General features: G+C 41.2%; 20 protein-coding genes across 32 annotated transcripts; 7 read left to right on the top strand and 13 right to left on the bottom strand.

The window, feature by feature from the left end:
• Positions 1-48,388: 48,388 nt before the first annotated feature.
• Positions 48,389-59,825, bottom strand: LOC131940537 (forkhead box protein D1). Of its 2 annotated transcripts, XM_059299200.1 has the most exons (3): positions 59,619-59,825; positions 48,782-51,067; positions 48,389-48,739 (listed from the first exon to the last, which is right to left on the bottom strand). In XM_059299200.1, the coding sequence occupies exon 2, from the start codon at positions 51,044-51,046 to the stop codon at positions 48,791-48,793; it is 2,256 nt and encodes a 751-aa protein (XP_059155183.1). In that variant the 5' UTR covers positions 51,047-51,067; positions 59,619-59,825; the 3' UTR covers positions 48,389-48,739; positions 48,782-48,790. The 2 variants fall into 2 exon arrangements, with proteins under 2 accessions (XP_059155183.1, XP_059155182.1); XM_059299199.1 differs by having other exon boundaries at positions 48,389-51,067.
• Positions 59,826-83,479: 23,654 nt separating this feature from the next.
• Positions 83,480-91,304, top strand: LOC131940567 (uncharacterized). Its single transcript, XM_059299257.1, has 5 exons — positions 83,480-83,754; positions 85,602-85,729; positions 86,104-86,239; positions 86,461-86,569; positions 89,510-91,304. Exons 2-5 carry the CDS (start codon positions 85,696-85,698, stop codon positions 89,609-89,611), a joined length of 381 nt encoding a protein of 126 aa, XP_059155240.1. The 5' UTR covers positions 83,480-83,754; positions 85,602-85,695; the 3' UTR covers positions 89,612-91,304.
• Positions 91,305-106,648, bottom strand: LOC131940566 (uncharacterized). Its single transcript, XM_059299256.1, has 5 exons — positions 106,404-106,648; positions 96,403-96,540; positions 95,013-95,267; positions 94,268-94,416; positions 91,305-93,121 (listed from the first exon to the last, which is right to left on the bottom strand). Exons 2-5 carry the CDS (start codon positions 96,533-96,535, stop codon positions 92,915-92,917), a joined length of 744 nt encoding a protein of 247 aa, XP_059155239.1. The 5' UTR covers positions 96,536-96,540; positions 106,404-106,648; the 3' UTR covers positions 91,305-92,914.
• An 844-nt stretch (positions 106,649-107,492) lies between these two features.
• On the bottom strand, positions 107,493-118,486 carry LOC131940565 (uncharacterized). The gene is made up of 5 exons (XM_059299255.1): positions 118,411-118,486; positions 116,885-117,070; positions 109,911-110,165; positions 109,228-109,376; positions 107,493-108,344 (listed from the first exon to the last, which is right to left on the bottom strand). Exons 2-5 carry the CDS (start codon positions 117,018-117,020, stop codon positions 108,126-108,128), a joined length of 759 nt encoding a protein of 252 aa, XP_059155238.1. The 5' UTR covers positions 117,021-117,070; positions 118,411-118,486; the 3' UTR covers positions 107,493-108,125.
• Positions 118,487-119,769: 1,283 nt separating this feature from the next.
• On the bottom strand, positions 119,770-125,153 carry LOC131940584 (uncharacterized). The gene is made up of 5 exons (XM_059299284.1): positions 125,081-125,153; positions 123,581-123,729; positions 122,732-122,986; positions 120,894-121,042; positions 119,770-120,082 (listed from the first exon to the last, which is right to left on the bottom strand). The coding sequence occupies exons 2-5, from the start codon at positions 123,726-123,728 to the stop codon at positions 119,855-119,857; spliced, it is 780 nt and encodes a 259-aa protein (XP_059155267.1). The 5' UTR covers position 123,729; positions 125,081-125,153; the 3' UTR covers positions 119,770-119,854.
• A 1,157-nt stretch (positions 125,154-126,310) lies between these two features.
• LOC131940574 (uncharacterized) lies at positions 126,311-130,103 on the bottom strand. The gene is made up of 4 exons (XM_059299267.1): positions 129,836-130,103; positions 128,221-128,472; positions 127,204-127,352; positions 126,311-126,908 (listed from the first exon to the last, which is right to left on the bottom strand). The coding sequence occupies exons 1-4, from the start codon at positions 129,969-129,971 to the stop codon at positions 126,609-126,611; spliced, it is 837 nt and encodes a 278-aa protein (XP_059155250.1). The 5' UTR covers positions 129,972-130,103; the 3' UTR covers positions 126,311-126,608.
• A 2,333-nt stretch (positions 130,104-132,436) lies between these two features.
• LOC131940583 (uncharacterized) lies at positions 132,437-139,115 on the bottom strand. 2 transcript variants are annotated; one of them, XM_059299283.1, is made up of 5 exons: positions 139,027-139,115; positions 136,549-136,704; positions 136,031-136,285; positions 135,002-135,150; positions 132,437-133,091 (listed from the first exon to the last, which is right to left on the bottom strand). In XM_059299283.1, exons 2-5 carry the CDS (start codon positions 136,700-136,702, stop codon positions 132,789-132,791), a joined length of 861 nt encoding a protein of 286 aa, XP_059155266.1. In that variant the 5' UTR covers positions 136,703-136,704; positions 139,027-139,115; the 3' UTR covers positions 132,437-132,788. The 2 variants fall into 2 exon arrangements, with proteins under 2 accessions (XP_059155266.1, XP_059155265.1); XM_059299282.1 differs by having other exon boundaries at positions 138,998-139,107.
• Positions 139,116-139,491: 376 nt separating this feature from the next.
• LOC131940577 (uncharacterized) lies at positions 139,492-145,336 on the bottom strand. Of its 2 annotated transcripts, none has more exons than XM_059299268.1 (5): positions 145,292-145,336; positions 144,075-144,256; positions 143,102-143,356; positions 142,251-142,399; positions 139,492-140,041 (listed from the first exon to the last, which is right to left on the bottom strand). In XM_059299268.1, the coding sequence occupies exons 2-5, from the start codon at positions 144,202-144,204 to the stop codon at positions 139,748-139,750; spliced, it is 828 nt and encodes a 275-aa protein (XP_059155251.1). In that variant the 5' UTR covers positions 144,205-144,256; positions 145,292-145,336; the 3' UTR covers positions 139,492-139,747. The 2 variants fall into 2 exon arrangements, with proteins under 2 accessions (XP_059155251.1, XP_059155252.1); XM_059299269.1 differs by lacking the exon at positions 145,292-145,336 and adding an exon at positions 144,672-144,784.
• Positions 145,337-145,902: 566 nt separating this feature from the next.
• On the bottom strand, positions 145,903-152,116 carry LOC131940582 (uncharacterized). 3 transcript variants are annotated; one of them, XM_059299278.1, is made up of 5 exons: positions 152,020-152,116; positions 150,973-151,141; positions 147,560-147,814; positions 146,666-146,814; positions 145,903-146,272 (listed from the first exon to the last, which is right to left on the bottom strand). In XM_059299278.1, exons 2-5 carry the CDS (start codon positions 151,103-151,105, stop codon positions 146,054-146,056), a joined length of 756 nt encoding a protein of 251 aa, XP_059155261.1. In that variant the 5' UTR covers positions 151,106-151,141; positions 152,020-152,116; the 3' UTR covers positions 145,903-146,053. The 3 variants fall into 3 exon arrangements, with proteins under 3 accessions (XP_059155261.1, XP_059155262.1, XP_059155264.1); XM_059299279.1 differs by having other exon boundaries at positions 150,973-151,118; XM_059299281.1 differs by having other exon boundaries at positions 150,973-151,113; positions 152,020-152,111.
• A 2,663-nt stretch (positions 152,117-154,779) lies between these two features.
• Positions 154,780-161,262, bottom strand: LOC131940589 (uncharacterized). The gene is made up of 5 exons (XM_059299290.1): positions 161,146-161,262; positions 160,814-160,954; positions 159,639-159,893; positions 157,573-157,721; positions 154,780-155,379 (listed from the first exon to the last, which is right to left on the bottom strand). Exons 2-5 carry the CDS (start codon positions 160,941-160,943, stop codon positions 155,182-155,184), a joined length of 732 nt encoding a protein of 243 aa, XP_059155273.1. The 5' UTR covers positions 160,944-160,954; positions 161,146-161,262; the 3' UTR covers positions 154,780-155,181.
• An 873-nt stretch (positions 161,263-162,135) lies between these two features.
• LOC131940581 (uncharacterized) lies at positions 162,136-164,644 on the top strand. 2 transcript variants are annotated; one of them, XM_059299276.1, is made up of 4 exons: positions 162,136-162,315; positions 163,065-163,227; positions 163,613-163,727; positions 163,941-164,644. In XM_059299276.1, the coding sequence occupies exons 1-4, from the start codon at positions 162,285-162,287 to the stop codon at positions 164,034-164,036; spliced, it is 405 nt and encodes a 134-aa protein (XP_059155259.1). In that variant the 5' UTR covers positions 162,136-162,284; the 3' UTR covers positions 164,037-164,644. The 2 variants fall into 2 exon arrangements, with proteins under 2 accessions (XP_059155259.1, XP_059155260.1); XM_059299277.1 differs by lacking the exon at positions 162,136-162,315 and adding an exon at positions 162,647-162,764.
• A 555-nt stretch (positions 164,645-165,199) lies between these two features.
• Positions 165,200-179,965, bottom strand: LOC131940580 (uncharacterized). 3 transcript variants are annotated; one of them, XM_059299275.1, is made up of 5 exons: positions 174,477-174,567; positions 172,911-173,125; positions 172,265-172,519; positions 166,050-166,198; positions 165,200-165,765 (listed from the first exon to the last, which is right to left on the bottom strand). In XM_059299275.1, the coding sequence occupies exons 2-5, from the start codon at positions 173,041-173,043 to the stop codon at positions 165,565-165,567; spliced, it is 738 nt and encodes a 245-aa protein (XP_059155258.1). In that variant the 5' UTR covers positions 173,044-173,125; positions 174,477-174,567; the 3' UTR covers positions 165,200-165,564. The 3 variants fall into 3 exon arrangements, with proteins under 3 accessions (XP_059155258.1, XP_059155257.1, XP_059155256.1); XM_059299274.1 differs by having other exon boundaries at positions 165,201-165,765; positions 174,566-174,754; XM_059299273.1 differs by lacking the exon at positions 174,477-174,567 and adding an exon at positions 179,406-179,965 and having other exon boundaries at positions 165,204-165,765.
• Positions 179,966-184,037: 4,072 nt separating this feature from the next.
• On the bottom strand, positions 184,038-189,443 carry LOC131940542 (oxidative stress-responsive serine-rich protein 1). 2 transcript variants are annotated; one of them, XM_059299207.1, is made up of 3 exons: positions 189,189-189,443; positions 187,058-187,180; positions 184,038-186,891 (listed from the first exon to the last, which is right to left on the bottom strand). In XM_059299207.1, the coding sequence occupies exons 2-3, from the start codon at positions 187,153-187,155 to the stop codon at positions 186,021-186,023; spliced, it is 969 nt and encodes a 322-aa protein (XP_059155190.1). In that variant the 5' UTR covers positions 187,156-187,180; positions 189,189-189,443; the 3' UTR covers positions 184,038-186,020. The 2 variants fall into 2 exon arrangements, with proteins under 2 accessions (XP_059155190.1, XP_059155189.1); XM_059299206.1 differs by having other exon boundaries at positions 189,125-189,440.
• Positions 189,444-189,478: 35 nt separating this feature from the next.
• On the top strand, positions 189,479-199,069 carry LOC131940540 (neurofilament heavy polypeptide). 2 transcript variants are annotated; one of them, XM_059299205.1, is made up of 9 exons: positions 189,479-189,773; positions 192,429-192,611; positions 192,842-192,929; positions 193,413-193,642; positions 193,777-193,848; positions 193,940-194,392; positions 194,924-195,035; positions 195,188-195,265; positions 195,380-199,069. In XM_059299205.1, exons 1-9 carry the CDS (start codon positions 189,609-189,611, stop codon positions 195,436-195,438), a joined length of 1,440 nt encoding a protein of 479 aa, XP_059155188.1. In that variant the 5' UTR covers positions 189,479-189,608; the 3' UTR covers positions 195,439-199,069. The 2 variants fall into 2 exon arrangements, with proteins under 2 accessions (XP_059155188.1, XP_059155187.1); XM_059299204.1 differs by having other exon boundaries at positions 193,774-193,848.
• Positions 199,070-199,138: 69 nt separating this feature from the next.
• LOC131940556 (HBS1-like protein) lies at positions 199,139-216,013 on the bottom strand. Its single transcript, XM_059299240.1, has 17 exons — positions 215,824-216,013; positions 211,078-211,146; positions 210,398-210,550; positions 209,332-209,466; positions 208,509-208,559; positions 205,023-205,434; positions 203,417-203,499; positions 203,114-203,273; positions 202,870-202,982; positions 202,573-202,689; positions 202,250-202,489; positions 201,868-202,041; positions 201,314-201,409; positions 200,719-200,822; positions 200,448-200,548; positions 199,842-199,986; positions 199,139-199,665 (listed from the first exon to the last, which is right to left on the bottom strand). Exons 1-17 carry the CDS (start codon positions 215,864-215,866, stop codon positions 199,621-199,623), a joined length of 2,241 nt encoding a protein of 746 aa, XP_059155223.1. The 5' UTR covers positions 215,867-216,013; the 3' UTR covers positions 199,139-199,620.
• A 284-nt stretch (positions 216,014-216,297) lies between these two features.
• On the top strand, positions 216,298-219,142 carry LOC131940563 (inosine triphosphate pyrophosphatase). The gene is made up of 4 exons (XM_059299250.1): positions 216,298-216,374; positions 217,760-217,852; positions 218,247-218,439; positions 218,847-219,142. Exons 1-4 carry the CDS (start codon positions 216,369-216,371, stop codon positions 219,140-219,142), a joined length of 588 nt encoding a protein of 195 aa, XP_059155233.1. The 5' UTR covers positions 216,298-216,368.
• A 3,454-nt stretch (positions 219,143-222,596) lies between these two features.
• Positions 222,597-232,600, top strand: LOC131940562 (uncharacterized). The gene is made up of 4 exons (XM_059299249.1): positions 222,597-222,687; positions 228,224-228,446; positions 231,632-231,818; positions 232,436-232,600. The coding sequence occupies exons 2-4, from the start codon at positions 228,241-228,243 to the stop codon at positions 232,598-232,600; spliced, it is 558 nt and encodes a 185-aa protein (XP_059155232.1). The 5' UTR covers positions 222,597-222,687; positions 228,224-228,240.
• A 2,498-nt stretch (positions 232,601-235,098) lies between these two features.
• LOC131940558 (protein FAM110C-like) lies at positions 235,099-257,397 on the top strand. Its single transcript, XM_059299245.1, has 4 exons — positions 235,099-235,258; positions 239,838-240,224; positions 246,788-246,911; positions 252,776-257,397. The coding sequence occupies exons 2-4, from the start codon at positions 240,122-240,124 to the stop codon at positions 254,421-254,423; spliced, it is 1,875 nt and encodes a 624-aa protein (XP_059155228.1). The 5' UTR covers positions 235,099-235,258; positions 239,838-240,121; the 3' UTR covers positions 254,424-257,397.
• A 550-nt stretch (positions 257,398-257,947) lies between these two features.
• Positions 257,948-262,410, bottom strand: LOC131940557 (uncharacterized). Of its 3 annotated transcripts, none has more exons than XM_059299244.1 (5): positions 262,297-262,410; positions 259,570-261,064; positions 259,244-259,333; positions 258,977-259,088; positions 257,948-258,895 (listed from the first exon to the last, which is right to left on the bottom strand). In XM_059299244.1, the coding sequence occupies exons 2-5, from the start codon at positions 260,981-260,983 to the stop codon at positions 258,874-258,876; spliced, it is 1,638 nt and encodes a 545-aa protein (XP_059155227.1). In that variant the 5' UTR covers positions 260,984-261,064; positions 262,297-262,410; the 3' UTR covers positions 257,948-258,873. The 3 variants fall into 3 exon arrangements, with proteins under 3 accessions (XP_059155227.1, XP_059155224.1, XP_059155225.1); XM_059299241.1 differs by having other exon boundaries at positions 257,948-258,868; XM_059299242.1 differs by having other exon boundaries at positions 257,948-258,868; positions 262,325-262,358.
• A 226-nt stretch (positions 262,411-262,636) lies between these two features.
• LOC131940549 (CYFIP-related Rac1 interactor B) lies at positions 262,637-280,418 on the top strand. Its single transcript, XM_059299222.1, has 11 exons — positions 262,637-262,726; positions 266,458-266,541; positions 266,621-266,742; positions 267,112-267,217; positions 267,616-267,752; positions 269,245-269,319; positions 270,330-270,455; positions 271,344-271,423; positions 271,919-272,042; positions 275,493-275,563; positions 276,382-280,418. Exons 2-11 carry the CDS (start codon positions 266,463-266,465, stop codon positions 276,446-276,448), a joined length of 987 nt encoding a protein of 328 aa, XP_059155205.1. The 5' UTR covers positions 262,637-262,726; positions 266,458-266,462; the 3' UTR covers positions 276,449-280,418.
• Positions 280,419-288,358: the final 7,940 nt, after the last annotated feature.

Here is a 288,358-nt window from a genome sequence, read left to right as displayed (position 1 = left end):
ACCCCAAACGGCTGTACTTATCGCTGGTCATGAGGTTTCCGCTTGAGTGAATCTGATGGCAGCAACGAATCCTGGTCTACATGTCTTCACGTCACGCCTCATTGAACTCTGCTTCACAATCTTCAAATCTCTAGCTCAACCTTAAAGTGTGACAAGTCTGTGACAGTTGCGGGGTACATTATTTTTCTCAGTAGTGTCAGTGTCAGAACACTAGAGTTTTTCAATGTGTCATGCCACTAGTTGGTCAGTGTGTCAGGATACTTATTGTTCAATATCAGGATACTAGTTGGTCGAGACGATGGACAGAGTATCGACACGGTAGGACAGAGTATCGACACGGTAGGACAGAGTATTGACACGGTAGGACAGAGTATCGATACTGTAGGACAGAGTATCGAGACGGTAGGACAGAATCGAGATGGTAGAACAGAGTATCGACACGGTAGGACAGAGTATCGACACGGTAGGACAGAGTATCGAGACGGTAGGACAGAATCGAGACGGTAGAACAGAGTATCGACACGGTAGGACAGAGTATCGACACGGTAGGACAGAGTATCGAGATGATGTACAGAGTATCGACACGGTACGACAGAGTATCGACACGGTAGGACAGAGTAACGACACGGTAGGATAGAGTATCGACATGATGTACAGAGTATCGACACGGTACGACAGAGCATCGATACTGTAGGACATAGTATCGATACTGTAGGACAGAGTATCGACACGGTAGAAGAGAGTATCGACACGGTAGGACAGAGTATCAACACGGTAGGACAGAGTATCGAGATGATGTACAGAGTATCGACACGGTACGACAGAGTATCGATACTGTAGGACATAGTATCGATACTGTAGGACAGAATATCGACACGGTAGAAGAGAGTATCGACACGGTAGGACAGAGTATCGAGATGATGTTCAGAGTATCGAAACGGTACGACAGAGTATCGATACTGTAGGACAGAGTATCGATACTGTAGGACAGAGTATCGACACGGTACGACAAAGTATCGAGACGATGGACTGCCAATAGACGCTGTACTGTGGAAATACGTTGCTGCTGAATTGACTTAGCGGCGCTTCCGACTTCGTCTTTCCTCATCTGGCAAGACTAACGGCTTGTACGAACTGCAGCAACACAGCCAAAGTGCTGCACATACGAACTTCATCAACACACCAAAGTGCTGCCCATACGAACTGCAGCGACCCAGCCAAAGTGCTGTCCATACGAACTACAGCAACAACCAAAGTGCTGCCCATACGAACTACAGCAACAACCAAAGTGCTGCCCATACGAACTACAGCAACACACCAAAGTGCTGCCCATACGAACTTCATCAACACAACCAAAGTGCTGCCCATACGAACTGCAGCGACCCAGCCAAAGTATTGCCCATACGAACTGCATCAACACACCAAAGTGCTGCCCATACGAACTGCAGCGACCCAGCCAAAGTATTGCCCATACGAACTGAAGCAACACACCAAAGTGCTGCCCATACGAACTACAGCAACACACCAAAGTGCTGCCCATACGAACTACAGCAACACACCAAAGTGCTGCCCATCTCAATCTCCTGCGACAGTACAACTTCCTGGAAACTCGTTTCCCAAAAGTTGTCTGGAGCTATCCCAGTTATCAAAGCAAGTAGTTCCAGAAATATTACCAGCTCGGCGGAACCCAAATATTGTCCGCCGCTTGAGTCTGTAGTCAGGCCAATCAAGCTAATCACATTTGCCGGCGAGGCTGGAGGCACGCGAGCTCGGCCCACTCCAACATCCGCGTAATCCAGTTTTCCTGGGCGGCCGCTTCACCTCCCCACAACAAATGAAAATATTTTCCGCCTCTGTGGGGGAACAAGCGAGGTCGCCGAGGAAGAATGGTGGCCTGCTAACGCGGGTTTAGCTCAAGTGCCCAGCTACTCATCTGCCGGGGAGGCTGATGGAATTAGCCAGATTTTCGCACAAATACGTTCAAATAAATGCGCCATATTGGACTAGCCAAGGAGGTCTGGCCGTTTTATTCTTGTCTCGTTGATTACTAACATCTTTAATGAGCGAAAAAATAATTAGCCGTATTTTAATTTCGTAAACGTCATCAACGCCACCGGGTAAGTCTGTGAAGTGGGGGTGGGGGGGAGGCGAGGCGGTGTTAAACAAGGGATGGGGTATAAGAGAGAGGGATCATTAAATTAAAAAAAGGACATTATTTGCTTCATTGTGTTCTATGGACAAAGCCAAGTGAGTTAACTATGTTAAAGAGATCTGAATAAGCTTTGGAGATTTTTTCTTCTTTTTATTTTCATTTTTTTTTTCATGAACATACCGCTCACTATAGTTTTCAACATGCATAAAGGGCATACACACGCACACACACACATATATATATATATATATATATATATATATATATATATATATATATATATATATATATATATATATATATATATATATATATATATATATATATATATATATATATATATATATATATATATATATATATATATATATATATATATATATATATATATATATATATATATATATATATGCGCCTATATAAACATCAGTCCATGAGAAAATCCTGCCGATGTTGTGCTAGCAGCAGAATTAACCAAATACTCCTTACACTTGACGAGGTAAAAGAAATAGATCAACTCTACCTCATCTGCATGTTGGACGACCTGTCATTTGACCTTGACTCGTTGACTCAAGGTCAAAGTATCAATTCCTGGTCACATGGAGACAACTTGAAACCTACTGTCCCCCACCCTCCCGTTACACCCCACCCCTCGTCCTGTCCACGGCGCTTGTGTGTGACCACCGAAGCGTGACAAAGGGCGTGGCCTAGCGCGTGCCTGCTGGCCTGTGGGCTAGTTAGCAGGTCGCTAATTGGTGTAGAGCGCCATGTTGACCGGCACTCATTTAACCTGCTCTAATGACACGGGGAGGGGCGAGTCTGGTGGAGTGGGATGATACTTGACCCGGGATGCAGGGTGGGGACGGAGGGTAGGGACGGAGGGTGGGGACGGAGGGTGAGCGCCTATGGACAACAATGTCACATGTTTAGCCTTGTTGTGTGGCGATCATTGAGTCATCACAGGTTCACATTCGTTCTTTAATGTAATGTTGGATGAGATTTCCTCCAACACAATTAAGTAATGTAATGTTGGATGAGATTTCCTCCAACACCATTAAGTGATGTAATGTTGGATAGGATTTCCTTCAACACCATTAAGTGATGTAATGTTGGATGTGATGCATATTAACTTGTAATGCGACACTGGCCCGTTGACTAATTCTAATTACCTTTACATTGATAATGACACAACTGTAGCAAATCAAACGAGTTTTAGAAAGTTTTATGTATTAACATGCCACTAAGTTCATGAGATTTTATATCAGATGGACAGGATGGATGTTGTTGACATGGATGGATGTTGTTGACATGGATGGATATTGTTGACATGGATGGATATTGTTGACATGGATGAATCGTGTGTTGTTGTGTCTGTTTGTCTGGGAAGCCGTTGACTTAATTGGAATAAAAACTAAAAATATATACATTATTTTATTTGAAGCACATAAATAATACATTTTGAAAAAGCAGGCAGGCCTCCTTGAAAATAAATTTACTTTAATGGCTATTTTTTTTAATTCTTTCGAAAATTAACGATAACTACCACAATATTTCAGATATAACTATTATAAAATTGAATTTGCTTCACTGTAGTGGACAACGATTTTTTTTAGATCCCACTCCCAATAAGTGAAATATTTTATCATATCACCCAACAGCTGTTGCTGGGTTTACTAGAACTACGAAAACGAACACCAAATTTCTTTAGCTTGAGGTCTTAAACTAAAGATTTGGTGACACAATAAATTAATCGCCATAATAACTAAGACAAATATTTTTCTTTATTTTTGTGCTTTGAAAAGGAAGTTAATAGAATGTTTTTTTAAATTTTTATTTGACTGTATAAAAATTATTGTAGGCCTACCTGCGGCGGTGATAGAATGACCCCTGTTAATAGACTGACCCCCGTTAATAGAATGACCCCTGTTAATGGAATGACCCCCACTAACAGTATGACCTCAATAACAGAGGCACACTATAAAATATCTTGTGGCTGATGACATTTATAACTGAACATTTTTTTATCACCAAATATCTCCTTTTATTTTATTTTTTATTTCTTTAATTTTCTTTTAAAAATACATAGAAATAAATTTTAAAATAATTTACTTGTTACCTCCCTTAGCACTCTACGTACACCTGAGAAAAACATTGATAAAGGGTCGTAACTCAAGCTAATTCAAACCCACCACACTGGCGCACACAGGGTTTATCATTCATGCGAACTGACGCTTATGACGTCACAAATTGCCCCCCCCCCATCAGTGGCGTAGCGAGGTCGGGTGTCACCCGGTGCGGCACTTAATGGTATCACCCCCCCCCAGAGGCGTAGCGACCCTTTCCCGGGGACAAACTTTCAAATTTTTTGCTTTGCACCCCCCCCCCTCAAACTTTCGATTTGCACCCCCCCCCACTCATACTTTCGATTTGCAACCCCCTCAAGTTTTTCTCTATATATTTTGCTATTTTTTGCCTTGGTGTCACCCCCTTGTCCGCACCCCCCTCCCCCCCCCCCCCCCGCTACGCCTCTGCCACCCATCACCGCTCAGCACACGCCCCTATAATCCAGTTCGAGGCTGGATTAGATGTGTTTTCACTTTTGTCAACTACAACATGTTTGCCTTGTGACATTTTTATTCCCACCTTCCCCCTCTCCTCCAAGGTGAGTGTTGTATTCTAAGTAGGACGTCCATGTTTGGTTTATTTAAGGTTTAAACCCATCATCTATTCTATCTTCGGTGTGCACTAAGTTGGGTTGTTGACTGACCAGCGCACACACGCACACACACACACGCACACACTGTAAGACACACACCCTGTTACACACACTCACCGTACACTTTGGTCTGACGGTTACGTTCAACCCGGTGGGGGTAGGGGCGGGGTGTTTCTAGTGTTTGAAATCATGTGAATTTTCAGACCTCAAATTTGGGAGAGCAGTAGTCTTAGACATTAGAAACTAGACAATGTGGAACAACACACGACACCACACACCACTACACACACCACTACACACACCAGTACACACACCACTACACACACCACTACACACACCACTACACACACAACACACACCACTACACACACCACTACACACACAACACACACCACAACACACACCACTACACACACCACTACACACACAACACACACCACTACACACACCACTACACACACCACTACACACACCACTACACACACAACACACACCACTACACACACCACTACACACACAACACACACCACTACACACACAACACACACCACTACACACACCACTACACACACCACTACACACACAACACACACCACTACACACACAACACACACCACTACACACACCACTACACACACCACTACACACACCACTACACACACAACACACACCACTACACACACCACTACACACACAACACACACCACTACACACACAACACACACCACTACACACACCACTACACACACAACACACACCACTACACACACAACACACACCACTACACACACCACTACACACACAACACACACCACTACACACACAACACACACCACTACACACACCACTACACACACCACTACACACACCACTACACACACAACACACACCACTACACACACCACTACACACACAACACACACCACTACACACACACACAACACACACCACAACACACACCACAACACACACCACTACACACACACACAACACACACCACAACACACACCACTACACACACCACTACACACACAACACACACCACTACACACACCACTACACACACCACTACACACACAACACACACCACTACACACACCACTACACACACCACTACACACACCACTATACACACCACAACACACACCACTACACACACCACTACACACACCACTACACACACCACTACACACACAACACACACCACAACACACACCACTACACACACCACTACACACACCACTACACACACAACACACACCACTACACACACAACACACACCACTACACACACAACACACACCACAACACACACCACAACACACACCACTACACACACCACTACACACACCACAACACACACCACTACACACACCACTACACACACCACTACACACACCACAACACACACCACAACACACACCACTACACACACCACAACACACACCACTACACACACAACACACACCACTACACACACCACTACACACACCACTACACACACCACAACACACACCACTACACACACCACAACACACACCACTACACACACAACACACACCACTACACACAACACTACACACACAACACACACCACTACACACACAACACACACCACTACACACACCACTACACACACAACACACACCACTACACACACAACACACACCACTACACACACCACTACACACACCACTACACACACAACACACACCACTACACACACCACTACACACACAACACACACCACTACACACACAACACACACCACTACACACACCACTACACACACCACTACACACACAACACACACCACTACACACACCACTACACACACAACACACACCACTACACACACCACTACACACACAACACACACCACTACACACACCACAACACACACCACTACACACACCACTACACACACCACTACACACACCACTACACACACCACTACACACACCACTATACACACAACAGCCACCACTACACACACCAGTACACATCTTAAACAGCAACAGAACAATTAAAAGCTACGCGTAGGTCTCAATATCTGTCACGTGATTTCAGGCGAAGTAAAATGGCGGCTGGATTAAAAAAAAGTTTTATTGTTGGGTTAAAATCTCAAGTCAGAAGTCAGTCGAAAGTAAACCTTAGGGTAGGTTTAAAATCTCAAGTCAGAAGTCAGTCGAAAGTAAACCTTATGGTAGGTTTAAAATCTCAAGTCAGAAGTCAGTCGAAAGTAAACCTTATGGTAGGTTTAAAATCTCAAGTCAGAAGAAAACCTTAGGGTAGGTTTAAAATCTCAAGTCAGAAGTAAACCTTATGGTAGGTTTAAAATCTCAAGTCAGAAGAAAACCTTAGGGTAGGTTTAAAATCTCAAGTCAGAAGAAAACCTTAGGGTAGGTTTAAAATCTCAAGTCAGAAGTCAGTCGAAAGTAAACCTTATGGTAGGTTTAAAATCTCAAGTCAAAAGTCAGTCGAAAGTAAACCTCATGGTAGGTTTAAAATCTCAAGTCAAAAGTCAGTCGAAAGTAAACCTTTGTGTACAGTCATGAACTACACTCAATGTGAAGGTCAGAAATTTTTATTTTAATACTTAGGCAGTCTATTTACCCCCCCCCCCCCCGCCCCTCCCCCAGTGCTTGAGATAACAGTTTATAACGACCCATCATGCCCTTACGCATTGCTTTAATCTTGACCGGCAAAATCTTCTGTCTTTTCTGTCTGAGAAAGTCAAACATTGTCTTTCCTCACTGTGTTGGTCTAGCGATTTCAACCGTAAATGTGCGAAACATGGTCGATGGGAGGGGGGGGGCAGCCTGCAAATGTGAGAAAAAGGGGGGGGGGAGTAAGTATTAAGAGCAGGGAGATAATTTGATGTTGCCATTTCATAATGTTTAGCCGCGGTCGATTCATCTGAGCGATAGACGGACAAATGTTACCAGATTGTTCCAGCTTAATGCCATCAGCAGCCCCGCCACGGGCAGGGCGCGGGAAACTGTGGGGCAACAACCGGGGACTGGGGCCAGAGATGAAAGACACCGGCGGAAGGGGCGCGGGGAGGCACGGCGGGGCGCTAAGGGAAATGGATACTTTTCGTTCTGGGCTATGATCGTGCAAACATTTAGGGGGAAAGGGAAAATAATCGGATGGCTTGCGAAATTTTTTGTTTGTTTGTTACCTTTGTGGCGGGTTTGTTTATCCAAGCCATATGATGGCTATCAAATCCAAGGGGGGGGGGGGGGGAGCTCCCAGCCCGGGTGCCAGCATTTGCAGGCCTCGACATTTTCTGCTCCACTCGTCCGCGTGCGAATGTAGCACCCTGAGAATTAGAATCCCCCGCAAAGATGGCGGCTGTTCTCTTTGATCCATTCGTAAAAATAACGAAAGAGGCTCCGGCAAATAAACTCGACAAAGCGCCGAGTTCCAGAATAATCCTGGGACCGTACGGGTGAGGCCTGGGACCGTACGTGTGAGGCCTGGGACCGTACGGGTAAGGTTGGGTCCGGTAGGGTAAGGCCTAGTCCCGTTGCCGAGAAGCGTAGAGCTTAAATATGATTCAAAGAACTCGATTTATGAAGGGGGCCTGCGATAAGGGGCGGGGAGGCATCGGTCCTGCGCTTACACAAACAAGCGTCTTATCTCGCGAGATCTCGGCACTAGATCACGCTGGTGTTTTCATTGCTTTTAATAACTGTTAACATTGGCTGGAGTTGGCTGTGACGTGTGTTAACAAAGTCTCTCGTTAACTTTTCCAGGTGCGCTCATATCATTTATCATGAAAGGGCAAAATGGGGGGAGGGGGACTGCGGAGGCAGGGGGTGAAGTGGAGTGGTGATTTGTTACTTTTTTCTGATCACTTTGATGAACTTTTGGCTTCCTTGAATTGATTCTTTTACCGACTAAATTATTGCATTTGCCGGGACTAATGCCTCAATATTGAGCCAGGGAAGAGGTGTACAGGTGGGGGTGGGAAGGTGGGGGGGGGGAGTGAATGTGGAGGTGTTGCATTACGTCTGTTAATCCGAGAAACTATGGAGCACCAGTTATCCAAATTTGATCAATAAAGTATTTAGATGTTGGGAAGTAAAGAAACCACGTATGGTCTTAGCTGAGCACTCTTAAAGTTGGTGGAATTATTTGGTGGATGACGGTGATCGATTAGAGAAAATGGTATGGTAGGGGTTGGGGGGGGGGGGGGGGGGGGGCTGGCAGACTGGTGGTGATTAGGTTCAATGGGCTGTTAGAACTTGTCAGGAGGGGTGGGATGTAGCTGGTTTAGTATGGGTGCTGTTAGTGGATGATGTTGGTGGATGTTGTAGGTGGATGTTGTAGGTGGATGTTGTAGGTGGATGGTGTTGGTGTCTTAAAATTGTGCCTACAGATGATGTTGGTGGATGGTGTCGTAGAATTGTGTCCACGGATGGTGTTGGTGGATGGTATTGGTGGATGGCAAGAATGTGTTCCTGTATATTAGTGTGAGGGGGAGACCACTAGCTTTATATTATTTGCTGATCACTTGAATGAAACAACAGCTGAGTGGACAGAGTCGCCCTCCCTGGTCTTATCTCCCTTTGATGTTCGGCCCTGGGTTGTCCCCCCCCCCAACCCTGGTTGCTGGGTGTTATAAAGCTGATAATTGTGTTGTGTGCACCGCAAGAAGTGAGGGTTGCGCTTATGGGGCGCCATGAAATAGTGCGGGGCTGCGTTATGATGCGCAATGATATAGTGCGGGCTGCGTTTATGAGGCGTAGTGAAATAGTGCGGGTTGCGCTTATGGGGCGCCATAAAATAGTGCGGGTTGCGCTTATGTGGCGTCATGAAATAGTGCGGGTTGCGCTTATGTGGCGTCATGAAATAGTGCGGGTTGCGCTTATGTGGCGTCATGAAATAGTGCGGACTGCGCCGTGAAGAGGTGTCGCAGGAGGATCTTGAGATGTTCCTTACATGTTTGGGCAACAGATAGCTCAGTCCAGGCGTTGTGTACCTCCCTCTGGTGCTGGTTATCCTGTTTGCCCGACCGTCAGACCGAGGCTGTGACGTCAGATCTCCCTCAGATCGAGGCTAGCTGTGACCTGTAATCTGCAACTTATCGAGGTGCCGGCGCTAATCCTGGACGTCATGACGTCATGTGGCTGAGCCAGTTATCGCCGCTGTAAATATGGCGTTTCTCTTTACTGTGGCTGCTGACATTGTCTGTACGCACACTGTCTGCACACTGTCTGCACACTGTCTGCACACTGTCTGCACACTGTCTGCACACTGTCTGCACACTGTCTGCACACTGTCTGCACACTGTCTGCACACTGTCTGCACACTGTCTGCACACTGTCTGCACACTGTCTGCACACTGTCTGCACACTGTCTGCACACTGTCTGCACACTGTCTGCACACTGTCTGCACACTGTCTGCACACTGTCTGCACACTGTCTGCACACTGTCTGCACACTGTCTGCACACTGTCTGCACACTGTCTGCACACTGTCTGCACACTGTCTGCACACTGTCTGCACACTGTCTGCACACTGTCTGCACACTGTCTGCACACTGTCTGCACACTGTCTGCACACTGTCTGCACACTGTCTGCACACTGTCTGCACACTTTAAATACATTATACGCACACAACATGCACACTATATGCACATCATTCAACCAACGCCACCTAAGTTGTCAGTTACACAATTTTACCCAGATTGTACTTAAAAATACCCAGATTGTTTGTACGTAAAGTTACCCAGATTGTTTGTACGTAAAGTTACCCAGATTGTTTGTACGTAAAGTTACCCAGATTATTTATACGTAAAGTTACCCAGATTATTCGTAGGTAAAGTTACCCAGATTATTTATACGTAAAGTTGCCCAGATTGTTTGTACGTAAAGTTACCCAGATTATTTATACATAAAGTTTCCAGATTGTTTGTACGTAAAGTTGCCCAGATTGTTTGTACGTAAAGTTGCCCATATTGTTTGTATGTAAAGTTACCCAGATTTTTTGTACGTAAAGTTACCCAGATTATTTATACATAAAGTTTCCAGATTGTTTGTACGTAAAGTTGCCCATATTGTTTGTATGTAAAGTTACCCAGATTGTTTGTATGTAAAGTTGCCCAGATTGTTTGTACGTAAAGTTGCCCAGATTGTTTATACGTAAAGTTACCCAGATTGTTTATACATAAAGTTGCCCATATTGTTTGTACGTAAAGTTGCCCAGATTGTTTGTACGTAAAGTTGCCCAGATTGTTTGTACGTAAAGTTGCCCAGATTGTTTGTACGTAAAGTTACCCAGATTGTTTATACATAAAGTTGCCCATATTGTTTGTACGTAAAGTTGCCCATATTGTTTGTACGTAAAGTTACCCAGATTGTTTGTACGTAAAGTTACCCAGATTGTTTAAAGTAAAGTTGCCCAGATTGTTTAAAGTAAAGTTACCCAGATTGTTTGTACGTAAAGTTACCCCCACCATTGTTTGCCTGTAACCACTTCCTGTAACAATGGCGTCGCTCCCACAGCCACCTGAGCACGTGACCCCTGACCTTGCCACCCATGCGCAGTGTGGGCGGATATGGCTCCCCAAGAATGAGCAGCATCCCACCCATATGCCCGCTGCTACAGAGGACCCGTGCACTTGTAAATATATACTCTAGCAGACGAGAGGTTTGTGCAGGCGGGGCCCCGCAAGTTACCCGCAGACGATCAACAAACCAACACATAACAGGGCAGACGACAAATAATGGGCCCTACACAAATAAACGCGCTGTCCCATGCGACCAACAAATCAATATAAACACAACAATATTGTGGGACTACAGCACCCACTACAAAGGATGGCGTTGGGCAGCCACGTGCAGCCTCACAGTGAACCTGCGAGATTATGCGAGACTAAGGTAATAATAGCTCAAGGACACGTTTTATTTTACAAATTACGCATAAAAAATTATTTCTGATGAAAGGAAAAGTTGGTCAACTATGTGTTCTGGAATTGTAAGTTCCGGTGAGGACATTAGGGTCAGCAACGACAATGTGACAACCTGACAACCTGACACAACCTGGCACAACCTGGCACAACCTGGCACGACCTGACTGATACACTGTTGTTGTGAATCACTTGATTACTGCAATTAACCTTACTTAAACTCAACAAGGTAATTACAAAAACGAACACAGAATTCAGGTGTTGCATTTTTTTCTTGCTTCCCATTCGCACAATCCAAAATTTTATTACCCTGTATTTTGTAATAATCTCATTAGGCTATATTACCCTAGATTGTAATCACCCAACCACAGGTAAAACTCCCCACAGTTTAAAAAAAAAATGCGTTTTTTCTCTAATTGGAGACCGATTAATTTTTCACAGGTTTGAACTCTGATCAATGAACTCCAGTGGGAATAGTCTCGAAGAATCCATTGTGTTAAAAATCGTGTGCTGTGTTAAAAGAAATGTAGACCTAAATAAATCTCATAGTGTGGATTTTACTTGACGTGTTTTGTATTTTTAGCATTTTCTATGATTAAACAAACTTTTTTCAGATCCTAAATCAATTAGTATCTTCTAATTTTCTTATTGAAGCTGTAAATAAACATGACGTAACTGGGTCACGGGGGAATTAAAAAGTATAATTTTTTTTTTAAATTGTTCCCGGGAATGTTTTTAGTACTAATTACTACAAACTGGGTTCTTCAGAAATAACGTCACAGTGTTTCTATACAACCAATCATAGTTTGTCTTACTAAATTGTTTCTATACACCCAATCATATTTTGTCTTTCTAAAGTGAAACCTCAGGTTAAAATTTAGACCTGATGAAACTAAATAGAAATATTTACGTACACTCACCATCATATCTTCATGTTTTTGTGTCGCCCATTAACCGCAGCACAAATTGCGTTCTTTAGGCCACAGTTTCGGTTGTTGGTGTTGTTTAATTGTTTCGTTTTATCGCTGCCGTTCGCTCCGTGTTTTACATCGTGTGCTCTCACAAGTGCTCACTCTTTCACCCTCGTTACGTCACACACATAGGTGTTCAAAGAGCTGCATACCTGCGCTGATTAACTCATTAACTTATTAGCACCCGTGTCGACCTTAAGCCTGCCATCCAAATATCTGGGCTACACACATTAGTTGTATGGGCGACACATTAGTTGTATGGGCGACACATTAGTTGTATGGGCGACACACTAATTGTATGGGCGACACACATTAGTTGTATGGGCGACACACATTAGTTGTATGGGCGACACATTAGTTGTATGGGCGACACACATTAGTTGTATGGGCGACACATTAGTTGTATGGGCGACACATTAGTTGTATGGGCGACACATTAGTTGTATGGGCGACACACATTAGTTGTATGGGCGACACACATTAGTTGTATGGGCGACACATTAGTTATATGGGCGACACACTAATTGTATGGGCGACACACATTAGTTGTATGGGCGACACACATTAGTTGTATGGGCGACACATTAGTTGTATGGGCGACACACTAATTGTATGGGCGACACACATTAGTTGTATGGGCGACACACATTAGTTGTATGGGCGACACACATTAGTTGTATGGGCGACACATTAGTTGTATGGGCGACACACTAATTGCATGGGCGACACATTAGTTGTATGGGCGACACACATTAGTTGTATGGGCGACACATTAGTTGTATGGGCTACACACATTAGTTGTATGGGCGACACATTAGTTGTTTGGGCGACACATTAGTTGTATGGGCGACACATTAGTTGTATGGGCGACACACATTAGTTGTATGGGCGACACACATTAGTTGTATGGGCGACACATTAGTTGTATGGGCGACACATTAGTTGTATGGGCGACACATTAGTTGTATGGGCTACACACATTAGTTGTATGGGCTACACACATTAGTTGTATGGGCTACACACATTAGTTGTATGGGCGACACATTAGTTGTATGGGCGACACATTAGTTGTATGGGCGACACATTAGTTGTATGGGCTACACACATTAGTTGTATGGGCTACACACATTAGTTGTATGGGCTACACACATTAGTTGTATGGGCTACACACATTAGTTATATGGGCGACACACATTAGTTGTATGGGCTACACACATTAGTTGTATGGGCGACACACATTAGTTGTATGGGCGACACATTAGTTGTATGGGCGACACATTAGTTGTATGGGCGACACATTAGTTGTATGGGCGACACACATTAGTTGTATGGGCGACACACATTAGTTGTATGGGCGACACACATTAGTTGTATGGGCGACACACATTAGTTGTATGGGCGACACACTAATTGTATGGGCGATACACATTAGTTGTATGGGCGACACACATTAGTTGTATGGGCGACACATTAGTTGTATGGGCGACACACTTATTGTATGGGCGACACACATTAGTTGTATGGGCGACACATTAGTTGTATGGGCGACACACATTAGTTGTATGGGCGACACATTAGTTGTATGGGCGACACACTAATTGTATGGGCGACACACATTAGTTGTATGGGCGACACACATTAGTTGTATGGGAGACACATTAGTTGTATGGGCGACATATTAGTTGTATGGGCGACACATTAGTTGTATGGGCGACACACATTAGTTGTATGGGCGACACACTAATTGTATGGGCGACACACATTAGTTTTATGGGCGACACACATTAGTTGTATGGGCGACACATTAGTTGTATGGGCGACACATTAGTTGTATGGGCGACACACTAATTGTATGGGCGACACACATTAGTTGTATGGGCGACACACATTAGTTGTATGGGCGACACATTAGTTGTATGGGCGACACACATTAGTTGTATGGGCGACACATTAGTTGTATGGGCGACACACTAATTGTATGGGCGACACACATTAGTTGTATGGGCGACACATTAGTTGTATGGGCGACACACATTAGTTGTATGGGCGACACATTAGTTGTATGGGCGACACACATTAGTTGTATGGGCGACACATTAGTTGTATGGGCGACACACTAATTGTATGGGCGACACACATTAGTTGTATGGGCGACACACATTAGTTGTATGGGCGACACACATTAGTTGTATGGGCGACACATTAGTTGTATGGGCGACACACTTATTGTATGGGCGACACACTATTTGTATGGGCGACACATTAGTTATATGGGCGACACACTAATTGTATGGGCAACACACTAATTGTATGGCGTCACACTAATTGTATGGGCAACACACTAATTGTATGGGCGACAAACTACTTGTATGGGCGACACACTCATTGTATGGGCGACACATTAGTTACATGGGCGACACACTAATTGTATGGTCGACAAACTAATTGTATGGGCTACACACTCATTGTATGGGCAACACACTCATTTTATGGGCTACATACTAACTGTATGGGCGACACATTAGTTGTATGGGCGACACACTAATTGTATGGGCGACACATTTGTTGTATGGGCGACACATTAGTTGTATGGGCGACACACATTAGTTGTATGGGCGACACATTAGTTGTATGGGCTACACACATTAGTTGTATGGGCGACACATTTGTTGTATGGGCGACACACATTAGTTGTATGGGCGACACACATTAGTTGTATGGGCTACACACATTAGTTGTATGGGCGACACACATTAGTTGTATGGGCTACACACATTAGTTGTATGGGCTACACACATTAGTTGTATGGGCGACACATTTGTTGTATGGGCGACACATTAGTTGTATGGGCGACACACATTAGTTGTATGGGCGACACATTTGTTGTATGGGCGACACATTAGTTGTATGGGCGACACACTAATTGTATGGACGACACACATTAGTTGTATGGGCGACACATTAGTTGTATGGGCGACACACATTAGTTGTATGGGCGACACACTAATTGTATGGGCGACACACATTAGTTATATGGGCGACACATTAGTTGTATGGGCTACACACATTAGTTGTATGGGCGACACATTTGTTGTATGGGCGACACACATTAGTTGTATGGGCGACACATTAGTTGTATGGGCGACACACATTAGTTGTATGGGCGACACACATTAGTTGTATGGGCGACACACTAATTGTATGGGCGACACACATTAGTTGTATGGGCGACACACTAATTGTATGGACGACACACATTAGTTGTATGGGCGACACACATTAGTTGTATGGGCGACACACATTAGTTGTATGGGCGACACACTAATTGTATGGGCGACACACATTAGTTATATGGGCGACACATTAGTTGTATGGGCGACACATTAGTTGTATGGGCGACACTATTAGTTGTATGGGCGACACATTAGTTGTATGGGCGACACATTAGTTGTATGGGCGACACATTAGTTGTATGGGCGACACATTAGTTGTATGGGCGACACATTAGTTATATGGGCGACACACATTAGTTATATGGGCGACACACATTAGTTGTATGGGCGACACACATTAGTTGTATGGGCGACACATTAGTTGTATGGGCGACACACTTATTGTATGGGCGACACACTAATTGTATGGGCGACACATTAGTTATATGGGCGACACACTAATTGTATGGGCAACACACTAATTGTATGGCGTCACACTAATTGCATGGGCAACACACTAATTGTATGGGCGACACACTACTTGTATGGGCGACACACTCATTGTATGGGCGACACATTAGTTACATGGGCGACACACTAATTGTATGGTCGACAAACTAATTGTATGGGCTACACACTCATTGTATGGGCAACACACTCATTTTATGGGCTACATACTAATTGTATGGGCGACACACTAATTGTTTGGGCGACACATTAGTTGTATGGGCGACACACTAATTGTATGGCCAACACACTAATAGTATGGGCGACACACTAATGGTATAGGCGACACACTAATTGAATGGGCGACACACTCATTGTACTGGCGACACACTAATTGTATCAGCCAACCCTATTAGAAGTCAAGGAAACAAACAACCGTCTCAGTGTTCCAGATAGACATGCACACGTCTATACAGCTAACAGATGGTGTGTGCTTGTATGTGGAACTATAACAAAGTTGAGTACTAAAATATTAGTCAACAGTCAGGGCTCTGTGACTTATGTTGGTCATCCAGGTTTGGAGTGGATGGTGGATATTTCTGGACAGTGGATTTATGTTACGATTATGGGGCTGGTGGATAGGATGTCTAGGCGGGTATCACGTGATCACGGCCTAGGTGTATAGACTCGCAGCTCACGTCGACCTTGGAACACGGCTTGATGTGGCCTGGCTCACACCCCGCGAGGTGAGGGGCCCATGTGCGGCCCATATGGGGCCCACCTGTAGAGACTACAACAAGAGCCCCGCCGTCAACGATATCAGCTGGCCTGCGCTGAGAGCCCTCCCCCCCCCCCCCCCCCCCCCGCACCCCGCCAGCTAATGATACACTAATTACACAGCTATTGGGGCGAATGCCGTGCAAGAGTTACCCCCCAGTAAACAACCAACTGCTGATCAAAGCAACGTTTAGCCAATAGATGGTAAATACCTGGGTTGTTTCCCTTGAAATAGGTTTAGTGCCGACCGCAGCAAGGGGGGTAACTTCCGCCTGGTGTGACGTCACGGTACAGTTTTAATTCAATTATCCGGGCTGGGTAATCTATAACACAACAACACGCTGTTGAGAGTATCCAGCTTATGACAAGTTTCCTAAGGATGAGCGACCTACCGAAGTAGACTCGAATCAAGTTGATGGCAAGTTTCCTAAGGATGAGCGACCTACCGAAGTAGACTCGAATCAAGAGGGTTTGGTCTGTATTATCCCAAACCTTGCCACATCGGCCGGCAGGAATAAAGATGCTGGTGATGACGTGTAGGTATTGTCTGTAAAAAGCGGTGACGTAATCACTTCCTCTCTTTAAGCACAGCGCTGATTTATGCACGGTCGAGCTAACATGTAGGTCAGTGGGTCTCAGACTGGGCACCCAGGGTCCACTAAATCAGCTCTGGAACTTAAGACAAATAACACTCAAAGTCATTTAGCTTGAAAGTTTACAAGATGGAATGTTTATTCTCCTTTTTTTTAAATTTCTTTTTTAAGTCTTTTAAAATACTTAATGTTTGGTAAGAAATACTAAACACACCAAAAAACAAATTAAATTATTTTGGTTGTCATTTGTCATATAAGCTTTGAAAAGCATCCTCCATTTTAAAAATTGTCTGTCCATTTTTAAAGCCCTAATGTTTTTACTTGTAACATTTCAGTTACAGCGATCATATTTAATATTTTACAAATTTTTGTCAATGAAACTTTAAAATGATAAATTGTAAAGAATATAATTCTTATAATTTTCTGACAAATGAGAGAAGGTAGGCTCCTTACTATAAGCACATCTAGATCTAGATCTACCCTTTATAAATTATACACATAACGGTATCCTAAACGCTTGTAGGAGATACGTTTGAACTAAGGTTACATGTGGTCATACTATTTATATTCTAAATAAACCTAATTACTGCGTTAGAGTTATGCATTGATCACTTACACGGACTGTAATGTAATGTGCTACACTTCATTACAGCGCTTACATAAATGGGAGAACTGAAGCGACAAACGCGAGAGACCCTGAACTAAGATCTATTTTAAACCCCGCAAAAAGTTAAATACACAAAGTTAATGTTGCTGAACAGTTTTGGAAACCATTTCTTGATGTTAATTTTGTTTATTTGCTTAAAGTTGAAGCCAAATTTGGAATGATCTGCTCATTCTTTGTCCGGGGTTAAGGTTGGAAATCCCCTGAGTCCGCGGACGTACGAGAAAACAAGCCAAGTATCTGTTCCCGCGGTGCTTGCCGAATGTTACACAAACACCATCACACCGGCACCGTTGGCTCACGGGCTGGAGATGGCTGCTCGGAAATTTGTAATGACTTCATGAGTCGGATTTAAGAAAATAAGCAGCGGTTAACGGAGAGTTAAATTCCTTGGGGTTAAAGGTCAGCGTTTGGGAAAGGTTTGTTGAAGGAAACAATTTGAGGGTTTTGGAGCTGAGACAACAAGAGATGGCGGTAAACGGCGGAAGTTGACCTCTAGGGGTGGGGGGGGGGGGGTAACTCTCGCTGCTAGAGGAGGAAGTACTGGACATCTTGGGGTAGAGGCTGACGTAGTTAGCGTTTACAGACATACGCCTGGGAGACAGGCTTGTGGGGGGGGGGGGGGGAGGGGGAGAGGGTCTCTGTCATTGACCCCGTGAACTCTGAGGTAAGTAGTGGTGATGAGAAGTCATAGGTCTGGTCTGGAATATAAGACAACCTTGAACTTAGCGAGCTGAAGACAGTCCTACAGAGCCCGACGTCAGCCGACAGTCCTACAGAGCCCGACGTCAGCCTACAGTCATACATAGCCCGACGTCAGCCGACAGTCCTACAGAGCCCGACGTCAGCCGACAGTCCTACAGAGCCCGACGTCAGCCGACAGTCCTACAGAGCCCGACGTCAGCCGACTTAAGACAGTCCTACAGGGCCCGACGTCAGCCGACAGTCCTACAGAGCCCGACGTCAGCCGACAGTCCTACAGAGCCCGACGCCAGCCGACTTAAGACTGTCCTACAGAGCCCGAATCACAACCTACATAAGACGAGTCAATATTTGTCTTAAGCACTTGTTCTGAAAAGGTTCTAATTTAAACTCATTTTGTGGGTTTTCATCTACCAAATTTTAAAAACTCATACCAGAAATGTTTATACTTTAAACCAGACGACGGCTAAACTGTGAATCTCACAACAATTCCAGAGCCAGACTATCAATTCCAGCACTGTCCACGTCTTAACTGTACACAACATAGATTTAATTCTCACCTGATTACCCGCAACAAGTGACGGCGGATGTCAGATACAACCTCGTACACCAATAGGTTATAACGTGTCTTAGCCGTTGGGGTGGAGGGTGAGGGAGGGGGGTGTCCATGTCCGTCATGGTCCAGGTCACGTGACCAAAGAGGTGTCCCCCCCCCCACTCCGGCAGTCGCCACCACCACACCATTCGGTTGATTGTTTGTGTTGAGTGACGTTAACATTCTGGTACACAACCCAGCTAATAATAATACACGCTATTTGTGTTGAGTGACGTTAACAATCTGGTACACAACCCAGCTAATAATAATACACGCTATTTGTGTTGAGTGACGTTAACAATCTGGTACACAACCCAGCTAATAATAATACACGCTATTTGTGTTGAGTGACGTTAACAATCTGGTACACAACCCAGCTAATAATAATACACGCTATTTGTGTTGAGTGACGTTAACAATCTGGTACACAACCCAGCTAATAATAATACACGCTTTTGTGTTGAGGTACCTGGCCGTGGCGGGCCCGTGGTCAGTGAAGTGTGACCTCTGGTCCAACGGTCCGTGCTAAAAATAGACCCAGTTAAGTCTGACCTCTTTTTGTGAGAGTTAAAACATAGCTGGCCAATATTGACGTGAGCTAATTGTTCTGGCCACTCCAAGGTGCCTGCGGATCCTGCAGGTGCCTGTCGAGTGATCGGGTGTAATGAGCCCTTTGATCGGGCTGGTCTAGAGCCGCGTTTTGTTGTGGGCCGCTTGAGCCATGTTTTGTTGTGGGCCGCGGGCTGTTGAACGTCTTACGGACCAGACGTACCACCAACCGGATCAGTGACGTCACTCTCCACACGTCTCTGCCCCATTGTGTGGGGGTCATTAGTCGCCCCCCCCCCCCCCCACCACCCGTCCCGGAGTTCTCGCTGCCCTAACCGTTAGCTTATAGCCGGTTAATGCCTCCACTTGAGCAGTGTTTGATCCGGTACTCAGCCCTCGCTTAGCCAATTAGCCACAAGAGTTTTATTTTCCCCCAAACGGCAAGCGGCACTGGAATAATTCCGTGTGCATACAGACACCACCTCCGTCTCACCAGCGGCCGTCCACTCTCACCAGCGGCCGTCCACTCTCACCAGCGGCCGTCCAATCTCACAATCAGCCGTCCAATCAAGATTAATGTTTGCAACACCGCCGGCTAATTGCCCCCCCCTCTTGTTGGCTTATGTTTGTTAAATGTAATTTAAATGATTTCGCTTATCACAAAGAAATATCTAATGGCATCAAAACACTTGATCTTTATAAATGGCGTGGGATATTAGTAACATTTTCAGGGTGTTATTGAAACATGGGATTATAAAAGCGCGACGATGTATTTCTATCACTTTTGCAAATATTGAAAGAATTAGAATTAAATGTCATTAACAAATAAAGAATAACTTTTTAAAATCCTCGACGGTTTTCGTTTTTCAATGGAACGAAAACATCAAAGACAACATGCCACAATCAAGAGCTTGAAAAGTGCTTCAGAATTGTTATTACCAGAAAGATCGTGTTTCAACTAAAATTGAATATTTGTTAAAATTTTGTGAAATAAGTACAAAATGACTTCTGGTTTTATTGAGGCTAGACATATTTAAACAAGTAATTATTAGTAACAACATCTGAGCATAAAAAAAATAGTCTTAAAATAGTGAGACCCTTACAATGAAAAGGTGTACAAATGCATTTTTAACATCTTGAATCGGGCTAAAAAATGTCGACTGTTTTCCATTATGTCTGTCTTGGTCACCCTGTACGTTATGTTTATTTGATCACATACATGTGTGAAACCAGTGTTGTGACTTTCATTGTTTCACTTTCCTTGGCCACCCCCGTTGACTCAATGACAGGTACATGGCGGTTTTTTTAAATATTTGAATTGATAAAATAAATCTAAATTATTTTCTGCGACTTTTCCTCACTACTAAAACTTGAAAATGAGTGCAGTCGATGGTTCCCAAAGGACTTTAATTTGTTTTTTTTTTTAAATTTAATTACAATTTTATCGCAAGCCTTATTTATTTTTAAGTTTTGAATAATTATACATAGATTTTGAACCACTTTTCAAGCCAATGGAGGCGAGCGAGTTGACGAGATTCCTTCCATAATGTTGTTGACATGGAATAAAAACGTGCATTTTAGATTTAGACCGTAAAAAAATATAAAAAATAAAAACTTAAGCCTAAAATTAATTTAGAAATTTTATATTCTTAGAATAAATGCTATAAAAGTTGCAAATCCAGAGAACTTGAAAATAATTTGTTGAGTTTAAGGCTACATTTCTATTTATTTTCATCAAGCCTAAGTTATAACCGGATGTTTCACTTTCGTAAGACAAATATTGATTGGCTGTACGGTAACTTAGTGATCGATAACTATTTGTTTACAAAACTTTGCAGATCAAGTTTTTAAATAACAATGCAAATTTAAAACCCCATGACCTAGTTTTCTATTTTTAACTTACAATGTGTACAATAAAATCTATGGCGGCTTATCCAATAGCAGGATGCCATTGTTTATGTCGCCATTACACGTGAAAACCAAATTGTTTTTGCTTTTTTTTTTTTTTTTTTTATTTAGTTACCGAAAATATTATAAACATCAAATACATCCAATCTTTAGTAAAGTCCGAAAAAAACCAGACAGGCAGGATTTTATAACCATATTAATTGTAACTACGCTGTGCATGATTTTTAAATGAATTTATACACCTCTCAAATACCTTTGAGACTTTTCTCGCTGGTGTCCATTGAATACATTTATAAGAATAAACCATTGTGCACTCAAAATACATGTTTAGTATATCAGACACAAAAGCCTAAAACATATCCATTCAAAGAGCTAAATTCTTTAAAATCATTCCTCTCTATAGTTCACCTTTACCTTAACAGTTGTCGTCGTTCAATAGCCAATCAAAGTTGGGATTTTTCATACGACCAAGCTTAACAATGTATCGATTCTTGGTTTATCATTTTAATTGTCGCTTTTGTTTTATAATTCAAATTTCAGTTATTGTTTTGTAATAATTAAAAATGCTGGTTATTATGATTTTAAATGTCGTTTATTGTTTTGTATTGTTTTGTAATAATTCAAAATACTGGTCATTTTGCTATGATTTTAAATGTCGATTATTGTTTTACAATAATTCATTTGTTAATTTCAGATGTAGACTCGGAATGTACAAATTAAGTTATGTTTTACTCAGATATCGAAACGGACAAAACGTTTTTCTTTTCGTGTCAATAACTGAGGAAGTGCCCCCTACCCCATCTCCCCCCCCCCCCTCCCCTGAGCCGATGAGTTTGATCCCATTGGCGGGTGTGTTTGATATTTTCAACAAACATCAGTAGGGTCCAGCCTGGAGCTAGCAACACCAGGATCTAGCGGTGTCTACAGGTCTACCTGTGGCGGACATTGTTGTGCCGTATTTGATCCAGCACTTACCTGTGTTCTCACACCGGTCGGGACAACACGGGCGTGTGGCGGTATTGTCCCGGGGGTAGCCGTAGGCCGGAAGTTAGCACACAAAGATGAAAGACGCCGCCACAATCCCGGGGGTGGGGTGTCTAAGAAGTTAAGACCTATCATTATGACTTATTCTTCCAACAAACGACCGGGCTGCTATAGCTGAGACGATGTGATCACTCGCTGGTGTGAATGTTTTCGTGTAGCCGGACGCCGTGTGTAACTAGCCGGCAGCCGTACACAACAAGCCGGCAGCCGTACACAACAAGCCGGCAGTGTATACCACGGTGTACAATGGAGGCGTGGGTCACACTGTTGATGTTTGGATCCTAGTCACGTGACTAGAGCCAATATTTGGACACACAATCTGGTAGCACGGGGAGGTTTAGAACCTGGGGGCAGTAGAGTGAGGCTGTAGCAAATATTGTCTACCGTCTTGTCGACTTGCGGCTAGGAAAAAAAAACATTGGTGCACGCTGTTGCGCCATCTAAAGATGTTGAGTCCGACTTGACCCAAAATTAGATCTCTGCTTAATTTAGATCTTTGCCAGAATTTAATTTTCTATTGAATGTAAAAGTCGTCTGACTTAAAAATTTGTCTGACTCTAAAATCCGCACGAATTAAATATTCGCCTAAATTAATTATTCGCCAGAATTAATTATTCACTAGAATTAATTATTCGTCTGAAATAATTTTCGCACAAAGCAAAATAAAATCCTGAAATATTTGCATGACTTTAAAATTAGCCTGAAAAAAAATATTCGTTTGAATCGGCCAAGATTTTGTCTACTGACTGCTTTAGTCAATTAGGACAGGTTTTTGTCTACCGACTGCTGAAGTCAATTTGGACAGGTTTTTGTCTACTGACTGCTTTAGTCAATTAGGACAGGTTTTTGTCTACCGACTGCTGAAGTCAATTTGGACAGGTTTTTGTCTACTGACTGCTTTAGTCAATTAGGACAGGTTTTTGTCTACTGACTGCTGAAGTCAATTTGGTCAGGTTTTTGTCTACTGACTGCTGAAGTCAATTTGGACAGGTTTTTGTCTACTGACTGCTTTAGTCAATTTGGACAGGTTTTTGTCTACTGACTGCTGAAGTCAATTTTGACAGGTTTTTGTCTATTGACTGCTGAAGTCAATTTGGACAGGTTTTTGTCTACTGACTGCTTTAGTCAATTTGGACAGGTTTTTGTCTACTGACTGCTGAAGTCAATTTGGACAGGTTTTTGTCTACTGACTGCTGAAGTCAATTTGGACAGGTTTTTGTCTACTGACTGCTCCAGTCAAGCCCTGCTCCCAGCTGGCAGCCGTAATCAGGGAGCCGTCACAGCCGTAATGGTACGGCTTCCGTCGCTGGTGCCGGCCGCTCCTAGAGATAATGCCGGCCTTTCTCGTCGTCTGCCGGCCTGACAAGTCTGGGTGAGCCGGTGGGGTTTCTTGGAATAACCCGACCCCCAGTGTTGTTGATGTACCGAATTTGGAATCGGACAAACATTTTCCTACGATTCCAACATTTATCAAAGCTCTAAGGACTCCAAGGATTGAGGTATCGATACTTTTAAAATGCAGTTTTGTTCGACTCCGATCTGTTCAAATATTTTTAGAAATTTTTAAATAAAACATTTACATTTTAAAATTGGTTGTTTAAATATTGCTGTTAACTTGGAACTAAAGCAAATAGTTGGTAACAATGTAAAAAATAGAGGGCCGGCAACATTTTGTTGGCGTCGTTGATTTTCTAAGCTGTAAACAGTGCCCACGTGACGTGGTCCGTGTGACGTGGTCCTTGAGACGTGGTCCCCGTGCCCTAATGAAAGTGAGCAGATGTGTCCGGGTCTGCCACGGGCGTCACGTGAGCGGCTAAACAAATGCGATACCTGTCAGACGGTTTTTGCTTTAATTATCCGGGCTTTTTTCAGCGAAAGGGCAAGTGGTGAGTTGCCCGAGTGTGGTGATGTGGTGACATCAAAAGTGGTGAGACGGCACACATTCGAATCGTCAACGCCACAAAAAGTCACGAAGCGTGAGTGGTAAGACGGGCCTTGTCAAAACGTGTCGAGATGACAAGTTTATTTGACAAGTTTACTGGGCAGTCTCGTGTAATCAAACGACAAGTTTATAAGACAGAGCCATGTGACTATACAGGTCAGTATCACAAGTTTATTGGTTGGTCAAGTTTACCAGAGTGTCATTCAAACAAAGTTGATCAAACTATCCACATACAGACCAGAGCAATCATTAATCTCACATGAGCATCAAAATTCAAACTTTTTAAAATCTCACATGAGCATCAAAATTCAAACTTTTTAAAATCTCACATGAGCATCAAAATTCAAACCTTTTTAAAATCTCACATGAGCATCAACATTCAAACTTTTTAAAATCTCACATGAGCATCAAAATTCAAACTTTTTAAAATCTCACATGAGCATCAACATTCAAACTTTTTAAAATCTCACATGAGCATCAACATTCAAACTTTTTAAAATCTCACATGAGCATCAACATTCAAACTTTTTAAAATCTCACATGAGCATCAAAATTCAAACTTTTTAAAATCTCACATGAGCATCAGAATTCAAACTTTTTAAAATCTCACATGAGTATCAAAATTCAAACCTTTTAAAATCTCAAATGAGCATCAGAATTCAAACTTTTAAAATCTCACATGAGCATCAACTTTCCGATACAAACTTTTTTAAATCTCACATGAGCATCAACATCCCTGCACCTACTACCACACTATTCACATTCACCATGCCCCACGCGCTGCAGATATTTTCACGGAGACCATAATATTTTTTTGTATCCTCCTGCATTAAAAAAAAGTCTAAGAAATTGCCACTATAACCATAAAATTTTACTTGGTGACTCTGCTACTAACACTCTGAAAACATTCCGACTTCCTAGATCTACCCCCCCCCCCCCCCCACACACACACACACATATACACACACACATACAATTTCCATTTACCACGTGGAAGATTACACTGTTGTCAAAAAAAGGTGATTTAAAAATTGGTTGGTTCCTGCATGTTTTTTTAAATGGAGATATTGCAAGTCTAACTATAAATGTAACATGGCGAAACTGCGTTGACCCTGTGTCTAGACTCTTGTTCTCCTAACCCCATCGATATTGTAGTTCTTGTATCGAAAACTTGAACGGGAATTTTCAACTAAAGCAGGGGTCTCCAAACTACGGCCCGCGGGCCAGATGCGGCCCGCGAGGTTCTTTCATCCGGCCCGCGGAGATCTTTTTGTCCACGGAAAAAATGTTTGCTGATGATGGCTGAGGAACTTTGCCCAGAAAAATTAAAGACATATCTGGAAGAAACTGGCCCCCGAACTGAAATTTGATAGCTAATGCGGCCCTCGGACTGAAAAGTTTGGAGACCCCTGAACTAAAGGGAGAGAAGACAACAGGGAGGTAATCACAATCTTTAGAGAAGGATTTCACCCTCGAAATGTTTGGAGTCCAAGGGTTTCCCTCTATTTCCTTGCTTTAATGTGAGATAACTCTTAGAGACGGGGATGACTTGGGATAACTCGTGCTAGACTGGAGAGTTACTTGCTCGGGTTTGGTGTATTTCTACCATAGAAAAACGAATTAAGAGATCGCGAAAGGTTGACCGATTTCATGAAAATACAGTAGTACCACAGGTTGAGAAAATGTTTTTTTGGAATCAGATAATTTAGATGAGATACGACGGAAGGCGGGGTTTATACATTGAACAACAAAACCATTGATTGCTGGAGTTCATTACGTTTTGAATGGAAGGTGTTGCTTGTACTGTTATGTATGTGTTATCCGTCTGTTATGTGTCTGTTATCTGTCTGTTATCTGTGTATATTATAAGTAGGGAGGTGTCAAAAGTAGGATCTGTCCCACATCCTCTCAAAAGACGTCACTATAATACCCCCCCCCCATCCCCACCTCCACATAGATAAAGACAACTGGTAAAAAAACGTTTTGTATTTCAAGAAGAAAACATAACAACCGTGTGTGATTTCATATGTGTATGTACATCACCGCCTAGAACTAATGATTATAACAGTCAAAACTCCCCCTCCCTCCCACTTAACTCATGCTAGACGTATGAAGTCACAACGGGGTACTAGGGGGGGGGTAGTTAGAGGTGGCTATATGGAGGGTAGTATAGAGGTGGCTATATGGAGGGTAGTATAGAGGTGGCTATATGGAGGGTAGTATAGAGAAGTCATAATGTAGGTGGTTATCCAGAGGTGGTTATGGAGGTGGTTATGAAGGCGGTTAAGTGTGAAACCTGGTGACGTCAACCAGTCATGAGAGTGAGCAATGAATGCAAGACGTGAGTAATAAAACCAAACAAACACAACTCGATGAGTGCTTCACACGCGCCAGCCACTCACACCCCCACCCTGACAGCATCGCCCTGACCCCCGGGCCCAGAAAGTTACCCCCGGGCTGTGCATGACGGTAGGGGAACTAATGTTTTCATTTCTTTTGTCAGCGAGTGTTTGCCTGCTGGTGGAGAGTGTGGACGGCCGTGGTAAACAGGCAGTTATGTTAGATAATTGCAATATCCATTCCCGCCCCGGGCTGACGCATGTTGGAACAGCTTCTTTTCACAGCGACGGGGTCATTGGGTGCGTACAAATAGGGCACACAAGTGAAGTATGGATTCTGGGGGACCCAAAGCTGGGCGTGTTTTTTTCTCGAGAAACTTCGCGCGAGCTGGGACGCAAGAACGTTCGTCAGAACTCGGGAACCTTCGTCAGAACTCGGGAACTTTCGTCAGAACTCGGGAACTTTCGTCAGAACTCGGGAACCTTCGCTCGACCACGGGAACCTCCGTCAGAGTTCGGGAACCTTAGCTAGAGCTCTAGAACATACGCTCGGGAATCTTCGCATCAAAGTCGGGTCCGTGTTGTCGGTTTAAACTGTGGTTGGTAGGACCACTTAACGACAAAATGTCGCCTGACTATTGCACCTATTACGGCGAAATGTCATTGAACCCTGACATTTGTGTTCCACTACCTCCAGGACAAGTTCACTCAAGCGTGACGGAGAAACAAGAAAATCGATTTCACAAACTTCCTGTGCGTTCAGTTCTTAAGCCTAAACTAAAAAAAACGAGACCCGTAGTTGACTTAGTGCCATATAATTTAAATAGTTATTTAACTCTACTCCCCTAACTCTCTCTCTCTCTCACACACATACAAATAAACCTACCCTCACACCACCTCACGAGAGAAAGGCGGATAAAAAAACCAACCTCCCCGACACGTACAATAAAAACCCTGGATAAATGTCGCGGTATCCGCCCTCCATTCACATGGATAAAGTTTATGGACATTACCCCCCCCCCCCCCCCCTCACCCCCACCCTCCATCCTTCGTCTCCTATCTGTGTATATTTGTTATTTAATGCTATTTTATACCTGCGTGTAAATATGTTTACCCTCTCTTTTCAAGTCTTGTCAGACATTTCAAAAATCTTTATCAAGCAGCTGATTTATACCGCATTACACGACAAGGGTGAAAGTTTTAAATTAAGGGACATAACCGCTGCTACAATTGTTCAAACCAAGGGAAGCGACTCGAGTATGTGAATTGTTAAGCCCAGTCTCCATATAAATATCGTTTAAGGCTACTTGAATCATTTTTTTCCCTGTCGTGTAAAAATGCGAGTAAAATTACAAAACGTTTCAAACTTGATTCTGTTTATCTTTGTCTCTCTGGGCCACTCGAGTTGGCCTGCAGTGCCAGACATTGTGAGGGCCATCTCTGCCAGCAGGGGAGGACAACTGTGTCCAAACAAGGCCGGGCGATATTGGAAAGCACTAGAGGGCGCGCAGGCCTTTGTCTGCTCTATTAGCTTGTACCTGGGCGCGACAAAGCGAGTTGACAAAATGGAGTAGGTGTAAAAATAGCGGGCTATTCTACGGGAACAACATACCTCTTGTTGCTGCCCACACTTAAATAGGTGTTGCTGGAGTTGTTCATCTTTTCACGGAGGGTGGAGGGGGGACATGGGGTGGGGGTGTTTATCAATCGGAGAGGAAAATCAAGTGAAGTTTACTGGGCGACCCCGTGTGAAAGGCGACCGAGCGGAGCGGTAGTTTATTCTAGGTGATGACGTCACATCTATCCCTGTACAGCCGTCGGGATGCCAGGAGGGACTGGGGGGGGGGGGCATTTTTGTAGGGACGGTTCGCTAGGGAGAGGGGGGGGGCATTTTTGTAGGGACGGTTCGCTAGGGAGAGAGGGGGCATTTTTGTAGGGACGGTTCGCTAGGGAGGGAGGGGGCGTTTTTGTAGGGACGGTTCGCTAGGGAGGGAGGGGGTGTTTTTGTAGGGACGGTTCGCTAGGGAGGGAGGGGGCGTTTTTGTAGGGGCAGTTCGCTAGGGAAGGAGGGGGCGTTTTTGTAGGGACGGTTCGCTAGGGAGGGAGGGGGCGTTTTTGTAGGGACGGTTCGCTAGGGAGGGAGGGGGCGTTTTTGTAGGGACGGTTCGCTAGGGAGGGAGGGGGCGTTTTTGTAGGGACGGTTCGCTAGGGAGGGAGGGGGCGTTTTTGTAGGGACGGTTCGCTAGGGAGGGAGGGGGCGTTTTTGTAGGGACGGTTCGCTAGGGAGGGAGGGGGCGTTTTTGTAGGGGCAGTTCGCTAGGGAGGGAGGGGGCGTTTTTGTAGGGACGGTCGTTGGAAATATGTGTGGGAGGATTTTTGTTGGCAGACGTTTCTAGTCATATTTGTGAGGGAGGACGTTTTATTGTGATGGTCACTGGTTAATTGTGGGGGGGGGGGGTCCTGTTTGTCACCCTCTAGATCGTCTAACGCCAATCGGCAGTCGTCGTGTATTAAAACAAGTGGTCACTAATTAAACATGTGAGTGATGCAGACACACCACTTCCACTCACACTCCGCCATATCTGTGTCAATGGTGGATGTGTTCACTTACCTACCAATGGTGGATGTGCTCACTGACCTACCAATGGTGGATGTGCTCACTGACCTACCAATGGTGGATGTGCTCACTTACCTACCAATGGTGGATGTGTTCACTTACCTACCAATGGTGGATGTGCTCACTGACCTACCAATGATGTGCTCACTTACCTACCAATGGTGGATGTGCTCACTGACCTACCAATGGTGGATGTGTTCACTTACCTACCAATGGTGGATGTGCTCACTTACCTACCAATGATGTGCTCACTTACCTACCAATGGTGGATGTGCTCACTTACCTACCAATGATGTGCTCACTTACCTACCAATGGTGGATGTGCTCACTTACCTACCAATGGTGGATGTGCTCACTGACCTACCAATGGTGGATGTGCTCACTTACCTACCAATGGTGGATGTGCTCACTTACCTACCAATGGTGGATGTGCTCACTGACCTACCAATGGTGGATGTGCTCACTTACCTACCAATGGTGGATGTGCTCACTTACCTACCAATGGTGGATGTGCTCACTGACCTACCAATGGTGGATGTGCTGACTTACCTACCAATGGTGGATGTGTTCACTTAGCTACCAATGGTGGATGTGCTGACTTACCTACCAATGATGTGCTCACTTACCTACCAATGGTGGATGTGCTCACTTACCTACCAATGGTGGATGTGTTCACTTAGCTACCAATGGTGGATGTGTTCACTTACCTACCAATGGTGGATGTGCTGACTTACCTACCAATGGTGGATGTGCTCACTTACCAATGGTGGATGTGCTCACTGACCTACCAATGGTGGATGTGCTCACTTACCTACCAATGATGTGCTCACTTACCTACCAATGATGTGCTCACTTACCTACCAATGGTGGATGTGCTCACTTACCTACCAATGGTGGATGTGCTCACTTACCTACCAATGGTGGATGTGTTCACTTAGCTACCAATAGTGGATGTGTTCACTTACCTACCAATGGTGGATGTGCTCACTTACCTACCAATGATGTGCTCACTTACCTACCAATGATGTGCTCACTTACCTACCAATGGTGGATGTGCTCACTTACCTACCAATGGTGGATGTGCTCACTTACCTACCAATGGTGGATGTGTTCACTTAGCTACCAATGGTGGATGTGTTCACTTACCTACCAATGGTGGATGTGCTCACTTACCTACCAATGGTGGATGTGTTCCACTTACCTACCAATGGTGGATGTGTTCACTTACCAATGGTGGATGTGCTCACTTACCTACCAATGGTGGATGTGTTCACTTACCTACCAATGGTGGATGTGTTCACTGACCTACCAATGGTGGATGTGCTCACTTACCTACCAATGATGTGCTCACTTACCTACCAATGATGTGCTCACTTACCTACCAATGATGTGCTCACTTACCTACCAATGGTGGATGTGCTCACTTACCTACCAATGATGTGCTCACTTACCTACCAATGGTGTGCTCACTTACCTACCAATGGTGGATGTGTTCACTTACCTACCAATGGTGGATGTACTCACTTACCTACCAATGATGGATGTGTTCACTTACCTACCAATGATGGATGTGTTCACTTACCTACCAATGGTGGATGTGCTCACTTACCTACCAATGGTGGATGTGTTCACTTACCTACCAATGGTGGATGTGCTCACTTACCTACCAATGGTGGATGTGCTCACTTACCTACCAATGGTGGATGTGTTCACTTACCTACCAATGGTGGATGTGTTCACTTACCTGCCAATGGTGGATGTGCTCACTTACCTACCAATGGTGGATGTGCTCACTTACCTGCCAATGGTGGATGTGTTCACTTACCTACCAATGGTGGATGTGCTCACTTACCAATGGTGGATGTGCTCACTTACCTACCAATGGTGGATGTGCTCACTTACCAATGGTGGATGTGCTCACTTACCTACCAATGGTGGATGTGCTCACTTACCTACCAATGGTGGATGTGCTCACTTACCAATGGTGGATGTGCTCACTTACCTACCAATGGTGGATGTGCTCACTTACCTACCAATGGTGGATGTGCTCACTTACCTACCAATGATGTGCTCACTTACCTACCAATGATGTGCTCACTTACCTACCAATGGTGTGCTCACTTACCTACCAATGATGTGCTTACTTACCTACCAATGATGTGCTCACTTACCTACCAATGGTGTGCTCACTTACCTACCAATGGTGGATGTGTTCACTTACCTACCAATGGTGGATGTGCTCACTTACCTACCAATGGTGGATGTGTTCACTTACCTACCAATGGTGGATGTGCTCACTTACCTACCAATGGTGGATGTGTTCACTTACCTACCAATGGTGGATGTGCTCACTTACCTACCAATGGTGGATGTGTTCACTTACCTACCAATGGTGGATGTGCTCACTTACCTACCAATGGTGGATGTGCTCACTTACCTACCAATGATGTGCTCACTTACCTACCAATGGTGGATGTGTTCACTGACCTACCAATGGTGGATGTGCTCACTTACCTACCAATGGTGGATGTGCTCACTTACCTACCAATGGTGGATGTGCTCACTTACCAATGGTGGATGTGCTCACTTACCTACCAATGGTGGATGTGCTCACTTACCTACCAATGGTGGATGTGCTCACTTACCTACCAATGGTGGATGTGCTCACTTACCAATGGTGGATGTGCTCACTTACCTACCAATGGTGGATGTGCTCACTTACCTACCAATGGTGGATGTGCTCACTTACCTGCCAATGGTGGATGTGTTCACTTACCTACCAATGGTGGATGTGCTCACTTACCTACCAATGATGTGCTCACTTACCTACCAATGGTGGATGTGCTCACTTACCTACCAATGGTGGATGTGCTCACTTACCTACCAATGATGGATGTGTTCACTTACCTACCAATGGTGGATGTGTTCACTTACCTACCAATGGTGGATGTGTTCACTTACCTGCCAATGGTGGATGTGTTCACTTACCTACCAATGGTGGATGTGTTCACTTACCTACCAATGGTGGATGTGTTCACTTACCTACCAATGGTGGATGTGCTCACTTACCTACCAATGGTGGATGTGTTCACTTACCTACCAATGGTGGATGTGTTCACTTACCTACCAATGATGTGCTCACTTACCTACCAATGGTGGATGTGCTCACTTACCTACCAATGGTGGATGTGTTCACTTACCTACCAATGATGTGCTCACTTACCTACCAATGGTGGATGTGCTCACTTACCTACCAATGATGTGCTCACTTACCTACCAATGGTGGATGTGCTCACTTACCTACCAATGGTGGATGTGCTCACTGACCTACCAATGGTGGATGTGCTCACTTACCTACCAATGGTGGATGTGTTCACTTACCTACCAATGGTGGATGTGCTCACTTACCTACCAATGGTGGATGTGTTCACTTACCTACCAATGGTGGATGTGTTCACTTACCTACCAATGGTGGATGTGCTCACTTACCTACCAATGGTGGATGTGTTCACTTACCTACCAATGGTGGATGTGCTCACTGACCTACCAATGGTGGATGTGTTCACTTACCTACCAATGATGTGCTCACTTACCTACCAATGGTGGATGTGTTCACTTACCTACCAATGATGTGCTCACTTACCTACCAATGGTGGATGTGCTCACTTACCTACCAATGGTGGATGTGCTCACTTACCAATGGTGGATGTGTTCACTTACCTACCAATGGTGGATGTGCTCACTTACCTACCAATGGTGGATGTGCTCACTTACCTACCAATGGTGGATGTGCTCACTTACATGCCAATGGTGGATGTGCTCACTTACCTACCAATGGTGGATGTGTTCATTTACCTACCAATGGTGGATGTGCTTACTTACCTACCAATGATGTGCTCACTTACCTACCAATGATGTGCTCACTTACCTACCAATGGTGGATGTGCTCACTTACCTACCAATGGTGGATGTGCTCACTGACCTACCAATGGTGGATGTGCTCACTGACCTACCAATGGTGGATGTGCTTACTTACCTACCAATGGTGGATGGGATGTGCTCACTTACCTACCAATGGTGGATGTGCTCACTTACCTACCAATGGTGGATGTGCTCACTTACCTACCAATGGTGGATGTGCTCACTGACCTACCAATGGTGGATGTGCTCACTTACCTACCAATGGTGGATGTGTTCACTTACATGCCAATGGTGGATGTGCTCACTTACCTACCAATGGTGGATGTGCTCACTGACCTACCAATGGTGGATGTGCTCACTGACCTACCAATGGTGGATGTGTTCACCTACCAATGGTGGATGTGCTCACTGACCTACCAATGGTGGATGTGCTCACTTACCTACCAATGGTGGATGTGTTCACTTACCTACCAATGGTGGATGTGCTCACTTACCAATGGTGGATGTGTTCACTTACCTACCAATGGTGGATGTGCTCACTGACCTACCAATGGTGGATGTGCTCACTGACCTACCAATGGTGGATGTGCTCACTGACCTACCAATGGTGGATGTGTTCACTTACCTACCAATGGTGGATGTGCTCACTGACCTACCAATGGTGGATGTGCTCACTGACCTACCAATGGTGGATGTGTTCACCTACCAATGGTGGATGTGCTCACTGACCTACCAATGGTGGATGTGCTCACTTACCTACCAATGGTGGATGTGTTCACTTACCTACCAATGGTGGATGTGTTCACTTACCTACCAATGGTGGATGTGTTCACTGACCTACCAATGGTGGATGTGTTCACTGACCTACCAATGGTGGATGTGCTCACTTACCTACCAATGGTGGATGTGCTCACTTACCTACCAATGGTGGATGTGTTCACTTACCTGCCAATGGTGGATGTGCTCACTTACCTACCAATGGTGGATGTGCTCACTTACCTACCAATGGTGGATGTGTTCACTTACCTACCAATGGTGGATGTGTTCACTTACCAATGGTGGATGTGTTCACTGACCTACCAATGGTGGATGGGATGTGCTCACTTACCTACCAATGGTGGATGTGCTCACTTACCTACCAATGGTGGATGTGTTCACTTACCTACCAATGGTGGATGGGATGTGCTCACTTACCTACCAATGGTGGATGTGCTCACTTACCTACCAATGGTGGATGTGTTCACTTACCTACCAATGGTGGATGTGTTCACTGACCTGCCAATGGTGGATGTGTTCACTTACCTACCAATGGTGGATGTGCTCACTTACCAATGGTGGATGTGCTCACCAATGGTGGATATGCTCACCAATGGTGGATGTGCTCACTTACCTACCAATGGTGGATGTGCTGACTTACCAATGGTGGATGTGCTCACTTACCAATGGTGGATGTGCTCACTTACCTACCAATGGTGGATGTGTTCACTTACCTACCAATGGTGGATGTGCTCACTTACCAATGGTGGATGTGCTGACTTACCTGCCAATGGTGGATGTGCTGACTTACCTACCAATGGTGGATGTGCTGACTTACCAATGGTGGATGTGCTCACTTACCAATGGTGGATGTGCTCACTTACCTGCCAATGGTGGATGTGCTCACTTACCTGCCAATGGTGGATGTGCTCACTTACCTGCCAATGGTGGATGTGCTCACTTACCAATGGTGGATGTGCTCACTTACCTACCAATGGTGGATGTGCTGACTTACCAATGGTGGATGTGCTGACTTACCTACCAATGGTGGATGTGTTCACTTACCTACCAATGGTGGATGTGTTCACTGACCTACCAATGGTGGATGTGTTCACTGACCTACCAATGGTGGATGTGTTCACTGACCTACCAATGGTGGATGTGTTCACTGACCTACCAATGGTGGATGTGTTCACTGACCTACCAATGGTGGATGTGTTCACTTACCTACCAATGGTGGATGTGTTCACTTACCTACCAATGGTGGATGTGCTCACTTACCTACCAATGGTGGATGTGTTCACTTACCAATGGTGGATGTGCTCACTTACCTACCAATGGTGGATGTAATCACTTACCTGCCAATGGTGGATGTGTTCACTTACCAATGGTGGATGTGTTCACTTACCTACCAATGATGGATGTAATCACTTACCTGCCAATGGTGGATGTGCTCACTTACCTACCAATGGTGGATGTGTTCACTTACCTACCAATGGCGGATGGGGCGTCTTGCATACTACTGTTGACTGTGGGGGAGCGAACACCGAATAGCCTATAGTTTTGTTAGGTATACCTAGACCCATTTGGTAGGTATACCTAGACCCATATGGTAGGTATACCTAGACCCATATGTTAGGTATACCTAGACCCATTTGGTAGGTATACCTAGACCCATATGGTAAGTATTCCTAGACCCATATGGTAAGTATACCTATATGTGAAAGGAAGTGTTTAAAATAAAATTAGTATATAATTACCATACTCGTTCGTTACGTACAGAACTGAAAAATAAATGACGTATGCTTATCATATCAGTTGTTGTAAAAACACAGTGCACTCAGTCCTTAAATAATAGATCTGCTCCGGGGGGGGGGGGGGGGGGGGGGGGGGGGAAAGAGACACCCCAGGGCACTGTTCAAGTTCCAGACGCATGGAATGAATCATTTCGTGGTTGTACTTGTTGTGATCCTTGCGTTTACATTTTGACATCTGCTTGATTAATGTTTAATTAGGTACGTCCTTGGCTAGAGCAGATCATTAGTCCCTAACATTCATGTGTGTACATGGGAAATTTGGAGACATTTGTCTTGTAGGCGATGACTTATGTGGTATATGGTAGAACGGTGCATGGACAGCCTAGGAGTGGCCAAGTATTTAGCCCAGGAGTGGCCAAGTATTCAGCCCAGGAGTGGCCAAGTATTCAGCCCAGTAGTGGCCAAGTATTTAGCCCAGGAGTGGCCAAGTATTCAGCCCAGTAGTGGCCAAGTATTTAGCCCAGTAGTGGCCAAGTATTCAGCCCAGTAGTGGCCAAGTATTCAGCCCAGGAGTGGCCAAGTATTCAGCCCAGTAGTGGCCAAGTATTTAGCCCAGGAGTGGCCAAGTATTCAGCCCAGTAGTGGCCAAGTATTTAGCCCAGTAGTTGCCAAGTATTTAGCTCCAGATCGTAGAGCAGTGCATGGCCGACCACCAGACGTTCAACCAATCCATCAGACGATCAAACAATCCACCAGACGTTCAACCAATCCATCAGACGTTCAACCAATCCATCAGACGTTCAACCAATCCACCAGACGTTCAACCAATCCACCAGACGTTCAACCAATCCACCAGACGTTCAACCAATCCACCAGACGTTCAACCAATCCACCAGACGTTCAACCAATCCACCAGACGTTCAACCAATCCACCAGACGTTCAACCAATCCATCAGACGTTCAACCAATCCATCAGACGTTCAACCAATCCACCAGACGTTCAACCAATCCACCAGACGTTCAACCAATCCAACAGACGTTCAACAAATTCACCAGACGTTCAACCAATCCACCAGACGTTCAACCAATCCATCAGACGTTCAACCAATCCATCAGACGTTAAACCAATCCATCGGACCCCATTCTCCCAGTAACCAAACGTTTAACAAGAATCAGCTTTCATTCTTGTTATTTCCAGGGCATACAAAATATATGCGGAATTTTAATTCTATAACTCGCCTTTCCCCATAGGGAAGCGTAGCAACCAGCCCCCCCCCCCCCCTTTGTAGTGGCTCGACAACTATGGTCACCCCCCCCCCCCCCCCCCATCTGATCGTGAGTGTCACCAAATTAACCGAACGAAAAATAATTTGTATTCACAAAGTGATCACACACCGCGATAATCTGACCTTTGGAATTAATCTCGCCATGTCGAAGAAGTCGATAAAAACACTTCTCAGATTCCGGTTTTTGGTAGAGTAAGACTTTTAGAAGTCTGCTTTACTGTAAGATTATCGGACTTACAGAAGTCTGTTTTACGGTAGAATAAGACTTTCAGAAGTCTGCTTTACTGTGGGATTACCAGAGTGTTTTACTGAAGGATTATGGAAGAAGCCGGTCGATTTATCTAAGCCTGTTTTATGGCATTTCTTTGACGTCATTCGCACCGTGTATTGACAAAAGCACTTTAGAAGAAATAAGGACAAGGTAGGACATTCAAGTGACAGTAGGACATTTAAGTAGGACATTTAAGTGGAGTAGGACATTCGTGTAATAGATGGGCATTCAAGAGATCATGTGGCATAATAGTAACACATTTGTGTGATCGTTGGACATTCATTGTATCTCAGGACATTTATAAAATCATAGGACATTTGTGTGAATTATTGGACATTTGTGCAATAGTAGGACACTCAAATAAATACAATACATCAATTAAAAATGACATACAATTAGGCTCAGGACATTAAATTAAAATACATAATAGGACATCCATCTAGATAAGCGGTTTATTAAAAGTTAGGACTATAACAACATAAATATTCATATTATTATCTACACAATTCACGGCCACCCACTAGCCCTTTCTATGGCCACCAAAGTACCCTTTATGGCCTCTCTACTTGCCATGGCCACCTGATTGTCTTTTCTATGGCCCAAAAGTTGGCCCAATGGCCACCAATGTGTGCAACTCTCCTGTAAAGTGGAACCTAAAACAATATCTGATTTTCCCTCCTATCTAAATGATCAGCTAATCTGGATTTATGTTCAACATTAGCGCAAGTTGAATCAATCCTTGCATATGTTGCATGAGTTTATGCACCGCTTTGTTAAACAGATCAACTAGCCGGCTGTCTTCCGGCTCTTGGAGCCGGCTGTCTTCCGGCTCTTGAAGCCGTGGCAGGGTGATAGACCTACCTGTGATCCCCCCTCCCCCTGGGTACAGCTATCCTTGAGTAAACATTGGCTGACCGTGGCGCTAGACTTGGATCTTATCTGTTGGTCTTCTCGCCTTTTCGCACCTTATGTCACCCCCACCCCACTTTCCCCACCCTCTTTACTTTATTAGCGGAGAAACTCGTTTTAGTCCTGGTAAGCCGCCCAATCCTGGATTGTGTGGCTTGTGATTGCGTGAAGACCAGCTATCAGGGTGTGCAAGCCGCGTCTGGAAGCAAGCACAACTTATCGTGTTGACGGCTAGTTTACGACCCCGGGGGTGGGGGGTGGGGATCAAACAAAATGGACTCGGTCGTGCAAGTCGCCATCACGGTTAGCGAGAGCGTGACGAGGGTTTGTTTTACGAGCAATAACAAGCCTACGTGCGCTTTCAACCCCGGCCACCCCGCCCCCGCCCCCACTCCACATCAACAGTGGGGCTTTTATTTATCTATTTGCCAGCTTTGAACATAAACTTGTACAGATTATGGGCCTTATTGTGCCGGTGTTTGCGCTGAGGCCTTTGATGCCTCTCACAGGTAACCGCGGAGCTTCAATAAATAATCCAAGATAGCGGGTCAGATTGACTGCTCGAACAATGGCTCGATGGATTTACGAGCCCGACCGGTGCTTCGTGGTGACGAGAATGAAAATATTAACCTGGCTCAACTCTACTGCAGCTGGACCCGGCTGCTCTGGGCGGCGGTGCCAGCTACATGCGACATACAGTCAGTTGAGTCGGTGGCCTAGCAGGAGTCAAAGGTTGCGCTCAATTGGTCACGTGACAGTCTTAAACTGCCCACGTGACATTGTCCTAAAATGGCAGGTAACATCGTCGAAGTGGGGGGGGGGGGGTGACACTGAAAAACCTTCAGTTTTTTAGTACATTATAGACAAGTCATTGTGTGGGGTGGGGTGGGAGTGACGCCTAGAACTATCCCACCGGGTTAACAACATTAAATGACGTCACTGCAATTAATTTTGTTTTAAACTTGACTGCTAAAACTTGAATTTTTTGGCTGGTATACCATTGATTCAACCGAGAATTATCTCGAAATAATTCGAAAGGCCCCTGTAAACTCGTTTTAATCGCGTCAATGTTATTGAAATAAAAAGGTTCTAAAATCTGATCGTGTGAGCTTAAGTTTAGTTGGACTGTACTAAAGATTTGATGTATTTGATGTTTTTAGTACTTTCGGTAACTCAACAATTTTTTTATTTTAAATCGTCAAAAGCAATTTAATTGTATACTTTGATCACAGATAATGTCCCAAAAAAATCCGAACTATGTCATGTGGTTTAAAAAAAAAAAAAACAACTTCAAAATTGTATCGGCAAAGTTTTGAGAACAAATTACTATTACTGTACAGCCAATGATTGTACGAAAGTGAAACATCAGGTTATAAGTTAGGATTGATGAAAATAAATAGAAATGTAGCCTTAAACTAAAAAAAAAATATTTTCAAATTCTCTAGATTTGCAACTTTTATAACATTGATTCTAAAAATATTACATATCTGAATTATATTTTTTCTTCTTGTTTTTTTTACGAACCTTTTGATGGCAAAATCTAAAAAAATAAAATAATAATAACAAAAAAAAAAAAAAACAATCTCTATCCATGTCAACAATAAAGATGGAAAGATTCTCATCAACTTCTTGATGTCCGTTTGTCCGTTTGATTGATTGATTGATCGATGGATTGATTGATTGATTGATTGATTGATGGATTGATTGATTGATTTATTGATTGACTGATTTATTGATCTTTGGATTGATGGATTGATTTATTGATTGATCTATGGATTAATGGATTGATTGATTGATTGATTGATTGATTGATTGATTGATTGGTTGATTGGTTGATTGGTTGATTGGTTGATTGATTGATTGATTGATTGATTGATTGATTGATTGATTGATTGATTGATTGATTGATTGATTGATTGATTGATTGATTGATTGATTGATTGATTGATTGATTGATTGATTGATTGATTGATTGATTGATTGATTGATTGACTGGTGGAGTGACCGAATGAAGTATTTTGTTTTATTGGTGTATTGATTTATTGGTGGATTGTTTTATTGGTGGATTGTTTGGTTGGTGGATTGTTTGGTTAATGGATTGACTGAATTTGGTATTAATATCAAAATCCACATCCGGTAGGCGAGCTTTAGTCCCCGTCCCCCCCCCCCTCTCCCAATTACTGATCCGCTGACGATGAAAGATGATTTTTTTTACTCACAGATTGCCGTCTACGTGGTAGGTGGTGGGCATTGTTGAGGGCAGTGTGGGTAGGTGGGCATTGTTGAGGGCAGTGTGGGTAGGTGGGCATTGTTGAGGGCAGTGTGAGTAGTTTGTGGGCATTGTTGAGGGCAGTGTGGGTAGGTGGGCATTGTTGAGGGCAGTGTGGGTAGGTGGGCATTGTTGAGGGCAGTGTGGGTAGGTGGGCATTGTTGAGGGCAGTGTGGGTAGGTGGGCATTGTTGAGGGCAGTGTGGGTAGGTGGGCATTGTTGAGGTTAGTGTGGGCATTGTTGAGGGTAGTGTGGGTAGGTGGGCATTGTTGAGGTTAGTGTGGGCATTGTTGAGGGCAGTGTGGGTAGGTGGTTATTGTTGAGGGCAGTGTTGGTAGGTGGGCATTGTTGAGGGCAGTGTGGGTAGGTGGGCATTGTTGAGGGCAGTGTTGGTAGGTGGGCATTGTTGAGGGCAGTGTGGGTAGGTGGGCATTGTTGAGGGCAGTGTTGGTAGGTGGGCATTGTTGAGGGCAGTGTGGGTAGGTGAGTATTGTATAGGGCAGTGTGGGTAGGTGGTTATTGTTGAGGGCAGTGTGGGTAGGTGGTTATTGTTGAGGGCAGTGTGGGTAGGTGGTTATTGTTGAGGGCAGTGTTGGTAGGTGGGCATTGTTGAGGGCAGTGTTGGTAGGTGGGCATTGTTGAGGGCAGTGTGGGTAGGTGGTTATTGTTGAGGGCAGTGTGGGTAGGTGGGCATTGTTGAGGGCAGTGTGGGTAGGTGGGCATTGTTGAGGGCAGTGTGGGTAGGTGGGCATTGTTGAGGGCAGTGTGGGTAGGTGGGCATTGTTGAGGGCAGTGTGGGTAGGTGGGCATTGTTGAGGTTAGTGTGGAGTGTAGGGTAGAACAAAGGAGAAACGAGGCGGCGAAATCAAAGAAAGGCACGACACAATGATAAACAGCTCCAGTTTCCTGATGTTGTTCGCACGTGCAGGCTAGGTGTGGATAGGCTTGGGGGATAAGTACTCACGTTTTGTAAACGGCCGGCCACTTAGACATGCTGTTCCGACTTCTCTTCAGTCGCTCCGATAAAACTATGGAAACCCATTCAGCCACAGTTTGTAAATGATGCTAGCCAACTATGGAATCCCATTCAACCCAAGTTTATAAATGATTCTATCTAACAAAGACAGCAGAAACTGTAGACTTTTAAGCATAAAGAACGCATCCTAATACGGTGAATTAATTAGGGAAATTTTTATTATCTTGTAAATGAGAATAACTAATAGCGTTCGTATAAGGATTTAAATAAACGTTTTTGGTATAATGGTACTTTGTTGTAGCCCAGCGCGACGGGACAATAGCGGTCACGTGACCCGGCGTCAGACGGAGAAAAGTACGGTGCTCCGTACGGCCATCTGTGTCACATCTAACAAAGACGGTGAAAGTTCTTCAGGCTGTTCCTGGCGGCCGGCTGGTTTCACTTGGAGGGTGGTGTGTGGAGACGGCGCTATACGGCTGGACACAGGCTTAATTAGAGCTCAGATTTAATGAGGGGGGGGGGGGGGTCATTACACATACAGAAAAAGTAAAAATAAATAAATTCGGACGTTTAATTATGTTTCTCACTAGACTCACGGAAAAGGTCTCTAATTAAGTAGTTGATTGATTGACTACACAGTTGCTTCCCTTGTAGGTCATACTGTCAACAATTAACAGGACGGCGGATTATCCGGGATTATCTTAAGGTGCTGTAATCCTACTTCGTGTTAATTGGTCATTGTGTGGACCACACCATACAATCATGGTACAATCATGGTACAATCATTTTAACCGGTATATGAAATGTCCAATTAACGTAACTGAACCAGTGGCGTCGCTAGGTCAGGTGTCACCCGGTGCGGCTTTTCATGGTGTCACCCCCCCCCTTACACACACCAAAGGAAAAAAGTATATATATATATATATATATATATATATATATATATATATATATATATATATATATATATATATATATATATATATATATATATATATATATATATATATATATATGTGTGTGTGTGTGTGTGTATGTGTGTGTGTGTGTGTGTGTGTGTGTGTGTGTACTCGAGAAGGTCGATGTGTACATATTAGACTTTTTACTTATTTACTTTTTAATTTATTTACTAAACTGGCAAAAAGCATTTTTCTCTATATATTTTGCATATTTTAGTCTTGGTCTCACCCCCCTAAATGGTGTCACCTGGTGCGATTTCCCCCCCCCCCCCTGCCCCCGCCTTGCGACGCCTCTGCTCTCGCCCATCCTGTAGTGTATCATGTCAAAGTATCGACTAAAATATACATTTATCCAGATCGTATTTTACTTTTTTCCATTGAATCCTAAGTGTGTTGTTTATTTTACTGTTGAACTAACACATTTTCCTTCAGTGAATCTCTAGTTTGTTGTTTATTTTACTATTGAACTAACAGTTACCAAGAACTCCAGTGATGTAGAGCTGTATGGAGGCGAGGTAAATCGATAGCCGGGTCCCTAGAGCCGAGGTCTCACTTTAACTATGGATCTGGACCTGTCCTCTTGCGGTCCCTTTCAGCGGACCGAGTGGTTTTAAAATATTGACAAGATTTTCTCATGCCAGGCGCCCGGCAAACGCTGGCCATTTACAGGCTCAACAGTTGACGTCTGCAACATTGTCAGTGAAATCTTGCCCACAAATCGATCAGAAATCGATACGATTTATGATCAGATTTGAGAAGACGATAAATTATAGATACCGCTGTTTTGCAAAGAACATTTTAAGGAATTGATTTTTTTTTTCCGTGGGACTTGAACTATGAAAGACTTGTTCAGATTTTTCGAATGTTAATTTTTCAAATCTCGCTCTTAAAGAACAAACGGTTCGCGTGGGTATTTCCATGACAAGAGGTGTGGGGGTGGGGGTGACGCTGGTGCCAGTGTGGGGGTGGGCTGGGGACTGGCACAGGACAATCAATGGCTCCACTGGAAAGATGCGGTTTCTGAGATAGTCTCGCCGGTCCCAGACTACTCCAAATATTTGTCTACGCTTTGTCTTATATCTTTGGCTGGTTAAAGTTTGATGGCTCTGGCGCAGGCAGGCAGCCAACCGGACAAGCCCAGGCCAAATCTCTGCCCCATTAGCCGGGAAATTATGAAAAACTATTCCACTTCTTGCCGGCGACGAACATTTAAAGCACATACAATGTAGATTTTATTTTATTGTATTTACATAATAAAAGCATTTGTTTTTCCTTGCCCGTCTTGGAAGGTCTTGAGATTTGTTAAACAGCTTTGCTTTGTGAAAAGACGGAACAAAGGAAGCGATGAGGCCCAGGCTATGTTGTGTGTAGACGGGAGAGATAAAGGGGAATACGGTGGTGGTGGTGTTGGAATAATCTTATTGCAACATTTTTACAACATCCAACGTTCACATACATAGGTCATCACATCAGTTTATTGCAACATTTTTACAACATCCAACGTACACATACATAGGTCATCATATACGTTTATTGCAACATTCGTTCAACATCCAACATCCAATGTACACATACATAGGTCATCACATATGTTTATTAAACACATTTGACCAACATCCAACATCCAACACAAATTCATCCCATCACTACATCAAGGCTGTGTGCACGACTACAGTGCACGCTAGTGCGCTGAGAGTTGCACCGTTGACGTGCACCGTTGGCGGTGCACTGACGAATACATTTTACATAAAGGTTAATGAGTACAAGGTGAGACGCTCTAGGTCAAGGTCATACATAAACAACTTACAACTACACCCATTGCTAGCCTCAACCACCACATCCGAGGCTACAAATTTACTTGCAACAAATGATCAAATGTTTTTTAATCTGATGGCTAGTAGGTCTATTGTACAATACAATAAAGATCAAGTATCGAGCAAAAGTAACATTTATATCAGCCAAAACATCATCTTTGCACACATTTTAAGTTGTGCATCAATTTTGGAAATGACAGATGACTTTGTGATGAAGACTACCAAACAGTTAAGACAAAATAATAGATTTTAAGGCAAGTAAAAAACTTGATATTTACGTTACAATTATTGATATTTACGGCATACAGACACAATCAATGCTTACAGAAAACAGAAAACAATTACTACATCAGACAAAATAGTTTACATTTCCAGCAAACGAGAAATGTTAATGGTACATCTCACAAAAAGTTGAAATTTTTTTTTGTTGGCGTTTACAGTAAATAGAAAGTTGAATTTCGTGGTGGAAAAATATTAATATTTGAGGCAGAAAAGTTGATTTTTACTACTAAGAGAAAAAGTTGATTTCTACCCCAGACAAAATATTGATTTTAAATTGGGTTTTTTTTAGACAGACAGAAAAGTTTACATTTACGGCAGGCAGAAACAATAACTTAGCCAACAGAAAATGTTATGTAACAGTTTTAACAAACAGAAAATGTTATGTAACAACTTCAGCGAACAAGTGTAGTCCTTGTAGTAAACTTGTTTAGCGGTATGTAGTGAAACTAGCTAAAATAAACAAATGAAAATGTAATAAGACTTTGAATGAAGTTTGACACACATTCGTCACACATGTGTCACATATGTGTCACACATTTTTCATACATTTGACGGTTGGGATAGTCTGAGCGAGAATAGAAGAAAAAACTGGGAGCGTAGAAAATGAAACGGAAGTATTAAAATTTTAGACTTGTGAGAATGATTCGCCATTTTGTCTGAGTCGAATAAAACATTTTTATGGTCAAGTTTTCAAGGGATTTCTCGTAAACTTTAGGGCCAGAGGTAGGGAGTTTTGTGTTTAATGGTGTTTGATGTGTTTAATGTGCTTAATGGTATTTAATGGTGTTTAATGTGTCTAATGATATTTCAGAAGAAGAAAACTTTCATGTTAACATTCAAATTTGGGTTTAAAAATTTTCATTTCTTTTTTTTTTTTTCAACACTGTAAGTCTGGTGTTCTGCGATATTTAAGGGGGGGGGGGGCGGTTGTATGCTTTTTCCATGTTGGGTGTGGGGAGGGGGGTGTAGGCCCTGTCATGGGGGAGGGGCTTCTTTAGGCCCTGTCCATGTGTGTGTGGGGGTCCTGTATTCAGCCCTTGTCCGTGTGTGTGGGGGGGGGGGGTCCTGTATTTAGCCCTTGTCCACGTGGGGTCTGTCTGAAGGTCACGTCCAGAGGAGGGGGGGGGGGGGCTATGGTGGAACGTGGTGACCTGTAACTGGTAAAGAAGGGTGGGGCTTGCTATCAGCAGATTGGGGGGGGGGGGGGGCTGTAACGTTTCAAAGGTAGACCCACTGGGCGGAGAAATATTTTGAACTTAAAATTAAAAATTGCGATACCCTACATTTTATGTGATCGATTACTTATTTTAAAAACATCACTCCAACAAATTTTTAACAAATGAAATTGTAAAGATGTGCACTTCTAACGGAATTGGTCAATAAGTTATTTGATGTTTGTATTCATACTTGAATCCAATAAGGTTAATTGATGTTTGTATCGATACTTGAATAAGTTAATTGATGTTTGTATCAATACTTGAATCCAATAAGTTAGTAGATGTTTGTATCAATACTTGAATCCAATAAGTTAATTGATGTTTGTATCAATACTTGAATCCAATAAGTTATTTGATGTTTGTATCAATACTTGAATCCAATAAGTTATTTGATGTTTGTATCAATACTTGAATCCAATAAGTTAATTGATGTTTGTATCAATACTTGAATCCAATACCCCTTACTGTTGGCTAACCGCTTTACAAGTTTTAGCAACATTATCCCTACACAGACCTAAAGTTAGAAGTGCACTGAATGTGCCGTCAATTTTAAATTACTTATACATTTTCTCTGGCGACCAACGGCTTTGATTTTATTTATTTTTTAAAAGTCTTATTAAATTTGAATTGATTAGAATCATCAAACGGGACATTGTATGCCCCCCACTGACTGGGGCAGATTGCATTGATTCAGCAAAAAGGGGCATCATCAACTTGTAACTGGTGGGCTATTCATATCAAAATATGAAGCTACTTTGTTGAAGAGAACCCAGGGATTCAAGATCTAACGAGGTTTGTGAAAGTTATTTATTTAGTCGGTCTTTCGGTTCGTTCAACATTTGAAATCTCGCTAAAAGGTCTAGTCAAATTTTTAGCATCGTTTTCATACAAACATATTTTTGCCTCGCTTTCACAAATGTTTCATATTAGTTTTGGCGAGTTTTAAAAAAAGCGGCTCCATTTGTGTCAACAAAATTAATTGAACATCAAACGTAACCCTAGGTCGAGTTCCAGAACTAGGGGTGCCGCCTTTGACGCTAAATGATGCCTCATTAATTATGCAAGACTACTGGTTAGTGGCTTGCAAAATAAATACGCAAAGATTATTTGTCGCATTGACATCCCATAATTTCAGTGCGTAGCTTCTAATCTTATTCTGTGAAAATATTCTGAAGAATCGCTACGACTAGAATAAACGGAGTTTGAATGGGTCCGTATTGGTTCTATTTCAGGGTGAACGTTGTCGTACCTATAGTGTATGTCGTTTCACATGTGGTGTATGAGACTTATTATGTGGTGTATGTGGTCTCCTATGTGGTGCATGTGGGTTCCTATGTTGTTACACCGATGGTGTGTCATGTGAAGGTGTTACAGTTTGGTGTAACAAATGATAACACCTTCCAGTCCTTCAGCATCTGATTGCTTGTAACAAATTTAATGACAGACTAGCAGATGACAGACTAGCAGTATGACAGACTAGCTGTATGACAGACTAGCAGTATGACAGACTAGCAGTATAATAACAGACTGACGACATACCACTAGAATCACGAGAAATGACATTACGGTGATAGTGACATTCAGTGACAATGAAGAGGTATGACATACGGATATGTCATCCAATAAATGACACACAAATGTGACAAATCAGAAAAAAATTTGACGAGTGATATACAACCACACCAGTCTACCACAAAACGTAATGACATACAACCACACCACATTAACCGCTAAACGAAACGAACACTGAACTACAGCAGTATCTTGATAACTTACAAAAACGGTGGGTTTTTTTTTTTTACAAAATAATTTAATGGCTTAGAGACACGCATGAATAAACATGAAGAAAATGTAAATACTACAATCACAATACATCAAATTGCATCATTTGAATCAACTTATTTATAATCTATAAATAGACAATTTCTCTGACATCTACTATAGAATAAAAGAAATTTGACAGCTATAAAGCATTTTGGCTTTTTGGATCAATAAAATAATTTGTCATTCACATTCAACGAGTCTTCACATTTGGAAGAAAATTAAAATTAGTGTTACATATCACTTTACTGGCGACGGCAGACGCAGTAGAGTCGAGCTACTTGGCTGACTGTCTGGCGTGAGATCAGGTGAGATCTGAGATCTCAAGTCAAGTTGACTGAAGTCATGTCCAGGTGAGCAGGTCACCGAGGCCAGTTGACTGAAGTCATGTCCAGGCGAGCAGGTCACCGAGGCCAGCCCGATATGGCGCATGCCTGCACGTACTGTCGGTATTTTTCTAGGTCAAGTGGCGTTAGGTTGGACAGAGCTCCCGCGAAAGGGGAGGCGAAAGCGCTGGTGGCTCCCCCCGGCCGCCCTGGCAAGTCCCAGGGCGCCGACCTCAGGGCTTGCAGGGAGGAGAATGAAGAGAATGATGACGTCAGGTTGAAGCCGGCAAGACCGGCACGATAAGCCGGCAACAGGGCTGCCGCTGCCGCCACGGCTGAGGGCGGCGCCAACATGGAGGAGGGGGGAGAGGTGGTGGGGATGGATTTGGGTTCGGTTTTGATGGATAGAGGTGTGGATGTGGATGGGGAGGGGGTGGTGTGGGTGGAGGAGGAGGTGCCGATGATGTTGTCGATCGTGAAACCTTTTTTCTGTGTGGTAGACGTGGACACGGTGGTACTGGGCTGTAGCCGTGACTGGGGTGTGGGGGCGGGGGGTGAGGAGGCGCCCGGGGAGGGTGAAGATCTGGGTGAGGTGGGTGGGGAAGATGGAATGGAAGTTTTTCTCTCAGAGACCGGAGACTGCCTATCCTGGACCTCTAGCTTCTCCAACTGCCGGATCTGGCTGTTGGGGTTACGGTGGAGCGTCATGGAGGACATAGGACTATGGTGGAGTCCTGGAAGTCCTACAGGACCCAGGGGTAGGTGGAAATGTGGGGGGCCCGGGTGCGGGGCGTGGTGGGGGTGTCTGACGGAGTAATCGTTCTGCATCATGGAGAGGGAGTGGCTTAACCCCGGGGGCATGTACGGGTAGCCCAGGGGTCCTGAGCTGGGGTGGAACGCCCCGGGGTGCGGGGAGTGGGGGTTGATGAAGCCGTGGTGATGGAAATAGGAATCAGCGGCGGACATGAAGGCGGGGTTCTGGCCCATCATGTCGAGGTGTGATGACCGCTTGTACCGCTTCCTCCTCCTCAAGAAACTTCCGTTATCAAACATGTCTTCGCTAGCCGGGTCTAGCGTCCAGTAATTTCCCTTGCCGGGATTTCCCGGTTCCCGGGGAATCTTGACGAAGCAGTCGTTAAGCGAGAGGTTGTGCCGAATGCTGTTCTGCCAGGCGGGGAACTTTTCCCGGAAGTAGGGGAACCTGTTCATGATGAACTCACAGATTCCCGACAAAGTCAGCCGCTTCCGGGGCGACTGAAGGATGGACATGGTGATGAGAGCGATGTAGGAATACGGCGGCTTGACTAGACTGGACTTTTTCTTCATGGAGGCGTGGCCGGGGTTGGCGCCGTGCGAATCGTCTGCCGGCTTGCTGCCGTCGTTATCCTCGTCGTTAATATCATAGTCTTTTGATGGCGATAGCGGCGCGTCGTTATCCATGGTGTGGCAAATGTCGTGGTCAATGTCCTCGTTGTCGTACCGCGACATAATGTCTCTGTCCTCGTCATCTTCATCATCGTGGTGATGTTCGTCATCGCTGGCCAGAGAATGTCTGGGCGAGCCATGGATCCGTGGTGAGGTAGGTGGAGGAGAGTCGACCTGGAGTAATTCTTCGTCTTCCTCGTGGTTGCCGCCATTTTGGCGGGAGTTGTTGGCCAGGTCATAGTGACCCAGGAAGTTATGCGCGTGAAAGTCTGACTTGGGTGAGTGTGTGCGGTTGTTGTCTGCTGACGTGTGACGGTCATCGAAGGGTGAGCTGTCCTCACTCGACCCGTCCTTATCCGGGGACTGGTGCGCAGAGTTCACGACCCCTGTGGGGGTCACGGACGGTGACCCGGGGTTCCTGTGGGGGGAGTTGCGTCTCTTGTCGTGTTGGGGAGAGGCCCTGAGCTCATGCCTGGCATGGGTGGCAGAGAGCTGTCGGATGTACTCCGTGTAGTGCTCGCGGAAGTCGGCGCCCGGGCGGAGGTCGGACAGGTAGGGTTTAGAGAAGCAGTCCTCCCCCTGGCCGTACCCCCGGGCCTCCCCGTGGAGCAGACCCAGCCTCTCCCTGTGCAGGCTCTGCAGGGCCGACATCTGGCTGTAGGCTGAGAGGGCAGACGACTCCATGGACGAGGAAGATGATGACGACAGAGGGGACAGGGATGACTGGAGGCTGTTGGGGGCGTTGGTCAGGGGGGTGCTGGCCCCCAGAGGTGACGTCATGGAGGGGGAGGTCTTGTTTGAGCTGTTCATCCCGGGGTACAACGCCTGCTGGTGGGGGAACATATGCCCCTGGGTCAGCCCTTGAGAAGGGGGGTAAGCCAGCGACAAGTTCATGACGTCATAGCGCATCGCCAGCTCTCTCTGATAGGTCTGAAACAGAAGCAGACAAAAATCTGGTTACAGAGGCAGACAAAAATCTGGTTACAGAGGCAGACAAAAATCTGGTTACACAGAGGCAGACAAAAATCTGGTTACAGAGGCAGACAAAAATCTGGTTACACAGAGGCAGACAAAAATCTGGTTACACAGAGGCAGACAAAAATCTGGTTACACAGAGGCAGACAAAAAATCTGGTTACACAGAGGCAGACAAAAATCTGGTTACACTGAGGCAGACAAAAATCTGGTTACATACAAGCAGACAAAAATCTGGTTACACAGAGGCAGACAAAAATCTGGTTACACACAGGCAGACAAAAATCTGGTTACACAGAAGCAGACAAAAGTCTGGTTACACAGAGGCAGACAAAAATCTGGTTACAGAGGCAGACAAAAATCTGGTAACACAGAGGCAGACAAAAATCTGGTTACAGAGGCAGACAAAAATCTGGTTACATACAAGCAGACACAAATCTGATTAAGGATTTCTTTAAGTTTGAGGAAATAACATTTAATAACCGTAAGCATATTTCAAATTTTAATCAAAATTTATTTAAAAAATTATTGGGTGCAAAATTAGTTTTAAAACTACAGTAGCTATTTATTATTATTTTTGTTGAGCTAATCAAAGTGTTAGAGCTACTAGATTTAACAACTAGTGAGCACGCTGATATAAAAAATGTTCCTGGATTATATTACCTTATATTACACTTTTTTTTAGAAATAGAAATTTGGATTATCGATTTAAGACTGAGATTAGTGGTAGGATATTTAATACCCTGCATGTATGTACGCTTAAATTTCTCATGTAAGTAATTTACAATGTTTAATCGTAAATTAATGAGAAACGTGTAATTAATGTCTCAAGTGTTTGCTAAACACTGCATACCCGGTGCAGTAAGTTCGTCTGACCCTGGGGGGGGGGGGGGGAGAGGGTATAGAGTCCTTGCAAACACGTGACCTAAATCACGTGATACCTACGCCCGCCGCCACAGTGGTGTACATCAGACGTAAACACAATCAGCTGTTCGCCAGCGCTGGACGTGTTCACCGTAGGTAAAGAATCGCGCCCGCGGAAAAGGAAAAATATGTTAAAAAACTTGAACTCTTAGGAATTGAAGATCCTTATACAGTTATTGACAGTTTCGTGGATAATATAAATATGTGGCCGAAATTTCTAAATAAAAATACTGTTAGTAATACCGTTTGCGTTTAGAGTTTAAGTAGATGAAGCTGATCAAATGCAGTAATATATTAGAGGTTATCTACTCTACTGTAGCAAACGTGAGACCACTTAACTCCTACAAAACCCACACTACAACGGCTAATATAATCCATGGGTAATAACCAATCTGGGTAGCATGTTATACAATTTAAGACCCTTAAAATCCACATTAATACTGACGTTCAACCCTCATAATGGCTGCCCCCACCTGTATCTAGCCCACAATAAAACCAAAGAGGAGTCTGCCCTGCCCTCCCCTGAAAATGTCTCACCTCCGTGATACCCAGCCCCACAGAGATAGTATTTCTTATATAATTTTGACCCTCAGGGCCCAGCAGGGAGAACAAAGGGGAAAGTCCCACTGCTCTCCCCTCAACACTTCTCACCTCGGTGTCATGTTATGTCATTTATAGCACACGGCTTATCAGGGGAAAGCATTAAGGCATTAAGAATCTTAACTCTGGACAGCTACACACTAGTATACTAGCTACACACTAGGTGCCTACTGTAAACTACTAGACTGTAGGCCCTATGTAGACCTGCAATTGTATCAATTGTAGACTGGGTCCATTGTTATTATTCTAAACCATCTCACTTATAATGTTTCTAGCTTGATTTGTTTCTTTTATAAACAGTGGATTTAAAAAAAAATTAGCCTAATCATTAACCAAATAATAATAATGTGGTTATTTGTTGTTGGCTGGTATGATCTAGATTGTACTACTAGGCTACAAAAACTTAGTAGACCAATTACTAGATATGAATTTGAATTTAATTAAACTCAGTCCAGTATCAGATACAATCCATATTGCTGTAAAAAGACAACAAAGTAGGTAGGCCTTAGTAATTTATTAAAGCCTTCTACTACAATAATATCAACTACATGCTTGTATAAAGTTTTACAATTTAATTTAAGTAGCAGATTCTAGATCTAAGTCTAGTTATATAATCTATTTCAATTTCAGAAAATTTCGTTTGCTAAAAAAAAATGATTAGATAATAGAGCGAGATTTTAGATCTTAGAGACAATTAAATGCTTTATTAGGCCAATTATGACTACTTTTGATTTATTATGGGTGTATTTTGAATCGAATGTAGATCTAAAGTAATTAAATTTAAGTAAAGAAGTAGATTCTAGATTCTATGTCTACCCAGCGGAGCCAGGTATTAGGCCTACTATTAGATCTTATTATTCTTATTAGCCTATTACTTTTGACTTTGTCTTTTACTATTAGTATTTGTGAAGGTCGAGCATATTTGTTTTATTAATAGTTATCTTTTATAACTAAAATGAAGTTTATTATTTTACTGTCCTTACATGAAACAAAGTATCGAGAACTGCATTTTATCATATTCGGCTACTTTAACTCTAAACGCAAACAGTATTACTAACAGTATTTTTATTTAGAAATTTTGTCCACATATTTATTTATACGAAACTGTCAATAACAGTATAAGGATCTTCAATTCCTAAGAGTTCAAGTTTTTTAACGTATTTTTCCTTTTCCGCGGGTGCGGTTCTTTACATACAGTGAACGCGTCCAGCGCTGGTGAACACGTCCAGCGCTGGCGAACAGCTGATTGTGTTTACGTCTTGTGTACACCACTGTGGCGGCGGGCGTAGGTATCACGAACGGACGTGACGTCATATGAAAGGACTCTATTTAATCTGATGAGTTTTCGAGTAAGTCATTGACCCCAGTTACGGCCAAACTCAGAGCTTCAACCATTGTACAATCACAAGTTTAGCCCGAGTAGAATTCATAAGTTTAGCCCTAGTACATTTGATAAGTTTAGCGATTCTTTATGTCATAAGTTTAGCCCTAGTAGAATTCATAAGTTTAGCGATTGTTTGTGTCATTAGTTTAGATATATTCGTCATTCGTTTTATTCTACTAAGTGTCATAAATTTAGCTATAACATATGTCATTAGTGTAGTTATATTATAAATGTCATTAGGTTTGCTTTCATATGGAATCGGTTTAAAACACGGTCTATGTTTAAAAAAGAACGACACTTTCAATAATTAACCAACCGCCCTTTTAACCATTAAAAAAGTAAATTAACATTTTCATCGGATAATTCTTTTAATTCAATAAAAATGTATTCCGTGCCTCGCTTCGTTGACACAAGCATTTAATAGACCCCCCCCCCCCCACCCCATTCCACTAATGATGTAGAACTCATGACCTGCCCATGGTAAAAATAGCAATGTCTTGTACAACTAAACAATTAGCGTAAAATTAATTCGCAACATTTCAAACCAAAAGGCTGACAATAAAAGAAATATTTGACGCTATATTAAAATATTTCAATCGTTTCACTTTTTGTCATCAAACATTTTAAAGTTTTTTCGACGGAAGCCTACGACTTGAGCTTTTGTATATGAAATCCCATGTGTTAAATATGTGAATGTTCCAGAAACTTTACCTCACCTAAATCTAAACATGGGTCATTTTTTTTAATTCTTTATATTTGATTTAATTCTGTTTTAAAACAATCTAAGTATTAATACGATTTTTAAAAATAAATTCTATTAAAATAAAAGTAAGATCGACAATTGAAGACATTATGTACAAGCAAAGTGACAGTGCCCCCACCCCCCCAACCCATGGTACGGTAACCCAAGGGTCAACTCGGGTCGCCCCATCACCCGCCAACCCGGTTCAAATCTACTTGGAAAAAGCAGATTTTTTCATTAACATGTGCTAATGTTCGTTTTGGTGTCACCCTTTGTATGGTGTCACCCTTTGGATGGTGTCACCCTTTGGATGGTGTCACCCTCTGCGGTATATCCTAAGTTTTTGTACATTATGTTTATGTCAGTATGTGGTAAAGAAGACATGTGGCTGAAATAAAGTGATTTGATGCTGCTGACCACTGGCCACTGGCCTACTAGGTGAGGTGTTTGTATTTTGTTAATTGTGTAAATATTAAAATTCATGTCTGTGAATAATCTTTTGTTTATACATTGATATGTTCGCTAAAATAACGTTTGAAATATTTTAGACAGAAATATATTTCTTCAACAACAAAATCCTGAATGAAATTATGGAGATCGATAATTTATTTTCCAAATCATTAGGCCTAACATTTTTAAATAAACTTTATTATGAAGCAGCACTATAGTTAAGTACTACATCAGCGCTACAGTATAGTTAAGTACTACATCAGCGCTACAGTATAGTTAAGTACTACATCAGCGCTACAGTATAGTTAAGTACTACATCATCACTAAACTAGAGTTAAGTACTACATCAGCGCTACAGTATAGTTAAGTACTACATCAGCGCTACAATATAGTTAAGTACTACATCAGCGCTACAGTATAGTTAAGTACTACATCAGCGCTACAGTATAGTTAAGTACTACATCAGCGCTACGCTATAGTTAAGTACTTCATCAGCGCTACAGTATTATACTACTACATCAGCCAGAGTTTCTTCCAGGCATCTCTTCGGGGAAAAAAGTCTATCACACCCCCCCCCCTCCCCCCCCCCCCCCCGAACGAAATGGAATTTATATAGAAAATATATACTTTTGACAGTGTCCGCCCCCCCCCCCCCCGAAAATTACTGTTGAGGTTAATGCTGAGGTTACTGCTGAGGTGAGCCGCAAGTCCAGAAAACGTGTCAGATATCAGATGAGCCGCTGAGTTCACTGACCTGTGTTCTAGTACTTGATTGATGACGTAACAGCGTCACAATTTTAATCCACTGCATTAATCTAATACATCAAATCAATATTTTTTTTTAATCCAGGACTCGTCATGAGAAAACATTTGATGTTTGTGCATTAACCGTAATAAAAGATAAAAAGCCTAAAATTAAAAACCTAGGCCTATAACTAACTCGCAACTTATACAAATGAAAATATAAAGGGAGTGAACTGGTCACATTTCGACTGGTCGTTAATTCACTGGTCAAGTTTTTTTTTTAACCAAACACAAATCGCTGTCTTCATCATCAGCAAAACTACAAAACACAAGTCTAGTTTACTGTGAGCCCATAGATAACTATGTATTTTATTGTATCCTTGTTTTTTAAACCAAAACACAATTCTAGTTTACTACGAGCCCATAACTAATTCTTTTTATTTTATAATTATTTTTTAAACCAAAACATCCTTAAAAACTATGTGTATGGTAAATTCGGCTAGGCTTACTGAAATAAATTAATATATGTTTAATTAAATAATTAATTAAAAGTTCTTGCTTCGTTTTCATTATTATTTACAATTTATAATGATTAACCAATTATAACGATTAATCGATTATAATGACGAACAATTTATAATGACCAACAATTTAGAATGACCAACAGTTTAGAATGACCAACAATTGATAATGACCAACAATTTAGAATGACCAACAGTTTAGAATGATAATTTAAAATGGCTAACTATTTATATTGCCTAACTATTTACATAAACTATTTATAATGACTATTTATATTAACTAACAATTTATATTCACAAACAATAACGACTAGCAATTAATGATAAATAATTGATAATGAACTACCAATTCAGGCCAATTACGACTAAAAAAAATTAAATCAAATAATATGTTGGCCTAATGACTAGCAATCTAGACTAATTGATAGTTGAGTTTGACTAAAAATTTGATGTTTCTAAAGCTGTAATCAAATTGACAACTTACTATCAAATACAACTTGTCATTGACAATTTATTTGGGGCAATTATCATTTAATTTTACTGATAATATTTTCAGGCTACACGATCAATAAATATCACCAAAAATCCAAATTTGTTTCAAATCATTTTTCGCTTACAGTATTTTAGAAACTCACTGTCACCAATATGTTAGATAGAAATACTGTTAACAATTTAATTTTAGGCCCGCGATAGCATTACTGTTAATTAAATTTTAGGTTGACACTAGCAATACTGTTAACAATTTAATTTTAGATTGACACTAGCAATACCGTTAACAATTTAATTTTAGGTCCGCGATAGCAATACCGTTAACATTTAATTTTAGGTTGACACTAGCAATACTGTTAACAATTTAATTTTAGGCAAACGCTAGCATTACTGTTAACTAAAAAATATGAACCAACATAAAACGAGATTGTGAGAAACATGGGATTCGAACCCTCGCCCTTTAAAAGATTGACTTATTGCCGAGTTTCAATGAGAGCCGGGTGTTGCCCGCCCCCTCCAAACCCTCTCCACACACACATAATAAAATAAAATTAACTATGAATTCTAGATCTAGATTATTTTCGGCGCTTTATTGTCTTCCATACCATACTGTTCAGTCGTTACCATACTAACCTAATGAGTAAGACTAATGGTTGTTTTGTTTTGGCTTTTTCTTTTAATGTTTTCGCACTTATTTTTACAACAAGCGAGGACTAGGTATGGGTGCAAATAGTCAACCGCTTGATCAAATGAAATTTGAGTTGGTATAATGTGATCATCAGTCCTTGCACTGGCCGGGTGTATGGGGGGTGAGGGGGTGGGGCGGCTCTTAAGGCCGTACAAGTGTCTGACTCTCTAATGAGATGAAGCCTAGCACGGACCCCCCCCCCCCCCCCCACAGGACAAACGATGGTATCAGTTTGATCATCAATATCTGCTCGTGTATTTTCTGTTTTCTGCTGTCTGTTTTCTGTCTTGACACCCCGCTAAAGATACAAAAATATTGTCGGAAATGTTTTCTTTTGTAACTGGCAATATCACGTCTATTCGTTTCTTTTCAGCGTTTTTTGGATGAATATTTTTTTTAATTAAGGGAAAACGATATGACCATCAAATGCTTGTATTTCGTGCTGATGTTCACTGGTGGTGTTCTATGTTGTGTTTTGTGGTGGTGTTTTGTGGTGGTGCCGTTTGGATTGACTTGTGTGGGGGTGATATGTGGCAGTGATTAAATGATGAGTGGTGTGTGTGTGTGTGTGTGATTAATCTTATACTGCGGTGTAATTATTTTACATTTGAATAAGTGGAAAATTTGTATGTATAATTTTTACTCAATCATTTTGATGTGTGATTGTCACTCACTCATTTGGATGTGTGATTGTCACTCATTTGGATGTGTGATTAACATTCAATCATTTGGATGTATGATTAACATTCAATAATTTGGATGTGTGATTAACATTCAATCATTTGGATGTATGATTAACATTCAATAATTTGGATGTGTGATTAACATTCAATCATTTGGATGTATGATTAACATTCAATCATTTGGATGTATGATTAACATTCAATCATTTGGATGTGTGATTAACATTCAATCATTTGGATGTATGATTAACATTCAATCATTTGAATGTATGATTAACATTCAATCATTTGGATGTGTAATTAACATTCAATCATTTGGATGAATGATTGACATTCAATCATTTGGATGTATGATTAACATTCAATCATTTAGATGTGTGATTAACATTCAATCATTTGGATGTGTGATTAACATTCAATCATTTGGATGTGTGATTAACATTCAATCATTTGAATGTGAGATTAATATTCAATCATTTGGACGCAATCCAGTCTGAACAGTCAATCTTGTAATGAAGTCACACAGTGTTGTGTGGGCTGGTTAACTGGTTATTTAACATGTGGTTACTGTAATGAGCTGGTTATTGGCGGTTAACTTATTAGCGACATGCTAACTGAATGTGTTGGCTGACATCGGCTAGTTCATCAGTTAATTCTCTAGTGGAACATACGGCTAGAATGTACGATCAGATGTTGGGTTAGATTTCAGGCTGGCACCTTTTGTAAGTCTGGCACCAACCACGGACTAGAGGTGGTCGGACGATAGGGCACTGTGTGGCGCTAATTTGTGTCGGTCAATAACTGGTCCAGGGTTCAAACATCGACAATAACCAAACACAGCAGATAAGTTGTTTTGTTTTGTTCTCTAATTTGTTTTTTGTTTTGTTTTTAAAAAGAAGGGGGTGTGGGGGGGGGGGGGCGGACTAAACTGTCCATACAATAAATCTGCGTGCTGCTCAGTGTTCGTGTAGTAGTAGAAACCCCTTCAGTAGCAAGGTGTGTTAATTAAGCTAATTATCCTGTTTGTAAAGTCATTGGCTAGATATTGTCTAGACATTAACTTACTCAACGACAGTTAAACATGTCCTATTGTTACGCTAAGCCAACACTACAATAACTAAAACTACAATAACTAAAAATACAATAACTAAAACTAAATTAACTAAAACTACAATATCTAAAATTACAACGGATACAATTAAAATAAAAACAGCCGGATAAGATGAGGTTATCTTTAAATTTTGTAGATAAAACAAAAAAAATTGAAGTATGGTCTACTCACGTCCAGTGTTAAGTGGTGACCAGTTTCACACGGGTCAGCCTCATACGGGTCTCAAACACGGGTCTCTCGGGTCGGGTAGAGCAGATAGATACTCCCAGGGAACACAAGAACACACAGACCCAGCCCGTAGTAGGGCGACAGCCGACTCTAGCGATGGTGTAGTGGAGTTTGGTGCTGCTGTCTGTTGACTGGTGTTGGCTGAGGTACTGGCCGTGATCTGCTAGACGGCTGCTGAACGACATCGGCTGTCACTGGCTCGGCCTCTGACATCCAACAAAGTGAGAGATTGATACCCGGGCCCCGCCCCCTTGCCGCTACACGCGCCGGTGCCGTGTAAACTTCCGGCTAGGCCACGCCTCCTTGTGTCACGAACTAGCGAATGGCCTGCCGGTTAAGCCGGCAAGCGCGAGCGGCGATGGGCGTCAACGTCCGCCCCCTCCCCCGCCCCTCCCCCGCCCCCACACTGTAGCAACTCGCTGGCCGACCGGCAACATTTTTGTGGGGTAAAAAAAAATATCCGCCATTTTGTTTTGAGCAGAACTCACTGGAGTGTAAATAGTTTGTTGATAAGTCGCTGTCTACGTCATCTTAAGGCTACACGGGGTGTAGGGGAAGGGGGGGGGGGAACAAAGACAGTTCTAGACACCTGACCCTAGCCTAGAGCAATATCTTAAGAGCCAACAGCTCTTTGAACAGTTTCAGTACCCCCCCCCCCACACACACACACACCTTCACACACACAAACACCTCCTGGAAAGAATACAATACTGTTACCTAGCCCTCACAAAGCCAGCATGAATGGAGTGACCAGTATACTAGAGATGTTGTTATTAGAGCAGTCTAATGGCTCGCGGTCAGGTACACTAATTAGTACAGTTACCCTTTCCAACCAGTCCACCCATGGAGCAGGGTGAAGTAGAGTTCAACTGTTTGTATAACCTAGGCACATGAAGGGATAGTGTGGTCAGCAATTAGCCTAGCCGTATTTACTTGCCTTCCCTAATGTGAGTTAGGTACCCATTAGTGCTGGGTGGTTAGGTACCCATCTGAGTTGGGTGGACTCATTGAGTCAGGTACCCATCAGTGTTGGGTGGACTAGGGTCAGGTACCCATCAGAGCTGGGTGGACTCAGGTACCCATCAGAGCTGGGTGGACTCAGGTACCCATCAGAGCTGGGTGGACTCAGGTACCCATCAGAGCTGGGTGGACTCAGGTACCCATCAGAGCTGGGTGGACTCAGGTACCCATCAGAGCTGGGTGGACTCAGGTACCCATCAGAGCTGGGTGGACTCAGGTACCCATCAGAGCTGGGTGGACTCAGGTACCCATCAGAGCTGGGTGGACTCAGGTACCCATCAGAGCTGGGTGGACTCAGGTACCCATTAGAGCTGGGTGGACTCAGGTACCCATTAGAGCTGGGTGGACTCAGGTACCCATCAGAGCTGGGTGGACTCAGGTACCCATCAGAGCTGGGTGGACTCAGGTACCCATCAGAGCTGGGTGGACTCAGGTACCCATCAGAGCTGGGTGGACTCAGGTACCCATCAGAGCTGGGTGGACTCAGGTACCCATCAGAGCTGGATAGACTTTAAGACATTCTACTCACTCGAGCCCGTGAACCGAAAGGGAGACTAGTCAGAGTCCTTTAAACGACACATTATAGAACCCACTCTTTATATACAACATACGTGCCCTATACAACACACACTTTAAATGTCACACAGCTAACTTATGCAGCACACATAACACTATTAGAAACATTTTAAAATTATTATAAGTTACCTGAATGTTCATATAACTCATATTTGATACTTGACACACTTCGTTGAGCGGGTCCTGTATGTTCCTACTTGTTTGTTTATACTGGTTTACATTTGTTACAACCAATGTAAGTTTTCATTTTTCGCTAATATAAAACCAACTCTTCAATTCAAGAAAACACAATTTAAAACAAAATACACTAGAACTGGAGTTTAAGTTTTGTTTGCAGGTTGACAAGGGTAGATTTTCGGGGTTAAATGTACAGTCATCAACTTCTGTTTGATGTACACAATAATTAACTTTTAGGTTAGAGTGTACAGTGTGGGTGTGCTATGTCGGTGGATCAGCACGTCCATTAGCCGGCAACCGGTTAATTACAATCACTATTCGGCTGCTGAAATGCCGGCATATAAATCTCATCAGATTTTGTATTTAACTTTAGAATGCCAAAGTGCTAATAGATATATGAAGTTAAACTGTTTCCAATATAAACACGATTTCTATGTCTAAACAATATTTTATTCATCAATCAGATACATAGGCTATTATAGTGTAGATTATCAAACACGACAAATTACATTTCTGTAGTTCTGGTGATAGACAACTTGCGACAGCTGGTCAAGTATAGCACGTCTTCAAAGCGTAATCATGACATCCCGCCACGGCCGTACGTTCGTCACAATGACGTCATTGCTCGTTTTATTGACGTCATGGCAGGTTTATGGCGGAGTAGGACGTCCATCTTGTTTGCTCGCACCGTGACTGATGACGTCAGTTACGTCATTCACGTGCTGCCTGTCCAGCAGATGTCGGTCTGGCACTCCGCCCACCCCCACCATCCCCCCCCATCACCCCGCTCCCCCCCCCCCCCCACATTCCCACCCAACGTTAGCATGTAGCTGATTAAGTGTCAACACCACCACCACCCACACCCCCAACTTGTGCCGTACTGTGGCTACCTCACCCACTCACCTTCACCCACCTTACACTACCTCGCGATGTTTAACTCTAGCCCTAACCAGACTGTTGACCCAACGTAACTAAACGGATTAGCTACCAAACACCTCATTCAAACCGTGTCTACAAACCAACGGATTCAGAGTTTCTTCCAGGCATCTCCCCCCCCCCCCCCCCCCCCGAAAAAATTCTACCGCCCCTTAACCCCCCCCCCCCCCCAACGAAATGAAATTTATATAATTTATATAGAAAATATATACTTTAACAGTGTCCGCCCCCCCCCCCCCAAAGAAAGTCTAACCCCCCACCCCCCCCCCCCCGAAAATTTCAAGTGCCCCCCCAACCCCCTCCCGGAGAAAAAGACTCGAAGAAACACTGAAACACTGAACGATTAGCTACCAAACACCTCATCCAAACCGTGTCCACAGAAACTAACCTAGAGAAACAGCCAACAAGTTTGTGTTCAAACTATTCAAAAACACTTTTTTAACTAACTTTTACAATTTGCAATACAGCATTAGATAAATAAAGAAGAGATATTGTAATTAAAAGAAAATCAATTAGAAAAGTATATAGCAGTAGCTATAAATTCGAGACTAGCCTAACTAAACCACGGTAAAGTTACTACAAAAGTGCGCCTCCCCACCGACTTTGATTGCTAGTGCTAAAAATGTCCAACATCTCCCAGAAACTGGGCTGTTATACACATCTGTCGACTTATTGTCCCACCTTGACTCAGTCTAAATATTATTCTGACATTTTTGTCGACAAAAAAAGAATTTCCCCCGTCATATTCTTGCCATTGTCATAAAATCAATTTGTATTTAATGTGTGTGATCTTTTCACTAGTTGGCGTTTGACTGACTGGCAAAGTATGACAGATTTCATGTGATGTACGTAGATTGTAACACCAGTCACCGTGCTTTGGTGTTTGTATCACCAGTCAGTCGAGGTGTGAAGTTTGTATCACCACACACCCTTGGTTTGATGTTTGTAACACCACACAGCCGGGGTTTGTTGATGTTTGTCACAATTCAGCCAGATTTGATATTTGTATCACCACACAACCGGGGTGTGGTGTTTGTATCACAATTCAGCCGTGTTTGGTGTTTGTTGATTTAAGCTTGACCTGTGCTTGTACTCACCAAACAGCTGGATCATTGGTCACGTGTTGACCCAGACTAGTGAGTGCACCAACTGACCGGAAGTTGTATGTCATTAAATTTGAGTACTGCTAGACTTACCTTTTTACCTCACCATTGAAATGGCCTCACCGTTTTCCTTTCTTGACCAAATTTCGTGGTCAGTTCAACATTACATACTTGACATTACAATACTAACTCTGCCACTCATCTGATTATAACAATTTGTTTTAAACTTGACATTTGTAGTGTTTTGTTGAGTGCATTGGAGCAGAAGATTACACGTTAATTAATACAAGAAATAGAAATGTGTTTTGGTCTCATTGCTAATTTTTAAAATCTCGAGTTCGGACCCCCGGGGGATGAGGCATGTCAGCCGGGGATAACAATCTATACTGGAGAGAAAACTACAAAACCAAATAACTGCGGCCACGCCATGCAGACTGGCTTTTTTTTTTTTTTTTTTTTGGACAATGGCTATAGATCTAGAAGCCAATCCAGCAAGAAAAACAGGCTGAAGTGTGAATCTACGGGTAATGCTGCCATGTACCTTGTGTTGAGGGAAATCTCCATCCAAACATTCAAATTAAAACACAGTAGAAAAACAAGTTGTATCTGTTTCACTAAAGATTCCGTGCAAAGAAAAAAATTAAATGTTTCTTCGTACTAAATAATCTCCATCAGTAAATTAAAATATCGCAGAACAACTCACTCAGTGAACAACATGAACGTGACGACAGCAGCAGTCCCACGTGCCCGCTTCTATTTGGATAGATAACAACGTGTCGCACTTTAGACCTGTGTGTGTGTGTCAAGTAATTTGTTCAGAATGTTGGCACCATATGGTGATCGTAGTTTCAGTTTGCATTCAATCCAACATTCCATCCAACATTCCATCCAACATTCCATCCAACATTTCATCCAACATTCCATCCAACATTCCATCCAACATTCCATCCAACATTCCATCCAACATTCCATCCAACATTCCATCCAACATTTCATCCAACAATCCATCCAACATTCCATCCAACATTCCATCCAACATTCCATCCAACATTCCATCCAACATTCCATCCAACATTCCATCCAACATTCCATCCAACATTTCATCCAACAATCCATCCAACATTCCATCCAACATTCCATCCAACATTCCATCCAACATTTCATCCAACAATCCATCCAACATTCCATCCAACATTCCATCCAACATTCCATCCAACATTCCATCCAACATTCCATCCAACATTCCATCCAACAATCCATCCAACATTCCATCCAACATTTCATCCAACATTTCATCCAACATTCCATCCAACATTCCATCCAACATTCCATCCAACATTCCATCCAACAATCCATCCAACATTCCATCCAACATTCCATCCAACATTCCATCCAACATTCCATCCAACATTTCATCCAACATTTCATCCAACATTTCATCAAACTATTCATCCAACATTTCATCCAACATTTCATCAAACTATTCATCCAACATTCCATCCAACATTCCATCCAACATTTCATCCAACATTCCATCCAACATTTCTTCAAACTATTCATCCAACATTCCATCCAACATTCCATCCAACAATCCATCCAACAATTCATCCAACATTCCATCCAACAATCCATTCAACAATTCATCCAACATTCCATCGACAATTCATCCAACATTCCATCGACAATTCATCCAACATTCCATCGACAATTCATCCAACATTCCATCCAACATTTCACCCAACATTTCTTCAAACAATTCATCCAACATTCCATCCGACATTCCTTCTAGCACTATACTCAACGAATCTGGATGTATTGACTTATTGATCGCCCTTTCATCCAACATTCTAATGCTGGTTTGAGTTGCTTCTTAAGGCAAGGGAAATAACCAAATAAATAAAACTTTAGTTTTGAGATGGGTCACTGTTACAGACCAAAACCTTTGCAAACCTCGTCTTCACTTTATAACTGGTGTCATCTATCTCTTGTCATATATTAGTATAGCTTTAACATTTAAAGGATTAGCAAAGAATTATGCTCACATGGCACATATTAAACAGCCCTACCAAATTTCTCATAATGAACTACATTTCTTATTATATTCCATATTTCTCGTAATTTATGTCTGATTATATATACAATATTTCTCATTATAAACATTTCTTATTAAATATCATATCGTATTATATACATTTCTTACTAAATAAAAATTCTCATTCAATACAATTTCTCATTAAAAAATCCTCAATAAATTAAATTTCTAATTAAATTAAATTTCTCATTAAATTAAATTTCTCATTAAATTAAATTTCTTATAAAATTAAATTTCTCATGAAATTAAATTTCGCATTAAGGGCAGGTTAAACCCCCAAATTGAAAATTAGGTGTTAGGACTTTTTTGAGTGATAAGGAAGTTGTAACTAACATAGAATATGAAATTAAAATGCAAAAAAAAATGCTTACAATTTGTGAAAATATTTTCTAAAAAGTGTCATTTTTAGGGTAAAATAGCTCAAAATAAGGTCTCATTGAAAGCATAATAACACAAGTTTTGTTTGTCAGAATGACATAAATCTTTGACATAGTGTAATACACACAAATACAAACAGGGTGAACAAAAACAATTAGAAAACAATAAAAAAAATGGATTTTAGCCAAACATTTTTATTGTGAGACCTAAAAAATGTCAAAAAAGTTGGGAGTAGACTTAACTTTCTATTTTATAAAATGTGAACTTTCAAAGATATAGAAATGATTTGAGTTTACCTTTACAAGCAGTGTTTGTAAACATGTGTGCAAAATGTCAGCTAAATATCTCAAGTAGTTTTTATGTTATAGTGATTTAACTGGTATAATTTTTTTTATAAAGTAGCATTTTGAGAAAAACGCTAAATAGTGGAAAATATACTAATTTTGGAAAAAAAGAGAAAAAGCGAAAACTACCCAAAAAAGTCATTTTTTTAAAAACCACCCAGTCACATAAATTGCCTCTGAATCCTCTAACTCAGCATTAAGAACACATATCTAAGTACTTTTTAATTTCTATGTTGTCAAATTTTGCTTAATATAGGAGAATTATTTTTTTTAAATTATTTATAAAATACTGGCAATACGTAATTCGGCAAAATAATTAAATGTTCAGAATTGAATGTAGTCTCATAAGTAATTGATTTTGAAAAATCAATATTTCTGACTTTAATATGTATTTGGGGGGGGGGGGGGGGGTAATTTAAAGTTAAATTAAATTATAAATTTAATTTAATTTCTCATTAATTTCTCGCTAAATTACATTTCTTACTAAATTAAATTATAAATCAAATTTAATTTCTCATTAATTTCTCATTAAATTAAAATTCTCATTAAATTAAAAGTCTCATTAAATTATATGTATTGTTAATTATATTTCTCATTAAATTCAATTTCTAAATAATTAAAGTTTCACAATCTATAAAATTTCTCATACTTTTTTATTTTATAGAACATTTCAATTTAATAAATGTTCTCATTAAATCAAACTTCCCATTAAATCATTAAATAAAATTTATTAAATAGAATTTCTCATTAAATAAAGTTTCTTATTTAATGAAAATGCCCCATGAAATAAAATTGCTCATTAAATAAAATTTCTCATTAAACAAATGTTTTCATTAAATAAAATTGCTCATCAAATAAACATTATTATTAATCAAATAAAGTTTCTCAATAAGTAAATAGAATATCTCATTAAATAAAATATCTCATTAAATAAATTTCTCATTGATTGAAAATTCTTATTATTTAAATAAAGTTTCTCATTATATGAAATTTCTCATTATATACAACATTTCTCATTATTTACAACATTTCTCATTATATACAACATTTCTCATTATTTGCAACACCAACATCTACCCTATACCAATGACACGCTTTAACATTGGGGTGGGCCCAATAGAGTCCTTGCAAACACGTGACCTAAATCACGTGATACCTACGCCCGCCGCCACAGTGGTGTACATCAGACGTAAACACAATCAGCTGTTCGCCAGCGCTGGACGTGTTCACCAGCGCTGGACGTGTTCACCGTATGTAAAGAATCGCGCCCGCGGAAAAGGAAAAATATGTTAAAAAACTTGAACTCTTAGGAATTGAAGATCCTTATACAGTTATTGACAGTTTCGTGGATAATATAAATATGTGGCCGAAATTTCTAAATAAAAATACTGTTAGTAATACCGTTTGCGTTTAGAGTTTAAGTAGACGAAGCTGATCAAATGCAGTAATATATTAGAGGTTATCTACTGTAGCAAACGTGAGACCACTTAACTCCTACAAAACCCACACTACAACGGCTAATATAATCCATGGGTAATAACCAATCTGGGTAGCATGTTATACAATTTAAGACCCTTATAATCCAGCAGGGAAGTAATCAGACACATTAATACTGACGTTCAACCCTCATGATGGCTGCCCCCACCTGTATCTAGCCCACAATAAAACCAAAGAGGAGTCTGCCCTGTCCTCCCCTGAAAATGTCTCACCTCCGTGATACCCAGCCCCACAGAGATAGTATTTCTTATATAATTTTGACCCTCAGGGCCCAGCAGGGAGAACAAAGGGGAAAGTCCCACTGCTCTCCCCTCAACATTTCTCACCTCGGTGTCATGTTATGTCATTTATAGCACACATGGCTTATCAGGGGAAAGCATTAAGGCATTAAGAATCTTAACTCTGGACAGCTACACACTAGTATACTAGCTACACACTAGGTGCCTACTGTAAACTACTAGACTGTAGGCCCTATGTAGACCTGCAATTGTATCAATTGTAGACTGGGTCCATTGTTATTATTCTAAACCATCTCACTTATAATGTTTCTAGCTTGATTTGTTTCTTTTATAAACAGTGGATTTTTAAAAAAATTTAGCCTAATCATTAACCAAATAATAATAATGTGGTTATTTGTTGTTGGCTGGTATGATCTAGATTGTACTACTAGGCTACAAAAACTTAGTAGACCAATTACTAGATATGAATTTGAATTTAATTAAACTCAGTCCAGTATCAGATACATATTGCTGTAAAAAGACAACAAAGTAGGTAGGCCTTAGTAATTTATTAATAAAGCCTTCTACTACAATAATATCAACTACATGCTTGTATAAAGTTTTTACAATTTAATTTAAGTAGCAGATTCTAGATCTAAGTCTAGTCATATAATCTATTTCAATTTCAGAAAATTTCGTTTGCTAAAAAAATGATTAGATAATAGAGCGAGATTTTAGATCTTAGAGACAATTAAATGCTTTATTAGGCCTATTATGACTACTTTTGATTTATTATGGGTGTATTTTGAATCGAATGTAGATCTAAAGTAATTAAATTTAAGTAAAGAAGTAGATTCTAGATTCTATGTCTACCCAGCGGAGCCAGGTATTAGGCCTACTATTAGATCTTATTATTCTTATTAGCCTATTACTTTTGACTTTGTCTTTTACTATTAGTATTTGTGAAGGTCGTACATATTTGTTTTATTAATAGTTATCTTTTATAATTAAAATGAAGTTTATTATTTTACTGTCCTTACATGAAACAAAGCTTCAGAACTGCATTTGATCAGATTCGGCTACTTTAACTCTAAACGCAAACAGTATTACTAACAGTATTTTTATTTAGAAATTTTGTCCACATATTTATTTATACGAAACTGTCAATAACAGTATAAGGATCTTCAATTCCTAAGAGTTCAAGTTTTTTAACGTATTTTTCCTTTTCCGCGGGTGCGGTTCTTTACATACAGTGAACGCGTCCAGCGCTGGTGAACACGTCCAGCGCTGGCGAACAGCTGACTGTGTTTACGTCTTGTGTACACCACTGTGGCGGCGGGCGTAGGTATCACGAACGGACGTGACGTCATATGAAAGGACCCTATATGTTTAGCATTAATTTTAGTTTTTTAATCAATGTAAAAATGTGTTGCATTACTTATATATATATACTTAAATATTTCTACACACTACATACATATTACATACATAAAATATTACATGCTAATGCATAAAAAACACATTTTCCAATACTCTAGATAAATATGATATGTTAAATAACAAATGTTACATTATCCCATAGTCTAGATAAATATGATATTATGTTAAATGAGAAATGTTATATTATCCCATACACTAGATAAATATAATATGTTAAATAAGAATTGTTCCATATTCCAATACTCTAGATAAATATGATATGTTAAATAAGAATTGTTCCATATTCCAATACTCTAGATAAATATGATATGTTAAATAAGAATTGTTCCATATTCCAATACTCTAGATAAATATGATATGTTAAATAAGAATTGTTCCATATTCCAATACTCTAGATAAATATGATATGTTAAATAAGAATTGTTCCATATTCCAATACTCTAGATAAATATGATATGTTAAATAAGAATTGTTCCATATTCCAATACTCTAGATAAATATGATATGTTAAATAAGAATTGTTCCATATTCCAATACTCTAGATAAATATGATATGTTAAATAAGAATTGTTCCATATTCCAATACTCTAGATAAATATGATATGTTAAATAAGAATTGTTCCATATTCCAATACTCTAGATAAATATGATATGTTAAATAAGAATTGTTCCATATTCCAATACTCTAGATAAATATGATATGTTAAATAAGAATTGTTCCATATTCCAATACTCTAGATAAATATGATATGTTAAATAAGAATTGTTCCATATTCCAATACTCTAGATAAATATGATATGTTAAATAAGAATTGTTCCATATTCCAATACTCTAGATCAGGGGTCTCCAAACTACGGCCCGCGGGCCGGATGCGGCCCGCGAGGTCCTCTCATCCGGCCCGCGGAGCTCTTTTTGTCCACGGAAGAAACGTTTGTTGGTGATGGCTGAGGAACTTTGCCCAGAAAAATCAAAGACATGCCTGGAAGAAACTGGCCCCCGAACTGAAATTTGATAGTCAATGCGGCCCTCGGACTGAAAAGTTTGGAGACCCCTGCTCTAGATAAATATGATATGTTAAATAAGAATTGTTCCATATTCCAATACCCTAGATCAATGTCGCATGTTCTTCACCAGATAGCCATACCATTTTTCTCTTTATTCGGGAACATAATACACGACCTTGATTCATGTCACAACGTTTCTATTTAATTTTTTTTTAAAAACATGGTTTACTTTAATTCTTGTTAAAATTCAGAAAATGGCGCCATTGTTACAACTCTAAAATGTTTCCACCCCATCGTCCTCTATCATGAGAGCCTCAAATCAAACAGCTATTAGCGCGTAAATAAATGATTGGATGCAGGCGATTCAAATAATACCGTTCTACAAACAAAGTGCCCACCAGAAGCGTTTAGCACAACACAACGCTTAGAAAAATTCATTGCCAACCATGAAGGGGAGAAAATCATTGCGATCGTCAGGCGGGGTTAATCGATAAATTGAAACAACAATGTGAGCAAACTGCGAGAATCAAACCAAACAATTGGAATTATCGACTAGTTTCTGCTGGTAGGCAGGCGTCATTAGTGAATTTCTCCTGCTAGAATATCATCAGATCTACTTGCCTGAATCAACACGAGATTTGATGCATGAAAAACAAGCCACAAATATATCGTCCGGTTAGGTAAGCTTTTTAACTCTACGCTCCCCGAGTGGGACAACTCTAGCGATAGCCTACCTTTGGTGCGGACCACCATGAGAGTTCCTGCCCTTTAATCCGCCATTGGTGCTGTGGGTGGGAGAGGGCGGTGGGTGGGGGAGGGGGAGTATCGAGTACTGCGCACTAGATCGCTGTGGCGGCCGCACACAGCCCAATCACGCTGCTAGCTCAAAGTTTACACAGAAAATTGCAATAATATTTAGGAACACGTTGAGCTAGAGATAGTTCATTTGAATACCTTTATTTGTTTACACCGCTTCGCACAGTGGCGCGCCGTGCACGCATTTGCCGCACGGGGAGGTTCTTTCATTTCTTGCTCGGCACTTGTTACCAGAAATAGAATCTGCAATTCACACAAGAATAAGGTTTTTTTTTATGGTCTAAACGTTATAAGAAAAAAACACGAGGCAACAAACGGAGTATATTTGCTAAGCCGATGAATACAAGAAGCCTATGTAGTAACTAGCACTTTAAGACCTCGGTTTGAAAATTTCGATAAAAAACAGAGTTAGTTTTAGAAATGTTTTGATTCATCCCGGGGTGTCTGTTTAATTTGTGACGCTGTATTCATCTGGTATCTGTACAGTAAAACGCTAGCAACAACAGCATCCTGCTGGTGGTGTGTGTTATGTAGAACCTGCTGGCGTCAGTAAATACGATTTCTATGTACGACAAAAGGGAGATAATAAATGAGCACTGGAAAAAAATGTGTTGCTGACCAGTTAGCCAGCGGACCAGTGCACATTCGTTTTAAATCTGTTTCATAGATACACATTTTTTAAAAATCTTACTTTCACAGATAAAATTTTTAAAAACTCATACATTCATAGATACGCATTTTTAAAAATCGTACTTTCACAGACGCACATTGTTTTTAAATCTTACGTTCATAGATGCACATTTTTAAAAATCTTACTTACATAAATACCCATTTTTTTTAAATCTTACTTTTATAGATAAACATTTTTTTTAAAAATCTTACTTACATAGATACACATTTTTAAACATTCTTACTTACATAAATACCCAATTTTTAAAAAATCTTACTTTTATAGATAAACATTTTTTTTTAATCTTACTTCATAGATACACATTTTATAACTTTATGTTTACACATAAATGCCAATATTGAAAGTATAATAAACTTTGATCTAGCGACAAAAAAAAACATTTGTTTACACAACCATGTCAGGTGTCAGTTGCCATGACGTCACCAGGTGTTGATACTAGAACCCTCTCTCATTCAGTGAGCTAGGTGGAGTAGAGTTTATCTGCCTCGTGCGTTTTTATAGTTTGACCCTTTAACGACATGAGCTTTTCTGTAGCAGCTGAATTAATTGAAGATTATTTTATTTTTATTTTAGTGCTCTCAAAGGCTTGGAGTTAACTATAACAAGTTTTCAATTTATTTTGTTTTATTATCAACGCTATAGGGCTTGTATGTCTCGCTCTCTCTCACTTAAAATTCGAAATCTCGTTAGCCAGTGAACAATTTTCCTAGTAAATTAATTCTTGTGAACATGACGCTAACTAATGACACAAAAAAACATGGCGGCCATTTTGTTTCTATGTCTCTCTTCAAGATTTTAAAAGACCAAGGGTACCCAAAATGCAACAATTATATTTTTTTAAACTAACAGTAGAATCAAATTAAGCCCCGATAGTTTGTAAATAATATTATACTAAAATTGTAACTACGTTAAGGACAACTTGTTACGGTTTGGAATTAAATCACTATTAACGTCGGCTATAGTTTGCTTTAAGCTAGACTACATCTTGTAATCTATCATAATCATTGTTTACGATTTTAAATAACTTAATAATAACAGAAGTAACATTTCCATTGATTTATTTTTTAACTGATTTAATAAAAATATTCCCATTTGGTTTGAAAAATACTAGCTGGCAAGTATGAAAGTACAGCCCCCAGATGTACATGACCCCCCCCCCCTTCATCACTTCCTGGTCCAGTACACACATTGCCCGGGGGGGGGGGGGGCGACCAGCAACTCGTCTCTACTCAGCTGCTCACAATACCCAGCAACACTTTCATTGCTGTTTTTCCTGGCCAAGCAAATTTAACACCATAACACATTTACCACCATTTAGATAGACCATTTATCCCACTTTGTCAGTAGACACGTGGCAGTCCAGTGACAGCCCCCCCCCCCCCCCCTCCCCCAGAATGATCATCTAAAAATAAGAAATGTGACAAGTATCGATTAATGTCACCCCATAAATGGTATTGATTGATGTGTATGGATCAGGTCCGCCTTTCTATCGGCTGGGACCCAACTCGGGTCACGGGTGTTCCTTCTCACCCCCCCCCCCCCCCCAATCCTGTCTCCTCCCAACCCAAACCCCGGCTGTGTCCACCCACCCCTGTCTCCCACTGAGGGTACTCACTCTGACCAGGGGCTCCCCCCCACCCCCCCCCCCCCCCCCCCCACTCGACCGACGGGCTGTTCCACCTCACACCCTGCGCTGAAATCAGTGCTGAAAGACGCTCGCTGCAAACTTACCTGAGAACAGTTCGATGGGACTGCACCGGGTGACCCCCACTCTCTGCCCGGGTCATCGAGTGCGGGGTGACACAGCAGACGACGCCTCCTGGTGCTAGAGTGTGTTATCTGCCGCGCATGCGCGATCGTCTGCTGGTAGTGCCTTCATGGGTTGACGTGAGTTATTCAAGATGGCCGACCAACATGCGCAGTGAGTGACTGAGCTGAGCACGTGCTACATCATACAGCAACAGCTTTTTTTTTTTAAACTGTCATTAGCATAATGCCTAATTACAAAGTCACGGTTTAATGAGCTGCGATTGTGTTTGTAAACATTGGGACTCTTTGGAGAGTGGCACATCGTGAGCTGGGTCTACATCTACGGCTGGATGGTAGCACATCATGTTCTGTGGCTACAGTTTGATGGTGGCACATTATGTGCTCGGTCTACGGCTGGATGGTAGCATATATTCAACTGATTGTTTATTTCATTTCACTGCTGTATGAAATAGGACGCATTTTAAATCATTCTAGATGTAATTATTCATTTATAAGTATGTTTCCAAATAGTTTTTTTTTTCATTAAATTTATTATTATTTCAGCAGAATTTTTCAAAAAATTACTAAAAGAATCTATTTTTATTTGATACTACTCAAGATCAGGTCAACGGAAGAGTTAGTGCGAGAGCTGATCCAATCACTGAGGATGTTTACAACTAGTAGAACATTTTATCGTGAGTTACTTCCCTTGTAAATGGAACATATCAACATCAGTCTCGTGGTGACGGTGGGAACCTTGAGGCCAGGAGTAGCTCAATAGCTAGGGCAGACGACAGGCTTTGCGGTTTAACGGGGGTAGCATTCTGTGGTTAATTTTCGTACCGCAGTGCGGGAGTTTAGACTAGCTATCAAAGGGGAATCATGAAGGGCAGACAGCATCGATGTGAAACTCTGTAAGGATCACAAAGTCTTTTGTAAACAGAGGTTAGGCATTGACGATAGCAATTCCCAAATCAATGACCACAGCAATGACTACAATCGTTCCCACAACTTTGGCCACAGTTATGACCAGACCAATAGCCACAATCATCCAAAAATCAACGTCCAACACTGAGCCACACTGTTAGCACATTTGTGCACCAGTCCCTCCCGTGCTAAAGCCGAGTGAAATGCACTGGAGTGCACGACCTGAATGCTGTGTGTTTAAACCCTCGGCCTCGCTCTCAAGATGCACAGGTGGGCCCAGTCAAGGGACAGAACCAAGTCACGGCCCTTCTCACCGGAACAACTAGCAAACTTTTAAATAAATTCATTTCAGAACAAATTTGAACAGCGGCCTTTGAAAGAGTTCGAATTGACGAGCTTAGCTACAACTTCAGTTTATTCAGGGGAGTGAATAAATTATTGGTGATTATCGTTCTTGTCCTGTCGCTACCCGAAATGCTAAACTGACTTATCTCCCTTCCTTCGTGTCATGTGATCTCCCGCCGCTGGTTTGACCAATCAAATCATTTACATACATCAACAAGGAGTGAACTGTTCGCACGGTGGATATTTTTAGTGAATGTGTTATGGCCATTCACTATCCTAACACTAACTTGTACTTTTTTTCTGTCAGGGACGGGTCGAAGTGGGGCTGTTTGAGGGGATGGAAACGATTCGCTTTTTGCAGCACAATAACTCGTGTGTGCTGATTGCCGCGGGCTGTCTGTCGTTTGTTAGAGTAACTAGGACAAACAAGGTGTTGGTGGTCCCACACGTCACACGTTGGAGGCGGGGAGGGGGCGGTTATCTCGTTATAATTTATATATTATTATATTGCCAATTTTATATACATACATACAGGGACGGGGTGGGACCTGTATGTGTGAGGGGTGGGGGAGAATGGTTACGTCCATATAAACGTCGACTCGTAACAACTAACACCAACCTACTCATTAGTTACAGGTAACAACAAACATCGACCTCAATTAATACTTTTAACGACAGAGGTCAGTAGTTAATTGAATCAAGGTGTCGATGTTTTTAATTTTAGTATCTTTATGGCCTGCTAGAGATAAAGTAAACAGAACTATGGGGTCATGACCTGCTTGTGGCATGTATTAGTAGAATGCTGTGTTAGACCTTAAAAAAATTACTTTTAAAACTTACTGTCCAGAGAAAAGAAAAACAAAAGAAAGTTAGCTAGACTTATCCTACACAGGTTTTTGATTGATATGAGGGGGAAATCCTTACAATGAAACACGTGCTCATCATGTAAACTTTTTTAAACATTCTACTCAAATTTAACAACATAATCTACTTTCTACTTTTAATATTTAAATTTTTTTTTAATTTCCGAAACGAATGTTTCTGTTTATCAACTTTTAGCATTGAAAACTACGCATACACATTTTATGTAACTGAATAAGTAGCATATACTAAAAGAAATTTGGAGAGAAATATTTAATTTATGTGGACTTCCAGGTCGGGCGGGGATGTGGGTGGTGGGGGGGGGGGGGGGGGAGCACAAAGTTGTCGTGTGTTGACAAAGGAGGTTGGGCGATCTAAAATTCCATTAATTCGGTGACGTTATAAATGGACGACCCCTTATATAATATATGCATGATGTGGGGGGAAGGGGTGTGGGTGTGGCGTAAATGCGCTTTTCCCGTACAGCGTGTATCCCCTGTTGAGGGAGTTGATCCCCTGCTTTTGATGACACACGGCGTATAAACAACGGACTGAATGGCTGGCTGTAGACAACCTCGGTACTGGCCACATGTTGCGCGCTATTGGAGCACGCGAAATGCACGCACATTCTCGTGAGCAGTTAGATAAACACGGCCTGGCTCAGGATTCTGTTATGTTGGTCAACATCGCCGACAGACTGGGTTCAAATCTTACCCGCAACTGGTGTGGTGTTTGCCCTACGACCGTTGTACCATAAGCAGTGGTCACAGCCATGGAAACAAAATCAATTCCTTCTTCAACGTCTGTGCATTAACGGCAACTCTTGTTAAAATACTGAGTCACGTGAGTTGCGTCCCTTTAGCAGGCCATTATTTGTGATGGAGCCAGTTGTGGCTATTTGCCCGGCTACGTTCACTGTTTAGTTTAAAAGCTAACCTTACATTCCATTTATTAATCCACGCACATTTTTATATAAGGAAACAGATAATCATTGAGTGGCCAGTTTAGCGGTAAATCCCAAATACTTCCCAGAAGCCCTTGCTTCTCCATCTTCCCTGCCCCTTACCCTCTCTACCCCTTACCATCCCGGTCCCACTAACTCCCCCCCCCCCCCCAATCCCCCAGATTTAGTACTGCTACATTGTGAACACAGCGAGGCTGTGAAAATTAACGATCGATGCAAAACTTAATATTTGGTGCAAAGCACTTCTTATTTGCACGCCGTGTCCCCCTAATCCGTTTTCATAACTACAGTTAACATTTTTCAAATCTTCCACTAATCCGTCGCTAAATAAAAATATCATTCCCCAGCTGTTGCGGTGACCTCCCTTCGGGCTCGCATTGCAAGTCGCGTCCCTTGAATGCAGCTTAGTTCCCTTTGTGAAAAGGTTTTTCTTTTCACTGTGATTAAAATTTAATAAACAATTTTAACTTAATGATTTTAATAGTCACAATTTGTTTCTCTAGCTGAGAGGAAAGAGGATTAACGGGTGTATTTTTTACTTCAACTTTTAATAACTTTTTTTTTAACAAATATGCTCCTGCGGCAATCTTTTCACGCTTTTTTTATTTTCATTGAGCCGAAATAAAAGAGCCGGGGCCTGCTACCGGGATGCGAGCTACTACTGTTGTTCTTCCCAGGTCACATGTGTGGGGCCACACTTTAAAAGACTGTTTCTATTCTAAAGTAAAGATTTTTTGAAGTGCGTTTTTTTTAAATCAATTTATTTTTAGTTTAATTTTCACACCAGCACCAGCACCCCCCCCCCCCCCCCCACACACACACACACAATTAGTGATTTGGACTTACTTACCACACAAAAATCTGGCCATAAGGCGAAAAAGAAAACAATCTCAATTCGATTTTCGGATTTATTTTGTATCTATAATTACGCCTGTGTTTTTCTTGCCTCTGGTCTGAAGCGGAGCCGACAGGGCCGTTTGGTTGGGCCAACAGCTGTGCAAATGGCGGGAAAACACGCAGCCGTGTCCGCGGCGCGAGGTCAGGGATTAGACACGGGATGGAATCTTCGAGAAGCTTGGCACACACGGGCTGGACAAAACAAACGGGGACGACAAACGTGTCATCTGTTAGAAACTGTCGAGGAAATATTTTCTTAATTAACCAATCCCCCCCCCCCCCCAAAGCTGTTTATAATCCCGTGGGTTTAGGTCCCACCCAAATCAATCACAACAGATCGTAACAAATGTTACATTTTATTTACAGACATACACACTTTAGCTTCTAGTATATATATATATATATATATATATATATATATATATATATATATATATATATATATATATATATATATATATATATATATATATATATATATATATATTTCTAAAAATATGTGTATAATATATACATAAATAAAAATATATATGGGTATGTATGTATGTATGTCCATACGTATGTATGTATGCCAATGAAATGGGCGGCTAGGATCTGGTATTCATTTAACACCCTCTATGAAAACAAGCCAGGTGTGCGAACCTTTTAGTGTACTAGAGCGGCTGCCGTGAAGAAGTTTGTACAAACCAAGTTGACGAACAATTATTGTAGCGACGGGGCATGAATGGACGGAACAAGACGTCGACTGAGAGCCCACTTCAGCCGCAACAAGTACCCGGCTCGTTGGCACAACCACGTCTTTCACACCTCGCTGAAGATGTTATGGCAGCGGTCCTTACACCCCTTTTGCTGATAGTGGACGAGCCCTGTGGATACAGTTGTATGTGTGGGTCGAGACACGAATTCCTGACATATGTGTCATCTCTGGGCTGGCAACATTATTAGATGATCGAATGTTTATTGGTCTCAAGTTTATTGGTCTCAAGTTTATTGGTCTCAAGTTTATTGATAGTCTCAAGTTTATTGATCGAATGTTTATTGGTCTCAAATTTTTGTGTCTCAAGTTTATTGATGGTCTCAAGTTTATTGATAGTCTCAAGTTTATTGATCGAATGTTTATTGGTCTCAAATTTTTTGGTCTCAAGTTTATTGATGGTCTCAAGTTTATTGATAGTCTCAAGTTTATTGATAGTCTCAAGTTTATTGATAGTCTCAAGTTTATTGATCGAATGTTTATTGGTCTCAAATTTTTTGGTCTCAAGATTATTGATGGTCTCAAGTTTATTGATAGTCTCAAGTTTATTGATAGTCTCAAGTTTATTGATGGTCTCAAGTTTTAAGATGGTCTCAAGTTTATTGGTCTCAAGTTTATTGATGGTCTCAAGTTTATTGATGGTCTCAAGTTTATTGATGGTCTCAAGTTTTAAGATGGTCTCAAGTTTATTGGTCTCAAGTTTATTGATGGTCTAATGTTTATTGATGGTCTAATATTTATTGATGGTCTAATGTTTATTGATGGTCTAAAGTTTTAAGATGGTCTCAAGTTTATTGGTCTCAAGTTTATTGATGGTCTAATGTTTATTGATGGTCTAATGTTTATTGATGGTCTAAAGTTTTAAGATGGTCTCAAGTTTATTGATGGTCTAAAGTTTTAAGATGGTCTCAAGTTTATTGATGGTCTAAAGTTTTAAGATGGTCTCAAGTTTATTGATGGTCTCAAGTTAATTGATGGTCTAAAGTTTTAAGATGGTCTCAAGTTTATTGATGGTCTAAAGTTTTAAGATGGTCTCAAGTTTATTGATGGTCTCAAGTTAATTGATGGTCTAAAGTTTTAAGATGGTCTCAAGTTTATTGATGGTCTAAAGTTTTAAGATGGTCTCAAGTTTATTGATGGTCTAAAGTTTTAAGATGGTCTCAAGTTTATTGGTCTCAAGTTTATTGGTCTCAAGTTTATTGATAGTCTCAAGTTTATTGGTCTCAAGTTTATTGATGGTCTCAAGTTTATTGATCTTAAGTTTATTGGTCTCAAGTTTATTGATGGTCTAAAGTTTTAAGATGGTCTCAAGTTTATTGGTCTCAAGTTTATAGATGGTCTCAAGTTTATGGGTCTCAAGTTTATTGGTCTCAAGTTTATTGATGGTCTCAAGTTTATTGGTCTCAAGTTTATTGATGGTCTAATGGTTATTGATGGTCTAAAGTTTATTGATAGTCTCAAGTTTATTGATAGTCTCAAGTATATTGATGGTCTAACATTTATTGATGGTCTCAAGTTTATTGATGGTCTCAAGTTTATTGGTCTCAAGTTTATTGATGGTCTCAAGTTTATTGGTCTCAAGTTTATTGGTCTCAAGTTTATTGATGGTCTCAACTTTACTGGTCTGAAGTTTATTGATGGTCTCAAGTTTATTGATCTTAAGTTTATTGGTCTCAAGTTTATTGATGATCTAAAGTTTATTGATGGTCTCAAGTTTATTGGTCTCAAGTTTATTGATGGTCTCAAGTTTATTGATGGTCTAAAGTTTTAAGATGGTCTCAAGTTTATTGGTCTCAAGTTTATTGATGGTCTCAAGTTTATTGGTCTCAAGTTTATTGATCTCAAGTTTATTGATAGTCTCAAGTTTATTGGTCTCAAGTTTATTGATCTCAAGTTTATTGATCTTAAGTTTATTGGTCTCAAGTATATTGATGGTCTCTAGTTTATTGATGACCTTAAGTTTATTGATCGAATGTTTATTGATGGTCTAAAGTTTAGGTATTGCTGGCTTAATTCAATGTGTGTGAGGACGTACACACTTGTCATAGACCCAGGTTTATCCCAGGTTTATCCCAACGATCAGATAATACATGAAATCCTTGTATCCCAGCCATGAGAAGTAGCATGTCATCTAATTGTCCCAGCGATGAGAAGTAGCATGTCAACGGACGCAGGTTGTGAGGCCTGTGACGTAACAAGATGGCGGTCAACTTCCGGGTGAGTGGTCCTGGTGATTGACCTGCTTGATTAGGTCCGGATGATTCACCTGCTTGATTAGGTCCGGATGATTCACCTGCTTGATTAGGTCCTGATGATTGACCTGCTTGATTAGGTCCGGATGATTCACCTGCTTGATTAGGTCCTGATGATTGACCTGCTTGATTAGGTCCTGATGATTCACCTGCTTGATTAGGTCCTGATGAGATTAGGTCCTGGTGATTGACCTGTTTGATTAGGTCCTTCACCCACGTTCAGGTAAGACCAGGTAATGCCTACCGCCAAGGTTTTCTCCCTAACTGAACAGTAAATAGTTAGAGCATGCGCGGACACACATGGACTGTTATTTTTCAGGAATACAGGACGCACTGACGCGTGAATACAAGACGCACTGACGCGGTAAGCTCTTTCCGAAAACTCCGCACTTTCAGCAGTCTGGAGGGCCGGGAAGTGTCCGGGCCCACACAATGGAGCTCTTTACTCGTTCTCTGAGGGGTGGACGTGCAAATACTGAAAATAAACACGGCAAGTATTGGAGTATTGGCAGCGGAGGCTAATCCTTAGCCAGGTGTGCGGATTAATAGCGACGTCACATGGATATTCGGGGCTGGTGGGCTGGGGGTTGATAGACTGGGGGGCCGGGCAAGTGGTTTTCAAGCTCTTCATCTTCGCTCGTCGATTAACGTATGGGCTTGGACAATACGCGCGGGGCGTGCAACACTCTCTGGTACTGCTGGCGGCGTCCTAACACTCCAATATTCATACAGTCATGGGAGAATGGGGGCGCGGGGGCGTTCAGATCAGAAAACTAAACTTCAGTGTCACCTCAACGGTTGCGTGTTTTTATAACTAAATGTCGTCTTCTGTTGTGGAATTTGGACATTGTCCGTGACAGTTGGACTCTGTCACGTGATGACCGGCCACCCGGGAGTTTTGGTGCAGGTTGACTGCACTCATGCAATGGACGCCCCCCTCCCCCTCCATCACGTGGTCGCGGTCCATTGTCTTGTGTTTTTATTCCAAGGTAAACTCTGAGTTATTTATAGATGGCAAACACGGCGGTCGGCCAATCAGAGTGAAGAAACGAGTGCCAAAATCCGGGAGCTTGGCCGGTTAACTATTCACACGACGAGTGCGTCACGCTTGTCAGTGCCGGTTCAACCGGTGCAGTACACGAAGAACCGGCTCTAAAAGTGAGAGAAAATATTATCCCACACGAGTAGGTACACACAACATCCCCCCCCCCCCCTCGCAGGATTCTTTACTCTTCTGCTCGTGTTATCACTCGATTAATGCCCTTGTTTTCTGAAAGGGACGCGAGAGTGAGTAGAATTAAGGGCGATAATTCAGTGGCGATGTTGTCGTAAATCAAACAGCAGGCTAAAGATAACATCCCATTTGTGAGAACCAATATCGAGATCAATGGCGTTCAAAGATCGATAGCTCGACACGCAACAGACACATTTTTGTATTCATCGATAACTTGTGTAAACGTCATGGGGCAGCAGTAACAGCTAGACAATTCGCCAGTCTTTAAAAAAGTATAACTTCCTTTCAGAAAAAAAACGTTTCAATCCAAGAAGGATAATAAACTTTTGATGCGATGTATCAACATTGGTACAAATTAATTATTTGAATACCTGACGCTAATTCCACTCCACTTTCACCACCAACGGCCAATAAATGTAAGACCCCCCCCCCTCACCCCCCCCCCCCCCTAGGCGCGACGCCATTTATCCTCAATACATTTTTGTGATCTTCGATACGTATTTATCGAAATACCTGAATTGATTCTTTATAAGGGACAACAGCTGGTCTCAAAGTTCGCAATAAAAAACAGGTCACCACACAAACACTCACACGCAATAAAACAATGCGACAGTAAATGTTCTAATTATAAAGAAAAAATGTTGATGCTTACTTAAACCTACTGGTGATAAAGTAAATAGCCCCTGCGTTTACTTAATTGAGAACAAATATTACACAAGTATCCTCAATATTTCAATAAATTATTTACGTTAACTGGTCAATTCTAGTGTGTGTTTATTTGTTTACGAGCTGTTCAGTTTGCACTACAAAACAAATGTTGTCGTCAACGAAACAAAACTTGTCTCAAGGGAGGCAATACAAATAAATTGTTTATGCACCCAAGTTACCTCCGTTTATTTTTAAATTATTTATTTGGAAAAAAAATTTATTTGAAGATTAAACATTTTTAAATATAATATTTTAATTTAAATTCGAATCGATATTAAGTATACAGTTTTTCGATTAAGTAACTCACTAAGGGTACCACATTAATTACTTAAAATATTTAAAATTATAATAAGCTGTATGTATTTACACTAGTCATACAAACTATTAATTTTTTTAACTCAGTCTTACTTAAACGTATAGAAGCAACCATTCCCATAAATTCTTGCAAGTAATAATCAAAATGCTTATACTTCGAAATCCAAATAGCAAAACACACACACAACTAGTTTGGCTTTATGTTAATAGTTAATAAGAATATTATTATTTAGTCAAATTAATGTAGAGAGCAGTGCCGCACATAATACGCAAGAAATTTAATTTGAAAACTATAGTCATCATATGGGTAAATCATGTTTTTGCAAAACATGTAGAATCTAGATCTAGATCCTAGACTAATATTATAATTACAGATAGATCTAGATCTACACTTTTAAAAAAAAACAGCATTTCTTCTATTTTTGCAAAATATGCACAAATCTGTATAATTAGAGTATTAGAGTAGTTTCCCTTAGATCTGTACTAGTCTAGATGTAGATCTAAATGTAAATATTGGCAAATAAAGCCAAAGCATATTCCCATTCATTAAAATCTATTTGATCTAGATTTCTAGATCTAATATTAAATCTAGATTAGATCTAGTTGATTTAGTACTAAGATCCAGATCTATATCAATAATATTATGATAATAATAATAGATATATAGGCCTAGCCATAGGTCTATCAGATTAGGCCTACTAATTCTAGCCAGAGGCAGAAGAAGGTGCGTAGCGCTACACTACTCACTACAGTACACAGCGGCTACACAGTTGGTCTGAAGTAATTATTATAATTAACTTAGCTTAGTCTTACTTATTAACACTTTACAGTGATCTGGTTTTTGTTGTCATTACGCTTGCTGTTTACTACTGTTTAGGTTTTAAGTCTATTTAAAGTATTAAATCTATTTAGTAGATCTAGAATCTACACAACAGGGATCTGTTAGTTTTCTTGATGGGACAGGCCTACGTTTTTATTAAAAAGATTGTAGTCCTATACTCAGATACTGTATACTTTACTTACAGACTAGAATCTAGATCTTAGATCTCTTTACTTTACATTTTCTACTTTAGATCTAACTAGTTTTTAAAACTATAGGCCCTAGTATACAATATTATTCTTTATAGTTTTGAACCCTCAATTCCTAACGACCCACTCAAAGAACAACCGCTACGCGCTAGACCTCACTGTACAGTTAGTTGATTCAAAAGAATTTGGCTAAAAGTAAAAGAGTAATTATTAATTACTAATTTAAGCCCACTGCGCACATACAATGATCAATGCGTTTTGCATCTTCTGCCAGCCTGTCTAGAGGCTGGGGTCAGAAGCTTCTTCTGAGTTGTCACTTTCTTATAAATTAAATTAGAATAAGTTGATAGGGGTCGACCTTAAACAACATCACACCACTAGTGGTACAAACATCACACCACTAGTGGTACAAACATCATCACACCGCTAGTGGTACAAACAACATCACACTACTAGTGGTACAAACAACATCACACCACTAGTGGTACAAACATCACACCACTCGTGGTACAAACAACATCACACCACTAGTGGTACAAACAACATCACACCACTAGTGGTACAAACAACATCACACCACTAGTGGTACAAACAACATCACACCACTAGTGGTACAAACAACATCACACTACTAGAGGTACAAATAACATCACACCACTAGTGGTACAAACAACATCACACCACTAGTGGTACAAACAACATCACACTACTAGAGGTACAAATAACATCACACCACTAGTGGTACAAACAACATCACACCACTAGTGGTACAAACAACATCACACCACTAGACTAGTGATACTGTTAAGGTCTAGATTTTTCTGATCTTGTGGGATGAGTGGGCATCTTAAATGTATTTTAGAAAGACCGCAATTGATTTTATAAAATTTAAATTACAATTTTGAGGGTAGAGTGGTAAGTTGTTGAGATCAAATGTCATTTTAAGTGGGCGTGTCTGGCTTTATTTGACAATGGGGAGAGGGTGAGGAATAAACAGGTTTTTTTACAAGTGTGGCGTCTATGGATTAACTTAAGTAAGTCATTAGTAAGAGCTTAACCTTACTTAAGGAAACAAGTAGTGCTCTGATTTTTATAATAATTATATTATATTAGGCGCCTATATTTTAATAAGAAGAGCCTACATTTTAAACATTATCTATTGAAATAAATATCATAAAAATCTAATGCAATCAACAATTATTTTGTTCAGCATCAACCAAGGTTTGATCTGGCCAATACATCTCAATCAAACTTGTCACTAGGTCCCACAAGAATTAGATGCAAATGAAAAAAATACATTTTCAGATTTGGATTCTAGTGATTTCATGAAGGCATCTAGTTTTTTTAAGAACTAGTATTAATACATTTAAAGTATAGTTTTCTTTTTTCTATTATGGGCAGCTAAATGTGCATGCAAAATCATGCAAATTTATTCAATTCAGCCAAAGAAAATTAAAGGCTATAGTATAATTTTTAAGGCATTAGTAAAAAGTATAATCTGACGGGTTAACTTTTATAATCGGATAGTTGACTGTTCCCTAAGATTGTACAAAATTTTGTTATAAGTTTACATTCAGACTTTATTTTTATGGTTTCAGTTGCTCTGTAAGAACCAAATTAGTTTGATGAAACTGCTAAAGCTGGTTACTTATCTGAACTTTGGCTGGGTGTGACAAGATTCTGGTGGGGGAAATGGCAACATCCATGGTAGATTTACCAGACATAAGTAAGCCTTGATTTTATCATTGGTGCTTGGGCTTTACTGATTAGTGGTATGGTAGATAATTAAAGGTCATTTACTGTACTATTATTAATTAAATATATAGTTTTAGTCTTAATTAAATATATAGTTTTAGTCTTAATTAAATATATAGTTTTAGTCTTAATTAAATATATAGTATTAGTCTTAATTAAATATATAGTTTTAGGCTTGATTAAATATGATAAATATGGGGGTAATTTATAGCCAAATGCATTAACAACATAGTGCTACTTTCAAATGTACATTTTTTGTTGATTGCATGCTAGTGTCGATATTTTGTGTTTGTTGATACCATGTGTGCTAGTGTCTAATACCTGATTGGTGGATTATTTGTTAAGCTGTGGATGAAGCTAAGAAAGGATTTATCCGAGTGAAGTTGGAGACGGATGGTCTGAAGGCAGCAGTGAAAGGCAGTGAGCATCAACAGCCAGAGGCAACCAACGCAGAGATTCTACACACCAAGTTTCATTCAAGGTCTGATAGTCCCTCATTGTCTGTCTTCTTATGATCTGTTTGACCCTGGTCTGATTTTATCTGTCTAACCTGCTCTTATGTCTGATTCAATGTCTGTCTATTGTACTCCTGTTTGATTCAATGTCTGTCTATTATATACCTGGAATGATAAAAGCGGATGTCTAATTTTGTTGAAGCCAGATAGAATGATTGAAGCTAAAAGTTTCTACAATCTGTTACAGAGGATTCACCTTAAGTGTAAAGTGGACTGATGGCGAGAGAAAGAAGGACCTCACCTACACTAGAAGGAAGACACCATTTGAGATTGTTCCAGAAAAAAGTTACATGACTGTAAGGATTACTGATCTGACATTTTTATTTTTTGTACTGTCTTAAACATTGGCCAATGATCTATTGGTTTTATTTTCTACTGTCTTAAAAGTTGGCCTATGATTTATTGGGGTTTTTTTACGTCCAGTGACGGCGCCAGGCTATTTAGTGCCCTAGCCAATGATACAATATCCTTATTTTTATCCTACAATCAGATATGATAAAATATCCTATTTGTATCCTACAATCAGATAGCCAATGATAAAATATTCTTATTTTTATCCAGAGCCGGCGTTAGGAATACGCGGGGCCTAGGGCCAACCATCCACGCGGGGCCTTTCCATTATATATATATATATATATATATATATATATATATATATATATATATATATATATATATATATATATATATATGTATAAAGGCCTATAATGTGATGTACACATAATAACACAAATGTTTTGGAGTTTATAAGCTAATGTCAAACTTTCCACTGTAATAACAGATTTTTATCTCTTCCATGTATTAACCCAATGTTCGTAGTTTTTTACTTTCTCGTATATACGTAGTATAGAGAAAGTATTGTAATCGTGCAAAAAAAAAAAATCGAGATTTTTACAAATCTCGACGTTTTACACCTCACTGATACGGAAAAACATAATTTTGCAATCTTGTCCGTATGTCTGTGTGTGTGTGTGTCTGTCTGTGTGTGTGTCTGTCCGTGTGTAAACACGATAACTTGAGTACCGTTACAGCTAGGTTGATGAAATTTCATATATAAGTATTTAATCAAAATCGTAGATCCGTATCAACTTTTGAGCGATTTCCGATAACCGGAAGTGGTACTTTTCCTACTTTGAATTTTTTAAAAGCCTATAACTTGAGTACTATTTCAGATAGATAAATGAAATTTCACATGTAAGTAAAAGATCTAATTCTCTACCTTCTGTTAAATTTTGAGTAATTTCCGTTGACAGGAAGTAGTAATTTACGCTACTTCCGATTTCTCAAAAAACTAATGTAAATTTTAAAAGTACTAATAATATTGCGCACTATTATGCGCTTTTTTATTTCGCGTTCACTTGGTGTGCAATTAATTTGTCTACGAGATTTTATTCTATTTTTAAAACTTTAAGTATTTAAAATGGATTAAAAATCATGTCTATAGCCCGAGTTCCCATCCCCTGTTATTTTATATAAAAATATTCGAGAAAGTTTAGGGGAGATCACTACCGGTTTATTTTTCCTTTGCTAAGATATTAAATCACTTTTAACAGTTATGTAATTCATACCAAATCACTTAAGAAAATTTAATCACGTGCCGAATAATTAGGAAAATAAAGTTTACAATACAGCGAACTCGGCCTGATGTATCAACAGTATAGACTTCAAAATTGGTTTTGAATTCATACAATATTTTAAAACCAAAATCATTATTGTCTTAATTATTGAAGGGGTGAATCCTTAAGGTGACACAACATAACAACAGTTTTATCTTTCTTCCAAAAAATAATAATAAATCACTCTGTTTAATGCCGCCTGATATAGATCCTAAGGCCCCCCCCCCTCCTCGTCGCCCTCCTCCCACCCCTCTGCACGCAACTGAATGTTAATTTTGTTATACCAAGACAAGTAGGCCTACATATAGAGTAGCCCCCCCCCCCCCCCCCCCCCCCCCCCGAAAACAAAATGAAATTTATTTAATTTATAGAGAAGATATGTACTTTTAACAGTGTCCGTACCCCCCCCCCCCCCCCCCCCCCCCGAAGAAAGTCTACCGCCCCCCCCCCCCCCCCCCCCCCCGAAAATTTCAAGTGCCCCTCCCCCCAGAGAAAAAAGTCTGGAAGAAACACTGTACATATACGACATTATACGACATCTACAACAAGAAAGTCAGGACTAGAGTTCATCAGGTCACTAACTGTCTACTATAGACATCCCGTCTGCTCACTAAAAGGACGTCTTCATCGGTCCGCATACAATAGGGTATCTCTTTACGTCGTGGGCTAATTCTCGACCGCCATCTCCAGTCAGCTCAGGTCAAATGCCAGGCGACCGTACCCTACACAAAGGGTAGGTGTGACACTATTTTTGTATCGAATTACGGCCTGTCCCAGTTCAGGTGGGACTCACCAACATCAACCGTGGCCTCAGTTATAACAATCAACAACGTCGGCATTCGACCATTTAGTTTTTCCCAATTGAATTCAGCAACAACTTTTTTTAAGTTTACGAACTAATTCAGATAACAATGACATTGCTGAAGCGCGGGGCCCCTTCAAGCGTGGGGCCTATGGCGACCGCCCCGTTCGCCACCCCCTAACGCCGGCTCTGTTTTTATCCTACAATCAGATATGATAAAATATCCTATTTTTATCCTACAATCAGATAGCAAATGATAAAATATCCTTATTTTTATCCTACAATCAGATATGATAGAATATCCTATTTTTATCCTACAATCAGATAGCCAATGATAAAATATTCTATTTTTATCCTACAATCAGATATGATAAAATATCCTTATTTTTATCCTACAATCAGATAGCCAATGATAAAATATCCTTATTTTTATCCTACAATCAGATATGATAAAATATCCTTATTTTTATCCTACAATCAGATATGATAAAATATCCTTATTTTTATCCTACAATCAGATATGATAAAATATCCTTATTTTTATCCTACAATCAGATATGATAAAATATCCTTATTTTTATCCTACAATCAGATAGCCAATGATAAAATATCCTTATTTTTATCCTACAATCAGATATGATAAAATATCCTTATTTTTATCCTACAATCAGATATGATAAAATATCCTTATTTTTATCCTACAATCAGATATGATAAAATATCCTTATTTTTATCCTACAATCAGATATGATAAAATATCCTTATTTTTATCCTACAATCAGATATGATAAAATATCCAATTTTTATCCTATAATCAGATAGCCAATGATAAAATCTTCCTGCTGCTAAAGAAGAAAGACAACTCCTCCTGGTCTACAGAGATATCCAGTGGTTACTTCACTATGGAAGAGGTGGACTGACTGCCCCTGCTAGTCTACACTTGACCTCCCTGTTAGTCTACATTTGACTGTAACTGCTGTTTATTTGCTAACTCATCAAGCATGTTTTAGGTCAAATAACTCGGAGAGTGGGGGACTCATACCCCCTCCTTCTACCACGTAGTCAGTTTAAAATTATGTTGGAATATGTTTTAAAAACTAATGATTGGCAGAGGCGTAGCAAAGGTAGGGCAGGGGGGTACATATGTCCCCGTGGCGCCAAAATGAGTTGGAAAAAAATTAAAAGCTCATTTTAGCTGCAGTTTTGCATTATTAATATAAAAATATATGGGGGGGGGGGGGGAGGCCAAATTGAAAGTTTGTCCCCGGGCGTCGAGAAGCGTAGCTACGCCTCTGATGATTGGGACCCTTCATTTTACTACCCTCAGCTAGCCTGGTCAGCTCAAATTATTTGAAATAATTTGCTGGGTTTATGTTTATCTAGTCATAGGTCATCAGCTGATTATATTTGTCATAGGTCATCAGCTGACTATATTTGTCATAGGTCATCAGCTGACTATATTTGTCATAGGTCATCAGATGACTATATTTGTCATAGGTCATCAGCTGACTATATTTGTCATAGGTCATCAGGTGACTATATTTGTCATAGGTCATCAGATGACTATATTTGTCATAGGTCATCAGCTGACTATATTTGTCATAGGTCATCAGATGACTATATTTGTCATAGGTCATCAGCTGACTATATTTGTCATAGGTCATCAGGTGACTATATTTGTCATAGGTCATCAGATGACTATATTTGTCATAGGTCATCAGCTGACTATATTTGTCATAGGTCATCAGGTGACTATATTTGTCATAGGTAATCAGCTGACTATATTTGTCATAGGTCATCAGCTGACTATATTTGTCATAGGTCATCAGGTGACTATATTTGTCATAGGTCATCAGATGACTATATTTGTCATAGGTCATCTGATGACTATATTTGTCATAGGTCATCAGCTGACTATATTTGTCATAGGTCATCAGGTGACTATATTAGTCTAGTCATAGGTCATCAGGTGACTATATTAGTCTAGTCATAGGTCATCAGGTGACTATATTTGTCATAGGTCATCAGGTGACTATATTAGTCTAGTCACAGGTCATCAGCTGACTATATTTGCTTCATCAATTCCCACACCTTGGGCATTGCACACAGCTAAAAAATAATGTGCTATGTTGTTGTAATGATTACTGTCATCCCCACCACTCATGATGGGGTTTTGTGGAGTTACCTGTGTTTAAAACACATTTCAAGTTACCTGTGTTTAAAACACATTTCACTGTGAGGTGGAGTTATCTGTGTTTAAAACACATTTCACTATGAGGTGGAGTTACCTGTGTTTAAAACACATTTCACTGTGAGGTGGAGTTACCTGTGTTTAAAACACATTTCACTGTGAGGTGGAGTTACCTGTGTTTAAAACACATTTCAAGTTACCTGTGTTTAAAACACATTTCACTGTGAGGTGGAGTTATCTGTGTTTAAAACACATTTCACTGTGAGGTGGAGTTATCTGTGTTTAAAACACATTTCACTATGAGGTGGAGTTACCTGTGTTTAAAACACATTTCACTGTGAGGTGGAGTTATCTGTGTTTAAAACACATTTCACTATGAGGTGGAGTTACCTGTGTTTAAAACACATTTCACTGTGAGGTGGAGTTATCTGTGTTTAAAACACATTTCACTGTGAGGTTGAGTTACCTGTGTTTAAAACACATTTCACTGTGAGGTGGAGTTACCTGTGTTTAAAACACATTTCACTGTGAGGTGGAGTTACCTGTGTTTAAAACACATTTCACTGTGAGGTTTTCAGCATATTTTACTATTCAAACCTGTTAAAATCACAGTGAAGAATTACAGGAGCAACAAGCCATTACAATTTTAATGAACACACTTAACGATATATATCTCAAAATATGATGTATTGTACCTACCATGTATGTAGTGTTATATAACATTTTAATAGAGTTCCACCTTATAGACCATATACACAGCTTTAAATTATAAGTTAACAAGAAACAAATGGTATAGACAGCTGTGTCAATGTATTTGCCATTCTAAATAGTGGACAATAAGTAAAAAGAAAAAATAATAAGAATCATAGGCAGTGCTATACAGCACTATACCCTATCCCCTACCACCATACAACAGGATAAACCGCCCCTACTCATTAGTGCTATCTATGACCCCTGACCTAAGTCATACAATTTTATACTGCTACTGTATCTGTGCAATATTTTAATTATTTTCCATGTGCATTTTATTAAATGTTTATTACATTGTAACATTACCCGGATGTTTTTTAACTAACATTTCTGTCTGTGTTTTAAAGCTAAAATGTTTCAATCAATACCTTTACTTTCACTTTTGATAATTTTTCAACTCAAAGCCCTGGAAATTGATTTGTTTTAGGGTTACAGTTTTTTTCCTGAATCAATCAGAAATATTACATTTGGTTTACTGATAGGAATTCCACTAATCCTTCCTTCTAAAAGTGTGTAAAAGAAAATCATTGGAAATCTACATTATATTTTGTTGAACCTACTCATAACTCGTAAATATGAGAGACAGAAGTTCAAACACTGAAAACACTGCTCCACTTTAGGTGACCAAGAACTTTGAGAAAAGCTACCTGCACAAATACAGGTATTGAAATTTAAAGCTGTCCTCTGTTATTCATTTTAAAAATTATTATAAATATGATTGTCATTTGGAACGCAATTAAACAATAATTTTATTTAAAATGAGTACCGTATTTGAAAAAAGAGAAATTTGACTAGAACTAGTTGTAAGAAGGACTTAGGTGGGCACCAATTATATCACACGCCTAAAATTTGTGTTTCAAATAGCCGCACTTCTTTAGATCATACAGTCTAAACAATAATGTCACTTATTTTATGATACAAATCATTACAAGTGTAATGAGACAATGAACAAGTACAGAAAATAAAAATTTAAAAAAGGGGAGGCAACACATTTTTAAGAAACACTTCACCTGTTTAACTGAGTTGTGTACCTTATTTCAGTTAGGTGCCAAAGGAAACGCAAAATGTAATCAGGGGAGGCAACGCATTTTAATATATGCTTTACCTGTTTAACTGAGTTATGTACCTTACTTCGACTAGCTCGTTCCCGACTGTTAACTGAACAAAACGAATCCAATTTTTGAACATTTGTCTTTCCACTAACTTCACAAATAGTTGTTCAAATTGTTGCTCAACCAAAGTCAGTCATGACGTCAGACTGGGCCGTGTGACCTGGATGACGTCAGCCCGAGTCCTGTGTGAGCGGTGTCTGGGTGAGCTTGACGAACTGCTCGATGCCACACCTGCACTTGCAGACCCCTTGCACCAGGTAGGTCGGCCTGTCGCTCTCGTCCCTGCCAAAAGGCGGGCTTTTGAAGAAGTTCTTGACGCTACGGGTGCTCGTGGTCACGTGCTCTTTGCTTTTCTTGTTGTGGTAGCTGATCAATATCTGGGAGAATCAATAAGCTGATCAATATCTGGGAGAATCAATAAGCTGATCAATATCTGGGAGAATGATTTAATAAGCTGATCAATATCTAGGAGAATCAATAAGCTCATCAATATCTGGGAGAATGATTTAATAAGCTGATCAATATCTGGGAGAATCAATAAGCTGATCAATATCTGGGAGAATCAATAAGATCATCAATATCTGGGAGAATGATTTAATAAGCTGATCAATATCTGGGAGAATCAATAAGCTCATCAATATCTGGGAGAATGATTTAATAAGCTGATCAATATCTGGGAGAATCAATAAGCTCATCAATATCTGGGAGAATTTTAATGTGTTGATCTGCATCTGGGATACTATTACTATAACAGATCAATATCGAGATTTACTTAAGTAAATCAATATCTGGGATATTTCAAACAAACTGATGAATATTTGGGATAATTTAAAAAAGGTAATTAATAAATGGGATAATGTAACAAAAAATATCTGAGATATTCTTACATGCTTATCGGTATTAAATTAAACGCAAAAAAACAGGTTAGTCGATCTTTTGATTGACCCCTGGGCCAGTCCATCGACCCATGGGCCAGTCCATTGTATTAGTCTATAGTTGTGGTGAGTACACATGTAGACTCACGTGACCCCCCCCCCCCCCGAAGGTTGCCAACATACTGAACTCAGTCTATAGTTGAGGTGAGTACACATGTAGACTCACGTGCCCCCGAAGGTCGCCAGCATGCTAAACTCAGTCTATAGTTGTGGTGAGTACACATGTAGACTCACGTGACCCCCCCCCCCCCCCGAAGGTTGCCAACATACTGAACTCAGTCTATAGTTGAGGTGAGTACACGTGTAGACTCACGTGCCCCCGAAGGTCGCCAGCATGCTGAACTCAGTCTATAGTTGGGGTGAGTACACATGTAGACTCACGTGCCCCCCGAAGTTTGCCAACATGCTAAACTCAGTCTATAGTTGGGGTGAGTACACATGTAAACTCACGTGCCCCCCGAAGTTTGTCAACATGCTAAACTCAGTCTATAGTTGGGGTGAGTACACATGTAAACTCACGTGCCCCCCGAAGTTTGTCAACATACTGAAGTCAGTCTATAGTTGGGGTGAGTACACATGTAGACTCACGTGCCCCCCGAAGGTCGCCAGCATGCTGAACTTGCTGTTGTAGTCGTCCTCCTTGATGACCAGCTCTGCTGTCGTCTGCTGACCAGAGGGCACCATGACCTCCGTGTCGATGCCCCAGGACAGCTCGTGCTCCGTCACCCTGGTCAACCCTGAGAGAGAGAGATCAGAATAGGGGGTTGTTAGGGTTGTTTTGGTTGTTAGGGTTGTTGGTGTTGTTAGTTGTTAGGGTTGTTAGGGTTGTTTTGGTTTTTCTTTGTTATTGGTAAGTCCAGAAACTACAAACATGGTAAGAGAAAAAAAAACGGTCTTAAAAATTAGCCAGGATCCATGGTATTGGTGCAATGTGATTTTAATAAATTCATTAGCGTTGTGGTGTTTGGGTGAGGATCTGATTTGGTTCGGGGAGGTGGAGGTGGAGTGGGGTGAGTGTGTGGCTGTAGCTCAGGGTGTGATGTTTGTTGTTGCTGTGGCTCATAGATTTAGTTGGGTGGTCACGAGTGAGGGTGTGGTTGTAGCTCAGGGTGTGATGTTTGTTGTTGCTGTGGCTCATAGATTTAGTTGGGTGGTCACGAGTGAGGGTGTGGTTGTAGCTCAGGGTGTGATGTTTGTTGTTGCTGTGGCTCATAGATTTAGTTGGGTGGTCACGAGTGAGGGTGTGGTTGTAGCTCAGGGTGTGATGTTTGTTGTTGCTGTGGCTCATAGATTTAGTTGGGTGGTCACTCGAAGACTTTGGAAAAGAACGTACCGTTTGTGTTGGAGAAGTCGGCCTTGAACCCGGCATTCGCCTCAATCACGGGCAGGGGAGGGCCAATCCTCAGTCTGACCTCGGCCCCGTAGGTGAAGGTCTTGGTGAAGGTCACCTGACAGGTGGACTTAGTGCGGCGCTCGGTCCGCAGGGTGTAGGTCTGGGGGGTGGGGGTGTCGTTGGCGAACTTGGCGGAGAAGAGCACGTGGGCGGTGGCTGTGCCTGCCAGTTCCTTTTTCTCGTACTCTGTCTCACCTGCCAGGTGAAGTAGAGTGTCGGCATGTGCGTCAGTTTACATCAGAGACCAACTAACCCACCTCTCATATTTATTTAAATAAATATGAGACTAACAATACAAAGTAACAATTATAAGTTTTGCAGTAACACAGTTTTTTTTTTAAATGATATCAAAAGATTTATTTGATTGGTTTAATGAATACAAAAAAACAATGTGGAAAACAGAATATTTACTAAGTTGATGTTCGCCAACTCAAACCAGATTGAATGGTTATACAGTATCATAAAGCATTTGGTTTGCTACATAAGCAATATTTGCATCATAGCATGTTTGTTTTATTAGAACAATGTAGTAGGGAGTTAAGCAGTTATTAACAATTACATATTCTTAAAAATAAATCTATAAGGACATAGGAAATACTTAAAGTTAACACGGTTTTTCTTTTTTTTTTTTTTTTTTTTTTTTTTTTTTTTTTTTTTTTGTTTACCTAAAATTAACCTGGAGTTGGAGGCAGAAAATGCCACTACTGGCACAAGACGTGTATAAATAGATACGCCTAATCGACTATGTTATTAGGACTACATATTGAATAGAAAATTGTTATTTATTTAAATTTTAGGTTTTTATCAATCTGTACCCCATGTGACACTGAGTAATATTTCTTATAACTAGTATCTTATCTAAACTTTGATGCAATTGGGGATTGGGAAATTGTATAAAATAAGTTGAGATTATTTAACTTTAGAGAATACTTCTTGTTACTTCCCCTGATAATTCATGGTAATATTTACGGTTTTTTCCCTTGATACGAATCGTGCTACATCTTTAATAATTAATCTCTTTATTACAAACTTATACAATTTGCAAGGCTTCATATTGTTTTGAAAGCAAATTGTGTATACAAATTGTCTAAATTTAGTTATCCAACCATTGTAATAGAATTGTTATATAGTATAAATGTGGCAAAAATTGAGACAAAAGAAAATAATAGGCCGTGGTCAAGTAGTAACACTGTAATAAAGCATCAGCCTCTACCCCCCCCCCCCCCCACCCAGCGTGAAGCTGTTTGTCCCAGTGAGATGGTGTCACCCCCCCCCCCCCGCCCCCTCCCCCCGACTTGTGAGGGATGTCATGTAGATGTGACCTACTTACCATAATCCACAGTCATCCACTTCCAGTTGATGACTGGGTTATCTAGGTCGACCAGTGACCTCAGGTTCGGCTCCATCTTGCTCCGGTCATACGTCCTGACGATCTCTTCCAGGTCGGCATCGAACTCGGTCATTTTGTCTGGGAACATTGAACTCCGTCATTTTGTCTGGGAACATCGAACTCGGTCATTTTGTCTGGGAACATTGAACTCTGTCATTTTGTCTGGGAACATTGAACTCGGTCATTTTGTCTGGGAACATTGAACTCGGTCATTTTGTCTGGGAACATTGAACTCGGTCATTTTGTCTGGGAACATTGAACTCGGTCATTTTGTCTGGGAACATCGAACTCGGTCATTTTGTCTGGGAACATCAGCCTACTCAGTCATTTTGTCTGGGAACATTGAACTCGGTCATTTTGTCTGGGAACATTGAACTTGGTCATTTTGTCTGGGAACATCGAACTCAGTCATTTTGTCTGGGAACATTGAACTCGGTCATTTTGTCTGGGAACATTGAACTCGGTCATTTTGTCTGGGAACATTGAACTCGGTCATTTTGTCTAGAACATTGAACTCGGTCATTTTGTCTGGGAACATCGAACTCGGTCATTTTGTCTGGGAACATCAGCCTACTCAGTCATTTTGTCTGGGAACATTGAACTCGGTCATTTTGTCTGGGAACATTGAACTCGGTCATTTTGTCTGGGAACATTGAACTCGGTCATTTTGTCTAGAACATTGAACTCGGTCATTTTGTCTGGGAACATCAGCCTACTCAGTCATTTTGTCTGGGAACATTGAACTCGGTCATTTTGTCTGGGAAAATCTGACAGAATTTTTTTTATACATATGTATCACAATCTGTCAACATCACTTAAAACATCTATGTCATAACAGGCTAACATAATTTTAAACGGTGTCACAATTTGCATACACCGTTTAAAACGGTGTCACAATTTGCATACACCGTTTAAAACGGTGTCACAATTTGCATACACCGTTTAAAACGGTGTCACAATTTGCATACACCGTTTAAAACGGTGTCACAATTTGCATACACCGTTTAAAACATCTCAAAATTAAAATGTCAGTAGCAAACAAAAACACATGGAAATAAATCTGCAGCGTTCAGATAAAATGCTATTTCATAGGCTTAATTTTTACACAATTTTAAGACGCCTTATTGTATAAATGTTTGTATAAAATATTGGACCCATTATTGTAGAAATGTTTGGATAAAATATTGGACCCATTATTGTATAAATGTTTGGATAAAATATTGGACCCATTATTGTATAAATGTTTGGATAAAATATTGGACCCATTATTGTATAAATGTTTGGATAAAATATTGGACCCATTATTGTATAAATGTTTGGATAAAATATTGGACCCATTATTGTATAAATGTTTGGATAAAATAGTGGACCCATTATTGTATAAATGTTTGGATAAAATATTGGACCCATTATTGTATAAATGTTTGGATAAAATATTGGACCCATTATTGTATAAATGTTTGGATAAAATATTGGACCCATTATTGTATAAATGTTTGGATAAAATATTGGACCCATTATTGTATAAATGTTTGGATAAAATATTGGACCCATTATTGTATAAATGTTTGGATAAAATATTGGACCCATTATTGTATAAAAGTTTGGATAAAATATTGGACCCATTATTGTATAAATGTTTGGATAAAATATTGGACCCATTATTGTATAAATATTTGGATAAACATGTGAGAAAAAGACAGGTATGAAACAGACATTTTATATATCATCCTATATGATGGAACGTTCTTATTTATTTACCCCCAGCTAGAGTATATGTTTTTTGTTTCAATAAATTAAGAATTACAACAAAATTAAAAACATGAACACGTTTTCCTTAGTGAAGTTGCCAACATTATTTTGGCGAGGGACAACATTGTCCAGTGATTCTATCAAAAGATCGGGGTTTGTGATCAACATGTATTGGAATAAAGTGATTGGTCGACCTCCACCAGTCAACGAGTAGCTCACCTATGACGTCAATGTGCTAAAAATAGAATCCCCGGTCTCTGCGAGTGCACTACAAATATTTTGGTTAGATAGAAAATCAAACCAATGGATTGCATTAGCTGCACCAGTAGAAACCTTGACTACACTGGCACAGTTCGACAATATTGTTGTCCTGTGTAACACAGCTACTGGTGTCACAATTAATCACATGATTCTACACCGAATGTGTGCACACAACAAAATCAACAATCAAAATGGCGCAGTACTTAACATGACCTATTTGTAAAACAAGTTGTGAATGTTAACTTTTCGATGAGTTGAGTTAGGAGCTGTGTCAACAAATCTTGTGGTACTGGAGAATGTTGCCTCGCCCATACACAACTAGATCTATTAATACAAAGTGGGGGGGGGGGGTCTATATCTATTAGTTGGTGTCAGGGGCGGAACTACAGTGCCGCCAGACCCCGCAATGCGGGGGGGGCCCACGTCATTTAGGGGCCCACAGCCGACCATAATAATTATTTTTTATAGTTAAAATTTTAAATTTCTTGCATTTTTGACTTGATGGTTGTTTTGTAAAAAGATTACCGTAGCTGCGGTTGGATTATCTTTATTAGACACCACCCCACGCTCTTTTGTATTTTCCCCTTTGTTTTTAAGCCACTGTGAAAGCCGAGTCCTCTTTCTCCTACAATTAAAATTAGCAAAATGAACAAACGTTCAAACCACTTCCATCACTTATTTCCCTTTTTTTAAATAGTCAAATAGGGGTGCTCATAAGCTCCTTTTAAAAGATTTGTACCACACAAATTTTAAAAAACAATTACTTCTCTTAATTATTTTTTTTTATAAAGTACTTACTAAAGAATGACATTGTATAAAAAGGAAATGTATTTAAAATTAATAATATAAATACAAAAAAACATAAAAATAAACATAACACGAAACACCATTATTTATACAAAGCTTTCATGTTTTATATTCTTTTGACAAACAAGAGGCTAATTGTTTAGAAAAAGGTCCTACAGCAGAGAGAAAATAATAAACTGATTTTTCACAAAACACACTAATGCACTTACAAACGACAAGATGTAGTAATTTGTTTTAAATGAAAAAAAAAACATTTTTTTTTCAAAACCCGAACAGGCCAGCAATAAATATCCTTTGTTCGTATTTTGTGTTTGTGTATATCTATATCAATATATATATATATATATGTATATTGATATATATATATATATATATCAATATATATGTAACGAGTCCCCGAGTCTATCCTGCCGACAACGCCAAATGTAACGAGTCTCTGGCTACCCTGCCGACAACGCCAAATGTGACCTTCCCGAGTCTAACCACTCATTCCACACAACATTGACCACAGCACAGATACTCGAAGATGCAGGTTCATTATTGATCCTTTTATTACATGAATCAAAGAATGCTTCACAATAATATAATGAATCAAGAGAGATGTTTCACAATAATAGTCTGAATCAACGGACCCCCAACAGTCCTCACTAGGCTTCATCTAACTGAATACACATGTCTAACGTCCTGCTTAACACAATACGGCTAACCCGTTCAATAACCAACTTGATACTGCCACACTGACTGACTGATCGAGAGCGAGCGAGAGAGAGAGAGAACCAGCCGTCGCCCTCCGATATATCCCCTTCATAATCGTACTCATATTCGGTCCTATCATAATCGTAATCGTAATCGTTGTATCAGAATGTTAATTACGCCGCTTCTGTTGTACAGTCCGATTTAATAAGCCATCTGCATCCTGTCACATCAAAGTTGACAGACCGTCTTTCGTATCGCTTCCCGAGATACTACGCCTTGGCTTTCTGATCGTTATCAGCCACCACCTGTGTTATTGCATCAGTCGTGTCAAAGTTGACAGCGCTGTACCGCGTTCTTATGTCTGGTAACTTCCCCTAGTTACATCCACCCCTGCCTTTTTTTGTGTGTTATCAACCACAAACAACGCTTGGCAGGTGCAGTCCTTCAAAGTCAATCGCACCACCGTAAAAAAAAAATCCATTGTTCCACTCACTGTCAATGTCGTCACATTCGTATAAGATTGACCGTTATCCCTATTTCACATATCAAATGTGTCTACATCATCTTCCTCAGACACAAAACAGTTCTAGAATTCACATCCACCTTTTTTCGTCTGGTGCCTTCACCAGTTCACTTTTATGACTTTTTTTTTGAACAGTCTGTTCTCATACCAGCGCGACCATGAAAGAATTGATGGTTGCTGACAAAAAATTTCGTATTCTTTCTGTTTCTCAAACTTCTCCGCGGACCACTTATCTGATGGTCTATTGTCTCTCTGCTTTTGGAGGGACCGGGATCCTCCTTGTTGCCGGTATCCTCCCCTTGTGTGTCGCTGTTGTTCTGTTGATGGTGACATGGTTCCGGGATGGGTATGTGAATTTCCGTTATAGTTTCCGGTTCCCTAATTGTCTTGGATTTCCTTGTGTGTAACTGCTCTTCTTGACTATGACAATATTTCTTTAATTGAGCAATATTCGCCCACCGATCCGGTTTGGTGTGATCGATGGGTCTTATCTTAAAGGGGCCACCTGCTACTTTAGGCATCTCCACGACTTGCCATATCTCCTGTCCCCAGAGGTCGTGGATTTTGTTTCTGCCTAACGGGTGGCTACGCAGTAATACCCTGTCGTTCAGTTTGAGTGGCGGGTCCTTTGTCTGTACCGGCGGTTCCCTTCGCCGTGCTTCATGTTCTAGTCTTTCCTGTACTACCCTGTACATTTCTCTAATTCGTCTCATATGTTCATTCACATATTCTAGTGCGGTGTATGAGCCAGTCATACTCTCCTTTTTTCCTAGGAACAAGTCAAGGGGGAGTCGAGCCTCCCGTCCGAACATCAACATGTGTGGCGAAAAGCCGGTTGTGGCATGGGGGGTGCAGTTGTATAGATATACCAACTCTGGGAGAAAATCAGGCCAACGTTTTTTCTGTTCAGGTTCTAGGGTACGCAGCAAATCATGCATGCTGCGGTTGAACCGCTCGCACTGTCCGTTTCCTTTCGGATTAAATGTGGTTGTTCTAGATTTGTTGATCCCGTAGTGGCTGCACAGTTGGTTAATTACTTCTGACTCGAAGGCCCTTCCTTGGTCAGAGTGTAATTGTCTTGGTATGCCATATTTGATGAACCAATGTTCTATTAAGACCTTTGCCACTGTTTTGGCAGTCTGATCTCGTGTGGGCACCGCCACAGTCCATTTGGTGAAAACATCAGTCATTACCAACACATGTTCCGTCCCATCCGATGATTGCTCCAACGACGTAAAGTCCATAGCCACAATCTCTAGTGGTTTTGTCGCTAATAGGTGTCCCGATGGCTGTCTCATTTTGACAACTGGCATTTTCGCATGCTGACACCTCACACAAGCCTCACAATGGCGTTTGACCTCCATTTCCATATTGGGCCAGTAACACCTTCGTCGTAATATTTTGTGCGTCCTGTCCTGACCCTGGTGTCCTGCCCTGTCATGTGCCAACCTTAGCACTTCTTCTCGTAATTGTCCAGGCACCACCACCTGGTGTATTGTCCCATCAATTTGGTCATGAATTCTCCGCATGAGAACACCATCCTGTATACTGAGACGGTCCCACTGACTCAGTATTTTCTTTGTTTCTCGACCAAATTGTTCTCTTTCCCTTCTTCCTGGGAATTTTTGTTCCTGGACGTGTTTCAACAGCGGCTGTAAGCCACTATCCGTTCTCTGGGCATCTCTTATCTCTTTGTGATTAAGGCAACTAAAATCACCAATGTCCATATGTCCGGGCTCTGTGGAAATGTGCTCCACCCCGGTCTGTCCGTTCTGCCTCACTTGCACCCCGTGCGGGATATCTGTTGACGCTCTGACCTCACATATTCCTGTCAGCGTTTCTTCCTCATCGCCCGGTCTCTCGTAAGGATTCCTTGATAAGGCGTCCGCATTGCCATTGGACCGCCCCGGGCGATATTTTATCTCTAGGTCAAAGAGTGCCAATTCTGCTGCCCATCGCTGTTCGATGGATCCCAACTTTGCTGTCTTTAGGTGACTCAAGGGGTTATTGTCAGTGTATACCACACATTTAGCACCTAATAAATAGTCCCTGAATTTTTCCGTCACAGCCCATTTTAATGTCAAAAGTTCTAGTTTCATGGCGCTGTAATTTGTCATGTTCTTCTCTGATTCCTTCAGAGCTCGACTGGCATAAGCAATAACCCTGAAGCCTTGCTTTTGTTGTTGTGATAGCACAGCTCCCAGACCTTTAGAGCTGGCGTCAATTTCTAGCCGAAATGGCTTGTCAAAGTCTGCATATCCTAATATCGGCGCCTCTGTCAAAGCCTTTTTCAATAGCTTAAACGAGTTCAGGCATTCATCAGTCCATAATTCACCTATCCGTTGTGTTTTACCTTTCTTTTTCTCCTTACTGTGTTTCTTTGTCATTTTGTTTACCAAGTCATGCAATGGTGCGGCAATTTTTGCAAAACCAGGCACAAATTTTCTATAATAGGAAGCAAAGCCCAAGAATGATCTGACCTCTACTGTGGTTGTTGGCTGTTTCCATTCTTTAACAGCTGCAATTTTATCTGGGTCAGTGGCGATGCCATCCGACGAAATCACATAACCCAAAAAATGTACCGATTTCAGACCGAAGCAGCATTTGTCTGGGTTCAGCTTTACTCCTATCTCCCTAAGACGGAGAAACACTTGTTCTAATCTTTCTAGATGGTCCTCCCAAGTTTTTGAGTAAACCAGTATATCATCCAAGTACACCAACATTATTTGAAATAGAAAGTCACTCATAGCACTCTGCATTACTCGCTGGAATGTAGCAGGTGCATTAGTTAGACCAAACGGCATACGGGTCCACTCGTACAGTCCCAGTGGAGAAATAAATGCAGTTTTATGTTGATCGTTGGGGTGCATGGCCACTTGGTGGTAGCCACTAGCCAAATCCAAGGTAGAAAAAAATCTTGCTCCCCCCAACGCATCAAGACATTCATCAATACGAGGCAAGGGGAATGCATCCCTTCTTGTGATATTGTTCAATTTCCGGTAATCACAACACAGTCTTATCTCCCCTGACTTCTTTTTTACCACTACTATCGGTGCCGCATACGGGCTCGTGCTGGTTGTAATAATTCCCTTTTTTAGTAGATCGTTCAGGTGAGCTTTCACCGCAGAGTAGTGACTCGGTGGTAATCTTCGATAAGGTTGCGCCACCGGCTTGTCTTGTAGTAAGGGTATCTGGTGTTTTATTACTTCCGTGTAACCCAAATCACCCTCGTACGAGGCAAATATATCCCTGTACTTATTCAACAATTCATTTAGTTTTGGGTCCTCAGTTTCCGGGAATGTATATGATCGGCCATCCTCTTTCTTCACCTCGGCCGTCACATTGACCGACCTAACTGTTACTTCATTACTGCTGGTATTGCTCAGTTCGATGCACTGTGCCGACTTTTGTACCTCGACGTTCTGTGGTACTCCTACCAGAGTGTTAGGCGGTATAAAAATTTCCTCATCCAAAACATTTGCCACTAGTCCTTGAACTAGTCCATTTTCCGCTGATGTGTATGTCCGCAGTAACACGACGCCTGCCCTCAGTGCGGCGCCACATGGTTCTATCATCACATCACCATTCACACTTCTATCACCAATTTGTAATGTGATTGCCTTGACCGTGTTTGCCGGGACTGATATCCTTCCTCTGGTCTTGGCAAACCTGGCCAACTTGGATCCCCGACCTGGTGTGGTCGATCCGACCATATTTGTAAGAAATTCTGGCAACTGGCCAAGAATATTCATGCCCAACAGGCAAGGTATATTTGACACATTTGTCTCTAGGTTGTGTTTCGTAACGAACACCCCAACCTGCTTCAACCTATGTCCCGCCACCACGACATCCGCCAGAAAATAACCACAGTATGGAATGGTTAGTCCATTAGCTGCCGTCAGGCGCATGCATGTGTCAGACCTCAACCTATGGTCTTTTCCTTTCATCCATTTGGTGTAAAAATTTTCCGTGATTGTCGTCACCTGGGAGCCTGTATCCACAATTGCCTTCACCGCGATGTCCCCAATCGTAATCACCATTTCGGGACAGACTCCCATCATTTTGCTTCTTGGGCCATAACCTCGCCCCTCTGTAGCCTGGCCCTGCCTTACAGAGGACGACCGTTTCCCTGGCAGTACCGTGCCATATGTCCGGGTTGTGAACAGGACAAGCAAATTGGTCGACCGTCAGCCGTCCACCGGAGTGATGGACCGGCGGGTCGCGGCCGTCCAACCTGTCTCTGTTTTGTCCCGTTCTTTTCCTGATTCTCAGCTGTTGACCTGCTTTCTAACCTCTCCAATCTTTGGTCAACCTTATCCAGGTGGGCCAACAGTTGAGCCATCATGGTTTCCACCGTGCCGGTCCCCGTGGGTGGGGATTGTTTCTGTTCCGGCACAGAGACTTTGTCCACCGAACAGTTCGATTGGTCCTCATCCTCGGACCTGCGGATCGCTGAGTTCCTGACCTGAAGGAAGGTCAACTGCGGGTCTTTGTGGACCTCCTCTTTCAACTCTCTCCTTAAGATCGGGGTTGCTAGCCCCTCGATGAACTGGTCCCTCAGTAGGCGTACATCAATGTCAGGTGTTTTGCCCTTTACCGAATCAAAGGCCCTGTTTATTCGGTGTGAATACTCCATCACACTCTCCGCCATTCTCTGCTTTAAGCCTACGAACCCCGATAGCAGTTGCGATCCCGACCGTCTCTCCCCAAAGGTCTCCATAATTAGATCCAGCACCTTATCTGGATCTGATTGGACGGTTTTATCGTGGCATTTGACCTCTGCCCTAACCGTCTCACCTATACTGCCCATCAGCAGTCTTAATCTTTCCTCTGGTGACATGTTTCTCGAGGCCCAGGCCGCTTTGACCTCTTCACTGAACCTGTTGGTTAAAGTTGGATCACCGTCCCCGTAAAATTTGTTAATGTGGGACTCTCTGGGCAGGACCACAATATGGGTCTGCTTCTCGTCCAGAGTAGACATTTTAATAACCAACTTGATACTGCCACACTGACTGACTGATCGAGAGCGAGCGAGAGAGAGAGAGAGAACCAGCCGTCCGATATATCCCCTTCATAATCGTACTCATATTCGGTCCTATCATAATCGTAATCGTAATCGTTGTATCAGAATGTTAATTACGCCGCTTCTGTTGTACAGTCCGATTTAATAAGCCATCTGCATCCTGTCACATCAAAGTTGACAGACCGTCTTTCGTATCGCTTCCCGAGATACTACGCCTTGGCTTTCTGATCGTTATCAGCCACCACCTGTGTTATTGCATCAGTCGTGTCAAAGTTGACAGCGCTGTACCGCGTTCTTATGTCTGGTAACTTCCCCTAGTTACATATATATCAATATATATATATATATATATATATATATATATATATATATATATATATATATATATATATATATATATATATATATATATATATATATATATATATATATATATATATATATATATATATATTGATATGTGTGTGTGTGTGAGGGGGCCTAAAACTTTTTTTGCGGGGTGGCCCTTTTTTTCTAGTTCCGCCACTGGTTGGTGTACAGAGTGGGGGATCTAGATCTATCAGGTGGTGTACAAAGAGGGGGGGGGGGGTATCTAACTGATCTTCACTGAGCAAGCCAACGACTTGTTGCCTAGCTCTATTCATCAAACTATCATTTTATTTGTGGGTGTAATATTATCAGTCTAACCGCCAATGTTAATGTATTTTATTTGCGTTAATGATTATTGAAATATAAATTTCCCTATTTCTCATGTTAGTCCATTTGCTGTAGAAATATGAAGTTAAAAAATTTGCACCAATGGATGCAATGTGAATGGAAAAAGAGTTTTTCTCATGTCCGAAATTAAGGGGGAAAATCTTGAAATATTTATAGACTTACCTGAGGCTGAATGAAAACAGAATTTTCTAGAACAAGTCTACCAACTTATGCACATCTAATTCCACGGATAGCAGACGTCTACCAATTTGCACACGTCTAAATCTACAGATAGCAGACGTCTACCAACTTGCACACGTCTGGAACATCATCCGTTAATGGCGGCTAATTGCCAGGAAGGAAACTCTGTCAGAGCTGGTGCAGGAAGTCTGTGGCATCGATCGCAGTTGGTTCACACGGCTGTTAAACCGTGGGTTAAACTCGGCTGTCTGTGTTAAACCATGCGGTTAAACACGGCTGACTGTGTTAAACCATCGGGTTAAACGTGGCCGTCTGTGTTAAACCATGAGGTTAAACACGGTTGTCTGTGTTAAACCATGCGGTTAAACACGGCTGTCTGTGTTAAACCATGGGTTAAACGTGGCCGTCTGTGTTAAACCATGAGGTTAAACACGGCTGTTTATGTCAAAAAGAGGTTAAACACAGCTGTCTGTGTTAAACCACCAAGCTTCACACCGCGCCATTCGTGTACTGAGACAGCACTACCGGCAACACGAATTAACCGCTCACGGATTAATTCCCCTACCCCCCCCCCCCCCCCCACGTCCATCTCTGGTACCAAACGTTTAGTCGAGCGACCTCCGTGGCCTGCAGATCTAAAATCAATAAAACCGTTTTCGATGTGTCGAGTGTAGCCAATATCCTAAGTACCAGTAAATGTAGGCGCCAGATAATATCCTAAGTAGACCCAGGATGTAGCATCAGCTGTGTGTTAGAGTCTCTCCTTTAACAAAAATCTAAAAACGTTAGTCAACATTTTCATTCTCATATCGATAACACAGTTTTAGATGCTTGTGCACTGCCCTACAACTGCTAGCTTGAGTTTCACACAACTGCTACCCTAAGTACCAGACAACTGCTACCCTAAGTACCAGACGATTGCTACCCTAAGTACCAGACAACTGCTACCCTAAGTACCAGACAATTGCTACCCTATAGCCACACTTACGTCGTATGTTGTCGAGCTAAAATTAATTTGTCCATAACACCCAACAAGCAAAAATAAAACAACGTCAAACAAAGTAGTCAACAAACACATCATTTTTTATTACAGTTATTTAATCTTTTTCCAAAGAAATATTTTATTATTTGAACATGCCCAAGCCTAGACTACAAGACATTTAGCCACTTGCGCTCATTGCTATCATAATCATCGGGCACACAGAGAACATTGAACATTTCACAGAAATATTGAAAAAACAAATTCGAACAAAAAAATGGTGTTAAGGATGTGTTCAACAACAAATATCCAATCAAAAGACTCCAGATTAGTAGATTAATGTGAACAATAGGCATAAAAACATGGAACAATAAGGTCATGTGTCAGTCAATAAAGGTTAGATCATAAGGTCATGTGTCACAGTCAATTAAGGTCAGATCATAAGGTCATGTGTCAGTCAATTAAGGTCAGATCATAAGGTCATGTGTCAGTCAATTAAGGTCAGATAATCAGGTCATGTGTCAGTCAATTAAGGTCAGATCATAAGGTCATGAGTCAGTCAATTAAGGTCAGATAATCAGGTCATGTGTCAGTCAATTAAGGTCAGGTAACAAGGTCATGTGTCAGTCAATTAAGGTCACATAATAAGGTCATGCGTCAGTCAATTAAGGTCAGGTAACAAGGTCATGTGTCAGTCAATTAAGGTCAGATAATAAGGTCATGTGTCAGTCATCAAAGGCCTGGAACAGCGGGGTCATGAACTCTGTGAGGTTGATGATCTGCTCAATGCCGAACCTGCTCTTGCAGTGACCTTTGACCGTGAGCATGGGCTTTCCGTTGCTGTCGATGGTAAATCCGCTGCAGGGTGTGAAGATCTTGGTGACACATTCGTGGAATGTCTCGAGAACCTCCTTGTCCTTCTTGTGGACATACGAGATAAAAATCTGTTGGAGAGGTCACGTGACGTTTGATGATAGTTGACATGACATTGACATTTGATGATAGTTGACATGACATTGACATTTGATGATGGCTGACATGACATTGACATTTGATGATAGTTGACATGACATTGACATTTGATGATGGCTGACATGACATTGACATTTGATGATGGCTGACATGACATTGACATTTGATGATGGCTGACATGGACGAGAGTAGGCATGGCATGGGCATTTGACGATAGCTGACATTGAATTGACATATGACGATACTTGATATGGCATTGACATTTACAAATGATACATGTCAGTAACTCTCACTCGAAAGTAACATCTCCCCAGAGAACATGACACAATCTTACCAAATATGACGTTTACCTACCAAACGTGACAACAACCCACCCAGCAAACGTGAATAAAACTCCCCGTTAAAGCTGGCCTCCTTATGACCCCCCACCCCACCCTCCCACCCTCCCCTCTCCCCCACCCCACTTACCTCCCCATCAAACGTGACGTTCATCTCAAACTCCCCATTAAAGCTGGCCTCTTTATGACCCCCCACCCCCACCTCCCCCCCACAACACCCCCCACCCCACCCCCCACCCCCCCCCACCCCCCACCCCCCCCCCCACCCCACTTACCTCCCCATCAAACGTGACGTTCATCTCAAACTCCCCATTAAAGCTGGCCTCCTTATGACCCCCCACCCCACCCCCCCACAACACCCCCCACCCCACCCCCCACACCCCCACCCCACCCCCCACCCCCACTTACCTCCCCATCAAACGTGACGTTCATCTCAAACTCCCCATTAAAGCTGGCCTCCTTATGACCCCCCACCCCACCCCCCACACCCCCACCCCACCCCCCCACCCCCTCTTACCTCCCCATCAAACGTGACGTTCATCTCAAACTCCCCATTAAAGCTGGCCTCCTTGACGGCCAGCTCAGCTCGGACAGTGAAGCCGGGCTGGACCACGATGTTGGTGTCCACGCCCCACATCAACCTCTCCTCGTACATGATCCTCTTGCCTGCCCGCACACAGGGACATTGTTAATCAGGGGTCATCCTAATCAGGGGTCATCTTAATCAGGCGTCAACTCAATCAGGAGTCACCTCAATTAGGGGTCACCTCAATCAAAGGTCACCTCAATCAGTGGTATATTAAATTAGGGGACCCTCAATCAGGAAAATCTACCCAAAAAATCTACCGGGCAGTAGTTGTCTGATTTTAATGAGTTGTCTCTCCTAGATGGGTTGCTGTCTCCATTGGGTTGCTGTCTCCAGCTATCAAACCTCATCTTCCCAGGGGTTCGAACTCCGGACTTTTGGGTTTAGCAAGAATGACCTCTACCGGCCCGAACTCTCCGACCCCTAATCAGGGGTCACCTTAATCAGGAATCACGAGTCAAATCAACCAGGGGTTTAGTTTGTTATGGGCCTACATTTAGGATCACGTTTTTTTTTTGTTTCTTACATCTACCAAATCTAACTACATTTTTTTGTTTACATTTTAAAAGGCAACTTCCTCCCAAAAAATACGCCTCGATGTTAAAAGTTTTAACCTTTTTCTGTTTTTAGCTCCGAGTTAAAGGTAGCGTTGACCTTGGCCAACTCTTCAGGGACCTCAATGTTGAGCTCAATGTCGCCCGAGTACGTGTAGGTCTTGGTCATTGCGATCTCGTTGATGGAGAGAGACTCTCGCTCCGTCTTGAGCATGAACTTCTTGGCCTTCATCGAGGTGTTCTCAAAGTTGGCCGAGAACAGGATGTTAACATCTTCATTGGGCTCCATCTTCTTCTTGGTGTACCTGGTGGGCCCTGGGGGAGGGGGGGGGGGGAGACATTTAGAGGCGTGTGTACTTGGTGGACCCTGGGGCGGGGGGGGGGGAGACATTTAGAGGCGTGTGTACTTGGTGGGCCCTGGGGGGGGGGGGGAGACATTTAGAGGCGTGTGTACTTGGTGGGCCCTGGGGGGGGGGGGGGAGACATTTAGAGGTGTGTGTACTTGGTGGGCCCTGGGGGGGGGAGACATTTAGAGGTGTGTGTACTTGGTGGGCCCTGGGGGGGGGGAGACATTTAGAGGTGTGTGTACTTGGTGGGCCCTGGGGTGGGGGAGACATTTAGAGGTGTGTGTACTTGGTGGGCCCTGGGGGGGGGGGGAGACATTTAGAGGTGTGTGTACTTGGTGGGCCCTGGGAGGGGGGAGACATTTAGAGGTGTGTGTACTTGGTGGGCCCTGGGGGGAGACATTTAGAGGCGTGTGTACTTGGTGGGCCCTGGGGGGAGACATTTAGAGGTGTGTGTACTTGGTGGGCCCTGGGGGGAGACATTTAGAGGCGTGTGTACTTGGTGGGCCCTGGGGGGAGACATTTAGAGGCGTGTGTACTTGGTGGGCCCTGGGGGGAGACATTTAGAGGTGTGTGTACTTGGTGGGCCCTGGGGGGAGACATTTAGAGGCGTGTGTACTTGGTGGGCCCTGGGGGGAGACATTTAGAGGCGTGTGTACTTGGTGGGCCCTGGGGGGAGACATTTAGAGGTGTGTGTACTTGGTGGGCCCTGGGGTGGGGGGGGAGACATTTAGAGGCGTGTGTACTTGGTGGGCCCTGGGGGGGGGGGGGACATTTAGAGGCGTGTGTACTTGGTGGGCCCTGGGGGGGGGACATTTAGAGGCGTGTGTACGTGGTGGGGTGGGGGGGGGTGACATTTAGAGGCGTGTGTACGTGGTGGGGTGGGGGGGGGTGACATTTAGAGGCGTGTGTACTTGGTGGGCCCTGGGGTGGGGGGGGGAGACATTTAGAAGCGTGTGTACTTGGTGGGCCCTGGGGGGTGACATTTAGAGGCGTGTGTACTTGGTGGGCCCTGGGAGGTGACATTTAGAGGTGTGTGTACTTGGTTGGCCCTGGGGTGGGGGAGACATTTAGAGGTGTGTGTACTTGGTGGGCCCTGGGAGGGGGGAGACATTTAGAGGTGTGTGTACTTGGTGGGCCCTGGGGGGGAGACATTTAGAGGTGTGTGTACTTGGTGGGCCCTGGGAGGGGGGAGACATTTAGAGGTGTGTGTACTTGGTGGGCCCTGGGGGGGGGAGACATTTAGAGGTGTGTGTACTTGGTGGGCCCTGGGGGGGGGGAGACATTTAGAGGTGTGTGTACTTGGTGGGCCCTGGGGTGGGGGAGACATTTAGAGGTGTGTGTACTTGGTGGGCCCTGGGGGGGGGGAGACATTTAGAGGCGTGTGTACTTGGTGGGCCCTGGGGGGAGACATTTAGAGGCGTGTGTACTTGGTGGGCCCTGGGGGGAGACATTTAGAGGTGTGTGTACTTGGTGGGCCCTGGGGGGGGGAGACATTTAGAGGTGTGTGTACTTGGTGGGCCCTGGGGTGGGGGAGACATTTAGAGGTGTGTGTACTTGGTGGGCCCTGGGGGGGGGGAGACATTTAGAGGTGTGTGTACTTGGTGGGCCCTGGGAGGGGGGAGACATTTAGAGGTGTGTGTACTTGGTGGGCCCTGGGGGGGGGGGAGACATTTAGAGGTGTGTGTACTTGGTGGGCCCTGGGGGGAGACATTTAGAGGTGTGTGTACTTGGTGGGCCCTGGGGGGAGACATTTAGAGGCGTGTGTACTTGGTGGGCCCAGGGGGGAGACATTTAGAGGTGTGTGTACTTGGTGGGCCCTGGGAGGGGGGAGACATTTAGAGGTGTGTGTACTTGGTGGGCCCTGGGGGGAGACATTTAGAGGCGTGTGTACTTGGTGGGGTGGGGGGGGGTGACATTTAGAGGCGTGTGTACGTGGTGGGGTGGGGGGGGGGTGACATTTAGAGGCGTGTGTACGTGGTGGGGTGGGGGGGGAGACATTTAGAGGCGTGTGTACGTGGTGGGGTGGGCGGGGGGGTGACATTTAGAGGCGTGTGTACTTGGTGGGCCCTGGGGTGGGGGGGGGAGACATTTAGAGGCGTGTGTACTTGGTGGGCCCTGGGGGGTGACATTTAGAGGCGTGTGTACTTGGTGGGCCCTGGGAGGTGACATTTAGAGGTGTGTGTACTTGGTGGGCCCTGGGGTGGGGGAGACATTTAGAGGTGTGTGTACTTGGTGGGCCCTGGGAGGGGGGAGACATTTAGAGGTGTGTGTACTTGGTGGGCCCTGGGGGGTGACATCTAGAGGCGTGTGTACGTGGTGGGGTGGGGGGTGACATTTAGAGGCGTGTGTACGTGGTGGGGTGGGGGGGGTGACATTTAGAGGCGTGTGTACTTGGTGGGCCCTGGGGGGGGAGACATTTAGAGGCGTGTGTACTTGGTGGGCCCTGGGGCGGGGGGGAAATTTAGAGGCGTGTGTACTTGGTGGGCACTGGGGGGAGACATTTAGAGGTGTGTGTACTTGGTGGGCCCTGGGGTGGGGGAGACATTTAGAGGTGTGTGTACTTGGTGGGCCCTGGGGTGGGGGAGACATTTAGAGGTGTGTGTACTTGGTGGGCCCTGGGGTGGGGGAGACATTTAGAGGTGTGTGTACTTGGTGGGCCCTGGGGGGAGACATTTAGAGGCGTGTGTACTTGGTGGGCCCTGGGGGGAGTCATTTAGAGGCGTGTGTACTTGGTGGGCACTGGGGGGAGACATTTAGAGGTGTGTGTACTTGGTGGGCCCTGGGGGGAGTCATTTAGAGGCGTGTGTACTTGGTGGGCACTGGGGGGAGACATTTAGAGGTGTGTGTACTTGGTGGGCCCTGGGGTGGGGGAGACATTTAGAGGCGTGTGTACTTGGTGGGCCCTGGGGTGGGGGAGACATTTAGAGGTGTGTGTACTTGGTGGGCCCTGGGGTGGGGGAGACATTTAGAGGCGTGTGTACTTGGTGGGCCCTGGGGTGGGGGAGACATTTAGAGGTGTGTGTACTTGGTGGGCCCTGGGGTGGGGGAGACATTTAGAGGCGTGTGTACTTGGTGGGCCCTGGGGTGGGGGAGACATTTAGAGGCGTGTGTACTTGGTGGGCCCTGGGGGGAGACATTTAGAGGTGTGTGTACTTGGTGGGCCCTGGGGTGGGGGTGACATTTAGAGGCGTGTGTACCTGGTGGGCCCTGGGGGGAGACATTTAGAGGTGTGTGTACTTGGTGGGCCCTGGGGTGGGGGAGACATTTAGAGGCGTGTGTACTTGGTGGGCCCTGGGGTGGGGGAGACATTTAGAGGTGTGTGTACTTGGTGGGCCCTGGGAGGGGAGACATTTAGAGGCGTGTGTACTTGGTGGGCCCTGGGGGGGGGAGACATTTAGAGGTGTGTGTACTTGGTGGGCCCTGGGGGGAGACATTTAGAGGCGTGTGTACTTAGTGGGCCCTGGGGGGGGGAGACATTTAGAGGCGTGTGTACTTGGTGGGCCCTGGGGTGGGGGAGACATTTAGAGGTGTGTGTACTTGGTGGGCCCTGGGGGGGGAGACATTTAGAGGTGTGTGTACTTGGTGGGCCCTGGGGGGAGACATTTAGAGGTGTGTGTACTTGGTGGGCCCTGGGGGGAGACATTTAGAGGCGTGTGTACTTGGTGGGCCCTGGGGGGAGACATTTAGAGGCGTGTGTACTTGGTGGGCCCTGGGGGGGGGGGAGACATTTAGAGGCGTGTGTACTTGGTGGGCCCTGGGGGGGGGAGACATTTAGAGGCGTGTGTACTTGGTGGGCCCTGGGGTGGGGGGGACATTTAGAGGTGTGTGTACTTGGTGGGCCCTGGGGGGAGACATTTAGAGGCGTGTGTACTTGGTGGGCCCTGGGGGGGGGAGACATTTAGAGGCGTGTGTACTTGGTGGGCCCTGGGGTGGGGGAGACATTTAGAGGTGTGTGTACTTGGTGGGCCCTGGGGGGAGACATTTAGAGGCGTGTGTACTTGGTGGGCCCTGGGGGGGGGAGACATTTAGAGGTGTGTGTACTTGGTGGGCCCTGGGGGGAGACATTTAGAGGCGTGTGTACTTAGTGGGCCCTGGGGGGGGGGAGACATTTAGAGGCGTGTGTACTTGGTGGGCCCTGGGGTGGGGGAGACATTTAGAGGTGTGTGTACTTGGTGGGCCCTGGGGGGGGAGACATTTAGAGGTGTGTGTACTTGGTGGGCCCTGGGGGGAGACATTTAGAGGTGTGTGTACTTGGTGGGCCCTGGGGGGAGACATTTAGAGGCGTGTGTACTTGGTGGGCCCTGGGGGGAGACATTTAGAGGCGTGTGTACTTGGTGGGCCCTGGGGGGGGGGGGAGACATTTAGAGGCGTGTGTACTTGGTGGGCCCTGGGGGGGGAGACATTTAGAGGCGTGTGTACTTGGTGGGCCCTGGGGGGGGAGACATTTAGAGGCGTGTGTACTTGGTGGGCCCTGGGGGGAGACATTTAGAGGCGTGTGTACTTGGTGGGCCTTGGGGCGGGGGGGGGGAGGGGGAGACATTTATAGGCGTGTGTACTTGGTGGGCCCTGGGGGGGGGAGACATTTAGAGGCGTGTGTACTTGGTGGGCCCTCGGGCGGGGGGGGGAGACATTTAGAGGCGTGTGTACTTGGTGGGCCCTGGGGGGGGAGACATTTAGAGGCGTGTGTACTTGGTGGGCCCTGGGGGGAGACATTTAGAGGCGTGTGTACTTGGTGGGCCCTGGGGGGAGACATTTAGAGGTGTGTGTACTTGGTGGGCACTGGGGGGGGGAGACATTTAGAGGCGTGTGTACTTTGTGGGCCCTGGGGGGGGGGAGACATTTAGAGGCGTGTGTACTTGGTGGGCACTGGGGGGGGGAGACATTTAGAGGCGTGTGTACTTTGTGGGCCCTGGGGCGGGGGGGGGAGACATTTAGAGGCGTGTGTACTTGGTGGGCCCTGGGGGGGGGGAGACATTTAGAGGCGTGTGTACTTGGTGGGCCCTGTGGGGGGGGAGACATTTAGAGGTGTGTGTACTTTGTGGGCCCTGGGGGGGGGAGACATTTAGAGGCGTGTGTACTTGGTGGGCCCTGGGGGGGGGGGGGGGGAGACATTTAGAGGTGTGTGTACTTGGTGGGCCCTGGGGGGGGGAGACATTTAGAGGCGTGTGTACTTGGTGGGCACTGGGGGGGGGAGACATTTAGAGGTGTGTGTACTTGGTGGGCCCTGGGGGGAGACATTTAGAGGCGTGTGTACTTGGTGGGCCCTGGGGGGGGAGACATTTAGAGGCGTGTGTACTTGGTGGGCCCTGGGGGGGGGGAGACATTTAGAGGCGTGTGTACTTGGTGGGCCCTGGGGGGAGACATTTAGAGGTGTGTGTACTTGGTGGGCCCTGGGGGGAGACATTTAGAGGCGTGTGTACTTGGTGGGCCCTGGGGGGGGGGGAGACATTTAGAGGCGTGTGTACTTGGTGGGCCCTGGGGGGAGACATTTAGAGGTGTGTGTACTTGGTGGGCCCTGGGGGGAGACATTTAGAGGCGTGTGTACTTGGTGGGCCCTGGGGGGAGACATTTAGAGGTGTGTGTACTTGGTGGGCCCTGGGGGGAGACATTTAGAGGCGTGTGTACTTTGTGGGCCCTGGGGGGAGACATTTAGAGGCGTGTGTACTTGGTGGGCCCTGGGGGGAGACATTTAGAGGTGTGTGTACTTGGTGGGCCCTGGGAGGTGACATTTAGAGGTGTGTGTACTTTGTGGGCCCTGGGGGGAGACATTTAGAGGTGTGTGTACTTGGTGGGCCCTGGGGGGAGACATTTAGAGGCGTGTGTACTTGGTGGGCCCTGGGGGGAGACATTTAGAGGCGTGTGTACTTGGTGGGCCCTGGGGGGAGACATTTAGAGGCGTGTGTACTTGGTGGGCCCTGGGGGGAGACATTTAGAGGCGTGTGTACTTGGTGGGCCCTGGGGGGAGACATTTAGAGGCGTGTGTACTTGGTGGGCCCTGGGGGGAGACATTTAGAGGCGTGTGTACTTGGTGGGCCCTGGGGGGAGACATTTAGAGGCGTGTGTACGTGGTGGGGTGGGGGGGGGAGTCATTTAGAGGCGTGTGTACCTGGTGGGCCCTGGGGGGGGGAGTCATTTAGAGGCGTGTGTACTTGGTGTACCTGGGGGGGGGAGTCATTTAGAGGCGTGTGTACTTGGTGGGCCCTGGGGGGGGGAGTCATTTAGAGGCGTGTATACTTGGTGTACCTGGGGGGGAGTCATTTAGAGGCGTGTGTACTTTGTGGGCCCTGGGGGGGGGAGACATTTAGAGGCGTGTGTACTTGGTGGGCCCTGGGGGGGGAGAGATTTAGAGGCGTGTGTACTTTTGGGGCCCTTGATGATAGTTAAAGACGTGTGTTTGCCGACACCTTTTACAAATGTCATTTCAATAGACCTGCATTCAAGGTGTGCAAAGACCTAGATTTCACAATGGCGTGGGTTGCATAAATCAAAACCAACATGTATGAGTGAATGGACTCACCAATATGTATGAGTGTTTGAATTAATGGATGAACTGGCCATCATTTGTAGATATATGAATGAATTCTCATCAATATCAGCATGAATGTATAAACGAACTCATCAAAATATGTTCCCTTGTGAATGATTGAAGACATCAGTGAGTGTTTATGTGTGATTGTAGCCACTCACCAAACGTCACAATCATGTTACTCCAATTTAAAACCGGATGTTTCCGGTCGGCCAGTCTCTTCTGCTCGGCGTCCAGCAAGCTGTCGAAGTAATCCTTGGCCAGCTTAGAAATGTCCACGTGAAGCTCATCCGCCATCTTCCTCTACCGCAACGCGTGACCTTGACAGTGACTCTTGGATTTCAAGGCTACCGAGGGGTAAAGGTTAGATACAAGTGCTAGTATAGCAGCACCAGTAACATAGCAGTAATCAGGGGCGGAACTACCATACCGCCAGACCCCGCAATGCGGGGGGGGGGGGGGGGCCAGGACGTTTAGAGGCCCAGTTCCGACCAAAAAACAATGCATTTTTTTTTTCAAAAATTATGTTTTCATGCATCTTGAAAATGGTTTTGTAAAAAAAAAAAAAAACAGGTCTACTATAGCAGAGATTGTTGCGTAGAAAAATATTTTTAAATCTACAAGAGCTATAGTTTGAAAGTAGGTAAACATTCACACTACTTCCATGACTTCTTTAAAATAGGGATGCCCACAAAGCTCATTTAAATAATTTTGTACTATGTATATTAAAAAGCAATTGATTCTCTGAATTGTTACTTAAATAAGTCGTACTATACAATAGTATAGCTATAAAAATCAATGTTTTCAAAATTGATATTATAAAAGCCAAAAATGAAAAAAATAAACATAACGCGAGAAACCATTCACGAATTAAGCTAACGTCTTTATATATTTTTGACCAGCATATTTAAGACACCACCTTTGGCTTCAAATGAGTTTGAACTAAATTTTTTCTGTTTTGTTCTCTCAGAATGGTTATATATTGCAATGAAGTAGACTAAATTACTCAGTTAGGATATATATATATATATATATATATATATATATATATATATATATATATATATATATATATATATATATATATATATTATATATATATATAGGGGCCCTAGATTTTTCTTTGCGGGGGAGCCTTTGATTTCTAGTTCCGCCACTGGCAGTAATCGTTATGGTTGAACAATTTCTAGTTGACAGACTTGGTGGAGAGCCACGAGTGAGCCAACGTTTCCTTATATATATATATATATATATATATATATATATATATATATATATATATATATATATATATATAGCCTGGTCTTAGCCTTGGCTTCAGTCTTACCCTAGACTTGGCTATAACCCTAATCCCAACGTCACAATATTTCGATATTAGCAATAGGTACTAGATGGGGATCTTAACCCTAAATCTGTTTTATCTTTCCGGTGGTACGATTAGACATAGATCTAGAACTATTTTTTAAATGTAGATTTAGATTCTACGTCGTCAGAGTTCATCTCGTCCCTTAGACCTAGATAGGTCCTAGAACTAGAAATTGCATTTAGAAATCTAGATTTAATTTCTAGATAAATTAATCTACTCAAACCTTGATCACTGGGAACATTATTTCGGAGATAAATAAACATAATTAATTAATTATTAAGATTTAATGTAAAAAGATTTAATGTAAAACATTTGTTTTACCAATTATAAAAAAAATTAAGCTTTCTCTAATGAAGTTCTCTAACTTGTGCATTTGTGTATGACTGTACCTTGTATTCGTTCTAACGCTATTTTATTTTAATCGTTCGTAAATGGTGCTAAAATGTGCCAGTTTTTATTTGAAAAGTTGTGCAATATATTAGATCTATGGAGGTGTGAAATTTAACAAAGTTTGTGCTTTGTTTTCACCGTACCCTTTGTTTTTATCTTTGTTAAATGTATGTTTACTGGTGTGAAAAGATGCCGTGTCTGTTCATGTGAAAGTCTGTTACAAATGTGCTCTGATTTGCCAATGCTATTGTGTGCTGTGTAAAGGTAAGGGATGGTGTGTTACAACGTGCAATGATGTGCTGTTATATGCTTTTTACTGTTTTATAAGCTCTTTCTGATGTCCCACAGTCCGTTTGTTTACAAAAGAGCAAATAAATATGTAAACCTAGTAGCGATTGGTCAAATCAGTCAGGTGAGCTACAGTTCACGAATGTTGTTTACAAGCTTTCGCGACACAACGCTAGACAGGTCTCGCCTGTACAATAGCAGATAAAAACAAAGATATGTCGCCACGGTATCAGGTAAACCTAAACTTTTTGTTAGAAAAGCATACAAAGAATTGATATGGTATTAACTGCTTCTAAAAATTCAGCCAGCTTTGTTGATGTGTGATATCAAGTACTGGCTAGCTTTGTTGATGTGTGATATCAAGTACTGGCTAGCTTTGTTGATGTTTGATATCAAGTACTGGCTAGCTTTGTTGATGTGTGATATCAAGTACTGGCTAGCTTTGTTGAGGTGTGATATCAAGTACTGGTTAGCTTTGTTGATGTTTGATATCAAGTACTGGCTAGCTTTGTTGATGCCCATAAACCAGTTCCATTTTTTATTTGAACTGTTTCATTGTTAACTGCTTCATGATCATGCCGGCTCACAGTCTGCTTAGATTGAGTTAAATTATGTGCTCACCTACACCTGCCCAGGTGTTTCAATGTCTACGTGTTAGGTGTTTCTTGCAGACTTTTTTATCCGGGGGGGGGGGCACTTGATATATGCACGGGGGGGGGGGCGGACACTGGTAAAATTATGTTTTCTATGTAAATTCCATTTCGTTCGGGGGGGATGGAGGTTGAGATGCCTGGAAGAAACTCTGGGTTCAATATGTACTTGTTCAGGTGCTTTAGTGTGTACGTGTTCATGTGTTTCTCTGGTTCTGTCCTTACTTTGACGCGAGAAGGACGAGTCTAGAGTTAAACGAAATTTTCATGACGTTAAGCACAAGCGAGAGATTGACATAAAAACACAAATCTACAAAAATCTTTTTTATTTTTTCTAATCAAAATACACATTGGAAACTACAAAAATCTAACCGTGATCAAAAGAAACATTTGGTGAACAGCGAGACCTACACGTGATACCCAGAGTACCACGTGACCTAGCTAAAGACCAGCTGATCAAACTCCCTCCTGGGCACGTTGCTCTCCCTGACCCGGACGAACTGCTCCACGCCGTAGCGGCACTTGCACCTGCCCTTGACCAGGAAGGTCGGCCGGTTCCGGTTGTCCATGAGGAATCCTTTGTCCGGCGTGAAGATGGAGCTGACCACGTCCTGGAAAGAGTCGATGACCTCATTGTTTTTCTTGTCGTAGTACGTGACAATCACCTGACCGGAAGTGACATCATGCAGGATTTTAACACAGTGTGACCAAAACACGTTCGATATGAAGCAGATCTAATGACTACGTGATATATCAAAACAAACCATACGAACTAGGCACTGCACACTGACCAGCTACCACCCACTGACCAACTAGTGACCAGCTACTGACCACAGCCCAACTACCACCCACAGCCCAGCTAGAACCCACAGCCCAGCTAGAACCCACAGCCCAGGTAGAACCCACTGACCAGCTACCACCCACTGACCAACTAGTGACCAGCTACTGACCACAGCCCAACTACCACCCACAGCCCAGCTAGAACCCACAGCCCAGCTAGAACCCACAGCCCAGCTAGAACCCACAGCCCAGGTAGAACCCACTGACCAGCTACCACCCACTGACCAACTAGTGACCAGCTACTGACCACAGCCCAACTACCACCCACAGCCCAGCTAGAACCCACAGCCCAGCTAGAACCCACAGCCCAGCTAGAACCCACAGCCCAGGTAGAACCCACTGACCAGCTACCACCCACTGACCAACTAGTGACCAGCTACTGACCACAGCCCAACTACCACCCACAGCCCAGCTAGAACCCACAGCCCAGCTAGAACCCACAGCCCAGCTAGAACCCACAGCCCAGCTAGAACCCACAGCCCAGGTAGAACCCACAGCCAAGGTAGAATCCACTGACCAGCTACCACCCACTGACCAGCCATCACCCAATGACCAGCTACTGAGCACAGCCCAGCCACCCACTGACAACCCACTGACCAGCTAGAACCCACTGACCAGCTAGTGACCAAGACTTACCACGCCATCGAAGGTGGTGAGCATCTCAAAGTCCCCGTCGTACATGTCCTCCTGGACGACCATCTCGACCCTGATGGAGTGGCCAGGCTCGACCTCCAGTCTGGTGTCCAGTCGCCAGATCAGCTCGTGCTCGGTGATAGCCTTGGTGCCTGTAGGACGACACGTCAGACAACTCATCTGTCATATAGCACATATGTCGTATAATACATCAGCCATGAGATCCCCCCCCAACCCTCCCTCTACAACTACTGGACATATTTACTTTTCTCTGTCCTGACTTCAGCCTTGAGACCCCCCCCCCTCTACAACTACTGGACATATTTACTTTTCTCCGTCCTGACTACAGCCTTGAGACCCCCCCCCCCCCTCTACAACTACTGGACATATTTACTTTTCTCTGTCCTGACTTCAGCCTTGAGCCCCCCCCCCCCCCTCTACAACTACTGGACATATTTACTTTTCTCTGTCCTGACTTCAGCCTTGAGACCCCCCCCCTCTACAACTACTGGACATATTTACTTTTCTCCGTCCTGACTTCAGCCTTGAGACCCCCCCCCCCCCTCTACAACTACTGGACATATTTACTTTTCTCTGTCCTGACTTCAGCCTTGAGACCCCCCCCCCCTCTAAAACTACTGGACATATTTACTTTTCTCTGTCCTGACTTCAGCCTTGAGACCCCCCCCCCCTCTACAACTACTGGACATATTTACTTTTCTCTGTCCTGACTTCAGCCTTGAGACCCCCCCCCCTCTACAACTACTGGACATATTTACTTTTCTCTGTCCTGACTTCAGCCTTGAGCCCCCCCCCCCTCTACAACTACTGGACATATTTACTTTTCTCCGTCCTGACTTCAGCCTTGAGACCCCCCCCCTCTACAACTACTGGACATATTTACTTTTCTCTGTCCTGACTTCAGCCTTGAGACCCCCCCCCCCTCTACAACTACTGGACATATTTACTTTTCTCTGTCCTGACTTCAGCCTTGAGCCCCCCCCCCCCTCTACAACTACTGGACATATTTACTTTTCTCCGTCCTGACCTCAGCCTTGAGCCCCCCCCCCCTCTACAACTACTGGACATATTTACTTTTCTCCGTCCTGACCTCAGCCTTGAGCCCCCCCCCCCCCTCTACAACTACTGGACATATTTACTTTTCTCTGTCCTGACTTCAGCCTTGAGCCCCCCCCCCTACAACTACTGGACATATTTACTTTGTCCTAACTTCAGCCTTGAGACCCCCCCCCCCCCTACAACTACTGGACATATTTACTTTTCTCTGTCCTGACTTCAGCCTTGAGCCCCCCCCCCCCCCCCCCTACAACTACTGGACATATTTACTTTGTCCTAACTTCAGCCTTGAGACCCCCCCCCCCCTCTAAAACTACTGGACATATTTACTTTTTTCTGTCCTGACTTCAGCCTTGAGACCCCCCCCCCTACAACTACTGGACATATTTACTTTTTTCTGTCCTGACTTCAGCCTTGAGACCCCCCCTCTACAACTACTGGACATATTTACTTTTCTCTGTCCTGACTTCAGCCTTGAGCCCCCCCCCCCCCTACAACTACTGGACATATTTACTTTTTTCTGTCCTGACTTCAGCCTTGAGACCCCCCCCTCTACAACTACTGGACATATTTACTTTTCTCTGTCCTGACTTCAGCCTTGAGCCCCCCCCCCCCCCCTACAACTACTGGACATATTTACTTTTTTCTGTCCTGACTTCAGCCTTGAGACCCCCCCTCTACAACTACTGGACATATTTACTTTTCTCTGTCCTGACTTCAGCCTTGAGACCCCCCCCCCCTCTACAACTACTGAACATATTTACTTTTCTCTGTCCTGACTTCAGCCTTGAGACCCCCATTTGCCTTGACCACAGAGTCCGGTGCCTTGATGTCCAGTTCGACGTTGCCGCTGTAGGTGAAGATCTTGCCGAGGTTGATCTCTGACGTCGATGTGGTCATCCTCTTGGTGCGGAGCTTGTAGGTCTGGGCGGAGGGGGTCGTGTTGTCAAAGGTCGCGGTAAACACCACATTCGTGTTGGGCATCTTGGGGGTGTCGCGTCTGGTGTACTTGGTGGGACCTAACGGTGACAACACATTGACCTAAGGGTGACAACACATGGACCTAAGGGTGACAACACATTGACCTAAAGGTGACAGCAGCGTGACCTAAAGGTGACTAGGGCGTGATCTAAAGGTGACTACAGCGTGATCTAAAGGTGACAATAGAGGCCCTGTAGGCGACCACATAATTGGGCAAAGATAAGTTTAATTAACAGTGCATGGACTTACAGGTGATAATATAGAATGTATTAGCGTATTCAATGTCACCTTCACAACGTGATCTTCCCACCTGAGTGACACCCACACCTAGATGACAGCCACACACCACACACAAATAGATGACAGCCACACACAAATAGATGACAGCCGCACATCCACGTGACAACCACACCTATATGTTAGTCACACATCCACACGCCCCACACACCTAGATGACAGCCACACATCCACCCGCCCCACACACCTAGATGACAGCCACACATCCACCCGACCCACACACCTAGATGACAGCCACACATCCACCCGCCCCACACACCTAGATGATAGCCACACACCCACACGCCCCACACACCTAGATGACCGCCACACACCCACACACAGCAAGCACGTACTATATTTGACCCTCATCAGGTTCCACAAGATGACAGGTTTCTTGAGGTCCGCGTGCCGCCTCTGCTCGTGGTCAAGGAACTCGGTAAAATGGTGCCGGACCAGCTTGGTGATGTCCACAACATTGCGGCGGTGTTTGCTTGTAGGCATTCTGGAACACACCAGGGTCAAGGTCACTTATCCAGTCGGCACACCAGGGTCAATGTCACTTATCCAGTCAGCACACCAGGGTCAAGGTCACTTATCCAGTCAACACACCAGGGCCAAGGTCACTTATCCAGTCAACATACCAGGGTCAAGGACACTTACTCGTGTTGGAGTGTAATTTCAGTTTTATAGTAGCATGTCAGCGTCGACATGTCGGGGTGTCATGTCACTGTCGGGGTGTCATGTCACTGTCGGGGTGTCGTGTCAGTCATATTTCTACAATACACAACAGTGTTTAAGCGTTAGGCACGTGACTAGGACTCAGCGTTTCTTACAGACTTTTTTTCTCCGGGTGGGGGGGGGGGGGCACTTGAAATTTTCGGGGGGGGGGGGCGGTAGACTTTCTACGGGGGGGGGGCTGACACTGTTAAAAGTATATATTTTCTATATAAATTATATAAATTTCGTTCGGAGGGGGGGGGGGGGCGGTATAATCTTTTGTAGAAGAGATGCCTGGAAGAAACTCTGCTAGGACTTGACAAGGGCTAGGGTGATTAAACTAGCTAAGGTGGCTAAACTAGCCATGGTGACTAAACTAGCTAAGGTGGCTAAACTAGCCATGGTCACTAAACTAGCTAAGGTGGCTAAACTAGCCATGGTGACTAAACTAGCTAAGGTGGCTAAACTAGCCATGGTGACTAAACTAGCTAAGGTGGCTAAACTAGCCATGGTGACTAAACTAGCCATGGTGACTAAACTAGCCATGGTGACTAAACTAGCTAAGGTGACTAAACTAGCTAAGGTGGCTAAACTAGCCATGGTGACTAAACTAGCTAAGGTGGCTAAACTAGCCATGGTGACTAAACTAGCCAAGGTGACTAAACTAGCTAAACAAAATAATTCAAGCGTCTTGTCGACGTTTGTCATTTCATCAAGTAATTTTCAACATCTTGGTGTCAAAACAGTTGTCAAAATGTTGGTAACTGTCAAATATCAAAATGTTGGTAACTGTCAAATATCAAAATGTTGGTAACTGTCAAATATCGAAATGTTGGCGATCATTTCTAATATTGTAACTAGAATATAATATAGAAATTTTCTTTTTATTCTAGCGAGATCTAGATCAGTTAGATCTAGATCTAGTCAAAAGATTGGTGACAATCTAAGAATCTTCTTATAATAGAGATCTAAGTAGATCTAGATCTAGAATAATCTAGATCTAGATCTAGTCAAAAATTATTTAGAATGTTAAAGTTGTTACCAATCAAATCTTAATGGTTCTGAATAAAGAACAAACAGCGGAAAAATTGCCATTACAAAAATCCCACAAAGATAGCTCATGTGACTAAACTTACCTCTAGTAGCTTTAGAAACTGATCTAGTTTCAGTTTAAACTTGTTTTTAATTCCAACTCTTCTTGTCGCATGAGTTCACTATATGTGCTCAACCGTGCGAGGGTTTGACCCGCATGAATTTATGGTGTGAAATGTGTATATAAAGTCTATACTAACAGGCTGGTCAATGCACTAACAAACCGTTCAGCTCTGTATCTCCTTGCGGCGACCATAGTAAAAGAGATCACCTGTAAAATGTTTATTAAACATTTCGTGAGTGACCACTGTTGTTATAACTTATTTAATTTAATGCATTGTTAGGGTTTTTACTTCTTATAAATTAGCTTAGTTCGAATTAAAAAAAAGATAAAATACTATAATTATAAGGTTTTAAATGCACCGAAAATAAAAGTTGGAAGATTTTTTTTTAATCAAAACTTTTGTTCGCTAAATTGAGAAGATTTTAGGTGCGGTCAAAACTTTTATTAAAGTAAGCTTTATTTGCATATCCCAAAGTTTTTTTTTATATATTTGTTTTATTTTCTCCTTTTTGTCCGTGGAAACCTACGGTCCGTGACAGAGTTCACGGTTGTGAAGAGGCTGATCAAAGAATCACTTTAGATTATTTTTATTATCTCCCCATATGACGGCTGTCAAATATTTCACACACGGCTGAGCGAGTAGTGCCTTTTAAATGAAATGTATTTTTTTTTAACTATGTAGTTTGTATTTTTATTTTATTTTTAAAAGTTCTAATTACACAGTAATGTTGATATTGTTGTGTTGACTTCTGAAATGCACTTCTCTGAGGTTCCCCTTTCGGTCCTGGCGACATATAGTGCAGATGAAGTAGAGTTAAATGAGGCATATGACAAGATGGTTGGCACCTTGCTCAAGCAGCTATTCGTTCCATAACCATTAGAACTGAGTAGGCTGACTCCTTGGAGTCCAAGACCCGAACTCCGAGACTTCTGGCTCAGCAGTCAAGCGTTCTACCTCGAAACCACGCCTCCCTCCCCTCCCCAGTACACGTACACACAGTTTTATAAAAAAAAATGTTTAGTTGCACATCAACACCACAAGCAAGCAAGTCGCACTCAATTCGGATAAAAGAGAAAGTCTGTAAAAAACATCGTGTTTTTTTTTTTTAGATAATTTAACGGAGAACAACATTAATTATTCGTAAGTTCACAAAGGTCAGACCAAAATTGTTTGGTGTGTACACATTTATTTTTTGGTTAACTGGTGACGTTTTTAAATTACTGAACTAATTAGTTATTAAATAATTATTGAACTATTTATAACCAACAAAAACATGGTACACAATAAAATAATACACAGTAACAAACCATTATTAATATCACCTAAATTGCGAATCATAAAATAATCCATAGTCCTAAATGTGTCTGACGTCACACTGTTTACGTCACAGTAACGCACCCGGTGTTCGGCAACTCTGTTGGACATCAAACTTCTGCGTCTGCCTACCGCAGATACTATCGCTTATGACGTTCTATCCCCGTGTGATGCCATACCCGCTTGTCTGACGTCAGAAGCGGGTGATCTCCACGTCACACTTTCCAGACATGAGGAACGGCGAGTCGAACTCCGTGACGACGACTTCCTGCTCCACGCCGTAGCGACACTTACACTCGCCCTTGATCAGGAACGTCGGCTTCTTCTTGACCAGGGTGAACCCAAGATCGGGGGTCAGCAGCTCCTCCACGGAGAACTCGACGGGGGTCTCACCGCCGTCCTCCACGGGCAGCAGGGGTCGCTCCTCGATCATGCCCTTGCTGGTGAAGTGGTATCTCTTTCTGTCCTTGGTCTTCTTCACCCAGGCTTGCACCTGCACGTGAGCAATGCTGGCAGTCAGTGCTGGCAGTCAGCGTCTCCGTCAGTTGTCAGTCGTAGTGTCAGGTATAAGTGTCAGTGTCTCTGGAAGCGGCCAGGCGTAGCGCTAGTCACACGTGTTGGCCGCGGTGGTCAGCAATCCGTGTCATGGTGGCTGTCAGTCGGATGTGTCGGTGGTGTCATTTATTTCAGTCAGTGGTGTCCCTCATGTTTTGCAGTCACGAGTGCCAGTGTCAGTCATTAGCATCAGTCATGTGCCAGTCATGACAGCGACAGTTGTCATAACCTACCATCCCCTCAAAAGTGGCAGTCGTTTCAAAACGGCCGTTAAAGCTCTCCTCTAATATGGTCATGTCCACCTTGCTCCAGTTGTAGGGCGGGATGGCGACGGTGGTGTCAATAGCCCAGGTCATTTCCTGCTCGCTGATTACCTTGTTACCTGTGGGTGGGGACATCACAGATGTAAGGGTGGGGACATTACAGATGTAGGGGTGGGGACATTACAGGTGTAGGGGTGGGGACACCACAAATGTAGGGGTGGGAACATCACAGATTTAGGGGTGGGGACATTACAGATTTAGGGGTGGGGACATTACAGATATAGGGGTGGGGACATTACAGATATAGGGGTGGGGACATTACAGATATAGGGGTGGGGACATTACAGATATAGGGGTGGGGACATTACAGGTGAAGGGGTGGGGACATCACAGATAGTAGGGGTGGGGACATCACAGATGTAGGGGTGGGGACATTACAGGTGTAGGGGTGGGGACATTACTGATATAGGGGTGGGGACATTACAGATATAGGGGTGGGGACATTACAGGTGTAGGGGTGGGGACATTACAGGTGTAGGGGTGGGGACATTACAGGTGTAGGGGTGGGGACATTACAGGTGTAGGGGTGGGGACATCACAGATTTAGGGGTGGGGACATTACAGATGTAGGGTTAAACATTACAGATGTAGGGGTGGGGCCATTACAGGTGTAGGGATGGGGGACATTACAGATGTAGGGACTTGGACATTACCTATGTAGGGGTGGGGACATTACCTATGTAGGGGTGGGGCCATTACAGATGTGAGGGTGATGACATTACATATGTGGGGGTGGGGACATCACAGATGTAGGGATTTGGACATTACATATGTAGGGGAGGGGACATGACATATGTGGGGTGGGTACATTACAGATGGTGGGGTGGGGACATTACAGATGGTGGGGTGGGGACATTACAGATGGTGGGGTGGGAACATTATATATGTGGGGGTGGGGACATTACATATGTAGGGGTGGGGACCGACCTTGCTTCTGTGTTTTCTCTGTCTTGAAAGCAGCAGATATGATGTCACCACCAGGCGGTTCATTGGGCGCCGAGATCTCGTTGTTGTACGAGAGGTAGTCCCCGTACGTGAGCACACACGTGGATATGGTGGTCCTCTTGGTCCTCACACAGAAGTGCTTCTCCTCAGGACATTTGTTGCTGATGTAGGCCGTGTACAGGACATTGGAGGTCGGCAGCTGTGGGGCGCTTTGTTTGATGTACTTGACGGGGGCTAGAAATAGTTGTACATATGTGTGTGTATGTATGTATATATGTATATGTATATATATATATATATATATATATATATATATATATGTATATATATATATATATATATATATATATATATATATATATATATATATTGACCAAAATTATGTTCCTTGGGAAATGTAATGGGGTGATGACAGTACCAATAAACCAGGGGTTCCCAACCTTTTTTTACTCTACAGAACATTCTAAAATATCGGTAGGGTGGCGGGCACCACCCATTTTAAATCGACAAACTCCTTCCAGAGGCGTAGCGACCCTTCCCGCCACCCGGGGACAAAACTTTCGATTTGCACCCCCCCCCCCTCAAATTTTCGATTTGCACCCCCCCCCCCCTCCTCTCAAACTTTCGATTTCCATCCCCTTCAAACTTTCAATAATGTTATAATGTTTATGAAAAAAATTCTGTCTCTGTCGAATAGTGAGAGGCGGGCACATACGAATCATTCGGCGGGCGCCATGGCGCCCGCGGGCACGGGGTTGGGAACCCCTGCAATAAACTATGAACGGCACTGTATTATATATAGGGCTTGTAAGTCTCTCTCTCTCACACACACAATTTGAAATCTCGCTGACCAGTGAGAGAGAGAGATGTTTAAATGTTGTCAACATGATCCCCATTGATAACAAAAAACATGGTAACTTTTTTTTTTAGGCGTCGTTTCAAGAGTTCAAAATATCAAAAGTACCCGAAATGCAACAATATGTTTTTACTAATAATAGAATACATTTAATCACCGATAGACCTAGGCTATTACTATGATATTAATCTTTTAACTACGTTTTGGACAACCTATTAGAGATTCGAATTAATAGTAAAAAAACTGTAAGCTGCTTTAAGAAAATCACAATTGTAAAGTAACTTTTCTGTAATTTTTTATCCGATTGAATAAAAATATTCCCATTTGGATCGAAAAATGAAAGCTGGCAAGTACAAGGACGAGAAGAGAGTGACCTGCTACTCTATCGTCGGCAGAGTTTCTTTCATGCAGCTGTTCGGGGCGAGGAGGGGGGGGCATGTCCCCTCCCCCGAACGATGAAGAATTTATATAGAAAATATATACTTCAACCAGTGACCGCCCCTCCACCCTCCCCCCCCCCCCACCCCAATCCCGGAGAAAAGTGTCTGAAAAAAACTCTGAACGATAGTCCAGTCACCTATAAATCTAAGCTATGACAGAAAACAGCGAACTACTGAGATTAATCTAAAACACGTGCGTTATTTGACTTGGTAGACAGGTGATACACCAAGAGAGGGGGTGGAGCGTTTGTTTGTGTGTAAAGAAGTGTAAAGAATGCGAAAATAGCATGAAGCTACGTACTGTATGTCACGTGCAAAAACGTCCAATCAAATCGCACGTTCTTCAGGTCGTGACGCCGTTTGATGTTGTCGTCCCACGTGGCGTTGATCTTGTCTAGCGTGATCTGTTCGATGTTGATGTGCTTAGATTTCTTCATCTCAACACTGGCGGTCAGGTGGGCTGACCTCTGGCAGTCACGTGGTCTAGGGCTGACCTCTGGCAGTCACGTGGTCTAGTCTCTGGCGGTCACGTGGTCTAGTGCTGACCTCTGACAGTCACGTGGTCTAGGGCTGACCTCTGGCAGTCACGTGGTCTAGTCTCTGGCAGTCACGTGGTCTAGGGCTGACCTCTGGCAGTCACGTGGTCTAGTCTCTGGCGGTCACTTGGTCTAGTCTCTGGCAGTCACGTGGTCTAGTCTCTGGCGGTCACGTGGTCTAGTCTCTGGCAGTCACGTGGTCTAGTCTCTGGCGGTCACGTGGTCTAGTGCTGACCACTGGCAGTCACGTGGTCTAGTCTCTGGCAGTCACGTGGTCTAGTCTCTGGCAGTCACGTGGTCTAGTCTCTGGCGGTCACGTGGTCTAGTGCTGACCTCTGGCAGTCACGTGGTCTAGTCTCTGGCAGTCACGTGGTCTAGTCTCTGGCGGTCACGTGGTCTAGTCTCTGGCAGTCACTTGGTCTAGTCTCTGGCGGTCACGTGGTCTAGGGCTGACCTCTGGCAGTCACGAGGTCACGTGGGCTGACCTCTGGCAGTCACGTGGTCTAGGGCTGACCTCTGGCAGTCACGTGGTCTAGGGCTGACCTCTAGTAAGTAACAACTGGTCTAAGGCAAATAATGGACATTTAAAGTATAACATAAGCTTGTTAATTCACTAAAACGTTGTGTGATCAAACCATCTATCTTTACTTCTATCGGTCTTTACAGCAAAAGGGTGTTCGGGGGGCGGGGGGGGGGGGGGAACTACAGCAAAATGTTGGGGCCATAACAAAATGATGGGCGCGGGGCTACAACAACCAGTGTTTCTTCCAGACTTTTTTTCTCCCGACGGGGGGGGGGGGAGACGGGGACGGGACACTAGTAAAAGTGTATGCATCTTTATATATAATTCTCTTCTGGGAGACGCTAGAAAACAAGCTGTAAACGCGCTCCCTACCATCCCCACCCCTACATTATCTTAGTGAGCTGTGGCTCACGCTATGTTTACCTTCGTGGAGTCGGGTTTAGTGACGGCTATTAGGGGCAGATAATTTAGTTTGAAAAGATTTTAAACGTTGGGGGAGGAAGGGGGGGGGGGGGTTATGGTCCTTAACGAGCTACTTATAGTGTTTTAAAGAAATATTTTCAGTGGCAGCGTTGGTACCGTCGAATTCACAAATTATGAATTACTGAAAAGTAGAAAAAACAACAACTAAATAGCGGCGTATGTTATGCCGCGGGCCGGCTCGTACTATATAAAATCCATCTCGTTCGGGGGGGGGGGGGGGGTGGGACGGTAGAGATGCCTGGAAGAAGATGCTCTGACAACAAGATGTTGTTCTACAACAAAATGGTCCAGCATCACTGGATTTAGATCAAGTCTAGATCTAGCTTGAAACTAGATTTCGCTTGAATCTAGAGTTTACTTGAGAGAATATCAAACTACTCAGAGAATAATAGAAAAAAAACCACTTGATCTAATCATCTAATCAAGATCAAAATTACCCATTCTTGATACATCATATCAACGATTGTTAAACTGACCAACAGTGCACGTGAATTGCTCTAACAAAAAAGACAATAATAAACTTACAGTTGTGAATGCTGTCGAAAAACAGTTTAGACAAATTTAAACACTGGCAAATGAATACCAATCTTGTGGTTGGTTACATCAAAAGCACACTGGGTCGCACGTTTTAGTTCAGTGCTCTTAAGTGCTGCTGTGTTTTGCTTTGTTTAAATTTTCTTTTTTTACTTTTTCGTATGCAAAGTAGAGATGAAGTATTGTAATCGAAATCGAGATTTTCACAAATTTCGACGTTTTAAAACTCCCTTTGTCTGTGTGTCTGTAAACACAAGTTTAAAGCATTTTCAGTTATGTTTGCGAAATGTTTACAGATATATCATATTTGCAGCTCAATATCAACTTTTGAACGATTTCTGGTAACCGGAAGTGGTACTTACTCTAATTCCGGTTTCTGAAAAGCCAATAACTTGAGTAACGTTTTAAGTATAAATATCACATTGTATGCGCATATTTTGAACGATTTCCGGTTACCGGAAGTTGTATTTTACTTATTTTTGTGGGAAGGCGGTAACTTGTGTATTGTTTCAGTTAAGATGACGAAATTTCATTTAAAGTATAAGGTTTTATTACTGCATCATTTTTTAGCAACCTCCGCTAATCGAAAGTGGTACTGTATTTCTGGTTTTTAAAATACTGATCATTCAAATAACGTGTCAGTTAGGTAGACCAAATGTTATACATTTATCCCAGGTTACGTTAATTTGTCATTTCCAAAGTTAGTTGTCAAGTAATCAGTAACACTAAAAATATGATGTATAATTTGAGCAAAAACATGAACAATAATAACAGAATCTGTAATACAGCTGTTCAAACTCCATTTTAATAATAACATTCTTGCATTAACAAATTGGATAACATTCACATAGCATTTACAATGCGATAACTATGTAACTAGTATCGTAAATAGCTTCAAGTTGCTGACAATAGATAACAACAAAGCTACACCCCATACAGGGAAAGTGAACAGAACTTAACTTTGAACAAAACAATAACATTGGTTGGGGGGGGGGAGGGACTTAGGATACGTTGATCTCCCGGGGCTGGGAGTGATGGTTGGCTGTTGACCCCCACCCCTTCCTGTAGGTGGCTAGAGCTCTGTTTATTTGGATTGGGAGGGGGTGGATGTAGGGTCGGGTAGTTCTGTGTCTATTTGAATTGGAAGGGTGTGTGTGTAGGGGTGGGTAGTTCAGTGTTTATTTGGATTGGAAGGGGTTGGTGTGGGGTGTGGGTGTAGGGGCGGGTAGTTCTTCGAGGGTGACGACTTGCTCGAGCCCAAACTTGCACTTGGTTGACCCCTTGATCGTGAACCCCGGACGGTCGTTGCGGTCGAGGGTGAACCCTCGGGCCGGCGTGAACATGTTGGCGGCGGTCAGCGCGATGGTCGTGCCGTCCTCCTTGTACTTCTCCAGGTAGGATTTGGGCAGGAAGTTTTTGGCTACCTTCTCCTGGAATTTCTCAATTTTGTCTTTTTGTTTCCGTCGTGGGTAGGCTATCACCTGTAGGGGTAAAACATAACCTGGCTGATGTGTGGGCATTAGACTATACCTTGCTGATGTGTGGGCATTAGACATCATCTGGCTGGTGTGTGGGCATTAGACATCACCTGGCTGGTGTGTGGGCATTAGACATCACCTGGCTGATGTGTGGGCATTAGACATCACCTGACTGATGTGTGGGCATTAGACATCACCTGGCTGATGTGTGGGCATTAGACATCACCTGACTGATGTGTGGGCATTAGACATCACCTGGCTGATGTGTGGGCATTAGACATCACCTGACTGATGTGTGGGCATTAGACATCACCTGACTGATGTGTGGGCATTAGACATCACCTGGCTGATGTGTGAGCATTAGACATCACCTGGTTGATGTGTGGGCATTAGACATCACCTGGCTGATGTGTGGGCATTAGACATCACCTGGCTGATGTGTGGGCATTAGACATCACCTGGCTGATGTGTGGGCATTAGACATCACCTGGCTGATGTGTGGGCATTAGACATCACCTGACTGATGAGTGGGCATTAGACATCACCTGGTTGATGTGTGGGCATTAGACATCACCTGACTGATGAGTGGGCATTAGACATCACCTGGTTGATGTGTGGGCATTAGACATCACCTGGCTGATGTGTGGGCATTAGACATCATCTGGCTGATGTGTGGGCATTAGACATCATCTGGCTGATGAGTGGGCATTAGACATCACCTGACTGATGTGTGGGCATTAGACATCACCTGACTGATGTGTGGGCATTAGACATCACCTGACTGATGAGTGGGCATTAGACATCACCTGGCTGGTGTGTGGGCATTAGACATCACCTGGCTGGTGTGTGGGCATTAGACATCACCTGGCTGGTGTGTGGGCATTAGACATCACCTGGCTGGTGTGTGGGCATTAGACATCACCTGGCTGATGTGTGGGCATTAGACATCACCTGATCGATGCCGTCCAATTTAACCAAAACACGTAAAGAACAATAACAAAGACCCGCTTTGTTGTTGGTATATTGAAGTCTGAACATTAAGATGGTGTAACCTACTTACTAATCCTTCAAACCAAAAACATTCAGATGATGTGACCTACTTACTAATCTTTCAAACCAAAACATTAAGATGATGTGACCTACTTACTAATCCTTCAAACCAAAACATTAAGATGGTGTGACCTACTTACTAATCCTTCAAACCAAAACATTAAGATGGTGTGACCTACTTACTAATCCTTCAAACCAAAACATTAAGATGGTGTGACCTACTTACTAATCCTTCAAACCAAAACATTAAGATGGTGTGACCTACTTACTAATCCTTCAAACCAAAACATTCAGATGATGTGACCTACTTACTAATCCTTCAAACCAAAACATTCAGATGATGTGACTTACTTACTAATCTTTCAAACCAAAACATTAAGATGATGTGACCTACTTACTAATCCTTCAAACCAAAACATTAAGATGGTGTGACCTACTTACTAATCCTTCAAACCAAAACATTAAGATGGTGTGTCCTACTTACTAATCCTTCAAACCAAAACAGATGATGTGACCTACTTACTAATCCTTCAAACCAAAACATTAAGATGATGTGACCTACTTACTAATCCTTCAAACCAAAACATTCAGATGATGTGACCTACTTACTAATCCTTCAAACCAAAACATTCAGATGATGTGACTTACTTACTAATCTTTCAAACCAAAACATTAAGATGATGTGACCTACTTACTAATCCTTCAAACCAAAACATTAAGATGGTGTGACCTACTTACTAATCCTTCAAACCAAAACATTAAGATGGTGTGTCCTACTTACTAATCCTTCAAACCAAAACAGATGATGTGACCTACTTACTAATCCTTCAAACCAAAACATTAAGATGATGTGACCTACTTACTAATCCTTCAAACCAAACTGTGAGCTCGAAGTCGCCGGCAAACTCTTCCTCCAGGATCTTGACTTCCGCCGTGATCATGTGATTGGGCTTGACGCTGATGTCACTGTTTACAATCCAGGTGAGTTCCTGCTCGCTGGTCACTACGTTTCCTGTTGGCAGGTATACAGGTGGGTTATTGACAGGTGGGTCGGTGACAGGTACAACAGGTGGGTCAGTGACAGGTACAACAGGTGGGTCAGTGACAGGTACAACAGGTGGGTCATTGACAGGTACAACAGGTGGGTCAGTGACAGGTACAACAGGTGGGTCAGTGACAGGTACAACAGGTGGGTCAGTGACAGGTACAACAGGTGGGTCAATGACAGGTGGGTCAATGACAGGTGGGTCAGTGACAGGTACAACAGGTTGGTCGGTGACAGATACAACAGGTTGGTCGGTGACAGGTACAACAGGTGGGTCAGTGACAGGTACAACAGGTGGGTCAGTGACAGGTACAACAGGTGGGTCAGTGACAGGTGGGTCAGTGACAGGTACAACAGGTGGGTCAGTGACAGGTGGGTCAGTGACAGGTGGGTCAGTGACAGGTACAACAGGTGGGTCAGTGACAGGTGGGTCAGTGACAGGTACAACAGGTGGGTCAGTGACAGGTGGGTCAGTGACAGGTACAACAGGTGGGTCAGTGACAGGTGGGTCAGTGACAGGTACAACAGGTGGGTCAGTGACAGGTGGGTCAGTGACAGGTGGGTCAGTGACAGGTACAACAGCTGGGTCAGTGACAGGTGGGTCAGTGACAGGTGGGTCAGTGACAGGTGGGTCAGTGACAGGTACAACAGGTGGGTCAGTGACAGGTGGGTCAGTGACAGGTGGGTCAGTGACAGGTACAACAGGTTGGTCAGTGACAGGTACAAAAAAACAGTGACAGGTACAACAGGTGGGTCAATGACATGTAAGGTAGTAATGACTGACAAGGAAAACATAAACACTGTCAGATGAGTCAGATCAGGTAGGTCGACAGTTCTAGTCCATGACCTTTCTTTATTTCCTTCCCGGCCTTGAACCCTGTGGTGACCCCTGCGGGTATTCCGGGGGGCGTGGCTGTGATGTTGATGTCCCCGCCGAAGGTGAGCGCCCGGGTGTAGCACATCTTGCAGACTGAGGTTGTCCTCCTGCGTGTCTTGAGGTTGTACATCCTGTCCTCGGGGGTGTGGTTAGAGAAGCTGGCCTTGTACAGGATGTTGGAGTTGGGGATCTTTGGCTGGGACTTCTTTGTGTAGATGGTGGGACCTAAACAACAGTGGGTGGGTGGGGTGCTCTATACTGTCTGTGGCGTGTACTAACAGTTATACAACAACATGAATATATATATATATATATGTGTGTGTGTGTGTATAGGCCCATAAATATACGTGTGTGTACATTTTACCCTATATGAAATGCAGCCTTTCCCACTAAATCATATATGATACGAAGCCACTCCCACCTTGCCATATATGGTATACCGCCACTCCCACCTTACCATATATGGTATACCGCTACTCCCACCTTACCATATACGGTACGAAGCCAGTCCCAGTCAACCACCATGTTGACGAAGTCGTAGCGCTCCTTCTGCTCCGAGTCCGTGACCTCTGCGAGCGTCTCACGGACAATCTGGACCATGTCCACTAGCTGCATCCTCCTCCTGGGCGTGTGGCTGAACATGTCTGGACATGAGGGAACAGGACATGAGGGAACAGGACATGAGGCAACAGGACATGAGGCAACAGGACATGAGGAAACAGGACATGAGGAAACAGGACATGAGGAAACAGGACATGAGGGAACAGGACATGAGGCAACAGGACATGATGCAACAGGACATGAGGCAACAGGACATGAGGCAACAGGACATGAGGCAACAGGACATGATGCAACAGGACATGATGCAACAGGACATGAGGCAACAGGACATGATTCAACAGGACATGAGGCAACAGGACATGAGGCAACAGGACATGAGGCAACAGGACATGAGGCAACAGGACATGAGGCAACAGGACATGAGGCAACAGGACATGAGGCAACAGGACATGAGGCAACAGGACATGAGGAAACAGGACATGAGGAAACAGGACATGAGGAAACAGGACATGAGGGAACAGGACATGAGGCAACAGGACATGATGCAACAGGACATGAGGCAACAGGACATGAGGCAACAGGACATGAGGCAACAGGACATGATGCAACAGGACATGAGGCAACAGGACATGAGGCAACAGGACATGAGGCAACAGGACATGATTCAACAGGACATGTGGCAACAGGACATGAGGCAACAGGACATGAGGCAACAGGACATGAGGCAACAGGACATGAGGCAACAGGACATGAGGCAACAGGACATGAGGCAACAGGACATGAGGAAACAGGACATGAGGCAACAGGACATGAGGAAACAGGACATGAGGCAACAGGACATGAGGCAACAGGACATGAGGCAACAGGACATGAGAGAACAGGACATGAGGCAACAGGACATGAGGAAACAGGACATGAGGAAACAGGACATGAGGGAACAGGACATGTGGCAACAGGACATCAGGCAACAGGACATGAGGCAACAGGACATAAGGCAACAGGACATGAGGGAACAGGACATGAGGTAACAGGACATCAGGCAACAGGACATGAGGGAACAGGACATGAGGCAACAGGACATGAGGCAACAGGACATGAGGACATTGGACAACAGGACATGAGACGACAGGACATTGAACAACAGGACATTGAACAACAGGACATTGAACAACAAGACATTGAACAACAGTACATGAGACAATAGGACATTGGACAAAAGGATATGAGACAACTGGACATCAGGACATCAGGATAACATGACATTAGATATCAGGACACGGGACAGCAATGTTTCGTGACGATTAAAATTAAAAGCCTACGCCATCTTCACGCCCAAACTCCATCCCTATCCAACACGCCCAAATTCTATCCCTATCCAACACGCCCAAATTCTATCCCTAACAACGTCATCCTATCTAACACGCCCAAACGTGATCCTATTCAACACGCCCAAATTCTATCCCTATCAAACCACGCCCAAATTCTATCCCTATCAAACCACGCCCAAATTCTATCCCTATCAAACCACGCCCAAATTCTATCCCTATCAAACCACGCCCAAATTCTATCCCTATCAAACCACGCCCAAATTCTATCCCTATCAAACCACGCCCAAATTCTATCCCTATCAAACCACGCCCAAATTCTATCCCTATCAAACCACGCCCAAATTCTATCCCTATCAAACCACGCCCAAATTCTATCCCTATCAAACCACGCCCAAATTCTATCCCTATCAAACCACGCCCAAATTCTATCCCTATCCAACTCAAACGTGACGTGCTCAAACCCTATCCTCTATAGCAGGGGTCTCCAAACTACGGCCCGCGAGCCGGATGCGGCCCGCGAAGTCCCCTCATCCGGCCCGCGGAGATCTTTTTGTCCAAGGAAACATCGTTTGTCGGTGATTGCTGAGGAACTTTTCCCAGAAAAATGAAAGACATATCTGGAAGAAACTGGCCCCCGAACTGAAATTTGATAGTTAATGCGGCCCTCGGACTGAAAAGTTTGGAGACCCCTGCTCTATAGTATGACGAAAAACAAAAACACTTCTCCGTAAAATGTGAATCTAAATGTCAAAATATAGTTATTTCATAAATTAAGGTGTCTTCCATAAATGACGCCACACTCGTAGGGGGGGGGGGGGGGGGGTAAAATATAACAATGGTGTCAATATATCAAATAAAACAAGCCTGTCCTTAAAGTTCTAAAAACATGTATGCTTGAGACTCAACATTGACACACTAGACCAGAAAGCTCTGCTAAACCTGGCGCTATCCAGCCAGTGTATCTTTGATCAATAAAATGTTCAATATCAGCACCAAAACAACAGAATGTTAGTCGTTAGCGTTTGATGTCGCGGGTTGAAATGTTTACCTAACTGACAGCAAATCTGTTTTCCTCACTGAATGTCAGCTTTTGACAACGCTAAGTGTCACGAATATCAGCCTTGAAAACAAATAACAGAAAAAAATGTGTCGTTTGTTTCATGTGTTGGTTGGTGCATGTTGTTCATTTCAAGTGCAGTTAGGTGCTTTTCTTCCTCTGGCGGTGCGAACTTAGATCAAGTTATATAATCATTGAACTTCTGGCACGTGAAATCACATGACTTCAAGGTACTCAAATTGTTCACATGTGAAAGTAGCATGACATCATATTGTTCAAATGTGAAAGTAGCATGACATCAAATTGTTCAAATGTCAAAGTAACGTGACATCAAAGTAACAAGTCCATGTTCACAACTTCTATAGCATGACCAAAACTAGACTTGCTTCAAATGTTTCCACACCACCATGTCAACATACCCACCACGATTACTTATACAAATAAAGCTCAACACATTAGTTTTACTTTCATAACGTCAATTTATTAGCACACAAAAAGATTTATTTCTTTACGAACTATATTATAACTGAAAACATGAATAGCACATGAACATAACATTGAAGACAAAATGAATGTGGAATATTGCAGTTCTTGTCAGCCTTTCTTGATCAAACTTGTTTATTGGTCGCCGGTCGCCTGGTTAAACCGTGATATTACAACCGGCTGCCGGTCGCCTGGCTAAACCGTCACGCCACAGCCGGCTGCCGGTCGCCGGGCCGTGATATGACAACCGGCTGCCGGTCACCAGGACGGGTTGATCCGGTAGTCCGGCTTGATGCCCGGGTACTCAGTGATGATGACCTCCTGCTCCACGCCGAACCTGCACTCGCAGTGACCTTTGACCATGTAGGTCGGCTTACCGTTGTTGTCCAGCACGAACCCCCGGGCCGGGGTCATGATGGTGTGGACGGGGAAGGTCAGCTTCTCGCAGCCCGTGCTGACCCGCTTGACCCGGGTCCCCCGCATAGCGTTGTAGATCAGGGACTGGAACCGCTCCACGATGTCCTTCTCTTTCTTCAAAAGGTGGACGACTATCTGGGGAGTGACAAGGGGTAGGTGACTATCTGGGGAGTGACAATGGGTAGGTGACTATCTGGGGAGTGACAATGGGTAGGTGACTATCTGGGGAGTGACAATGGGTAGGTGACTATCTGGGGAGTGGGAGGGAAAAGGTAGGTGACTATCTGGGGAGTGACAATGGGTAGGTGACTATCTGGGGAGTGACAATGGGTAGGTGACTATCTGGGGAGTGACAAGGGGTAGGTGACTATCTGGGGAGTGACAATGGGTAGGTGACTATCTGGGGAGTGACAAGGGGTAGGTGACTATCTGGGGAGTGACAAGGGGTAGGTGACTATCTGGGGAGTGACAAGGGGTAGGTGACTATCTGGGGAGTGACAATGGGTAGGTGACTATCTGGGGAGTGACAATGGGTAGGTGACTATCTGGGGAGTGACAAGGGGTAGGTGACTATCTGGGGAGTGACAATGGGTAGGTGACTATCTGGGGAGTGACAAGGGGTAGGTGACTATCTGGGGAGTGACAAGGGGTAGGTGACTATCTGGGGAGTGACAAGGGGTAGGTGACTATCTGGGGAGTGACAAGGGGTAGGTGACTATCTGGGGAGTGACAAGGGGTAGGTGACTATCTGGGGAGTGACAATGGGTAGGTGACTATCTGGGGAGTGACAAGGGGTAGGTGACTATCTGGGGAGTGGGAGGGAAAAGGTAGGTGACTATCTGGGGAGTGACAAGGGGTAGGTGACTATCTGGGGAGTGACAAGGGGTAGGTGACTATCTGGGGAGTGACAAGGGGTAGGTGACTATCTGGGGAGTGACAATGGGTAGGTGACTATCTGGGGAGTGACAATGGGTAGGTGACTATCTGGGGAGTGACAAGGGGTAGGTGACTATCTGGGGAGTGACAAGGGGTAGGTGACTATCTGGGGAGTGACAAGGGGTAGGTGACTATCTGGGGAGTGACAAGGGGTAGGTGACTATCTGGGGAGTGACAATGGGTAGGTGACTATCTGGGGAGTGACAAGGGGTAGGTGACTATCTGGGGAGTGACAAGGGGTAGGTGACTATCTGGGGAGTGACAAGGGGTAGGTGACTATCTGGGGAGTGACAATGGGTAGGTGACTATCTGGGGAGTGACAATGGGTAGGTGACTATCTGGGGAGTGACAAGGGGTAGGTGACTATCTGGGGAGTGACAATGGGTAGGTGACTATCTGGGGAGTGACAAGGGGTAGGTGACTATCTGGGGAGTGACAAGGGGTAGGTGACTATCTGGGGAGTGACAAGGGGTAGGTGACTATCTGGGGAGTGACAAGGGGTAGGTGACTATCTGGGGAGTGACAAGGGGTAGGTGACTATCTGGGGAGTGACAATGGGTAGGTGACTATCTGGGGAGTGACAAGGGGTAGGTGACTATCTGGGGAGTGGGAGGGAAAAGGTAGGTGACTATCTGGGGAGTGACAAGGGGTAGGTGACTATCTGGGGAGTGACAAGGGGTAGGTGACTATCTGGGGAGTGACAAGGGGTAGGTGACTATCTGGGGAGTGACAATGGGTAGGTGACTATCTGGGGAGTGACAATGGGTAGGTGACTATCTGGGGAGTGACAAGGGGTAGGTGACTATCTGGGGAGTGACAAGGGGTAGGTGACTATCTGGGGAGTGACAAGGGGTAGGTGACTATCTGGGGAGTGACAATGGGTAGGTGACTATCTGGGGAGTGGGAAGGGGTAGGTGACTATCTGGGGAGTGGGAAGGGGTAGGTGACTATCTGGGGAGTGGGAAGGGGTAGGTGACTATCTGGGGAGTGACAAGGGGTAGGTGACTATCTGGGGAGTGGGAAGGGGTAGGCGACTATCTGGGGAGTGACAAGGGGTAGGTGACTATCTGGGGAGTGACAAGGGGTAGGTAACTATCTGGGGAGTGACAAGGGGTAGGTGACTATCTGGGGAGAGACAAGGGGTAGGTGACTATCTGGGGAGTGGGAAGCGGTAAGTGACTATCTGGGGAGTGGGAAGGGGTAGGTGACTATCTTGGGAGTGGGAAGCGGTAGGTGACATTTCAAATGATGCATAATTTTTTTTTTCGTTCAATACAAGATACGAATCCGAACGAAAACACAGAAAATATTGAGTGACAAACATAGTAGACGAAACCAGACAGACAAAACAACAGACAAAAACAACAGATAAATATGACAGACAAACAAAATAGTAAAGGACATGTACATCTCCGTCAAACGTCAACAGCTTCTCGAACTCTCCATTGTAGTTTTCCTCCTTGACGATAACCTCGACCTTGACCCAGTGATGTGCCGGGACCATAATGACGTTGTCGATGACCCACTTGAGCTCCTGCATGTTCAGCACCTTGTTACCTGGGGTTGACAAACAACAGGTGAGAGGTTCAGGTGGGGGGGGGGGGGAACTCTCCCTATTATATAGCCAACTTACCTGACTAACCCTACCCCTCCACCTGACCCACCTAACTTTCCCGACCCCTCCACTTGACCCACCTAACTTACCCTACCCTTCTACATGACCCACCTAACTTACCCGACCTCTGCACATGACCTACCTAACTTACCCGACCACTACACCTGACCCACCTAACTTACCCTACCCCTCTACATGACCCACCTAACTTACCCGACCTCTGCACATGACCCACCTAACTTATAAAACCCCTCCACATGACCCACCTACTTTACCCGACCACTCATCATAACCCAGCTAACATACCCGACCCCTTCACATGACCCACCTAACTTACCCGACCCCTCCACATGACCCACCTAACTTACCCTACCCCTACACATGACCCACCTAACTTACCCTACCCCTACACATGACCCACCTAACTCACCCTACCCCTACACATGACCCACCTAACTTACCCTACCCCCCCCCCCCCAGATGACCCACCTAACTTACCCTACCTTTACACATGACCCACCTAACTCACCCTACCCCTACACATGACCCACCTAACTCACCCTACCCCTACACATGACCCACCTAACTTACCCGACCCCTGCACATGACCCACCTAACTTACCCGCCCCCTCCACATGACCCACCTTGCGCCTCCTCCTCCTCCTTCTTAAAGCCTGCATGAAGTCCGCCCTTGGTGCTGGGTGGGTTGATGTCTATGCTGAACTCGTTGCCCAGTTTGAGACCTCGAGAGAAGCTGACCTCGAAGACTGACCGTGTTTTCCTCAGGGAGTTGAGCACGTACTTCTGCTCGTTGGGGGTGTTGTTGGAGTAACAGGAGGTGTACAGGATGTTGGTCGTCTCTACCGGGGCCATGTCGCGCCGGGTGTAATTCGTTTCTCCTGATGGGAGGTCAAAGTTCAAGGATTGGCAAAAACTGGTAGTTATGTCTTATCTAGCTACACACCCAACAGTCACATGACTTATCTAGCTACACACCCAACAGTCACATGACTTATCTAGCTACACACCCAACCGTCACATGACTTATCTAGCTACACACCCAACAGTCACATGACTTATCTAGCTACACACCCAACAGTCACATGACTTATCTAGCTACACACCCAACAGTCACATGACTTATACACACCCAACAGTCACATGACTTATCTATCTACACACCCAACAGTCACATGACTTAACTAGCTACACACCCAACAGTCACATGACTTATCTATCTACACACCCAACAGTCACATGACTTATCTAGCTACACACCCAACAGTCACATGACTTATACACACCCAACAGTCACATGACTTATCTAGCTACACACCCAACAGTCACATGACTTATCTAGCTACACACCCAACAGTCACATGACTCAATACCTGATCATACAATTCACTGACTCTCACTGACTCCATCTGACTTCTACTGACCTTCTCTGACTCTGACTGACTCACCCACAGACACGCCTGTATCACTGACTCCGACTGACTCACTGACTCCGACTGACTCACTGACTCCGACTGACTCACCCACAGACACGCCTGTATCACTGACTCCGACTAACACCCACAGACACGCCTGACTCACTGACTCCGACTAACTCACCAGACTCCACGTGGAGGAACTGGAAGTCGAGCTGAGGTTTTTTGGTGAGGTACTTCCGCTTGGCCTCGGAGTCGGCCACCTCAGCGATGTGTCCGGCCACGATCTTCGCCACGTCCACGATTTCCGGCATGCCAATCGGTCTAATAGTAGTCCCGGTTCCTGTTTACTCACAAAGCTACCAGCTGTAAAAAAAAACTTGGTCTGATCCAGTCCGAAACTGTTTGAACTAATGGTAAGTTGACCAGTCAAAGCTTTATTGTTTGAGAGAATGTTTCGGCAGTTTCTGACTCGGCAAAAAGCTAGGGTGGTTTACCTTGCCTTAACATTGAACACATTAAATAATGCTGTATGTTATTGATGGTCATCAAACAGTTGACAAATAGTCTTCCGTCATTATGTTTGACATGGATAAAAATTGTTTTTGTCAATTTTACATTCATAGCAGTAAACAAAATTTAGCCAGACTTTTTTTTTCAGTACATCCAATCTTTAGCAAAGTCCAACAAAAAGTAAACAGTCAGATTTGTATAACCATACCGTAGCCCACAAATCGAAATACATACCTACCTACTGTAGCCCACAAATTGAAATACATACCTACTGTTCCCCACAAAGCACCAGGTGAGTAACGTCAAATGCTAGAATTTCCAATCCACCGTTATACCAGTGAGAAATATTCAGCTTCTAGAACAATTGGTTCCTAGTTCAGGTTCATGGCGGCGCTAAGGAAAATGTGAGGTTTTGGGAAAATCCGGTTTTCTGCGCAAATTGTTCCTGGGTGTCTAGCACAATGTTAACTTTTACATGGCTGTCTAGCACAATGTTAACATTTCCCTGGGTGTCTAGCACAATGTTAACATTTCCCTGGGTGTCTAGCATAATGTTAACATTTCCCTGGGTATCTAGCACAATGTTAACATTTCCCTGGGTGTCTAGCACAATGTTAACATTTCCTTGGGCGTCAAGCGCAATGTTAACATTTCCCTGGGTGTCTAGCACAATGTTAACATTTCCCTGGGTGTCTAGCATAATGTTAACATTTCCCTGGGTGTCAAGCACAATGTTAACATTTCCCTGGGTGTCTAGTATAATGTTAACATTTCCCTGGGTATCTAGCATAATGTTAACATTTCCCTGGGTGTCTAGCACCCCTAAATATTGTTCAGATTTATAAATTAATTACCATAATGTTTTGTTTACTAATGAAATTAATTTACCTTCTACGTTTTGTTAACACACTATCCCATCATATGCGGAAACAGGTCACGGAAACAGGTCAATTTCACTTGCCCCTTGGACCATCAAATTCCAAGTGGGAACTTTACTTACTCAACAATTTGTGAGTGTGTGTGTGGGGGGGGGGGGGGGGGGGGGGGAAGGGTTGAAAAGTTTAACATTTCATATCCAAATCTAGACAGTTCACATTTTAGGACGTGTGTTAGCTCAGTATTGTTGATATGTGTGTGTGTGGGGGGGGGGGGGGGGGGCTAACTTGAAACAGAAAGAAAACAACACACAAGGGACGCAACAAGAAAAAAAAAGTAAAATGGGTGGTTGGAATGAACTGAACTGATTTATAATTTAATAAACGCAACAAAATTAAGCAAAACACATAAACATAAGGTTTCAATGTTTAAAAAAAACAGATTAAAAAATTAAGCAAATAATTTAAAATGATGTATAACAACAATAAAAGTATGCTTAGAAAATATGCACCTCAAAATGGCAATCTTTTTAAACAAAAAAAAAGAATATTGAAAGCCGTCTGATTTTCCAAAACAAAATCAATTCATTGATTTGTTTTCAAATATTTGAAGAAAAGTGTTCTACATTTTCAAGTTTACTTTTTTAAAGAAATGACAAAAAGTGGCAAACATCAAACTCCATAAATTGACAAGGGTATGTTCGAACACAACAGAGACAACGCCAGCAGAAAGCGGCTTTAGTTGTATCACTTGTGCTGCATGACAGGTGACGCCCTATTTCTTCTTTGCCTCCGTCTCTTCAATGACTGACTGCTGCAAGTCGATCAACTGCTCGACCCCCACGCGACACTTGCAGACCCCCTTGATGACGAAGGTCGGTCTGCCATCCCCGTCCAGCAGGAAACCATGTTTGGGTGTGAAGATTGACACCACGTCCTTGGCCTCCACGTGTATGACGTCCTTGTCCCGGATGTGGAAGAAGGTCACGCTGGCCTGAAGAATGTATGGTTGGTCGTTTTACCAAGTTTTAGGGCAGTAATAATTTTATTTTAGCCAAAGTTCTTTTTCAAACAGAATTAAAATATTTTTTTCGGATAGAATTAGCCCTTGCTAGCCAGAATTTATATTCTCTAACTAGAATATATATATATATATATATATAATATATATATATATATATATATATATATATATATACTTCTCAGACAAAATTGGTATTAAGCCCGAATTCTTTTTTTCAGCCAGAATATATTTTGCATCTAGGAACAACCCCAGCATGTTATGGTCAAAATAAACAGTGAGTTCTATTCTGGCATAAAGTCTGCAGCTTTCTATTTGGGAGTCTTGTCTCACGGAGATGGTAATATTCTATGCGTCTGTACTCACGGTGCCCTCGAAGGTGCAGACGACCTCAAAGTCCCCGCCATAATCTTCCTCCTTTACGATAAGCTCAGCTCTCGTCTGGTGGCCTGGTGGGACTGTCACGTTCGTATCAATGGCCCAGGTCAGCTCTTGCTCGTTGGTGATTGTGGTACCTGGGAATACAAGCATTGATTGTGGGGGATTGTGGTACCTGGGAATACAAGCATTGATTGTGGGGGATTGTGGTACCTGTGAATACAAGCATTGATTGTTGGGGATTGTGGTACCTGTGAATACAAGCATTGATTGTTGGGGATTGTGGTACCTGTGAATACAAGCATTGATTGTTAGGGATTGTGGTACCTGGGAATACAAGCATTGATTGTTGGGGATTGTGGTACCTGGGAATACAAGCATTGATTGTTGGGGATTGTGGTACCTGTGAATACAAGCATTGATTGTGGTGATTGTGGTACATGGGAATACAAGCATTGATTGTTGGGGATTGTGGTACCTGGGAATACAAGCATTGATTGTGGTGATTGTGGTACCTAGGAATACAAGCATTGATTGTGGGGGATTGTGGTACCTGGGAATACAAGCATTGATTGTGGTGTATTGTGGAACCTGGGAATACAAGCATTGCTTGTGGGGGATTGTGGTACCAGGAAAGACAAGCATTAATTGCTTGTAGAAATAAAATAAAAAATGGAAGCAAAGATGGCCGCTTGATGACCTTCCTAACCCACCCTACTGACCCACCCTACTGACCCACCTTACTGACCCACCTTACTGACCCACCTTACTGACCCACCTTACTGACCCACCCTACTGACCCACCTTCCTGACCCACCCTACTGACCCACCTTACTGACCCACCTTACTGACCCACCTTCCTGACCCACCCTACTGACCCACCTTTTTGCTTGGACTTCTCGGCCTTGAAAGTGACCTTGAGCCCGGAGCCAGCCCCTGGTGGCTCGACCCCCACCCCCACCTCCCCTCCGAAGGAAAACGTCTTGAGGATGTCCAGCTCGCACGAGGAGCTGGTCTCGCGCTCCGTCATCAGCACGTAGGTCTGGGGGCGGGGGGTTTTGTTGACAAAGTTGGCCCGGTACAGGATGTGGGCCGTTGGCGTGGGAGGGGCGTCTTTCTTGAAGTACTTGGTCTCACCTGCAGTAGAGTTAAACCGTGTAGGATATAGCTAAAAAAAATCACTAGAGTTAAACCGTGTAGGATAGAGCTAAACCACTAGGATTTAACATCTGATGATCTAGACTCTAGAAGATCCAAGAGCAAACAGACCCTCTTGGTAGTACACGAATTACCCACCATAGGACTTACCAACTGACCCACCAACTGACCCACCAACTGACCCACCAACTGACCCACCAACTGACCCACCAACTGACCCATCGACTGACCCACCAACTGACCCACCAACTGACCCACTAACTGACCCACCAGATGACCCACTAACTGACCCACCAACTGACCCACCAACTGACCCACCAGGTGACCCACCAGATGACCCACTAACTGACCCACCAACTGACCCACCAACTGACCCACCAACTGACCCACCAACTGACCCACCAACTGACCCACCAACTGACCCACCAACTGACCCACCAGATGACCCACCAACTGACCCACCAGATGACCCACCAACTGACCCACCGACTGACTTGTCGTCTGACCCACCAACTGACCCACCAACTGACCCACCAACTGACCCACCAACTGACCCACCAACTGACCCACCAGATGACCCACCAACTGACCCACCAACTGACCCACCAACTGACCCACCAGATGACCCACCAACTGACCCACCAACTGACCCACCAGATGACCCACCAACTGACCCACCAACTGACCCACCAACTGACCCACCAACTGACCCATCGATTGACCCACCAACTGACCCACCAACTGACCCACCAACTGACCCACCAACTGACCCACCAGATGACCCACCAACTGACACACCAACTGACCCACCAACTGACCCACCAACTGACCCACCAACTGACCCACCAGATGACCCACCAGATGACCCACCAACTGACCCACCAACTGACCCACCAACTGACCCACCAACTGACCCATCGACTGACCCACCAGATGACCCACCAACTGACCCATCGACTGACCTGTCGTCTGATCCACTGACCCACCAACTGACCCACCAACTGACCCACCAGATGACCCACCAACTGACCCACCAACTGACCCACCAGATGACCCACCAACTGACCCACCAACTGACCCATCGACTGACCCACCAGATGACCCACCAACTGACCCACCAACTGACCCACCAACTGACCCACCAGATGACCCACCAACTGACCCACCAACTGACCCACCAACTGACCCACCAGATGACCCACCAACTGACCCACCAGATGACCCACCAACTGACCCACCAACTGACCCATCGACTGACCCACCAGATGACCCACCAGATGACCCACCAACTGACCCACCAACTGACCCACCAACTGACCCACCAACTGACCCACCAACTGACCCACCAACTGACCCACCAACTGACCCATCGACTGACCTGTCGTCTGATCCACTGACCCACCAACTGACCCACCAACTGACCCACCAACTGACCCACCAACTGACCCACCAACTGACCCACCAACTGACCCACCAGATGACCCACCAACTGACCCACCAACTGACCCACCAACTGACCCACCAACTGACCCACCAACTGACCCATCGACTGACCCACCAGATGACCCACCAACTGACCCACCAACTGACCCACCAGATGACCCACCAACTGACCCACTGACTGACCCACCAACTGACCCACTAACTGACCCACCAACTGACCCACCAACTGACCCACCAGATGACCCACCAACTGACCCACCCACTGACCCACCAGATGACCCACCAACTGACCCATCGACTGACCCACCAGATGACCCACCAACTGACCCACCAGATGACCCACCAACTGACCCACCAGATGACCCACCAACTGACCCACCAACTGACCCACCAACTGACCCACCAGATGACCCACTAACTGACCCACTAACTGACCCACCAACTGACCCACCAACTGACCCACCAGATGACCCACTAACTGACCCACTAACTGACCCACCAACTGACCCACCAACTGACCCACCAACTGACCCACCAACTGACCCACCAGATGACCCACTAACTGACCCACTAACTGACCCACCAACTGACCCACCAACTGACCCACCAACTGACCCACCAACTGACCCACCAGATGACCCACCAACTGACCCACCAACTGACCCACCAACTGACCCACCAACTGACCCACCAACTGACCCATCGACTGACCCACCAGATGACCCACCAACTGACCCATCGACTGACCCACCAACTGACCCACCCACTGACCCACCAGATGACCCACCAACTGACCCACCAACTGACCCACCAACTGACCCACCAACTGACCCACCAGATGACCCACCAGATGACCCACCAACTGACCCACCAACTGACCCACCGACTGACCCACCAACTGACCCACCGACTGACCCACCAGATGACCCACCAACTGACCCACCAGATGACCCACTAACTGACCCACCAGATGACCCACCAACTGACCCACCAACTGACCCACCAACTGACCCACTAACTGACCCACCAGATGACCCACCAACTGACCCACCAACTGACCCACCAACTGACCCACCAACTGACCCACCAACTGACCCACCAACTGACCCACCAACTGACCCACCAACTGACCCACCGACTGACCCACCAGATGACCCACCAACTGACCCACCAGATGACCCACTAACTGACCCACCAACTGACCCACCAACTGACCCACCAACTGACCCACTAACTGACCTACCAACTGACCCACCAACTGACCCACCAACTGACCCACCCACTGACCCACCAACTGACCCACCAACTGACCCACCAGATGACCCACCAACTGACCCACCAGATGACCCACTAACTGACCCACCAACTGACCCACCAACTGACCCACCAGATGACCCACCAACTGACCCACCAGATGACCCACTAACTGACCCACCAACTGACCCACCAACTGACCCACCAACTGACCCACTAACTGACCTACCAACTGACCCACCAACTGACCCACCAACTGACCCACCCACTGACCCACCAACTGACCCACCAACTGACCCACCAGATGACCCACCAACTGACCCACCAGATGACCCACTAACTGACCCACTAACTGACCTACCAACTGACCCACCAGATGACCCACTAACTGACCCACCAACTGACCCACCAACTGACCCACCAGATGACCTATGACCTACCGTACATGACCGTCATGTAATCCAGGTTGACCTCCACCGAGTCGAAGTCGATATATTTCTTCTTCTCTGGTGGCACCAAGGGCTTGAAGTAATCGATACAGATCTTGTTCAAGTCAAGGACTTCGAATGGCATGGCTGGAGCTAGACTGGGAAAATGGCTGAAGCTAGACTAGGAAAATGGAAGAAGCTAGACTGGGAAAATAGTTGGAGCTAAAGTTAGACTGGGAAAATGATTGGAGCTAGACTAGGAAAATGGCTGAAGCTAGACTGGGAAAATGGCTGAAGCTAGACTGGGAAAATGGCTGAAGCTAGACTGGGAAAATGGCTGAAGCTAGACTGGGAAAATAGGTGGAGCTAGACTGGGAAAATGGCTGAAGCTAGACTGGGAAAATGGCTGAAGCTAGACTGGGAAAATAGGTGGAGCTAGACTGGGAAAATGGCTGGAGCTAGACTGGGAAAATGGCTGAAGCTAGACTGGGAAAATGGCTGAAGCTAGACTGGGAAAATAGGTGGAGCTAAAGTTAGACTGGGAAAATGACCGTAGCTTGACTGAGCGACATAAAGTCATACATGACCTGACGTCGGAGGCTTGGTGAATCTATTTTGGAAAGTTCGTATCGTCATTCAAGTCCTACGCCATATAGGGCTTTAAGCCTTCCGTTAACCCTACCTGATCCTTATCTTAATCCTGACCATGTTCTTTACCTTATACTGATCCTAAGAGCGACATTGGCAAAAACAGTCCTACCGTTTAAAATTTGGGCTAAAATAGTCATAGGTATTAGATTAGATCAGCTTATATTTTAGATCTACATACACCTACTAGATGTCTAGATCTAGATAGCGTAGCTTAAAGTCTATTAAAGAGATAGTTTGTTGTAATTTTTGCGAAAATAATATATCTAGATCTAGATCTAGATTCTAGATCTAGATCTAGATCTAGATTCTAAATACAAATAATAAAAAAAGAGTTTGGAATTTTAGGTAGTCTAGCTACCTGATAATCAGATTAACTAAAATTTCACCAAACAAAGTGGACTTGCTAACCTGGAAATTGATAATTAATAAACTACGAATTGAACGGAAAACAACGGTAAACTGATTCGAAAAATTTCACAGTTAAGTTGTTTTCAATGTGTTTTTGCGTAAGCGGGATTTGAGTTCATTTAGTGCGGTGCAAAAGCGCTTTCGAAAAGCATCGGAAATTTCCATTCAACTGTTTTTAAAATAAAATAGAAACGAGCGAGAAAATCAATCAATATGAATGTAATCAAAAGTTCAATGTTTTCAAAACATGCCACTGTTCCACAAGCTCATGCACCCTTGGTTGTATCCAAAACAATAAAAGATCACTTTCATTTCTCCTATGTCTGTTTGTTGTTTGATTCAAACTGTTTCTATACGAGCAAAGTCTTTCTGTTCTCTTAAGTGCATCTTAGCTGACACTGCATTAATATATAACTTTCAATCTAGCAAATATCTAATTACTCATTCAAATTAACGAGAAGGTTACTAATATTAAAACTCGAAATACCAAAGTGAGCTTGTGTTTTATTTTGTTTGTGTTTCCAAGGGGGAGTGTGTAGCGCAGCACAAATATAGGATTTTTTTACCCATTTCTATCCCATATAACGTACTAACAGGGGCGGGACTACAGTGCCGCCAGACCCCACAATGCGGGGGGGGGGGGGGGGGGGGGGCCACGCCATTTAGGGGCCCACAGCCGACCATATTAATTTTTTTCATACTTAAATTTTTTTTTTATTTTCTTGCATTTTTGACTTGATGGTTGTTTTGTAAAAAAAGATTACTGTAGCTGCGGTTGGATTATCTTTATTCTATAGACACCACCCCACGCTCTTGTATATTCTTTTTCCCTTTGTTTTTAAACCACTGTGAAAGCGGAGTCCTCTTTCTCCTACAATCAAACTTATCAAAGATAACAAACGTTCAAACCACTTCCATGACTTATTTCCCTTTTTTTAAATAGTCAAATAGGGCTCCTTTTAATCGATTTGTACTAAACAAATTAAAAAACAATTATTTCTCTTAATTATTTTTTTATAAAGTAGTTACTAAACAATGACATTGTATAAAAAGGAAATGTATTCAAAAATAATAATATAAATACAAAAAAAAACATAAAAATAAACATTACACGAGACACCATTACTTGTACAAAGCTTGCATGGCTTATATTCTTTTGCCCGACTTAGAGGTCACAGGTCATATAACAGATAAAATAAAACTGATTTTCACAAAACACACTAATGCACTTACACACATGACATGATGTTGTAATTTGTTTTAATAAAAAAAAAATTCCATTTAAACCCGAACAGGCCAGCAATGAGTATCTTATGTTCGTATTTTGTGTTTGAATATATATATATATATATATATATATATATATATATATATATATATATATATATATATATATATATATATAGGGGGGGGCTAAAAAAATTTTGCGGGGTGGCCCTTTTTTTCTAGTTCCGCCACTGCGTACTAACTGCTTGTTTTGAATTCATTATTCCTAATTATCAACACGTCGAAAAATTCAACAGGCTTTCAAATGGTTTGTAGTGGAATTGAAATCCTAGGCGTTTAGGGAAAAACAGATTTTAACTACTACAAGAAACCCAGATAGCCCTTACCATAAACAAAAAACCTAATAGTCTAAAATATTATTTTCCCATAGCCCCACAGAACGTAATAGTCTAAAATATTTGTTTGCTCGTTATATTCAGGCTTGAGAAAATCTTAAAACCAACAACACAGATGAAAGTAAATAACACACGTAATTTCTTGTACAGATTTCAACATGAAAACTTTTATTGCACCTAAAAATACAACATTAGTTTTAAAACAACTTGCATGAACTTGTGTAACATAAAATCTATTTTCTTGTCTAACATTTGTAGAAGGTAAAACAAGAGATCTACAATAACCATTTCATTGTTTTGTTCTATGTTTATATATGATGTGTGTTATTTATAGGTTGTATGGTATTTGTGTTGTTTATGTAATGCATTTTTTTTTACTGTATAAGGTTGTAAATGTGCTGTGTGTTGTATATGTGCTGCGTGTTGTATATGTGATGCGATTTGCATATGTGGTGCGTGTTGTATATGTGCTGTGTGTTGTATATGTGCTGTGTGTTGTATATGTGATGCGGTTTGTATATGTGGTGCTGTGTGTTTTTCTGTATGTAGTGTGTATTAAAACAAAAAAACTTAAAAATGTGCTCTCTGTTGTATATATGCTATGTTATATGTGTGCTGCGTCTTTTACATGTGGTGTGTGTTTTTGTATGAAGTGCGTATTAAAACAACTTAAAAATAGAACTGAAAAAAACTAAATATTCTGTAAAAATGTGCATGTTAAATCAAAACTAGACAGATAGTATAACCAAAAGTGTGAGCGGACTTGTGTCATGTTGGTCTAAACCTAGACACGTCAGTGGTCTAAACCTAGACACGTGAGTGGTCTAAATCTAGACACGTGAGTGGTCTAAATCTAGACACGTGAGTGGTCTAAACCTAGACACGTGAATGGTCTAAACCTAGACACGTGAATGGTCTAAACCTAGACACGTGAATGGTCTAAATCTAGACACGTGAGTGGTCTAAATCTAGACACGTGAGTGGTCTAAACCTAGACACGTGAATGGTCTAAACCTAGACACGTGAATGGTCTAAACCTAGACACGTGAATGGTCTAAACCTAGACACGTGAATGGTCTAAACCTAGACACGTGAATGGTCTAAACCTAGACACGTGAATGGTCTAAACCTAGACACGTGAATGGTCTAAACCTAGACACGTGAGTTGTCTAAACCTGGAACTATGAATGGGCTGAACAAAGACTGTACAAAGAATGGACTTGATTAAGACTGGACTACAACTGGACAAATATTGAACTAAAACTGAACAAAAACTAACTAGACTAAAACTGGACAAAAACTGTACTAAAACTGGACATAAACTGGTCAAAGACTACACTAAAACTGGACCTAGACTGGACAAAGAATGTACTAAAACTGGACCTAGATTGGACAAAGACTGCTAAAATTGGATCTAGATTGGACACAGACTGTACTAAAACTGGACCTAGACTGTACTAAAACTGGACCTAGACTGTACTAAAACTGTACCTAGACTGTACTAAAACTGGACCTAGACTGGACTAAAACTGGACTAAGACTAGACCGACGACGACTCTGACACATAAATGCTCTGCTCCACGGCCATCCTGCATGAACACGTGCCCTTCATGACAAAGGTCGGCTTGCCGTCATGGTCAGGGTGAAACCCGTGGCAGCTGGTCAGTATGTCGGCAGCCGTCAGCTCTAGGAACACGATGGGCTCGCGGTCTTTTTTGTTGACGTACATCAGCGTCACCTGCAAGAGTAGGTGCGTTACAGGCATCTCTGGGGGACATGCAGGTGTGTCATACCTTCTACATGTACACATGTACACTCTCACGTTTGTCATACCTTCTACATGTACACATGTACACTCAGGTTTGTCATACCTTCTACATGTACACATGGACACTCTCACGTTTGTCATACCTTCTACATGTACACATGTACACACTCAGGTTTGTCATACCTTCTACATGTACACATGTACACTCTCACGTTTGTCATACCTTCTACATGTACACATGTACACTCACGTTTGTCATACCTTCTACATGTACACATGGACACTCTCAGGTTTGTCATAACTTCTACATGTACACATGTACACTATCACGTTTGTCATACCTTCTACATGTACACATGGACACTCTCAAGTTTGTCATACCTTCTACATGTACACATGTACACTATCACGTTTGTCATACCTTCTACATGTACACATGTACACACTCAGGTTTGTCATACCTTCTACATGTACACTCTCACGTTTGTCATACCTTCTACATGTACACATGTACACTCACGTTTGTCATACCTTCTACATGTACACATGGACACTCTCACGTTTGTCATACCTTCTACATGTACACATGGACACTCTCAAGTTTGTCATACCTTCTACATGTACACTCTCACGTTTGTCATACCTTCTACATGTACACATGTACACTCACGTTTGTCATACCTTCTACATGTACACATGGACACTCTCAGGTTTGTCATAACTTCTACATGTACACTCAGGTTTGTCATACCTTCTACATGTACACATGGACACTCAGGTTTGTCATACCTTCTACATGTACACATGTACACTCACGTTTGTCATACCTTCTACATGTACACATGGACACTCTCAGGTTTGTCATAACTTCTACATGTACACTCAGGTTTGTCATACCTTCTACATGTACACATGGACACTCAGGTTTGTCATACCTTCTACATGTACACATGTACACTCACGTTTGTCATACCTTCTACATGTACACATGTACACTATCACGTTTGTCTTACCTTCTACATGTACACATGGACACTCTCAGGTTTGTCATAACTTCTACATGTACACTCAGGTTTGTCATACCTTCTACATGTACACATGGACACTCAGGTTTGTCATACCTTCTACATGTACACATGTACACTATCACGTTTGTCATACCTTCTACATGTACACTCTCACGTTTGTCATACCTTCTACATGTACACATCTACACTCTCACGTTTGTCATACCTTCTACATGTACACATGGACACTCTCAGGTTTGTCATACCTTCTACATGTACACTCTCACGTTTGTCATACCTTCTACATGTACACATCTACACTCTCAGGTTTGTCATACCTTCTACATGTACACATGGACACTCTCACGTTTGTCATACCTTCTACATGTACACATGTACACTCACGTTTGTCATACCTTCTACATGTACACATGGACACTCTCAAGTTTGTCATACCTTCTACATGTACACATGTACACTCTCAGGTTTGTCATACCTTCTACATGTACACACTCAGGTTTGTCATACCTTCTACATGTACACACTCAGGTTTGTCATACCTTCTACGTGTACACTCAGGTTTGTCATACCTTCTACGTGTACAGATGGACACTCAGGTTTGTCATACCTTCTACATGTACACTCAGGTTTGTCATAACTTCTACATGTACACTATCACGTTTGTCATACCTTCTACATGTACACACTCAGGTTTGTCATACCTTCTACGTGTACACTCAGGTTTGTCATACCTTCTACGTGTACAGATGGACACTCAGGTTTGTCATACCTTCTACATGTACACTCAGGTTTGTCATAACTTCTACATGTACACTATCACGTTTGTCATACCTTCTACATGTACACTCAGGTTTGTCATAACTTCTATATGTACACTATCACGTTTGTCATACTTCTACATGTACACATGTTTACATCACATACACCCAATCTTCAAGTGTACCGTACAAGTATATACAAACATGTACTCATTGAGTGCAAACTAACTTTGTGTACAACGATGTTATATAAAGGCGGGTTGTGTACACACGAAGCCATCGAACGTGTACAGAAGTGTGTACACTCGAAGCCATCGAACGTGTACAGAAGTGTGTACACACTAAGCCATCGAACATGTACAGAAGAGTGTACTCACGAAGCCATCAAACGTGCAGAGCTGCTCAAAGTCCCCGTTGAATTCCTGCTCCTTGACGACCATCTCTACCTTGGCTGTCTGGTTGGGCTTGACCCTCAACCTGCTGTTAACTGACCAGATCAACTTCTGCTCCTTCTCCACGTCAGATCCTGTGGATGGTGCGGACAGCAGGTCTAGTTCAGCTAGCCATTGGAACATGTGCCAGGTCTAGTTCAGCTAGCCATTGGAACATGTGCCAGGTCTAGCTAGCCATTGGAACATGTGCCAGGTCTAGTTCAGCTAGCCATTGGAACATGTGCCAGGTCTAGTTATGCTAGCCATTGGAACATGTGCCAGGTCTAGTTCAGCTAGCCATTGGAACATGTGCCAGGTCTAGTTCAGCTAGCCATTGGAACATGTGCCAGGTCTAGCTAGCCATTGGAACATGTTCCAGGTCTAGTTCAGCTAGCCATTGGAACATGTGCCAGGTCTAGTTCAGCTAGCCATTGGAACATGTTCCAGGTCTAGCTAGCCATTGGAACATGTGCCACGTCTAGTTCAGCTAGCCATTGGAACATGTGCCAGGTCTAGTTCAGCTAGCCATTGGAACATGTGCCAGGTCTAGTTAAGCTAGCCATTGGAACATGTTCCAGGTCTAGTTCAGCTAGCCACTGGAACATGTTCCAGGTCTAGTTCAGCTAGCCATTAGTACATGTGCCAGGTCTAGTTCAGCTAGCCATTGGAACATGTGCCTGGTCTAGTTCAGCTAGCCATTGGAACATGTGCCAGGTCTAGTTCAGCTAGCCATTGGAACATGTGCCAGGTCTAGTTCAGCTAGCCATTGGAACATGTGCCATGTCTAGTTCAGCTAGCCATTGGAACATGTGCCAGGTCTAGCTAGCCATTGGAACATGTGCCAGGTCTAGTTCAGCTAGCCATTGGAACATGTGCCATGTCTACTTCAGCTAGCCATTGGAACATGTGCCAGGTCTACTTCAGCTAGCCATTGGAACATGTGCCATGTCTAGTTCAGCTAGCCATTGGAACATGTCTAGTTCAGCTAGCCATTGGAACATGTGCCAGGTCTAGTTCAGCTAGCCATTGGAACATGTGCCAGGTCTAGTTCAGCTAGCCATTGGAACATGTGCCAGGTCTAGTTCAGCTAGCCATTGGAACATGTGCCAGGTCTAGTTCAGCTAGCCATTGGAACATGTGTCAGGTCTAGTTCAGCTAGCCATTGGAACATGTGCCAGGTCTAGTTCAGCTAGCCATTGGTACATGTGCCAGGTCTAGTTCAGCTAGCCATTGGAACATGCGCCAGGTCTAGTTCAGCTAGCCATTGGAACATGTGCCAGGTCTAGTTCAGCTAGCCATTGGTACATGTGCCAGGTCTAGTTCAGCTAGCCATTGGAACATGTGCCAGGTCTAGTTCAGCTAGCCATTGGAACATGTGCCAGGTCTAGCTAGCCATTGGAACATGTGCTAGGTCTAGTTCAGCTAGCCATTGGAACATGTGCCACGTCTAGTTCAGCTAGCCATTGGAACATGTGCCACGTCTAGTTCAGCTAGCCATTGGAACATGTGCCACGTCTAGTTCAGCTAGCCATTGGAACATGTGCCACGTCTAGTTCAGCTAGCCATTGGAACATGTGCCAGGTCTAGTTCAGCTAGCCATTGGAACATGTTCCAGGTCTAGCTAGCCATTGGAACATGTGCCACGTCTAGTTCAGCTAGCCATTGGAACATGTGCCACGTCTAGTTCAGCTAGCCATTGGAACATGTGCCAGGTCTAGATAAATTCGTAATGGGAACAAACCTAGTTCCTCCCCTGTAAAGACCCACCTTTAGACTTGGTCACCTCCCCTGTGAAGACCCACCTTTAGACTTGGTCACCTCCCCTGTGAAGACCCACCCTTAGACTTGGTCTACTCCCCTGTAAAGACCCACCCTTAGACTTGGTCACCTCCCCTGTAATGACCCACCCTTAGACTTGGTCTACTCCCCTGTAAAGACCCACCCTTAGACTTGGTCTACTCCCCTGTAAAGACCCAGCCTTAGACTTGGTCACCTCCCCTGTAAAGACCCACCCTTAGACTTGGTCACCTCCCCTGTGAAGTCAGCTTTCATGCCAGTCTTGACGCCGGGCAGCTCCGCGGAGACGCCGCATTTGCCGCCGTACTTGAAGTTCCTCTGGTAGGTGATCTTGCACCTGGAGAGGGTGTACCTCTCGTTGGTCAGGGAGTAGCACTGCTCGGAGCCCGTGTTGTTGGATAGGTTGGCGCAATACAGCACGTGAACCTTGGGCTGGGGCACCACGTCTTTTCGTTTGTACTGGGTCGGTCCTGTGGCAGGGGGACAGACAGGTGTCACATTGGTATCACACACAGTACAGTATACACACAACACACACCCAACACACAGGCTACACATTGTACAGTATACACACAACACACACCCAACTCACAGGCTACACACTGTACAGTATACACACAACACACACCCAACACACAGGCTACACACAGTACAGTATACACCAACACACAGGCTACACACAGTGCAGTATACACACAACACATAGGTACACACAGTACATATACACAACACACACATCCAACACACAGGCTACACACAGTGCAGTATACACACAACACATAGGTACACACAGTACATATACACAACACACACATCCAACACACAGGCTACACACAGTACAGTATACACACAACACACAGGCTACACACAGTACAGTATACACACAACACACAGGCTTCACACAGTACAGTGTACACACAACACACACACCCAACACACTGGCTACAAACAGTACAATATACACACAACACACACACGCTACATACAGTAAAGTATACACACAGCATTGGTAAACCACATCTGTAACCGTTTGGTTAAGGGTTTACCAATAGTGGTAAACCTCTTCCATGTTTGGTTAAGGGGCTTACAGAAGTGCGGTTAGCAAAAATTAAAACATCAACAAAAAGATGGGATTAAATGACAACCATGTAGGCCTCTATACAAACAGGTACACCAGCAGACGACTGACTTAAGATGCTTAGCGCAGCTGGACGCTTGACCGGAAGTCATTGCACATGTTGACATTGGCATAGCATATACCTGGCTTATATGGGGGGGGGGACTGGTGGGCCGACCCATGAATTAAAAAAATCTGGTATGAACTATGGGTCAGCTGAACAATAATAAACTTCTAACACAACAGTTAATGTAGAAAATGGCTAAACTGTACCGTAATAGACGTCCATTGTTGTCCAGTCGTAGATGGGGACCTTGTCTGCGTATTTCTTTACTTCTGCTGGCAGCATGGCCCGCGCGTGGTCTCTGGCTATTTTTTCCATGTCAACTATGGGAGTGCACATGGCTGGGCCGTCTCATGGTTTTTAAAAAAACGGAAATAAACATGGCTTTTTTTTTTAAGTTTTCACGGGAATAAGAGAGCACCTTTCAACTCACTCTCTCAATCACACGCCCACTCATCTACACACTCACTCACTCATCAATTCATGTATTCATATATTAACTTATCCACTCACCCATACACTCATTTACTCAGCCACTCACCTCCTAACGTATGCAGCAAATTACAGGTGTAAATGTATTTAAATGTCCGCTGGCGGCTAGCACAAAAATATTTTCTCTGTTTACACGAAACATGTCAGTTGTTCAGTTTCTAGAAACGTGCATGTTCAGGTATGGGGCGAAGAAGTGCGCATAAAACAAATGCGAAATCCCATTACTCTTTTCATTTTAGAGATTGTAATGCAAAGTACCCTACTATAATAATAATTATTACATACATTAACTTTGCAATGGGGGCGGACGATATTTTTTGCGGGGGTGGGGGGGACGGGGACGACACTGTTAAAAGTATAATTTTTCTATAAAATTCCATCTCGTTCTGAGGGGGGGGGGGGAGGGGGGGGTTAGACTTTCTTCGGGGGGGGGGAGGGGGGCGATGCGTGGAAGAGACGGGTAGACTTGCTGGCTTTAGGAACCAAAATAGACTTACCGTGAAGGGGTCATCCATAAATGACGTCACGCTTTTTTTGACGATTTTTACCTCCCCCCCCCCCTTCCCTCCGTCACACATCGTCACGAAAAACCAGACCCCCCCCCCCCACCCTAAAATGGCGTCACACCTCAGCCTACAATCCCCCTCAAAATTGCAGTTAATTTTTCTTAAAACATCGATTTTTTTTTTAAATCTTGTCTGAACTCTCTCAACATAGAGTATTTTAATCAATTCCTATTACAATTTATTAAAACAGTTTTCTAAAACGCGCAATAACGGCTAAAATTTGTTTTCTAACATTACTTTTCGTTAATGCAAATATGTGACGTCCCACCATCTGAACCCTCTCCCCTCCCCTCATCACACACCATCACAAAATTACGGACCCCCCCCCCCCCTTACGAGTGTGACGTCATTTATGGACCACCCCGAAGGGAGAGTTTCTTTTTAAAAAACGGTCAAAAGTAAAACAATCAGGCCGAAGTTTTTTTTTCCACAGTTACTTCCCTGTATCATGAAAAAATAAAGCTAACAGACGAGAGTTAGCGAAAGAAATCGTAGCTTTGTGTATTGTGTGTTGTCAAAGTCCACTTCCTACTTACAGATTTTAGTGTATTTTACTGAAGTAGACCAAGTCCTGATATTAGATATCTAGATTCTAAACTAAATAAATTCTTTGTAATTAACAATGGCTCAAGCAGCAGAAGAGCCTGATTATGGTATGTTTGTAACTTTGTAAGTCTGAAAAAGAGTTAGGCCTAATCTAAATATTATTTAAAATTATAAATTAATAAAATATTATTTTTAAAATTTTTTAGGCCTACCTGTAAACTGTAAATTAAATTATTTAATTATTTAATAATTGAATTATTTATTATTAGGGCTAATACTTTTAGTATTAAATAAAGGCTAGATCTACATTCTTATTCTACTATAGATCTAGACTAGGTCTTTATTATCATAGTTATTATTTTATTAATAATATTTAATTAGTAAGTAGTATAGGGCAGGGGCCTTATAATTTATAATTATTAGGCCTAATCTATCTAGGCCTATAGGCCTAATAATAGTCATCTCATTATGGCATATGCATAGAAAAATTATAGAAATAGATTTACAATCGACATAGTATTAGTATGACTATGAAGTCAAATAGCGACTCAATAGGGTATGTAAAAAATGGAATAGATCTTCATCTATGTAATATAGGCCTATATGTTATTGTTATGTATGCCTATGTCATCATGTTACAACTTATTAGGTCCTCTCACTATATAATAATAATGCAGTCTATTTTTATTACTTTAATTTTTTTCGTCTACTTACTAGTCTACTAACTAGATAATATATGATAATAGATGATAATATCTGTTGTAAATTTGGGATCTGCAGCGCAAACATTGAGATATAACTTCATTTACAATGTATATAATATTAACCTCAAACATTAACTTTTCTGCTTGAACAGCTGTGGACGAAGGAACAAAAGAAGGATTTGTGCGGCTTAAGATAAAGATGAATGGATTAAAAATAAAAAGCTCTGGATTTAAAATAATGAAATTTCCTGGCAACCGACACCCCCTTCCTGAGGCTAAAAATGCCACAATAGAGCCACCTGAATTTAGCACAAGGTTGTCAACTCATTTGTGTCTTTCATTAATCTATTTTTTCTGGTTGAAAATACTATAACGCATCCAGCCTGCTGAGGTTTTACATAATTTATACCTATCAATTTTTTTACTGCTAGGGTTAATTTATAAATCAAGTTATCTAAATTATAAATTATGAAATAGTACTAAAGAGTGATGATATCTGATTGTATAAGTATAATGTATGCTTAATATTAAGTTAGCACTAAACACATCATTGATTTAAAAATAGAACAATGGTTGTTATAAATTTGTATTGTATAGCCTATGGCCTAAGTATTAAAATTCACTATGTTATTCACATAGCTCAACCTACTTATTTACTTGTTAGTCGATTAAAAAAAATGTTAAATGACTTGACTTGCAGAGGGATTGTGTTTGAAGTCAAGGGTGGAATAGATACTGACATGAAAGGTGCCCACTACAGACTGGTGATCAAACTTCTTCCTTACGACATCATCCCTAGTGAATCTTATATTAAAGCAAGTTCTGTTCTTTCACATTTTACACAAGATTTTAACATTTGCTTTATTTTTATACCGCAACTATATTTTAAAATTTTATTTTAATAAATTAAAACTAAAATTGTAACAACAGCCTTCAATGTTTCCAAAACTGTGCAATGTAATGGTGATAATTGATTGTAAGTTCTGTTTAAAATTTTACATTAACAGAAGTATATTTTTGTTGTACAGGGTGAAGATGGTTGGATTTATATGTTTCTCAAGAAAAAAGATCATTATCAATCTTGGGAGAAATATATCAGAGAAGGGAGCCTAGAGACTGCATGAAACGTCTAGGTCACTACCACAATATAATAGAGGCTGCATTTAGGATCTACGTAATTTCCACCTGATTCAGTAATACAGATTTCAATTAATTTATTTAAAATTAAGATAATCAAATTATTTTTTTTAAATAGGCCTATTTTATGGCATCAAATTAAAGTAAAGAAACTGGTATTGAGATTGTCATTATAAGAATAATTTGCAAGATAAACAAAGAACCATGTTGAAACAATATCGACACCTAAATAATGGACATATGATAAAAGAGTATTATTAAGCAATTTTAATTATTGAAATCTTATCTATAGCAAAGTTCAGTATTATTATTCATATCTTCTGAATGATTACACTGAAATTTAAAAAGGTAAAAACTACTCTTTTAAATATACAGGCAATAATTTACAAGTATACACATTTATCCACTGTGATTTGCAACAATTTTAAAATTTATTTTTCTCTATATTTAGTTAAGAGATAACATAATTACTACATGATATTTATTTCTTTATTAGTTTATACGCTAACAATGCTTACAAAAAAAATTAGATTCAGTTTTTTTTTTTGCTCATATATGCTGTCATTTTATTTTGGAATAAATTAGCCTTTTGGCTATTGTAGTACCAAAGTAAAGTATAGTTGCATAACTTTATAAAATATAATTTAAAATTAAACTTAATATTAAAAAAGTGTCATATTATTAAACATACATTTTTTTCTAATTGACACTGACTTAATTTTTCTAAGATGTTTTATTACATTTGTTTTCAAATTAAAAATACATTTCCAGAGCTAAATGGTAAAATAAATTCTATTGCGACAGTCTTATCCCACTCTCCACATAGACCTACTGACTACAACATCTTTTATGGGAAGATATTTTTATTCTTTCATTATTGACAAATGTAAATATTTTAATTACTAAAAAATATACAGTAGTAAAACAGACAGAATAAAATTATAAAAATAAATGTTTATAATTCACAACTTATGTTTTTTTTACATTAAAAATTTGTATAAGCAAAATTTACAATCAACTGTTGAATGAACTATTGCATATAGAATTACAAGTAAAACTCAATACATATGTATGTAACTGTTTTGAATATTTTTTTGTTTAATTTGTACTTGTTTTTAACAAAAAGACATTTAAAATCTATGTTATTAAAATTTCTAAAATTGTGCAAAAAAAGTCATAGTTGTCTGTTGATGTATGACTCAACTTAAAATGTGTGTGCTAAAAAATAGTTTACATTTTTTTTAAATATAGGAGGTGTGCTAATGATTGGTACCTGTAAACTAATTAAAATTAATTAACATAACTGACCCATCCTTTTTGACACGGAAGACGTTTCTGTGTAAAGCTGTCTGCACCTGTGTGGGCCTACAGACAGACGAAAATAAACCACTGGACAAATTGCAGCCAAAACAGCGTTCTTTAAAACTTGTACAGGTCATAGAGTTACTTCTTTTGTGTAAGTTAGCTAGAAGCTGAAGATTATTTAAAATTAGATAGGATCTAACAGTTTTGTTATCACTGGTTGAGTGGTGTCTCTGTCAAGTTGACATTCTGCTCTACACCAAACCGACACTTGCACACGCCCCTCACTAAGAAAGTTGGTCGTCCTGTATCGTCTAACGTGAAGCCTGATTTGGAGTTGAAAACTTTGGCCACATGCACCGTGACAGTTGATATATGGTCCCTGCTCTTCTTGCTCTCATAAGTCACCAGAATCTGAAACAAACAGGAATTTTTACAGTTTTAACTGACAAATGTTTCATTTAAATGATAGAGTGATCTTCATTAGCTTGTAGTTAATACTTTATTCTTTCTATAACTGTTCTCACCAAACACATGATTTTAGAATGCTAGAAGTATACAAGTGTATCCAATAATAAAATGTATATAATATATGATAAAATTTAAATATCTAGATATAGTATCTACATACATTTTAAGCAATATTTTAAGTACATAGATTTAGCTATGTGTGAGAAATGAAGCTAAGTTAGTCGTACCTTTCCTTCAAATGTTGTGAGAATCTCAAAGTCCCCATTAAAGTCATCCTCTGTGAAGACCAGCTCAGCCTTGGTCTTGTATCCAGGTGGAACAGAGATCTCGCTGTCCACTGCCCAGGTCAGTTCCTGCTCATTGGTGGCACTGTAGCCTGGGTCAATACACATGACATTTAAAGTTAGTGGCACTGTTAGTACACATGACATTTTAAGTTAGTGGCACTTTAGCCTGGGTCAGTACACATGACATTTAAAGTTAGTGGCACTGTCAGTAGACATGACATTTCAAGTTAGTGGCACTGTAGCCTGGGTCAGTATGCATGACATTTAAAGTTAGTGGCACTGTCACTACACATGACATTTAAAGTTAGTGGCACTGTTAGTACACATGACATTTAAAGTTAGTGGCACTGTAGGCTGGGTCAGTACACATGACATTTAAAGTTAGTGGCACTGTCAGTACACATGACATTTAAAGTTAGTGGCACTGTCAGTACACATGACATTTAAAGTTAGTGGCACTGTTAGTACACATGACATTTAAAGTTAGTGGCACTGTAGGCTGGGTCAGTACACATGACATTTATAGTTAGTGGCACTGTAGGCTGGGTCAGTACACATGACATTTATAGTTAGTGGCACTGTCAGTACACATGACATTTATAGTTAGTGGCACTGTAGCCTGGGTCAGTACACATGACATTTATAGTTAGTGGCACTGTCAGTACACATGATATTTATAGTTAGTGGCACTGTAGGCTGGGTCAGTACACATGACATTTATAGTTAGTGGCACTGTCAGTACACATGACATTTATAGTTAGTGGCACTGTAGCCTGGGTCAGTACACATGACATTTATAGTTAGTGGCACTGTCAGTACACATGACATTTATAGTTAGTGGCACTGTAGGCTGGGTCAGTACACATGACATTTAAAGTTAGTGGCGCTGTAGGCTGGGTCAGTACACATGACATTTAAAGTTAGTGGCACTGTCAGTACACATGACATTTCAAGTTAGTGGCACTGTCAGTACACATCACATTTCAAGTTAGTGGCACTGTAGGCTGGGTCAGTACACATGACATTTAAAGTTAGTGGCACTTTAGCCTGGGTCAGTACACATGACATTTAAAGTTAGTGGCACTGTCAGTACACATGACATTTCAAGTTAGTGGCACTGTTAGTACACATGACATTTAAAGTTAGTGGCACTTTAGCCTGGGTCAGTACACATGACATTTAAAGTTAGTGGCACTGTCAGTACACATGACATTTCAAGTTAGTGGCACTGTTAGTACACATGACATTTAAAGTTAGTGGCACTGTCAGTACACATGACATTTAAAGTTAGTGGCACTGTCAGTACACATGACATTTAAAGTTAGTGGCACTTTAGCCTGGGTCAGTACACATGACATTTAAAGTTAGTGGCACTGTCAGTACACATGACATTTCAAGTTAGTGGCACTGTTAGTACACATGACATTTAAAGTTAGTGGCACTGTCAGTACACATGACATTTAAAGTTAGTGGCACTGTCAGTACACATGACATTTATAGTTAGTGGCACTGTCAGTACACATGACATTTAAAGTTAGTGGCACTGTCAGTACACATGACATTTATAGTTAGTGGCGCTGTAGGCTGGGTCAGTACACATGACATTTAAAGTTAGTGGCACTGTCAGTACACATGACATTTATAGTTAGTGGCACTGTCAGTACACATGACATTTAAAGTTAGTGGCACTGTCAGTACACATGACATTTATAGTTAGTGGCACTGTCAGTACACATGACATTTAAAGTTAGTGGCACTTTAGCCTGGGTCAGTACACATGACATTTAAAGTTAGTGGCACTGTCAGTACACATGACATTTCAAGTTAGTGGCACTGTTAGTACACATGACATTTAAAGTTAGTGGCACTGTCAGTACACATGACATTTAAAGTTAGTGGCACTGTCAGTACACATGACATTTATAGTTAGTGGCACTGTCAGTACACATGACATTTAAAGTTAGTGGCACTGTCAGTACACATGACATTTATAGTTAGTGGCGCTGTAGGCTGGGTCAGTACACATGACATTTAAAGTTAGTGGCACTGTCAGTACACATGACATTTATAGTTAGTGGCACTGTCAGTACACATGACATTTAAAGTTAGTGGCACTGTCAGTACACATGACATTTATAGTTAGTGGCACTGTAGGCTGGGTCAGTACACATGACATTTAAAGTTAGTGGCACTGTCAGTACACATGACATTTCAAGTTAGTGGCACTGTCAGTACACATCACATTTCAAGTTAGTGGCACTGTAGGCTGGGTCAGTACACATGACATTTAAAGTTAGTGGCACTGTCAGTACACATGACATTTTAAGTTAGTGGCACTGTAGCCTGGGTCAGTACACATGACATTTAAAGTTAGTGGCACTGTCAGTACACATGACATTTATAGTTAGTGGCACTGTCAGTACACATGACATTTAAAGTTAGTGGTACTGTTAGTACACATGACATTTAAAGTTAGTGGCACTGTCAGTACACATGACATTTAAAGTTAGTGGCACCGTCAGTACACATGACATTTAAAGTTAGTGGCACTGTCAGTACACATGACATTTAAAGTTAGTGGCACTGTAGCCTGGGTCAGTACACATGACATTTATAGTTAGTGGCACTGTCAGTACACATGACATTTAAAGTTAGTGGCACTGTTAGTACACATGACATTTCAAGTTAGTGGCACTGTAGCCTGGGTCAGTACACATGACATTTAAAGTTAGTGACACTGTCAGTACACATGACATTTAAAGTTAGTGGCACTGTTAGTACACCTGACATTTAAAGTTAGTGGCACTGTAGGCTGGGTCAGTACACATGACATTTATAGTTAGTGGCACTGTCAGTACACATGACATTTATAGTTAGTGGCACTGTAGGCTGGGTCAGTACACATGACATTTATAGTTAGTGGCACTGTCAGTACACATGACATTTATAGTTAGTGGCACTGTAGGCTGGGTCAGTACACATGACATTTAAAGTTAGTGGCGCTGTAGGCTGGGTCAGTACACATGACATTTAAAGTTAGTGGCACTGTCAGTACACATGACATTTCAAGTTAGAGGCACTGTCAGTACACATCACATTTCAAGTTAGTGGCACTGTAGGCTGGGTCAGTACACATGACATTTAAAGTTAGTGGCACTGTCAGTACACATGACATTTAAAGTTAGTGGCACTTTAGCCTGGGTCAGTACACATGACATTTAAAGTTAGTGGCACTGTCAGTACACATGACATTTAAAGTTAGTGGCACTGTTAGTACACATGACATTTAAAGTTAGTGGCACTGTCAGTACACATGACATTTAAAGTTAGTGGCACTGTCAGTACACATTACATTTATAGTTAGTGGCACTGTCAGTACACATGACATTTATAGTTAGTGGCACTGTCAGTACACATGACATTTAAAGTTAGTGGCACTGTCAGTACACATGACATTTATAGTTAGTGGCACTGTAGGCTGGGTCAGTACACATGACATTTATAGTTAGTGGCACTGTCAGTACACATGACATTTATAGTTAGTGGCACTGTTAGTACACATGACATTTAAAGTTAGTGGCACTGTCAGTACACATGACATTTATAGTTAGTGGCGCTGTAGGCTGGGTCAGTACACATGACATTTAAAGTTAGTGGCACTGTCAGTACACATGACATTTATAGTTAGTGGCACTGTCAGTACACATGACATTTAAAGTTAGTGGCACTGTCAGTACACATGACATTTATAGTTAGTGGCACTGTAGGCTGGGTCAGTACACATGACATTTAAAGTTAGTGGCGCTGTAGGCTGGGTCAGTACACATGACATTTAAAGTTAGTGGCGCTGTAGGCTGGGTCAGTACACATGACATTTAAAGTTAGTGGCACTGTCAGTACACATGACATTTCAAGTTAGTGGCACTGTCAGTACACATCACATTTCAAGTTAGTGGCACTGTAGGCTGGGTCAGTACACATGACATTTAAAGTTAGTGGCACTGTCAGTACACATGACATTTCAAGTTAGTGGCACTGTCAGTACACATCACATTTCAAGTTAGTGGCACTGTAGGCTGGGTCAGTACACATGACATTTAAAGTTAGTGGCACTGTCAGTACACATGACATTTAAAGTTAGTGGCACTGTCAGTACACATGACATTTCAAGTTAGTGGCACTGTCAGTACACATCACATTTCAAGTTAGTGGCACTGTAGGCTGGGTCAGTACACATGACATTTTAAGTTAGTGGCACTGTCAGTACACATGACATTTAAAGTTAGTGGCACTGTAGGCTGGGTCAGTACACATGACATTTATAGTTAGTGGCACTGTCAGTACACATGACATTTAAAGTTAGTGGCACTGTCAGTACACATGACATTTAAAGTTAGTGGCACTGTCAGTACACATGACATTTAAAGTTAGTGGCACTGTCAGTACACATGACATTTAAAGTTAGTGGCACTTTAGCCTGGGTCAGTACACATGACATTTATAGTTAGTGGCACTGTCAGTACACATGACATTTAAAGTTAGTGGCACTGTCAGTACACATGACATTTATAGTTAGTGGCACTGTCAGTACACATGACATTTAAAGTTAGTGGCACTGTCAGTACACATGACATTTATAGTTAGTGGCACTGTCAGTACACATGACATTTCAAGTTAGTGGCACTGTCAGTACACATGACATTTAAAGTTAGTGGCACTGTCAGTACACATGACATTTATAGTTAGTGGCACTGTCAGTACACATGACATTTCAAGTTAGTGGCACTGTAGCCTGGGTCAGTACACATGACATTTAAAGTTAGTGGCACTGTCAGTACACATGACATTTAAAGTTAGTGGCGCTGTAGGCTGGGTCAGTACACATGACATTTAAAGTTAGTGGCACTGTAGGCTGGGTCAGTACACATGACATTTATAGTTAGTGGCACTGTCAGTACACATGACATTTCAAGTTAGTGGCACTGTCAGTACACATGACATTTAAAGTTAGTGGCACTATCAGTACACATGACATTTATAGTTAGTGGCACTGTCAGTACACATGACATTTAAAGTTAGTGGCACTGTAGGCTGGGTCAGTACACATGACATTTATAGTTAGTGGCACTGTCAGTACACATGACATTTCAAGTTAGTGGCACTGTCAGTACACATGACATTTAAAGTTAGTGGCACTATCAGTACACATGACATTTATAGTTAGTGGCACTGTCAGTACACATGACATTTCAAGTTAGTGGCACTGTCAGTACACATGACATTTAAAGTTAGTGGCACTATCAGTACACATGACATTTAAAGTTAGTGGCACTATCAGTACACATGACATTTATAGTTAGTGGCACTGTCAGTACACATGACATTTAAAGTTAGTGGCACTATCAGTACACATGACATTTATAGTTAGTGGCACTGTCAGTACACATGACATTTCAAGTTAGTGGCACTGTAGGCTGGGTCAGTATGCATGACATTTCATTAGTTAACAATCACATTTCTCAAGTACTAATAAATTATGTCAACACTTCACAATTAGATTTTCATATATTTCTAAGTGTAAGAATTTCATCAATTTGAATACTTGCATGAGTGGGGATATATATCATTCAGTTATACTACTTAAAATTATTTCAATCAAGATCATATGTTGTGTATTAGTAAAGATCATTTGTTGTATGGTAGTAAAGATTGTCTGTGTTAGTAACTGTTAGCTATCCCCCCACTTTTGTGATCATTTATTATCCTGTGTTGTGATCTACATTTGTGTGATGATGCACCTAATTTGGAGTTTACTGAAGCTGTTGTTATATGTGTAATTTAACACGAGAATCTGTCAGGATTCCCAACCAGAAGGGTCCATTCCCTAACTCATGTATATGCACTAAAACCTCATCATCACACTACCTTTATGCATATTACATACCCTGTGAGCTGATCTACCCTCAGGTATGGTGACTTACCCTAGTGTGTCATGACTCCTGTATGGTGACCTACCCTCGTGTATCATGACCTACTCTATGGTGACCTACCCTAGTGTGTCATGACCTTCTCTATGGTGACCTACCCTCGTGGGTCGTGACCTCCTCTATGGTGACTTACCCTCATGTATCATGACCTACTCTGTGGTGACCTACCTTTCTGTTTGGTGATCTCTGACATGAAGCCAGCATTCGCCTCTATGATGGGGTTGGGTGGGGTCAGCTTCATCTGGATGTTGACGCCGTAGGTGAAGGTCTTCATGAAGCAGATCTCACTACTGGACCGTGTCCTCCTCTCTGTCCGCAGGGTGTACGTCTGGTTGTTGGGTGTGTTGTTGGCAAAGTTGGCACAGAACAAAACATGGGCGGTCGGCTGTGGTGGGACCTCAGGTCTCGTGTACTTGGTCTCACCTGTTACATGCATACATATTGTACACACGTTATATAACATTGGATGGTGAGACTTGGTGTAAGTCTCATATGGTCTCACCTGTTACATGCATACATATTGTACATGTTATATAACATGGGATGGTGAGACTTGGTGTAAGTCTCATATGGTCTCACCTGTTACATGCATACATATTGTACATGTTATATAACATGGGATGGTGAGACTTGGTGTAAGGCTTATGTGGTCTCACCAGTTTCACTCAAAAGTTATTTAAAAATTATACTAAATTGACTGGCTTTTTATTTAAAACAAATTATAATTTAGAGCTGATGTACCTAGACGGTATTCCTGTCAACGTCCTACAACTCTGCTATGAGCAATCATTAACTGTTGGCACCACATACTCACCATAGATGACGTGCATCTTGTTCCAGTCTATGACTGGGTTCTTTAAGTCCGCATGTTTCTTCTGATCGTTGTCTAAAAAATCCTCGGCATAACTTTTGACTAACTCCTCCAAATCTATGAACTCTATGGGCATCTTGGCAAGGGGGATAATTCAGTTTTTTCAGTTCCTTGCCGTTATCTTTGTCCAAATTTGTATTTAAAAACTGGATTCAAATCTGGAGATAAAAAATCAATATGAACTTGAAGGCTCCATTGATAATGTAATATTGGAAGACATTAAGGTAATTATTTAATTATAGAAAAATTAATGGAGGGAGGTGAATTTCTAACACAGAAGACAGAACATGGCTATGGCACTGCAACACTTTGACTATTTACCCAGGACTAGTGCTAACAACGATGGTAACACGTGTCCGGTTGATTTGGGGGGGGGGGGGGTGTTGGGATACAAAATCCAGTGACTGCTATAACCTTGACGGGTTTGATACAGACACGAAACTTCCCATGTTGTCGAATGTAATCTGTAACAGCTCTGATACCTAACGGTCGAGAAGATTATTAGATCCTCTATAAATAAAGGATATCATCCTTTTTTTTAAACCGCCCCCCCCCCCCAAGAGATGCCTGCAAGAAATTCTGGTCAAACCCCCCCCCCCCCCCCCCCCCCACTACCATGACATCATACGTATAGTGACCACCCACTCTACACTAATTTTCCATCAGGGGATATAACCAATTTCGCCGAAACTATTAACAAGTAGTTTCCCTTGTGTGGTAAATTCCAATAGGCTTACTAAATTTTTTTTAAATGATAATAATTACCATAATAATTTAAACAAACGGTGTTTTTTTTAATGAAAAAAGGCTTCTAAAAGGAAGTGTTTCAATGCTTTTTTTTATCGCAACAGTGTGACGTTTCAACATTCCTCACCCCTCTCACAAGTCCAACAAGCCCCCCCCCCCCCCCCAAGCTCCCGGAATATGACGGGTAGACAGAAAAAACTAAACAGAGACAAGCGAGACGAAATGTAAACCCGAATAAACTGCAACCTATATCAGAGAGTTATTCCTGGACTGATCATGCTGTGTAAGTGCCGGCCAACACAGAGAACTTTGGCAGATCTTAATGTAGCCGGCAGGTCAAGAAGTAAAACTAAGGTGATGTAAGGCTATCAGATGTAAACACAGCGTGTGAGGGTTTGTAATTCTTACACTCGGAATATATTAATATTACTTAATATAGGGCCTATATTTTTAGATAAGATCGAATATCGGAAGGAAGCCCTAACCCCCCCCCCCCCCCCACGACATATGTACGCGAACCTTACAGGCCTTTAAATAAAGTTTTCTCCCGCCTCATAGTGAAAGACTGGCTCCGCCTATGGTAAACATTTAATATTTATAACAATAATATCGCCTGCTTTAGCGTTAGCGAAGTCATTGAGGTTGATAAGGTTAAAATTAGACATTCAAAAGTATTATTTCTATATACATTATTTGAAACTATAACTATACTTAACTAGCAGCTAAGTCATTAGATGGAAATCCAAGAGTGATACCACGAACCTAGAAAAGTTTGAAACCAACACATACAGCAACACTTGTAGTTTGAAACCAACAGACTGCCAGCAACACTTGTCGTTTGAAACTAACACAGCAACACTTGTCGTTTGAAACCAACACATACAGCAACACTTGTAGTTTGAAACCAACAGACTGCCAGCACTTGTCACTTGTATGTCAGACTAAACTGTGTTGTGACCGACACAAATGAATGTCTTCAACACTCGTGTCGCCTTGTGTGTGCTCAACCAAACTCCTTCCTGCTTGACGTCTGCCTGACTTGCTACTAAACCCGCGAGCTGCCTTCTTCACGTCTGAGTGAGGACGTCGCGCGCGACACGACTTCCGGGTAACACAAGCAGACGTGAGTTTCTCACAGTTGCACAAGTCAAGGGCCAGGAGAGGCCGGTGTTGTTGACATTTTATAAAAACTTTTCATTCGTTTTCAAACTACACATACGCTTGAACTTTGGTTGTGGATACTCAGGATAGTATGAGCAGATAGGTACCAGAGCGGTACCTCCACTCTACTTCCCCTATATATGAGCAGATAGTTACCTCCACTCTACTTCCCCTATGTATGAGCAGATAGTTACCCCCCATTCTACTTCCCCTATGTATGAGCAGATAGTTACCCCCATTCTACTTCCCCTATGTATGAGCAGATAGTAACCTCCACTCTACCTTCCCTATGTATGAGCAGATAGTTACGTCCACTCTACCTCCCCTATGTATAAGCAGATAGTTACCCCCAATCTACTTCCTCTATGTATGAGCAGATAGTTACCCCCAATCTACTTCCCCTATGTATGAGCAGATAGTTACCCCCACTCTACTTCCCCTATGTACGAGCAAATAGTTACCCCCAATCTACTTCCCCTATCACTAGCGAATTCACCACCAAACAACCATACCTAGAGATCGGCTACCAGGTGAGACACTGACACCAGGTGAGACACTGACACCAGGTGAGACACTGACACCAGGTGAGATCACACTGACACCAGGTGAGATTACACTGACACCAGGTGAGATTACACTGACACCAGGTGAGATGACACTGACACCAGGTGAGATTACACTGACACCTGGTGAGATGACACTGACACCAGGTGAGATGACACTGACACCAGGTGAGATGATACTGACACCAGATGAGACACTGACACCAGGGGAGATGTCACTGACACCAGGTGAGATGATACTGACAACAGGTGAGATGACACTGACACCAGGTGAGATGACACCGACACCAGGTGAGATGACACTGACACCATGTGAGATGACACTGAGGCCAGGTGAGACACTGACACCATGTGAGATGATGTCTAGAAGTTTTACAAAATTTTCCTGCCGTTTGATCTCACATCTATTACGGCATCATAACGACTGGTCCACTGACTGTTCGTATAACGACGGTGGGTGTACAAACATTGGGTCTGACAATATAGTCAGCATCCATTCAACTCTCCATTGTTAAACATGCATCTACATTTTTCTTTCAAATAACATTCACTGTCCTCTCCACCCCTCCCTCCCCCTCCTCACACACACAAAAATAACGAAAACACCGCAGCTAAAAATAGATCCACTTCACGACGCTGAAGGTAAAGATGAACCGGAAGGATGCGTTGTGTGTAGTCAATGACTGATTGGTTGGTCCGTCACAAGCTTTTTACTGTAGAGGCCTTAGGGCGATCATTAGAATTGTGTTGAAGCACTAAACACAGACAGATATATATTTTTTAAGAAAAACGTGGGCACATTCGGCGCGAATAAAAAAAATAAAGAGGGAGTGATCTCCCGAAAACTTTCTGCTTTATTTGTGTACATGCGTGCTCATACCGCGTGTTGCTGGTTTGGTATAGTCAATGCAGGGTGCTCTTTAAAACCAACGTAGGCGCCTTTGTGCTCACGATTAGCCCGGGGCGTCAAATCACACCATACCGGGACGCGGGAAGACATGCTTAATTCGATTTAGTTAACGATCATCGCAGCCTACCCTGTCTTTAGTGTATAGCCTTTTTTAAACTAACATAGGCGCCATAGTGCTCACGGTGGAGTTTGGGGCGCTATGGGTCACTCAACTTCTGTGGTGCCGGCTGATGCGATTGGTGCAGTTTTACCGTCGAATCAATTGGTAATTTAAGTAATCTCAGTATAAGATCTAAACTCCGTGTAAAATCGTATACTTCTATTTGAAAGCTCGCCTAGTAAACTGAAACATTACTCAAATAATCGAGTTCATGGGGCGTGTAAAACGGCAAAAACATTTGAAATCTCGTTTGGTTTTTTACAATACTTTCTCTATACTCTGTATAAGAGAAAGTAATGTAGTTTTGTATGTGCTATAAATAGCAGGACTACATCTGTTTATTGAAATTTTACTATTGCTGGGTTTATTTTTCTTCACATTCATCAGCAGCTGAATGAAAAGTATTTTTATTTATTTTCACATTTCTTTTAAGAAAAGATAATTTTAAAAAACCTAAGAAGAGAGCCAATCTTTATTAAGGATATTTCTATCGTTATCTCTCCTCCATGACATTACGCTTTTTAAAGCAATTTGGCCACTCTCCGCCCCCCCCCCCTCCCCCCCCCCCCCCCCCCCCCACACACACACACCAATCGTCACAAAAACTTCAGACGCCCGCCCCATTAACCCTTTAAATTTAAAATGATGTCACACCTCATACACCTAAACCTACAACCCTCTCCCATTGCAATTTTTTAAAAGTAATTTGACATGTGGGAGGCGGATCAACCCTCTTCATGTGTGAGGCTGGCCAACCCTCTTTATTTGAAAGGGTTGCTCAACTCTCTTTGTGTGGGATGGTTGGCTAACGTTTTCATCAGTTTGTAAGGTCAATGTTGTTGTAACCTACGCCATCTGACCTCTGAACTGTGTATGTTTAGTTTATTAACAGGTGCATCCATCAGCAAATGTAATTAGTAATTCATTAACAAGCTGTTTTATTGTTTTATTCAGTGACCCAACGATGTTTATCAAGAGCATCTAGAGCTTAGTGTAAACATGTCAAAAATTATGTGCCATTTTGACATTAAACTAATTCAACAACTGTCTACAATGAACAAACGACCTTTCATTTTGTCTAGTATTGTTATGATCTATTTCGACTGAGAATGTGCATCTATATTACATGTGCCATTGCTGGTTAGTCATAGACATGCTTAGGCTACAGGTCACATCCTGACCCAAGTACAGCTCACACATAGAACCCTGCACTACACCTGACCTCGACTGACACCAACGATGAGGTTAACTGGACAAGCCTCCCCCTGTCCCTCCAGTTAACTGGACAAGCCTCCCCCTGTCCCTCCAGTTAACTGGACCAGCCTCCCCCTGTCCCTCCAGTTAACTGGACCAGCCCCCCCCCCCCTGACCCTCCAGTTAACTGGACCAGCCCCCCCCCCCCCCCCTGTCCCTCCAGTTAACTGGCCTTGACGACCATATTGACACTTTTGTTGTCCAAACATCAGAGGCTGCGAATGGCGATCGGCCTAACTGACCTTATGTGCTGCAGCAGATTAATGGGTAATAGTGGCTACAGGATTAACATATGCCCAGTGGACCACTGGATTAACATATGCCCAGTGGACCACTGGATTAACATATGCCCAGTGGACCACTGGATTAACATATGCCCAGTGGACTAGAGGATTAACATATGCCCTGTGGACTACTGGATTAACATATGCCCAGTGGACCACTGGATTAACATATGCCCAGTGGACCACTGGATTAACATATGCCCAGTGGACCACTGGATTAACATATGCCCAGTGGACTACAGGATTAACATATGCCCAGTGGACCACTGGATTAACATATGCCCAGTGGACCACTGGATTAACATATGCCCAGTGGACCACTGGATTAACATATGCCCAGTGGACTACAGGATTAACATATGCCCAGTGGACCACTGGATTAACATATGCCCAGTGGACCACTGGATTAACATATGCCCAGTGGACTACAGGATTAACATGCTAACTGTCCACATCTATCCAACAAAGACTGAAAATATTTAACGCAGAGATCGATCACGACAATGTACAGTTATCTCTAGGACGACAATGTACAGTTATCTCTATTACGACAATGTACAAGTTATCTATTAGATAACAATGTACAGTTATCTCTAAGACGACGATGTATTTGCTGGCACAAAAAGATGAATACATTGATAGACTTCTCAACCAGACTTAACATTTTCAGCCATCACGTGTTGTGTGTAGTGAGTGTTGTGTGTTGTGTTTACACGTCACTTGACTGCATAAATCGCAGGGAGTATAGGTGCCAGAAGCATCGGTATCATCACGGTTTAAATAAGAAAAGGTTAGGCTTTAGCGATTAGGGTAAGAAGTAAGATGGGGACAAGATGGGGTCAAGTAGGGGTCAAGCAGCCATCGTCCATAACGAAAACTATCCCACTCACGTCATTAGTTATGCATTGAACCAGTTCGCCTTGCTCTAGGACTAATGACAAATGGAGTGAGACAGATGATGATGCGATTTAAAAACAAACAAACTTGGCTCATCAGAAATGGACCAGTGTTCTAAAGACGTGAATATGTCATCAGCATTGGGTGGATTTAATTGAAACAAAGCCAGGACTTGTGCTGGGTTCAGACATTTTGAAGGGCGGGGGTCACATCCTAACATGGTGCCATAGACAGTCGCTGTCATTGATTTCAACCATCTTTGGGCAAACTTTGATCACGCAATTGTATTGTTTCATCAATATTTTGTTCATCAGAACATTCAACTTATGTAAATATCAAAAGCTCCTTGAGAAAACTAAAAGACGCAGTGGAATCAGGCAACACACCATGGAATGTTAATTAGCTAGATTTATTAATAAGCTGTTTAATTAGGCCTCTAAAATCAATTGAAAAAAAGCTTACCAGGATCATGGAGCGCACTATTCCATCAATGAAAAGCAAATGAAAAGTGTTAAGTTTCCAGAGATCTTAAAGCTAGATTATTTTACTCAAACTGGTCCATTAGGTAAACAATGCGGAAACACATCAGTGTGAAATAACACGCGATTCGGATTGGTCCATCCGTCTGACGTCACCAGTCTTGGTCTGAGGGCTGCTGCGGTGTGCTGTACCGCAGAGAAAGCTTGCTACGTCATGCTGTTGGCTGTCTGCTCTTCCGCAGATGTCATGCATGGCCATTACCCCTATTTGTCCTAAGTCCTAAGCCGTTAGAATTTTATGTCAAATCAATAAACTTTTGGCGGTGATTTTTTTTAAAGACGATATTGAAATTCTGGATGCCCAAACGTTGAAATTGTATTATCAAAAGTTGAAGTTAAAAACGTATTCACTACGCTAACACAAGTGTAAAAGAAACTGGCCTTAACTTGAGCAGGGGAAAAGTTTGTGAGAAGAACAGTGCTGACGAGAGAGAGGAAGCCGGCAGTTTAAAACGTGTCAGCAAGCCAGACGATAGCGCTCTTGTTTCTTTGGTTTGAAATGTTGCTCGCCCAGGGCGGATGTGGCGGCAATTGATCCACGCGACAGGTGCCGCGGGTCAGACGCACGCCGGACTACCTGGTGTACTCACCAGGTACACGCGCGTTGTGTAGTCGGGAGTCTAATCATTTTATTGATTGCGTTAAAAGTAGGTCGACCGGCAGACGGTTACACGTGAAATACTGTGAGTTCACAACATTCAGAATCAAGCAGACTCATGGAGGGTGTGTGGGGGGGGGGGGGGGGGGGGGCTGGTTGGTCGGGAGAATGGGATAAACATAGCGAGGGGGGCCCTGTCTGAGATTTACCCGGGGGCCCATGGGACTTGGGGCACTCATGACGTGGTCAGATTTGGACCAATACCCACCTTCAAACATTGCAGTGGAAGCCGGCCTTTTTTTTTTACTTTCTCGTATATACGTAGTATAGAGAAAGTATTGTAATCGTGCAAAAAAATAAACCGGTAGTGATCTCCCCTAAACTTTCTCGAATATTCTTATATAAAACAACAGGGGATGGTAACTGGGGATATAGTTATGATTTTTAATCCATTTTAAATACTGAAACTTTTAAAAATAGAATAGAATCTCAGTAAAAAACAATTGCGCACCAAGCGAACGCCTAATAAAGGTGTGTATAATAGTGCGCAATAGTATTAGTACTTAATAAATTTACATTAGTTTTTTGAGAAATCGGAAGTAGCGTAAATTACTACTTCCGGTCAACGGAAATTACTCAAAATTTAACAGAAGGTAGAGAATTAGATCTTTTACTTACATGTGAAATTTCATTTATCTATCTGAAATAGTACTCAAGTTATAGGCTTTTGAAAAATTCAAAGTAGAAAAAGTACCACTTCCGGTTGTCGGAAATCGCTCAAAAGTTGATACGGATCTACGATTTTGATATAATACTTATATATGAAATTTCATCAACCAAGCTGTAACGGTACTCAAGTTATCGTGTTTACACACGGACACACAGACACACACACACACACACACAGACATACGGACAAGATTGCAAAATTATGTTTTTCCGTATCAGTGAGGTGTAAAACGTCGAGATTTGTAAAACTCTCGATTTTTTTTTTTTTGCACGATTACAATACTTTCTCTAAACTACGTATATACGAGAAAGTAAAAATCGAGATTTTTACAAATCTCGACGTTTTACCAGTGGCGGAACTAGGAAAAAAGGGCCACCCCGCAAAAAAATTTGTTGGGCCCCATAAATAATATATATATATATATATATATATATATATATATATATATATATATATATATATATATATATATATATATATATATATATATAAACTAAATACGAAAATATCATCGTAGAATACTCAATTCGGGCTTGTTCGAAATTTGAAAAAAATTAAAATTCTTAGTTCTTATTTTTAATTAAAGCATATTACAACAACACATCATTTGTGTAAGTGCTATTAGTCTGTTTTGAAATTCTCTGTTTCAATGTCTGACGAGTTGATTCCTATTACAAAGCGGTCAAAAAATTATGAAGCATGAAAGCTATGTATGTGTAATGGTTTCTCGCCATATGTTTATTTTTAATTTTTTTTTGTTTTTATATTATTAGTTTTTAATACATTTCCTTTTATATTATGTCATTCTTTATTTTGGGTTTTTTTAAATAATAATTAAGCGAAGTAATTGCTTTTTAATTTGTTTAGTGCTGAAAAAAATTTTTTTATTTAAGAGCACACATATTTCACTTTTTAAAAAAAGGGAAATAAGTCATGGAAGTGGTTTGAACGTTTCCCTGTCTTTAACACTACAACTCATGTAGCTATACATGTTTTTCCTTTCTGAAACAGCGATGTTAGATACTGTAGAACATCACTACTGTAGTAAATCTGTTGTTTTTTTTTTGTTGCTTTTTTTTTTTTGCAAAAAAAAAAATAAAAAAAATTAACTTCTAAAACGTTGATTCAGGTAGGCTTTGGGCCCCTAAATGGCCTGGGCCCCCCCGCATTGCGGGGTCTGGCGGCACTGTAGTTCCGCCCCTGCGTTTTACACCTCACTGATACGGAAAAACATAATTTTGCAATCTTGTCCGTATGTCTGTGTGTCTGTGTGTGTGTGTGTGTCTGTGTGTGTGTAAACACGATTACTTGAGTACCGTTACAGCTAGGTTGATAAAATTTCATATATAAGTATTTTATCAAAATCGTAGATCCGTATCAACTTTTGAGCGATTTCCGATAACCGGAAGTGGTACTTTTTCTACTTTGAATTTTTCAAAAGCCTATAACTTGAGTACTATTTCAGATAGATAAATGAAATTTCACATGTAAGTAAAAGATCTAATTCTCTACCTTCTGTTAAATTTTGAGTAATTTCCGTTGACGGGAAGTACTAATTTACGCTATTTCCGATTTCTCAAAAACGCATCTAAATTTATAAAGTACTAATAATATTGCGCACCATTATGAACATCTTTATTCGGCGTTCGCTTGGTGTGCAATACTTTTTTCTATGAGATTCTATTTTATTTTAAAAAGTTTATGTATTTAAAATGGATTAAGAATCATATCTATATCCCGAGTTCCCATCCCCTGTTGTTTTATATAAGAATATTCGAGAAAGTTTAGGGGAGATCACTCCCGGTTTATTTTTTCTTGGGCTTGTCCTTTACTGGCGCCATACAATCAGAGGGAGTTGAAACCAGTGGCGTTGTCAAGTAGCATTTATATATATATATGTATATATATATATATATATATATATATATATATATATATATATATATATATATATATATATATATATATAATACACCTCAAACATTTTATTTTTAATATTTCCTTGGCCTTTAAAAATCATCTGCTTTATTGCTAAAGCTACTGCAGTAGTTTTTCCTTGGTTTCAGCGTGATAATTTACGTTAAGGTGACAGTTGGTAGGTTTTTGTTTTATTATGTTAACGTCATTTTCTCCACATATTTAAGTATATACTGTACCATTGAATCACATACGCGATATTTTAATTCCCATTTGTTATGTTTTACTAAAGCGATAAACTGTCATATCATTTGCACGAGCCGAGTTGTTTGCAAATGTTATTTTTCTTTACATTTGTTCGAATTCTTTTCTCATATTTTAGGTAATTAAAAAACTGTTAGTGAATCTGTAATCTAGGTAACTTTGTCAAATAACATAGGCCAATTACATAAGCTAGCAAAATGTTTAGAATGCTAAAGAACATAATGAAAGCATGCTCTCCATCTTTACGTTGTAACTGGAACATGCAGAGGCCCAGAGAGCGAGTGCACACAAACGCGGGGAAGTTTTTGGCATCCCACAGCAGATACTGTTTATTGTACAGAAGATCAGCCAGCAGTTTCTTTCAGGCATCTCTTCGGTGGGGAAGAGCCCCCCCCCCCCCCCCCGAGAAAAAAAGTCTGGAAGAAACACTGTCAGCCAGTACAAAACTAGTCAACTTTACTGAAAGGTCCTTCTGGAAGCTACAGCCTATATGATGCTCACTATTTGCATATTTCGTTACACTGGTATTCCCAATCTCCGAATTCCATCCGTAAGTGAATTTATAAAGTCGGTAGTATTTCCCATAAACTTTCTTGTATATTCTCAAATAACATGGCACTTCCAGTCCAATCGGGCTATAGAATTTAGAAATTGGTGATTGAAGAGGAAGAAAGACTTACATCGTAATGGTATGGTTTGTTTTAACAAAGTTACCTCCCTTCTGAAGTATCTTTTTTAAAAAAAACAAGTTACTTCCCTTCACGTCTGGATACTTGGTGAAAGAAAATAGACAAGAACCAATATTCAGATGTTTTTAATCAAGACAAGATTTGCATATTTTAATATTGGACAACAAATCATTAACTGTCAACTTCCAGTCAAAGAAGCAGAGTAACCTTTTGCTAGAGTAAGCCTTCAAGATGTACAAATAACCAGTAGTAAGGGTAGTAGTTTATCAATAAAATAACCAATGCCATCCTATCTTCTTCATTCTCCGTTTGGAGAAATTTTAGGCTAACACTAGTATTGTAAACATGACTGGTAAATGATTCACTCAATAAGGATTTTATTTCTTTTTACTAACAGAGTTACATGCATTGTTTCTTGTGCACCACACAGGCAGAATTAAATGTGTATGTACATCATACAGGTATACAAGAGTTGACTTGTACACCACACAGGGATAAGTGAATGTGTACTTGACGTGTACATCATACAGGTATACAAGAGTAAACTTGACTTGTACACCACACAGGGATACGTGAATGTGTACTTGACGTGTACATCATACAGGTATACAAGAGTAAACATGTACGCCAAACAGGGATATATGAATGTGTTCTTATGGTCAGGGATAAATGAAAGTTTCTTGTACACAGTTCAGGGATACTGACATACATGTGTGACCGTGACATGTACACAGTTCAGGGATACTGACATACATGTGTGACCGTGACTTGTACACAGTTCAGGGATACTGACATACATGTGTGACCGTGACTTGTACACTTTTCAGGGATACTGACATACATGTGTGACCATGACTTGTACACAGTTCAGGGATACTGACATACATGTGTGACCATGACTTGTACACAGTTCAGGGATACTGACATACATGTGTGACCGTTACTTGTACACAGTTCAGGGATACTGACATACATGTGTGACCGTGACATGTACACAGTTCAGGGATACTGACATCCATGTGTGACCGTGACTTGTACACTTTTCAGGGATACTGACATACATGTGTGACCGTGACTTGTACACTGTTCAGGGATACTGACATACATGTGTGACCATGACTTGTACACAGTTCAGGGATACTGACATACATGTGTGACCGTGACTTGTACACTTTTCAGGGATACTGACATACATGTGTGACCATGACTTGTACACAGTTCAGGGATACTGACATACATGTGTGACCATGACTTGTACACAGTTCAGGGATACTGACATACATGTGTGACCGTTACTTGTACACAGTTCAGGGATACTGACATACATGTGTGACCGTGACATGTACACAGTTCAGGGATACTGACATCCATGTGTGACCGTGACTTGTACACTTTTCAGGGATACTGACATACATGTGTGACCGTGACTTGTACACTGTTCAGGGATACTGACATACATGTGTGACCATGACTTGTACACAGTTCAGGGATACTGACATATTTGTGTGACCGTGACATGTACACAGTTCAGGGATACTGACATATATGTGTGACCGTTACTTGTACACAGTTCAGGGATACTGACATACATGTGTGACCGTGACTTGTACACAGTTCAGGGATACTGACATACATGTGTGACCGTGACTTGTACACTGTTCAGGGATACTGACATATATGTGTGACCGTGACTTGTACACCATAGCAGGATGAATGTGTGTACTTCTTGTACCATACAAAACAAATTTGTTGAGAGTTGCTAACCCAAAAATCTTTAATGAGCAAAAGTAACAAAGACACTGTTATTTAGTAAATGCTGAAGTCAACAAAATAAAGGGGCTGCAGAGCAGGTAAAAAAAAATCTGTAGACAACTAGTGCCCCCCCCCCCCCCCCTCCCCTCTTACTCCAAGTGTCATACATTTTGTTTAGATGAAGTCCATGCCAAAGTTGGCCAAATTCAGATTATTCTGTCATTTCATACTTACCAATATTTTCAGTAAACCAGACATTGAAAATACATTTTCCCCTAGCACAAAATTACAAAAAGATTTACATATATGTATTGAGGCTGACACCTAAAAATTTCTCTGGACTCAAGTATCTGCAACCCTAATAATAAACATGATTATAAATTATAAAGAAATTACTGGCCAATATTCACGTTTTATATAACAAGAGTAAAAAAAAAACTATCATGAACAAATATGGACAAGATTTTCTAACATGTCAAGTCCGTACAATTGGACTATTTTTAAATCAATCAAAAAATAAATAGTAAAAGTTTTAAGTAATCATTATTTGCTTGTTTTTTTTTCCCCCCCAACATCTAGCTGCACAACTCAGGCATACATCATCTCTGCCATTGATGACATTTTACGAGGAATATGCAAGAAATCTTCTAAATAGCTGGCCAGTTCGTTGACGTTAGTTTCTTCCATTCTCATCTCCTGAGAACATGAGCGGCTAAAGGCACCATCAGGCTGGCTGCTTTGTATGGCAGTCAATTGGGCAGACAGGGCTGACAAACTTTCCAGGCCATCTGGTGCAGCAGTGGTACCAGGTGAGGAGCTTCTGTACCCTGAGAAGTTCTGTGAAGAGGTGGTTGTGGTACTGGAGGAGGAGCTCCTATACCCTGAGAACCTCTGTGGAGAGGTGTCAGTTCTATTACAGCTTGTTCTGGCATGTTTAGCTGGTGGGAGTGGTCCTGTTGTGTGGCGCTTGGTCAGCAAGTTGGAGCAAGCACCAGCAGGAGAGTTATCTCCCTTCTCCTGGCACTTCTCAGCCCTGGATTCAGACAGGCTGGTGAAGGACAAGAGTGATGATTGACAGCTGCCAAATATTTTCTGCTCTGACTTTGGTTCTTTGGTCAAACTTTTCTCAGCTAGTTTGGTCTGATGTGTACAAGTTAAGGCAGACTTGGTACCTGCAATGTCTAGGCGAGGTGGGTAGAGTACAGCAGAGCTTGATTTCCTATCCTGCGAGCTAAGTCTAGCGGGCCAAACAATGGGCCTTTGGACGCTGTTAGCTGCAACAGCTAAGTTTAAGGTGTTTGATAAGCCTTTCTTTCTCACAACACACTGCCTTTGATACCTGGCCAGCTTTGGTTTGCGCAGATGTAAGCATTTCATTGAAGAAATGACATGATCAAATTTAGAGTTTTTATTGTCATCAGAAGATGAAGGCTCTGCTTCCTGAGGTAAGAGTTCAGCACTGTGGAGAAACAATTGGAATTGAACAAAAACTTCACCATCATATGTGCTTTAACAGTTGCAAGTGTAGTTTTAAAACAGGTTGAAGAGAGTTAATCAGGCAATTAGGCGTATAACTGTGTTGTTTAGTAAAAATATGATACACAGAAATGAGCAGTGAACATTACCTGGTAAAATCTTTGAGCAACTTGGTTATTGCCACATCAAAAACACCTTTGTCTTTGCCTGGTTTTAAAAGTGGCTTGGGATTGTTGGGGTCTCCCATGGTTTGTGAGAAGGTGAAAACTCACCTGAAAATAAACATGAGCAACACTTTTAATAAAAACAAAACAACAAAATGTTTCTAGCTCAAATATTTTTTTTTACTTTTAGTGAATTTTTTTGCATTGGCCATACATCAATAAATGAGCTGAGTTATTTTACTTGTATTTTGTTCATATTTTTGCAGTTTAGCTATAAATATATATAGATCTAGAACTTGTTGAACTGAATAAAAATAAAAGAGAAAGTATATTTTTGTTGGCTTCCTCCCCTAACCCCAAAAAACTGTGTGCTGCGCAAATATGAAAATGTATCGAAAGCAATGTTTTAATATAAATAAATTAAATGAAAGAATGACATAGTCAGAAATCTGGAGTAAACCACCTGAGAACTATAATGTGCATATTACTGCCTATTTATTATGGAAGTAGAGTCCATTTATTTATTATTATGGCACCCCTGCAAGTGTTGTCATGGAGAAGTGTCGTGCATGGCAGTGAGTGCCAATAAATATTAAATTAAGTAATTTAGTTTAAAACGAACCAAAAACTTCAAAATTAGTGCCTAATGGATTAAATATGGATGTATATCATTCAGTGGTTTTTATTTAATTGAAAATTGAGTAGGCCTAAATTTTAGATTTAGTAAGAAAATCTGGTAATCTATCCTTTTAGGTACGTAAAAATCGCCGGCGACTAGAAATGTGAAAAACAGGTGACTCCTTAAATTTTAATAATTATTTCACATTTTGATGAGGATTTATGTTTTGAAAAAATACAAAAATGTGTCCTTGTTTCATTTAATTACCTGTTTTTAAACAGTTGAATTAAAACTTTTCAGTAATAAATGAAGACTAGCGATGTTTCCAACAGATGCAACCATGTTCATTTACTATAGCAGATCTCGTTTAAGTTTTTTTTTGTAAATTATAGTGCGAGATTCAGGGGAAGCCACTCTATTTTACAAATGGCTGTTGTTTATATAGCAAATCTTGCTTGCAAACACTGCTATTTAAAGTTAATTTCTGGCCTATATTGATATATTTAGCCATTGATTTTGGTTTATAAGTCAGTTATCTATAATATTTGACATATTTCACAATATGAGAATGAGGTAACTTTTTCGTACATTACTAGCCGCAGCAGATTTTACGTACCTAAAAATCTATATTTAGGCCTACTATTTAGGCTACTTCCTAGGCCTACTGAAAAGTTTTAATACAAATCTTTAAAAACAGGTAGAAATCTAGAGTAGATTTCCACACGCGATCACACCGCGAAAAATTCTACCCTAATATGTATGTATAAGTCATTTCCGTCATTTTTTATTCCTACGCATAGAATTTGAGATATTCATGTTTTAGTGGCTTCACTAGTTGTGATATCTCCCCCCCCCCCCCTCTCATGTGATCGCCTGCAACTGCTCGCGTTACAATCGTATTTTATACGTCTTAAGTCTTAATCCAATTTTAATAGCTAAAATAAATAATTTACACCTTTAAACGTGTTGTTGACCGTATTGTTAGTTAACTCTAGAGTCTAGAATAGATCTAGAATCTACATGAGTGGTACTTTGAAACATTTTTGTAGCTTTCAAAACATAAATCCTCCTAAAAATGTGAAATAATTTTATTAATTACTAGGCCTAAAGTTTATTGATTGAGTCACCTTTTTCACATCACTAGATTTCTAGCCTCGGCCCATTTCACGTAGATCTACAATAATCTACATAAAAATAAAACGATAGATTACCCAGAATTTTTTTTTAAAGTAAATAAAAAAAATAATTAAAGTCTAACAACAGTGTAACAGTCACAGTGTGACTCAGTCTGACTCTGAGTCCTGAGTCTAACACTAACACTCTAACTAACTTAACAGACTAACACTCAGTAACACCCTAACTATTACTATTATAACTAACAATCATTAACAATGAATTAACAAGTTAACAACACTAACAATTCATTAGTTTACCTGTGGAAAATAATACAGGCCTAGAACTATTTTTTTATATTTTAAATTAATATTGATGACAAACCAGTGGGACGACTGGCAGCTTGAGAATCGTGACGAGTGATTCACTGATTCAGCATTCAATGTGAGTTGTTGTTATCAAAACAAATTTAGTTTAATTTAGGCCTAATGGCTGCCATGATGAAAATGCTATTTACGTCACAAATTGACCACTACTTTTTTATTACTTTTATTTTTAATTTTCTATAATATTTTTAAACTGGTTATATTTTAAAATAGTATTGTTTATAGTCAATTTAAAAAATATGCCAGAATAGAAAAGATTAATTAGACTAGGTCCTATACAGCATGTTTGATGACGTAGCACACAAGCGACGTCAGCATCAAAACTAATGTTGGAATGAGAAAAGTAGAAGGCTGAGCAAAACTGCACATATTTTTTTTGATTTCTTAGTTTACAAAGCGCATTTAACAAAATAAAAATATGGAGTTAACTGAACTAGTTTCTCCAAGTGTGGCTATGCCTGTTATAGGAGTTGTAGTTTGTGCTTTTATTGTATTTGCATTCGGTTTTCGTTCACCTGTTCAGCCTCCGAGTTTCAGTTTTGAAGAAGAAAAGCGCAACAAAAGGCGAGCAAAACAACCTAAAGTATGTGAGATGTTTAGCCTAATGCTTAGATTAGATTTTCTAGAATCTAGATATTGTCTATCGAAATTTCTTACTGCTATCGGGCTATGTATCTCCCTATTAATAAAAAGCCATAAATTTAAAATAGGCCTAGAGATCTAATATAATAATATCTAGATCTACACAGTCTAAGTCAAGTCTAAGTGACTCTAAGACTCTAAGAAGAGTCTAACTCTAAAGTTAAAATAAAATACTAAATTAAATAGTTACTAATGTAACTAAATAGATCTAGCTAATCTAGATCTAAGTCAACTCTAAGGGGTCGTCCATAAATGATGTCATACTCGTAAGGGGGAGGGGGGTCCGTAATTTTGTGACGGTGTGTGATGAGGGGGGGGGGGATCATATGGCGAGACATCACACTTTTGCATCATAAAAAAGCAATGTTAGAAAACGAATTTTAGACCTTATTTCGCATTTTAGAAAACTGTTTTAATAAATTGTAATAGGAATTGATTAAAAAAAACGAAGTGTCTACTCGGAATAAGATTTTTCGGCAAAAGATAGTTCTGCGCATGCGCAGTGACCTATGGCTAGGGTTAGGGCTAGAATGAGGGTTAGGGGTAGGATTAGGGATAGGATTAGGGCTAGGGTTAGGGATAGGATTAGGGATAGGGTTAAGGATAGGATTAGGGTTGGTATTAGGGTTCTGCGGTTGTAAACACACGCATGCGCAGTACCATCGAAAACATCGCCGCTAAGTCGTAGTTTCTCTCCATTGCGCATGCGTATCGCATGCGTATCTTATTCCGACTAGAATCGGCCTAAAAAAAATACTCTATGTTGACAGAGTTCAGACAAGATTTTAGAAAAATATTGATGTTTTTAAAAAAATTCAATTGCAATTTTGAGGGGGGTTGTAGGCTGAGGTTTGACATCATTTTAAGGGGGGGGGGATTCTGGGTTTTTGTGACGGAGTGGAGGGGGGGAGATAAAAATTGTCAAAAATAGCGTGACGTCATTTTTGGATGACCCCTAAGTCAAGTGTCAGTGTTGAAGTTAATTACTAATTACTAGTAATTAGCCTTCTTATGCCTTGGTTTTTTAAAATATTTTTTTATCAAGATCTAGGCCTATTTATTTTATTACCCAGCATTCACAAGTCCAAAAGTAATAAAGGAGAGTGAGTTTGGTAGATGTTGAATCTGAGTTATTTAGTAGTTTAGTAGGTAATCTCATGATATAGCGTTACAAATTATCTGGTAATTTATTGAGTTTCGGTAACATTCGTTACTGTAAAACAATGTTTATTTGACTGTTGTAATAAAGTCAAGTGCATTAAATTAATGTTTTAACTTAATTTAATGTTCAATTGACAGAAAATTAGCAACAATTAGTATATCTAAATATTATTAATAAACTCAAGTGTAACAATTAATGTTTTTTTAAGAAACACAGAAAAAAAAAACTTGCAGAAGATTTGCGGTTGCAACAACTACTTCTAGATCTTGTAAAATAAGACAATTAGATTTAATGTTTAAATTAGTAGGAAGAACTAGATTAATGTTTAGTAGCAGCAATAATTAGCACATACACTTAAAATAATTAGAAATACAAAATAATTAGCAAAACAGTATTTAAAATGCAACTAAAATCAATCCATGCACATTTTTGAACATGTATTAAAAATAATATGGCGGCAAATAAATGATGCTTTACGTATTTTTTGCGGTTCCCGGAACGGCTCGACAGACTGCGCCGTGGTTTTACTGTTTTTTACTGCTGTACAATTCTGGAATAATAACCGACATTTATTAGATAGTTGGCCTATACTCAATAAGTGTAAGAAGTAGGCATGTAACCTCAGCATATGAAAGGACGATAGTGTGGTCAGCTCTATGCCCAGCCACCTTCACTTGCCTTAACAGCTAACTGTTAATGTGAGTCAGTTACCCATCGTAGCTGGATTGACTTTGAAATGTTTTACATACTTGAAACCGGATTTGAACTCGAGACTCGAGTACCATTTGAGCACACAGTCCCACTCAGTGCACATACTTAATTTGGGGTATTGGTATTACCATTATGGTCCAGGTCAGTCACTGAGTCAAGTTAGAAATTTGAGTTAGGCTTTTGTATAACTTGGATTAGGGATTGAGTTTGCACTGACAGTACAATTCATAATTCTATTGAGTTGACTACTACTACCAGCTATTTACCACCCTTTTTTAAGAAGTGTCTTTTTTTGGGGGGGGAATTATCAGATACTGGTCTAACACATACCCCCTTGAGTATCAGCTGATAGCTAATCTAATTCTAGTGTACTATCAGGTAAATCATAGGTAGTGCTTATACTTATACTTGAGTAATTATTAATCATTTACTCAAATAAGCCTAAATAATTTCACATTTGAAGGCAATTCCAGAATTTTGGCGGAGGGAGGGGGGAGATGGTCAGAAAGTGGGAGAACACACTTTGAAATTTAAAAAAGTATTGTTAGAAGCTGAGTTTGAGTTATTTTGTGTTTTTAACAGTCTTTGTAAATTATAATAGATACTGATTAATGCACACATAAAATGAATGTTATAAAAAAAGAATGCAATTTTGTGGGGGGTTTGTAAGCATAGGTGTGTCACTTTGTTGTCCTTAAGCATTTGGTTCATTTTGACTTGCAGGTGAAAAGTCCAATAAATGGACAAGTGTTAAATGAAACCATTGTGGATGATGTACCTAAAGCAACACCCAAAGTTGTTAAAGAAGTGAAAACTCCATCACCACCTCCTAAGCCTAAGACAGATACTTCTAAACCAGTTAAAAAGGATACAAAACAGGAAGTTAAAACTGACAAAAAAGAAAAGGTTTATATTTTTTGAAATTCATATAAATTCAAATTAGACCTACTTGTAAACTACTTAATTAGTTATGTAATCTAAATACTATTACTTTGTATAAGTGTTATATTGCATTTTTGAGTTAAATAGAAATTTGCTTTGCAGTTGTAATTTAACAGTAAACAAATGAAAAAACGTAACAACTATTATGTTTACTTTATAGTATTTTAAGTTTTTGTTCTAATACCACCATGTAGCAACTTTCAAAGAAGCTAATTGGAAATAAAGAAGAAGTTGTGAAAAAAGAAAAAGCTGTTCCTCTAAAGAAAGAAACTGAAGATGATGGTAAATGTTTATTATGTCTTAGCAGAACTGAAGAGTTGTAGTTTTGTTGGAAGTTCTGCTTTTTAGAATTTCTTTGTTGAAGTTATGCTTCAGATTTTATAATGTAATTTTAATAAAAGTAAAAACTTATTTTAATTGTGGATGCATCAGTTTCGAATAGTTGATATGAATTGATTAAATTCATTAAAAATGTTGATAGTTAGTAGCCATGTAAAGACACAACTAATAACTGTATTGATACTATTGATAGTTAAAGACAATTTTTTTAAACCTATTTTTGTAAATGTTATGTATTTTTAAATGTCATTTAATTATAATTTACTGTTTTGATATGTAAAAATGTTTTCTAACATTGATTAATGCAGAATGCTAAGCTATGTAAATTAAAGCATGTGGTAGAACCGTACATTTAGCCTTGATGTTATTTTATAAAACATTACCTAAGAGCAGATTTGTAAAATTGTAACCTTTAATATATTTTAGGTGAATGGACAACTATACTGGTATCAAAGAAAACTAAAAAGCAGAAGCCAAGTAAGAAAGATGGAGGGCATGCTGAATCTGCATTTGAAGTAGAAAATGAGCAAGAGAGTTTGTCAACACCAGACGCAGCAGCTGCTTCTGCTTCTATAACCTCAATTGAAACAGAAGAGTCAAGCCCTCTTTCATTCAATAAGTTAAAGAAGAAGAGGAAAGATAAACCAATTGAAAAGGTAAATTGCTAGATCAAATATAGATTTTAATCTTAAAAATCTTCTAGTATATAAAAAACAGTTTCAAAGAGTAATGTATTTGTTGTCAAACTTTCATGATTAGTCTGCTCTAGTAATATGTGTTTATATAGCAGGGAAAAGTTGATGAAAAAGTTGAAATTTCTTCCTCCTCAAGTGTAATAGAGACAAGTGCTGTTCAACCTGATGTAAGTCTATGATAACATTTAGCAAACACAACAGATTTTTTTACATGTTTTGGTATCCTTGTAGGCATACAATAAATGTGAATTCTTTCAGGAACCAGTTGATAAAAAAAAGAAGGCTAAGAAAGATAAGAAAACTGTTAATGCAGCAGCCGGAGCTGCTCCTGCTGCTGATAATCTGCCTCAAGGTGCAGCTCCTGCCTCTGGAAAGTCAGTTAAAAAAGAAGTTAGCCCTGCACCAGCAGCCCGAGACATTAAAAAGTCCACTGCTTCAGCAGCAGTGTCAGGAGAACAGGCCAAGCCTAGTGGTCCCAGTAAATCCAAGAAGGTCAAAGCAACCCCCATTGAGCCAGTCAGCCCCCAGCCAGAGAAAGCTGTCTCTGCACCTGTGAGTGCTGAACCTGCAGCTGCAGCAGCTTCTGGGAAAAAAGCAAAGGCTGTTCCAGCCCAAACTGAGCAGCCAAAACCAAGCAGTGGATCCTCTAATACTGAGCTTTCCAAGACGAGCCCCAAAAAGAAAAAATCTAAAACCAGTGAAAACAATCAGGTACAGATTTTTAAAAGCACTTTCATTTTTATGTATATTGTGTTATTTAAAGAATGTATTTAAAATTTCAGGGTAAACTTGGCAGGATCCAATTTTTGTTGATTTATTAGATGATAATAGAATATTTTCTCTAGTATGTTCAATAAGGTACATTTTCTAATGAAATAATTATCATGTATAAAGGAATAACTTTACCATAATAATTTATGAATTTACAAATGTATGCAGAACTTAACCTACTTTGTAAATAACCTATCTATATTTATAGCTAAGTCAGCCTAGTTTTTTGTACCTGTACACTTGATGGAATTAGTTTTGTACAAAAAAATAGCACAAAAATAAATGTCAATTATTATATTAATTTTAAACATTAAGTTTTTGAATTTTGATTAGAATTTATGCATCTGTATATTTTCATTTTTAGTGCATACAATACAACATTAATATGAGCTTTGGTTTGAAAAAACTCAGACCTAGTATAATGACAGCATTAAACAAATCCTAATTTATTAATGTCTTGAAATATTTTAGGAGGTTCCCTCTGAAAAGTCTGTGGACATTGAGCTCAAGCAGGTGGAGCCCAGCAAAAAGGCAGTGGTTAAAAAGCCAGATCCCGTTAAAAAGCCAGATCCACCTACCAAAGGTATTCTTCATACTAGTTTACAGAAAAATGAAAATACATTTAGTTTTGATGTTCTTAAATAAACACAAATAATCTGTAAAATTAAGATTTAAAAAAAAAACTTTTATCAGTTGCTAAAGCTTATAAAATAACAATTGAACTGTTTGTTTTAGCACTTGAAGTGGCACCTGAACCAGCCATTTCTGAACCACAAGTTGTTCCTGCTGCTGTGTCTTTTGATGAAATAGGAGGTTGGCTTCATTTTAGCTTTCTATTCTAAAGAGATGTAAAACTTTTTAGTCATCAGACTCACAGTAGAATCTAAAATGTGTCTTCCCTTCAATCAAAATAATGTTTTTCAACAGATTCCTGGCAAGAAGCCGCACCAAAGAGTAAGAAAAAGAAGCCTAGAAGGGACAACTAAAGCCCAATATGTGTATGTTGTGTCAAACAAGCAGCATTCCTTCAATGTTTTTAACAATTTACCTATGTGATATGAAACCTGACAGCAACATGACAAGAATGACCAGCCTACCATTTTTCACCTGTTTCAACATGCAATAGTCAAACGGAGAAGACTGGAATGTTCTTGAGCTCAATGATGAGGATAACAATGTCTCACCTTATGTCCACTCTAGTAAGATTTTTCTCTTTTATTTGTTGAGTGCTTTGAACCACCAGACAGACATGTTGTGATATCTTCAACCACATAGGCAGTTTTGATAAAAAACAAAATGAAATTTTCAGAAATAAGAAAGGGTATGCATATTTTTATATGGACTTTAATTTACAATCCACTTGTGCATTTCATTGTGTCTTTCTTTGGACGATTTTCATAATGTTGATGTTATCTTTTGCTGTATGTTTCTACTTTATAGTGATTGCAACCTTTGTTATAGTTTCAAGAACTGTAGTGAATGATAAAGATTAAAAAGGACATCTTAGTTTTGATAAATAGGTATACCACCATCTAGTCATTTTGCACATTATTTACGAGATCAATATTTTTTACATTTTACAACGAGACTTTAAATTTAACTGTTAAATAGATCTTCGCAATCAGTGTATTTTTAAAATGTTTTTAAATGTAATATTTGTTTACTTCAAAAATGAATCGGACAACTTAAAACCATTCTCATAGATTTTGTTAGTTTACTTATGCAAACTATTATGTTAGGCTGTTGTAACTAGAATAAGTGAGAGATTCATTGTATGATTGTGCCATTTGTCCAGTTGGAAGTAGTGTTAGCACTAACTTGTGTCTAGAACTGAAATCTCTATGTACAGCTCATGTTTCCAGCTGGCCTACTTGAAGGCTGTGTAATAACCATTGCTCACCTCATTCTTTTCATTCTTTTGGTTGAGTCCATAATACTTGTTTGCTTTTTATTTATTCATTTATTTGCCTTGCCTTCCTACCCCTCAAAAACCTCAATAGCATTTTGTTTCTCTTTACTGTTATACATACAGGGTTTGTATCTACATGTGTTACACTGTTACATTTTCTCTGTTGTGGAGATTAGTTTTATTCCCAAGTTTGTTCATGTACAAACTTTTGGTTTTGATGGTAGATTTGTAATATTCAGTTTTTATAATATATTCTAAAAAGTTCTTTAATGCTATGGAGCTGAGCCTCTAGCTAGCTATATTTACATTTATGATACAGAATTTATTGATTTTTATTACAAGTACTATTTTTGTTTCATGAATGAATTTAAAAAACTATTTAGGAAAAAATTATTTCTCTCAGTGTTAAATGTATTATTTTGCACAAATTAAACTTGATAGTTCCTTTGTCTTCTGAGTCTACCTCTAAAACTGAAGTTCTAGCTCCACTAAAGATTGTTTTTATCTCTATTTCATCTACTTACTTTATTAATTACAAAATATATTGACGAGAAATTATTTTTAAGCTGTTTTGGAATAATCATATTTTTGATGGGAAAAATGCTAATTAACTTAACATTTTTATGCTTTGACATGAACCAGTTTGCTGATGTGTGTTGGTGATTAGCAGATACTATTTACTGTTAGTATTTGATGTGTGTTGGTGGTTGGCAGATACTATTTACTGTTAGTATTTGATGTGTGTTGGTGGTTGGCAGATACTATTTACTGTTAGTATTTGATGTGTGTTGGTGGTTGGCAGATACTATTTACTGTTAGTATTTGATGTGTGTTGGTGGTTGGCAGATACTAGCTGTAAGTGTAAGTATTTGGTGTGCATCCATGTCTTGCTTTAGACCACTATATGTAAGGTGCACATTTGTTGACCAAGTTAACTATTATTGTGCTATGAAATCTGACACACCATTGTCACAACAGTAGAGAGACTGTATCTGCTGAAAACGTGTTGATCATGACCCACATAATGACCCATGATTTATGGTACCTAGGCTTCTGTTTTATGCAGTATTTTTTGCACTTGACAATTGACACATGACCTGATTGATGGACCAATGGATGACCAACCCAGCAGGGTTTCTGAACATTTTCATGAAATATCTTTTTAGATAGTCTAATCTTGCCAGGTTAGTCTTCCAAACATGATTTCATTTGAAAAAATAGTTGCACAGAAATATTATCCTGTCTTCCAATGTTTAAATTAACATATACTATTTAATTGCTCGACACTTAAATGATGGGAAATAATTTTAAGTTTTTCATAAATTTGTTGTGAATGGATGTCAAAAACAATGACTTGGACTATTTCAAAAAAAGTCTTAAATAGATTTGATTACATAATCATGGGATGAGATTAGATGAAAGATGCCTGAAATTTTTATATTGAAATAATTGTATATTTTATTGTTGGTAGCTGAAGCTACATCTCTCAATGGTTTCAGGGGGAAAAAATGGTCTTCTTGTAATAACTATTCAATTAGTAGTTGACGCATTTGTTTTGTGTTTTAAAATATTGGTATTGAAATAACAGTAAAATTTAAAGCAGGTACTTGTATACTGTTTAACATGGTGGTTGTGACCATATATAGGGCAAATGATGAATGACTTTGTGATGTCTTTGTCCATAACAATAGTTTCATATCAAAAGTGTCACATTTTTATTAAACTAACTTGTTTTTTCGAGTTAATATTCCCACATGATTAAAGTGTGGACAAATAATTTGATTTCATGAGAAAAAACTGATGTGTACCAGAGCTCATGGTTTTTTTTTTTCAATCATAAGGTAGTAGCTCTGCCGCAACTTGAGGTAGTTGAATATATCCCATTCATAATAAACTTTTTTCATGTTTCTTGACCATTACACTTAGTCCTCCCCCTTCTAACCCTAATGACCTACAACTACTTATTCAACCCCAGCACCTTCTTGCTGCAAGAGCAATTTTATATTTCCAGATATTTTTCTGACAATTTTAGCAATGTTTGGTGATGGGTATAACTTTTTCTTTTAAATATGGTCATGCTGATTTTATGTTAATATGGCAAGAGTCTTTGATTTACATAACTTATTGTCAAAAGTTGAGATTTTTTGTAACCACATTGTATTTTTCTGAAGTTGATTAATGGAAGTTTTAAATGAGTAATGTATCCTATTGTCTATTGTAGATAAGTTTATGTAAGGATAGAAGTCTTTCACTGACCACTTAGAGCTGATTTAAGGCTTATGCATTTTTATTAGAAAGCAAGATCAGGAACATTCAATGTTATACACATTTTTAAAATGTTAGTTGTGAGGATTTATTGCATTGCCATGATTTTAAATGCTGTTCATATGTCATGTGTGGGGATATTTTTGATGTGATAGTGTTTTATTTTAGCATAGCAGGGTGATGGCTGTTTTTGGTGTAGGTCATTTTATTTCAAATTTTGAAGTTTGAATGAATGAAGTTTAATGCTAAGCTGGTTTGAACTATTTCATGTCTACATTTTGCCATGTCTATTAACCTTGTGCATGTTGTGATTGTGCAATGCAATTGTTTCCCCCTTATCATTACCACAAAGAAATTCTCATGTATCATTCAAATTAAAGATTCTTAAAATTATTTTATGATCCATATTTTTGTCTGTAGATATGAAATAAACATGAACCACATAATAATGATGTTTTATATTTTCTTTTCTCTCAGTCACCTTCCATTGATCTCCAAATAAATACCAAACATAAGGTTGGAAATGTTTTATTTCCTCAAGTCACACAAACAATTAAAACAATAGCAAACAACACTTTCAGGACCAAATGTCTCCAGGTAGGACATTCATGCACCCTTTACAGTCAATAAAACAACAGCATTAAAATACATGCTTATTTTGTAAGCATTTTACTCTTCTTCAAATGTATAAGCCCAGAGAACTGCCAGTGGGAGTTGGGTTAAAAATCCATTGGGATAGTAGTATGTTTAGATTGATAAAGAGATAAGCCACACAAATGACCTAATGTAAGCCAAAAATACTTATGTTTGTTTTTAAAACCCAACTACTTTGGGTTTTTTTTTACGACTTAGTTTGATAGGAGTCTAGAGGAGTTGACCAGACAGTGAAAATATGAACAGCTTTCAGTTTCACAGCCAGAAACTCAAAGTTCACCTCGTTTTATAATCCAAGTAAGCTCTTATTAAATGCACAGGTAATTTGCCTAGATTCTAATTAGCTCTGACTGACTCCATTTTGTGCAGCTTTGGTTTGAATCAACTGAGGAGAGAAAAATGGAATGAGTGTAACCCTTATTTCATTTAAGCTTTAAACCTAAAAGGGTCTTTCTATAAGATAAAGAAGTGAGGTCTAAATTTCATTTCCATGTATCAAAAGTTGTACTGAGAAAACTAGTAGCTTATAAAGTTGAATCTAATCAAACAGATTTGACTGACCTCCTCCACCAGGCCTGCAGCTATTGTGTGCCCCCCACTCCTCAACATAAACCTTCCCAAATCTTTGAACTCTGTGTACAGCTCCAGACACATGGGACGCTCCATTTCAATTTCTACCACAGCACTGGTATTTTTTACTAGACATCTGAAAATACACATTTCATGCTGGGATATTTAGATTAGAACAGATAAGTCATCATATTGGTTTTATTTGTGAAATTAAAGAAAATATATTCCAGTAAAGCACAATTGATGTGGGTAATGTAATAAATTAGTGCAATATGCCCTCACAATCAAGCAATAAAAAATAAATAATGAGATTTATTATAGTGCACCAAGCTAAACTGATAGCTATATGAAGTATAGAGGAGAGGGCTTGAATATTAGAGACTTATTGATTGTTATTACTAGTTAAGAACAGTGACTCATCTCATTTATAACAAGTAAACATTTCACCAGCTCACAACTACCAAATCCAAAAATGAAATTTAAAATCTTATTTTACTAATTGTACAAATGTTTTTTATGAACAGTAAAATAAGATTCTACATTTCCACCCAAAAGCACTGAATTAACCTAGCCAGTTGTGAAGATTTACTGACTCACCTTGGCTTTCTCTTGACAACTTCACCTGTGCTTCTGTTCAACTGACTTAAAAGTCTTTTAATCACGGCAGGCTCATTTATTGCTTGATAATGGACCACAACCTGCATGTAGTGAAAAGTACGTTTAAAAATCTCAAGCAGCAACATGATATAAATTTATCTCTATATAATTAATTACAATTTACGCACATGCCCTAATGTCATTTTATAGGTTTTTATTACTACCAGATAGCCATAATGACTAGATATCTTTATATTATACAATAACCCACAGGGAATCCTTTAGTGAGAGGTACATCAATGTTGAAGATGGCAATTTTTGCTCGGATTCTTGTGGCACTTTTGGCTGGATTATTGGGATCACACAAACAGTTGCCTGCAACAAAGACATTTGGAATTATTTGTTTAGTTGTACAGATCTGACTTTTTAGTTGCTAGTTCCAACTCAGCTCTAGTGATGTAGGCCTAGTGAGACCAGCTGTACTGATGTAGGCCTACTGAGACCAGCTCTACTGATGTAGGCCTAGTGTGACCAGCTCTACTGATGTAGGCCTAGTGAGACCAGCTGTACTGATGTATGCCTAGTATGACCAGCTGTACTGATGTATGCCTAGTGTGACCAGCTGTACTGATGTAGGCCTACTGAGACCAGCTGTACTGATGTAGGCCTAGTGAGACCAGCTGTACTGATGTATGCCTAGTATGACCAGCTGTACTGATGTATGCCTAGTGTGACCAGCTGTACTGATGTAGGCCTACTGAGACCAGCTGTACTGATGTAGGCCTAGTGAGACCAGCTGTACTGATGTAGGCCTAGTGTGACCAGCTCTACTGAGGCCTACTAAGACTGAACCAGGAGACAATCACCTATGTTTACACTCGACATGTCCACACCACTGAGAGTCAAGTTCACATGATCACCAGCAAATGCCAAGTTGACAGGGACGTCGTCAATGTAAACATCTGAAACAAATAAAACAATCAGCTTAGCAATATTACCTTATTTTTGTAATGAAACAAACAAAACAATCAGCTTAGCTATGTTACCTTATTTTTGTAACACTAGCTAGTCATGACTGTACAACAGTTCATTTTAAGGCAACAGCTTTATTACAAATGTTACAGAAATAGAATTTGATAATGTATTGCGCAATACATTTTCATCAAAATCTCATCTAATACTTAATAATTGATGAATAAATTTAATCAAAAGAAAAATATGTAGCCAGGTATGCACCTGAAGCTGATAGGCTATTAAGCATTCAGGTAGGCAGCCACAGGTCATCAACAAACATAAAAGTCTGACTTGATGGTTGCAGAACATATGGCTTTGTTTTTGTAATTATTTATTTTATGACTCCGCCCACTATTTTTTTAGAGCTATCTTGCTACCCTTCAGTCAATGCCAAAACTAGACATACTTTTGATGGTTGCAGTAGATCCCAGGGGCACAATGAGGATCTTGTCCCCAGGCTGGACACACCCTGACCCCACCCGTCCAGCTACATTGAAGCCGGTGCCAACACCCTTGAAGACGTCAGAGACCATTAGGCGGAAGGACTTGTCAATAGGTCGGACAGGTGGACGCAGGTTTTCTGGCGTTGAAAAAAATATTTTAATCAGCTTCAATTACAACTTTTTCTGTTGGTAAAAAACTCTGGTTGATAATCTGCTGAATCAAAGAATTATTAACATGTAGCCTTGACCTTTCCCTATCCGCTGTATCAAAAAATTATTAACATGTAGCCTTGACCTTTCCCTATCCTCTTTATCAATATAAACAAAAGTAACCTTGACCCTCACCTATCTGTTGTATCAAGGTTGTAGGGGGCGTGTACCACTGGGTCAGCTTGGGCTCACTGGAAGGCTTGGTCAGGTTTTCCCCACTCAGCCCACTACACGGGACAAAGGAAATGTCAGACTCCTTGAACCCTGCCTGCTTGCTCAAAAACTGGCCAATCTTTTTGGTTATGGTCTGATACCTCTCCTGGCTCCAGTCCACCGTGTCCATCTTGTTGACAGCCACAATGATCTGGCCAACACCTGCAATAAACACCTGTGTCAGTCCAGGTATGAAAGGCTGTACCCACCCACCCACAGATCTGCCTGAGGAACTGTGTACCCACCCAGAGATCTGGCAAGAAGGGCGTGTTCCCTGGTCTGACCGCCGGCATCAAAGCCAGTCTCAAATTCTCCTCTTGTTGCATTAATGACTAGAATGGCAACATCAGCCTGTGACGCTCCTGAAATAAATGTATACAACTTTAAACATTTCTTAAACATAATCTCAGTAATATACAACATCAATCATTGTTAAAATTATTTCGTCCAATAAAAAAACAACAACTTAAACTCAGTGTTTAAGAAGACGTCAATCATTATATTACTTGACCATTACAGCCCAGTTTTGACTAGAGCATTACCTGTTATCATGTTGGGTATAAAATCCTTGTGGCCAGGTGCGTCAAGCAAGGTAATTATTTTTTTATCAGTTTCAAACCTTGTTTGAGCTACATCCATGGTGACGCCCCGCTCTCTGAAAGAGATGAATGTTTGATGGGAATATACAAACAGACAACAAACAGACATACAAACAACATCCACAGTGACACCCCGACTACACTGACACCCTAGTGCTCTCACGTGGTCAGACAAAACTGGACCTACCTCTCCTCATCAGTCTCATCCAGCACCCAGGCAAACACAAACGAGCTCTTGCCAATCTTCTTAGACTCCTGCTCAAACTTGTGCATGGTTTTCTTGTTGACGTTGCCCAGCTGGTAGAGCAAGTGACCCATCAGGGTGCTTTTACCAGCATCTACATGACCTGATGGAGAAATTAGGGCTCTCTACAGATGCTTTACACACATACATACATACAGGAAGGGGTTAGTTTAGAAATGTCAGCTGAGATGTGCACTGCACAGAGAAAAGAACACAAACTGCACTGTGTACAAAAGGTTCACTGACCTATGACCACCAGGTTTAGAAGATCTTTGTTGCCATGACGCTTCACATATTCTGCCTGAATATCAACTTTGCTATTTTTGGATCTAGAAAAAAAGGAAGTTCAAGCTACTTAAGAAATTGTAATCAATCACTGATCAAGTATCAAGGTATCTGTTTAAAGTCAATCCTTTACACATGTTAACCATCAAAATGATATACAAAAATGTATTGCTTTCTAATTCAATAATATACTGTAGCTACAAATATATGAATAACAAAGAGTATAAAAACATTCTAAAATCAAATATATATTTATGTGAAAAGTAGTAAGTAGATCTGTATTGACATGTATCATAATTAATACTTTCAATTATAAAAGTTTTGTCTTCAAGGTAAAAGCCATGTACAACAAAACAAGGATTGCTAGAACAAAACAACACATGAAACCTTACACAATAGCAGACCCATAGAACCTTATACAGAACAGAAAGTAAGTAGTTTGAAACATTTTCTACTGCTGTCACACTACAGCATTGAAAATGTAGTTGGTTCACATGGTATTGTTTGCAGAATTGTGTTTCTTCGAAACTTGTTTTTCTTATCTGTATTATGGTTACTCTCTTTTAATATCAATAATGTTTTCTATATGTAATAATAAAATATAATTAGATTTTTTTATTATGGACATGTAGGATTAGGTGCACACTGAATGGCTGGCATGTAATAGGGATTAGCTTCACTTTAATAATATTTACAGAAGTAACGTGGCAATTGATATGGTTTGTAGTCCACAGCTGTTGTCCTGATTCAGGATTACGTAGGTTTTATGGGGTAAATAGAACAACATTACCAGTTTGACATGTATCCAGCTTAATCATGTATAGACGGTCTGATAAGTTTGGTGAGTGTCTGTTAAACTAACATATTTTATTAGCTAAACTATTCCATTTATCTGAATCACAAAGGCAATCACAACATCCTTTTATAGCAGAGGTAATACAATGTAGCAAGATGATTAAGGCTAAGGAGACATCTAAAGTAGAGAACTTAGAGTTAAAAGTATAGAGAGAGCAGACAGGTGAAATAGCATAGTCTAGATTTGGAGAGGAAGTGGCGGCAGAGTTAACTAGACTTTTTCTAGAGCATTGTTAGATGTACATTTTGGTATGACTGAAACACTGTAGTTGTGACTGAAACAGCTGTTGGTGTGATAAAACAGCTGTTGGTGTGACTGAAACAGCTGTTGGTGTGACTGAAACAGCTGTGGGTGTGACTAGGTGTGACTGAAACAACTGTTGGTGTGACTTGTTGTGACTGAAACAGCTGTGGGTGTGACTGAAACAACTGTTGGTGTGATAAAACAGCTGTTGTTGTGACTGAAACAGCTGTGGGTGACTGAAACAGCTGTTGTTGTGGCTGAAACAGCTGTGGGTGTGACTGAAACAGCTGTGGGTAACTAAAACAGCTGTAGGTGTGACTGAAACAGCTGTGGGTGTGACTTGGTGTGACTTAAACAACTGTTGGTGTGACTGAAACAGCTGTGGGTGTGACTGAAACAGCTGTGGGTGTGACTGAAACAGCTGTGGGTGTGACTGAAACAGCTGTAGGTGTGACTGAAACAACTCACTTAGATTTGGGTGTGGCTGGAACAGGTTTCATGGAATCAACTGAAGTCTGAATAGTCTCTTGATCCCCTTCCAGCCCCATGAACTCTACAGCATTCCTTAAGTTAGAGTTGAGAGTGCCTTGACCAGCTCCTGACAGGCTGTCTTCAGATTCCTCTGATCTCACTGAAGCTTTACCTGTGGGGGGTGCTGGGGATGCATCTTTCCTGACTTTAAGTTTGAGCCCAGGTTTTTTACTGGCAGCAGGAGATCCTGGTGGCGTCCCCTGGTGGGTGTCTGTCTGCAAAAACCCCACTGTGACTTTAGTGGAGGATTCAGACGGCTTGACCACTGCTGGGGTGACAGGGGGAGCTACTGTTTTGACGGTCGGCACTGCAGCAGACAATGTGGAGTCTTGGTGGTCTGAAACTGTGGCTAGAGGGCAGGACGGTAAAACCAGTCAACAATTGGACAGTAAAACCAGTCAACAAGAGGACAGTAAAAACAGTCAACAATAGGACAGTAAAACCAGTTAACAAGAGGACAGTAAAACCAGTCAACAATAGGACAGTAAAACCAGTCAACAATAGGACAGTAAAACCAGTCAACAAGAGGACAGTAAAACCAGTCAACAATAGGACAGTAAAACCAGTCAACAATAGGACAGTAAAACCAGTCAACAATAGGACAGTAAAATCAGTCAATAGGACAGTAAAACCAGTCAACAATAGGACAGTAAAACCAGTCAACAATAGGACAGTAAAACCAGTCAACAATAGGACAGTAAAACCAGTCAACAAGCATCAATAGGACAGTAAAACATTCAGATCATCAGATGGAAATGGAGTAGGAACAAAACAAAGTCAAGACTTGTATAAGTACTTCTTTTTATTTTCAAATGTTTAATAGTTGCCAATGATGATAGAGAAAAAAATATAAAAATTATCACCAATTACATTTTAAAAAGTGAAAAAAAAACAATGGATGCAGGCAGAGTAAAAAATAAAATATAAACCATATATACATATGAAAATCTAGGGAGGTAAGCCTTAAAAATTCATTGAAATTGAGAAACATAAAAACAAAAGTTCATTAAACTAATCATCCATTCTCAGGAATAAAATCTGGTGATAAAAAATATTTACATTTTTAGTTCAGATAGTTCATAAACTCCATTTTAAGTGGTCATGAATTTTTGAGAAACTATTAAATCTCTAACTTGTCAAGGGTACACTCTTTTTGATTGAATGAAGGTATAAGTTGAGCAGCGAGTGAGTTCTGTGTTCCACTCACTGATATGTCCTCTCAAGGCAAACACTGGGAGCATGTTAACCTAGGGGCCTCAGTGATACAAGACTCACTGCCTACCTGCTGGGGGCAAGTTTCTCTGGCATACTTTCATGGCTTCAAGTGGCCATCAAACAACTGGCCATCAGGTCTCACATCAAGTGGCCATCAGGTCACACATTAAACTTGAAGTGGCCATCAAACAAGTGGCCAACAGGAGATGTGTGAACTACAAAGACTAAACTGTTCTAGAACTATAGATAAAAAAAACATGAAGTTAGCCCACAGATTCACAGAAGAACCAGACACTTTTGATATTTCAGAACTGTATATTTGATTATAAGCTTTGTTAGTCATACTAGGTTGGCTGGAATTATAAAATTCTCATGTGATGACTTTCACATTAGGTATTGTCTGCAGCACAAAAATATACAAGTTTATGGTTTAAACTTGAGCTCATGTTTTGACTACAACTGGATTCAAATAGCACATTCCTTTTATACAAGTCATCTGGTCAATCTAAGGTTTGAATATCAAGTGTCAACAACAAATTTTGTCTGACCTAATGTTTTAAACAACAAATTTTGTCTGACCTAATGCATTAAACAACAAATTTTGTCTGACCTAATGCATTAAACAACAAATTTTGTCTGACCTAATGCATTAAACAACAAATTTTGTCTGACCTAATGCGTTAAACAACAAATTCCTTATCCGACCGAGTGAAGGCCAGTTTCTGTTTCTGTTTGACAATATCATCAGGGGAAGGGCTGGTAAAATCAAAGGGGTGAATGACCTTGTACACCTCTTCCACGTAAAGGGGTTTGTTGGCCAGCTGAAACCTGCAGGTAAACTTGGGGTACTTGGCACATCTACCTGGGGCTGAGTACTCATCACAGACTTTCCTTCTGCGCAAGAGGCCACACAGAACTAGCCCCGGGTAGGAGGCTGGTGACAGGAGATCAGACAGTGATGGGTCAGCTGCTTTAAGCCGGAGCGGTTCCTCATTAGGACAAGCAGCAGCGTCAACGGATGGGACTTTGTGTTGAGGCTTTTGATTAGCTTTCAAGGCAAGATGTTTGTCTGGTGGTTCCTCCACCCTCTTCGCCTTCAGACAGGAGGAGAGAGAAAGGCTTTTTCCAGCAGGTTTGCTGAGCATGTTTTTTTCTTTATGACTCAGCTCTAGATTTTCTAAATCTTCAGCAAGTTTGTACTTATCGTCAGTATTTTCCTTTAAATTGCAAGATTTGAGTGATCTGAATGGTATACCTACCTCAGAGGAGGATGGTTTGAGTGGTGGCATTTTTATCTGGCTATTTTGAGAATTTATATTTGATGATTCAGTGGGGCGAGACTGTTTTACCAAATCGGACAATGATGGCCCAACTGATGACAATTTTATTTGGCTACTTTGAGAATTTATATTTGATGATTCAGTGGGGCGAGACTGTTTTACCAAATCGGACAATGATGGCCCAACCGATGACAATTTTATCTGGTTACTTTGAGAATTTATACTTGATGATTCAGTGGGGCGAGACTGTTTTACTAAATCAGACAATGATGGCCCAACTGATGACAATTTTATCTGGTTACTTTGAGAATTTATATTTGATGATTCAGTGGGGCGAGACTGTTTTACTAAATCAGACAATGATGGCCCAACTGATGACAATTTTATCTGGCTATTCTGGGAATTTATATTTGATGATTCAGTGGGGCGAGACTGTTTTACCAAATCAGACAATGATATTACACTTTGTGGTGAAGTTGAGAGATTTACTCGCCCATTATACAAATTACCAGAAAAATTAGAAACATCTTTTCTGGCAAGTTTATCCACATTTGTTAAATTAAAATCTTTCCCTATCGCAGCTGCCATTTTATCATTTGGTTTTAAATGTGTATTCAACTCTTGGGTTGAGTTTTTTGTAAAACTATGCTTGTCATCGGCTTCAATTTCAAAAAAGAATCTGTCTAGATCTACAACATCTTACCTTACAACAGCCAGCAGCATTATGCAGTGTCCAGGTACAGGTGTGGAGTGGCCAGGGACAGGTGTGGAGTGGCCAGGTGGAATGGAGAGAAGAAAAAAAATGGCAACACATTAGACAAAAAAGCTTAATCATCAAACTTTAGATATAAAACTAAGCTTGTTGAGATTAAGAGAAAATGTTACAAAAATTTAATAATGAATAAGGTAAACGTATCTTGTCCATTACCTTGGGAACGTGTTTTCCTTTGTCTGGGCTCTCGTTGTGGCTTTGGTGCATCTTTGGAAAGAAGATAAGCAAATTTGGTAAATATCATTCAATTGCTAAATAATCAACTTTGTAACAATTTTCCATTTTAAAAATATGGTGACATCAAAACTATTTTATTTCCACTATGGCCGAGAAAAAAGATGACACAATTTTCAACCTTTTTTTTAATTAAAAAAAAAAACATGTTAAAAAATTAAATAAAAAGCATTATACAAAAAACTGGTCCACGTTTATTATGCATGAGGTTAAATAGTTTCGTAGTTTATTAATTAATCAATAATACTAATTATTAAAAGTAACACTAATCCCAGAAAAACTTAAACATTACTTCTAATATTATTGCTATAAAATTTTTATTTTAAATGCTAAAAAAATTCAATGTAGTCACTGGAGCTAATTTTTTTTTCAATAATTACATCATTAATAAAGCCCTTTTCAACAGCAGAAGTATTTTAATTAGATTTAATTTAACTAATTATATTGCCCATAATTGTGAGAAAAAATCATCAACTTTAGAAAAATCATAGAAAATGAACCACTAGTGATAGAACGAGAAAACAACGTAAACAAAACTATCTCCTGCTTCGGCTGGTATCTTTAAAATCTCGTTACTAATGAGACTTCTGCTATTACGCGTAAATACATATACTATACACAGTAGGGCGACCGCAGGTGCACTGGACTGTACCATACATAAAAATTCTCAGCAACAGAGAGCGCATAGGCCTGTAAAGGGTTAAGATTTTGTTTGAATTGAAATAAAAAGAAGAATGCAACGTACCCTGCTGTGTCAAAAGTTCATTAATGGAGGCCTCGAGGTTGAAATTATTTTTGACTACAACATCTCTGACGACAGATTCAGGTATGGAATCTCCTATAATGCTTCTGGCCTCCTCCAGACAGCTGTTTAACCTGGCTGGTAACATCAAGGCACAAATTACTTGGTATCAACTCCAGCACTGTGCATCATTTGTCATGTTTAATATACAATATTTATCTAAAGAGTTTACACTCACAGTAGTCATAGGTGTAAACTAAGTGCTCACCTTGATCCAGGTGTAAACTAAGTGCTCACCTTGATCCAGTTGTAAACTAAGTGCTCACCTTGATCCAGGTGTAAACTAAGTGCTCACCTTGATCCAGGTGTAAACTAAGTGCTCACCTTGATCCAGTTGTAAACTAAGTGCTCACCTTGATCCAGGTGTAAACTAAGTGCTCACCTTGATCCAGGTGTAAACTAAGTGCTCACCTTGATCCAGGTGTAAACTAAATGCTCACCTTGATCCAGGTGTAAACTAAGTGCTCACCTTGATCCAGGTGTAAACTAAGTGCTCACATTGATCCAGGTGTAAACTAAGTGCTCACCTTGATCCAGTTGTAAACTAAGTGCTCACCTTGATCCAGGTGTAAACTAAGTGCTCACATTGATCCAGGTGTAAACTAAGTGCTCACCTTGATCCAGGTGTAAACTAAGTGCTCACCTTGATCCAGTTGTAAACTAAGTGCTCACCTTGATCCAGGTGTAAACTAAGTGCTCACCTTGATCCAGCTCTGACAGTTGTAAACTAAGTGCTCACCTTGATCCAGGTGTAAACTAAGTGCTCACCTTGATCCAGGTGTAAACTAAGTGCTCACCTTGATCCAGGTGTAAACTAAATGCTCACCTTGATCCAGGTGTAAACTAAGTGCTCACATTGATCCAGGTGTAAACTAAGTGCTCACCTTGATCCAGGTGTAAACTAAGTGCTCACATTGATCCAGGTGTAAACTAAGTGCTCACCTTGATCCAGGTGTAAACTAAGTGCTCACCTTGATCCAGCTCTGGCAGGTGTAAACTAAGTGCTCACCTTGATCCAGCTCTGACAGTTGTAAACTTGTATCCTGAAGGCTGTCCTCATGTACAGAGCTATCCTCTGTTTCTTCCTCTTCATTTATCACCCCTTTTTCCATATAAGCAGCAAACACATGACTTTTTTCTCTGTTCCAAGTAAACTGTGCAGCTAAAATATTTCATTATTATTTTACTTGGTGTACAATATATGGTTAACTCAAGAATAACAATATAATTTATTACAGGGTCTAAAGTTGTATTGGACACACATCACAAGAAAAGATATTCAATGAATAAGTTATTTAAACAAGTTATGTTTACAATTTTTATGATACAGTTGTACAGATGGGAAACAGAATACTAAATAAGATTTAATTTGTAAAGAATGACTTTTATACATTTAAAGATTAAAATTGCCAACAAGAAACATATTGATAGATCAAATTTAGGACAGATGATAAGATCATATTGAACTAAGATATTTGATAAACTAGATAGGTATGATGATAAGAACAGATTACATGTTGAACTAAGAAATTTGATAAGCCAGTGGTTGTAGGTAGATAAGATGATAAGAGCAGAGAGTATCACATATTGAACTAAGATATTTGATAAGACAGAGGTAGTAGGTAGACAAGATGATAAGAGCAGAGAGCATCAATGACTAGACCCAGATATTTGATTAGCCAGAAGTACCTGTAGATGGTGAGATGCAGTAATTATCCTCAACCGACCTTGATAAATCATCTTCTTCATCATAGTACTCTAAAATGGTTTCAAGTTTAAAATAAGCGTTAATATTTAATTATTCTAAAATCTATTTAATTTTTAACCAGCGTTTCAACAGCTAAAAAACATGACTGGGTAGATTTTGAAAACAGTGCTTTTTTTTTCTTATATATTTATAACAAAAACTAACATTTTTATCCATTCTGTGCCTACTAAGCTTATATATATATATATATATATATATATATATATATATATATATATATATATATATATATATATATATATATATATATATATATCACTTTTAGATAGCGCTGTTTAGAACTAACTATTATAATCTAGTAATAACACTCATTTCAAAAAGAGTGCCAGAGTTCTTCAAATAGTCACCACATAGTGTAAAAGTAAATAAACCGGGAGTGATCTCCCCTAAACTTTCTCGAATATTCTTATATAAAACTACAGGGGATGTCAACTTGGGATATAGACAATAATTTTCATTTTTAATTACTTAAACTTTTTAAAATAGAATCTCGTAAAAAAGGAATTGCGCACCAAGTGAACTCCAAACAATATGTATATAATGGTGCGCAATATTATTAGTACTTTATAAATTCACATGCGTTTTGTGAGAAATCAGAAATAGCGTAAATTATTACTTCCGGTCAATGGAAATTACTCAAAATTTGAAAGAAGGCAGAAAAGTAGATCTTTCACTTAGGTACTATATGTGAAATTTCATTTATTTGAATCAGCACTCAAGTTATAGGCTTTTGAAAAACTGAAAGGAAAAATTGAAAGTATATTTAGTAGAATAAGTTCCACATCCGGTTACCGGTAATTGCTGAAAAGTTGAAACAGAACTACTAATTTGAGATTATACTTATATAATCAGGGTTCATGCTCAAAAGTTCAAATAAAATTCCAGGAGTTTTCCAGGACTTTTCCAGGAGTTTAAAAAAAAATTCAAGGAGATTTTAAAAACAAAAAAGAAACCCAATTTGTACATTTAAAAAAAAAAGCGTACTTAATAATACATTTAATTAGCTAAGCCAATGCAAAAATTTAATTTCAGTAAAAGTAAAACAATATATTAGTTACATATTAGGATAGAGGCTATCAATCTGACTACAGACCAGTTTGAATTTTCAAAATCTGACCATAAACAAAAAAGTTATGATTTTTTTTGTCATTAAAAAAAAACAGATTTTTTAGACTACCGAGATAGACCCTGAAAGAGGAAAAATACTGGGAGGGTATGGACCAAATTTTAAAGAGTTGTTCACTATAAATGAGGTATAAATGCAAGCAGACTTCACCAATTAATATCATTTCGTGATATTTTTGGATGCCAAATCCAATGATGCTAGGCTAGTCGGCCAACCCGATGAACGTGTCAGACGAATATTATGTAATTTCAGAGACAAAAGTCTGGCAAGATTTCTTGATCTACGCCCAAGGATTAGTAACACCAACTCCACAAAGTGAAGGGGGAATTATTGGCGGAACAAAATCAAATAATTTCGGTCGGGTTTTACGCCGCTGGTTAATAAAATTTCCTGAGATTTCAGGAGAATTTTTAAAATTTCAGGAGAATTCCAGGAGGTTTTTATATTTTTTCAAATTCCAGGAGATTTTTACGTTTTTTAAGATTCCAGGAGTTTTCCAGGACCTCCTGGAATTTCAGGAGGCCGCACGAACCCTGTATAATATGAAATTTCATCAACCTAGCTATAACTATCGTGTTTACAGACACACACACACAGACAAGAATGCAAAACTATGTTTTTCCAACTCAGGGATTTCTTTTTTTGCATGATTACAATACTTTCTCTAGATTCTATACTTCATATACAAGAAAGTCAAAAGCGGCCTATCCATTTTGGGAAATCTATCATTTTAGGTACGTAAAATAGCCTGCGGCTAGTAATGTACGAAAAATTTACCTCATGGTAAAGTGCTTTAATAGAAGTAGGCCCTATATTGTGATATAGGCCTATGTGTCAAATAATAGGGTAAAGGAGGGCGTTAAGAGCCACACTTTTTAGCACCTGTATATTTTTAAAGATTTCTACTAATCTAAGAATTTTTTAGTATTGAAAATATGGCAAAATTATTCTAACATATCTTACACAATATAAAAATAATAACAAAGTCTATTAAATATACTTTAAATGGGTTTAATTGAACATTTATTGTCATACCCCCAAAATCAGCATTTGGGGTGAAAGGAGCCAGGCAGTGGGGCAATAAGTATATCTCCTAGTTTAGACTAACTCCACAATAAAAATAATTAATTTCTAACCCCAAAATAGTTAATGCTGTGTACACACACTTTAACTGATACTAGCTATCACTAGGCCCCAATGGGCCCAGTCTACAATTGATACAATTGCAGGTGTACATAGGGCCTAAAGTCTAGTAGTTTACAGTAGGCACATTAGTATGCCTAGTGTGTAGCTAGTATACTAGTGTGTAGCTGTCCAGAGTTAACATTCTTGAATGTAAAAAGGGGTGGTACTAACTAATCTGCCTTAATGCTTTCCCCTGATAAGCCATGTGTGCTATACATTACATAACATGACATGGAGGTGAGAAATGTTGAGGGGAGAGCAGTGGTACTGGTTTCCCTTTGTTCTCCTTTCTGGACCCTGAGGGCCATAAATTACATAAGGAGATGCTATCTCTGGTTGGCTGAGATCTAAGAACTAAGTCCATGCTACCTACAAAGAGATAAGTTTTATGGTGGGTTAGATACAGGTGGGGGCTGGGTATCATGGGGGTGAGAAATTGTGAGGGGAGAGCAGTGGTACTGGTTTCCCCTTTTTTCTCCTTGCTGGACCCTGAGGGCCATACATTACATAAGGATATGCTATCTCTGGTTGGCTGAGATCTAAGAACTTAGTCCATGTTACCTACAAAGAGATGAAGTTTTATGGTGGGTTTGATACAGGTGGGGTCTGGCTATCATGGAGGTGAGAAATTGTGAGGGGAGAGTAGTGGTACTCATTCCTCTTTGGTCTCCACCCTGCTAGACCATGAAGGTCATATATTACATAACATGCCACACCAGATTGTCTGTGATCTGTAACTGTAATCCATGTTACCTACAAAGAGATGAAGTTTAATGGTGGGCCAGAAACTGGTGGGGGCTGGGTATCATGGGGGTAAGAAATTGTAAGGGGGGAGCAGTGGTATTAATGTGTCTGTTTACTTCCCTGCTGGACCATGAGGGTCATAAATTACATAACATACCACCCCAGATTGGCTGAGACCTAAGAACATTTATTCCTGTTACCTACAAAGAGATTTGAAGTTTTATGGTTGGTTAGAAACAGGTGGGGGCTGAGTCGGCTGTATTGCCCCTTAGGGGTAATAAGTATGTGTACCATTTTAAAAATTACATTGCTAACATCAGATGGCTGAATTTTTACTTTTTAGCAGGTTAGAATTGTATTTCTATCCTTTAGACACAAGTCTGTTTAACAATTAATACATTTTGTGTTAACTATTCCTATACCAGTGTCATATTCAGTGGTCTAATAAATGAGAAACTCGCACATAGGGTTTCAAGAGCCACATAACAGTATCTGTAATAACTTTTCTAAACAGGCAAGCTAGTGAACAAAATTAATGTATTCATGAAGATTTAATTATTATCTAACAAATAAAACCATTATGGTAATGATCAGTCAAGTTTTACTCTGATAATGATAAAAACTTTATAGCATGGAAAAATGGGACAAATGTCGGCCATTTTGTTTTGGCACCAATAATCACTGTGCAAAAAAAATTCACCAAAATAAAACTATTCTAGCCATAGCTATAAAAATAGTGTTAAAATGTACAACAACCAATGCTCTAATATAGGAACAAACAATGGGCTTGAAAAACTTATTTGGTTTATTACAAAGTGAAGTTTCCCAAGATATGTCTATTTGGAAAAAAAGTTCACAAAATGGTTTTATGGAGTTGAGAAATTTTAGGGAAAGAGCAGTGGGATTAAATCCTATCTCATCCTCTCCCTATTGGACAAAGTGGGTCATAAATTACATAAAATGAATCCTCTGTTTCTCTGTTATCAAAGAACAGCAGTGGTTGTTACCTCAGAAGTAGATTAGCAGTGTTATTGGGGGTTTTGTGGGGGTGGGGTGTTGATTGGGGCTTAATACCACACGGCTCTTAACGCCCTCCTTTACCCTATAGATATATGAATAATAAACCTAAATCAATGGCTAAATATATCAATATAGGCCATAAATTAACTATAAATAGCATTGTTTGCGAGCAAGATTTGCTATGTAAACTGCAGCCATTTGTAAAATAGAGTGGCTTCCCCTGAATCTTGCGCTATAAGTTTACAAAAAAAAATTAAACAAGATGGCTTCTGTTGGAAACATCGCTAGTCTTCAATTATTACTGAAAAGTTTTAATTCAATTGTTTAAAATACAGGTCAGGTAGGGGCCTACATAAATGAAACAAGGAAACATGTTTGTATTTTTCAAAACATAAATCCTCCTCAAAATGTGAAATTATTAAAATTTAAGGAGTCACCTGTTTTTCCCATTACTAGTCGCGGGCGATTGTACGTACCTAAGGCTAAAACGATAGATTACCCCAGTTTGTAACCCAGGCAGTGACACTGACCAGTGACTGACAGTCCTCGGATTAATTTCAGAGATCCCAATGATTTTTAATTTTTGGCTTACCGTCCTCATAATTCATTGTCCTAACAATCCGATGTCGCGCCATTTTGTCTAGTTTAAAAATGGCTAAATAATAAAATGTTAAAAGACTAAGGTTGCGGCTGCATGATGTTAGATTTTACGGGGAAAATAAACAGTTGTCATTTTTCACTCTGCAGTGTAAACAGGAAGTTACACGAAGATGGAATATGGCAATTAGTTTGAGAACATGTTTGTTCGGATGTTAGCAAAAGACTTAATTGCAGTAATATTATTTTAGAAATAATGTCCTAATACAATAAAATTTTAGTACGTGTAATCAAAATAAATATAATTGCATGGAAAATATTCTGATTATTAACTTTTCAATAAAAAATTTAGTTTTATAGTCAAGTCTTTTATAGTCTTTTTGGGCTCAAAGATGCTTTTAGTACCTGGCAATATTTCTTTCATAAAACTAAAATCTCCATTGTAAATGTAAAAGTTGGCACACGGCTAAACATACATTCAACGATTCAAATATTTTTTTAAAATACAAGAAGTGTCTCATATCTAATGTTAGTTACCTAATGATTGTGGGTTTATTACTTATTTTTTACTGCACTTAAAAATGTATTGTTCTTTTTATTTGTATACTCTATATCAGTCCTCACATATGCCATTCAATACAGTTAAATGTGATTATTGAAAATCTAGTTGAAAGTGGAATGACTCTAGCCTAGAGACCGGCGGAGCTTAGGACTACACGACGTGACTATTTCAGTTTCAAGTTTTTCTATTCAGCCGACTGTCTTGTTTGTTTAGTTGTTGCTAGGGAGAATATAAGAATATAAGAGTAAATAGTTACTAAAATAACACTAAATATTTAGGCCAAAACTAAAGGTTTAATCACCCAGCTTACTTTTTATTAGGTAAAATGTTTGCTTAATATTTAATAAATTTCAATTTGTTTAGTTTAGGCCTAATGCGCCTTTATTTAACAAACTATAAAGTAACATTAGTAATATTACTTTATTACTGTTTTTACTGTTACTGTGTAGGCGTGTTAGGCCCTACTATTACTAATTACTACTGAACTGGTAATACTAATTAATTAATATAGCCTACTCAGTAGGCCTATGTGCCTAGAAAAATATTTTTTTTTATGTAGGCCTCTAGGCCACTATAGGGCCTACTAGGCCTATATTAAAGTATATTAATTATTATAAATAAAATTCAAACTCTATATAAAGTTGATCTAATTATGAAAGATTAGATTATACTTTAATAATAAATTATTAAATATAGCTCTATATAGTCCTAAATTCTGGTCAAAGTTGTGTTTTTTATGCCATTTTATTTTTATTACCAAGCCTGTTAGTTAAAGCAGTGGCGTCTCCAGGTTGGGTGTCACCCAATGCAGCTCCTCATGATGTCACCAACCCCCCCCCCCCCCCCCCAAAATTATATTTATATATATAATAATAGTTTTACTATCTGTCACTCTGTCTATCTATCTGTCTGTTGGGAATGCTATAAAGAAAACGCAAGCAAAGTAAAAACGTTCACAGTCAAACGAAACGTGGCGTCACATGGAACATATAGTAGGAAATAGTCTAAAGCCGGAAAAGTACACGCAATAATATGACATCATTGATTCTAGAGTAAGCAGAATTAAAAAGCCATTGCCCGTAATAAATACTTAATAATAATGATGTCATCGATACTCAATAATAAAGACACTGACAATAACGCATTTAAGTGGTTTGCGTACAGAGTTTCTTTCCCACTCCCCCACTAATAGAACGTCTAAGCCCCCCAAACGCGATAGAATTTATTTAGAAAATATATTGGTTTACCAGTGTTGCCACAGACACATACATTCACACACCTCATGGGCTAGCTAAATAAAAGCCTTTAAAATTTTGATTTTTAAAATGATTTGCAAATAGTTTAATAAAAATATTGATTTTTTTTTCAGAAAAGAATGTCAAAACCAATTGTTCTTTGTACAGGAAACAAAAATAAGCTAAAAGAGATTATTGAAATACTTGGCAAAGACTTTCCCTACAAGGTATCATAATTAATCATTTTTATAATAATTTTATAAAAGTTCAGGTTAGGAAAATTAGGCTGCTGGGCATAGTGCTGACCCCACTATCCCTTTCTATGCCGAGGTCATTGAAACAGGTTAACTCTACTTCATCTGGCCCATGTATCTTGGGCATTTATGGGAAAAGATGATGATCTATAGTATTACATAGGTTAGTAATGATCATGAGGTGGATCTTGTGTGTAACCTGGGAGGGTGAGAGTAAGACTAAGCCTAAATGTATTTACAAAAATCAATTGCATTCAAATATGAATTAAAATGCAAAATATCAATTATAATATTTTATTAATAATACTATTAATACGCCTCATATTTTCATTAAAAATGATATGATAATTTCTAATTTCTACTTCAGATTGAAAATCAAGACATTGATTTGCCAGAATATCAAGGAGAACCCGAAGAAATAGCAACGGCAAAATGTGAGCTTGCAGCAGAAAGAGTTAAGGGTCCTGTTATTGTAGAGGATGTGAGTCTTTGCTTCAATGCCTTGAACGGCATGCCAGGACCATACATCAAATGGTTCCTAGCAAAGATGGGTCCATCAGGTACACTCATTGTAGCCATTTTTTTTATACATTAAATGGTTCCTAGCAAAGATGGGTCCATCAGGTACACTCATTGTAGCCATTTTTTTTATACATTAAATGGTTCCTAGCAAAGATGGGTCCATCAGGTACACTCATTGTAGCCTTTTTTTTTATACATTAAATGGTTCCTAGCAAAGATGGGTCCATCAGGTACACTCATTGTAGCCATTTTTTTTTATTTGAAAAGAAACAAAAAATTATAAATGTTTTAATACATCATTAATTATTATTTTTCTCTTTTTAATGATAACGGTTAACAAAGTATTTTACTAAATGTGTACAAATTTTATCATTGAGATTATTGCCCATTTTGCCATAAAGTGTACCAAGTTTATTATGGACGTTATTGCCCATCTCTTCCACAGGTCTGCACAGAATGCTCAAAAGTTATGATGACAAGTCAGGCTACGCACAGTGTGTGTTTGCTTACAGTTCGGGGGAGAAAGGGTCAAAAGTTCACATCTTTGACGGGCGCTGCAACGGGACAATTGTGGAGCCCAGGGGCTCAACTGAATTTGGCTGGGATCCCATATTCCAGCCTGACGGCTATAAAGAAACCTATGCTGAGATGGACAAGAAAATTAAAAATGGAATATCCCATAGGTCAAAGGCTATCATGATGTTAAAAGATTTTTTGCTGCAATTAAAATCTGGAAAATAAAGGATTCTTATGTTGCTTATTTCATTGTTTGTAAAGTCTAGCAAATTATTGTGTTGTTATTGAACGTCATAGTTTTAAATTAATACTGGTATAACTTAAGTACTTAAGCTAATGAGGTTAAGAATATTCAGTGCTCGTTCACAAATATTGTGGGTTTTTAAATTATCTATATGTTGATTATAATAATTGTTTTACATGTAATTTTATATTAGCACTAATATTAACTTAATCATTAAACCAATATATAGCATCTATCTACAAACTAATTAAGCAGGGAGTAGACAATTAAAGACACAAACTTTCTGATCTTGTCGTTTTTTGTTTAGTAGAAGAAGAAAATGGAGGAAATCTTGCCATAGAATCATTTTTTAAAAATAAGGGAGGTAATCCAACAATAGAATGCTTTCTTTTATGTGTAATATGAGGATTTCGTATGTTTCACAAACTTGAGCTTAATTAGAACAACAAGGCTTGAATTAGTTTACCAAGAATTAATACCAAGACTTACAATACATTAATTTATTTAAAAAAAACATGCATTGATAGACTTACGTTAATGGGTTCAAAATTTATACCAAGACTTACATTAAATTGCTCGCCAGCAACCAGGACCACAGGTGAGGAGTGCCTAAGCTACTCTCTAGGCAGGTGAGTAATGCCTTGGCTTCCGAGTATAGGTGAGGACCATAGGTGAGGAGTGCCTAAGCTACTCTCTAGGCAGGTGAGTAATGCCTTGGCTTCCGAGTATAGGTGAGGACCATAGGTGAGGAGTGCCTAAGCTACTCTCTAGGCAGGTGAGTAATGCCTTGGCTTCCGAGTATAGGTGAGGACCATAGGTGAGGAGTGCCTAAGCTACTCTCTAGGCAGGTGAGTAATGCCTTGGCTTCCGAGTATAGGTGAGGACCATAGGCGAGGAGTGCCTAAGCTACTCTCTAGGCTTTTCGCTACAGGCGAGGAGTGCTTAGGCTACTCTCTAGGCAGGTGAGTAATGCCTTGGCTTCCGAGTATAGGTGAGGACCATAGGTGAGGAGTGCCTAAGCTACTCTCTAGGCAGGTGAGTAATGCCTTGGCTTCCGAGTATAGGTGAGGACCATAGGTGAGGAGTGCCTAAGCTACTCTCTAGGCAGGTGAGTAATGCCTTGGCTTCCGAGTATAGGTGAGGACCATAGGTGAGGAGTGCCTAAGCTACTCTCTAGGCAGGTGAGTAATGCCTTGGCTTCCGAGTATAGGTGAGGACCATAGGTGAGGAGTGCCTAAGCTACTCTCTAGGCAGGTGAGTAATGCCTTGGCTTCCGAGTATAGGTGAGGACCATAGGTGAGGAGTGCCTAAGCTACTCTCTAGGCAGGTGAGTAATGCCTTGGCTTCCGAGTATAGGTGAGGACCATAGGCGAGGAGTGCCTAAGCTACTCTCTAGGCTTTTCGCTACAGGCGAGGAGTGCTTAGGCTACTCTCTAGGCAGGTGAGTAATGCCTTGGCTTCCGAGTATAGGTGAGGACCATAGGTGAGGAGTGCCTAAGCTACTCTCTAGGCAGGTGAGTAATGCCTTGGCTTCCGAGTATAGGTGAGGACCATAGGTGAGGAGTGCCTAAGCTACTCTCTAGGCAGGTGAGTAATGCCTTGGCTTCCGAGTATAGGTGAGGACCATAGGTGAGGAGTGCCTAAGCTACTCTCTAGGCAGGTGAGTAATGCCTTGGCTTCCGAGTATAGGTGAGGACCATAGGTGAGGAGTGCCTAAGCTACTCTCTAGGCAGGTGAGTAATGCCTTGGCTTCCGAGTATAGGTGAGGACCATAGGTGAGGAGTGCCTAAGCTACTCTCTAGGCAGGTGAGTAATGCCTTGGCTTCCGAGTATAGGTGAGGACCATAGGCGAGGAGTGCCTAAGCTACTCTCTAGGCTTTTCGCTACAGGCGAGGAGTGCTTAGGCTACTCTCTAGGCAGGTGAGTAATGCCTTGGCTTCCGAGTATAGGTGAGGACCATAGGTGAGGAGTGCCTAAGCTACTCTCTAGGCAGGTGAGTAATGCCTTGGCTTCCGAGTATAGGTGAGGACCATAGGTGAGGAGTGCCTAAGCTACTCTCTAGGCAGGTGAGTAATGCCTTGGCTTCCGAGTATAGGTGAGGACCATAGGTGAGGAGTGCCTAAGCTACTCTCTAGGCAGGTGAGTAATGCCTTGGCTTCCGAGTATAGGTGAGGACCATAGGTGAGGAGTGCCTAAGCTACTCTCTAGGCAGGTGAGTAATGCCTTGGCTTCCGAGTATAGGTGAGGACCATAGGTGAGGAGTGCCTAAGCTACTCTCTAGGCAGGTGAGTAATGCCTTGGCTTCCGAGTATAGGTGAGGACCATAGGCGAGGAGTGCCTAAGCTACTCTCTAGGCTTTTCGCTACAGGCGAGGAGTGCTTAGGCTACTCTCTAGGCAGGTGAGTAATGCCTTGGCTTCCGAGTATAGGTGAGGACCATAGGCGAGGAGTGCCTAAGCTACTCTCTAGGCTTTTCGCTACAGGCGAGGAGTGCTAAGGCTATTCTCTAGACATGCGACAACAGGTGAGTAATGCCTTGGCTTCCGGGTACAGGTGAGAAGTGCCTTCGCTACTCTCTAAGCTTGCGACTACAGGTGAGGAGTGCCTAGGCTTGCCACTACAGGAGTGCCTAAGCTTGCGACTACAGGTGAGGAGTGCCTAAGCTTGCGACTACAGGTGAGGAGTGCCTAAGCTTGCGACTACAGGTGAGGAGTGCCTAAGCTTGCGACTACAGGTGAGGAGTGCCTAACCTTGCGACTACAGGTGAGGAGTGCCTAGGCTTGCCACTACAGGTGAGGAGTGCCTAGGCTTGACCCTACAGGAGTGCCTAGGCTGCACTCTCTGCTCTTGATATTCGTGTGAGCACGCGCAGTAATTTCTTCTCACTTGGATTGTGTTAGTCCAATCAGGCATGTTTTATTCAAAGGGAATGAATGGAACAGCGGGCTAAGTATTGTATAACGCAATAATTGTCACGTGAACTTATGGCGCCAATCAATAGGTCCGACGCTGCAAGTCATTGACAACATCCAGAACTTCGAACGTGGTTCTCTTCGTATTTCTGTTTGATGGTAAAGTAGTCGTCTGATGATAATTATGTCCAGAAGAGAAATGTGCTGAGGACAGTTATTTGCTAAGAAAGATAAGTGCTAATGAACAATTTGTGCTATAGACAGATACGTACTAAAGAAAGATATGTGCTAAGCAAAGTTAACTAAAGAAAGATGTGCTAAGCAAAGTTAACTAAAGAAAGATATGTGCTAAGCAAAGTTAACTAATTAAGGATAGGTGCTAAGAAAAAAGTGCCCAGGAAAGATATAGATATTACTAAGAAAGATAAGTGCTAGAGAACAATACTAGAGATACAAAGAGAGATAAGTGTTAGGGAACAATACTAGAAATACTGAGATAAGTGTTAGGGAACAATACTAGAAATACTAAGAAAGATAAGTGCTAGGGAACAATAGTTTCATAAAGTTATTCTCTGACTATTCTGACCGTTGGCAAGTTGGGTTGATGGATTTATGGTAAGCACGTTTTATTATCAGTTGAACTGGGTCTCTTAATTTTTAAAATGCATATCTTTAAAAAATTTACAATTTTGTCTATTTTTTTTTAAAAATATAGCTGATATTAATGATATGTTCAGAATTCACAGACTAAAACATAGATCTAGTCAAGTACCATGAGAATGGTCAGTGATGACTGTTTGGGTCACTGCTGTTTTGGTGTGTGAGGCTGGTGTTTTGGTGTGTGAGGCTGGTGTTTTGGTGTGTGTGGCTGGTGTTTTGGTGTGTAAAGCTGGTGTGTGAGGCTGGTGTTTTGGTGTGTGAGGCTGGTGTTTTGGTGTGTGAGGCTGGTGTTTTGGTGTGTGAGGCTGGTGTTTTGGTGTGTGTGGCTGGTGTTTTGGTGTGTGAAGCTGGTGTGTGAGGCTGGTGTTTTGGTGTGTGAGGCTGGTGTTTTGGTGTGTGAGGCTAGTGTTTTGGTGTGTGTGGCTGGTGTTTTGGTGTGTGAAGCTGGTGTGTGAGGCTGGTGTTTTGGTGTGTGAGGCTGGTGTTTTGGTGTGTGAGGCTGGTGTTTTGGTGTGTGTGGCTGGTGTTTTGGTGTGTGAGGCTGGTGTTTTGGTGTGTGAGGCTGGTGTGTGAGGCTGGTGTTTTGGCGTGCGAGGCTGGTGTTTTGGTGTGTGAGGCTGGTGTTTTGGTTTGTGAGGCTGGTGTTTTGGTGTGTGAGGCTGTTGTTTTGGTGTGTGAGGCTGGTGTGTGAGGCTGGTGTTTTGGTGTGTGAGGCTGGTGTTTTAGTGTGTGAGGCTGGTGTTTTGGCGTGCGAGGCTGGTGTTTTGGTGTGTGAGGCTGGTGTGTGAGGCTGGTGTTTTGGTGTGTGAGGCTGGTGTTTTGGTGTGTGAGGCTGGTGTTTTGGTGTATGAGGCTGGTGTTTTGGTGTGTGAGGCTGGTGTTTTGGTGTGTGAGGCTGGTGTTTTAGTGTGTGAGGCTGGTGTTTTGGTGTGTGAGGCTGGTGTTTTGGTGTGTGTGGCTGGTGTTTTGGTGTGTGAGGCTGGTGTTTTGGTGTGTGAGGCTGGTGTGTGAGGCTGGTGTTTTGGCGTGCGAGGCTGGTGTTTTGGTGTGTGAGGCTGGTGTTTTGGTGTGTGAGGCTGGTGTTTTGGTGTGTGAGGCTGGTGTTTTGGTGTGTGTGGCTGGTGTTTTGGTGTGTGAGGCTGGTGTTTTGGTGTGTGAGGCTGGTGTTTTGGTGTGTGAGGCTGTTGTTTTGGTGTGTGAGGTTGGTGTGTGAGGCTGGTGTTTTGGTGTGTGAGGCTGGTGTTTTGGTGTGTGAGGCTGGTGTTTTGGTGTGTGAGGCTGGTGTTTTAGTGTGTGAGGCTGGTGTTTTGTTGTGTGAGGCTGGTGTTTTGGTGTGTGAGGCTGGTGTTTTGGTGTGTGAAGCTGGTGTTTTGGTGTGTGAGGCTGGTGTTTTGGTGTGTGAGGCTGTTGTTTTGGTGTGTGAGGCTCGTGTGTGAGGCTGGTGTTTTGGTGTGTGAGGCTGGTGTTTTGGTGTGTGAGGCTGGTGTGTGAGGCTGGTGTTTTGGTGTGTGAGGCTGGTGTGTGAGGCTGGTGTTTTGGCGTGCGAGGCTGGTGTTTTGGTGTGTGAGGCTGATGTTTTGGTGTGTGAGGCTGGTGTTTTGGTGTGTGAGGCTGTTGTTTTGGTGTGTGAGGCTGGTGTGTGAGGCTGGTGTTTTGGTGTGTGAGGCTGGTGTTTTAGTGTGTGAGGCTGGTGTTTTGGCGTGCGAGGCTGGTGTTTTGGTGTGTGAGGCTGGTGTGTGAGGCTGGTGTTTTGGTGTGTGAGGCTGGTGTTTTGGTGTGTGAGGCTGGTGTTTTGGTGTATGAGGCTGGTGTTTTGGTGTGTGAGGCTGGTGTTTTGGTGTGTGAGGCTGGTGTTTTAGTGTGTGAGGCTGGTGTTTTGGTGTGTGAGGCTGGTGTTTTGGTGTGTGTGGCTGGTGTTTTGGTGTGTGAGGCTGGTGTTTTGGTGTGTGAGGCTGGTGTGTGAGGCTGGTGTTTTGGCGTGCGAGGCTGGTGTTTTGGTGTGTGAGGCTGGTGTTTTGGTGTGTGAGGCTGGTGTTTTGGTGTGTGAGGCTGGTGTTTTGGTGTGTGAGGCTGGTGTTTTGGTGTGTGAGGCTGGTGTTTTGGTGTGTGAGGCTGTTGTTTTGGTGTGTGAGGTTGGTGTGTGAGGCTGGTGTTTTGGTGTGTGAGGCTGGTGTTTTGGTGTGTGAGGCTGGTGTTTTGGTGTGTGAGGCTGGTGTTTTAGTGTGTGAGGCTGGTGTTTTGTTGTGTGAGGCTGGTGTGCTGGTGTGTGAGGCTGGTGTTTTGGTGTGAGAGGCTGGTGTTTTGGTGTGTGAGGCTGGTGTTTTGGTGTGTGAGGCTTGTGTGTGAGGCTGGTGTTTTGGCGTGCGAGGCTGGTGTTTTGGTGTGTGGGGCTGGTGTTTTGGTGTGTGGGGCTGGTGTTTTGGTGTGTGAGGCTGGTGTTTTGGTGTGTGAGGCTGGTGTTTTGGTGTGTGAGGCTGGTGTTTTGGTGTATGAGGCTGGTGTTTTGGTGTGTGAGGCTGGTGTGTGAGGCTGGTGTTTTGGTGTGAGAGGCTGGTGTTTTGGTGTATGAGGCTGGTGTTTTGGTGTGTGAGGCTGGTGTGTGAGGCTGGTGTTTTGGTGTGTGAGGCTGGTGTTTTGGTGTGAGAGGCTGGTGTTTTGGTGTATGAGGCTGGTGTTTTGGTGTGTGAGGCTGGTGTGTGAGGCTGGTGTTTTGGTGTGTGAGGCTGGTGTTTTGGTGTGTGAGGCTGGTGTTTTGGTGTGAGAGGCTGGTGTTTTGGTGTGTGAGGCTGGTGTTTTGGTGTGTGAGGCTGGTGTTTTGGTGTGTGAGGCTGGTGTTTTGGTGTGTGAGGCTGGTGTTTTGGTGTGAGAGGCTGGTGTTTTGGTGTGTGAGGCTGGTGTTTTGGTGTGTGAGGCTCGTGTGTGAGGCTGGTGTTTTGGTGTGTGAGGCTGGTGTTTTGGTGTGTGAGGCTGGTGTTTTGGTGTGTGAGGCTGGTGTTTTGGTGTGTGAGGCTGGTGTTTTGGTGTGTGAGGCTGGTGTTTTAGTGTGTGAGGCTGGTGTTTTGGTGTATGAGGCTGGTGTTTTGGTGTGTGAGGCTGGTGTTTTGGTGTGTGAGGCTGGTGTTTTGGTGTGTGAGGCTGGTGTGTGAGGCTGGTGTTTTGGTGTGTGAGGCTCGTGTTTTGGTGTGTGAGGCTGGTGTTTTGGTGTGTGAGGCTGGTGTTTTAGTGTGTGAGGCTGGTGTTTTGGTGTATGAGGCTGGTGTTTTGGTGTGTGAGGCTGGTGTTTTGGTGTGTGAGGCTGGTGTTTTGGTGTGTGAGGCTGGTGTGTGAGGCTGGTGTTTTGGTGTGTGAGGCTCGTGTTTTGGTGTGTGAGGCTGGTGTTTTGGTGTGTGAGGCTGGTGTTTTAGTGTGTGAGGCTGGTGTTTTGGTGTATGAGGCTGGTGTTTTGGTGTGTGAGGCTGGTGTTTTGGTGTGTGAGGCTGGTGTTTTGGTGTGTGAGGCTGGTGTGTGAGGCTGGTGTTTTGGTGTGTGAGGCTGGTGTGTGAGGCTGGTGTTTTGGCGTGCGAGGCTGGTGTTTTGGTGTGTGAGGCTGTTGTTTTGGTGTGTGAGGCTGGTGTTTTGGTGTGTGAGGCTGGTGTTTTGGTGTGTGAGGCTGGTGTTTTTGTGTGTGAGGCTGGTGTTTTGGTGTATGAGGCTGGTGTTTTGGTGTGTGAGGCTGGTGTGTGAGGCTGGTGTTTTGGTGTGAGAGGCTGGTGTTTTGGTGTATGAGGCTGGTGTTTTGGTGTGTGAGGCTGGTGTGTGAGGCTGGTGTTTTGGTGTGTGAGGCTGGTGTTTTGGTGTGAGAGGCTGGTGTTTTGGTGTATGAGGCTGGTGCTTTGGTGTGTGAGGCTGGTGTGTGAGGCTGGTGTTTTGGTGTGTGAGGCTGGTGTTTTGGTGTGTGAGGCTGGTGTGTGAGGCTGGTGTTTTGGTGTGTGAGGCTGGTGTTTTGGTGTGTGAGGCTGGTGTGTGAGGCTGGTGTTTTGGTGTGTGAGGCTGGTGTTTTGGTGTGTGAGGCTGGTGTTTTGGTGTGAGAGGCTGGTGTTTTGGTGTGTGACGCTCGTGTGTGAGGCTGGTGTTTTGGTGTGTGAGGCTGGTGTTTTAATGTGTGAGGCTGGTGTTTTGGTGTGTGAGGCTGGTGTTTTGGTGTGTGAGGCTGGTGTTTTGGTGTGTGAGGCTGGTGTTTTGGTGTGTGAGGCTGGTGTTTTGGTGTGTGAGGCTGGTGTTTTGGTGTGTGAGGCTGGTGTTTTAGTGTGTGAGGTTGGTGTGTGAGGCTGGTGTTTTGGTGTGTGAGGCTGGTGTTTTGGTGTGTGAGACTGGTGTTTTGGTGTGTGAGGCTGGTGTTTTGGTGTATGAGGCTGGTGTTTTGGTGTGAGAGGCTGGTGTTTTGGTGTATGAGGCTGGTGTTTTAGTGTGTGAGGTTGGTGTGTGAGGCTGGTGTTTTGGTGTGTGAGGCTGGTGTTTTGGTGTGTGAGGCTGGTGTTTTGGTGTGAGAGGCTGGTGTTTTGGTGTGTGAGGCTCGTGTGTGAGGCTGGTGTTTTGGTGTGTGAGGCTGGTGTTTTAGTGTGTGAGGCTGGTGTTTTGGTGTGTGAGGCTGGTGTTTTGGTGTGTGAGGCTGGTGTTTTGGTGTGTGAGGCTGGTGTTTTGGTGTGTGAGGCTGGTGTTTTGGTGTGTGAGGCTGGTGTTTTGGTGTGTGAGGCTGGTGTTTTAGTGTGTGAGGTTGGTGTGTGAGGCTGGTGTTTTGGTGTGTGAGGCTGGTGTTTTGGTGTGTGAGGTTGGTGTGTGAGGCTGGTGTTTTGGTGTGTGAGGCTGGTGTTTTGGTGTGTGAGGCTGGTGTTTTGGTGTGTGAGGCTCGTGTGTGAGGCTGGTGTTTTGGTGTGTGAGGCTGGTGTTTTGGTGTGTGAGGCTGGTGTGTGAGGCTGGTGTTTTGGTGTGTGAGGCTGGTGTGTGAGGCTGGTGTTTTGGTGTGTGAGGCTGGTGTTTTGGTGTGTGAGGCTGGTGTTTTGGTGTGTGAGGCTGGTGTTTTGGTGTGTGAGGCTGGTGTGTGAGGCTGGTGTTTTGGTGTGTGAGGCTGGTGTTTTGGTGTGTGAGGCTGGTGTTTTGGTGTGTGAGGCTGGTGTTTTGGTGTGTGAGGCTGGCGTTTTGGTGTGTGAGGCTGGTGTTTTGGTGTGTGAGGCTGGTGTTTTGGTGTGTGAGGCTGGTGTTTTAAATGTGTCAGCTGCATAGTCAGCACGGATAAATAGTCACCACTGAAAGACACCACTAGCAGACACAGTCACCACTGACATAAAATCACCACTGGCATACACAGAGACACCACTATCAGACACAGCCACAACTGACAGACAGAGTCACCACTGACAGTCACCGCTGACAGACACCACTGACAGACACAGTCACCCGAGCACATTAAAAAACCATAGCACGCGTGACTCAACTTGAAACCGCTTTATTTCAGCACATAAAGCAAGCGCCATGTCTGGGAACAACTTGAGTTTTCTTTTTGATGCACGTTTGTTGTCGCGACAGCCGGCAACCGTCACCCTACAGTTACTGCCGGACAGCGCGTCCAAACGTCCGGCTGGCGTCTACCCCACGCCCAAACCCCTCCGGTGCAGGTCCGTGCCCAGCAGGAGCAAGTCAGAGGCCAGCCCCTGCAACATATCGGACGACTTTGTCAGGTGCCTCATACACTTTCTGGAAATACTGTCTAATATTTAACGCATATGCTGTATATATATATATATATATATATATATATATATATATATATATATATATATATATATATATATATATATATATATATATATATATATATATATATATTAGCTCAGCGGACGCCTTGAGAATATTTCTCCCCATCCGAGCGTAGAATGGATCCACACTCTAACTATTTATATAAATACTAGCCGTCGCAGTTACCCGGTGTACGAGACAGAAATCTCCCATTGGTTTGTTAAAAGTGCTGTATTGCACTCACTGACATTAACCGAGATTTCCCCTTGCTCGACACGGGAGCGCCGTAGTGTTCCCTTTTTCCTGTGAAATCCCCGCTTCACTCACGCCGACGATCTCCGGACTTATAATACTTATATACAGATAAGACGGGATGACTGACACTACCTAGCCGGAGCTACACACAGCGGTACCTCACTTATCGCGGGTGTTTCATCTCACGCGAGCAGTGAATTCCCATGGGAGACGATAAATTGTGTTTATACATTATCACTTAAAATGGTGATGATAAACTGATTAGCTGACCAGTAATGATGACGATGGAGTTGAAGATGACGATTAACTAAAGGCACAGCTTCATAAGGTTACCTAAATGCGTAATCTTTTGATGGCTATGTGAAATTTTGTTGATGACTTGACAATTAGACAATGTGACTCGCTACACTGACTGAACTATTAATTCTATAAGTTGACCAGTGTTTCTTCCAGACTTTTTTTCTCCGGGGGGGGGGGGGGCACTTGAAATTTTCTGGGGGGCGGTAGACTTTCTTCGGGGGGGGGGGGCGGACACTGTTAAAAGTATATACTTTCTATATAAATTATATAAATGGGAGGGGGGCTTTGCCCCCCCCCCCCCTCCAGAAGAGATGCCTGGAAGAAACTCTGAAGTTGACGCTGGAAAGTTTATTTAATCATCGATCAATACATTTTTACGCAATCAAAGTATTCCATAATATCGATACTGTGTTGTTGCAGCAATCAAAGAGCTAGTTGAATGCAAATTGCTAGGCGTGCGATTTTTATTTTTACTTGAAAAGGAAACCGTATGGCATGATTAAGTGAAATCGAATCCGCCCATTGTTTTTCTGGATGTTGTTAATCCCGGTGAGTTATTTCCCTTATCGACCTGTCACGTGATATGCCACAAAACACTGGGTGTTATTGTTGACACAGTTACCAAACAACACATTGATTTATTTACTGACATCGTGTATACGGCAGCTAAGTGTTTATTCATTGCTAGATCATTGCGTTTATAACCTTTCTATAGCACTCACTTACGCCATCAAGCCAAACACACTAGACCTAATCAGCTTCCTGGTTTGGCCTACTTTAGGGCGATATATGATATCTGGCCAATACCTAAAGTAGCTTGACTAATGACAGACTGTTTCGAATGTAGCAATTTTATAGCGTTACTAAAGTTTTTCGAGCAAAACAAAACAGAAAGGTTTATTGCTTTTATATGCAACATAAGTTCCAAATTTACTGCTAGGTTTTAAAATTCTTCTGTCAAATAAATATAGCGAGTTTATCAGGCAATACAAGCAGGAACAAAATCTGAAAATCGTTAGAAAATCATTGGACAAGGTCTTGTAGGTCCACTGGCTAGACAAGGTCCTGTAGGTCCACTGGTTGGACAAGGTCTTGTAGGTCCACTGGCTAGACAAGGTCCTGTAGGTCCACTGGTTGGACAAGGTCTTGTAGGTCCACTGGTTGATTTAGGTCCTGTAGGTCCACTGGTTGGATTAGGTCTTGTAGGTCCACTGGCTAGACAAGGTCCTGTAGGTCCACTGGTTGGACAAGGTCTTGTAGGTCCACTGGTTGATTTAGGTCTTGTAGGTCCACTGGCTAGACAAGGTCCTGTAGGTCCACTGGTTGGACAAGGTCTTGTAGGTCCACTGGCTAGACAAGGTCCTGTAGGTCCACTGGTTGGACAAGGTCTTGTAGGTCCACTGGTTGATTTAGGTCCTGTAGGTCCACTGGTTGGATTAGGTCTTGTAGGTCCACTGGCTAGACAAGGTCCTGTAGGTCCACTGGTTGGACAAGGTCTTGTAGGTCCACTGGTTGATTTAGGTCTTGTAGGTCCACTGGCTAGACAAGGTCCTGTAGGTCCACTGGTTGATTTAGGTCCTGTAGGTCCACTGGCTTGATTTAGGTCCTGTAGGTCCACTGGCTAGACAAGGTCCTGTAGGTCCACTGGTTGGACAAGGTCTTGTAGGTCCACTGGTTGATTTAGATCCTGTAGGTCCACTTGTTGGATTAGGTCTTGTAGGTCCACTGGTTGATTTAGGTCCTGTAGGTCCACTGGCTAGACAAGGTCCTGTAGGTCCACTGGTTGCTTTAGGTCCTGTAGGTCCACTGGCTAGACAAGGTCCTGTAGGTCCACTGGTTGCTTTAGGTCCTGTAGGTCCACTGGTTGCTTTAGGTCTTGTAGGTCCACTGGTTGATTTAGATCCTGTAGATCCACTGGTTGATTTAGGTCCTGTAGGTCCACTGGTTGATTTAGGTCCTGTAGGTCCACTGGCTGGATGTAGTATCACGTGTTTTTATGGGTGAGTGATGGCTGGGTTGGTGATTTCACGCAACTTCTAAACAGAAGACTGCCTTAACCTCCCCCCCCCCCCCCACACACACATACACCTTTTTGTTAGGTTAATTGGATGTACTGTCGTGAATATCTAATGTCGAAGATATCAATTTTTCACAATCGTGAAGGCAATTAGTGTCAGTTGAAAATAAGAATGGCGCAACTTGTAACAGTTGAAGCGTTGGAATATTTTTTTTATTGTGGGATGGGGTGGGGGCAGAGGCGTAGCGAGGGGGGGGGGTTCGGACCGCACCGGGTGACACCATTTAGGGGGGAGACACCAAGGCGAAAAATAGCAAAATATATAGAGAAAAACTTGAGGGGGGGGGGGGGGGGCAAATCGAAAGTTCGAAAACTTGAGAAAGTTTGTCCCCGGGAAGGGTCGTTACGCTTTTGGGGGGGGGGGGGGGGGGGTGACACCATTAAGTGCCGTACCGGGTGACACCCGACCTCGCTACGCCACTGGGTGGGGGTGGGCGTAAACTGCATCTACGGACAGCTAAATACTTGCCCTTAAATTTATGTCGTCATTTTCAGAATTAGCCACTGCCCATTGGTCAGACGAGACCACGTGGGGACCAACTTACCCTGGCACCAGCACCTGCAGCAGTCATATGACCGGAACTTGGTCTTCTCAACCACGTGCCATGGCGGACATGTTGGGTTTTTCAAAAACCCAAATTTCACCCGATCAGATGTCTTGTGCGATAACCTGAGTCAACAGGTTTGGTTTAAGTTTTTTTTTTTAAAAAAAAACGTGATGAAAACAAACTGAATAGGTTGGAACATGATCTAAAACGGCCCGGGACAAAACGGCCCCGTCAAAACGGCCCCGTTATTATGACCCCGTCAAAGCGACCCCGTCAAAATAGGCCCGACTTATTGGCTCCTGTCAAATGGGCTCCCGTCATGTTGACTTGCGATATATAGGCTCCCGACAAATGCGCCCCCGAGGTTTAGGCTCCCGATAAATGGGCTCATGACATTGGCTCCTGACATATGGGTCCATATGTCACTGCTCTTTTGACGGGGTCGTTTTGTCATTGGCCGTTTTGACGCCGCACGATATATATATATATATATATATATATATATATATATATATATATATATATATATATATATATATATATATATATATATATATATATATATATATATATATATATATATATATATATATATACATATACATATATATATATATATACATACATATATATATATACATATATATATATATATATATATATATATATATATATATATATATATATATATATATATATATATATATATGGCTGTATAATATATGCTTATAACTTATGTATGTGTCTATAGATGAGCCAAGAGGCAACGTTCCATGACAATCTACAGAACGGCCTTTCAAAAAGCTACAGCATGCCCGTCCTACCACGGGAAAAGATGACAAATTTTGTGGAGCTGTGGATAGAACATGGATCTAAGCTGGATAGAAACAACCATTTACTCGCCGTTGATTTCTAGAACATAGCTGGAGAGGAACAATTATTTACTCACCATTGATTTCTAGAACATAGATCTAAGCTGGATAGGAACAATCATTAATCACCATTGATTTCTAGAACATGGGTCTAAGCTGGATAAGAACAATAGTTAACACAGCATTGAGTTCTGTTCAAGTACATTGACATTCTTAATGTTTTAATGTATCACACAATTTAATAAAAATTGTTTTTTTTTTTAATAAATTTAAAATCATCCACGTTTTGTTTACTTGTGTAAAAGAATAACATAATTTTTAGATGAAATTTGGGTAAATACCCGCAGAATAGATTTCTTCCAAAATTGGCCCACACGTCCCCCAGATACACGGCCGTCAAGGTTCACATATGACCGTCAAGATGCAGGTCCATACAATTTCGCTAGGCTTAATCAGCCACATTATGTCTAAAATCTATCACATACATATTCGTACTTTTCTTTCTCTTGCAAATTTTTAATCTATTATGACCGCAACCCCTGTCTCTGTGTGGATGTAGTAACTTTAAGAGATTTTCTGACCGCGTAGGCGTAGCGAGGGGGGGGGGGGCATATGCCCTCGGGCGCCGACCTAAGGGAGCGCCATTAAGGGTTGGAAAAACAAATTGAAAGTTTGAGGGGGTGGGGGGTGGAAATCGAAAGTTTGTCCCCGGGCGCCGGGAAGGGTCGCTACGCCTCTGTCTGACCGTCTTCTGAGAGTCAAAATTAAACAAAAAAGTGATGATTAGAAAGTAAAAAAGTATGTTTCATCAAAACAAAAATACACTTTACAAAATTAAATATAGACTTGAAGATAACAATTTAGATAGTCAGAAGTGGAAAGGAGTAAATAAAACAAATATAAAATAAAATATTCATAATAATACGCGTTTAAATGCACTCAAAATGAGAAAATAAAGTAACTTGCTTTATTTAATAAAAAGGATTGGTCGCTCGTGAAATTTCCTAAACATATCTGCTTTAAACCCGATCAGTTGACTGCAATCTCCAAAAGATAATTATCTACTCCTCCTTAGTCAAGGGGTCGTCCATAAATAACGTCACACTCGTAGGGTGGAGGGGGGTCCGTAATTTTGTGACGGTGTGTGATGAGGGGGGGGGGGGGGTCAGATAGTGCGACATCACACTTTTACATTAAATAAAAGCAATGTTAGAAAACTAATTTTAGACGTTAATTTGCGTTTTAGAAAACTGTTTTAATAAATTGTAATAGGACCTGATTAAAATACTCTATTTTGACGGAGTTCAGACAAGATTTTGGAAAAATATCGATGTTTAAAAAAAATAAATTCAAAAGCATTTTTGAGGGGGGGGGGGGGGGGGGTTGTAGGCTGAGATGTGACGTCATTTTAGGGGGGGGGGGTCTGGCTTTTTGTGACGACGTGTGACGGAGGGGAGGGGGGAGGTAAAATCGTCAAAAAAAGCGTGGCGTCATTTATGGATGACCCCCAAGCAACAATTCGGTCAACCACCGAGTTATCATGTTCCGACGGAAATAGAGTAAAGTACCATTTCCAATTACCGGAAATCGTTCAAAAGTTGATAGAAAACAGCGCAGGCAATCTAATACTTTAATGGTACTTAATTTATCGGTTTTTAATAGACCAACTTAAATACCACTTCCGGATACCGGAAATCGCTTAAAAGTTTAAAGTTACACATTTTATATAATACTTTCATATGAATTTTGGTCAACATAACAGAAACTGTAATCAAGTTATCGTGTTTAGAGACACATACAGACGGACAGAATTGCAAAAATAAGTTTTTCCGGTAGAGTAGTAAAGATTTCTCAAAATTAAAGTTTAGATTTTCGCTCGATTACAATACATCCTTTGAATTCCATATACCATAAAGAAGGGAGGTGTGCGGCAAAAACTGTCAAAATTGTAGGGCCTATTTAATATTTTATGCACGATTACAATACTTTCTCAATAATCTGTATACGAGAAAGTAAAAAGTAAATACCATTTCGGACCTGGCAGGCTATAGAGGAGATAGAGTTCACCTCTTTTCACCACGGCATATGGTTAGTATGGTTAACGGTTAACCTAACCCTAAGTTTTTATCGCTCGCGCCTGGGTTCTGAACTTGAGACTTTTGATTGAATAACCAGATGAATTCTACCCGCAGACGACGGCTTCCCATAAATTGTAAAAAAAAAGTAGGTTAAAAAATAAAACAAAACAAACATTTATTTTATGACACTATAGCCTACATGTTTCTATTTAGAAAGTAAATTTTTGTCTGTTTTAACTTTTTTTCGGCATAACGTTTGCCAATCTGGTAACCTTGTCGAGCAACACCTGTCTTTCACTTTGTTTGTTTCCTTGAGTCCGGAAATGAAATCACCTGTTCCTCTAACTGCTACTAGGCCTAGACTATTAAATATTACGAAACGACATATTACGAACAACGATTGATCTCTTTTCTGGTGATGAGTTATCGATTGAGGTTATAGTGTCGTTTTACGATTATTAAACTTAAAACCGAATAGCATTTTAAACTGAAACAAAATTGAACATTAAATAGATCTGGGACATCTAAATATGCTACAAAAGTTATCTGGCAGTCTTACAACACTTTTATCTGGCTATCTGGCTACAAGATTGCTGACCAAAAGTAAGGACTCAAATCCAAAAGGTAAACAAGCGTTTTTGGCTTAAAAACAATTATAATACTATTACGCCCATTTAGTGTACGTTATTCTTACTTACTTAAAAATACTTTAATCTGGATCTAGTTAGTCTGGTAACGGTTTTATTTGATTTATTAAATAGTAGTCTAGATAGATCCTAGCTCAACGTCGTACTCTTATTTTTAGATTTTAACTTTTAACTTGTCTTAAACTGAAAAAAAGTTTTATAAAGTATTATTTAAAATATTTAAGTTTAGTTAGTTTGAGACAAGTGTAACGCCACTTTAAGTCACTTTTAAGAATTTAACGGGCATTAATTAGATTAGGCCTATAATATTTATTTAATATTGAAGAGAGAAGCAGTTTTGATTTTGTTATAAAGTTTAACTGTTTAAAGTTTAAAGTAGATCTAGAATCTAGATCTAGATCTAGATCTAAAATCTAGTAGTAGGCTTAAAAATTAAAATATTTGAAAAGACTAGACCTAAATTCTAAATTAATAAATTATTAGGGCCAACACTACTGACTAAAGTAAAGTTAGATTCAGAGTTTCTTACAGTAATCTTCCAGGCACCTCAGGCAGAGCCCCCCCCCCCCCCCCGAAGAAAATCTACCCCCACCCCCCGAACAAAAAGGAATTTATTATATAGAAAACATACTTTTAGCAGTTTCTGCCCCCCCCCACCCCCCCTGAAAATGTCAAGAGCACCCCTGAAGATAAAAGTCTGGAAGAAACACTGGTTAGATCCAGCAGTGGGGGGGGGGGGGATCAGAGTTTCTTCCAGGCATCTCTTCGGGGGGGGGAATTTTTACCGCCCCCCCCCCCCCCCCGAACAAAATGAAATTTATATAATTTATATAGAAAATATATACATTTAACAGTGTCTCCCCCCCCCCCCTCTGAAAATTTCAAGTGCCCCCCCCCCCCCCCCCGGAGAAAAAAGTCTGGAAGAAACACTGGGGGGGGGGATGTGTGTGTTGTTATTAATAGGTGGGTGTGCCCCCACCTGAAAAGATGCTTGAAAGAAACATTGCTACTAAGTCTACTACTATTACTATATCTAGATCTTGTACTCAATAGCTTAGCACTAGACTTAGGGCAGTATATAACATGTAGATACAATATTGCTCTTCTTTGCTTTGTGAGACAATTGGGCTGTCTATTGTAAAGTAGGATCATGGACTAATTTATTGGCTACTTAAAACATATTAATAGGCCTTTTTTCTCTGGGAGGGGGGCAGACACAATTTTTCAGGGGTGGGCATGGATTCTGGTACATACATTTTATTTTGTTCGGGGAAGAAGTAATGCCTGAAAGAAACTCTGCACTTCACTTTCTCCATGTTAGTAATGAAATGTTGTGTTATAACAGGAGGTAGGGTGGTTGGGTCGGTTGCTGAACCGAAAAGTGTGGAGTTCATACCCCAGGCAGATGAGGCTGGATAGCTGGGGACAGCCACTCATCTAGGAGAGACAACTCCAAAATCAAACAACTGCTGCCTTGTAGTTTGTTCTTGGTTGGACAAAGGCTATGGAAGCAAATCCAAAAAGAAAAGCTAGCTGAAATTGGAGTCAATGGCTTATATTGCACATAACAAGTTGACACACAATACTTAATTGTGTTGGAGGGAATCTCTTCCAACACCAAAATTAAAAACAAGGAAGAAGAAAAAGAAGTGTTATGACAAATTTAATAATTAAACCAATTTATAGAGTTAATAATCTTGATCTAGCATTATTTGAAATTTTAACCTAATATTGAGTCATATTATGCAGGTTTATATTTAGACACATTTATTCTACTGTTTAACTTCTGTATATAGTTTTATACTTTTGATGGTGTTGTCTTGTGTACTATTCCATGACTGGGGTTGTCTTGTGTTCCTGTGACTGGGGTTGTCTTGTGTTTCCATGACTGGGGTTGTCTTGTGTTTCCTTGACTGGGGGTGTCTTAAATCCCCTGACTGGGGTTGTCTTGTGTTCCTGTGACTGGGGTTGTCTTGTGTTTCCATGACTGGGGTTGTCTTGTGTTTCCTTGACTGGGGGTGTCTTAAATCCCCTGACTGGGGTTGCCCTATGTACCTGTGACTGGGGTTGTCTTGTGTTTCCATGATTGGGGTTGAAATGTCTTTTGTTCCTGTGAGTTGTCTTATGTCCCATGACTGGGGTGGTTTTGTATTCTCTGACTGGGTTTGTCTTACTGGGGTTGTCTTGTATCCACTGACTGTAGAGTTGTCTTGTGTCCCCTGACTGTGGGGTTGTCTGACTGGGGTTGTCTTGTGTCCACTGACTGTAGGGTTGTCTGACTGGGGTTGTCTTGTGTCCCCTGACTGTGGGGTTGTCTTGTGTCCCCTGACTCTGGGGTTGTCTGACTGGGGTTGTCTTGTGTCCCCTGACTGGGGTTGTCTTGTGTCCCCTGACTGTGGGGTTGTCTGACTGGGGTTGTCTTGTGTCCCCTGAGTGTGGGGTTGTCTGACTGGGGTTGTCTTGTGTCCCCTGACTGTGGGGTTGTCTTGTGTCCCCTGACTCTGGGGTTGTCTGACTGGGGTTGTCTTGTGTCCCCTGACTGGGGTTGTCTTGTGTCCCCTGACTGTGGGGTTGTCTGACTGGGGTTGTCTTGTGTTCACTGACTGAGGGGTTGTCTTGTGTTCCTGTGACTGGGGTTGTCTGACTGGGGTTGTCTTGTGTCCACTGACTTGAGTTACCACTAACCAGTTTGTTCGTGCTAATGAACTTTGTGTACACTGAACTAGGAGCACGAGATGGAGATGCAAACATGGGTTGTTTGCCCCTGGATAGTCAGTCAAATAGCCAGCCTTAGCCTTAAGTCATCGCTCTGACCTCGCTATCTGTACCCCTTCATTTGGACCAATGTATGGGAGGGATGGGGTGTTATCTGTATGGGGGGGGGGTGTCCATGTCACTTTGAGCTTTGACTTTCGTAAGTAGCACTTGGACTGTGTATGTGTGAGGGGTGTGTTGATAGGTTAGTTATTTATATGTGTGTTTAGAGTTTAGCGAGTTATGAAATATATATGCGATATCAAGGCCTTTCGTTTATGTAAGATTGTTGTTAACGGTTAACTGCCTGTAATCGTCTTCAAGCTTGATTGGTTTTTCGTGTAAGGAGATTGACAGGTGTCAGCGCAGGTAGCTGTAGGTTGTACCTGAGCGGCATGGTATGCCAGTTACCTGCACTGTTAGCTTCTGGTCGTTTTTAGGTGACAGTCACCAATTTCCTGCCGGCTGGGAGGGAGTACACATCGTCACGTGACTTCCAATCTAAACAAACCTCCAGTTAACCTCCAGGCTACTCAACATTCGAGTATCACAACGCCATCAGGCTAATTTGACCCGTGTATGGCTCTATGGCTCTACACCAGGCCGACTTCTGTAAACAATGTATTGATTGGACCCTCCTTTACATGTCATGTAACATCAGATGAGTCATTGTGATCAATCACAATAAACGAGATTCGGAGCGGTTATAGTGTCAGAAAAACCAGCCTATTTTTAGACTGCATTTGTCACGGGGATACCCAATCTAATCAATACTTTCTATTTGTCGCTAGCGTTGTACAGATGTACATAGATTTCAATTTCATATTGTTGCCAGCGTTGTACAGATCTATGTAGGTTTCATATTGTCGATAGTTTTGTATTGATGATGCACGTAGTCAGGAGTTTGACCTATGTAGGTTTCATATTGTTGATAGTCTTGTTTTGATGATGCACGTAGTCACGTATTTGACAGTGTTATACGTGTCCTGAAGTAGTCCTACATAAATGTGACATGGCGCGGTATTTATCACAAGGCGCTGTTTGTTTTTGTGTTGGTTGATTTGACTTGCCTTTACTCTAATAGCAACATTTTTGTGCCACTTCTTGGTTCAATATTACGTTTTTAAACAACGCTTTTTAAATATTTTTTATTTTGTATTGTTTGAATCCCGGGCTTGCTGTGCAGGTGAGTGGTATGATGTTGTAAACACCTGCATGTTTGGCTGTAGTCACCTACGATAAGAGCAATACGATTTGCACCCAAAGCTTTTACCTAATCTCCCATCCTTTTGATTGTGTGAAGGCCGACTCCCCACCTCTCTGTGTGGTGTAGTGTAGAGTGTTGATGTCCTAGCATTTCGTAATCAGCTGTCTTTAGTTGGGAATCAGCTGTCTTTAGTTGGGAATCAGCTGTCATTAGTTGGGAATCAGCTGTCTTTAATTGGGAAAGACATTCGTTAGTTTTTTAAAAGTATTTGCTTTGTGAATTTGATCATCAAATGTAGTTTCTTATAGTATTGAAACCCATAGTGTCTAGAGCATATTCATGTAGTTTACACCTGGGAAGTCTAGGTACATCTGCTTGTTAGATCACGTGACACTCACGTTTAGAGCCAACATTGAACCACGGCGCGGTCCTTTAGAGTGGCTACTGTCATTTTAGTGTTGTGTGCGTACTCTACGACAACCTTTATTTCATGTAAGCTGGTTTCATGATCGTATTCTTTTACAACCTTCATTTTATGTAAGCTGGTTTCATAATCGTATTCTTTTACAACCTTCATTTCATATCATCTCATCAGGGAGGGAGTAGCGATAGAGTGACCTGCTAATGACGTGCTGACAGCTGGAAGAGCCTGCTGGTGTCGGTGTTAACATACCTGTGGCCTGATCTACCTGCTGATGACAGTCATGTTCGCTGACTGACGAGAAACATTTCTGTCCCCTAATAAGTTAAGCGACGTCTAATGACTATAGTGGCGGTGGGGCGCCCAGAAAAGACACCCCAGACGTTTGATGGTTCTCCCACTCCCACGCTAGTGGCTGTTTGATCAGCTCCCAGAACTAACGGGCACCACAGGGGACCATGTCTCTGCTGCTGACCTCATGCACCATGGGCAAGCAGCCCGACAGGCTGCTCAACAAGGGACCTGGATACCTCAGAACTCGGACCAACATGGGCATGTTTGGTGAGTAATATACAATTCTCTAACATAGCATGTTTGGTGAGTAATATACAATTCTCTAACATAGCATGTTTGGTGAGTAGTTCACAATGTTTGGTGAGTAGTTCACAATTCTCTAACATGGCATGTTTGGTGAGTAGTTCACAATTCTCTAACATAGCATGTTTGGTGAGTAGTTTACAATGTTTGGTGAGTAGTTCACAATGTTTGGTGAGTAGTTCACAATGTTTGGTGAGTAGTTCACAATGTTTGGTGAGTAGTTCACAATGTTTGGTGAGTAGTTCACAATGTTTGGTGAGTAGTTCACAATGTTTGGTGAGTAGTTTACAATGTTTGGTGAGTAGTTCACAATGTTTGGTGAGTAGTTCACAATTCTCTAACATAGCATGTTTGATGAGTAGTTCGGAATGTTTGGTGAGTAGTTCACAATGTTTGGTGAGTAGTTCACAATGTTTGGTGAGTAGTTCACAATGTTTGGTGAGTAGTTTACAATTCTCTATCGTGGGCATGTTTGTTTTCCATTTGAAAAAGTTATGTTGTGAACTGAATTTTAACTGTTATTTTGCATTTTAAAAAAGAACGTTTTTGAAAGAAAAAAAATTAAATTAAAAAAGAAATCGATTAATATACTCTTCGTTGACCAGCCTCTTTAAATATTTTAGAGTCTGAGGTGTGATGTCTTTTTAAGAGGGAGGGGGGAGGGAGTTTTTTGTGACAAAGTGGACATGGGGAGGTAATAGTCCTAAACAAATTAGCGTAAATGTTTATGACAGGGGATACTATAACAATTGTATTTATAAGGTAGGGAATATTGGATTACTTCCCTTACATGTATACAATTTTTCACCCTTTAAAATGTGATCTCGACATTCACCTTTATAAATCAATTTGAAACTTGTCAGGGAATTTTGTTTTACTATTGCACAATTTTACTACACCCAAGTTGTGAAATGTTTTATGGGGGGGGGGGGGGGGGGGGGGGTGGAGGTAAGGTTCACGATCGTTGGCACAGTGTTAAATCAGTAAGGACTAGGGACCAGGCATGACTTAAGCCTGGTCATGACTGATGTGACTTTAGCCTGGACATGACTTATGTGACTTTAGCCAGGACATGAATTACGTAATTTTAGTCTGAACATCACTGAAATGACTTGAACCTGGACATGACTGATGTGACTTTAGACAGAATATGACTGATATGACTTGAGATTGGACATGACGGATGTGACTTTAGCCGGGACATGACTGATGTGACTACCCAGAACATGACTAATGTGACTTTAGCCAGAACATGACTGATGTGACTTTAGCCTTGACATGACTGATGTGACTTTAGCCTGAGCATGACTGATGTGACTTTAGCCTGGACATGACTGATGTGACTAGCCAGAACATGACTGATGTGACTTTAGCCAGAACATGACTGATGTGACTTTAGCCTGGCATGACTGATGTGACTTTAGCCTGGCATGACTGATGTGACTTTAGCCTGGGCATGACTGATGTGACTTTAGCCTGGGCATGACTGATGTGACTTTAGCCTGGACATGACTGATATGACTTTAGCCTGGGCATGACTGATGTGACTTTAGACAGAACATGACTGATGTGACTTTAGCCTGGACATGACTGATGTGACTTTAGCCAGAACATGACTGATGTGACTTTAGCCTTGACATGACTGATGTGACTTTAGCCAGAACATGACTGATGTGACTTTAGCCTTGACATGACTGATGTGACTTTAGCCTGGCATGACTGATGTGACTTTAGCCTGGCATGACTGATGTGACTTTAGCCAGAACATGACTGATGTGACTTTAGCCTTGACATGACTGATGTGACTTTAGCCTGGGCATGACTGATGTGACTTTAGCCTGGACATGACTGATGTGACTAGCCAGAACATGACTGATGTGACTTTAGCCAGAACATGACTGATGTGACTTTAGCCTGGACATGACTGATGTGACTTTAGCCTGGCATGACTGATGTGACTTTAGACAGGACATGACTGATGTGACTTTAGCCTGGACATGACTGATATGACTTTAGCCTGGATATGACTGATGTGACTTTAGCCTGGCATGACTGATGTGACTTTAGCCTGGGCATGACTGATGTGACTTTAGCCTGGACATGACTGATGTGACTTTAGCCTTGACATGACTGATGTGACTTTAGCCTGGGCATGACTGATGTGACTTTAGACAGGACATGACTGATGTGACTAGCCAGAACATGACTGATGTGACTTTAGCCAGAACATGACTGATGTGACTTTAGCCTGGGCATGACTGATGTGACTTTAGTCTGGGCATGACTGATGTGACTTTAGCCTGGACATGACTGATGTGACTAGCCAGAACATGACTGATGTGACTTTAGCCAGAACATGACTGATGTGACTTTAGCCTTGACATGACTGATGTGACTTTAGCCAGAACATGACTGATGTGACTTTAGCCTGGGCATGACTGATGTGACTTTAGTCTGGGCATGACTGATGTGACTTTAGCCTGGACATGACTTATGTGACTTTAGCCAGGACATGAATTACGTAATTTTAGTCTGAACATCACTGAAATGACTTGAACCTGGACATGACTGATGTGACTTTAGCCAGAATATGACTGATATGACTTGAGATTGGACATGACGGATGTGACTTTAGCCGGGACATGACTGATGTGACTACCCAGAACATGACTAATGTGACTTTAGCCAGAACATGACTGATGTGACTTTAGCCTTGACATGACTGATGTGACTTTAGCCTGAGCATGACTGATGTGACTAGCCAGAACATGACTGATGTGACTTTAGACAGAACATGACTGATGTGACTTTAGCCTGGACATGACTGATGTGACTTTAGCCAGAACATGACTGATGTGACTTTAGCCTTGACATGACTGATGTGACTTTAGCCAGAACATGACTGATGTGACTTTAGCCTTGACATGACTGATGTGACTTTAGCCTGGCATGACTGATGTGACTTTAGCCTGGCATGACTGATGTGACTTTAGCCAGAACATGACTGATGTGACTTTAGCCTTGACATGACTGATGTGACTTTAGCCTGGGCATGACTGATGTGACTTTAGCCTGGACATGACTGATGTGACTTTAGCCTGGCATGACTGATGTGACTTTAGACAGGACATGACTGATGTGACTTTAGCCTGGACATGACTGATATGACTTTAGCCTGGATATGACTGATGTGACTTTAGCCTGGCATGACTGATGTGACTTTAGCCTGGGCATGACTGATGTGACTTTAGCCTGGACATGACTGATGTGACTTTAGCCTTGACATGACTGATGTGACTTTAGCCTGGGCATGACTGATGTGACTTTAGACAGGACATGACTGATGTGACTAGCCAGAACATGACTGATGTGACTTTAGCCAGAACATGACTGATGTGACTTTAGCCTGGGCATGACTGATGTGACTTTAGTCTGGGCATGACTGATGTGACTTTAGCCTGGACATGACTGATGTGACTAGCCAGAACATGACTGATGTGACTTTAGCCAGAACATGACTGATGTGACTTTAGCCTTGACATGACTGATGTGACTTTAGCCAGAACATGACTGATGTGACTTTAGCCTGGGCATGACTGATGTGACTTTAGTCTGGGCATGACTGATGTGACTTTAGCCTGGACATGACTGATGTGACTAGCCAGAACATGACTGATGTGACTTTAGCCAGAACATGACTGATGTGACTTTAGCCTGGGCATGACTGATGTGACTTTAGCCAGAACATGACTGATGTGACTTTAGCCTTGACATGACTGATGTGACTTTAGCCAGAACATGACTGATGTGACTTTAGCCTTGACATGACTGATGTGACTTTAGCCTGGCATGACTGATGTGACTTTAGCCTGGCATGACTGATGTGACTTTAGCCAGAACATGACTGATGTGACTTTAGCCTTGACATGACTGATGTGACTTTAGCCTGGGCATGACTGATGTGACTTTAGCCTGGACATGACTGATGTGACTAGCCAGAACATGACTGATGTGACTTTAGCCAGAACATGACTGATGTGACTTTAGCCTGGACATGACTGATGTGACTTTAGCCTGGCATGACTGATGTGACTTTAGACAGGACATGACTGATGTGACTTTAGCCTGGACATGACTGATATGACTTTAGCCTGGATATGACTGATGTGACTTTAGCCTGGCATGACTGATGTGACTTTAGCCTGGGCATGACTGATGTGACTTTAGCCTGGACATGACTGATGTGACTTTAGTCTGGACATGACTGATGTGACTTTAGCCTGGCATGACTGATGTGACTTTAGACAGGACATGACTGATGTGACTTTAGCCTGGACATGACTGATATGACTTTAGCCTGGATATGACTGATGTGACTTTAGCCTGGACATGACTGGTGTGACTTTAGCCAGAACATGACTGATGTGACTTTAGTGTGGATATGACTGATGTGACTTTAGCCTGGCATGAAGCCAACTGATCCCACCCAAGGCTGCCCGTATTTACCCAAACATCTATTTATAAATCTAATCCATCGGCTGGTGTGATTTACAAGTTAATCCATTGCTGGTAGAATCCTCCTATTGTGTCGCTATCTCTTATTATTATTATTATTATAGCATTGTGTCAGTGTGCTGCTATTTTATGACCGTATTACTCGATTAACGTTTGTACATTTTATTACCTTATTGGTCGCTTTGTAACCAGTGTAGGTTTTGTTTGTGGTAAACTGTTACAAATGTATCAGGAGGGAGTTGTAATTGCCCCGGGGGGGGGGGAGAAGGGGGGTTGGAATCGACTGGTCATGTCCTAAATCCGCTGTCTATAGACTATATGGACCTACACATGTGGTACACACCACTGTCCACTATATGGAACTACACGTGTGGTACACACCACTGTCCACTATATGGACCTACACATGTGGTACACACCACTGTCCACTATATGGACCTACACATGTGGTACACACCACTGTCCACTATATGGACCTACACATGTGGTACACACCACTGTCCACTATATGACCTACACATGTGGTACACACCACTGTCCACTATATGGACCTACACATGTGGTACACACCACTGTCTACTATATGTACCTACACATGTGGTACACACCACTGTCCACTATATGGACCTACACATGTGGTACACACCAGTCCACTATATGGACCTACACATGTGGTACACACCACTGTCCACTATATGGACATACACATGTGGTATACACGGTACACACCACTGTCCACTATATAGACCTACACATGTGGTACACACCACCTTTTGAACGCCAGCATTGCCTTCCTAGTGCAGCACCCATATTGATTGAGTAAAACCCGCTAGTTAAAGCCTACATGAACAGAGTTTCTTCCAGGCATCTATACCGCCCCCCTCCCCCCGAAAATTTCAAGTGCCCCCCCCCCCCCCCCCCGGAGAAAAAAGTCTGGAAGAAACACTGTACATGAAGGGACGTAACTGAAGACTTGCCACGCACCCATCTGATCATAAAATAAACATTACAGTTAAATGTAGACGACCAATTACAAAACAGACATTATATTCCGATGACGAAAAGTAAACAGTATAGTTGTAAGAACCAAACGTAACAGTACACTAAAGTTAGTGTGATCCCAACAGCACTGTTGAAGAAGCTAGTAGCAAAGACGGAAGAGGTTGATCTAAGCTCTGTTAATTTTTCTTTTAACATGCGATGGGGTGTGGAGGGGTACGTGAGGTCTTATCTCTGAAATAGGAAATTAGCCGGTATTTCTGCATGTGTGTGGTAGCGGAAGTAAAATAGCTAGCGGTGTTTCCTCTTGCCTCAATACAGACTATAATAGGTCCACGTCACAAACATGAGCAGGTGTTCGGTCATGTGCTGCTGGCATCAAGGGTTACCTTTTTTAATGGTCTAATTTTACCTTTTCTTTTTATAGATAGTCGTGTCAGGGTAATTTGGTCGTTACATATTCCCAAATGCGACCCAATTATCCCCCCACTTCCCCAGCCCTAAACTTCCGTGACCGGTACTATGACCGAGTCCTCCACACGACTGTCTTCTGCCCCTCCCCAGCCCAGAACCTCTCTGACCCCCCTATGACCCCTACTATGTCTCCTGTCTCTCCCCAGCCCAGACCCTCTCTAACCCCCCTATGACCCCTACTATGTCTCCTGTCTCTCTCCAGCCCAGAACCTCTCTGACCCCCCTGTGACCCCTACTATGTCTCCTGCCTCTCCCCAGCCCAGAACCTCTATGACCCCCCCTCTGACCCCTACTATGTCTCCTGTCTCTCCCCAGCCCAGAACCTCTCTGACCCCCCTATGACCCCTACTATGTCTCCTGTCTCTCCCCAGCCCAGAACCTCTCTGACCCCCCTATGACCCCTACTATGTCTCCTGTCTCTCCCCAGCCCAGAACCTCTCTGACCCCCCTATGACCCCTACTATGTCTCCTGTCTCTCCCCAGCCCAGAACCTCTATGACCCCCCTGTGACCCCTACTATGTCTCCTGTCTCTCCCCAGCCCAGAACCGTAAGAGCGCCGTAGAGCTGCTGGCAGCCAGCAAGTCCCAGTTCTACACCATCAAGGGCTCAGTCCCGCTGGACAAGCACCAGGACCTGGCGGTCACTCACGGACAGAACCAAAGGTCAGTCTTTACAGTCAAGGGGGAGGGGGGGGCTGAACTAATTACGGGGGGGGGTGGAAAGGTCAGTCTCGACAGTCAAGGGTAGGGAAGGGGGCTGATCTAATATCTACAGTCGGAGGTAGGGTTAAACAAAGATCAGTCTTTCTAATACAATCAAGTACAATCAGGGGGGGGGGGGGGGGGAAGGGGGAGATGCAGTGCTATTAATCCCATGCCAGCTACTGTTCTTCATGTCAAATGTCACATCTTTAGTACACTGGTCAAGTTATTGTTCTTTATGGCATAAGCGACATACTTGGTCCATTTGTATCAGTTCCATACGTCATGTCTGCATGTCACAATAGTGACATCTCCATGCTGTAGCACTCTCTGTGGTGATGCAATACCGCTCTAGTACTGCCCGTGATGGCCCAGTGCCGCTCTAGTACTGCCCGTGATGGCCCAGTGCCGCTCTAGTACTGCCCGTGATGGCCCAGTGCCGCTCTAGTACTGCCCGTGATGGCCCAGTGCCGCTCTTGTATGATGGCCCAGTGCCCCTCTAGTACTGCCCGTGGTGGCCCAGTGCCCCTCTAGTACTGCCTGTGATGGCCCAGTGCCCCTCTAGTACTGCCCTTGGTGGCCCAGTGCCCCTCTAGTACTGCCTGTGATGGCCCAGTGCCCCTCTAGTACTGCCCTTGATGGCCCAGTGCCGCTCTAGTATGATGGCCCAGTGCCCCTCTAGTACTGCCCGTGGTGGCCCAGTGCCCCTCTAGTACTGCCTGTGATGGCCCAGTGCCCCTCTAGTACTGCCCTTGATGGCCCAGTGCCGCTCTAGTATGATGGCCCAGTGCCCCTCTAGTACTGCCTGTGATGGCCCAGTGCCCCTCTAGTACTGCCCTTGATGGCCCAGTGCCGCTCTAGTATGATGGCCCAGTGCCCCTCTAGTACTGCCCGTGGTGGCCCAGTGCCCCTCTAGTACTGCCTGTGATGGCCCAGTGCCCCTCTAGTACTGCCCTTGATGGCCCAGTGCCGCTCTAGTATGATGGCCCAGTGCCCCTCTAGTACTGCCTGTGATGGCCTAGTACCGCTCTAGTACTGCCTGTGATGGCCCAGTGCCGATCTAGTACTGCCTGTGATGGCCAAGTGCCACTATAGTACTGCCTGTGATGGCCCAGTGCCGCTCTAGTACTGCCCGTGATGGCCCAGTACCGCTTTAATACTGCCCGTGATTTAGACACGTAGAAGCACTTCGCTATTCTTAACAAGAAAAATCAATTGAAGATTGCAGTTTTAACTGGAATATAATTAGGTTTCAGTCAATCTGATTGATTTTAGCTGAGTCAACCGTTTGGTGTTCACATTGTGTTCTCTTGTTCGTTTATCCTGGGCTGGGCTCTGGTATTGAATAAAGTGGGAATAACTGAAGCAAGCACATCACTATTCCCCACATTGTACTCCCCATCCCCCCCCCCCCACATTGTACTCCCCATTCTCCACATTGTACTCCCCATCCCCACATCGTACTCGCCACTCCCCCCCCCAACCCCTACTCAACACCACCCATCGAGTACTCACCACCACACATTCCCTACTCACCATCCCCTACTCACCATCACCCATCGCCCACTCATCATCCCCCATCCCCTACTCACCATCCCCCATCGTCTACTCACCACCACCCATCCCCATCGTCTACTCACCACCACCCATCGTCCACTCACCACCACCCATCGTCCACTCACCACCACCCATCCCCCATCGTCCACTCACCACCACCCATCCCCATCGTCCACTCACCACCACCCATCCCCCATCACCTACTCACCACCACCCATCCCCCATCACCTACTCACCACCACCCATCACCTACTCACCACCACCCATCCCCCATCACCTACTCACCACCACCCATCCCCCACTCACCACCACCCATCCCCATCGTCCACTCACCATCCTCTACCCAAGTATTCCACGCCGCCCAAATGGCCGCCGGCACACAGCAACAGGCAGGCACGGCCGATTGATTTTTTTGTTCCCCTGGTCTGTGTGTGTCAAATTATCTCCCGTCCCCTCCTGCTGCCGGTCTGAGACGTGCCGGCCAGTGGCTGTACGACACATCTAGCACCCGTGTGTCCTAGCATAGCAGTCTAGTTGCTGGGCGTGTCACCAGTGCTCAGCTAGACTGGTGTGTCAGCCATTGATTAAGGCGTGTCCATTGATCTCTCTCAGACATCCCGTCTTTACACACCCGTGGCTGGTGCCGCCTCCGTGTTGTTGTCTCTCTCATCGGGTAAGCCGTTTTCTCTTTATTATCTCAGTGTACCGTGTCCGTATATACAATAGATGAATTATAAATACGTATTATACAAATATATGTCAAATATAAATGTGAAGAGTTGACTGTTTCCACTCGAATAGAACGTATAGCTGCTCACAAGGAATGGTTGTAATGGCTGCTGTGTTCAAGCCACGGCCATCAACTCGGGCAGCACGTGATGGCTACTTGACTCTTACATGGTCTTGTCTCGTGTGTGTGTGTGTGTATGGGGGGGGGGGGGGGGAGTCAGGTTTGTGAGGCACGTAATGTAAAATCAATCAGACCGAGACGTTCTTGCAGCAGTTTTCCTTGATCTACAATGGCGTCCTCACATGCATATTTCATGCCGGGAGGGAAAAAAAGAAGTATCTGCCTTTTTTTTATTGCAGTATCTGTTCAGTGGAGCCCCTGATGGATGAGACATGCATGTCCTAGTATCCTACCCCCTCCCCGTCATTTGACGGTCCCAGCCCAGGGGTAACTCCAATAAATGTAAATTTTATCAAGTTATAAAGCAACTAGTTGGACTGGGTAAAGACCCTAACAGTTTGTAAATCACGTGCTCCAACGTCCTAGTACTAGCAGAGACGTAGCGACCCCTCCCGGCGCCTGGGGACAAACTTTCAATTTGGCGCCCCCCCCCCCCCTTCTCCCCCATATATTTTCTATATGTATAATTCAAAATAGCAGCTAAAATGAGCTTATTGAGTACTGGTCAAGTTTATAAAGGTTTTGTTGGGTACAGGTCAAAGTAGTCAAGTGTATAAATGTTGGACCACCTAGACTCCATGATCACGCTGTGGACCACGTCGACCTTGTGGGGTGACTATTAAATATTTGGATGACTCACAGACTATGACTGGAAGTTAAATGATTTTTCAATACGCTGTTGGTGTAGAATTTAGACTGCTTGAACTACTTGGCGAAGATAAGCTCAGACTTGGTTTTATGACATCTCACCAAAAGTGTAAAACGACATAAAGCAAGTATGTTCAGCATGCGTTGGCTTGATACAATCAGAACTTCTTCCAGTTCGCCCCCCCCCCCCCGAACGAAATGAAATTTATATAATTTATATAGAAAATATATACTTTTAACAGTGTCCGCCCCCCCCCCCAAGAAAGTCTACCGCCCCCCCTCCCCCCCCCTTCCGAAAATTTCAAGTGCCTCCCCCCCCCCCCCGGAGAAAAAAGTCTGGAAGAAACACTGGATACAATTATCTATCGGCCCATTTTATTCTGGCTTGAGATATCTATAGGCCGATTTGATCGAAATTGGCATGCGTAATCTATGCTGACAATATCATCTAAATTGATCATTTACCTTTCAATAAATGAGGGTCATAAATAGAAACGGTGATACTTTAATATGTACAAATGATGTTGCACAATGGCGAACACAAAGATCACGTTAACCCCATTCCCCTGTAGATTGTGATTTGTGAAGATGGCATTTACCCCATTCCCAAGCAAATTGTAAATATGGCATTTACCCCATTCCCAAGCAAATTGTAAATATGGCATTTACCCCATTCCCTAGAAGATTGTAAATATGGCATTTACCCCATTCCCTTGCAGATTATAAAGATGGCGTTTACCCCATTCCCTAGCAGATTATTAATATGACGTTTACCCCATTCCCTAGCATATTAAGATGGCGTTTATCCCATTCCCCAGCAGAATTCTGCGACTGATTCAGCATTTGAAGCATCCTTTCTCCCATTGATTGGCTGGCGACGTCGAGTGAAGGGGCGGACGTTAATTAGGTTTTTACTTGTGGTAATCACCAATATGGAAACTTAATTACACTAGGGCCATTCATGTCGTTCTTTTTATTTTTAATAGTTTAAAACGATGAAAAGATGGCAGATCTAATTTGTGATTCAATATCAGATGTGACTTTTTGGTCCATATTGAATGATGACATATGTCATATGACACTAGGTGGTGATTCAATGATGACATATGACACTGAGTGGTGATTCAATGATGACACATGACACTGGGTGGTGATTCAATGATGACATATGACACTGGGTAGTGATTCAATGTTGACATATGACACTGGGTGGTGATTCAATGATGACATATGACACTGGGTGGTGATTGAATGACATATGACACTGGGTGGTGATTCGATGATGACATATGACACTGGGTGGTGATTCAATGATGACATATGACGCTGAGTGGTGATTGAATGACCTATGACACTGGACGGTGATTTAATTATGACATATGACACTCTGTGGCGATTGAATGATGACATATGACACCTTTTTTACAATAGAAAAACTGTGAACATGATTGATTGTATTATTTATTAGTTTCAAATAGACATGTTTAGCCAAGCCACGTGTATAAAAAGTATCTTTACAGTATACATCTCACGTGGAGTGTGTAGGCTTTAACTTTGGTATGTAGACCTGGCGTAATGACTAGTTACGTGCGGCACTCGGGGCCATTAGTAGTTTTTCCTTTATACATCTCTCGCCTATTATTGCTTTGGCTGTATCGTCGAGAAACATTATTATACTTATACACTACTCGTCCATTATGGCTTGCTTTGTCACTAAGACCCAGACCTCATACTCCACCGGCCCATTATGGCTAGCTGTGGCAGCCAGATCTCATACTCCACCAGCCCATTATGGCTAGCTGTGGCAGCCAGATCTCATACACCACCAGCCCATTATGGCTAGCTGTGGCAGCCAGATCTCATACTCCACCAGCCCATTATGGCTAGCTGTGGCAGCCAGATCTCATACACCACCAGCCCATTATGGCTAGCTGTGGCAGCCAGAACTCATACACCACCCGCCATTATGGCTAGCTGTGGCAGCCAGAACTCATACACCACTCGCTCATTGTGTCTAGCTGTGGCAGCCAGATCTCATAAACCACACGCCCATTATGGCTAGCTGTGGCACTACTAAGACCCATATCTTCAGAGAAACACGAGTAGAAAAACGAACGTGTTTATCTGTGGTGTAACCCGATCCTACCAACCCCGAATATGATCAATATAATAGCTAGCTGCCCAGGCTAGTAGTGCCGGGGTTATCTATGCACCACTCGAGGACTTAACCTTCTACGGCTATTTGAACCCAGTTACTGGTAGTTACAGTGATCGTGTACCTAGAAAATGCTGGCACATGAGAAATGCGCGTGACCCGGCAGAGGTTGTGCTCACTGGCTTGAGTGTTTCACGAGGGGGGTGGGGGGGGGGGGGGGGAGAGCTGGCAGCCAATCAATAACTTTTTTTTTTATCGTTCTCTCGATGCTCATGTACTCATTCTGATAACGTGGTTGGTGCCCATTGTATTGCTGGGGTCAAGGTTTTTCTTAATCTCACCATTAAAAGTATGCCAGCAGCCGCTGACGATTTCACTACTAAGTTTTAAGATTTACAACCTATTTGAGAGAACTACAAAACGGCTGTTACATCTAACTGCCCATTGGGTATTGTGAATTGTACATATCTTATCCATTGTTCATTGCTAAGGAAAATGGAAGAGTTGAAGTGTGTTGGTTAATGTTTTAATTTCTTCTGGTTTCCTCTCCTCCAGGTTCAGCATCAAAGGTAAACAGAGAGAGCCCTCACGCTCCAAGTCTGAGTTTGACCTGAGTAAAATCCAGCTGTACAAGACTGAGGAGGAGAGTGATGAGAACAACAATGACACTAGCACAGACTCCATTGTCCTCACTGAGTCTGTAGACACCAGTCCACACCCGGGGGACAGACTTGCTGCAGGGAACAATGGCCAGCCTACTCAAGCTCATAGAGACAGTTTGAGCAAAGAGGTGCCACTCAGCCTTGTGAAACAAGAGTCATCTGTGCCTAGTGATGCTCACCCAAGCCCCTCTGTGCAGGAAACAACCCTCCCTGTGTTTGCTGAGAAACTAACCGTTTCTCTTGAGTCTGAAGGCAGAAGTACTCAGGTCAAAAACACACCTGAACCTGTCGGGAAAAAGCCAGTTCCGTTACCCAGGAAAGCTAGAGAAAAACCAATTCCTCCTCCCCGACCACGCTTACCTAAAACACCTGAGGCTGAAGCCCCTAATGATAACACTTTCATTCAAAGGCAAGTTTTTTCAGAACCATCTTCGTGCACCTGGGGCAACAATTCACCAGAAGTTAGCAATGGTTTAATTACTGACACACCAAAGTTAAAAAACAAGCTACCAGTAACTGATGCAACTGTTAACAAAAAACTGTCCCGAGTAGAGACCCTCACCCAGAGGTTTGCCACTCTCTCAGAGCCCAGCACAGTTGTGGCTGAGGAGAAAATATCCAGACCAAAGACACCAGTACAGCTGTCTGACAAGTGCACTTACACAGCCACACCAGTCTTCATCAAGTCTAACCTCCCTCAAAGTTTTGAGGCCAGGCCAGTTTTCATTTCACAGTCAGGTATATGCCTCAAAAATAGCAGCCAGCTAGAGTCCTCTTCTGAAGGCTTGCTTTTTAAAGGAAGGCAACAATGTTCAGATTTTACAGATTCTTTTAAAAGTGCAAAGAAAGAGGGCTTAACTTTAACTAAAAAAGATAGTATAGAGTCTGAAACAAAAAGCAGTTCACCAGTTTGTAAATCAGAAATGTCCATTGAGAGCGCTGATCAAGCTGTGTACAACTCAGAGATCAACGCTTGCCCATCCGCATCCATGGAAGCTGAGCTGGTGCCAGGGGAAGAGGAGGAAGCCAGAGAAATCACCAGAGCCACCTCGTCTTTGAGTGGGTTGATGGATCCGCAGGACTTGTCCCCACTGTCTCTCTCCCCCACCCCCTATTGCTCCTCTGTACCTCGCTCCCACTCAGACATTAGCTGCAGGCTGGAAGGCCAGCACTCACGGGACAGCTCAATTGTTTCAAGCCACAGCAGACTTTCCAGGGCCAGTGCTGGGGCAGATCTGGAGAACTTCTTTAACCAGATGGGCCTGGAGAAGGGCCTTCTTGAGCCCATCAGTAGACTGAAGGAGCTCCAGACCAGCGAGGTGTTTGACAGCATGAGTTCGTTAGATTCCCATGATGCAGCTAGCATCTGTAGCACGTATTCCAGGAGTGATCAGGAGTGGAGTGAAACACAGTCCATGGAGCGCAGTCATCAGCAGACCTCTATTATAGAGAGGAATGCCAGAATCATCAAGTGGCTATGTAATGTCAGGAAGGCAAAGAATCCTGCCCAGAAAGCTGATAGTTCTGCTAGTAAGGATTAAACATACCAAAGATTTAATACTTCTTAATGCATTCAGGTGCACATTTTATAATGGGATTCTAAAATGATTAACTTGAGCATTTCATGACATGTCTTGTTCACCTTATAAAGAGCTTCTTGTTTATGTACAATATTGTGATAAGTAACACTGTTTTGTCAGATTGATGACCATTGGTTATATGCTAACTTCTGTTACTCTCATTTGGATATAAATAGTGCCTAATATATGTATAATTAAAAGGTTTTAAGAACCAGGAGCTTTTTTGAAATACATTACCAAGCATCCTTAAGGGAACAATATTTTGGCAGCCTAACAATGGTTTATGCAGTAATGACCAATTTTTTTTACTGACTTATTTAATTTTCATTGTATTCCGATATTTGTTTTAAAAAGACAAATTTCTCAATCTGTATTATCGATGTAGCATACAGTATCCATTTGTTTTCTTTTCCATCTCCACAAACGTTACCAGCTTTTGCATTTTCAACTTCAAAGAAAAATGTTTTTAGGAGGAAATACATTTTTACACTGATAAGTTAAATACTGGATTACCTTTTCATGTAAAATAACTTTTTAAAGATATTCAGACAAAAATATTTTAGAATTAGATAGTGATATAAATTAAGTATCAAACATAACACATCCAATTCTAGCCTAATTTTAGGTTTTCTCTAAATTATTCTTGTAAAAAGAATTGACTATTTGTATCTATGTCCAAATACCTAGTTAATATTTTATAGTAAAAGTAGTATTCAGCCCCTTTTCTCCTTAGGGAAAGCACATGTAAAAAAAAACTGACTGTTGCACAAATGTATATTTATTAGAATAGGATTTATTCATGTCTTTATTCAATCAAGATTTTTTAAAATATTAACTAGATGATGACAAAAATTTATTAATATTACTAGTTAGATTTTCTTTCTGTTTAGTTATATTTAAAAGAAGAAACGTGTGTACTATTTTATAATTGTCTTTGTGTGAAAACGTGCCTATCTTTGCTAAAGCAATCAGTTTATTGCCTCTTTCTGCCCTGATCAGCTGATACTTGTTTACAACTTTCATTCCTTATAACCACACTCTGTTGGAGTTTCTACCTTTTATTTGAAATGTGCAGCTACTGCAACAATCAATACTGGAGAGTATTTAAAAATAGATAGTTTAATTCTAGCCTTAAAATGATTCTTTTACATTTCTGTGAAAATGAGTTGAAAGTCATTTTAATATAATTTTATCTCACTTGTTTATATATATATATATATGTTATAAGCATTAGTTTGTAAATTGTTTATACAGACATTATAGAAAGCATTAGTCTATAGAATTTCTTTAGTGTTGTACTACAGATCTTCCATAGGCATTACTTGTGTTAATAAATTAAATTTTTTAATACATCAGCATGAATAAAGAGCTGAATCAGCAGTTTTCATACCTTCATACTCTAAATAAAAGAGCTAATTATTCTTCATGAAATTTTGAATATTCTATCAATCAGTATACAAAGGAGAATACTTATGCTAGACTTGATCAATTAGACCTATATTCTATAATGCTGTATTTTACCACTGCATTTAGATTTTTAGTAGTCTGTATATTATACAGAATGCCATATCTGTGGACCAGTGAAGCTTTTATTAGCTCAAGTTTTTTATTGTGATAGTTCTCTTAGTGATCTCTATTTAAATGTTTACATTTATAATTAAATTAATGCTGCAGTACTGTCCTTGAAATGTCAGTTGTTATGTTAGTTATCTCAGTTGTATACAACTTTTGGGGAAAACAAACAATTGTATTTATTTAAAATAGAAAATTGGATTTCTGTGTTGTGTTTTCTATATGGTTTATGTTTTAAAGGTCGAGCCTACACAAGATGTAAAGAGATTTAATTTCATATTATTTACTAACCTCTGAAATCTATAGATCTAATCACTATTGACTGGATAGTCTAATTATTTTTAACTACTGCCATCAGTTTGTCTTGGAACATCACCTCGGAATAGAAAATGAACTATTTGTATTCTTATGTTGCTTATTCCTGTTTATTAAAAAACCTGCTGTCCAAGCACATGTTTAGTCATATCTAGATAACACAAAATAGTATCTATAGCTTATTTAGTGAATTCACAAAACATTCATTAAATATCTGATGTCTATGTTAACTAGGAAGCTATAGAAAGCTAAAGCAAACAAAGGAAATAAATAATGCAGCAGTATCCCTAGATTTTGCTCAATGGTATAGAGTAAAAATATATAAATACAAAAAAAATCTATTGGGTGTTGAAAATTAGGGCTCACTGTCATACTTTTTAAAACTAGTTTTGGTTAATTAATCTTGTAAAAGGAAAAAAGTTATATGGGTAATTATTTAAGGGAAAACATATGGTAATCTGGAATGTTATATTAGCTTAACAAGAATGTTTCTTTCAATGTAAAGTTGTTTTTTTTGTTAGTTATAATTTATAACTAGTGTTCTGTTCTTGATGTGTTTAGCAAATGATTGTATTTTGTGCCAAATGAAGGTTTGAGTAACTTACTTGATAAATATCATGATTTCATTTGTAATCATGTAATATTTCTCATACTGTTTTGTACATGCAAACATCTTCATATGCATTTTAAATTTGGTTTTTGAATGCAATATAAATTTCTCAAAAAAGTTTGATATGTCTTTCATTATTATAATTGCCATTTGATCAGTTTGTGAGAAGCTTTTTTTAAATAATCATTGTACATAGTTTGTTTTATAATAATCAAATCTTTTCATTGTAATCAATGGATATCCATAACCCATTTATTGTATTTGTCTGTAGGATTTAAGTATTCTTAGTGAATCTTATTGTTATATAAAACAGGGGCCAATTTAGCTAGTATAGTTGGTATATTCAATGTTGTTAAGTTATAAAGTTAATTTATTTAATTAAAACTTTTTGTTAAATAAAAATAAAAGTGCAAGCCAAATAAAGATTATGCAATTATTTTTTTAAAAGGAGTCAACAATTGAAAAGTTCCAGAAGTAAACATAAAACATTAATTAATTTTAGTGTTCCGTAATGAATTACGTTATATTAAAACCAGAGCTTCTAATATTGCTAATATAAGACCCTACTTAATATATTTTGTGCTTGCATTACAATCAAAGTTGCAAATTGTTTCATTGAAATGAAAATTAGTAACATTTCTTTTAAGATGATATGCTAGTTATGTTTATTTTGTGCAGTTTGTATTTCTTAGCTTTCATTGTAATTGCATTTGAATAATGCCCAGAATTTACAGTGTTATAAGAATAAACTGATGAATCAAGCTATCCTAATCGCCAGTTGTTCATTTCACATCGGTAAAATTGAAGGAGAGGGAAATAAGTGTATGTTTTAACATCAGTCATACTACTCTGTTTAAACAAAATAAAAGGATTTGAAAATGTAGCAAATTCTAAAAAGTATAAAACAATTTATATATGTTTATAAATATATACATTTGAATTAAATAATTTTTTACATGAAAATAACAAAAATAAATCACCACTCACAAATATTTTTGTGTTCAATTTATTGAAAGGGCTCACAAATACAACAAAATAACTAAATTGATGGAAAGTTTGAACTACAAAACTGAATTGTTAAAATTGAATTTATATGAATTTGAAGAAAGAAATTATCAGAAAGTCATAAGCATAGCCAGTACACCAAGTGTAATCTACACATTTCTGTCAGTGCTTGCACAAGGAATACTAATTTACCTTTAAGTTTTGTTGTTAATAAATCTAAGAGGTATGCTATGTGTTGTTCCAGTTTAGTTAAAGCAAATGTAAGTAGATCAATTTAGCTAACAACTGAAATCAAATAATAACATATAATACAGATTATCACAGATTAGCCCCAGGCAGCTTAAGTGACCAGTCAATGAATACACAAGAATGAACAAACCATTATAAAACAAAACCTTAGTAACAGAATTATATGAAAACAGTGAAACTCAAACAATAATACAGTATACTGATTAGGCACAAGAACAACTCTACATCCATGTGCTAGGCATAAATACTTATTTCTTAAAACATTTGTTCTAATTTCAAAAAATTAAAGAGCTCTTGAAAAATAAACAACGCTTTTTACAAGCTTCACTATAAAAACGTTCCAGCAAAATTGTGCAAATACAATTTGGCAAAGTAAACAAACAAGTGCAATACTTTTTGTAATAAACATTTTGCTTCATGGCATTGTAAAGTTCTTTCTATACAGTAGGCTACATGTAGCAGGTGTAAAAGGGTTGTAGAGATAAATCACTATAGACTGGTGTCTATAGTCAGGGCCATCGTTCTGATACAACTATACTTGCAAGTGAACTTCAGCGTAACAGTTTGCTCAGATTCACTCATCTGTAATCTTATTTAGTACTTTGTACCACAGCCTGTTTTGTGGCTGGTGTTGAAATAGCAGTGTAATTTGTCCCTGTGTTAACAAAATCCATAAAATGACCTAAAATATAGAGACAATCTTCCAGGCTGGAACATTCCATCAGAGGCTGTTTTTAAATACAAATCATCAAAAAACACCTACTTTTTATGGAGATGTTGAACATGTTGCTTCTTCGACAAACCCACGCGCCGTGGACGATTACATGTTGCTAATGGTAGAACAGATTTTAAAGCATCTGGTCCTGCGTCAGAATCTAAAATTAATTTTCAAAAATTTTTTGACTAATGAGTTTAGTTATATACTGTCAACAAATATTTTTTTACTGTGTAAGAATGAAATTATGAATTACAAGAATAATAGTTATTTTAATTTCATTGTCTTAAATTATTTGTAGAAATATATCATTACCTGAATTTAAAATTGAGGTATTTGGATTTTCCTGAGGTAATGCAGTAAATTTGAAAGCAGACTTCACAAAAAGGTTGTTGGTAACTAATTCTTTAAAAAAAAAAAGATTCTTATTTTGAGATTCTACATTAATCTAAGTGCCATTTAATTCATAATTTTTTTAGTACTAAAACTGCACCAATTTTTAACAATGAGCTGATTAAATAAACAGCTGCTATTTAAGCTAATAAGGTGATAAAATTGGCACATTCATAATTGTTAATATAGGGAGAAATGCACATTTAGATATGTCAGATTTAAACTACTTTAAAATAAGGGTAACTTACTTTTATTGTGTAAATCATTGTTTGATTCTTCATACATAGAAACATCTGCTGTTTTGTTTTCTTGTAACACAGAGTTATCTGGTACCTGTTGTTCATCATCTCCTCTCACAGGTGGCTGCAAACTGTTGTCAACTGGCTTTACTTCTGAAACACTCAGGGTATTACTGGCAGACAAAGAGTTAGGATGTGTATACTTGGCTTCATCTGTATCTTCACTCTCACGGCATACAACAAATGCATCCTTCATGTTTTGTATGTAGCTAAAGTTTTTAAGTGAAGCTACACAATTCTGATGAGTTGAAACATCTAACTCTGATATGTGTTTTTCAGTATGCTCAAACTGTTCAAACATTATAGTAGTTTCTTCACTGTTACATTTTGAACTAAGCTTGTTAACTGGGATCAGTGAACTTATAGAGACACTGTCATCCAGAAATGATTCTGGGTGATCTAGTGGAAATTTACAAAAATGCTTGGAAAATATGCTTGTGGGTGATGTTTCTGGGAATACTATTTTGGAAGAGGCAGAGATTTTGGCAAGTGATTTTTCTGTGAATAAATAGGGCTGCTTGATTGAATGGGATTTCTTTTCATCTAAAGTTGTGGGTGAAGAAAACTGGCTTGTAACTGACATAATTTGAAAAGGGACCTTGTGGTTTAGCATGTTTTCAAAGAGGTCAGACTCTGTGGTAGGTCTGTTCATTAAAGTATCATTTTCTTCTGATTTCAAAGTTTTGTTTGCAGTAGAAGGACCAAAGTTTGCTACAGTAGGGTATTGTCTTTTATTTTCTAGACTGTGATTTTCTTGAGTCTTATTCACAAAAGTGACACCATATTTCCTATGAGATTTTTTGAAATGTTGAGCGTATTTGAAAAATGACTCATTTGGTTGAAATTCTGGAGACATTAATGGAAAGCCAGCTTCTTTAGCAGATGCTGCATTCCACTGGGTACCAATAATCTTTGCTTGAGAATAGGTATTGAGAGCTGATGTAAACTTCATTGAAAAGTGAAGAATCTGGTGGTGATGGACTATTGGAAAAGTGTAGTCCTCTTTCAAAATCAACAAAGGGGAGGCTAATAAATCAAATAACCTATTTTCTGATTTAAATGTTTCAAATAACTTTACTAGTCCCCTTTTTTGTTGCCTTTTAAACAAGCTGTAAGACAGTTTCAGTCTTTTCCTCAAAGGCAAACAATGATGTGATGGTTGTAAATTATCAATGCTCAAATGATGATCAACTTTACTAACACATTGATGAGCTTTATCATCCAGTGTTCCCACTGCATCAGCAAATATTTTCACATCAGATGAACCAGAATCTGAAAGCATGCAAGGCCCACTGAGATGAAGGTGATGGTTCATAAAAATAAATGTCTCCTGTGTACTTTCTTTTGTGTTTATAGCTTCCATTCTTGTGGGGACCCTTTTTAACTGAATAATTTGCAGTTAAGTTTTCATTTCTCAAATATGAAGGATGTGATGGTTTATTTTCTAGACAATAAAATGAAGAATAAACATAAAGTAAGTTCTAGTAAAAAAATAAGTAATAATCTTCATAATGTAACTCAAAAAACTCTGACTTCAGCCCCACACACTAAACAAAACCTCTTATCTATGTAGGCCTATATATAATAATCTTACAGTTTCTGGATATATATGGATTTTTAAACAAAATTATTTATACATACATTATATAGACTATATATATATATATATATATATATATATATATATATATATATATATATATATATATATATATATAGGCACCTGGAAATTGATATGTCAGCACTCTTTCTGACTAAAGGTATGTATGTAGTAAAATTTAATATAGTCTAGTATTGATTTTTTTTTTAATATCAAGTCCTGTTGGCTTAGTACTACTTAGTAGCCATAGGGACTACACTACACAGACGAGAAATAACAATGGGAAGGGTGTTGGGGAAACAAGCTTAGTTCAACAATCAATGGTGATCCCCAAAACCCTACCCATATTGTCACAAAAAGTAAAAGCAATTCCCTCCATCCCCCAACCAGTGTTTCTTCCAGACTTTGGGGGGGGGGGACTTAAAATTTGGGGGGGGGGGGCGGTAGACTTTTTTCGGGGGGGGGGGGGGGGAAACGGGATGACACTGTTAATTGTATATATTTTCTATATAAATTCCATTTTGTTAGGGGGAGGTGGGGGCAGTAAACTTTCTTTGTGGGGGGGGGGGCTCTGCCCGAAGAGATGCCTGGAATCTAGATTCTCATTTGTACTTTAATTAATTATCAATCATAATTTTTATCATCAATTCATAAAATATAGATCTAGTATATAATTATTAATTATTCATAATTAATAGGCCTAACACTAGTACTTGACTAGTACACTAATCTTTAAAAATAAGTCCTAGATCTAGATCTATGACTATATATACTATACTATCTATGGTACTAATAATATAAATTATTATTACTTATTACAAAGTAATACAAAGGTAGGGTCTACTCTAGATCTATCTGATCTAGCTAGAATCTAGCTAGATCTAGATTTAAATTTTCTAGTTCTAGAATCTAGATCTAGAACTTCTAGATTATAAATAATAAATTAAATAGAATTAAATAAGACAAGACTAGAGTCCCCTAGACTAAGACATCTCCAAAAGCCGTTGCCTTAATTAATTAATAATTAGATTAATTAGACTTGGTAGTGTCTATAAATTAAAGCAATAACTGCTTACACATCTGTTTCTTATAAGAAAAAAGTACCCGATCAATATTTGAGTAGATTCTATAGTTATAGATCTAGAATCAAGATCTAGATCTAGATTAGCTTCTAAATCTCTATTTACGGTTAGCAGACGACGATTTGTTGTGACCTGCAGCAGCACGTGACAATCTATTTTTAGGATGTTAATAATTATTTTTACAATTTTTATATAATTTGAATCAATATTTAAATTTATAATTTTATTGCATCAAATTACGACTAATGTAATATTTTTTTTCTTATTCAGAGTTAAAAATATGTTTTAAATGTCCTAATTTGGAAGATATAACCCGGAAGTATATATGTAATACTAATAGAGGACCACTAGCCAGGCTTATGGCTGTCAACTAATTTACAGTAGGAAGTCGTCCCACATTATAAGGAGTAAATCAGTCTTTATGGTAAAATAATCGACATCTATTTTTAAGATGCATGCTTTGTAATTTAAGCTGGTAAAAGTAAAACATATACTTTATAGAAATCATTTCATGTGGTTTATTATCAAGATGAATTTAATATAGTAAATAAAGCTTCCTTGTTCATTTTAATTTAATTATAATTAATTTTTTTAGGTCTTCTGAAGTTCTAATCTTAATTTAATAATTTTAATACAATAGATCTAATTAATACTAATAATTGATCGAAGTGACTAGGCCTACTCGGAAAAAGATTTTTTTGGCAGAAATTACTAAAGTCAATCATACTTCTGCGCATGCGCAGTGACTTTAATTAATAGCTGGTGTTATGGTAAGGGTTAGGGTTCTGCGGTTTGTATTTTATAAACACACGTATGCGGAGTACCATTGAAAACATTGCCGCCAATGAAGACAGTAGTTTCTCTTCATTGCGCATGCATATCTTTTTCCGGCTAGAATATGCCATAATTTATAATTAAAAATACACACATGGCTTGCTAATGTCAATTTTTTGTCATTGCTAACCCCAACCCTAGTCTTACCATATGCCTAACCCTTATTTCTAACCATAAAACTATTCGTCACAATTCGAGATTACAATTCCACTAGCCTAACAACCTAACACATCTATTTTTGGAAGAGTCTAGCTAGTAGCTATTATCGATACCTTCAAACCTCTGTATTTTTAGTTAGGGTTTAGATTAGTTTAGAATCTTGATTAAGTATTTTAAACTATTACCTGTCCTGAGGCCTAACCCTGGATGTAATATATCTATCACTCTATGATAAAATCATGCCTATGACCTAGCTAGTGTAAATAATTCTAATACAATTGTAAAATAAATGTCAGGCTTAGGCCTAAGCAATTATTATAATTATTAGTAATTACCAGTTATGCATTCTAAAATCTAATAATTCAATTAGTGGATGTTAGGCCTTATATTTTGGCTGCATCTATTCTGACCCTGGTCCGAAACAGCCCCTATTGGGACCAGTGTCCTTCCTTATAGCCTCCGCCGCTATTCGGACCAGCCAATAAAATTATTAAGATTTAGTTAAACAATAATTCTTTTAAGATGCAGAATATACCTTTTCTGTTGTTGTGATTTTTTTTCTTGTAATTCTAAATGATATCTTGAGATCTTGCTTTAAATACCCGATATCATTCCTGACAAATGTCATGGCAAACGGGAGTCAATAGGTCTATTATATATGGTCTATGATATAAACTTCTCTGACTGAGTGAATGTTGAGTCCATATGTAAAAATGTGCTTTATTTTTTTTTTCAAATGAATTTGATTTTATAGGCCTATCAGTGAAAATTTTAAAAAAATATTAATTGTATAAAATAGCTAAAATTAGGCCCGTTTTCTTGATTTGAACACTAATATCTCGCATGTGTGGTAGTACGCTGTAATTGAAGCAATATATAACCAATTCAAACATTGAACAGGTAGATAGTTACAAATGTCTAGGATTGTTTATAGATCACAACCTCACTTGGTCCGACCATATTCATTTTAAAAAATGTCCTTATTAAAGACAACCTTTCAATTAGCAAGGATAAAAAACTTTCTCGACTATAGGAGCAGGCTGGTTTTTTATGAAGCTTTTATTCAATCTAGGTTGGATTATGCTTCTGTAGTGTGGAGCGGCAGCTTTATAACTAAGCAGCGTCCTCTTCTTTCTTTACAAAAAAGGGCTATAAAACTGGTTACTGGCTTGTCTAGTAGTCTGGATTCTTTTCTTACAACTAAAGTACTTCCATTAAATAAAAAGATAATATATACTAAATCAATTTTCTTATATAAAATATTCCACGAAACAGCCCCCTCTTACTTATCAGATCTATTTTCTTTTAACATAAAATTAAATCGTCGTCTTAATTTACCATTCCCATATTCAACTTTTTTCCAAAAACATAGCTTCGTCTACTCTGGTTCTAATTTGTGGAACAATCTTCCTAATAAAATAAAGCTATCTAGATCTGAAAATATATTAAAATCTAAACTAAAACTAAAATTATTTAATGACCTAACTGACTCATTGTAACATTTCTCATTCATCTATTATATTCTCTTTTTTATCTCATTATGTATGATAACTATGTAACATTGTTTCTTTATTCCACATTTTTAGTGCTATGTTACTGCTTTATTTGTTTAAACGGCCAATGTGAAAAAAGGCCTTTGTGCCTACAATTGTAACCGTTGTTTGAATAAATTTGAATTTGAACTCAAGATGACCCCAAAAATGTTTTTCATCTTGCAGGGTAGATTAAGATAGCAATGGTATTGCAATGACGTATGTTATACGTATACACTATTCATATTTTAAACCAATGTGAACGCACAGTGTCCCTAGCTAGACCATGTCAATATTTTTCTCGCACTGACAAGAAAACGTGAGTGGGCAATCATATGAGAAACAGCATTTAGAATTGGCATGTTTTTAAAAATCTAAATCTAGAAAAGATATAGAATCTATAAAACTAAAACAAGCAATTTAAAAAAAGAATAACAGCAATTCAAAGCCATTATCGAGACAGAACAGCCAATGGGAAATACTCGTTTGCTTCTTCTTTCTTCTTCTTCTTCGTTCTTAATTAAGTATATGATGGAGGAGTTAAACAACAAGCCCAACTTCGTGTATGAACTAGATTGTGGTCTCCAGATGAGCGGGTGCCCCATATAGTTTTTCCTTGAGTGGGGTGTGTAGGGGCCAGTGTTTGGATCTCGACTTGAAGGACGTGCTCCGTATTCTATGGGGCCTTGCCACAAGGGCATATTTCGCCACACCCAATTTTTAGTTTTTTTATGCATGTGCTGTTTTAGTCTGTTGTGGCCTGTTCTGAACAAGCAATGGGAAATACTTGTTTGCAACTTCATAGATTTGGGAGGCTCGACTTTCTCAACTCGGCCACAATATTATTTATTAATTATTCAATATTTATTTTTTTTGTTTATAGAGCTGAATATATGGTATTTAAAAAATAGAAGGACCTAACACTAGCAAATCCACAAAAATATTTAAAAAACACAATAAAACAACAAAATACTAGCAAATCCACAAGATAAATCAAATAAACATAAGAAGTATTATTTTAATACAGGTTATAAGAGTGTGTAGCTATATAGACCAAACTTAATGCCAGGTTCAAATAGCAGCCATGGCTATATGGACCCAGTTCCCAGTAGCGGCTGGGGCTATTAGGACCCGGGTCTGAATAGCCACTTTCTTATACTTTTTGTTACTGTAATTTAGTTTTTTAAATTTCTGTGGCTATCCTAGCACCTGGAGTTTGCTGATTGGGTTTACTGTGCAGATGGTCAGGGATACTAGAATCATTGGTCAAACTGCACCCTGGGCTTCTCTGTGGGGTCTTCCATAAATGATGGCACACTCATAGGAGGAGGGGAGTTTTGTGGGGGAGGGGGGTTCAGATGGTGTGACGTCACACTTTTGCATTATAAGATGTCATTTTGGGGGGTCTGGCTTTTTGTGATGATGTGCGACGGGGGGGGGGGGGGGTAAAAATAATCCAAAAGCATGACACCATTTATAGATGACCCTTATAAGCACTATGGCTACTATATTGGTTTTATAGTTAAAAGACCAATTTACACTAAGGATAGGTTGGGCTACTACAATAGATGACTAAACTGAATCACATGTGAGACCTCGATAATTTCAATTTATTTTTACAATTTTTCAGATAAGATGGGAAACTTATTACGCATCCTGCTGAACAATGACCCTCCATCTAAACATTCAGACAATATTTTTGTTGATTTTGAAAGTGAGTATTTTAAATGGTAAAATAAGTGAAGTTATTGCTCCACTGGTACAGGCTGGTCATTTTATTTTAATTTCCTTAGATGCTCAGCCATCGCCATCAGAAGAACGTGTTTGGCTGATGGTCAAGAAAGTCCTTGATATGGCCCAGGAGGTTCTGCTGGAGATACAGAGATACAGTGGGGCCACAGAGGAAATTAGGATGGTCAGTATTTTGTTGAGTGAACAAATAGAGAGACTGAGGTTTTATGAAGGTGTGAGTGATGTTGAATAAAGATGTAGAGTGAGTGATGTTGAATAAAGATGTAGAGTGAGTGATGTTGAATAAAGATGTAGAGTTAGTGATGTTGAATAAAGATGTGGAGTGATGTTGAATAAAGATGTAGAGTGAGTGATGTTGAATAAAGATGTGGAGTGATGTTGAATAAAGATGTAGAGTGAGTGATGTTGAATAAAGATGTGGAGTGAGGTTGAATAAAGATGTAGAGTGAGTGATGTTGAATAAAGATGTAGAGTGAGTGATGTTGAATAAAGATGTAGAGTGAGTGATGCTGAATGACCCCTTGTTTTGCAGGCCATATCCAACCCTAAAATAGAGGACCTACAGGACAAAGCCTGGCAGTCTGTGACTCCACTGGTTTCTAAACTTAAAAAGTTTTTTGAATTTTCCCTTGAGTTGGGTGAGTTGTAACAGTAGTTGTACAAATTGTTGTAACAGTAGTTGTACAATTAGTTGAAACAGTAGTTGTACAAATAATTGTAACAGTAGTTGTACAATTAGTTGAAACAGTAGTTGTACAAATAGTTCGAACAGTAATTGTACAAATAAGTTTGTCAGTAGTTTTACTAATAGCCTCACCAGTTATTCTTTCTATAGTTGTACAAAAATTTAAGCCAATAGTTTAACCAACAGTTGTACCAAACTTTGTGTCATTAGTTGTATAAATAATTGTCCTGTAGGATTAGTCACAATGTATTTCATCTCACTCATTGTTACCATGTAGACTATAATGCTACTGTCTTGTAGCCCTAATATTATAAAACTCCCTAAAGTGATCAATTTGTTTGTACATGATAGAGAGAGTTATACCAGAACTGTTAGGTGAACTGTGCTCCGAGGACCTCACTCCCAGGGAACATCTAGAACAGCAGCAGTCACTCTTTAAACAGTTTGCTGAAATTCTGGACTTTGTCTTGAAATTTGACGACATTAAGGTGAGTTGTACTGATTTAATGACATTAAGGTGAGTTGAGTTGTTGTACTGATTTGATGCCATTAAGGTGAGTTGTTGTACTGATTTGATGCCATTAAGGTGAGTTGTTGTACTGATTTGATGACATTAAGGTGAGTTGTTGTACTGATTTAATGACATTAAGGTGAGTTGAACTGATTTGATGACATTAAGGTGAGTTGTTGTACTGATTTGATGACATTAAGGTGAGTTGTTGTACTGATTTAATGACATTAAGGTGAGTTGTACTGATTTGATGCCATTAAGGTGAGTTGTTGTACTGATTTGATGCCATTAAGGTGAGTTGTTGTACTGATTTGATGACATTAAGGTGAGTTGTTGTACTGATTTGATGACATTAAGGTGAGTTGTTGTACTGATTTGATGCCATTAAGGTGAGTTGTTGTACTGATTTAATGACATTAAGGTGAGTTGTTGTACTGATTTGATGCCATTAAGGTGAGTTGTTGTACTGATTTGATGACATTAAGGTGAGTTGTTGTACTGATTTGATGCCATTAAGGTGAGTTGTTGTACTGATTTAATGACATTAAGGTGAGTTGTTGTACTGATTTAATGACATTAAGGTGAGTTGTTGTACTGATTTAATGACATTAAGGTGAGTTGTTGTACTGATTTGATGACATTAAGGTGAGTTGTTGTACTGATTTAATGACATTAAGGTGAGTTGTTGTACTGATTTGATGACATTAAGGTGAGTTGTTGTACTGATTTGATGACATTAAGGTGAGTTGTTGTACTGATTTAATGACATTAAGGTGAGTTGTTGTACTGATTTGATGCCATTAAGGTGAGTTGTTGTACTGATTTAATGACATTAAGGTGAGTTGTTGTACTGATTTGATGACATTAAGGTGAGTTGTTGTACTGATTTAATGACATTAAGGTGAGTTGTTGTACTGATTTGATGACATTAAGGTGAGTTGTTGTACTGATTTGATGACATTAAGGTGAGTTGTTGTACTGATTTAATGACATTAAGGTGAGTTGTTGTACTGATTTGATGCCATTAAGGTGAGTTGTTGTACTGATTTGATGACATTAAGGTGAGTTGTTGTACTGATTTGATGACATTAAGGTGAGTTGTTGTACTGATTTGATGACATTAAGGTGAGTTGAACTGATTTGATGACATTAAGGTGAGCACATGTAGATTTTGTTGTACTGATAAAAGTTTTAAATCCAACAGAAAAAAAATTGTAAAACAACAAAATGGTCATTTTTTTTTTCTAATTTTAAAAAACGCGAATTTTAATTGACTGCCAAATGGTTCTCATTGTAAAAATTGTAATGGGGGGGGGGGGGGGGATTTGTGTAACGGTATAATGTGGATCATCATATTATTTTATTAATGTAACTGAAAGTTTTCAATGAATGTATTTTGAATGTGTATTTATAATCACAATGAAGTGTGCTAAGTAGAAGTCAATGATCCATTATCTCCTCTCTCTTAGATGACTACCCCAGCAATGCAGAATGATTTCAGCTATTACAGAAGAACTTTAAATAGAAGAAAAATGGCAAATGAGGTAAAAAAAAAAATCTTTATTGCAAACTTTAACAGGCCAAGAGTTTAATTAAATTGAACACATTTCAAGTGAGTCTTATTTGTAACTGAATATGTCCCTTCTGATAAGTTTGTCCCCTGTAGTTCTAGATAGAACTGAATTTGTATCCTGTAGTTCTAAATCCAACTGAATTTGTCTGCTGTAGTCCTATATAGAACTGAATTAGTCCCACGTAGTCCTATATAGAACTAAATTTGTCCCCTGTAGTTGTATATGTAACTGAATGTGTCCCCTGTAGTTGTATATGTAACTGAATGTGTCCCCTGTAGTTGTATATGTAACTGAATGTGTCCCCTGTAGTTGCATATGTAACTGAATGTGTCCCCTGTAGTAGTATATGTAACTGAATGTGTCCCCTGTAGTTGTATATGTAACTGAATGTGTCCCCTGTAGTTGCATATGTAACTGAATGTGTCCCCTGTAGTTGCATATGTAACTGAATGTGTCCCCTGTAGTTGTATATGTAACTGAATGTGTCCCCTGTAGTTGTATATGTAACTGAATGTGTCCCCTGTAGTTGTATATGTAACTGAATGTGTCCCCTGTAGTTGTATATGTAACTGAATGTGTCCCCTGTAGTTGTATATGTAACTGAATGTGTCCCCTGTAGTTGTATATGTAACTAAATATGTCCCATCTGATAAGTTTGTCCCCTCAAGGCAGCCACTGAAGTGTCAAACTTGAGGCTGTAGAACAACAGAAAAGGAAGTAAAATGTACAAATGGGTGTGAAAGATTCAAGTGTTGACTGTGTTCCCTGTCTTTCTATTGACCACTAAGTCATTTGTTGGGCTCAAATATAATTCTCACGCTGATAGATCATAAAATCTGCTCGGGACAAAAGTATATTAGTATTTTACTACCGACTGTTTAAACAGTCTTACATTAGTGTCTAACTATTGCTCTGTTCTATGCTAAATGTTATCAGAGAAATGAGGAAGTGTAATGTTCTTTCCCTGAATCAATTAACAGGATGAGATTCAAGAAGGAGAGGAACATGTATCCAACGAGTTAGCAAACAGGATGTCTTTATTCTACGCTCAGTCTACTCCTATGCTGAAGTCACTCAGTGATGTCACAGCCAAATTTGTTTCTCAAGTACTTCATTTTTTTACACTTTCAACAGTTTTACAGTGTTTAATTATCAGATTAATTTCTTCCTCAAGTACTTTTTTTTTTGTAACAGCTTTACTGTGTTAATTACCAGCTAAATTAGATTGTCAAGTGTAGATTTTTTTAAATATAATTTGACTGTATTTATCCATCATTAAAGAATGGTTTAGCCAACATTAAAGAATGGTTTAGCCATCATTAAACAATGGTTTAGCCATCATTAAAGAATGGTTTAGCCAAGATTAAAGAATGGTTTAGCCATCATTAAAGAATGGTTTAGCCAAGATTAAAGAATGGTTTAGCCATCATTAAAAAATGGTTTATCCATCATTAAAGATTGGTTTAGCCAAGATTAAAGAATGGTTTATCCATCATTAAAGATTGGTTTAGCCAAGATTAAAGAATGGTTTAACTTTAATTAAAGAATGGTTTAACATTGATTAAAGAAAGATTTAACCCTGATTAAAGAATGATTTAACCCTGATTAAAGAATGGTTTATCCATCATTAAAGAATGGTTTAACCCTGATTAAAGAATGGTTTAGCCATCATTAAAGAATGGTTTAGCCAAGATTAAAGAATGGTTTAACCCTGATTAAAGAATGATTTATCCATGATTAAAGATTGGTTTAGCCAAGATTAAAGAATGGTTTAGCCATCATTAAAGAATGGTTTATCCATCATTAAAGAATGGTTTATCCATCATTAAAGAATGGTTTAGCCAACATTAAAGATTGGTGTAGCCAAGATTAAAGAATGGTTTAACCTTGATTAAAGAATGGTGTAGCCATGATTAAAGATTTAACCCTGATTAAAGGATGGTTTAACCCTGATTAAAGAATGCTGTGTTTACAACAAAGACCTGTTATTTCAGCACAAAGATCTACCTCTGGAACAAACCACAGACTGTTTGAGTATGATGGCCAACATTTGTAGGGTCATGATTGAGAATGAGTAAGTTTCTACAGCAGTTCAACTGTTAACATAAGTTTACATTGGTTGATTTGGTGACTAGAAAAATACACAACTTAATTTGTGTAAGAAATAAATGTTCTTGGGGATATTTTTTTAAATTGATTGTTTAAGATGACAGCAAAGAATGGCCACATGTAAAATGTAGAATTATAAAACACCTTTCCACAAAATATAATTAAATGAAACCTCATTAGTGTAAAGGATTTGTATTTGCACATTTTTCTATTTGGACAATTTTTGTTGCATGTCTGTTGCGCTTTAATTTACTGATATAAAGAATAAGAAGAGATAAAATATTAATTGAATGATGAATTAAAGAGGATTGTCCCTAGTTTATTTCCCACATGTCTTTACATATATCTTGTATGTATATAAATATTTCCCTCTATACCTATTCCCCACAAATGTTAAACTATATTTCCCTCAAATAGCTTCACCTATTCCCTATAAATGTCTTTACCCTATCATCTGCAGTGAGTACAAGTCAAGAATGAAGGAGGAGACAAGGTTGTTTTGTCTGAGGGTGATGGTAGGAGTTATCATTCTTTATGACCATGTTCATCCATTGGGAGCCTTCACTAAAACATCCAGTATAGAGGTTAGTACATTAATATAAGGATAGATCGGTTGGTACCTTGGTATAGAGGTTGGTACATTAGTATAGAGGTTGGTACCTTAGTATAGAGGTGGGTACCTTAGTATAGGTTGATACCTTAGTATAGAGGTTGGTACATTAGTATAGAGGTTGGTACATTAGTATAGAGGTTGGTACCTTAGTATAGAGGTTGGTACCTTAGTATAGAGGTTGGTACCTTAATATAGAGGTTGGTGCCTTAGTATAGGTTGGTACCTTAGTATAGAGGTTGGTACATTAGTATAGAGGTTGGTACATTAGTATAGAGGTTGGTACCTTAGTATAGAGGTGGGTACCTTAGTATAGAGGTTGGTACCTTAGTATAGAGGTTGGTACCTTAGTATAGAGGTTGATACCTTAGTATAGAGGTTGGTACCTTAATATAGAGGTTGGTGCCTTAGTATAGGTTGGTACCTTAGTATAGAGGTTGGTACATTAGTATAGAGGTTGGTACCTTAGTATAGAGGTTGGTACCTTAGTATAGAGGTTGGTACCTTAGTATAGAGGTTGGTACCTTAATATAGAGGTTGGTACCTTAGTATAGGTTGGTACCTTAGTATAGAGGTTGGTACCTTAGTATAGAGGTTGGTACCTTAGTATAGAGGTTGGTACATTAGTATAGAGGTTGGTACCTTAGTATAGAGGTTGGTACCTTAGTATAGAGGTTGGTACCTTAGTATAGAGGTTGGTACATTGGTATAGAGGTTAGTACCTTAGTATAGAGGTTGGTACATTAGTATAGAGGTTGGTACATTAGTATAGAGGTTGGTACCTTAGTATAGAGGTTGGTACCTTGGTATAGAGGTTGGTACCTTAGTATAGAGGTTGGTACATTAGTATAGAGGTTGGTACCTTAGTATAGAGGTTGGTACCTTAGTATTCAGGTTGGTACCTTAGTATAGAGGTTGGTACCTTAGTATAGAGGTTGGTACCTTAGTATAGAGGTTGGTACATTAGTATAGGTTGGTACCTTAGTATAGGTTGGTACCTTAGTATAGAGGTTGGTACCTTAGTATAGAGGTTGGTACCTTAGTATAGAGGTTGGTACATTAGTATAGAGGTTGGTACCTTAGTATAAGGATAGATCGGTTGGTACCTTGGTATAGAGGTTGGTACATTAGTATAGAGGTTGGTACATTAGTATAGAGGTTGGTACATTAGTATAGAGGTTGGTACCTTAGTATAGAGGTTGGTACATTAGTATAGAGGTTGGTACCTTAGTATAGAGGTTGGTACCTTAGTATTCAGGTTGGTACCTTAGTATAAAGGTTGGTACATTAGTATAGGTTGGTACCTTAGTATAGAGGTTGGTACATTAGTATAGAGGTTGGTACATTAGTATAGAGGTGGGTACCTTAGTATAGGTGTGGGTACCTTAGTATAGAGGTTGGTACATTAGTATAGAGGTTGGTACATTAGTATAGGTTGGTACCTTAGTATAGAGGTTGGTACATTAGTATAGAGGTGGGTACCTTAGTATAGGTTGATACCTTAGTATAGAGGTTGGTACATTAGTATAGAGGTTGGTACATTAGTATAGAGGTTGGTACCTTAGTATAGAGGTTGGTACCTTAGTATAGAGGTTGGTACCTTAATATAGAGGTTGGTGCCTTAGTATAGGTTGGTACCTTAGTATAGAGGTTGGTACATTAGTATAGAGGTTGGTACATTAGTATAGAGGTTGGTACCTTAGTATAGAGGTGGGTACCTTAGTATAGAGGTTGGTACCTTAGTATAGAGGTTGGTACCTTAGTATAGAGGTTGATACCTTAGTATAGAGGTTGGTACCTTAATATAGAGGTTGGTGCCTTAGTATAGGTTGGTACCTTAGTATAGAGGTTGGTACATTAGTATAGAGGTTGGTACCTTAGTATAGAGGTTGGTACCTTAGTATAGAGGTTGGTACCTTAGTATAGAGGTTGGTACCTTAATATAGAGGTTGGTACCTTAGTATAGGTTGGTACCTTAGTATAGAGGTTGGTACCTTAGTATAGAGGTTGGTACCTTAGTATAGAGGTTGGTACATTAGTATAGAGGTTGGTACCTTAGTATAGAGGTTGGTACCTTAGTATAGAGGTTGGTACCTTAGTATAGAGGTTGGTACATTAGTATAGAGGTTAGTACCTTAGTATAGAGGTTGGTACATTAGTATAGAGGTTGGTACATTAGTATAGAGGTTGGTACCTTAGTATAGAGGTTGGTACCTTGGTATAGAGGTTGGTACCTTAGTATAGAGGTTGGTACATTAGTATAGAGGTTGGTACCTTAGTATAGAGGTTGGTACCTTAGTATTCAGGTTGGTACCTTAGTATAGAGGTTGGTACCTTAGTATAGAGGTTGGTACCTTAGTATAGAGGTTGGTACATTAGTATAGGTTGGTACCTTAGTATAGGTTGGTACCTTAGTATAGAGGTTGGTACCTTAGTATAGAGGTTGGTACATTAGTATAGAGGTTGGTACCTTAGTATAAGGATAGATCGGTTGGTACCTTGGTATAGAGGTTGGTACATTAGTATAGAGGTTGGTACATTAGTATAGAGGTTGGTTCATTAGTATAGAGGTTGGTACCTTAGTATAGAGGTTGGTACATTAGTATAGGTTGGTACCTTAGTATAGGTTGGTACCTTAGTATAGAGGTTGGTACCTTAGTATAGAGGTTGGTACCTTAGTATAGGTTGGTACCTTAGTATAGAGGTTGGTACATTAGTATAGGTTGGTACATTAGTATAGAGGTTGGTACATTAGTATAGGTTGGTACATTAGTATAGAGGTTGGTACCTTAGTATAGGTTGGTACCTTAGTATAGAGGTTGGTACATTAGTATAGGTTGGTACATTAGTATAGAGGTTGGTACATTAGTATAGGTTGGTACATTAGTATCGAGGTTGGTACCTTAGTATAGAGGTTGGTACCTTAGTATAGAGGTTGGTACCTTAGTATAGAGGTTGGTACCTTAGTATAGGTTGGTACCTTAGTATAGAGGTTGGTACATTAGTATAGGTTGGTACATTAGTATAGGTTGGTACATTAGTATAGAGGTTGGTACCTTAGTATAGGTTGGTACCTTAGTATAGAGGTTGGTACCTTAGTATAGAGGTTGGTACATTAGTATAGGTTGGTACATTAGTATAGAGGTTGGTACCTTAGTATAGAGGTTGGTACCTTAGTATAGAGGTTGGTACCTTAGTATAGAGGTTGGTACCTTAGTATAGAGGTTGGTACCTTAGTATAGAGGTTGGTACATTAGTATAGAGGTTGGTAACTTAGTATAGAGGTTGGTACCTTAGTATAGAGGTTGGTACCTTAGTATAAGTTAGTACATTAGTATAAAGATTGGCATAAAAAAAAATTAATTAGAGTTATTTGACCATGTAATTCAAAAGACTAATAGCTACTTTATTTTTTGTCTATTAGATGAAAAGTTCAATTAAACTTTTGAAAGACCAGGAGAGGACTAAAGTGGAGGCTTTGTTGAATGCATTAAGGTAAACAAAACCCAGCCTCTTCTTGTTGCTCTGTTTATTTGTAAGGCTTTTTTGTTAGTCACAGACTTAATTAGTCACTGACTTAATCGGTCACTGGCTTAATCTGTCACTGACTTAATCAGTCACTGGCTTAATCTGTCACTGACTTAATCAGTCACTGGCTTAATCAGTCACTGACTTAATCAGTCACTGACTTAATCTGTCACTGACTTAATCAGTATTGGCTTAATCTGTCACTGACTTAATCAGTCACTGGCTTAATCAGTCACTGACTTAATCAGTCACTGACTTAATCTGTCACTGACTTAATCAGTCACTGGCTTAATCTGTCACTGGCTTAATCTGTCACTGACTTAATCAGTCACACTTTTCTTATCAGATTAGGCCGGTCACACTTGCTTCAACTGTAAAAACAGACTTTTGTTTTGACTTCAACTGTAATAACAGACTTTTGTTTTGACTTCAACTGTAAAAACAGACTTTTGTTTTGACTTCAACTGTAAAAACAGACTTTTGTTTTGACTTCAACCCATACATCAGACCTTTGTTTGACTTCATCAAACACATCAGAAATACATCAGACTTCTCTTTGACTACCATCAAACATACATCAGACTTGTTTGACTTTGTCAGACATACATCAGACTTTTTTCAGACATTATAGCTGAGACTAAGGATTTAAACTTAAACCAACTTATTACAGAGATTAGGTACCATTTGACTGCACTGTCCCCTAAATTACAGGGCCACTCTTACCTTCTATTGTCAGTTTCTAATTGTGCTAAATGATTGTACTAATGTGTTGATGTCCTTATTAGGTACACAACCAAGCATTTACAAGATGTCTCAACATCAAAGACACTTAAGACCATGCTGGCAGATTGAGGAGCACTTGCTGACCAACGGCTTGACCACAAGCTCCAACAGTTTTCAATCCACAGGATGATAGGCTAGCAGCCACAAGTGGTCAATTATGGACTTATTAGTAACATTTTCATTCACTAAATTCCTGCTGTTTTTCTAGAATGTTTAAGTATTATAATGTGCTTTTATTAGGGTTCTCCATAGGGCAGCATTCGTTGAGCTGTACCAAGTCAATTAATTCAATCCAGTTGTCCAAAGTGTATGTAAACATTCCAGTTACTGCCCCTGATGTTGTTACTCCCCCTGTTGTTCTAGCAGTTTGAGTGTACAACAGATGTGTGTGTTATGTCCCTAGTGATATCCCAGCCTGTGATTGCAGAAGGTTAGAACAACACAATTCCCCAGATGGTCAGAACTACACAATTCCCCAGTTTACTTAGAACAACTCCCCAATCCCCAGATGGTCAGAACTACACCACTCCCCAGTTTACTTAGAACAACTCCCCAATTCCTTTAGTTTTATGCTATTGTTTTATACAAGAAATGAGGCTATGCATAAAACTGGCATCTGTTGCATTGGACCGGTGGAAGCTCACAAATTTTCAGACAATTTTTATCCATGTTTTAATTTGTTGCTGCACCTCATTCAGATTTAGATTAGTGTAATTATCCTAATTAGGAAAATCTTGTTAAACTTATTTCTTTGTTATGTCAATTCCTGCAAACTTGTAAAAGCCACAGTGAATTATAACATGTCTTTTAATGAATTGTCCTTTTGATTTCTTTGTGATTGATGTGATTGCTAAAAAACCCAAAACAAAATGTTGAATCCAACAGTAACTTCCCTTGATTCCAGTTGTAGGCCTTGCTGGTTTCCCTTTCTCTCTCTCTGTGATTCTCTAGTTTTCTGCTTCAGCTGTTGTGATGCTGTTGATCAAGCCAGTGATTCTGTTTTGAGTGCTTTTATTTCATCATTTCTTAACTTAGCAAGCTGCCACTCTTCATGTTGTGACATGGACTACAACTGAAATCAAGTCAACAAATCTCTTTTGCTTTGGGCTGGCATTTCACCAAGTTCACAATTGCTCAACTTTTTTTTTATTGCAGCTGCTGGATTTAGATAAGTTGGACATTTTTTACATAATTTTTTTGTAAAATTCTGAGACGATTGTGTGTTTAAAAACTGCAATGTAATGAAGATAAGAACCAAGAACTTACAAGTCTTGTCGAAGGATGAGTGCGAAGAACTTACAGTAGATGCTGGTTGTGATTTTTTTTCTCATGTGATTTCTCACTGTTTCATTTCATCCCATTCACTTAGTCATTTGATTGTTATTTTTTAATTTATTTCATAAGTAGCCTGGATATGATAAGATACAGGGCATGTCCCACATGAGGCTGTAGGGCCCATAGGATTCTTCCAACGCCCACTGTGGTGTAATAGGCCATTTGATTGCCCCCTCTTGGCTGTAGCACTGTTGAGATGGGATGGATTCTGAAAATATTTTATAGAACCTTATTGTATTTTTTTATTTAATTAATGTGCATAGAGCCAATGACTTTGTTGTTATAATATGTGATCAGCTCAAATGGCGGACCTAAGTCATACTTTATTTCTGTGCAGCATGCATCATCAAATTATTCATCTCACGTTACAGTCACTAAACACTTAAACATTTAAACGCTATTGAAATTTTAATTTAAAAAAATGATGCTACATAGCAAGAAGAGCTGAGCCTGTAAGTCCATGATTGTTGTATTACATTGTGTGTAGCTAACTGTGCCTGAATGTCTGGTCTTCTAGGACTGTGTTTTCTGACTGTGCCTGAATGTCTGGTCTACTAGGACTGTGTTTTCTGCCTGTGCCTGAATGTCTGGTCTTCTAGGACTGTTTTCTGCCTCTCACCTTACTTGTACATACACCCTCATCAGCACAATGTTGGTTTGACATTGCTTTGTAAATATCTTTCAACATTCATCCAAGTGCTACTCCTTCTGTTTTGTTATACAAAAATCTCCTCGTTATTAATTAACTATTTTCTTAATTGATAGAGCCATATGAACAGGTTTTTGCAATTATTACTTTTTATATCAACAAAATTATTATAATATAAATGTTTCTCAAATTATTTTTTTGAAATAAGTCCAATAAACTGAACAGGGTTTTTTAAAATATATTTTTAATCATTAAAAAAGTCACAATAAATTAAACCTTCCTTTTTTTTTTTTTGCTTATTTTTTTTTTAATTGCCAAAAAAAATCACAATAAACTGAACAGGGTTTTTCAAAATATTTTAAAAATCACAACAACAAAAAATCACCATAAATGAAACATTGTATCTTGAATATATGTTTTTAAATGACCAAAAAAAAAGCACTATAATTAAACATTTTATTAAAATGTTTATAAATCACCAACAATCACCATGAGATATAGAGCCTGTGGGTTTTCTTGTCTTAGCACATTTATTTTGGGCATAATTTAAATAAGTCATCAGTTGGGGTAAAGTGATAGGCCTACCTCTATTTTGGGTGGGCAGATAACTGACCATCCCTACACTAAGGGCAGACAACCTTCAATTTTATTAACACAACTTTACATCACAATTTTAAAGATTTTTTTTTTATTCTCCGATAATTTTTGTTTAAAAAGTTTTATATAACATTTTTTATGAGCATGTATGAACACTTTTGCCAAAGTTAAATTATGAATTTAAGTTCTGAACTTTATTTCACTTTATGCAACTATTAAAGTATGTGATTATCTTATCTTAGTTCATCGACCTCAGTGTTGTAAACAGCTCCCAGCCTAGCTGAGTCAATGAACAAAAATATTTTCTTAATTTTCTTTTTTTTCCCCCACTGCAACTAATAACTATGCATACAAACAATTTGTATAGGTGGTCATTTCTTTATGTAATTTAATATCAAATATGCATGTCAGTTTTAGAGTATCACTCAGTATTTTGTTAGAAAAAAATGTTTTGATGAATAAATCCCTCACCTAGACTTGTAAATTTAATCTCTGGATATGAGAAGGAGGACACTGTTTTTATTTCTCTCACGCTGCCTAGATGCTGCTTTTATGTGATAAACAGGTCTAGATTTATTTAGTTCTATTTTTGTCCAGTTTTTCTTTTTAAATCCGAAAGCAAATATTTGTCTATATATACTAATATTTAAAGAAGTAATGCAACCATTTTGTCTGGAGTGATATTTGAAGAAGTAATGCAACCATTTTGTCTGGAGTGATATTTGAAGAAATGCGAGCAGTTAGAAGAGGTCATGTCTGTGGGTTACTCACCAGTTAGGTTCTAGTGCCTTAGCTTTGTTCACATGCACATCCCAGTGAGCTCAAATAAAACCACTTGTTGTGTCCTATGATTTTGATGCCAACTTTTTATTTTCTAGCTTCTATTTTAAAACTTTTTTTAAGCGAGGTACTATAGATATTTGTATATTTTGTTGCTTTATGTATTAGACAGTAATAAAGTCAATTTGTTAATAATGTATTAAAGAATGAATAAAATCTAACAATAGCTCATTAAACATTCCCAATATGAAGGTGACATCCTTATATAAATTATTCTCTTCTTTGACTAATTAGTTTTGTGAAGGGTGCATACCTTTGTTCAGTGTATCTTCCCTGCCAAAGCTAGTTAAATCATGCTGCATGTCCATTTTAGTTTATATACAAAATGATGGAGCATCTGCTCTTAGATTTATTTATTTTATTTACCAAAAATTTACATTTCTGATGACCTTTAGAAAAATAAAATTTTGAGTGATTTCCCTTTGATCCCAATATTTGTTACACTTTTTATTTTTGTTGAAACCACAACCGCCTGTTTGTTTAGTGAGGCTTTGCTTATGTCATGTGTTTTCTCCTTGTTGGCTACACCTGTAGTTAGACAGGCAGGTAGACAAAGGTTATCATAAATTTAAATTTTATGACGTTTCTGCTTTAAGAAATAAATATGACAAACTATTATCTGGGCTTTGTTTTGTTTTTAAATTGGCTCATCTTATTATTGTATCTAAACCAAAGATTATGGTGGTAGTGTGGTTATACATCTATATTATATTGGGTATAGGAGAAATACTATTATCTCCTGTCAATTTTATATATATATATATATATATATATATATATAAAATTCCTTTATCAAACCTGATGGTTTATGGGGCAAGTGAAGTAGAGTTTGCCTGTTTCTTTGACCTTTGAAGAGATGGTGCAGTCAGCACTATGTCCACTGCCTTTGCTTTCTTAACGTGAGTTAGTACCCATCAGAGCTAAGTAGACTCAGGAAAGTTAAACCCTGATTTGGGTTAGCAGTCTACCACTAAGCCATGCCGTCCCCATATTATATATATGTATATATATACATATATATATATGTGTGTGTGTGTGTGTATAATATATATAGTATAAACAAATATTTATTACAAAGTGCTTTATCAGGGGAAACAACTCGTTTTATCTTTTAAAGCCGAACGTTTATTTCCTTGTTATTTCCCTTTGACTGTACCAAAACCTTTAATCTGCGCCAATCTGTAAATGTATGCTTAGTTGTTTGTGCATAGTACACGTGTTGTTATAAGAAGAATATTTTATTGAGTGCAGCTTCATAAGTTTTTGAAACGTTAGTCACTTTCACCTGTTACATCAGATGCCTTAGACTCGACTGTTATATCAGATAGACTCGACTGTTATATCAGATAGACTCGACTGTTATATCAGATAGACTCGACTGCTACATCAGATACCCTAGACTCGACTGTTACATCAGATAGACTCGACTGTTACATCAGATAGACTCGACTGTTACATCAGATAGACTCGACTGTTACATCAGATACCCTAGACTCGACTGTTACATCAGATACCCTAGACTCGACTGTTACATTAGATAGACTCGACTGTTAGATCAGATACCATAGACTCGACTGTTACATCAGATAGACTCGACTGTTACATCAGATAGACTAGACTGTTACATCAGATACCCTAGACTCGACTGTTACATCAGATAGACTCGACTGTTACATCAGATACCCCTACCCCTTGCAGTCTGTCTGTCTGTCTGTCTGTCTGTCTGTCCACCAAAACACGTGCAAGACAAAAGTTTTCTCACAGACTCCAGGAAATGCCGCAGCCAAATATCGATCCCGCCCAAAAGACTGGGGGTCAAAATTTGCGTGAGGTTGAGGGTCGATTCTCCCTCCTAAAGTTCTCGTCTAATTAACTGAGTGTATTGTGTAGTAGAGAGTTCGTGTCAAAAAATCTTGATGCACACATTCCAGGCTGCTGTCTTCAACAACCAAACGCTTGTGTCGTCATTTGACAACAAAACAAAGCATCAAAGAGTGACAACTCCAGTGGGGTTGTGTGGGTTGGACATTTGGTCGTCGTCGGAATAATTTATACCCCTCCCCCAGGGACCCCCCCCCCCCCCAGTTGGGCTTATCCCCCATCTACGGCTGTGTGTGATGTACGAGCGACGCTCACATCTTCTAGTTTAGCCACTGGTTAGACATTTGGGCCGGAGATTACACGTCACGTGACCAACACATGAGCCGGAGGTCAAGGAACCTTTGTCTCCCTCCTCTCATTAAGCTGACCAGTATGTGTTTAAGTATGCTGGCAAGTGTATATATATATGTATACATATATACATATATATATATATATATATATATATATATATATATATATATATATATATATATATATATATATATATATATGTATATATATATGTATATGTATATATATGTATATATATATATATATATATATATATATATATATATATATATATATATATATATATATATATATATATATATATATTGGGATGCTCATAAGCTCCTTTTAATACATTTGTACATTTGTACTAAACAAATTAAAAAGCAATTACTTCTCTTATTTCTTTTTTTAATAATGCAGAATGCATACTAAAGAATGGCATGGTATAAAAAGGAAATGTGTTTAAATGTAATAATATAAATACAAAAAAAAAAAAAAAATAAACATTCCACGAGAAACCATTACACATACAAAGCTTTCACGTTTTAGATTCTTTTGACCGGCCCGAGAACAAGAAGTATTACAACAAACATACAATGAGACAGAGATTTCAAAACAGACTAATGGCCTCACACACATGACATGTTGTACTATGTTTTAATTTTAACAAAAAAACAAAGACATTTTCTTTCAATTTTTTTTTTTTAAATTCATTTTTTTAAATACAAACCTTGAATTAGCGCGTATGAAATGGCAAGAAGGCGTAGTTGATATGATTTGCTATCATCATCACATCGCAACAATAGCTCAGCCATCTTATACTGCCCACAATTATCACGCTGATTACTTAACAAAGCTTAACATCAATACTAAAAAGCCGACACGGTTCGAAGGCTTTCATTTACGCAGTCGTCAAACAATACTCAATATAATTATCGTCTGCACGTTTGGAGGAGTCGTCTGCAGGTTTGGTTGAGTCGTCTGCAGGTTTTGTTATGGAGAAGTCGTATGGAACCATGATCACGAGGGGAGGTAATGAAGACCAAGGTGTTTACTATCCAAGCGGCTCATCCCGGGGTCGGGCCGCGGCTCATCCCGGGGTCGGGCCGCGCTAATCCAGCCCACATGTATCTTCGTTTATTCTATTAGCGCTGACGGCGGTTGGGTAGGGAAACAACAGGGTTCACTTGAGTGGGGCTCGGGGTTCAGGACCGGAAGGATGCAGTGAGTGGGTCTTCGGACCTACTTCCGGTGGAAATAATCCCGCGAGTTGGTTGGGTCAAGCGGTCACTTCAAGCTTACTCACGTAGACTTTCTTGGTGGTTTTACGTCGTTCCAGTCCTTCTGTACTCAGCTTTCAGGGTTTAGCACTGACAAGATAGTAGTTTAAAAAGTTATTACAATCGCCTCTCACGTACAACAATGTATTGGGCGTGCTCATTAATGTGTATGCGAATTAATGAGGAATGCTCATTAGGTTGTATATCAATTACTGAAGCATGCTCATTAATGTATATGCGAATTAATGAGGAATGCTCATTAGGGTGTATATCAATTAATAAAGCATGCTCATTGGGGTATATGTCAATTAATGAAGAATGTCAATTAATGAAGAGTGCTCACTAGGGTGTATGTCAATTAATGAAGCATGCTCATTAGGGTGTATTCGACTGTGTAGTGTAAACTCTTGTCAAACCAAAACCGGGTCAATAGAGGAAATGAGACCAACAGGGGCGACCACTCTAATAAAACGTTGAGTCCACGGCTTACCGGACCTGGTGTAGGTCTCTGAATCTTGAGGTAGATTTGACCACTTGAACTTCGCTTCTCAGCCCAATGATAGGCGGGGGTGAAGAAGGAATTAAAGGTATTACAGGTTATCTTCCCTGAGTGGCCCTAGACTTCTCTCCCCTGTTTTCTCTACCACTGGCTGTTATCGACATTTTCCTCTTCAACTCCACTTCTTCGTTTTTCTTACCCGGGTTTTAACTAGGTCTTCGTCTCGCTTTGATAAGCGTCAAACTTGCCGTGCCCACCGGCCCATTCAGATGTGTACTACGCTGCTACCTGTAGGCCTACCGGGCTGATAACGGTTTGAATTGACCATTCATAGATCCCATTATCTCAAAGGGCGACAGTTCTATGGGGTGACGGGTGGATTTCCCCACTTTTTTTCAAACTGAACTCTTACTTAGGAAATCAAGCGGATGTGACGTCATTAAGGCCCGCTTGGTGTTTCTCGCGGGGATTGAGATGTGGCGAGCTGAGACAATGGTGTTACGTCATGAATTGTGTTACGTCATGTGGTCTACGTTCACCGAGTGTTTGTGTATGTACAAGTGTACAGATACAGTTGTTAAGTTCCCCTAAGTTTATGCAATGACAGATATAGTTGTTAAGTTCCCGACGGTGTATGTAATGCCCGATATAATTATATTCGGTGTCTATTGAACAAGTTCCTAGTCTGACATTTCTTTTCCTTAAGTACTATTGAGAATTTTTTAAGTCATTAATCTGACATAAGGAAGGTTTCGACTTTGACAACATTGAGAGAAAGTTTGCAGTTTATGTAGTTGGCTTAGATAGGTCGACTGGATTATTCCAAGATTTTCACATCTGCACTTTACAACTACATCAGCATTCACATCTGCACATTACAACTACATCAGCACCGCCGGTCTGCGGGGAAAAAAAAAGCTGCACCAGTGTTGGAGTCTTGGTCAACTAATTTTAAGTCATGTGGTCATTCCTTAAGTCATGTGGTCATTCCTTAAGTCATGTGGTCATTCCTTAAGTCATGTGGTCATTCCTTAAGTCATGTGGTCATTCCCTAAGTCATGTGGTCATTTCTTAAGTCATGTGGTCATTTCTTAAGTCATGTGGTCATTCCTTAAGTCATGTGGTCATTCCTTAAGTCATGTGGTCATTCCTTAAGTCATGTGGTCATTCCTTAAGTCATGTGGTCATTTCTTAAGTCATGTGGTCATCCCCTAATTGCTGTCCACACTGTGGCTACCACTGTCAGCCTCTGATAGATTGTTGAACCAGGGGACATAACCGTGTCAAAGATCAATAAACTGGCGAGTCGTATTTGTAGTGTAGACCAGTGCGTGTGTGTGTGGGGGGGGGGGGGGAGTTTCTAGTGATATCATATTTAGGGGCAACCTTCAGGCCAGATAACCCACATCAAGCGTTAAGATAGTGACTATGTATTTATAATCACCCACCCGCTTTAAAAAGTTAAACGACCGTTATGAAGTTGAGACAAGAAGGCGAACTGTTGGGGTGGAAGTTGTCCCGATCTAACATCTGGGGCCAAGGGTTCTCGTGAGATAACAGGTGAACTTATCTCCCTTAGCTTGCAGTAAAATGTCATTTATCGAACAACGCAGTTTGATGACTTCCCTTGAAGTTGAGAAGAGGCTATTGTCGACGATAGGACTATGAATGGGCTTGGGCAAAAAGATTTGGGTGTAAGTAGTAGGTCAAGTAGTAATGAGGTTCTGGGTCAAATATCAGCCAAAAGTTCTATAGATCAAATATCAGCTGAAACTGTGTCTAAAAATAGCATACTTAGATTTGTGTGTGTAATAGAAGAGTTTAATCGTTACACTTTGATTAAGTCTGTTGATATGTTCATTATGATTTAAATTCTAGGTGGATTTCGTCCAACAAACTGTTGTTATGATTAGTTTTTGTGTAGCAGACTATAGAGTTAGGTTTTGTGTAGTAAATCAACATGTAGTGACAATTGGTGCTGTAGTAGTAGCAGTTTGTGTAGGTTTAAACAGGTTCAGACCCTGCGACAGGTTTTTGTGCACACCCTGCCTCACTCCCTGCCCCACACCCTGCCTCACACCCTGCCCCTGCCACACACCCTGCCCCACACCCTGCCTCACACCCTCCCCCTGCCACACACCCTGCCCCACACCCTGCCCCACACCCTACCTCACACCCTGCCACACACCCTGCCCCTGCCACACACCCTACCCCACACCCTGCCACACACCCTGCCCCTGCCACACACCCTGCCCCTGCCCCACACCCTCACCAGGACTGCTACGGTTGACGTCACATAGTTGTACCATTGCATGCACGCTAGCGCCTAGGGTCATTGACCTCCCCTCGTGTGCTGTGATAAAAAGACTAATTTTTAAAGAAAATAGATTAGAACACCCCCCCCCCCACCCGGACATTACAGTCGATAAACACTTAGATCAAATTAATAAATCCCCCCCCCCCCCCAACTTCCTACTCCAAACAAATATGTCGTTGAGCAGACATCACCTACTGGAATATTCTACACCACTCTGGGGCAACATTGAAACCCCCCCCCCCCCCCAGTAAAACAAGCGACGTCTGTCAAACGCATCTAGCCAGAGGTTTTCTCCCAGCTTAAGAGTGTAATAAACCTATTGACAGCCAGCTTAGGCCTCTCTAATTAATGCGATCCTTCTAACGAATGCGACCCTCACTGCAAATGTTTATCTCAAGGCGGGCTTAGCCGTTAAGCCAAGACCACCTGAAGGTCAAGGTCAAGCCTACCTGTCGGCTCAACATCTAGTCACGCTTCAGTGATTCCGATGCTCCAGATTTGGCCGTGAAATATTTGATGCATGCAGCTATCAGGAGAGTGATCTATGCCCCCCCCCCTCCCCCCACTCTTGCCCCCACCCAAATCGCCACACACACCTTTAGTGGTGCAGTCACGCGGTGAGAACTCTGGTTAACATCAGGAGTGGTTTAACTCCCCTGAATACTTCACAGACGTGTCCCGTGGGCCGTTAGAAAACTGAAGAAACCCAAGAGGAAAAAAAATCTCCATGAAAATTGAGCCTAGAGTCCCACGTCGTATATTTTGGCTATTCAAGACTTGTTGGTGCAATAAAGAAATAAACGACCGAAAAACGATTGTACACTTAGTTTGTATTACGTGTTGGCGGTTAGGATTAGTGGTTTGGTTGGTTGACGTGGGTTAGAGCAATATCGGTTCGATGCTTCGTGTGTGGGGGGTGTGGGAGTGTGTGGGTGGGTGGTGGGTGGGGGGGGGGGGTTGAGTAGGGGGAAGCTTTAGGTGTGAACGAGAAAAAAATTGAATGTAGCACCTCTGCGAGCCCAACTATGTCAGTGTGTTAATCTAACTCTCACGGGCCAAGATAATCTCGATGTGTTAATCTCATTGACACCTTCGTCGCCTCACTAGGTTAATCTCTAATCTCCATCACGCGAGCAATTACGTCACCAACTTAACCTCATCGCCGAAACACGTTAAGAGGCCGGTCAGTGTGTCCGTCATCTATGTCAGTGTCAGTTATTTGTCAGTGTCAGTCGTCTGTCAGTGTAAGTCATCTGTGTCAGTCATATGCCAATGTCGATGACTATCTATGTGGACATAGAGGTGTTATACTTCCAGCTTTTTTAGATGGTCATGTCGTGTTCTATCGGCTTCTAGTGCTGGCTAATGAGAACGTTAATTAGTGTAATGATTAGGGTCAACTTAGTTCCGCTTCAATGAACACACCCCGCTGGTCAGTGTCGGGGAAACCTGAGCTGACGTCATGATTGTAATTAAATTGTGTGGACACCCAGGGCCGGGCAACTGACCGCTGTCCTGGACGTTCATGGGCTCAGATGGTCGATTCGACGGTCAGCCTCGAGTGGTGGATAAGGTGCTTCTGTCGGATGATTTGTGTTGTGTTATTTTTGTTGGGTGATTTTTGTTGGGTGATTTCTGTCTGATGATTTTTGTTGTGTTATTTTTGTTGGGTGATTTTTGTTGGGTGATTTCTGTCTGATGATTTTTGTCGGATGAAAGGAAAGGCCGCCAGCTAAAAACCACACAAAAAACTGAGCCTAAACTTATTTTATAACTAATGTTTTTACCAGATATTTATATAAATATGTACAACAGTTTAAAGCTGCTGCGTAAATTATCTTATTTTTTTTTTACTTACTGGGAAAAGAAAAGTCGGATTATTATTATAAACCATAAAGCAAATAAAGTTTATAAACATGTTACCAAAAACACAACCCCATATTTATAAACACCCACAATTTTACATCTCTCAACAAGTAAATCAAAATAGAATATTTTTGTGCCCAAAGTTTTTCTTTGTGACTTTTTTCTGTGACTTTTTTTCCCGCAATCCGTATAAACGAAGGTGTCAATCCCTCTGATCAAAGGTCAGATCCTCCCCCCCCCCCCGTAGGAAGGACTGTCCACACATGTTTAAGAGGAGATTAGCGTACAAGCCATTACGGTAATCCTTCAATCGAGACTCTGTCTAATCGTGTTAATTATCCAAACACGGTATCAAAGCCGTCTTTATTGGTTAATTGATCTACATAATGAGAAGTCAATGAACTGGAAACTTTTTTAGCGCGACGCTCCGGTGATGTTA

Source organism: Physella acuta, unplaced genomic scaffold (genome assembly GCF_028476545.2).
Source record: "Physella acuta isolate Inbredline_101_S28 unplaced genomic scaffold, ASM2847654v3 ptg000322l, whole genome shotgun sequence".
NCBI classification, from domain to species: domain Eukaryota; kingdom Metazoa; phylum Mollusca; class Gastropoda; family Physidae; genus Physella; species Physella acuta.
The sequence above is the reverse complement of the archived record's forward strand: the minus strand, read 5'-3'. Positions and strand labels throughout refer to the sequence as shown.

Excerpts from the sequence above, each read along its gene's own strand:
- LOC131940537 (XM_059299199.1), bottom strand. The coding sequence starts at position 51,046 with ATGCGCTATGACGTCATGAACTTGTCGCTGGCTTACCCCCCTTCTCAA.
- LOC131940567 (XM_059299257.1), top strand. The coding sequence starts at position 85,696 with ATGGCAACATCCATGGTAGATTTACCAGACATAA. Across the intron at positions 86,240-86,460 it reads CACACCAAGTTTCATTCAAG|AGGATTCACCTTAAGTGTAA; the intron begins GTCTGATAGTCC and ends AATCTGTTACAG. Across the intron at positions 86,570-89,509 it reads CAGAAAAAAGTTACATGACT|ATAGCCAATGATAAAATCTT; the intron begins GTAAGGATTACT and ends TCCTATAATCAG.
- LOC131940566 (XM_059299256.1), bottom strand. The coding sequence starts at position 96,535 with ATGACCGAGTTCGATGCCGACCTGGAAGAGATCGTCAGGACGTATGAC. Across the intron at positions 94,417-95,012 it reads CGACTTCTCCAACACAAACG|GGTTGACCAGGGTGACGGAG; the intron begins GTACGTTCTTTT and ends TCTCTCTCTCAG. Across the intron at positions 93,122-94,267 it reads TGGCGACCTTCGGGGGGCAC|ATATTGATCAGCTACCACAA; the intron begins GTGAGTCTACAT and ends TGATTCTCCCAG.
- LOC131940565 (XM_059299255.1), bottom strand. The coding sequence starts at position 117,020 with ATGGCGGATGAGCTTCACGTGGACATTTCTAAGCTGGCCAAGGATTAC. Across the intron at positions 110,166-116,884 it reads TAACATGATTGTGACGTTTG|GGCCCACCAGGTACACCAAG; the intron begins GTGAGTGGCTAC and ends CCCCTCCCCCAG. Across the intron at positions 109,377-109,910 it reads GGAGCTAAAAACAGAAAAAG|GCAAGAGGATCATGTACGAG; the intron begins GTTAAAACTTTT and ends GTGTGCGGGCAG.
- LOC131940584 (XM_059299284.1), bottom strand. The coding sequence starts at position 123,728 with ATGCCTACAAGCAAACACCGCCGCAATGTTGTGGACATCACCAAGCTG. Across the intron at positions 122,987-123,580 it reads CCTGATGAGGGTCAAATATA|GTCCCACCAAGTACACCAGA; the intron begins GTACGTGCTTGC and ends TGTCACCGTTAG. Across the intron at positions 121,043-122,731 it reads TGAAGTCAGGACAGAGAAAA|GCACCAAGGCTATCACCGAG; the intron begins GTAAATATGTTC and ends GTCGTCCTACAG.
- LOC131940574 (XM_059299267.1), bottom strand. The coding sequence starts at position 129,971 with ATGAAGAAATCTAAGCACATCAACATCGAACAGATCACGCTAGACAAG. Across the intron at positions 128,473-129,835 it reads GTTTTTGCACGTGACATACA|CCCCCGTCAAGTACATCAAA; the intron begins GTACGTAGCTTC and ends AACTATTTCTAG. Across the intron at positions 126,909-127,203 it reads CTGCCACTTTTGAGGGGATG|GTGCAAGCCTGGGTGAAGAA; the intron begins GTAGGTTATGAC and ends GCTCACGTGCAG.
- LOC131940583 (XM_059299283.1), bottom strand. The coding sequence starts at position 136,702 with ATGTTCAGCCACACGCCCAGGAGGAGGATGCAGCTAGTGGACATGGTC. Across the intron at positions 136,286-136,548 it reads CTGGCTTCGTACCGTATATG|GTCCCACCATCTACACAAAG; the intron begins GTAAGGTGGGAG and ends ACTGTTGTTTAG. Across the intron at positions 133,092-135,001 it reads CAGTTTGGTTTGAAGGATTA|GTGATAGCCTACCCACGACG; the intron begins GTAAGTAGGTCA and ends TTACCCCTACAG.
- LOC131940577 (XM_059299268.1), bottom strand. The coding sequence starts at position 144,204 with ATGCCGGAAATCGTGGACGTGGCGAAGATCGTGGCCGGACACATCGCT. Across the intron at positions 143,357-144,074 it reads GTTCCTCCACGTGGAGTCTG|GAGAAACGAATTACACCCGG; the intron begins GTGAGTTAGTCG and ends ACCTCCCATCAG. Across the intron at positions 140,042-142,250 it reads TGTTGACGTTTGACGGAGAT|ATAGTCGTCCACCTTTTGAA; the intron begins GTACATGTCCTT and ends GTCACTCCCCAG.
- LOC131940582 (XM_059299278.1), bottom strand. The coding sequence starts at position 151,105 with ATGCCATTCGAAGTCCTTGACTTGAACAAGATCTGTATCGATTACTTC. Across the intron at positions 147,815-150,972 it reads TTACATGACGGTCATGTACG|GTGAGACCAAGTACTTCAAG; the intron begins GTAGGTCATAGG and ends ACTCTACTGCAG. Across the intron at positions 146,273-146,665 it reads TCTGCACCTTCGAGGGCACC|GCCAGCGTGACCTTCTTCCA; the intron begins GTGAGTACAGAC and ends TACATTCTTCAG.
- LOC131940589 (XM_059299290.1), bottom strand. The coding sequence starts at position 160,943 with ATGTGCACTCCCATAGTTGACATGGAAAAAATAGCCAGAGACCACGCG. Across the intron at positions 159,894-160,813 it reads AACAATGGACGTCTATTACG|GACCGACCCAGTACAAACGA; the intron begins GTACAGTTTAGC and ends CCCCTGCCACAG. Across the intron at positions 155,380-157,572 it reads TCTGCACGTTTGATGGCTTC|GTGACGCTGATGTACGTCAA; the intron begins GTGAGTACACTC and ends CTACTCTTGCAG.
- LOC131940581 (XM_059299276.1), top strand. The coding sequence starts at position 162,285 with ATGGCTCAAGCAGCAGAAGAGCCTGATTATG. Across the intron at positions 163,228-163,612 it reads CCACCTGAATTTAGCACAAG|AGGGATTGTGTTTGAAGTCA; the intron begins GTTGTCAACTCA and ends CTTGACTTGCAG. Across the intron at positions 163,728-163,940 it reads CTAGTGAATCTTATATTAAA|GGTGAAGATGGTTGGATTTA; the intron begins GCAAGTTCTGTT and ends TTTGTTGTACAG.
- LOC131940580 (XM_059299273.1), bottom strand. The coding sequence starts at position 173,043 with ATGCCCATAGAGTTCATAGATTTGGAGGAGTTAGTCAAAAGTTATGCC. Across the intron at positions 172,520-172,910 it reads CAAGATGCACGTCATCTATG|GTGAGACCAAGTACACGAGA; the intron begins GTGAGTATGTGG and ends TGCATGTAACAG. Across the intron at positions 165,766-166,049 it reads TCACAACATTTGAAGGAAAG|ATTCTGGTGACTTATGAGAG; the intron begins GTACGACTAACT and ends TGTTTGTTTCAG.
- LOC131940542 (XM_059299207.1), bottom strand. The coding sequence starts at position 187,155 with ATGGGAGACCCCAACAATCCCAAGCCACTTTTAAAACCAGGCAAAGAC. Across the intron at positions 186,892-187,057 it reads TTGCTCAAAGATTTTACCAG|TGCTGAACTCTTACCTCAGG; the intron begins GTAATGTTCACT and ends GTTTCTCCACAG.
- LOC131940540 (XM_059299204.1), top strand. The coding sequence starts at position 189,609 with ATGGAGTTAACTGAACTAGTTTCTCCAAGTGTGGCTATGCCTGTTATA. Across the intron at positions 192,612-192,841 it reads AAACTGACAAAAAAGAAAAG|CAACTTTCAAAGAAGCTAAT; the intron begins GTTTATATTTTT and ends ACCACCATGTAG. Across the intron at positions 195,266-195,379 it reads GTCTTTTGATGAAATAGGAG|ATTCCTGGCAAGAAGCCGCA; the intron begins GTTGGCTTCATT and ends GTTTTTCAACAG.
- LOC131940556 (XM_059299240.1), bottom strand. The coding sequence starts at position 215,866 with ATGGCGCGACATCGGATTGTTAGGACAATGAATTATGAGGACG. Across the intron at positions 210,551-211,077 it reads CTGCATCTCACCATCTACAG|CTGCACAGTTTACTTGGAAC; the intron begins GTACTTCTGGCT and ends GAAATATTTTAG. Across the intron at positions 199,666-199,841 it reads CTGCAGGCCTGGTGGAGGAG|TTGATTCAAACCAAAGCTGC; the intron begins GTCAGTCAAATC and ends TTCTCTCCTCAG.
- LOC131940563 (XM_059299250.1), top strand. Across the intron at positions 217,853-218,246 it reads GCAAAGACTTTCCCTACAAG|ATTGAAAATCAAGACATTGA; the intron begins GTATCATAATTA and ends TTTCTACTTCAG. Across the intron at positions 218,440-218,846 it reads AGCAAAGATGGGTCCATCAG|GTCTGCACAGAATGCTCAAA; the intron begins GTACACTCATTG and ends TCTCTTCCACAG.
- LOC131940562 (XM_059299249.1), top strand. The coding sequence starts at position 228,241 with ATGTCTGGGAACAACTTGAGTTTTCTTTTTGATGCACGTTTGTTGTCG. Across the intron at positions 228,447-231,631 it reads ATATCGGACGACTTTGTCAG|AATTAGCCACTGCCCATTGG; the intron begins GTGCCTCATACA and ends CGTCATTTTCAG. Across the intron at positions 231,819-232,435 it reads GCGATAACCTGAGTCAACAG|ATGAGCCAAGAGGCAACGTT; the intron begins GTTTGGTTTAAG and ends ATGTGTCTATAG.
- LOC131940558 (XM_059299245.1), top strand. The coding sequence starts at position 240,122 with ATGTCTCTGCTGCTGACCTCATGCACCATGGGCAAGCAGCCCGACAGG. Across the intron at positions 240,225-246,787 it reads GACCAACATGGGCATGTTTG|CCCAGAACCGTAAGAGCGCC; the intron begins GTGAGTAATATA and ends GTCTCTCCCCAG. Across the intron at positions 246,912-252,775 it reads ACTCACGGACAGAACCAAAG|GTTCAGCATCAAAGGTAAAC; the intron begins GTCAGTCTTTAC and ends CCTCTCCTCCAG.
- LOC131940557 (XM_059299241.1), bottom strand. The coding sequence starts at position 260,983 with ATGGAAGCTATAAACACAAAAGAAAGTACACAGGAGACATTTATTTTT. Across the intron at positions 259,334-259,569 it reads CAATGATTTACACAATAAAA|AATTAGTTACCAACAACCTT; the intron begins GTAAGTTACCCT and ends TTTTTTTTAAAG. Across the intron at positions 259,089-259,243 it reads TACCTCAATTTTAAATTCAG|ATTCTGACGCAGGACCAGAT; the intron begins GTAATGATATAT and ends AATTAATTTTAG.
- LOC131940549 (XM_059299222.1), top strand. The coding sequence starts at position 266,463 with ATGGGAAACTTATTACGCATCCTGCTGAACAATGACCCTCCATCTAAA. Across the intron at positions 272,043-275,492 it reads CTAAAACATCCAGTATAGAG|ATGAAAAGTTCAATTAAACT; the intron begins GTTAGTACATTA and ends TTTGTCTATTAG. Across the intron at positions 275,564-276,381 it reads GCTTTGTTGAATGCATTAAG|GTACACAACCAAGCATTTAC; the intron begins GTAAACAAAACC and ends TGTCCTTATTAG.